Source organism: Streptopelia decaocto (genome assembly GCF_964273445.1).
Source record: "Streptopelia decaocto genome assembly, chromosome: 5".
NCBI classification, from domain to species: domain Eukaryota; kingdom Metazoa; phylum Chordata; class Aves; order Columbiformes; family Columbidae; genus Streptopelia; species Streptopelia decaocto.
This window is the reverse complement of record NC_138659.1, coordinates 23,985,060-24,273,417: the sequence shown is the minus strand read 5'-3', so window position 1 is coordinate 24,273,417 and position 288,358 is coordinate 23,985,060. Positions and strand designations below refer to the sequence as shown.

Genomic DNA, 288,358 nt, shown 5'->3' with positions numbered 1-288,358 from the left:
GACGTCGTGAACCTGCAGGGGGAAAACAGTAGTTCAGAAGGCAAAAACATGTACAATTCCTGATTTCTATCCCAGGGTTCATATCTTAACGCTTTTTCCTGAGGAAAATATTGTCAGATTATGTAAATTATTTGCTGACAAAAATGTACATGAAATTATGTTTTGAGGAAGGAGCTAGCCATCAAATTCCATTCACTTGATGATCCTCCCAAAATCACAGAGACACAGAACAGCTGCACTATAATATTATTCTGTGGTAATGCTGACAATAATTCCAATCCCTGCTGCATACATAGGCTATACTGTCAGAGCTGGATAGTCTCCATGGCTTGGAATAGGAGGTTTCTTTGTAACCTGATCTAGGCTGTTAAAACAGAAACTTCCAGCCACACCACCTAAAGATGAGTCATTTCTGAGAACGACAAGTTTGAGATGAAAGAAAAGCTTCCCAAAGTCAAGCCTGAACCTGCAATAAGGTATGGAAGGAATGAATTTCAGGGATGCTAATCTTTTTGCTAAACAGTAGATTATTTGAAGAGCTGTATAAACACATCCATATACTTCCGTGTATTTATGCCTCCTCCTATACTCATTGCATATGCAAACCTCTGCATCCAATAAACAACTGAACCCTGAATCAGCCATTCCCAATCTGCAATTTTCAGTGCATTTGCTGGGATCTACAGTGAAGTGGCCAGTTGCATCATGTGGACTTTACCACTTGTTTCCAGCTGACTCTCCATGCATGCAGACAACAAAATCTGCAATTCACAGCCTGTTGCCACTCATAAGCAATATGATACCAGAACCTATGGCAAAACACACAGCAGTACTCTTCACGTTAACTGTTATAGTACCAAAATAAAAGTTTTTGCAGCAGTGGACTGGAGTAGGATAATCAGCTCAATGACAGATGGACAGAAATTTGTCTTACAAACGTCTGTCCATCCCACTGTTACACACAGCCGCACGCCCCTTCTATCAAAATACAGTCCCACTATACTCACAAATACTTAATATTATCTTTGTCTTGAAAGGTCTTTCCACAATAGGCACTATAAATTTTAACGGCTACTGTATTCAAAATTACTAGCAGGCCTGGAAGTCAAACACAAGAATTTGTCCACATGGGAACAGATGAATCATTGCAAGATTCCTTATACATTGTGTTTCTTTGGAAACAATTGCTTAAACCTCTGAAGAATCTGAGAAAGAAAAAGCCATGTTCAACAACTGATCAAACACTAGTGTACCTTGTATCACTATAGGAAGGCAGTGGAACCAGACAGCAGAGAAAGTATTGAAAAGGAATGAAAACCAGAAGAGATGGGGGAGGACAAAGAGATTGAGTCAGAAGGACAGAACTGAATCCAAAAGCCATGGTAGTACTTCTGCTGATGAACACTACATCTGCATACCTTATCCTAAAAAAAAGCAGTTACCAGGATTTCCATGAAACACCACTTCTACTTAATAGACCTGTCAGAATCACATGAGTGAAACAAGTCGGTTCTTGTAAAGCAGAAGCGAGAAAACATAATGCTGTCAAAAAGGATATTCGTGCCAACTGTAGCTGTCATTTTTTCAGTGTGGAAACCTGCTGAGTTGTGTGCTAAAGGTACTCAACTAGCTGCCGCATTGTAAATAAAAAACCTGTTCCAGTGACTTAAAGAACAAGCAGTATGCTAACACAGCTTACACCGGCCACTAAATATAGCAGTGGATACAGTACTCAGAACTCTCAACAGTCTCCCTTTGGTCTGAAGCCTAACAGACCACCCGGGAACACACAGATTCTAAGTGTGAAACATTTAATTCCAAAACATACCTATTAGCAGATAGCTCTCTGATTGGTGAGCCTTTAGAGGGAATCTCTTCTCCAGAACATGGTCCAAACTAGCTGGCTGGCTACCACTTTTTTCTTTGTTTCTACAGGAAACAAAAGTGCAAACAAAACCATATCAATATATCCAACACTCTTAACATACATACCTAATTGCCAGAATATATCATAACCAGGACAGGGATTGTTAGCTTTCCACTTGGGCAGCTTATAAGAATAAAAGGTACTTCATGCTACTGGGGTAGCAATGAAATGGGTATTTGTGACCCTGCAGCACTTGTGAGGGTGTTTCTTTGAACACTGAGACTTTTTAATGAAATGTGATTTGGACACTGAAATTATGATCCATTATCCCCCACTTAGCATTTTTACTGCAGAAGTCAAATATGGAAAGAAAGACTTCTCTGAAGCAGTAGCAAGATTTTATTTTAATCCTTTATCTTATACTAGTCAATATTTGCCAAATGACTGAAGAAAAGCTGCACTTCTGTTTTGCTTCCAGAGTCTAGATTTGCTCTCCCTCTGTGGATTTCAAACAAATTATCCTTTCCCTCTCCCCAACATGCATCAGCTTGCAGATGGAGAACCAGAGCCAAAGCCATCATCATCGTTAGCAACTAATCCCTTTGGAACTGCAGATGCATATGTTGTTTTTCTAAAGATATTTTCAGAATGTGACTATTGCACTAATTTTTACCAGTCTGCTAGAATTACTTAATTTTGCTAGGCTAATCAAATGGCATTCAGGAAGCACGATTTTGCCACTATTGTAATGCAAATATCAGGGATAAGAGCCTCCCCATAAACCCCGGGGCATGCTCTGGGTGACATGATGAGTGAAGTCTGTGTGCAGCCTTGCCACTTGTATCATGGCTTCATCTATTTCCGCTTATTTTACCTCCTTAATGTAGCTTAAATTTTCTCAAGATCAAGCCCCGTAACCACAAAGTAGTTAGCATCTGCTTAACAACGTCAGGAAGCTTCAAAAATCCAGGCCTAAAAATCAGCAACCCTCACACTTAGTCTTCCATCTAAAATCAGAGTGAAAATTCACATCGCCTACAGCAGGAACTCATAGAGTTACCACATTCTCCTCCATAAGGACAGCAAAATTAAAGTACCTCAAAAGATTTCCTCTAGGTATGCTCTGCTCTGGGGATTGCATGCTGGATACACCAAGACTCAGTCTTTTTGCAGTTTCTGGTTTTTCTTCAGAGATACTGGGCTCTTTTTGTCGGACTGGAGTTACACCATACTTTTCTTCTAGACACCTGAGAGGCACAGTCCTGTTGATAGGCTGAAAAATAATTGCTCCGCTCTGCTTTGATACTGGTGTGCGATTCCCAACATAGTATCTAACTAAGCCGGGGATACTGTCGAAACTTTCCAGTTCAAGCTGGTACTGAACACGGCAGTAGGCTTCACTGAGTCTTAGAACTGTTCTGTTGATTTTAAAATGCTGAGAGGTGTTTTTCCACTGACAGGTAAGAACAAAGTTCCCAGGACTGGAGAGAGAATCCCTAATCAGAAAATCTCCATCTCTCTGAACTAGGTCTTCTGCCACCTGTGAGGAATAAAAATCATACCAAAAAATACTTTCAAAATCAGAAAACAAGTAGACAAACAACACATTGCAACAAAATATTCTTAAACATAGGACTTAATCTGGCTGCTCTGGGAGGACAGACAAAGCCAGAAATACAACGCAAAGCATGGCATGTGGTACAAGAATGACAACTCTAATTCTAAAATTAAGAGCTCATCCCACAGCAGAGATCTGGAGGGGCTTCTTGGAAAATGCCGAGCAGCCAGAAGCATGACCAACTTTTGCATATATATTTATTCTAGCTTGCTAGTAGAAAATAAAGCATGAAGGGAAATGAATGACTCAGGATTTTACAGTTTAAATCACCTGAATAGACAGTCACACTGAAGTTTAGAAGCCATTACTGCAGGACCCCAGAAATTGTTATCTCATTATTATCTAAGTGACAGAAGCTTTCATTTTCATTCTTTGTGAATAGTGCATAGTACAAGGAAGAGTCAGAGAAATCCTGTTTTTCTGTTTTGAGCTAGTCCGTTCACGTGCTGAACTCGGCACCGAGCAGTAACCTGAACTGCAGTGTGCGCGGCTGCTGCGCGGCCCGAGTGCTGCCCAGAGCTGCACGGGGTCCCGCAGGGGGAGCTCCCGGTGCTCCTGGAACCCAGGCTCCAGTCCAGCGGCAGTTTCAATGTATTTTTAAGTACGACTGTAAGGATCAAAATTAAGTTATTGCATAGATTTTGTAGTTTTTTGGGTTTGTTGTTCCCCCTGGGTTTGTCGTTCCCCCCACCCCCACCCCCCCAAACTCTAAATGCAAGGAAGAAAATAAACAAGAATGTTTTAACTTTGGCTAAGGATACCAAACCAAATTAATGTCAGTGTGTCTGAACAGCATGTGGAGATAGTATCCTCATATAAATCTTAAATTCAATTTCTGCCTTTGTTCAGTGTACACAAGTCCTGAAATATCTGTGTTTTCCATCGTCTGCCCTGAATCCTTCCTCCGGCTCATTTTATGCCAAGCTGTGATAAACACCATAGTTTTCACACAAATAAGCATTATGTTTCTACTAAATTAACAAGAGATGTGTATAGTACCTTAGTGCAATTATGCTTGTCTATAAACGCTCAAAGCACATTAGGCAATGCAAAGACCACGTACCTGCCGAGGAATACGTCCATGATACCAGGCATGGCTACGCAAGTCTTCGCTACTTAGCTGCAGTTCTTCCTCTAACTCCTTCTTCAGTTTTTCTGGGCTGTTGTCCATAACCTGCCTCTCCCTAGAAAACTGCAATAAAAGATTAAAAGCTTTAACTGTGCCAAGTTTAGTGATTAACATTTTACCTGGGTTATAACTTCCATCACATGATCTGCACTAGCCACTGGAATGCAGGTGCTGCTTTGAGCAGACTGGTTTGGCTTTGCTCTCTGGATTGTATTTGCAAAATCCAGCATTCGGTGAGATAACGTGATTGTTATACACTGCACAGAACAGAGCAAAGTGTTCTGTCTGTACACCAAGCTAATAACGACACACCTACAAAGTCACTTCTCTTACTTCCTCTTCCCAATAAGAATTCTAATTATAACCCCCAAAAATGGAGCTGAACCACTGGAGCTCTGCTCCAATATGCTTCCTCCTGTTTAAACTTCTATTTTAAATTCAGATTCTTACCCCCCCTACAACCCCTTTAAACCCATCCAATTAAGAATATTCCAGATGCATCAAGACAGGCTAATCTGCACATACACAGTTGTTCAATATTTGTTGCACTAAAAAAAAAGTTTGCCAAAGTACATTTTCAACCTTAAAAGCTTTACTTCTAATGGTCATCCAGTCTGCATGTCCAAAATATTCCATTCTTAAGGGAAAAAAAGCTCTTGTTGCCCCTTATCACAAAAAGCACGAGACCTGCTTTGACATATCTCCATCATGACTAAACAACTAGGATTTTCTGGAAAATTTCAGTCTTCATATCTTCCTGGAGTACAGGTTCCATCCTGGACCACTCTGGCTCCTTAGTCCTTGTAGATGCAGTGTTGCTAACAAACGTGCATCTTCTGTAGAGAGTTGTCATGTGCTCTTTCACAAGCACTTAGAGGGAAGTTCTTTGGACTTCTTTACATTGTCCAAAAGCTGAGGACTCCAGCCCATCTATATTGTTGCTGAAGAGTTTCAAAAGCCTAAGATTTCCAAGCAAACAGCTTCATTGCAGGGAATATGATCAAATAATCTGAGTAGTCCCTCTTAAAAGAACGTACATTTTAAAAAAGAGAGGGTGGGAGGGAGAGAGGGGGCCCTCCAGCTGCAGAGCAGACTAAAATGCAACACTTTTCCCAAGTGCATAATGGATTTTTTTCCTTAGCTCTGGATATGAGCCAAAGCTCACAGGCTCCCTTATACACTGATGTAAATATGCAACATATACATTATTTTTTTTAAAAACTGGGAATTTCTTTTTGTGAATACTGCTCTCTATAGCATTTTCTTCTTCATATGGGACACTCACAGCACCTAAGCACAGGAGCAGCTGGCATACATTTAGCACTTCTTTCAACAATCCTCCCTGCAATTTCAAACAGACTGAATTACAACAGGTTATTAGACAGCAGATTTTTGGTGGAACAATGCCAAAGAGGCATCCTGCTGCCGAGATTATTTAAACATGCTGGATAAATTCTCCACTTCTCTCTGCTTTTCTCAGATAAAACTAATGCTTCTGTTATACAAACACAAATGAGCATAATAGCTTATATAGGAAGGCAACACATAAAAACCAACCTGGTAAAGAATCACTTTTCACCTCAGTTTTGCTTCTGTGAACCATAAAAGGGTGGTATTTACCCATACAAGTGTGGTTCAAAATGGACAATCATTTTCAGCAAGGAATAAATCTTTGGTGCTTTTGTACAGTCAAGGTCTTTTACCTCCCAAACTTTATGAGACAAAAAGTCCGTGGAAGAACAAACCATGCCACAGAAAAAGACCCTCGCTGCAAGGCCTCTTTTATAAAACATGTACAACATGAAAAGACTAAGTTAATGGGTGTAGAGCCATAGAAGAGGCCTGGTGAGGGCTCAAGTCCCAAAGCATATAAAAGTATCAAAATGTAGTCAAGTAATGCCAAAACTATTCCCTCCACTCCAAACCTCTGTGACCTAGCAGACTAACATAGCGAATGGCACATGCCTGCTACCTTTACTTCCCAGCTCAAATGGCTGGTACCCATATAAAGCTGACTGGCATTGATTCCAGAATTAACAAACAATCATTTCACTACCACATCTTACTGAATGACAGTAAGTATTATAGCATTTATATTAGCTGAAGAACACACAAACTGACAGTAAACTTTAAGAGCACCTTTCCCCTTATGGCACAAGGAAGTGGCTGGAGAACTTTTAAAGAGCTCCCTCCAACCTAAACAACAGAATTTAGTTTTGATGGTATACAAATCTTGTACATTCACAGCTGTGTATTTTACTGATCTTCTGAACGGAGATACTACTTTTATGTGAACTGTATTTAAGTTTTTGAAAGATGCTTTTGACTGAACAGAGATCTTAAAAAACCCCAAACTACTGTACAAATTGTTACCTCATTCCAAAAGCATCTCACTGTACCTCAGTGGTAGGCAAATCTACTCTAAATGGAACAGACTATAGCATACAAATACAATAACTGAATTTGCTTAGGAGAGCTAACAAAAAGAGCTACAGGTCTTTGCATACAGACTAATTTCATCCATTGTATTGACACAACTTATCTTAGAAAAAACAGGCTGATCAAGCTACAGATACACATGAATTACAAACACAGCAGAGAAACCCAACTTCTGGTGGTGAAGTGGATTTTTCACTACTTGAATAACGTAACAAGACACATATTACACTTGAATTACATTTAGCAACACAACAAGAAAAACACCTAAGGAATCCAAAACAGCTAAATTGTTAACGTTCATTACTATTAGTTTGTTAAAATTCCTCTCCATCATGGTCTGCCACACTGAGCACACTCTGATTGCCAGAGGTCAGACATCTCCTGAGATGAAGCAAACATGCTTAAATAACCCCACACAACTCTGAACTTAGTGGAAGAACTCCTGTGGCAAGCACCAGTCTCAAAATACACAGGGAGGGAAACTGCCTAGGTAAGCAAGTTTAGTACTAGCACATCTTCCTGGACAGTTTTTTGTCAACTGAGACTGATTTCTTATACAACCTACATCCATTAAAGTAGAAGTGTGATTGATGAACTGTCTGTAATCATACCAGCATATGCCTTTCTCTTCTTAATGCTATACCCACGGCTTCTGGTCTTGCATGAATCTCTGCATACACTGAACTTCCCGTCATGCAAGTAAGGGCTCAAAAATCACTCCAGGCACAGCCTACACAAGCATGTTAGTCTGTAAATAAGGAAGAGTGTAAGCTTAGAACACAGCAATTAGCTATGTCAATGGACTTTCTCTTAAAAGAAAAGGTGACCTGTTCCACACAACGTGACACAGGTATTTCAGTCTCATTTCCCAATAGCACCCAAAAGGCAATGGACAGTAATGGTATGCTGTAGATTTGCACTAACTTTATAAAGACAAACCTTCATTTAGTATTATGTCCTCAGTTTATGCCTTAGCCTAAAACACTTTGTTGTCTCCTACCCAGTGACAGAAAGATACCTGAATTTACATTTACAGTTAGATAGTGAAGTGGATGGTAAAAAGAAATTAAAAAAAAAAAAATCTAGGACAAAAATTAAGTATATTCTACAACAAACCACACTGAAATGACACAGGGAAGCTTCAAGTTTAAATTCTTTAAGATTTCCAAATAGTAACAACCCTGTCAGAGATTCCTGGAATATAAAAGCAACTCAGCAGAACTCTATTCAAATACAGATGCTTTTTCTGACCTACAAAGAACTCACCCTAAGTATGTGCTTTCCAAAACTGTTTGTTCACCTTTTAGTCACATTGTTTCCAGTCCTGCTGCTATTTTAAGATATTCCTGCCATGCTGAGTTTTTGTGAACAGGTCTTTAAAAGAAAAATACAAAACTAGCTAGCAGTACAATATTATCAACCTCCAACAAAAGCCTTCAATCCTACTTACATACCAAATGGAAAACCTAGAGAGCTAAGAGTTTAGAATTGGGAAAAAAAAATCCCAGTCAGTACAGTTATCTTAGTGTTTTTAATAAATGCCATGCAAGTTTATTATATTTTACAAAGGATTTCTACTCCAGGGCCATTAAACTAAAAGCAGAATGTGCTTACAGCTATAATGAGCTACCCTTGATGTTACATATTATTTTACATTTTTTCAGGCAAATCTAGCGTACCAAAAACTGGAAAATATTAAAGTTAAAATACCAAAATATGATCTTATTAAGAGTAAATTCAAAGAGGACTTGAACTACCACAATATGCTGTACCTATGAAACTTAAGAACACATTTTGATGGGAATTTCTCACAATAATCTGTCATTTGTGCATTTAAGGGGTTACTTTTGAGTGTTTAGAACTCTCCAAAGAAAACTCACTACATATATCCAGCTCTTGTGTCAACCATCCTAGCTGAATTTGTCACATTAGATTAGAATAATTTTTAATTGTGCTGAATAATCTACTGTATGAGTCTGGTGGTAAACAAAATAAGAGTCCCACAGTTATTCCTGTTGTTTACTGGCAGTGGATTCTTTTTCCAGCTCACATCTGCAACAACTCCAGTGAAGTACATCTACTAGTGGAATATCAAAATAGCTAAGAGGAGAATTACACATATTTCTGTATGTAAACCCAAAGTTGTATCTCATGTGTTCCAGCTCTCATGGCTTACCTCAACTGTTATTAATTAATTTCTCTCTAAGGTGATCAAGTGGTTTTTGGTGGTGGTGTTTTGTTTGTTTGTTTGTTTGTGGGGTTTTTGTTTTGTTTTGGTTTTGTTTTATTTGTTTTAACAGCCTGACATATGAGGGAAAGACTTTTAGTTTTTAGACTTTTTAGTGGTTCAAAGTCTGTCATGCTAGATCATCTCCTCCAGTTCTGATAATGTAGAACTTCATATCACCTCTCTTTGTATCCTTCTGGTAAAGTACTATTTACTTAAAGCACAGCCAAGGACTGCTACAGGTACATGACTAAAAGTGGCCACATTTCCATCCAGTCCCAATTATTTCATGCTGCTTTGCACAGCTCGGCCAGTTGATACTTAAATTAGCCCAGGAGAGAGCCTTGGAACCACCCGATTTCCTGCTGCCTCAAAGGTTTCAAGAGAGGAAAAAGAAAAAATAAGAAAAAAAAAAAAGTATTGTATCTAAATCAAATCTATTATAGCTTGCTCCCAAATCCATCTTTTCTCCAAAACTGGAGATCTGCTATGTTTCCTTAAGTGCACCACCATGAACTCTGAACTACAACTTTCTGACCTTGTAAAATCACTAGGTCGTACAGAATCTCCAAATAAATAAGGAGAGATGGGAGATACTTTGTGATTCAGCAGAACCTTACATTTTCTGAGGTTTGCATAGGTTTTAGCTAAGTGGATAATTTAACAGAAAGACCAATCAACAGAAAACGTGGAGGCAATGCTGGGGCAGGGACAGAAAACACCAAGAGGGACAACAAAGATGAGAAAGGAGAAAGAAGGGAGGGGATACAGACACAGGACACTAAAAACATCTGGAAAAGTGAAAAATTAATGAAATTCTTTATTTCCAAACCACTAGAGAGCAATCAACTTGTTCATACAGAAAATGAACATTTTATTGTCAAAGCTCCAATTCTGAATTCAGATATACTTCACCAGCTGCAGAGATCCCTTAAGTCTCTAACTCTGTGCTCTTGTGACTCTGATCAGACTGCCTGTCTGGCATTATGAGTACAAGCAATTTAAAATATACAGTTTGTCAATTTATAATATGTCTTAATTTTATTTACAATGAGTACAATGTATGTCATTTCACTTATAACTCCAGTAATCAGCCACCAAACCCAACAGACTCGCACTAGGCATTTAAAAGACTACCCATGTGGAATCAGACACTCCATCTTTGTTTGAAAACATTCTTGTCAGCCCTCACTTTCTCCTGTACAAAAAAATAGTATCATTGCCCAAGAACTTGCAAAGTGACAAGAACGCACAGAGTTATTTCTGAAATAGTTATTTTGAGAATGAACTAATGGGAAAAAGGGAGTTTCTAAATTCAGGAAACCATTTTCTGATCAACTTGGACATTTTTAACTACAACTGTGGCAATGTTCTTCAGAGGAGCAGTCAGATCTTCCAGAGTGCACAAAGTTCACACAGAACTGTAACAAGTGCTACATTAAGTAACGGGAGGTACAAAATGGATGATGAAAGTCTCTTTACATTGATGACTGCCAAATTCTGCAGGATTTTACTTTTACTTTCTAGTGGCTTAATTGGTTGGTTGAGACATAGCAAAAATAAACCTTCTCCATGCACAAGATAAAGGAGAGAAATCTTGAACTAATCGGAGAGATGAATTAATACAGGAGAATGGCAATTTTGAAGCCACAAAATTTCTGGGTGCTTCTTTAGGTAACAGGTGACAATTTTTGAGGTTACTGATGAAAAGATAACAAATCACCATGAAAACTTCCATCATGACTGTGACAGATCTTTAAATTCAAATAAGCTCCATCATGTGCATGTTTTCAGTCTGTCACTATGAACAACATAATCTGCCTGACATTCACAGAAAAGCAGCTCTTTTTTATTAACTAATAAGGGAGACATCTGTTTGGGAGAAGGAAAATAAAACAGGTTTTTAGTACCAAGTTCAGTCTAACGTTACTGAAGGTAATGGAAATAATTAATTCTAGTGTACTCTGCATCCACCTTCCACTACAACACAACACTGATAACAATTCCTTAATTTTCTAGGTGACCACTTTCAGAACTAGGAGGACAGCCTCATTTCTCAAACATGGATTCTGAGAAATCCTAAATTTAGAGTTAGTCAAATCCTAATCTCCTCACACTCAATGACCCCAAAGTTTCTGACTACTAAATCAAAAGGATTTTAGAAGTTGGGTAGTTTTTTTTTTCCTTAATCTGAGAAATACCTAAATGAAAGGTATTACCAAGAAGTTAAATGCATAAATATCTACTGGAAAATGTTCTCACTTCCACTGAACAGAGCTCCAGTGGCCCCTCTGCTATCTATCTATATATATATATATGAGGGTATACTGCAGTGAAAATTTGATAAACTGTATAAAATTACCATAGGAAATTGAAAAAAGTTATATAGTATAAGACTCATCAAAACTCAAGCAAGACAACGGGGCATCACAATTCAAGGAGCTATACAAAATCTCACGCCATTTTGATAAGTCTTCTTTTCCCATCTGGCTGTCTGCAACAACAACAGATCTAACATCAAAAAGGCAGACCCATAATGCTGGGTGGTGATGGTTTGTAAACTCATGTTATCAAATCCAGCTGCCTCCATATACATGCTGAAACTGGATACATGAAGCTCCAGGACGCCAGTGAAACAGATTTAGACCATCACATACTGAAGAAATATTAATTAAGATCTACTATCTATAAAAAGTGCTTGCAATTCATCCAAGATAGGAGATGGCACTTGCAATGAGTAGTTGCCTATAAAACACTTCTTACGCATGCCACATTCATAGCATTAGTACACTACCCAGTAATGAGCTAGATCAACATGCTGGAAGTTTCAAAACTTGGCAGTCCTGATAATTTGAGTGGCTTTCCCTTCTTGTGCAGCTTCAGCTGAGGGTGAATCATAGTAGAGAATTAAGAATGAAAATACTTGAACTTCAAGGTCTTTCCCCCCCGATCATGACAACCATACCAGCTGGAACTAAAAATAAACCAACTGTCTTGTGGCAAAGATAACTTTATTAATTTAGGCCTCTTTCTAAAGTCACAATTTATCACTGATTAGTCTTAATTCTTAAGTTCTAAAAAATGCAAAAATTAAAGAACAATATTTTGCCTTGGAAGTGGTGTTAAGTCACAATTTAGAATTATCTCTGCTTTTTTTTTTTTAACCACAAACAGGAACCTCTTGCCTTGAAGTTTCCCTTTATTTTCCTCAAATATAGAAGCTGACCTTAACTGTAAACAGCTATTAAAACCAAATGGGATTGTAAAAAGTACTAACATATCATGACTGCAGAGTAAGTTGATCCAAGTTCAGACCTTCTGCACTGATAATTATATTTTTTATTAACCTATGGGAAAACAAATCAAACATCTGCTATTAAGATCCTAATTTCACATGCTAAAACTACATAAGGCAAAACTTGAGTGCTCAAATGCTATACTGTTTCCTGTGCTTTGATGGAACATAAGGAGGCATCTCTGAGCTCAGCCACATACTGTTTTCAATTATATCAGAAAACACAATTATAATAAATTTATATCGGTGCAGAAAAAACCCTGAATCTCTCAGAGATAGTTGTGGACTTCAACACGCTTATTTATGGATCAATTTGGTATTTCATTACAAGTATAATTACTGTTAAAGCTAAGAATTAATCTCATTTAATTACACAAACTGATTTTCCTTGAAGTGGTATGTTTCCATCAACTAAGAAAGAAGACAACTCAGGCTCAGTTGTTCACACCATCCCTAGGCACTTTGGCATTTCATGAAATGTAGCTAGTTTGGCCTCAAGGTGCAGGCCTTACTTGATTTGACCACCAGCTCTTTCTATACCTGCAGCCACTTTTCTCTTCAAACAACGCACTCCAGTTCCACTACCATCAGAACATCTTAAAATAGCGGTTCAGCAGATTTAACTAAAGCTAAATCTGCATGCTGGAACACATGCATTCAAGTCTATTTTAAATGCTGCAAATCTCTTCAAATAGAACCTTATTTTTGAAAAAGCCCAGCTGTAATTTGTTTCTACATAAAAGGATTTATTTTTTACCCTCCATACAGCAAACACTATTAATGTTTCAGTTTCTCTAGAGACTATATGGATTAGACCAAATGGAAAGTTGCCATGACAACATCACCGTTATTTTAAGTATTAGAAATTCATGCCAAGTTAAACAAAGGGCATGCATAGTCAAGAACAACAGTTTTATAACTGCTCTGACAGCAAACAATAAAACCCAATGTCATTTTAGAAGTTTTATAACAGAAAAGTTAAGTCTTATGCTTAAAATTTGAATGAAAACCAATTACAGTAACAGAAGAGCATCTTGGGCTCTCTATTCTGATGATAATTTCTGACATTTGTCCTAGTGAGATGGAGAAGAGTCTGAATCAGAGTCATTTTTTCAGTGTTCCCAAAAGACTGAGTCCCACACCCCACTTTCAGAAATGGACACTTAAAAGGCTACATCACTGGAGGGGAGAGAAGAGGGGCAGCTGTTCCCAACTTTCAAGTGCCTCCATCAAAGTTCAAAAGCTGACAGGTCAGAAAACAGCAACCTTCACAACCTTCTGCATTGCAAGTGCTCCAGAAAATCTATACACATTATAGAGGAACTTACAGAGCTGACACTTTTTTATTCAAAGAACAATTCAAGCATAAAACTTACACAAAAAGATGTAAAAGCTTAAGCGTAGCTCGCAGATCCTCAAAAGTAGTTAAATACCCCACCTGGTTACAATTCAATTCCCAAGTCACTTAGACACTTTCATAACTGTGGTTCTAAATGTTTATAAAGGCTTTTTTGCATAAAGTGAAAGATGCCCCTGCCCATGGCGGGGGGGGTTGGACTAGATGATCTTTAAAGGTTTCTTCCAGCCCAAACCATTCTATGAGTATATAATTGTGTGTGTTTTTGTAATTTTAAAAGTTCTAGCATATAAGGACAAGTTCAAAATTCTCTGAAGGATTTGAAAAACTGAGCTCCTGAGCACAATTGCATACGTCTTCAGCAAGTAGGTGAAAAAGTTAGGGAACCAAATGGTCTGATCAGTTAAATTCTGAAAGCTTGAAACTTTGCTGAAATTCTCTTCAGCAAGTCCCATACTGAGGCATTTTTAAGTTAGTGCCTAAAAATACAGACAGTCAGCTTCAGCCTCATAAAACTGCAAGTTGTTTAAGCTTCTCTCTGAGACAATGGTGAATGCTAAAGATGTTCTTTAGAACAGAAACACACTGTACCCAACTATTGTATAAAAACAAACACTTCTGAACAAAACCTAAAAGCATTACTGACTAGCACACTCTGTATTCACTGTTATTGAAAAAGGGCACCTACCTTGACTCTGATAATAGACTTACGATGATAAAAGCAGCAAAATGCTGCAATCAGCATTTGAAAAACATTATAATCCTTCGGCATTTTCAATTCTGCTGTTTGTGGTTCCTCAAAACTGAAGATAAACAGTCACTATTAGCAGTTTCCAGAGGTTTAGCAAGCTCCTTAGAATCACCACTGCTTGCCAGAGCTGCTACCCCCTCTACTTGTGTATCAGTTCAGGACACTGCACAGCTGAAGCTGATACTATCAATTCAGTGGCTGCTGGCACGCTTGCTTCCAGCGTGCCCTATAGAGAGTGCCAGAATGCCCATGTGAACTGCTTCACTCACCAGTGAAATCTTAGCTCCTCTATTTGGTATCCCCTGACTCAGAGACGCCTTTAAGCCACCAGCCCAAGCTTCTCCATGAGAAGCAATACCTGACTGTCGCCCTGTGCTGATAAAGGCTTAATCAGTTGCTCCAGCTCAGTCATGCAATGCTTCTACCTGCATAATCAATAATATGCACATAAAACACATAAAAGAAAAAAACAAAGAGGAAAAGCAGTTGATTACTGTTTGATGACTATTACTCTTCATACTCAAATAAGAATCACATCATTAAAGATTAGGTAACCAAGGAAAATGATAAATCTGTTTATTTTTAATTAGGAAGCCTCTGGCAAGCAGTCCTTGGAAAAAATAGCAAGAAACCAACACTGTCAGCATGGTCAATATTAGCGGCGCAACCAAGGTACCTTTAGTATTTAAAGCTATTAGTGGACAGCTTTAGCTTGGTGATAGTCCCGTGGGATTGTGCAAACTGCTAGAGAAATAAAGGACTGTATTAAAGAACACCTCTGATTTGGCAAAGCAAAAATAAACACTAAAGCAAAATAAAAAGCAGCAGTTTTATTTATACCTGTGATTCTGTTCTTTTAGACAGCACAGTCCATAGCTTACTGATTAGTAAACCACTCACCAGTAAAGAATCTGTCCTACATACCTCTAGACCATCTCAAAAACGAAGGCAAAAGAAGGCAAATAACTTGTTTAATTATAACAGCTCACCTCCAGACCTCCAAGACCTCACCTCCATAGCAGCCCAGTTAACAGAGTTGGTGAAACAAAACAAAATGCACTCAATTGAGCAGTATAAGAAAGCCTGTAACACTTAGAAAAAAAGAGAAGCTTTCAAGAGATCGGTCATTTATAACTTGGTTGGTACCAAAAACTCCAAAAGTCACAGGTATTTCAGACCTCAGATTAGGAAAAAGTCCCAAGGAGCGGTTAAAAGGAACAGTTACTTGTCTTTTGCTTCAGCAACAAATATATTCCATAATTAGCAGGACACATAAATTTAATGCTTATTGATGTCCTCAGGTATTACTTGCAAGGCAATACTTCTCACCTAATAATAGAGCACTTCCTTCCCACATTGACTGAACAATGGGAAGTGCCCTCAGTGCCTGCATCAAGTTGCAAATAATGACTTTGAAGATGCAGTCCTGCTGCAGCTGGGGAAAGGAAATGCCTTTCCAAGTACTTTACCACAAACTCAGACAATGAATGAGTAGATAAAATACTAAGGATGTGAAAGCATCCTCATTTTCCTCTACTCTATGCTGCAGCCTATTTTAATTTACTTTCTTTTTCCACTTTGAGGAAATCCATAGGATTGCTTTCACAGGTAGCCAGAGAAAAGACAAAACTACGCCCTGCAGAACTCCAAACACAAAAGTCTCAACTGTGACTTCTTGTCTGGATTTTTTTGGGACTGTGGGAGGACATCTCATCAAGAATTGTATTTCTGAAGAATTTTCATCACGAAGTTCTTACAATAACACCCTAATTTAACTTACAGAAGCTGGGGGGCTGGGGGGGATGACAAAAAGGGAAATTACATTCAAGGATGCATCAGTTGAGGCATTTCTGCTTTATAATAGTGACCAAAAAAAGTACTAGTATCACTGCACAATACACTAAAGTTTCATTTAGAATATCATGAACAGAAACTATCAAGACAAGTAACTCCAAATTACAGCAGGTGACAAGAAGGACAGTTAGGACAACTGATCCCTTTTGGCAGCAGAAACCAATGGGTTTAGCAGTGCAAAAATAAGGTGAGGTACTTTTGCTCTGAAAAGAATTAAAAGTAAGTTCCAGAAAGGATAGGAGTTCTTTATTGAGTAAAAGAAAAGGACAAGAAGTATTATCACCTAGCAATGAGTAAACCTACAACAGGATTTTAGACAAAGGTTCTCAGTCATCACCAAGAATAAAACTCCCCAGCTTTCAAAAAAAAAAATGAGGGTTGGAGCGGCAGTTCTAATAAAGTACAACATGAAGCACTTTAAAAAAAGAAAAAAAAAATTCCTGAGTCCCCATAGTAGTGTAATACAGTATTTGTGACAACAGAGAGGATGCAGTAGGCTTTATGTATTCATGTTTTCCTACTTTGTTAAACACTAGATTACAAATCCAACCGTTGCTGTGGTTCACTAGCCAAAACATGCACATTTCCCCCCGGGCCTTGATAATTTTATGCGTACATTCATGTCTTACAGAAAGACCCATTAGTTTTGCAACTCCTTGTATGGCTCATTTATCCAAGAATACTTAACTGCTACAGTACTATAGGCCTAGTTTGAATTACATAATTCTCAATATGGTTCCTTCCCCTGAAACAAGCAGTTAAGAGAGGCAAAGAACAAAGTTTTTGCACATGAATCATCTTCCCAAACCTTTTCAAGAGGACCTAGATTCCCCCTCCAGTCTTTTCCCTCCTGAGCCAAAGGGACAAAATGGGTATATCTTCAACAGTTTCCCTAGATTGTGGGCACAATCTTCCCTCTACAATGAGAACAGCACAGCTCAATCTGGAAAGTAAATTTGGCCTTGTACGCGTTCAATGGGGGCGTGCCTATTTTTCATTTGAAAGGTTTGTTACCAAGCAGCAGTGAAAAAAGCTTAAGTGTTACATCCACAGCTCAACATGAACAGCAGGGCGTAAATTACAAATGGTAATTGCCAGTTCCTTATTTCCTGTCTGTAGCAGAGTAAGTAAAGAATCAAAAATTATGCATGCTGTGAAAATGCCAGAAATAATGAACCTTAAAAAATAATATTGTACAGTAACATATAGCAGCTGCTGACACATTTTATCAACAGCATAACTGGCAGGGAAGAGGGTGGTTTATTTAGATAGTGAATCTGTTTCTTTAAAAAAACAACACAGATGGGATTTTTGTTTTTATTAAAGGTTAACATGACTTCTGCACATCTAGTTCAATGAATGAATGACATCATTCTTAAGAGCCAGAATCAGAACCTTTGCATGACATTGTGATGCACCAGTATGAAAATTAAGACTACTGGAAGTTTGGTATGATAGTCCCTGCACTGCTGGCTATCATGAGGCTGTTTCCAGCCCCCATGATCAAGAACAGCCTTCAGCCTGCTCCATATTACACTTCATAGGTTGAGAAGATTCACACTTGTAAATATTGACTTAGAGAAACAAAGGATGGTTTAGCCACATCTTCAATCTCTTGTCCTGTGACTTTTTGCTGGGCCTTTAACTCTGCACATGAGAAATAAATAATCTGTTTCTTGCATCTTAGAAACATCAAATATAATTTTTCTGCTAAGTCAATCTACTGATGCATCTCTAATGCTCTCCAGCAACAACAGATCAACCATCAGCTTCATTTCTTTGTTTTCAAAGATCCTTGTCAAGAATCTTAAAATATTTGATAATCCCTTCATCTGTTTGTAAGGATGGCTGACTAGTGTAGTTTTGATAACTAAGTTTATTAAGAAAGGATTTAAGTTTTCTGAGTTTAAGGATACTTTATCATATATTCTGTGTTGAGTTCCTAAGAGTCCATCAGGACCAGCAATTAAGGCGTTTTTGCTGAGCCCATCTGTGTTATTATAAGGCCTCTAGAGTTATTTAGGGTGTTTTCATGGTCTGGTTTAAATTAAACTTACCAAGCACTGCATATTGGGGCTGTTCCCTTGACACACCTAAACTGTGCCCAGTTCTACTCACAGCATATTGCACATGCAGGAGCTGGAAGTTTTCACACTGAATAGTCTAAACCTGCTCTGGGGGAATCCTTTTAGGTTGCTTTAATTGCACAGGTTAAACAAGATAGAATGCAGGGATAATTTCTCTATGGGGTTTGGTTTCTTTTTCTCCCATCACAAAAAAAAAAAAAAAAAAAAAAATCTTAAAAGCTACCGAATTCCTTATAAGTATAAACACATAAAAACTTACAAGCAGTCTGAAGTTATCAAAACATTCTGCAGATCTACAAGAAGCTATTTTGAACCAAATAGCACTCGTGTTCATGGAAGTGCTTATAATTCACACAATTATTATTTGTGATTTCATATTACACAAAATAACTTCAGACTAAAGTATATGAGGGAATTAGTGGCTTGCCTCTCAGTCCTACATCAACAAATCATTTAAACATTTAAATCGGTCTAACAAGATTCAGTGAAATACAGATAATGCTGTAGATTTCTCTCCACTAAATGAAAGTAAACAATCCAGGCAGAAAGCCAGCTGTAAGTGAAAGAAAGCATGGTGTACTGCACAAGGGTCAACAACATAAATCTGACTTGCTACAGCATGCAGCCAATCCCAAGCACGCTGCTCATTGTCGCTGCACTAATGATGCCATATGGAATACAGATATGTCCCAATTACACCATGCACATGCACAAACTATAGTTGTGAGCACCTGTGGCTATAAAAAGGCACCTGTGAGGTTGTAATAAAGTACAATATGAATAAAATTTGAAACTAAAAAAAAAGGAAAAAAATCAAAGCATTTAAATCTCCAGATTTAAATATTCTTCATTTAATACATAACACTCTTCTCTCAAAGTAGTTATTTGTTCTTTTTAATGTGAGAAAAAGTCAGGAAACAACTGATAAATAATTTGTCCATGCAAACAACATCTTCAGAATGCCCACTACCATTTAGTTTTAGTACTTAGGCCCTCAGACATGGCCCAGCATCTCTAAAGTTCTGTGGGGGATGTCTCCAAATACAGGCAGTGCCCAACTGTTCACAGCTGAACACTTTTTATGGTGTAGAATAAGTGGAAGAAAGCAGATGACAACACTGTCAGAAAGTGTTGCTTACTTTTATCTGTTCCTAACTCAGCTGCCTATGGGTGTATAAAGTCGCACAACCCAGATCATGCTTTCCATTCCTGTGTCAATTCCTAAAAGAACTGACTCTCATATCCTCTCCTATAACCCCACTTCCTGCTACCTGTTTTTTGTGCAGCTTCTGATCATAAATCAATAGATACAGCTGCAACTGTAGTTATACTTGTTTGCATTGCAGGGGTGTGGTATGAGGTAGATCAGCATAAATTCTTCCTCCTCTATTGCAGTTCCATAAGGCAAAGTCAGAAATGTGCTGCTGTTGTACAGGAATAGTGAGAAAACAGAATTTGCATCTGGTTAGTTTTCAATGCTGCCTGAATAAATATCTTTGAAAATCCAACTCATATAAAAAACCAAAAACAAACAAACAAACAGCAACAACAAAAACACAACAAAAAACACCCACATACACACAAAAAAAAAACCCCACAAAACCAAACCCAAACATATTAGCAGCTATAAGAAATAAGCGCAAAACCTGCTTACAAGTTTCCTACTAGGTCTTAATTTGCACTTTCAGACACCTGAATACGTTTGAAAAATTTGCTATTTTATAACTAAAACATACAAACTTTAAAGTCATCTGGCAATAGGCCTGGTTTTCTTACTACCCATCTTCCCATTAAGGAGCCACCAGGTTTCATTGATCCAACTAAAAACTACTATACATGTTCTTGAGCTCCATCTACTGTCTGCCATGAAGCAATTTTGTAATGTCTCACCCATCCTCAATTTATTCCTTGGGTTGGAAAAAAAAAAAAAAAGAGTAAGAAAATATGAAACAGTATTAATTTCCTTTTGTTCAGAATTAGTTCACAAATTGTGGCTCATGTTTTCTTCTCCTTCCTGTTGGTTGACCAACCCATCATGAGTCTAACTTCAGCTTTGCTGGACACAGTACAAGAGCTCCCTCACAATACAGAAAGAGGCCATTACCACAATCACTAACTTCAGATTTCTGGTTTTGAGAGTGACCCCAGTCCTGTCAACGTAAAGTGTTTGTTTGTCTGAGATTTACACTGACTCCAAATACAATTCAAATATATCAAAAAATCTGTTATTCATCAGAGTAACTGGAGGCATTTCAAAACAAGCTATTTATCTAAAACTCCTGAATACCCTAAAATACTTTCCTTTCATACTAAGAGAGATTTTGGATGTGTAGCACTTGAAAATAAAACTCACAAATCACTTGGGCTCTGTCAGAGCTTAGTTTTTCAAAAGTCTTTATCGGTACATAAAGGTTTGAAGAGGCCTGTCTCTCTCCCACATTTTCGCACAATACACTTTGATGAAGCAAAACCAGCAAGCTCACCACTGCTCATATACCTTCCTTTCAACCAAGTGCTTGGTTTCTAATAGTATCCAACATACAAAATCTCAGGCAACCTGCTCCTTCGACAGCACACATTAACAGATGGCATCCCAACCAAAATGTACTAATGCTCCTCCTGCTGCTCTTGCCACAGGCCAAACTGTATCTAAACAGTATGTCTCCAAAAAGTGGCAAAATGTACAATGTACCAGTCTTGCTCTAATTATTATCTATAAACACAGCCTAAGAGATCAGGAGCCTCCACAGGCTTTATCCGTAAAGTACCCAAAATGCTTACAAATAATTTGCGTTCTAAGCTACATACGCACTCCCCCTTGTGGTTCCAATACTTATATAGATTTAAAAATCTTTCTGGAAGGTGTTGCTGCAAAGAAGTTAAATATAAAAATTTTCAGGTCCCAGTCAACTTTTGCTTTTAGTCCATCTTCAAAATGATAAAAAGGACCCAACATCATCAGTAGCATCTTCAAGGCATAGTTCCGGCGGAACAACACTGAAAGCCCAAAATGAACAGAAAAATAAGTATTCCACACAGGAAACACAGCTCAGCAACAGTTAACACAAAGATGGTAGACTGTAGTCATATCTCTACTGTTATTAACAGTTCAAATATCTCACATGAAAAGGAGTAAAATTCTGTGTGGCACTCATACAACCAGACAATGTCTTAAAACACACCAATTTTTTTCCCCTTGCTTTGAAAAGTCCTTTCACTGACACCGTCGTTTTGACTTGGGGATATTATCAATAGCAACGTGTAACTGTCATCATTTGAGAGCCAGAGGCATTAATATTTTTGAGAGAAAGGGTGATTAATTTAAATCCAAGGTTCACAAGATTGCTAGAGACAAAATATGAATAATATTTCTTTGTACCCCAAAACTTCTGGTCTGTGTTTCAGATTCAGACCTGTCCAGCTTATGTTTCTCATCTGTGAATAGGGCTTGATAGTAGTTACCTATCATCTAATAAAGATATTGAAAAGATCAATTAAGTGGCTACTCCCAGTAGTATTACTACTGGTGCCAAGAAAATTAATATAAAGTAATTTTATAGGCAGTTTTCAAATCAAAGCTCAGCACAATCTCAGCACATGTAGTAGCTTTTGATGACTCCAGATCAGACATAATTTAAGAGTCAAGGAAAAATAATACAAGAAGTAGAATAGAGACAATAACAGGGTCAAATTCATTAGAGGGCAGATATAAGATTAACCCTTAGCATGCAAATAGAGAGAATGCACACTGCTCCAAGAATTATTAATATTTCAGATTTACCAACGCATACTCAGCATTACAAAAGATGCTCCATAAGCAAAAACCCCTCCATTTCAGCATCAGGAGAAGGGAATGCAAGAGCCAGTGCTACAAGACTTCACAATAAAGGCCAGAATAATTAGAAAGCCACTATCTACTTGACTGAATTCATATGAGGATTATCATTCACAAAGAAAAAAAAAACAAAAACACAAAAAAAACCCCACAAACAAACGGCCCACAAAATCCCCAGATCTTAGAGCTAATCAGGTCATTCAGGAATTGCAAGCTGGGAAAGAATAAAAACCCTCCAACAGTAACGGGCTATCTTGGGAATCTCTCTACTAGGAAAACGTGAACAGAGCTGTAGAACCCTACTTCTTGCATATTTACTGCAAAAAATAGTTTAGATTTATCACTTTGCACCCAAAAGATTACAGAATTGCTGACTCAACCATCTTTTCAGAGACTAGCCTAGTTGGTCAAACAAAATTCAACATGAGAAAATACTGAAACTTGGGTGTAAGATCATGGATAACTGCATTCTATTAAATATAAAAGTTTTCATTAACTCCAAATAAATAGGGTGAGATTTGCATAATGATTTTAGGGGAATTAACTACTTGAGAGCTGCTGATTTTCAACTACATATGTAGTGGAACCCAAAATCTTTTTTGAAATTTTCCTGGACTGCTGAAAACTTTTAGGAATAACTATGATACATACTTAAAGAAACAGTTGTCCCTTCTAAGTAGAGAAAGGTCACATGTCATAAGAACCAAGCCTCCTATAAGGCTGAAGAAAAAATTCTACTACCCAAAACTTCAGTACTACCAGAACAGGATTAAAAAGTACAAGACAAGATAGAATCATAGAATCATTTACTCTGGAAAAGACCTTTAAGATCATCACGCCCAGTCGTAAACCAAGTCCACCACCAAACCATGTCCTTAAGTGCCGTCATTTACACATCTTTTAAATACCTTCAGGGATGGTGACTCAGCCACTGTTCCAGAGCTTGATAACCCTCTCAGTGCAGAATTTTTTCCTAACATCCAATCTAAATCTCCCCTGGCACAACCTGAGGCCTTTTCCTCTCATCCTATTGCTTGTTACTTAGAAGAAGAGACCAGCGCCCACAGATGATTTGTCCAACTTATTGCAACAGCCAAAACTTATGCCACTAGAAAATTAAATCAAGGTAACAAAAAGGATAAAGACAGACAAAAAAAAAATCTGCATGTGCTAAAAAGATGATTTACACCACATTTTAGGAAAAACTCTCCCACAGTAACAATGAAAATACCTTTAGCCTAATCTAGTTTGGGAAGCAGAACAGATTATATTGGGAGGCTATGAAATCTCTTTTACGGGAGGCTTTGAACAAATCAGAAAATCTATTCTAACAATCTCAGTATTGCTCTGACAAAGAAAATTCTCAAGTTCCCTCTAGGACCTACTTCTACAATTTAATGACAGGGAGAGGGGAGAATCTTTCCCCCCCATTCTGTGCCCCTGGAGAAAAGAGCAACAAACTTCCAACAGTCCGGCTACATATTTTTATTACTATGAAAGTTACAATTAAATTATTATGAAAAACGTTATTTTAATAGCCATGACTTGATTTAAAAAATACATATATATGCTTAGAGTGTTTTTTTTTCTCCAGCAGAGAGCACTGTATAACCAGCAACCACTCCTCAAGCATCAAAACTGACATTTTCTTTGTGAGACAGATAATTAACATTAGATTGGTACTAACAGGATCTTGTTTTTCTGAATGATACAGTTTGTATACAAGAGGCAACTGCTACAGCGTGAAGCTTCAGTTTCTACTAAGCAGAGAAACATTGAAAAAAAGGTAAACATCTCTGACTGAAACATCATGAACACCAATAATGATCTTTGAGTTGGATGTCAAATCTGTAATGACAGAAAGAGATGTGTGAAGTCATAGTCACCTATGGGCATACTTCTTTTCTCCTCAACAAAAAACATTTCATCTGATAATTCCACTTCCTGTGATGCCGTTGCCCTTGCTGCAGTTGCAAAAAAGGGGGGGGTGGAAATAGAGCTACAGATGGAAAAAGAACTTCCTGATCATTTGGTGCCTCAGTGTTAGGCACTCCTCCAAACTCCAGTATCTAACGTGTAAAAGCCATCAGGCAATGCAGAAACCCAACAAACTTCCTGCTCACAAGTCACAACTCGCATCTCAACAGGCAAGTCTCCACAGGAGAGCGACTGCAGCAGCTCATGCACAGGCACACACTGTAGTTGGCAACTTTTCCAGTGTCTCTAACATGTTTCCATGTCTAAAAAAGGCTCCTTGCAATGAAATTACAATGTCACCAAGAAGAATCCTTTCCCAAATCATGACTACTCATCATGCTGACACAGATTTTCTTTATTTTTCTAAACTTTCCCAAACATATATAGAAACTTCGCTTTTGATAGTATTCTTACCATGTTATCTTCTTGGCACAGCTATTAGAACGATGAGACAAACAGCCACAAATAAATGTGACTAGCATCCGCAATATTATGAATTTGTGCAATCAACTGTAAAAACTGTGCATCAAAGTTCTGTAAAGTTGAATTAAACCCACAAAATACTATCTTGTAAAGCTACAGATAACAACCAACATGTCGGAATGTCAAAGTTTTATTTTCAGTTGCACTCAAAAAGCCACCATAAATGACAACTTCTATGACAGCTTGCTTTCTAACAAAATCAAGGAGGAGTAAAAACAGGGGTAAATGAACACTATGGGGCTGAGACAAACAAGAATCCTTCAGTAGAACTTCACAAGGGAATCATGTTTTTCTGCAGCTGTAACTTCCTTAGACCAGTGACAGTTTTTTCAAGTCTGAACCTAAATATAAACTTCCCTCATGACCATGCTGAGTAGACAATCAGTCATACATTTTGTAATTTTTCCACTAAGAGATTAAAATAAAACTCCAAACCTCAGGCCATAATAATATTCATCAAATCATCACTGATAAGTATTTCTGTAATTATTAGCACTATTTCCACAGGAAATGCTCAAAAGGTTTCCAGGAAAGGAGGAGAGAAATCTGTTGGGTTTTTGTGGTTTTTTGTTTTTTTTTTCTTTCTTTCTTTCATTCCACCCTGATACGGCCTTAACAATTACAGCACAGACTTCTACTAAAAGATCCTAAAGTATTTACAGTGAATAGGAATGGGACAGAAATGTTATAAATGAAGACGAGTTTTTGAGCTAATCAGTTAATTTTATTAAGCAAGCGAATTTAAAGCAAGCGGTAATTAGGCAAAACAGCGCTGGGTGACCGGGGGAACTCGGTTCCGCCAACGGCACACAAACTCAACTTTTCGTGTGTGCTTATATTTGTTATGCACTCATTCACGCACTGGGACACCCTGACGAATTAGTTCCTGGTTGGCTAGTCGACAATGTCCATGCGCTACCGGGCGCTTTGTTATCTGATGCACCATCTGGGGCTCTGTCATCCGGTGCACTATCCAGGTGCTCTCTGTTATCAGTTGCACTATCCGGGCGCTCTGTTATCCGGTTTCCTCCAGATGTTGGCTTAATTACTATTACAAAGTTCTACAAAACATAATCAATCTTGCACAAGCGTAGTTACTGCTTACAACAATATGCATAATATAACACAACATACATAACACAACTGAGTTCCACTTGATTTGATCAACAATAACAATTTTGATCATTTACTTATTACAATCCCCCCTTTCCTTTTTACTCATTTATTTGTTGATCAAATCGAGTTACCGCTTCTCGGGCTAGTAAGGTAATTTCAGCTTCTTTATCAGTACTATGTTTCTGTAGCAGCATAAGGTGTACCTGCTCTACATGGCTTTTAATTAGTCCAATAAGTCGATTTAGGATACATCACATCTTCTGGATGATATAATATCTTTGGAATAATGGTAACTGACATGCAATACTCTCGGGAACTGTTATACACCTTTGAAGACACACATGGAGTAAGTTCCGTCCTGGAACATATGCATTTTGTTCCATTCGGGGGAATAACATATCCTGTGGTTTCATTAAGGCTCGGTATGATATTCCCACAAAGTGACCTCTTGGAATTTGGTACTTTACCTATACAAGTCCCTATCCCAGTTACATGTTGCATAGTTATCCCTCTTTTCTGCTTTTCCCGAAGACACTGAATAGGTGCATACTCCTGCAGGTCCCCATCCGACCTTTAAAAACTTATCAGTATTTGCTGGAGGAATTGGCCAGTTTGAGGCAATTGTTTCACACCCCCAGTAAGCGCGGTAATAGTGTCCTGGGGTATTACAATATGAGGGCCCTGTGCTAGGGCACATATAAAACTCTATTTTGTTAAGGCATGGCTCAACTTGAACTAGTTGGCATAAGGTTGGAGTAAAAGAGGGTGACCCTGATGTGGTCTGTTGTTGTATTATCGTTTGGTCCTCCCATCGATAGAGGGTCCATTTAAAAGGTTGGTGGGAACTCTCTTGATTTATTGCTATTATTACCAGTAAGGTAAGGAGGATTAGGGAGAGCGACCCAGCCCCTGGCTGGCTGAAAATCAGCCAGTGGAGGTTCATTTTGTTGAGGGTTGTTTGCTTAATGGAGCTGCTTTATTTTAGAAGTTTTTGGAGGCACTTGCCAAACCCCACAAGGATACCCCTCTGCCTTACCCTGGGCCTATTCTGTTGCTTCAGAATAGCCGGGTAGGTTATCTTCTCGGCAGCAGTTGTAGTCTTCAGGGGACTGCCTCTTGAATTCTCTCCTTGTTCTGCCACAACCCACTTTCCAATACTCAACCCAATAGGGCTATTTTCGAATACAAGGTTTCGGCCACTATCCCGAATCCTCGCAGGTTTTGGAACACTTCCTGTATCTTTTCTTACCAACACGCTTCTTTACACTTCCTTTTGGTTATTTCCCAAATGTCTGGACTTACGGGTCATACAGAAAGTACTGAATATTTGTACTACACTCTATGTTCTTAACTATAAGTTCCTCTCTTAACTGTGCAACAGTTTTGTACCAATCTCTTCTATAATGTCCGTATCTAGGCCAATCCTCCCGTCTAGTAATTCTCAATATTTCCACAGTCCTTATGGTTTCTCCCAAACACTCATCACACCATCATTCAACCTGAGAAAAGCTTTTCCCACTGCTGTATCCCGCACCCTCTACACACACGACATACTCAAGGATCACATTGTTTGCATACAGGACACGCGATATGTGACTTCCGTAATTCCTTACAGTTGTCCATACAAAGCTTAGTGTCTATGGTTATACGTCACGTGTCTGTTTCCTCCTGAAGGTCAACTTTAACTCGTCCGGGTTCCCGGCGACTTCCCAGTCTGTATGCAGGATAGGACCTTTTACTCGGCTAGCATGTGTCCATCCTCTTTCCGCGGTGTGGACTGCGGTATCTGTGGTGAGTAAAACAAGGAAAGGTCCCTCCCAGCGAGGGGTTAACGATGATTCTTTCCAGGTTTTTTACGAGCACTTGATCTCCTGGTTTAATTCTATGTATTGCTATATCTAAAGGTGGTCTTTGAACCACCAGGCCTCGCTTTAACAGTTCTTGCCTCCTTTTCATGAGTTGTATAAGATATTCTTGTAACATCTTTTCTTCCACTTTAGGGTGTTCGATTGGTTTCTCCAAATCATAGGGCATTCCATATAACATTTCAAAGGAGGAAAGTCCTGTATCGGCCCTCGGTTGTGTCTTTATGTTCAAGAGGGCTAAAGGGAGGCACTTTACCCAGTTCATTTTGGTTTCTATCATTAATTTGGTCAGGTGCTTTTTAATTTCTCCGTTCATTCTTTCGACTTTTCTTGAACTCTGGGGGTGCCAAGGAGTGTGATACTCCCATCTGGTTCCCAGAGCTTCTAACGTTTCTCTAATTATTTTTGGAAGTAAAATGGGGCCCTCTGTCCGAATCGATAGCTAACATGATCCCATATCTAGGTATGATATGCTCTAATAATATTTTTACTACTGTCCTTGCAGTGGCCCGAGCTACCGGAAAGGCTTCAACAAAGTGAGTTAGGTGGTCTACCATAACTAGAAGGTATTTATATCTGCCTACCTTTGGTAGCTCCGTAAAGTCTACCTGAATCCTTTCGAATGGGTTTTTTTTTTTTTGTTTTTTTTTTTTTTTTTTTTTTTTTTTTTTTGTTTTTTTTTTGGCTATTTGCCTCCCCCCAGGGACTCTTTCTCTAAGACGCTGTTTATTTATTCTTTGACATGTTAAACTTTCTCCAACGATTCTTTTTGCTAAATCGTATACCCCCAGGGTCATGTATTTATTAGCGAATTGATCTACCAGAGCTTGTACTCCCCAATGGGTTTTCTTATGAAACTCTCTCAAAACTCGCCAAGCTACTCCTTTCGGGAGCATTTCCCTCTCATCAGGTAGCCACCACTTTCCTTCTTGTTCAACTACTCCCATTTGTTCCAATTTTCCTTTTTCCTGATTTGTAAATCTCATAGCATACTTAGTTTGTACAGGATCTTGTTCCACTGCTTTTATTACCAGTAACGCAGCTTTCTTAGCTTCCTCATCTGCTAAACTATTTCCTCTTATTTGCGTGGAGGTTGCCTTCCGATGGCCCTTTACATAAACTACCACGATTTGTTTGGGCCCTCTTAATGCCTCCAAAGTTTGCTTTATTAAGGTCTCATGTATTAATCCCTTACCTTGAGAATTCATTAGGCCCCTCTCTTCCCAAATTTTTCCGAACGTGTGAACTACCCCAAATGCATATTTAGAATCCGTAAATATTGTTCCTCTCTTATCTTTTAACAATTGTAATGCCCTCAATACTGCGAACAGCTCACAAGCCTGCGCCGACCATCCTGAGCTAAGGGAACGCGACTCCTTAGTTGTCCAGCTGTTTCCTTCTATTATGGCATATCCTGATTTCCTTTTTCCGTCCACTACCCGCGATGATCCATCTACAAACAGTTTTTCTCCACATAGCAACTCTTCTTCCTCTAAATCCTCCCTTATCTTGGTTTGATATTCTATTACCCTGATACAGTCATGGGAAAGGGGTTCGCTCGGTTCTCCATACAGAAATTGAGCTGGGTTCTGCAAATTAGTAGTTTCAAGCTCTAACTTGGGAGAGTGCAACAGGATTCCTTCATATTTCAGTCACTTAGCATCCGTAATCCATTTATCAGCTTTCTGCTGTAATACCTCGTATATTATGAGGGGTGTACACTTTTAACTCTCCTCCCATAGTTATTTTCCCAGCTTCTTCGACTAGGAGGGCAGTAGCAACTATAGCCTGTAAACAGGTAGGCCAACCGCAACTGACTGGATCTAATAACTTGGAATAATACCCCACGGGTTTCTTTTTTTCCTGCCCATTCTTGCATTAGGACCCCAAAGGCTGTTCCACCCTCCGTGTTAACAAATAGATAGAAAGGCCTCCGGGTATCCACCAGACTCAGTACTGGGGCATTTACTAAATCAGTTTTTAAGTTTTCTAATTGCTCGTCATCCTCTGTACTCCATTTCATCAGACCTTCCCCCACTAGCTTCTGATATAAGAACTTAATCTTGTTGCTATAATTTCCAATCCACTGTCTACAGTAGCCGAAAAGACCTAAAAGTTGTCGCACTTGCCTTTTATTCTTGGGAGGCTGGAGGGACAAAATAGTGTTTACTCGCTCTGGATCTAGTCTCTTTGTCCCTTTACTCAGCCAGTGCCCTAGATATTTTACTTCTTCCTCAGTAAATTGCAGTTTAGATTTTGATACCTTTAAACCCTTTAGGCTCAAGAAATTTAATAACTTAATGCTGGTGCTTCGCACACTATCTTGGCTTTTGCCAGATATTAATAGGTCATCTACATATTGTACCAAAACTACTCCAGGTTCCAGTTCAAAATCTTCCAGGACTTGTTCTAGGGCCTGCCCAAAGAGGTTTGGCGATTCAGTAAATCCCTGTGGAAGAACCGTCCATCTAAGTTGTTGCTTCCGATGGGTATCAGGGTTCTCTCACTTAAAGGCAAAATAGTCACGACATTCTTCTCTCAAAGGACAGGCCCAGAAGGCATCCTTTAGGTCTATTACACTATACCAGGTCAATTCTGGGGACACTTGGCTTAATAGGTTATAAGGGTTGGCCACTACCGGAAATCTAGTTACCGTTCTTTTATTTACTTCACGGAGGTCTTGTACTAGATGATAGGACCCATCTGATTTCTTTACGGGCAATATGGGGGTATTATGGGGCGACATGCATGGTTCTAGCAACCCCTGCTGTAATAGTCGATCAACTACCGGTTGCAGCCCGTGTCTCCCATCCTGTGATACAGGGTATTGTTTAACACGTATTGGTACTTCCGGATCCGTTATTGTCACTGTAATCAGTGGAATATCTAATTTTCCAACCGATTCGGGAGTGTACCATACTTCAGGATTGATCTTAGCTTCGTCTTCGGTTGTTAAAGCGTACAGTTTTACCTTCAATTCTTGATCTTTTACCTCTAAATTAATTCCCAATTCAACAATTAAATCCCTTCCTAATAGGTTATATTCGGCTTCAGGTACTAATAAAAAGGACCCTACCCCTGTCCGGGATGGGGATTCTATTTCTACTCCTCTCATTACGGGTACAAAAAAAGGTTCTCCTTTTGCCCCTATTACTTGTATTTTCTCCGAGGAGGGGGTGCATCCCCGGGGCACAATTTGGACAGTAGATCTTTCTGCCCCTGAATCCACCAGGAATTCTATTTCCTGACGCTGGGGACCTAACTTCAATTTTATCAAGGGCTCTGTTGTTTTAGAAGTCCCCAGCACATAGAGCCCCTGACACCTCTACTCCACATGATACATCTTTTCATCCTGTATACGTTTCCTACAATTCATACGCATATGTCCCTTCCTCTGGCAGTAAAAACATTCTATTTCTCTCAAATCCTTCGGTCCGACTTGGCTCCCCTGAGGCGGCCCGTTCCCACTTAGGCGTGGTGGCCCCCCCCTTCTGTGGAGCCGTCCTCTGTCCCTCTCGAACTGCCGCTACCAGAATTTTAGCTTGTCTCCTCTGCGTCTCTTCCTCCCTTCTCACATAAACCTTCTGCGCTTCCCTTAGCAACTCGTCCAACCCTTTCTCTTGCCAGTCTTCCAACTTCTCTAACTTCTTTCTAATATCCGGCCATGACTTCGCCACGAACTAAGTTTTTAGAAGAGCTTGCCCGACCGGTGTCGCAGGGTCTATCCCGGAGTAAAGCTGCAAGCTCTTTCTTAATCTTTCTAACCATTCTGTGGGAGTCTCATCTTTCTTTTGTTGTTCATTAAAAACTTTTATTTATGTTCTGCCCCCGAGGGACCGATTCTTTAATCCCTTGTACGATTATAGTGCGGAGATCTCCCATATGGCCCCTGTGTTCCGGGTTTTGATTGTCCCAATTAGGGCGCTGCTGGGGCCACTTAATGTCAGCACCCGTCCCTTGCTGGTGTTTCTGGTCCCAGACTCTCATTCCTGCCCTCCTGATCATTTCCCGCTCTTACTGGCGGGGGATCATAGGGAGGGGGAGGGGGTGGAGGTTCCTCAGGGACCCTCTTTTTGCGGCTAGATTTCTTTCCGCCTAAGGCGAAAATCCCAGCGCGAGTGGCAGAAGGTAGCCAACAGCGCGCATACTCGCTCTCTTCAGGATTAAAAGGCTCCTTATCATTTACATAAAGTTTTAGGGCCTGACAAATCTAATCTTCAAATGAACCAAAAATTGGCCAAAATAAATGATCTGGTCTAATCTGCTGGTTACCCCAGACATACATACAATAATATACCATTTTCTCTTTACTCTTATTTCTCGTGCAAGATGCACCTTCCCAATTTTTGAGCATAAAGCCCATTGGGGAATCCCGGGGAATATCTGGAAACCTCTCCTTGGGTCCCTTCCCCATGAGATCAGAGGGCTTGCTCTTCCTCTGTCCCATCTTCCGGAGTGCCTTCTTTCACACACACACACGCACCCCTCGTTCGTGGCTCACGCCCTCGCGGGCAATGAGAACCGCACTACTAGAAGGTCCCGCTCTGCCTTACGGCAGAGTCCACACTCGCTTCGCTTCCTCCCCACAAGGCGGGGGGGGCGTCTCGTTCAAGCACACTCCAGGAAACCCACCCCAACCGAACGGAATCACTTTCTATACTTACCCTCCCTCGGGTCTTCGTCCGGCTCTTTGTGCACAAAATTTACGGGGTTTTTATTCTTTTGCCTAATTACCTGAATTTAGGGTTCGGAGGTTAAGGTTTCAGGGCGAGCCTTCGTCCACTCCAGGGCCGTCTAAAAACGGGACGGGGCGCCTCCCCAAAGTTTAGAAGGCCCTCCTAGAAGTCCTTAATCCGAGTCACGGCACCAAAATTTGTTATAAATGAAGACGAGTTTTTGAGCTAATCAGTTAATTTTATTAAGCAAGCGAATTTAAAGCAAGCGGTAATTAGGCAAAACAGCGCTGGGTGACCGGGGGAACTCGGTTCCGCCAACGGCACACAAACTCAACTTTTCGTGTGTGCTTATATTTGTTATGCACTCATTCACGCACTGGGACACCCTGACGAATTAGTTCCTGGTTGGCTAGTCGACAATGTCCATGCGCTACCGGGCGCTTTGTTATCTGATGCACCATCTGGGGCTCTGTCATCCGGTGCACTATCCAGGTGCTCTCTGTTATCAGTTGCACTATCCGGGCGCTCTGTTATCCGGTTTCCTCCAGATGTTGGCTTAATTACTATTACAAAGTTCTACAAAACATAATCAATCTTGCACAAGCGTAGTTACTGCTTACAACAATATGCATAATATAACACAACATACATAACACAACTGAGTTCCACTTGATTTGATCAACAATAACAATTTTGATCATTTACTTATTACAGAAAGCTATCTTTAGTTCACACGAATTTGATAAAAACGACTCTGACCCACTCAAAGCTGCCAGCACTTGATCCTTTCTCCCCTGCAGGAGTCTGTTCTGTGGATGTGCAGACTCAGGGTGTGGGAAGAACCTGCTGAGACTACCAATGGATCTATTATTTGGCTCATAAAACTTGTAAAAATCTCACAGAAAGTACAACGTGCTATTGTGTCCATAAGTCTCTTTCATTACTTGGTTAGCAGCCTGACTCAAAGCAGTCTGGCCTGTTTTCTCTTCTACCATAAAAGGGTTTTTGAAAGAGCCATTTAACTGTGACCATGGTTTCAGAAACGCTGTGAAGACAAAGGAAGAGTTGAAGCCATAGGGACATTTCAGTATTCAGGCTCCAGCAAATCAGTACTTTTTTTTTCCTTAGAACTTGCTTTTGCATAATTAGCTCTCTTTATATACTGCATCAAATAATACATCAATATTCAAGATGCAGGAAACTGCCACTTGTGAGCTGTAATTTAGATTCAAGTATTAGAAACCATAGTGCATCCGTACAGAGCATTCTCTAAAAAAACATCTTCAGAGAATTAATTTTATAGTCAGTGCTTTCTGTCTTGTATATTGAAGAGAATAAAACAGGAGAAAAAAAAATCAGTTTGCCTTTCCGTTGTCCAAAGTATTTCTAAATACAAGAAATTATTTGTATTGCTTTTAGTCACCAGATTCTAGCATGGAAAAGGTTTGTATAAAAAGCAAATTGATACAGTCAACTTTTGAGTTTACCATCAGTCTCTCTGCACTATACAGCAATGCCTGCTTGTAATCACTATTGCCACAATAAGCACCATTATATTCTCCACAATATATGATTCGCACTGTGAAACAGAGCACACTCAATAAAAATAATTAATAACTGTGTTACTTTTCCTCATACCTGAATGAATTCTATGCATTCTGTTTACAATAGAGTCCAATTCTGAAGAGATGCAGAAGCAGATTCTGAACAAGTATTAATTATGTTTCTCATGCGACTCACAAGCATGTTTGCATCACTGCAGAAACAGTCCTAATGTGCAACTGTGAAGCTGCAGGATCAGCTCTGTGCCCAGCTTCTCTTTTAAAAATTACTTTTTAAATATAGCTAGTTTAACACTAGCTGCTTCTCTTGAAGTAGTCTAGGTAAGCCTGTGCAGCCTGGTAATGTGGATTAGTTATAAGCACTCCCAAGAGTGCTCCTGTTGGTTTCTTCCTATTCTCTTACTATCTCTTCTTCATTTAAATGTATTTTTTTCACCACTCAAGCAACATCTGTGAAAGCCTACCCAACTGGCACCAACCCTGCTTGCTCAAACTAAATATGCACACATTATATGTCAATAAACTTGTGCAAATGGCGATGTTGGTACAAGCATAGTGAGATGCTACAGAAATCTATTCTTGCAGCTTTGTAACTTGAGTAGGCTAGTGTTCTGCAGTCTACACCTGATTTAACACTGCCATCATAATTTCTTCAATGAGCTGGAAAATTTATAAACAAGTATGTAATAGTTACCTTACTTAAATATTAGAAGACAATGGATACATTGTGCTCAATCTTAAGCCAATAAAGTGGGTTCCAAGATCCTGTTGTTATGAATTCAGGTACATCTTCTACAGTCATAGTAAACTGATAGCAAATTCTTGATAAGGGTCCTCCTTTATTTGGCATTAATTATATTTTTTTTGTGGAAGAATACATTTCTGGAATCAGTTTTGTTACTAACCTGGACTTCTACAGTCAAAAAATGTGGTTTTGGGCTATACTTAATAGAAAGCAATTTCTGCATATTTTTCAAAGTTGTAGTTTAAGATGTCTAGAATTCCTGTTATAATACGATTTAACTGAAAACCAAATTTACAGTTCACTAAAGATAGGGATATAGAGAGGAAAATCTGAAAGAGGAAGGAGAAGGGGATTGTAATTCTTGTATCCTCCCTCATAAGTCTCTTTTCCTCAGGCTTTCCTCCCTAACATCAAAGTTTTAATAGCTAAACTTAGCACCACTGCTATTGACAAGAGTCCAAGACAAGCTTCTGCTAGAAAAGTTGAAAAGATCAGAAACCACATTTATAATATAGAACTTGCTGCAACAAGAAAAGGCACATATATTGATGAACTGGCACATGAAACCTCTGCCTTCTACATGTCCATATTATTAAAACTGTAACAACGTACTCTGTACAGCATAGTGCAAGACACACAGTAGATTAAATAGAGCAATTAACATGTCCACCACTTTGTTGCCTTTGGCATCCCCTCTTCTGCAGTATTCTTCAGAAAGCTCTTGGCTTTCTCTGTCTCAGCTACTTTACCACATCGCAGCTTTGGGCTGGCATTGAGGCCAGAGAGCTCGCAACACTGAGCTAACTGTTCAGAGCAGAATTCCAGCAGCAGTCCTCAGAGCCCCCTGGCAGCCCCTTTTTCCATGGACTTCTGTGTTCTGCTCTTCCCCTTCTCTTCTTCTAAACCCTAATTCCTACCTCCCCCAACCCTAAGCAGAAAGTCCAGCAGAGGAACCCTCCACACTTTGAGACAAATTAATTCGCTGGACTTTCCTTTGGCAGTCTCCTCTCAACACTGCATTACATTCTCCTAGCTTACTTCTTCAATCACCTTGAACCCTAATCTGGGCACCTTTCCATTTCCCTCAACTATGAACACCCACAGAGGGAATTCTAGCAGCAGAACCCAGCTGATCGGCTCTCCTCAGTCTCTTCCTTGCCGCAACTCTAAGCTGAAGCAGAAAGTCACGTCTCTGAGAAATTCAGGCTGTCCACAGGAATAGCTACAGAAATAACCTAATTTCAAGGATAACCTTTGTTTATCAGACACTTTTCAGAAGATTACAGTCTTTTAAAAGCGAGGGAACAAAGCCCAACAATTAAAGCAGCCTGCTGTTGAGAGACATGACATAGAAGCCAGATTCTTTCAAGGTTCTGAGAAATAATACTCACTTAAATGAAACATGTTGAAAGGTACTCATTCAGTGGAAATGACAGCCACTGCAAGAGACTCTCAGTACAGAACCTCAGCCCTAAGGATTCTTCCAAAATTTCTATGTTATAAATCCAAGACTGATTTTTGAATAAAATTCATTAATACTCCAGATTATTTTTTGTTTATTCTAACAAAATACTTATTTATATGTTTTTCAGCTGTCTGATCATGTACAAAAGGAAAACAGAACTTACAGTTTTGCCAGGATTCCAGTTACTTTTTGGACCAGAAGTGAATTTTTGACTGTAATGTTAGTAAGTACATAGCTAAAACCATGAACCTAAATCTGACATTTTTATGATCTTTTCAGATATATTCCTTTACTTCCTCAGAAATCCATGAGAAAGAAATATGGATTCTTTTAATCTGTTAACAAAGGCAAGATCATAGGTAGACACGATATAACTGAAAAGACACCCCAATATAAAAATGCAACGTACGCCCAAAACACAATGCCCACAAATACTTCACTGAAGCATGCAGAAAATAGTCTGACATATATAACTATTTTTTCTGCAGCAAAAGATAGACAGAAGTACTACTTGACTATAAATGGCTGGAAATGCTCTGGCAATGTTGCTTATATACAAAATACAATATTTTGAGGGTAAGAAAAGGTACCTTACCTTAACATATTCCAAAGTAGGATCCAGAATATTCTGATCTCTGTAAGAAAATGGGGTGAGGAGGGAGGAAGACATAAAAACAAAACAAATGGTGAGTCCAGATATAATGTCACATGGAAGAGACGCGTTCATATGAGCAATAGGCTACTAGGTCATGTTAAAATCCTTATTAAAAACTGTGTGTTATAGGTTTGGGAATGAAAGTTAATTATACAGTTTTAAGCAAAGCAAAAACAATTTTGAAATTTCAGCAGATGGCTGAAAATATTTGTATACTCCCTAAAACATCTGAACTAAATTTTAAAGAGAGCTCTCCTAATGGCCTCCAAATTTATTTCTTCGCTTGCATGTTTTCCCTTTTAAGCCACTGCTACTCATAGCATTAGGAGGGCATTGCTAACACAAGAAAATAAAAAGCAAGACATTCACTTTTTATATAACACAACAAAGAATTCCTAGATGTGCAACAGTAGGATGTTTTACATTTGGAAAAATAAATATGTTCTTGCACTCTTTTAAAAAGTTATCAAAATTATAACCATCTCAACATAATAATTATTTGAAAGTCAGATAATCAAGTCATTACCCTCTTTCGAAAATAAAAGATCTCTTTGCAGGTTTGCTATACGCACAGATAGCAAAGGGCACAGAAGCTTAAGTGAAGAGCCCTGTGATCAACTACAACTATTTCCATAAGATAAATAAAACCAAACATATATTTCCAATGTTTTTGTTTTCCAGTGTTTGAGAACTAGCAGGTTAACAGAGTTTGCAATACGTGATTGGATGCTTTATAAAGAACTGGGGGTGACATACATGGTGCTGCCTTAAAAACAAACATGTAACAGGCACAATGACAACCTTGCAAACTTACAGAGGGATCGGGAGCATGTTATAGCAATAAAGTTTGCCACACAGGCAACATATGCCCCATAAACTGAGAAAGAGAATCCCATTTGGTGGAAGTTATTATGATGATGTAACAATGGAAACCTAATAAGCAGCTTTGGATATGTAAAAATTGGGTTACAGTGGAATCAACGAACCCAGAATACAGTCTAAATTCCCTGTGTTGTTTTGAATGTAATTGTATATCACCTGAAACTAAGTTATTGTTTTATATTCAGTTTTTAGTCTGGTCCCCTAACAGTTTTTAGTCCAGAATACCTATCAGAGGAAAAACGGGGCCCTCTCTCTTCTTAGCCATGCCCATAAATGATGGTGCTCAGCTCTGCAGGCTGTATCATGGGTTACTGATTCACACACACAGTATCACAGTATGTTTGGGATTGGAAGGGACCTCAAAAGATCATCTAGTCCAATCCCCCTGCTGGAGCAGGAACACCTAGGTGAGGTCGCACAGGAACATGTCCAGGCTATCCCAATATTTATCAAGGTTCAAGTTCCATTCCCAGCTTAGTTTATTAAAAAAAAAAAAAAAAAAAGAATGCTGCCAAATTTAATGGAAATAGACTTTAGACCATTTGAAACTTTTTCCTAGCCAATATACAAAGAAGGGGCAGCTTGGTAACTGTATGCACATAAAATATGCAAAAGCATACCAAAGAAAACGGGGTAAAGCACAGAGGAAAAAGAAAAATGATGTTTCTAAACAGAAAACAGTTTTCTTTCTCCACACTTCAGCCTTGTAGGGACTCCACTGTTCCCACTGTCAGGTACAAGACAAAAGATATTTAGGACAGACCAAGCAAAAGCAAAATGAAAGCAGTAGAAAAGCTTTAAGAAAAAACAGTCTGTTTACTGCTATATAAAGCAGGAAAATCAGAAGAGGAGGGAAAAAAGTGACCGACATCATCCATATGACAGAAGTGCTTTGAAAATTTTGGCTTTAGGTGTAGCAAATCTCTTCACAAGTACCATGATATTTAACTGGTAAGCTGTCACACAACAAAATGTAGGAAACCCTGCAATTCACCACAAGTGCAGGTTATACATAAAGATGTTTGTGTTGTAGCCCTGGTCACCTCAGATACTTTCTTCTGCCAGACTGACCCCTCTCTCTCCCCACCTTCCCTTGTTGTCCAAGTCTTCACCTTTGTGCATGTTTTTTTGAACTTATTTTCAAGGAGTGGTAACTTTCATTGATGTGCATTAACTAACAGTAAAGATAAACAACTGCATTTTCCTGCCATTTGATTCCACCATAATACTGCCACATTATATGTAGAAAAAACGATTAAGCAGTTAGCCCAAATAACTAGGAACTAACCCAATAACTAGATCACAAAACTAACTCCTGAATCTCAGCCCTCTGTTTGCAATGATGATGTGCTCCTTTATGCCATATCCTCCCGGTCGAGAAAAATCTATAAAGTCAGGAACCTAAGAAAAATATAAAGAACTTATTTTCCTTTCCATTTTCCCTCTCAAGGAATTTTAATAAAAATAAACTCACAATCTCACTTCTTGTGTTAGAAGATCTGCAGGAGAAAAAAAATACTTTCAGATAACTACCAGAGCACATGAAAGGTACTTGCAGGCTCTGCCGTCTCTCAAATAAATTCAACTGAAAGTTTGTTTCAATAATACAAAGCACTTAATCTTTCATCAGATCTTATTACATTTCAAGCAATGCTAGTGTTTACAATAAGCTTGACTTTACAGCTGTATTCATTTGCATCTGTGTGCCTACAACATGTGTGTATTAGAGTTTGCACATAACCATTACTGTATAAACTGTGGGCTCACAAATTGGGTTTTATTACACATTTTGGCTTCCTAATAATCAGATAAGCCCTACTTCCATTCAGATAAAAAGCACATTTAATGCAGAAAGATGTCACCTGGAATGGAGAAGCTTTCGGAACACTGCAAGCTAAGGAACTGGGTAAGGACAGTAGGACACATCGTATCTATGCTCTTTTCATACTCATTCTGTCACGGAAAAGAATTTATGAAAGAGATACAAACACATTCCTGCATCCATTTCGGGTATTCACATTGCTGCCAGACTTAATGACTTAATTTCACGACAAACCAAAATCCCTTTCCAACATCTTTTGCTCATAGAAAAAGCGTGCCCAACTTGATACATGTAATTAAGACATTCTCCTGAGTAGTGTTAGCCCTCTGTTGAGCATCCTCCACATGCACAAGGTCTGTGTGGAAACTGTAGTAGCACAAACACTCTTCCAGTAATAATTCATCAATAAAAGGAAGCAGTCAGTTATCACAATCTTAACCATTCTGAGGCTGTCCTGGCCAGAAACACATTTTTCTAAAGCATCCCTGCTCACATCTGACACCACCTTCCTCTCTGCGGGCTGATCTTGCAGACGTATAACCTTTAATCTCTCCCTACTAGTCCTTAGAAATTATCCCAATCTCTATTCAGTCCAGCCAAAATATTCTTATTAGTATTATAGAGGGGTTTGCATGTATGGGTTTCTTACTGATACTGTCAAGAAAACACTCACAGCTTGAAAGTCTGTCAGGGAACTCCAGCAACCCTACAAAAAGATGAAGATGACAAGACAACAGAAAGTGTGGAGCTGCCTCTTTGCTTCCCCCAAAACAAAATTTGTTGCAACAATGAAGAACTTGATGTCATACTGGTTGGAAACTGACTGTCTGTGAGCAAGTACTGATAACTTTGAACACTGTAAGAACCAACAAAACGTCTTAGAAAACAGGGAACATCATTATATGTAGACTCCTTCAAGATACAGCTAAAGCTAACTGAGATGAGAAAAGGAAACCAAAGTCAGATCTTATTGGATGCTATTCTTCCACTTCCCAACATGTCTACATAACAGCCAAACGTATGGGAAGAATTTTTATAAATGCCTTTTGAAGTTGTCAACATCAGTAGTCATCAGCTAAAAAAAAAAAAAAAAAATCTATATAACCAACTTGAATCCTACTTCTGGTATGACAAACTAAATACTACCAACTTCAAATCCTGCATTGATTTTAAGACTGAGAACTAAACATGAAAATCCAATAAAGAAGACACCGAAGTCTGAGTAACTAGTCACTCTTCTAAAAACATTTTCTAAAATCATTTTGTACTTATAATCAATGCTACGACTGAAAAGCCGAATCCTGGAGTTCAACTCTAACACAAATTTTTTAGTTCAGTGTGTGCAGAATAGCCAGAATCTCAGTAACTCAGGAACAGTCCTTTTTTTTCCAGACTCTGAGGTTTGTCCAATAGGTCTCTATAGCACTGCTTCACTAATGAACATTTAAGCAGATATCCTGTAATCTTTAGCTGCTGATTCTATGAAAACCTCCATATTTCTACTAACAATTGTATGTCACCTCCTCTCATCATTGTTGCTGTAAAGAATCCTGAAACACACAGACCTTGACAGACTAAGCCATATTAAGCATCTGCTTTCTCCAAGCCTTCAGCATCCTCCCAGATACATCAGCCATAATTATAAATTAGTTGTAATAATTTTAACAAAAGTTAAGCATAGACACAACAGTATTATCAGAGATGCCCAAATCCTCACCATCATTCAACTATCATAGAGATAATTCTTACAAGTGATGGAAACAGCTGAATAGCCCCAAAGCAGCTTTGTGCTACTCCACACTTTTATAAATGTACTTGTGGGAAAAACATCAGGACACCTTGCCAGTACTTGATGTATGAAAGTATGCTTATTTATTTTAAAGTGACCTTTGTTGGGGACATTTTCAAAAGCATCTCCTTTCTACCACAATGAAAGAACGATCCCAAGAACAATCTTCTCAGTAGTGCCAATGTCAAATCAGAGCGAAGACAGTACAGGCTCAAAGGGAGCTTGAGAAACTGAAAGTGTGCCAAGCTGTGGCATGGCTGCTCACACAGATAGAACTTCTATAAAGAGATCAGGTGGGATCAAATGCCTTCTTCAATTTGTGTCTTTGAAATTTCTCCATCTATGTAGATTTAAGAAATACACTATTACTTAAATATGAAGGTGCAAGTTTGAGCACGCTAGACATACTGTGTTTAAGTACATATACTGCAGACTGATGTTATTTGTACTGTAAACTAGAGTAAAAGACCCAGTGATTTTATCCTCCAGCAGCTTCTGCTTAACACACACACACTCCTACTGCATTCCTAAGGCCATTCCACCCTTCTGTCTACAGCTGCACACCACCATGGACATGACTCATTCAAACACCAGTGGAAACACGTGCAAACTGCTATTACTAACTGTGTAACGACCTGCAGTTCACAGAAGAACAGTAGGGACTCTTCAGTAATTAACACACAAGAAAAGAGACAATGTAATTTTCTCTGAATTAAGTGAAATCTCCACTCATTCATATTTGTTCAGAATGTCCCTGCAGAAGTAATGTTACAGCCATTTACTTCTACCACTTTATTCTCTCACATCCCCCCACTCACTACATTTTACCTGTCACAGCAGAAAATCTACCCCATTTTTTCTACCTTTTCCATGTAAATTTCTACTTCTGTACCACATACAGCACCAGTCTCTAGAACATATTCAACAGCTCAGACTAGGCATCCCCCTTTTTTTTTTTTCCCCCTTAACATTTAGGAGTCCCAGAACCAAAACTGTTCTGCAAAGCCCTCCTTAAATCTTCTATTCCCAAGACTGTTAGAATGTTGTGAAAGTAGTGGTTGTTTATTCAAAATGGTCACTGTTTCTACAAACTTCTCTATACATGTGCGGTGATCTCTCAACTTATACCTTCATCTGGCAACTCTTTGCAGTCAGTGCTTTAGTTGCTGTAGTTATTCAGAATCAAGTTCTGCAAATTTTTAAGTGTTCAAAAATAATTTAACCTTGCAAAATGAATAGGCCTATTCCCAAAAGAATGACAAATGCTCAGCAGAATTACACACTTCATCAATTCATCCGAAATTCATGTAAATCTAGGTACAGTTTATTTATGAAGCATTGTTGTCACCTGACAGATATGTCTTTCAGGAATGCATATTTGGAACGAAGCATAGGAAAGCTGACACTTTGCTTTGGTACTGTGTAAGATGATGGTGGGAAGAACTGTCCTCTCTGTCTTTTCCCTTATCCCAATTTAAGGTCATTGCATCAAATGCCTCTCTGCATTGGATATTGGAAGTGAGCATTAGAAATATATCCCCCTATATGGCATTTAACTACATTGGGCGCATCCCACTCAATTTCACTGACGTCCTCCTAAATAACAGAAATTTATAATCGTGTATTACAGTTGATCACTCATCTGCCCTCACCACCTCCCATCATCAAAATAAATTGTATTTTGACAAGCTTGCACCAGTGAGTTGCAAACAGCTCAGCACACAACTCCAAGAGCATGCAACCTTAGCACATATACAGTTTCTTTACTGAGGCCAGTTAGCAAATGTTAGGGACACTTTATTTTAATTTCATGTGTCTCTATGTTTCTGTGCTAAGTGGTTTCTGCAGTAGTAGCTGAAATTCTTTAAATGCAGATGCATCAAATTATCTTATTACTAGAACAGACATTGAAAATCCACTGGCTCTACACTTTTTTCAGTCTTTTTTTTCCAGCAGAGGTCAGATTTGCAAGTGCATATGTGAACAGAACAGACCAAGAAAAAGAATGGGAAAAAAGCATGACAAAAAGCATGAAGCTTTGACAACACCTAAGGAGTCCTTCCTTTTGAAAAAAACATTTATGTGTGCATGGAAGAAGTCAATGAGATATTCAGCAGTCCTAAATTCACCAAATTTGTCTTACTCCTAGTAAAAAACACAACCACAAACTCACGGTCCAGTTCAGGTTTTGTGGAAAACAAAATTCATACTAAAAGGAAGTTTCAGGCCTTACACCAAAACCATAACCATTTTTACTTTAAAAATTCTGTGGTTTTATAAACATTTCCTTCCCACCTTACCCTAAAATTCAAAGGAAACCAAAGGTATTGATCTTCTTCCTATTAGTCTTGGAAATATTTTCATACCTGAAGAGCTACATTTTATTCTATAAACCCAAAGAGTATTATTTACTTTTTTGCCAGACAGAAAACATGTAAAATACTTACTTTACTTGACATATTCAAATCTTAACTTGATATATTTTTTTAAATTTTAAAAGTGCACCTAACCATATGCTTTAAATGCATGCACAGTGTTCATATAAAAGGTAACACATATTCAAACTAAAATTATCCAACAAATAACCATTTAAAAATAACTAGTTACAACAAAATAAATGCCGTCTAAATACCCGACCTGCCAAATTCTCATAAGCCAAACAAAATAAAATTTGCAGCATCTGGCAGAGCAAAATGGCCTGCAAATTCTTACAAGAAAGAATAAAATCCCTGAATGTACTGCCTTGCCAGCTCTTTTCCCTTATAAATTAACTGTCAGTTCAAGGACTTCAGCCTATCTCACCTATTGTGGTAACACCACTAAGAAGAAAGGAAAAGTTTCAGGAGCCCAGAATCCAGTCATTAATGGCTTTCTATGTCAAGAGTAACTCCTTGCTAACTTCCAAATGTACTGCCCTTCAAGGACAGGTCGTGGAGAGGGCGGTGAGCCTGTTTAACTTTATGCTAATGAAGTTACCCTATTGATGTCAGTAGTACTAGTCAAGTTTAAAATGGAACATATTTTTATTTCTTCCCCGGACAGTTGTGTAAGATGAGACAAGTACGCAAGTCTCAACCAGCTAAACATGCAGAGCCTTGAAGATCAGAAATGTTGAAGAGTACAGAACATCCTAAGTGACCACAAAAACTAATCTGCTCTAGAATAACACTCTGCTGCAGCAAAATAAAGTCAACGCTAGATGATAGCACTTTATCTGAAATAATGAGGAAAAAAACTCACATAGAAAAACAAGGGGAAGAAAAAAGTCTGCTGACCAGTACTCAAACTAAGAGTCTGAAGCCTAGCTAAATATACAGTTGGACATGCCTATCATACTTTCAGAACTACAGAAGTTAACTGTATTAGCATCTGTTTGTAGATACTTAGGGCTAATCTATAAACTACATATTTGTTTACAGGTCATTTGCCAGTTTCATCTTTTGCAACAGGGTTCAGTAAGCACTAGAAGATGTTGACCAGGAGTGTCAAAGTCATTTTCACCGGGGGCCACATCAGCCTCGTGGTTGCCTTCGAAGGGCTGAATGTAATTTTCGGACTGTATAAATAGTCCTAAAATCACATTTATACAGTCCTGTTTTAAAATATCTGTATAAACTAAATCAGATTTAAATCTTGCATTTTGAATGCTAGATTAGGGTTTAATTAACAAAAGCAAATATTTGTAATAATCTACTAAATATAAAACTGGTTTTGAGAGCTACAGGAAATTAAAAGGCTTTTAGAATAGAACCAGAAATGGTGTGTGGCTCCTTTGTGTTCTATGGCAACTCAATAGCACTAGTCTCACAAGTTCCAATAACACTAGTGGAAACTCAATAGTTTCCACTCAATAACTGCAATTACATATTTACTAAAAAGGGATAAAACATTCAGGTACTCTTATGCAACCTTGAGCTTTTTAGATACTTCTCTCCTCTCTGACCCTCCTCGTCCTCCAAACTGTTACACATGAACACATCTTCTAATCAGAAATACCACAGAAATTACAGCATACTACTCCTCCACACTTTGCTTGAGCAACTTGAAATATTCCTGTTAGCACAAGCAGAAGAGGGAAACACTGGCATCATGTAGTAATGTAATATACAGCTGGTAAAATTATAAATACCTCAGAGAAAAACAAACAGAATAAAGTTATTTTAAAAACTATGCTGTGCTCTGTTCTGCAAGGCCCATTTGTTCTGTGCACAGATAAATCCCAAAAGGTGTTTTCTCTAACCATAACTTTATTGCAATGGTAGTCCTGTAACGCAGGGCTGTTGAACTCATTCAAACGCCATTCTCCTGCTCCTGCAGTGCAACGCACATCACACACACTGCACGCATGGACCAGCGCACTGGCAGGAGCCTGGGGACAAGGAGCTTGGCACAGCTGCCGGGTGGAAACAAAGTGCCAGGCCACATAAAACAAGGAGGCATGCCAGATCCAGCCCGTGGGCCGGGTGTTTGACACCTGTGTATTAGAGCTACTGGTTTGCCCATTTCCTCAGTCAAAGAATCAAGCTAATAACAAACTGCCCCACCCACTTGATTAAACTTATCTTTTTTTCCTATTCTGCCTAAACCATGTTAAAAAAAATTGGATATGAACAGTTAATGTCTAAAAATTTGATAGAATAAAAAGAAGCTGTTATGCCTTACCCACCTACAAAATGGAATACTTTGTAGCCACATCAATAAAAAGAGAAGTAGTGTGGTAGCTACAATCGCCCGTCATCATAAGAAGGACACTGACGTGCTGGAGAGAGTGCAGAGGAGGCGACAAAGCTGGGGAGGGGTCTGGAGCACAAGTCTGATGAGGAGCGGCTGAGGGAACTGGGGTTGTTTAGCATGGAGAAAAGGAGGCTGAACGGAGACCTTATCACTGCCTACAACTACTTGAAAGGAGGTTGTAGCATGGAGGGTGTTGGTCTCTTCTCCCAAGTAACAAGTGATAGGATAAGAGGAAATGGCCTCAAGTTGCATCAAGGAAGGTTTAAATTGGATATTAGGAAAAAATTCTTCATGGAAAGTGTGGTGAACCAGCGGAACAGGCTGCCCAGGGAAGTGGTGGAGTCACCATCCCTGGGGGTGTTTAGAAGACCTGTAGATGAGGCCCTTAGGGACATGGTTTAGTGCTAGAGTTAGGTTATGGTTGGACTCAATGATCCTGAGGTCTCTTCCAACTGAAACGATTCTATGATTCTGTATCACAGAATCACAGAATCGACTGGGTTGGAAAAGACCTCAGAGATCATCGAGTCCAACCCTTGGTCCAACTCTAGTCCGTTTATTAGATCATGGCACTAAGTGCCATGTCCAATCTCAGTTTAAAAACCTCCAGGGACGGCGAGTCCACCACCTCCCTGGGCAGGCCATTCCAATGCCTGACCACTCTCTCTGTAAAGAATTTCTTTCTAATATCCAGCCTAAATTTCCCCTGGCAGAGTTTAAGCCCATGCCCCCTTGTCCTATTGCTAACTGCCTGGGAGAAGAGACCAATCCCCACCTGGCTATAACTTCCCTTCAGGTAGTTATAGAGAGTGATGAGGTCACCTCTAAGCCTCCTCTTCTCTAGACTAAACAACCCCAGCTCCCTCAGCCTCTCCCCATAGGTCTTATGCTCAAGTCCCTTCACCAGTCTTGTTGCTCTTCTCTGGACTCGCTCCAGCACTTCAATGTCTTTCCTGAACTGAGGGGCCCAGAACTGAACACAATACTCCAGGTGTGGCCTCACCAATGCAGAGTACAGGGGAAGGATCACTTCCCTTGTCCTGCTGACCACGCTATTTTTGATACAGGACAGGATACCATTGGCCTTCTTGGCCACCTGGGCACACTGATGGCTCATGTTGAGCTTCCTGTCAATTAGTACCCCCAGGTCCCTTTCTGTCTGACTGCTCTCCAGCCACTCTGCGCCCAGCCTGTAGCGCTGCAGGGGGTTGTTGTGACCAAAGTGCAGCACCCGGCACTTGGCCTTATTGAACTTCATCCCATTAGAATCAGCCCATTTTTCCAGTCTGTCCAGATCCCTCTGCAGAGCCCTCCTGCCTTCCAGCAGGTCGACACTCCCTCCCAACTTGGTGTCATCAGCAAATTTGCTGATGATGGTCTCAATCCCTTCATCTAAATCGTCAATAAAGATGTTAAATAGGACTGGACCCAACACCGAATTTTCACCGTATATTCACAAACATCCGTATATTCACAAACATCCCATATAACGGGAAACAACCCGTGCAAGTGAATGTCAGCTTTGTTTGAAGGCTTTAATTAGCACAAAAAATTAGAGTGATCATTTCTGGCAGATGGTGTACTTCAACACTTCCTAAGGGTAGGCTATGCAGAGGAAAGATAGTGATCTAATGCAAATGTGTGACCATACTGTTTCTTCTAAAATACCCAAAGCTCAACTCTTGAGAGTCCAATACAACACATACAGGGCAAGGACAAAATTAACTAATCTTTCTTTTCATCAAATGCTAAATTACTTATACACATACTTTTATCAGCCACATATCTTTACTAAAAAGTGTAAATTGGAAACACATGAAACACTAAGGCTTTAAACAGACATGTTATTCTACAAACACATAAAAATTAATAATCTTATCATAAGAAATTCTGTCCAGCTTTAATTTTACTACTGTGCTGGATTATCCATCCTGAAATTTGTATTAAATTCCTTCAAAGCACCATGAAACGAAAAAAAACCAAACCCACAACAACGCCAACTTGGTGCAAATATGGATCCTATTTCTGGCCTCTTGACAGTTAACAATCTCACCCCAGCAGTGTTATTAGACTGAGTTTCACTTAATTTTGTTGCAAAGCCTGTTTGTTTCAACAGGAATACAGGCTGTGGTTTTTGTTTTGTTTCTGTTACTTTGCAGACAATAGAGGAATTACAAGTATAGAGAAAGGAGCATCTTTTTCTTTCCTTCATCATGCTTTAAACTGATTGTGAAGATTGCATCTTTATTAGCCTGATTCTCTAAGAATACAATGTTGAAACTATCATACCACTTGCACTATTTCACTTCCCACAAAACAACACTGGTACTAATGACCTGTCTGACCATGGGGTGTCAAAAATATATTTCTCACAATTTCAAAAAATAAGAGGCTAGAAACAGCAGAGGGAATGACTTCCTCCATGACAGCTTGCTAAGAGGAACACGGTGGCACGAAGTTCAAAATTTATTAGTCAGAAAATCCACATAAGAAGAAACACAATGAACATCCTAACCACGGAAAAAAATCTTTGCTGAAGTTTGTTCTACACTAAGTACTGAAGAATGCATGCAGCAGCACCCATGACTATGGAATGGATTTTTGTGTGTCTTGTAAAAGCACCAGTTTCAACTCAAAACCCCAACTGGGAGAAAAATCTTCAGAATGTTTCTTATGCCCCTTTTTCTTCTTTCCCTGGTATGTGAATTGGCTTACCAATAATGGATAATACATACACAGCCCTATTGAAATTCAAACCAAACATTAGCCTTGTAAAAGAAACATATCTTTTGAAATCAGATTCTTTTAGTTTTTATGAAACTGTTTGTTACATTTTTAGTAGGAAGTTTAGAAACTCAGAATAGTATAGCTGTCAGATGCCAGACAACTCAAGAAGCTATTACTTGTTCTGCTATCTCTTACAATCACACTGCCTTATGAAACCAAGAGCACAGTATTAATACTGGAATCTGCTTTGGAATATTTGTAAAAAACTTTTCTCCATTCCATGCTCTTAACAACCGTCAGAAATTCTTTGCCTCTCTACAATAAGGAAACATTTAAGTATGTTCACATCAGAGCCAGTACCAGACCCACAGACACAACTACTAACTTAACCCAGGACTATATGAGTATTGTTGACATCCAACTAAAACAAGGCAGAATATCAAAACTGGTCTTTGACAGCTGCCTTCATCACTGCATTCAAACTTGCTGTGATAGTGCTAGTTTTGTACTGCTTTTAGGTCTTATTTATCTGAGGAATATCTGGCTGCATTAATAAAAAAGCATGAAAATGCCACAAGTGTGTTAAACTGGAATGCCAGTCAGGGAGAATCACTCAAATGTAGAGGTAGTTTCAAGTGATATCATTTCTTCCGTTAATCCAATGTAAGTTCAAGGCTATGAGACTATGACTCATCATCTCTCAGACCTTCACCCAAATGCAGGTACATGGCAAATCTTCCTAATAAGGACCGCAGACTTGTGATGTGTCTGGTCACAGAAATATCGAAGTGAGTTTAACATTTCCAATATTCACTTATTTGAAATTATATAGGCCTTGTAAGATCTAAAGAGTCTAAAATTATGCAAATAAACGAGCTAGCCTTGCCTGTGAAAACTAGGAAAGTATTTGAGGCAGGGGGAAGAACCACTTATCCTTCCCAAAACACTAGAATATAGAAACAAGAATTATTCCACTTCCCTGGAAGAGATACTAATCAAGATAGGTGCACAAGACCATGAGTATCAACATAGTGAAATTAAGCATTTGATATAGTGAAAGTGGCCAGTACTCTTTGCCTCTGATGCATAGATGCAAAAATCCTGACATAATATAATCCTACAAATAAATTAGTATACATACACTTCATCTTGGCTGCAGAATAATGCAATTAGGTAGCTGTAATATGAGACAGGAAAAAAGAGTTCCATTTGGGAATGACACAATTCGTTATCTTTTTCCTATTCTCCTCACTTTGGCTTATTTTTTGTCCCACAAAATTATGCATTGTGTATTTGTATGTTAAAGATTATATTACTTATTTTCAATTATTCAAAAATTTATCCTAGTTATGTTTTTTTTTTTAATTAGAATTAATCAAATCTAAACTATGAGATGCCCGAGTCACAGTTCAGTAAAACTGGATCTGTGTGCACATGAACACTGTAATCCTAATGACTATTAGTTCTGGCCTGCTGACATCAAATATAGCACTTGGGTTGAACAATGCATCATGAAACAGTTTGATTAAAACGCGTGTTCATGCTTTTAATTTTCGTAAACAGCATTATAGCAATGAAAAACTGGTTTACTCCTGAATATCTATGTAATGTTATGCTATATCACTAGTTTCTACACTGAAATAAAAATACTACAAGGCTTTGTGATAAAACTCTGATTAGGTAAAATGGACTTTCCTGTACTGTTAGTCCCAACTAATTTCAGTGTGAATGTAAGAATTAGAATATATACCTTAGCATATATGGATGAATGCTTACCACAGGAAAATCAGACTTACTCTCTCAATTTTTTTAGAAGTATACTAGTGAGGAGTCATCCCAAGAAGACTCAATAAGTGATATATTTGCTGACTGTCAAGTTGGTAGTGCATTTTGCTCTAATAAAACTGGGCCATCAAGTCATACAGCAGAACGTGTAAAGATCCATTGTAAAAATTAAAGAAAGCAAAAGTTAACAGTTGTTACCGTAGCATTCCGTGTGTGTTTTAGCAAAGCAATTGGAAGATCAAACACAGGAACAACACTTGCCATAACTCAAGAGATGCAAATTCTACTAACAGGCTGCTCTAACAACATCCTTTGAACTTCTTATTGCTTCAAAAGCATCATGTTTTAATTCTAAGCAGGCAGAACTTCTTAATATTTTCCTCTCAAGCATTCTGTTCTTACTCATTGCTTGTGCAAAAAGCATTCTTCACAGGACAGGGAAAGTTACCAGCTATAACTGTAAATATATTTAATATGGAGATTTTGGTCTCTCAAGAAAAGTAAACATCTCTTGCAAATCATGTTTAGTAACTGCTCTTGAGAAGGAAGACATAAGATAAAACTTCAGTGTATGCTACCATATGCTTTTTATGGCAGCAGCACTGGCTGCTTGTGTTCTCTAGAAGTATGCAAATTAAAGAAGTAAATTATGTTAAAAAGCCAGTTAATGTAAGCAGGTACATCCCAGAGATCAGTGACAGAGGAATACTAAACACACTGAGGCCCCTTCTTCTTTCAAAGTGAATGGGGTATAGAGAAGAAAGCCTTACTTTCAAGTGAGAAGAAAGCTTGATCCTGTATGCTGCAAGCAAAAAGCAGGCAAATGCCACTCCATACTCACAACCCCACCTAAACAGAACTGTCCTTCCCTCACAAGATTTGAGAACAAGAAATCTTACAGTGATGAACACAGCAAAATTATAAATCCTAATTCAGTAGTTGTCATTTGGTTATCTTTTCTCAATCTTTAACTCTGTCGCCCAAACAACCTAACACTCCCTTCATCTTTGTGCCTTTGACTGATCCACTGCATTACACTAAATTTTTCTCTTGTTAGCTGGAGAATTTTTTCCCATTTTAAAGACCTCAATATGAGAACAAAAAAAGACATTTACAAAATTAATTACTTTTTTTTGTAAGCAATGAAATATCAGTGATGAGAATAGATTCCCAAAAGAAATGCTAGCTATGAAAGTGTAATTCTTTCTGAAGAGTCATGGATATTATAACCAGGAAGTCAGGCAAGAATAATAAACAGCGATAATGTGACATTAGCTCAGTGTACACTGGGTTCCACTGAGTCTTCAAGAAAAACAGCTCACATGTAGCTCTAGGCTGGACGCCGCTCTAGCACCACTCTCCTTTTCCCCCCGCACTGCATCCATATAGGCATTAAATCCAAATCAAAACAGCTTTGAACAGTTGGACTTCCTGGTTAAAACTGCTCTAGTAGAACAATACAAAGGGTCATTTCAAAGCAATTCAGTGACTTTAAGAAGTTTCCTCCACAAACTGGAAGAATGCAATGTTATACCTTTTAAATATCCAGAGGCAAGATCTATTTTTAAAAACTACATAGATGTCAAAAGAAAGACTAAAAATCCAAATCGGTAGATCCCATAGAAAGAGTGATATAAAAGGACATTTTAAACAGGCATGAGTATTTAACAGCCCATATACTGACTGATCTTATTCCAACAGGAAGATTATTTTGAAGCCTGAGCTGTTCGGTAAGTCAAAAAAAAAAAAGAAATTCTCAGAATCCTGAAACCTATGCATCAGATTCACAACTCCCCCTCCCCATCCCACACATGTTTCACACTGTTTTTTGCTTGGCTTATTCCATCAAGACCTAAATTGAGTACTAGGAAGAAAAATCAACCTTTGTTAGAATACAGAACTATGATAAACAGTTGCACCTATAACAGGACATTTAGAAGTCTAGAAAAATACATAATCATTCGTATGCAACAAACATATGCAAATTAAGGTTTTACAAGGTACCTGGTATGGAGTTTGTTGCTCTTCCCATTTTGTGGAGGGTACTCTTCTATAACACCCTGTATAAAAGGTGGCTGCTGCCGGTATGTTCTGGTGTACGGCAATGTTCCCATGTGGCTAAACATATCACAAGACCTAATGGGAATTGTCCCCTTCTTCTTCCTGGGGAGAGTGCCATGGATAGAGATATCTTGAAAGGCGTCTGAGCGATGCTCAGTTGGTGAAGGTTTAGTGGTCAAAAGGTCCATGGAAGAAGCTAATGAGAACTGGTGGTTCACTGAGCCATTTCTGGGAAGACTTGAAAATTTTCCTGCAGCTATCATTTTAGGTTCTGGAAAACAAAACAAAACAAAACACAAAAACCACAAGAGTTATCGTACTGCATCAATCGTCATAGTGCATCAATCGTCAAAGCCCCCACTTTAATAGAAGTTAAATAGTATCACTAACAAAGGCATCTAGAACTGAACTTCTGCTTTGCTTTGAGGCAGTCAGACACCTCAAGATGTAGCCTGTATCATCATCCAGTCATGTTGCACCCAACTGCACATCAAGCATACATGTATATTAACTTTTATACACGTGAAAAGTCACAACAAAATCCAACCAATGTGGACACACACACAAGAGCAAGCCCTGAGCAACCCTACATTTCTATCCACGAAGTTCCTCTTTTTGGTCCTTTATGTCCTCTGAAGACTTAGACATCCACTTAGAATTGTTAACAAAAAGCAAAGTTTTAAGAACATTTTGACAATATATAAAGGACACTCTACAGCTTGGTTCGGAATAATGTTTATAAACCCAGTAGTTGGCATACTGTGAGGAAAATAAGAGACTTGCTCAAGTAATAAATCTAGCAGATAACTGGTCACATATTTCTAACAGGCTGTAAACTAAAGGGCTGTACCCAAGAGATAAGGGCAGAAGCAGATTACTGGAATTCTCTTCTTCAGCATGCACGGTCTGCTGGCTCAAAGCATTGTTGACTTTAGGGATTTGCATAGCTGTCAGTCTCTTGTACAATCAGTTATAGCCTGCTGTACAGTACAGGTTTTTCTGTTATCATGAGCAAAAAACTTTGTGAGACAAACACTTCAGGCACATTAACAGATTGCTGTTCTGTTCCTCAAAAAATGCTGCCTTGTGCTCACCTTACAGTGTTATATTACAGAAGACAGGCTCCCTTATCCTATCCAGTTACATTAGCTTGCAAAAGCCACTCTATGGAACATACACACAGACCTAAAGGTCAACCAGACCTACACTATTTAACCTAGGTGATAGTCAGCCAGGTGCCTCCCATAAAAACTGGAAAAGCCACCGGAGCAGCAGAGATTGATATGAAATCAGAAACCAGAAGAGCTTTTGGACATAACAGTTATAGACAGGGAGAATCTGTTCTGATCTTGGTCAAGTTTCATGCTGCAAAATAAGAGTAGCACCCTGAAGGCCCAGCAGCCTGGAAGTCAGCTGCTTACAGCTGCACAAGAATTCCTCTGGTTTTGGGGAATGCGCAGGTGTTGCAAAGAAAACAGAGCTGGCTCTATAGTCCTCCTGCTCTCTTCTCCAGGATCAGCATCACAGGTACTACCGAAGCATTGCTGCACTGAAGCTACTGTTACTTCTACTCAGAGATTATCATAACAGGCTTAGTTTTACAGTAACACTAAAGCTGATTTCAAATTTATGAAAGAATTTTGTTATTTCCTGTCAGCTGCATTGCAGGGATTCATAGGCTGGATAAGGCTTCCAGGCTTTGACAACAAATCCTTTCCCACTTTTCCCTTATTAAGTGTCCTACAACAAATACACATGAATTACAGGTGATAAATAATATTTAGATTTTTTTTTTTTAGATCTTCAATTTGCCAAGGCTTCGTCTGAGCACAGATACTATATACTACAGTAGAAAAGCCTCTCGAAATAGCATCCTTGCCCAGAGAGAATCCATTTTACTTTGGTCAGGTTTCTTGTCAAAAAGAGTAGAAAATAGTTGAGAAGTTAATAAGAATTGATATTTTTGGTTACACAGGTCCAAACAGAATTTGAAATCCTAGAGAAACCAAACCATACTCTCACAAAAAACCTCTTCCCTAAATTATTATATGGGCCCTTGATGTGAAACACTAAATCACCTCTCCATTTACCATGTGGTTTGAGGACACAGTTTAAGCTGGCTAGTATTAATAATATATAATTACTTTCAAAATATTTTTTAAGTGCTGTAAAGTCAGCATTGCATTACAATTGTTCTTTGCAAAATAACTGGTCAAGAGATACAAAGGTGTAAAATACTAATTCTTACCATAAAGCTATAACCTCCTACAGCTAAAGCAAACTGACGGAGCTTGGTCCAGTAAGTTCAGCTTTATAATTAGACAGGAATGATAAAAGTCATCTCAAACAATACGGAAAAAAAAAAAAAGCAGCTTCTTAGAATCCACACATTCATTTGAAAACTCGGGTTTGTTTACTGTAGTAAGGCAACAAATACAATTTATAAAGAGTCTGAAAAATTGGAGGCTAGCTTGCTCATATTGCACAAATATCTTGTTATTCTCCTTTTGGGGGCTGCTAAGATTCTGTACTTAATAGTCATACTTTCTTAATTGTTTATAAAAAACAACTCCAAATCTCTGTATTCTGACTATTTAAGTACAGGTTATCCACTCAGATAGTCTTTAGTTAGGCTTTCCTGCAAGATGCTACTATGCTGAAATGCAACACATGACATTTCATGCAAACGGGTATCAAAACCAAGCAAGTATAAGTATAACCAACAAAAGCTTCAGTTTAGTGGCTGATACGAGATGAGTCCACAATAGGCTTAACATGACAGTAAACTGTCAACCACTTCATGTTTGAGAATCCATAAAGAAAGCTGAAAACTCCCTCTCCTCACCAAATCACAGGATAATTATTACAGCAATCCAGTAGTTTTCAAGTCCAATAGTCTGAGGGATTTTAGAGCCTCTGAAGTATATAATTTTGCATGCAACCTTCCCTCCTAAGAAGCCCTTCTTAAGAAAGAAAACCAAACTCCCTCAGTTATGTTCTAATCATTGCACCTTTCAAGTCACTCTCAGTAACATCCCATGATTTACAAATTCAATACCCAATCCTCAAATTCATATCTGAGTTTGGTTTTGAGGAACTGAGTTCCAAAGTCAGTAAGAAATGCCTATGTTCAAGAACTTGCAAGACGGCCACAATTATGTGGGTACTGAAGCTTTGATAATAGAGTGTTTCAAAAAGATGGACCCAATTTGAAAATATACTGCTTTGAAATTGGTCCATGTTTTTGAAACACCCAGTATTTCAAGCAATCCTCCCTGCAAAACCCTTAAATAAACAAACAAAAAAACACAAACACCAAAAACCAAGTCTGCTAACTTCTACCCATAAATTCAACTGCTTGCCTATCTGTTACTGTACTGTGTATTCTTCATAAATTTAAACCAAGAAGTACAACAATTAGCTCAGCAGCAAAAGTCCTGCCAAACTATCCATACATTTTTCTTGTATTGAATATAAACACTGCAAGGAGGGAGTCTCTGTAGCTGAAGATTCTGGAATGTCTCAAATACTTGAATGTTTGACTCTACTACATATAGAAATTTTTACTCCCTAAGAGACAGTGTGCTTTGAACATCTGCCATCATGCAATCAACAATGGAAATGGTAGACATTATAGCAGAATGATAGCCCAAGAAGAACCAAAATTGAATTGTAAACATTCCCATTTGTTAAAATGCCGCATCTAACAAAACAGGGCACTTTGGAAGTCATACAAGTTTCCTCTAACTAGATGCAAACAACATTGACTCATGCCAATATAATGTTAAAAATGCTAGATGAATTTGTATTTATCTATAGACAGGCATTTCTTTAGTCTAATTTGGGAAAGTATATGCGAATAGAATTGGCAGGATTGTTAATTCAGAGAACTGGAGGGCATGAAAGTTTTCCAGGTAACTTCTGACATGTCGTGATTTTTTGTTATGAATGAGGGTAAGGAAATACAAATTAAGAGGCCTAAAATCAACATGGCATTTAGGAAACTGCATAAGATTGGGCATAGAATAAAATACATATCTGGTGGGCAAGACCAAACATGCATCAAGCTCTAGTTCAATGGGGTGTGCATCTCTTCACATCATTGCTCAAAACAAAAAAGAACCATATGAACAATTAAACAAATAACCTTCAGTCCCCAAAACAACATATAAAATAGCCTTCTACTCATGCCCTCTTGGCTTTGGGATGCAAACACAAACTTTCTGGCTCAGCTTATCTTCATGAAAGCTTTCTGATGTTCATGCAGTTTGAAGAAGATTTCTGGAGGTTCATTCAACCTGATACAAGTGGCCCTTTCATACCACAACATAACACAACTAGTGGCAATGGCTGCTACTTTGTTGTTTCAATACATTGGAGGAGGGAAATCTCCAGTTTGGCCTCGGAGATTCATGAACAGCATAACAGACAAGGCTGTATATGCTCATGCTAATAGAAACCTCATAAAAGGAAAGAGAAAAGCAATTTCAGAGTTCTGAATCAGACTCTCAAGCTATCTCAAATCTCTGAGTTATATCTAAACCAGTTTTGGACATCAAAAGATTCATATTTCTCTCAAAGCCTTATTGATCTGCAGTCTGGATGATTCTCCCTGTTAGATCAAACTCTCTAATGTCTATACCTGGTGTTATCATATCACCAATGCTACAATACTTACTATCTTACCATGTCTTTATCATTATATATGCTATGAAGCTAAGAGGGCTTGAACATAGTTCAGTACATCCAACTGAAGAACAATTGCCTTATGTTCTCAGGTTTTTACAACAGGGAGTCAACTTTTGTGAAAACTCTGCTCACTTTTGACACAGCAAGTCTCCTCACAGCCTCCTACCACCCACCTGCCCTCCCTTTCTCAAAATCAGTAACAATAAATTATGATGAGTGGGAAGCATATGACTGTTTTCTCCCTGCTAGGATAACTTGGCACATTTGCATGCACTATACAGATGCACACAGGAAATAATGAAAGTGATCAACCTTAATGGTGAAGAAAGTCAAGTTCAGGACAAAAACTAGATCAATTTCCTTGGATTTATTTTTTGTATAGTAAGAGAATAAGTTATGGAAACACAAAAAGCTGAAAAGCCACTGAAGTTAACATATCATAGGAAGAAATACAGTTAAAACTATAGCCACTATAAACTCAAGGCAAATTACATGTTAACCGCCTCCCTAGAAGCAACATAGTCTTCTTCATTAGTATGACAAAAAAAAAAGAGAGGATTCCTGCTCCCAAAATAGCTTAGAAGCAGATTTCTACAACCTCTGTTTTGTGCCTTTTTTAAAAACAAGATAAACTGATGCAGTAGCTGCTGTAGCAAACAGGTCACAGGACTTTGAGAAGAATATTAAGGTTCAGGAACCTACAGCCTATTATGATAAGGAGAAATAGATTGAGAAAGCATATGCAATAGTTCAAAGGCTTTAAACTATTATCAGAAAAAACCATGAGCCTGTCAAACATCAAAAACTCCCCACCGGATTACAGCCAGGTCAGTGCTTCCAAAGGGTCTTGAAGCGCTATCACAATGTTTGTGCTCTCTTTCTCTCTCCTTATATATGTCATACCATTTCCACCCCCCATAGCTCCTTGCACTCTAATCAGACAATCTATTTAAAACGTTATTTTTAGCTATTATTCTCAGGAAACAGAAAACACAGAGGCCAGGATAAGTTATCTTTGAAATTTCTGTTTAGAGGTGAGAGAAACAGATAAACCCCAAACTTTGCAAGTTTTCACACACAGAATGCCTTGATATCTATAAAAACTACCATGAAAAAATAATCATCAAAGAGGATTCAATCATAAGTAGAGACCTCCTCATTTGTCCTGTACTATGAAATTATCTGAGAAACTTAAGTGCCCAACCAGTTAGCTCAGTAATTCTAAATGGTATGAAGCCTTGACTTGAAATAAACATCCTCTCCCCATCTTGCTGGCAGAAGTGGAGGACTTCACCAAGGTTACAGCCAAATCTAAGCATTTTTCACCTAATGCTTCAAAATACAAGCTTTTGTTCCTCCTTTAGTATAGGAAGTCATTTATTATTTTGCCCACTCCTCTGTTCCCACAATGTTACTGGGAAGAAAAAAAAAAAAAAAAAATCACACACACACAAAATTACCCACTCTCACTGAAAATAAAGTATGTAAAAAAACCTTTTCAGCAGTAAGTACGCACTCATTTTAAACTAATAAATTTGAACAGAAATAAACGATCTTATATAAACACCTCTTTAACTGACATCCTCCACCCACCCCCCCAAAAAAAGGCCAAAAACTCCCACAAACAACAAAAAACCCCACACAGCATTTCCTTTCCCTCTACTGAGGGAAGGATCTTGGTATCTCAAGTACACCAGCATTTTACACTTACAAGAATATTTAAGAGATTGCCACAGGATCCCTTCCTGTAAAACCTAAGCATTGGATCAAACGACTCAGTAGTTACTGCCCCAGCTCTGGCATTTCCCGCACCCGCAAGCCCACCGCCGCCAGGGTCAGGGCTCGCCCTGCTCCTCCGCTTCCTGCCCGAGAGAGGTAGAGGGACAGAGGGACGCTCACACACACACACCCCCTCAGCTTTTCATTCTCAGCCCGAGAGAACAACGCTGTCCCACAGTTACCAGTCTGATCACTGCTGCTCCTTCCCAGGCTTTCTGGGGATCAGTTGGAGGTTCTGTCCCTGCCAAGCGACCTCCTGGCAGCGAGTCCCGTCCGGGTTCCCCTGGGGTTGTGGAGCCCTGCGGGCCGCGGAGCCGGCGGGAGCGGGCAGCAGGGCAGGAGAAAGGAGTGGCCGGAGGCCGGACCCGCAATGCCAGCGGTCCGGAGCGCTTCCAGTAAATAAACCGGGACGCTCTCGGGAGAGACCGAGGTATGGCCGTGCCGCAGTAGGTGCCGGCGCGTACACTTGCACCAGCCTGCCCTAAAGAAGAGCAGTTCGCGATAACTAAACTAAGGGTGACTCAACCGGAGCCTTCTAAGAGCGCCTTATCGCTCACTCGGCCCGGGCCACGAAAATACGGGCCTGGTTCCGTGACTATGCCGTTTCCAACCCAGCAAGCGATACCGACTCCCGGGCGCCACTCACCTGGTGGGCGCGGGCCAGCCCCCGCGGCCGTGCGGTGCGTGCGGCAGCTCAGGCAGCGCCGCGGCCGCAGGCGCTCTCAGCCGCCCCGCCAGCGCCGAGCCGTGATTTACGGCTCTCCAACCACACCCTCCGCAGGCTCTTCAGGCTGAGTCTCGCCGAACCCCCGGCACACAAGCCGTTTACATGCAGTGACCTCCCCTTGCCCTTTTCTGTGGATTTAAGAATTCGACTTCCATAATTTCGTCTCCCAAAGGAATACTACAGCAAAAACTAACAGTTTCCTAAATCCATGCTGTTCACGGACAATTCAGGGTCTATTACATACTTTACACACACTTTTTGCTTACATTAGTAGACTTTCCCCTCATCCCACCAAGTTACATGAAGTTATCTGTACAACAGGTTGGTGGTATAAAAGGCATTTTCTAAAACAAAGAGTCAAATAGCTGTAAAGGATCGACATCTATTGACAGAAGAGTTGGCTGGTTAACCTCCTTTTGTAAAGTATATAATTTAAAACAATCAGATAATTATAGATAGAACATTCATCTTTAACAAATTACCACTGACTCAGTCAAAGGGCTTTTGCTGAAATAGAAATCAAGGCACGCTCAGTTGATTTTTAAAGCACTGTTCAGATCAAATTTTTCTTCAGCGCTGTGTTTGCCTCTTTCCTGTTGGCTCACTCTTTCTGGCTGCCTGGCCAACATTTCTCTGGTTTTGCCGCAACTATTCCAGTACTCCAAAGCAACTTCGGTAACACTGTTCTTTCCCTCTTGTCAGAATTAGCTTTCCAGAGGCAAATATTTATCTACCTAACCAAACATTTAATTGATTTTGACATTAAATATTTGATCCCTACTAGTCGTATAGTTCTTCTGTTTTGGGAGATCCCCTTTGTGCACTATTTTCATTTCACTCTAACGTTCAATCCTTTCATTCTCTCAATTTTTACCAAGACTAGTTTTAATAAGCTTCTCCTGATGTATCTACTTCAGAACCTGACCATATGATGTAGCTAAAGTTGTGGTCCTAAACTATCTAAATGAGAAATGTCATTAAGGAGCAGATTATTCATCTTCCAGAATCTCTGTGTATTATCAAAACAATCATCAAAAATAAATGAAACTCTGGTATTCTCACTTCAAACCAGTTAAGTTACATCCAGTGACAACAGCAGGATTAAAATTCCTTATGGTGACTTACCACAGTGACATCTATGGGTATGGGGTAGAACTAGGACATCTACCTCTTTGTAGTTTGGGGTTTTATGCATTCTCCAGAGTACTGAATTTTACAATCTGAATTACCTAAAATATCTTACAGCAATTTTTTTTTTTTTTTTTAATGAAGCAATTCAAAACTGAAAGAGCACTAGACCTTCCTTTGAAGAGTAGCTAGAGCTTAAGAAACACGTAGCTCATCAAGAAAAGATTCTTTAACCATCACGTATGTTGCAGAAGTAAGAGAGAAATGTTATTGGAAAACTCTGTGAATTTTCATAGAAGTGAGTAGAATCTTTGCATAAGAAAGCTTAAATAAGATGAGGTTTAGTATAAAACAAGGGAGAAAAAAAAACTAAAGGCAGTACGGGAAGAAGAAGAAGAAGCGGACGATTAGAAAATTAAATTTACCTAATATACCAAGGTAAAGGAAGCTCACAGTAATATTTCTGACCAGTGCTCCCCTTCCCATAGCAACCTCACTTTGGTTCCTTAAGGCAGGCATGAGCAGGAGGAAAGCATTATCACTGCTTGTATTGCCACACACCTTTTACAATAACAACTTCCGAAACAGAAAAGTTGAGGTAAATGTGAAAAACAGTAGTTTCCCAAAGGATTCATTCACTGGTGCTAGGACTTAAGTCACCACTTGTGGCATATTGATGGTCACAGACTTCTACACTCACATAACTTTATCCCCTCAAGTTACAGAAAATTATAACATCATATTGACACTGAACAGCACCTTGAAGTTAACATCAAAATTCAAACCAGTTTCACCTAAACACACGACAAAAACTCACTCTAATCTGTTTTCAGTTAGGTTTTTTTCCCAAATGCAGTGACATTTGAGCTACCCGTGAACTAGGACAGCTAGCAAATCTTGAACAGCTGATGGCATTGTCTGCTTTTGTCATTGCCAGTTGTGCAAAACCAGGTAAGTACTGAAGACAGAGAGGTACCAGAAATGTTTCAGGTACAGTGACAGGTTCCAGAATTTCACTGCCACAAGTACCGATATATGGAGATTTTCCACAGTACATTTCGGGCACAATCTTTCTTCAAAATATATCTGGGGGAGGGAAGAGAAGAGCAGGGGGAGAAGAAAGGAGATGAAACCCAACAGACTGTCATCTTATCTTGGACACCAAAATACATCAGTAACATGTCTTGTACAAGAAAAATGGAATTATGGTGAGAATACTGAAAGTGGAGTTGAGATACCTGGATTACACTTTCAGTTTTAGTATTCTGACCCACTTCCTGTATGACCTATACTTACATTTTTGTAACATACAACAGAGTGGTAGATATTTTTCACAGGAAAGACTGCATAGTGCTTTATCAGCTTATCAAGTGGAAGATGCTACAGAAGTGCATACTATTATTTTCCTCATTGCATGAAGGAAAATGTCTTGCTTCTCTATCTGAATCCTATGTTCCAAAGTTCAGGTAAAAACCAACTAAAAGCATGGCAAAAACTCAGATTTGTTAGCACATAAGATGGTCTCTGTTGGCTGGTTCTAAAACCTTAGGAAATTTTCAGGCACTGTAATTACATAGGAAGCAATGTCATGCTTCATTGTCACATTTTATGAATAAGAACTAGAAAAGGAGAAGCAATCTCCTTAGTAACATGACTGAGCGCTAAGTTATGGGACTGGTAGCTCGGCAGCCCTGCATAAACTGTGATTACTCTTGCATGAGTCACTACATCTTTTTCTAACAGTTTTATTCTGTCTTCATATTAAAATGAAAATTGGTCTTTGTCTTCACATATGATAATTTACACAACCCATCCTTGTACATACTTGATGCAAAGCTGTTATGGAGAATTTGCTTGCAACCTGTAAGAATGAAGAATTCACAGGACTGCCTACACTACCTATATTAGTTCTGAGTTACTTTGAATTAAGCTAGATTAGATTCCTCGTTGCAAAATTTTTGTTGTTTTCATAATTTATACTTACTTTTGAAACGCGTTTATTGAAATGCGGGATGAAGTCTGGAAGCACCAACATCCTGAAACAAGCACAGCACCTCTGTCAACCCCCCCCCATCAGTATTCCATGTTGACCTGCTGTAGCCCTTACCCATCTGTTTATTTCTATGGCATCATGCTGTCTATCACCTTGCCACAGAAATTGTTAGGGGTGATGGAGGCTGAGAAACCAGCAGTGTGCTGGCTATCACTGGGCACACACCACACACTGATGTGGCTTTCTATAGTCACCCCGACTTCTGCTTTATGAAGGGAGTATGTACAGATGCATCCTCCAACCTCACACAAAGACACCTATACAAGCAGCTATCTGAACCAGATGAGTGAGGAGGAGCAATAAGTGGGGCACAAGTCCCAAGACCTGTGACCTTGTGGCTTGTGTACCTTAATCATGCGAAGAGTGGGGTACTTGTCAGTTCTTGAGAGACCATTTTCAAAGAAGAGATGATGGGACAAAACAAGAGGATTCATTTGGACTGTTTGGTTTGACCTTAAACAACAGAATTCCAGTCTTCCCAAAATAACTGGGAGAAAATTGATCTACTCTAAAAGCAGTGCTGTGCTGTTTCAATGACAAAATGCAGAAGTAACTACACAAGATGAGGACATGGTATGTACCGATTGCTCACACAGCAATTCTTGTAGATTTCCTGATAAACAAAAGTCAAAGCAAGTTTCTACTGTAGACTTGTCTTAGAAGAGAAAGGACTCAAACAAAATGCTACATTCCCTCAACTCCCACAGACGCCACATAGAAAAAACTAATGATCAGCATAACTATTGCTTAGGAAATCAAGTTTGTTTGCTGGTAATTTTCAAATTATTTGAAGACATATCTGCCCAAATTAGAATGACAATACAAGGTGAAAAATGCTCCAGTACTTGAAATGTGATAATATTTTGATTGAAAACTGTGAGCAACTGTGCTTTCTAAGGTCCCTCCTTGGCTGCCAACTCAAACAGACAAGCTTAGTTCAGCAGCTATCCAGACCTCCATAATAAAACTACCAATGGCCAGTCTTGCTATTTGGTCTGTCTTAGGTCTAGAGACATGAGGTCTTTCAGAAGTTCCCAAAGAGCTATATTTTATGAGTCAGAGTCAAGAAGCCTTGCAATACCTAGCCTTGGAAAAGTTTGCAAGCAGAAATGCCCCATAGCTGATGATCCTGGAAATAATGCTGTAGTAAAGGAGAGTTTGAGGAGTTATATAAACCTTAGCTCATGCAGTGACAAACTGGAACACGAACGTGCCCTGGCATGCTGGAGTTTCTGGCTACAGCACGTTTAATTTTTACAGACCTAGAAGAGTACAAACTGGGTACATGTAACACCAGATGTCTGATCTTCATTTACTACTGGCTAAAAACTTTAGTTCTGACAATTCAGTATTATACAATAGGCACTGGTTTACTTGTGAACTCCTCTAATTTGAAGATTACTATTGTAAATCTTAAGTCAGAAAGAAGCTGAAACTTTTGGAAGGATTTGGAAAAAAAAATTCACTGTAGCTATCGGAAGTTTTCAGAGCTGCAGAACTCCATGTGTTCTGAGTTGGCTAGTATCAACCACAGCTAGAATAAAAAAAACTAAGTGCGGTCCATGTCAGATATAATACAAGAAAACTGAGTATCATCTTTAACAAAAAACAATTAGTAATTTAAAAATAAGTAAAAATAAATTATTGCACATATTCTGTGACAATAATATGTTGTGTTCCTCCCCCTCCTTCAATTTGGTATTGAAAATCATATCAAACAGCTTGTGCTGGCACAGATTAGGCAGTTTTGGTAAATGGCAATACTAGAAAGAATCCGGACAAAGTTTTATGGGTTCCTTTTTACCAGGGGCTCTATTTTCCTCTCTTTGCTTCTAGCAGTGGAAGAACTCTATGGAGTTAAGATTTCCTTTTAAGCTCCATTTTCCCATGTTTCTGTAAAAAGTCTCAAATACAAGAGAATTAACAGTCTCTCTTTGCATATGACAGATGTTGGGGAGTTTTTCACTTAGAATATAAGTGACATAGAGAAAAGGATAAACAGAAGGCCAGAAAGGAGCCGTAAAGGAGTTTGGAACTTTCAACAGATGAAACAGTACTGTCAGAGGTGTATGTTTACAACTTTGTAAAAGCATCTACATTTCTGACCTCCTTAAACAGAAGTGGCAAAAACCTTGTATCTCTCAGTGAGAGTAAAATAGACCACACAGGTAGCAATACCACCTTTAACTATTACGCAGATGAAAGTGTGCAAGGAAGCCTCCTCTCCATCTATTGGCAAAACTACCAGAATACTTCAGCATTAGTCTGGAATCTCCCAGGTTGACACCACATACCACTGCTCCAAAGCACTCTGGTTGTGTTTGTAATGTTTCAAAGTGAAGCAAAAGAACCAGAATGAGTAAAAGGGCTTTATATGAGAGTGACAGAGGCAAATATTTGTGTTTGACAAGGCAAAAGCGGTTATGGCTTTACGCTAATTATTTTGGCCATCTAATAAAAACACACGAGGGAGTCCCTCAGTTATTTTATGCCTTCTCTCCTCTGAAAAATGGACTTGTCTGTATTTATATTGTCACAAGCAAGTATCTGTACTGCTTGCTCAACTTTCCTCTTACTAGCGCACGTCTTAGGTCTTCTATACAATAAATGACAAGGAGAAGATCCACATGGCATATTTAACTTTACACTACTGTAGCAGAGCAAGAAACACAACATATGCAGAAATAGCTATTTAAGAATTTAAATGCAAAAACTTTGTCCCACAAAAAGCAGGAAGTTATAGAATATTAGTAACATTTAATCTAATTCAGGTTTTGCATGTTATTTTATAGTCTCCCACAATAAATTATACTAATGCATATATTTTATCTAAACCCATGAAGGCTGGCCTTTGTATAACAAATGAAATCATAAAAGGCCTAAATATATATCCTATTAAAATTGCAATCTCTCTGTATAAGAAAACCTGTACAAGCCAAAAGGAAAGACTCTTTATACCTTTACCCTCCCAGAGGAAAACACTCTAAAATGTTATTGAAATCATATTAAGCCATAAAAATCCTATTAATCAGAATTCAGCTCAGTAAAAGATGATACTGGAAAAGCAAAGCTCTAGCTCTCAGAACACCTCAGAAAAATACTTCTTGTCACTTAGCTTTCTATATATCTTTCTACTCACAATTCAACCAATGATGTATAGAGAAGTACATAATGAATCTTTACAAATGGAGAGGGTCCAGAGGAGGGTCATAAAAGTGATCAAAGATGGAACACCTCTCCTGTAAGGACAAGCTGAGAGAGTTGGGGTGGTTAAGCCTGTAGAAAAGAAGGCTCCAGGAGACCTTATTGCAGGCTTTCAGTACTTAAAAGTGGCCTGTAAGAAAGATGGAGACAGACTTTTTAGCAGGGCCTGTTGCTATAAGACAAGGGGTGATTGTTTAAAAATAAAAGACGGGAGACTCAGGCTAGACATGAGGAATAAATTTTTTACAGTGAGGGTGGTGAAACACTGGCCCAGGTTGCCCAGAGAGGCCATAGATGCCCCATCCCTGGAGACATTCAAGGCCACACTGGACGGGGCTCTGAGCAACCTGACCTAGGTTGAAGATGTCTCTCATTGTTCATTGCAGGGGGGTTGGACCTGTGAAGGTCCCTTCCAGTCCAAAGTATTCAATGATTCTACGATACGTACACAAACATTTTAGTAGTAAAATGATACAGAGCTTTTCAAAATAATTCTGTATTTAAATTAATGGTTATAAAGGAACTAAGAAATAGCTTCCATGTCTGGCATTATCCAAGGTATGTTTTTATTATATCAAAATAGACATTTCCGTCTACATATTTACATTAGCCTCTCTAAGGGTAACGTTTCTACCACACTGAAGGAGCTAGTCACATAATGGTGGGATACCTCAACACATCTGTAACACGATTCTTTTATTATAGGTCATAAGACATAATAATAAACCCACACTCCTAAAAAGTGAAGCATCATATGGTAACATGCTTAAATATAACTCTGTCCCAGTCCCACAGAGCATCAAACCCTGCTTTAGTTGTATTAGAGGATACTTAGAAAACCATGGTCCCTTCCTGGAGCACTACTCTCTAAGTACTTGGCTATAGCTTTTAGGATGTCTCTCTTGAACTGCTGATTGTTAAAGGACAGAGTGCTATGCCTCATGCTCTGGGAAGGAAGTTCTTTTTGTGTAATACAGGAGTCAGATTACACCTAATTTGTCATCAGTTTCTCTCATACCAGAAGAAGCTACTTCTAGAAGAGGATATGTTATTTCCTGGCTTCTTCAGAATGCCAAACAAATATTTCCAAGACTACAAAATGGTGCTGGTTAGCCACTGATATTATTCCTACAAGCACAGATAGAAGCACAGTCCATATTTTGCTTTACTTGGGAGTGGTTTAGTACCCAAATTTTGAATGCATTTTGATTTCCTATTGGGACAAGTCCAGGCAAGCTGCAGGCCCCACCTCTGACTCTACAACTTCCCTGGAACAGAAAACAAAAGCTACATATCAAAGGAAGCACAGCATGCTGTGAATACATGAATGGATACTGGCCTAAATTGCACGACACCAAGATCCAGAATGTGCTGCAGTGCACATCAAAAGGTAAGATACAGGCAAAGGGATTATGGGAAGAGTATTTATGGCTCTTCATATTCATACCTATTTGAAACTTCATTCTTGTTAGATTAAATGCTTAGAGCAGGGGTGTCAAACTCATTTTCACCTGGGGCCACATCAGCATCGCGGTTGTCTTCAAAGAGCTGAATGTAATTTTAGGACTCTATAAATGTAACTACTCCTAGATGCTGGCTTAGAGGCTGAGAACATATTTGGGAAAACATCACTATGGGCTGGTGTGCTCTTTCATGTTTCATTTGACACCTACTTTGCCACTATCTGATACAAGATCCTGGCCTTGAGCACCTATCAGTTTGACTCAGTACACAGCCATGTGGTCTTCTGTTGGTGAAACACTGGTAGGAACTACCTTCAGAACTGGTAACAATTTTGCACTTAGGAATAACGTTTGCAGAGATCGGAAACATTTTTCCACTTGTGTACTTTGATTGGCAAGGAAATGAAATATAGTTGTAAGCCCTAAGCAAATATTTGAGATCATCGGGATTTGGATAAAAGGAAACAAATGCTTTCTTGAAATTTGGAAGGCTGCACTAAAAAGAAGAGATGAAATGTTCCAGGCCAACTGAAGATGTAGCTTTTAGGCATAAATTCATTCCACCAGCTGTCAGCACTTGCTGAGCAACCTGCCAGGAAGTCAGCCATCCTGGGATATCTCTGCAATCAACAAAAAAATATAGGCACCTACATACAGTAATACAAATTGAAAGTGGACTAAATAATCTGCTGAATTCATCTGTCTCTTTCTAATGCCTAGAGTGAGCACAGAATGACTCCACAACACCTTCAGCTGTGGTTTCCCTTCAGGCAGCGTGGCTGTTTCAGGCACCAGGGCTCAGCTCTGCTGTCTCTTCCTTGGCCATTCATACTTCTACATGTGTTGGTGCAACGGAACAGTGAAGTGGTACTTGTTCTGGATGAATTGGAGGGAAAAGAGTTGTTTTTCAGTCAGATACATTTCTCAATGGGGTCCCCATGCAGCTGCAGGATACTTTTACTGACAACAAAAGGAATGATGCAGAGACATGACAAAGCAGCTAAAGGAAAGCTGAAGAGGGCACAGACTGCTTAAGCTGGCATTTTGGAACCCCAGCTTCAATTAAGGTCAAGAGTCAGTGCCACAGCAGCCCGTCAGTTTTCTAATACAGATGAAAAATATCAGGGCTCCATTATTCAAAGCACCAATCCACTATAAAATTAATTCTGCTAGACTGAAGTGGTTTAACAATTTTGAATGGTTATTTTTCTACTGATTAGCTAATGCTACTCATGTCAAACGAGTTACTCTAATCACTTCCCTACCATTGGCTGGCATAAAGATAACATAGAAGCGTAAAGGCAGTGAACTTCGTATTGTGTACTCTGCCTAATTCAACAGATAGGTGATCATGTGCACACATTTAATCCAGGTCAAATGTGTTGCTGGTCATTATGTCAATGCATCTTGGTATTAACAACCGTGGAAACTCAGCCTAAACAGTTAGACAGGATGAATCCAAATCTTAGTGTAGTGAGACAAGTTCTGTTCAAAGTAGTTTCAGAACCAGTTATCATTTTAGAAAATAGAAAGCATTTTGACTATTTTTTCCCAAAACTTAGCTTCCCTGTACAAATAAATGTTTAGTCCTATAAAATTAACCTTGTGAAAATGCTTACATATTAAAGTGACTTATCACATCAAGCACTGTCTGCAAACCGTTGAACCAGCAACAAATAAAACACTGTTGTTTAACACTCAGAATAACAGCAAACAGAATAATATAGCCTTTGCTCTGTGCTAGTAAGTACACTGGTATTTATTTAACACTTTTTTTTAAATGTTTTTTCTAATGTCTGACTTCAGTACAGGTCAGTGCTGGAAAACAAGCATTTCAGTGTAACTGATTAGGCACTTTGCTCCTAGACACAGCACTCTGTCAAAGACAGACACAAAACAAAACCATGTCATAATAGGCTGGAGACTAGATAACAACCATTAGTCCCTACTGTGAAAACAAAACAGTCTGCACTCATGTATGACTGAATGAACCGATCTGTTTTGCAGCCTTCCCAGAATTCTTTAATACAATAGGTAAAGCTATCTAGGATGTAAATATCCTGGTGTAAACAGGACAACTCAGAAAGCAATTCAGCTCTTTTTTTTCCAAGCACATAATTCAACTATACATTTAATTGCTTTCATTAGCCAAAACCAGAGAATGAACAGAAACACTGCTCACCAAGATAAATGCCCATAGAAATATTAACCACCACTACTTTTACTTGAACTTAGCTTACAGAATTCTAGCACTTCACTGCCAAATAAAAATAAACAAATGGCATCATGCTGTCTCCTTGCAAGATAAATGTCCAGAGATCAACAAATATATACGCTCTACTTTGGAGAGAAAAAGTTTGAGTCAAATTCACTGAAATAATCAGCAGTACAGCAAGATCAGATTTAGCTTAACACATATGAAGCCAAATAATCTATAGTTGTTGAATCTGTATTAATAGTTGAATCTATATTAACAGAATTCAGAATATTCCATTGAGTTATTTGAAATGTTACATAACTATCTATAAATTAATTCACCATATGAATGACAGTTTGAACAGTCCTTTCCTCTCAAATAATGTTACATTAGGAACTGTAATATATTCCTCACTCCAGCACCTGGAAATTACAAAATGCATTTCCAAAACCACATGAATACAGACTCTGATTGAAATACATCTAGTTTCACACTGCAGTAATCAACATGAATAATTTCCTAATCTGTTCACAGTAGCAGTTACAAATACATCATATTTATATTCATATTTTAAGAAAGTTAAACCAAAGAACTGTAGAAGCTATGTAACTGTTAAACCAAATCTGAACTCCTCAGCAAGCATTGAGAAAATACACTGATCTACTTGTACACAACCAGTTCTAGTTTCTCCTGAAAAGTTAAAGTAACTAAACACAATTTATGCATATTCGATTTTTACCCATGCTCCAAAAGTCTTTTTATTTTAACCAAGACAGGGTAGAAACGAATGTTAGCCAAGTAAATCACTGCTTTCCATTAAATTTGTAAAAGCAGTGACCTTTAGAATTTTTTGGGCAGACTGCATAATATCCATATCCTGTTAACTGTTCTCAAAATACCCTGTACAATAAGTCATAGTTGAGTAATATCTCACTATATCCTTCCACTCAGAATGTCTTACAGGGCTTGTTCCAGTTCTCACGAACTTGAGTTGAATTTTGATACTGAATGGACAAAAGCATCACAAAAGCAACAAAAGATGTGATCAAGTCTGAATTCATAGCAAAGTCCGCAGTGGAAAATGAGGGTCGAAACTGTCTGCATAAGTACTCTTCCTCTCCTCTCACTAGAGATGAGGTGACATATACACAAACCACCTTGGTTTAGACCTTTTGATATGATCTTTCCAAGCAAGGAAGACATTAATGACACAATTCTTCCATCAGTTATGGTCTGCTAACATCACTGGAGCTTTTTAAGCTTAAGACTGTGAGAGCAATAGAAAGTGAAATAAAAGTGGAGCTTTTTCTGAATGACAACTTCTAAAAAAAGTACAGATTATACTATTATTGAAAACCCTGCCAAAACATTAATGTGACTGTCGATGTGAAGTGCCCTTGTGATCCGAATCCAGAGCAGTATCCTAGGCTGAATCGGCACATCAGTTTATAATCTCCTTGTGACAGGAAAGCTTGGGTTGCCTTAACTCATTCTCTTAGATGACAGGAGACAGCATGGAAATCTCACATCTCTATTTTTCTACCTCCTGAAGCAGCAGGATGCTGGAAATGATGTGTTTTCAGTGGACTTGATTTTCAATTCTCATTTTTCTAAGATCAACTTCTGCAGGATGGACTAGTCCAGCAGAATTCAAATTTATTTCAGATAGGTTTTCTGTTTCTGATACTGTAAGCTATGTAACAGCAAATATAAGCATATTCATGTGTTACATGAAGCCCCTTTGTTGTGATAAGCTATGTCACTGAAGGGATGAACAATTTTTCTTTTAAAATACCAACTCATCCTCTCTAATTTTTTTCTCAAAGCAAAATTGGTCAAGAGAACTATGACTACGTTGAACAACAAAAATCAAAAGAGCTAGTATGCCAATTGCAATTAAGCTAATGAAGGAAGATAAATCTCCGAGTGAAGTGAGGGACATCATAATATCGGAAAGTAAGGTTTTGGATATGCAAGAGGATATTCACTAATAGATAACATGGGCTGTGAGACTGTTTTGAAAAACATGAATTTCCAAATAGTGCATTTGGGTAATCAAACCTGAATTGTTCTCATTTATTCCCCTTTCTTGCCACAAAATCATTACTTTTTTATTTTCAAAATAAGCTGCTGAATAACTCAAGGCATTACTTGGAAGTCAGTACAAATGTTCAATTTGATGTTAATTTATATGTACATTTCATTTGATGATGATATGTTTTGGAGCAAAATCAAAACACATCCAAAGCAGAAAATTTATGGTGAAATTGATTTATTTTTACTGTTCTGTACAGGGTGTTTCAAAAAGATGGACCCAATTTGAAATCACTATATCTCTGCAATCACCAACCACCCATGAATGAAACTCTTACCACTTGAAAGGGCGGGGCATAGAGTTTCTCAGGATTACTGCTAGATATACATTTTTGTGTAACTGCCATCGTGAAACATACTGCTTTGAAACTGGGTCCATCTTTGTGAAATACCCTGTAAATCAGATAAACAGAAATCCATAGGATGTACCCAATTTTGTTGCTGGCAAGTCATATTACTAAAAGTGGCCTTTTCTGATGGGGATTTGACAGGTCAGGGCTAGGACCCTAAAATACTAAATCACATTGCTTCACTGCGTAAATAAGACAATGGACACAGAATTTCTGCTCTAAGTGATCCACTGATTTTGAAATCGTCATTTTAAAACCTTTCTTTCAAAGTAAAACCTTTGATTTAGTCTGAGTAGTCCTCTAGTTGCTGAAAACCTCAATTTTTTATGTCACTAGCTATAACAATTTCAAAATGTGTTAGAGAAATTTAGCTGTGCCTGAAAATATTATACTAAGTGTTTATCAAATGATACTTCATATGTACCTAATTACATGAAAGAAGAGTTCTGAATAATTACTCTTACTTTACCCCTTTCTAGGTTGACCCAAATGCAAAAATTGGTACTAATGATGAATTCGCTTTGCAGTAGAAAGGATTTTTCAGCTTTGGCAGCAGTGACAGAAGCTTCTACTTCTTCCCCTCAATCCCCAAGAACATCCTCCAAGAAAAAACACACAAAAAGAAGTGCAAATGCAATCCCTGCTCTTCAAGCTTTAGCAAAAAGCTTGTAAGAAGGAACACAAAATAGGTTGGTGTTAACTCCAGTGCTAAACAGTTTTTTATTTGTTTGTTGTTTTGTTTGTGTTTTGTGGTTTTTTTTTTTAGTAGCTTTAAAGAACTTGTTGAATTTTGCAGCAGACAACAGTAAAACGTGCAGATTTTATTTGTCAGGGAGAAGAGTCTCCTGCCTTGAAGGTTGCTTTCTTCATTCAAGATCTTAAGCACTTTCTACTCTGCCTTAAGAACTGGCTGGATCAGTTGACTGAAACCCAAGAACTCTGTCTTCTACTGCCATGAATTTATTACTTAACTAACAACAATTTAATTCAAGAATCTGTGCATCACTGTCCTCAGCAAAATGGATATAATCATACCTTCTACTGCAGAGATAAAAACTCCAGTGTAAATAGTTATTAGTAATTATTTTTAAAAGTAAAAGACATCAAAGGCAATTACTTAGACTTTCAGGAACTTAGAAGCTTGGTTCTACATGGTTCTTAAGTGTATGGCTAGTATTAAACAGGTTAGTAAGTATGCGAGGTTGGGGAAGCCAGGCATTTTCTCAAATTAAAATTTTGTTTCAGAAAAATATTCAGTTTGGTTGAGGACCTAAGAAATTATATAACACTTGTAATCTACAGATATTGCAGAACTGAAACTCTGACTCATGGCCTTGAACTTAAAAAAACGTTCATTTTATCCAGAATGATGCACTAAGCCTATTTTTAAGTTTTGCACTTCAGCAAAAACTTTTTACAGGCAAGTTCCAGGCTTGGTAAGCTGTAAACTGTCTTTGCTGCAGGTTTATTTTTTGTTTTCTGACTGTCCAAACAGCTTTCCCATGGTTCTGTATTACTGTCTTCTGTGTTATAATGGCAGTGTGAGTCATATAATAACGTTTTCCAGTGTGCTTCTAAGTCTTACTGACTGAGTTCATTTGGGAAAGTAGAAAATGCCTTCCTTTTCCCTCACCCTGTGAAAAACTCATATTTAAAAACCTCTTATTCTTATTTTGCTTGGATTGTGAGATTACTATGACACTCATGAAGAACTCCGGTATACAAGCAGCACAAATGTGACACAAAAGCCAGTTTTAAATAAACTTTACTGCCACTTCACAAAACTTTTATTAGTTACAAAAAGAAGAGGGGGGGGAATTGTTTAAAAGTGAATCCAATAATATTTTGAGTTGATGAGAATATTCAGTTATATTTTTTACATCTATTGTCTGAAATAGTTAGCAATACGATGAGACATAATTAAAGCATGTCAAAGCAGCATTTACCTGATTAAATATTACAGAAGCGTCAATAAATTTGTACATGGATTATAGGAACTGAAAACAACAAACTGACAATAAAAAAGAAATTTTGGTCAAGTAAGACCTGTGGGAAATAGGCTTCCTACAAATTTCTAAATAAATTTCTAGGGATATTCAAGATGACTGATATAAGGTTCTTCTGTAATGTAGTATTTGCTCAATAGAGAAGATTATTCTTAAGCCACATAGTATCCATTTACCTAGAAACAATTTCATATAACAATTGGCACATAAGTGTATATTTTATCTAGTTCTGAATTTTAAGAAAGAAACTTGTTAACTTTTGCAGAACAAAAGTCATCTGTGTATTCTTGCTCTGATGAACATGCCCATTTATTAAAATCTGAGACAGCCAAGACTAATATAGGACAAGCAGTGTTGGAAACAGTAAAATGTTCATTTTATCTAGATCGCCAGTGACTCTATTTCTCTATGAGTTTTAGTACACAGTTACAAAAGACATTTGTTTTATTTTTCCCCTTTCCTAAGACAAAAGCAAACTATCAGCCTTTGGATTTTTTGCTCTAACATCATATCATAGAACATTAATCACTTGCATTGTACCACCTTGCTTGATGTTTTCTCAAGAATTTAATTTAAAAAGCCAGTTCTTACCTCTGCACCATCATATTGTTCGAAGAGCAAGCAATATTCTGCAAGACCAAGTTGGGTCAGCCAGTTAGAAATGAATAGATCCCTCATTATCTAGCCCCTCATCTCACAGTGCCTTTGACTCTGAAAAACAAAACCAAAGCCCAATTACAAATACTATTGCTTAGGAATGTTAAATGACTGAACATCTCAGAAGGCACTTAATAGCATGGAAGTTCAACCATTATGGCCAAAGAGATTAATACTTTCTTGGCCGCTTGCCAGTAGGTAGTTAATGTGGTAGTTATCTATGCATTAAGATTATTACATTTATTTCATTGTTTCATTGCAATCCTCATATAAACAGGGAATGTTGAAGGCTGTATTTTGTTTAGCTCTCACAGCATCTTTTAGAAGATGAATCAGAGTCACTCAATACTGCACTATAAATTAAAAACACTCAGCCTTTTAATCAAAGAGAACATTCCTCAATATGTTTATTCAGTGATGATGACATTGTTCTCACACACGTAACACGTATGACTAAATGTACAAAAAGAAGAGGAACAGCAAAAAAAACAGTGTTATCTGTAGGCATATGAAGGAAGTGAATGAAACTGCATATTTTGGAATACAGTCAAAACAAAAAAGATTCTGTGGTGGGTGTTTGTCCAAGGTGCGAACAGAGCTAGAAGTCTACCAGTTATGGAGTGTATCTATGACAAAGGCAACTTAGAGATTTTTTACCATTTGATCCCTATCATGATGTCACCTGAATGTGAGGTATGTGTAAATAAAAATACTTTTTGTTACTTTTTTCCAGTGGCTAAAATGAAATAGGAGATAGACATTAAGATGGACACATGGTAGACACAGGGGAGTCAAAAGACAGACACATAAAATACTCTCCCAGCGTTACTGATCCATGTAAGCAGTTACATAAGATCCACATAAACAAAAACTTAAGCCTTCAAAGAATTGCTGAGTCTGTGAAGAGATTTCCATTTGCAAGTTTGAGCATATCCTAAGTAAATTCAAGGATGCCCAACTCTAAATCTGTAACTTGGGACCCGAACATTTCCCATCAGAGCACTGATGCCATAAGCAGGAAACTCTCATGTTAAGACACGTAGTGTCTTTAATAATGTATTTTTGATACTTTTTTTTTTTTTATTTGAAGATTTTCCTCACATCTATAATCCAGGCAAAGTACTTGCTCATTAGTTCTGTATCAACCAACTGGAATTATGACCTTCCAGCCACAAACCACTTGTTCCAGCACATCTGTCTACTCTAAACATGTGACAAGAAGCTGTCCAAAGGCTGACATGTTATGGTTACCAAAGAGCCATTGTTGCTTTCTATCAGATAGAGAAAGCTGTTTAGCATTTTTATAATTCTTGGAAAAGTAGAAAAGTCCTGAAGCTTTTTTTTTTTTTTAAATACAAATTGCAAAACCAAAAATACCGCCCTGCAGAAAGGCAGGCCACAGTAGCGGTATTACCTGTGTTAAAGTACAATACATTCCTAGAAATATTTTAAAGGTATTTAAATTAGAACAAGTACCATTAGTAAGACACACAATGTTTTGGACCAGACATTGTTTTGGAAGCCACTATTAATTTTGCCTCAGTGGTCAACCTTGGAAACAAGTCAACATAGTTACTTCAGATACACATACACCATTACATTGCAGAAGTTGTAATCCTGGATATATCACTTCATCATCTGTTAAAGAACAAACTCACTAATTTGCAAATCATGTTGTGAAATCCCTCTATCCTCCACTGGAATACTCTGCGTTATTGCAGGTTTTTCATTATTGTGAAAATATTGCAAGCTATTGATGACAGTATACAACTAAACAATGGTGGTATTGCAGTAATTAAGAGCACCTTGTGGAGTAACATCAATCAGAAAATCTCAACACTTAATGGACACACCACAAAAGAATTTATTTGAAGAATTTTAAAGCCACAGAGAACATTCTTGTGTGAGGCAAGGACAAGCTCAGCCACTGAAATCTTTCATTTACTGGTGTGGTTTAAACAGGTACTCTCAGATTGCCAGATGGTCAGCATGAAAGGCATATGATTTTCAGAGACATAAAAGGAAAACACAGTTGGCTAGGGCATAAGTAAAACTGTGGACTTCTCTGGTTCATACACTTCGCATTCTGTCAGACTTTAATTTTGTTGTCATAAAGGAACTTGTTTTCAAAACTGTTTAACAACGTTACTAGGATTATATTTTTAAGACTACAAATGTTATATTTAATTTTGAATATTTAGCTTTCATGCTAGTACATGACAATTAAAAAAATACCTCGAAGAATTGGTGGAACGTCACCACACTTAAGAGAAATTCTGCAATAAGCATGAAAGGAATCCCAGAATTTCCACAAAGCAACATTCTCTTTAAACAATATAGTGATAAACAGAGGCTATCTAATCTTACTTGGCCAGCTGAATTTGCTCTGTTATTAATTTATAGCAAATGAAAAAACCCAACCAACTAACAAAAAACAAACCAAAAAACCACTCTTAATCTCCCTGTCTCCAAACCCTCATACCAAAGGAAATTCAAGTGCAAGCAGAAAATGACATTAACCTTACATGAGAAGATACTTAGAGATACAAGATGCATTGTTTTCAAATATACTGCATTTATACCTCTGAACCTGGTTATTTTACGGCATGCTTTTATGTGCTATTAAGTCTTTGTTGACATCTGTGTATATTTTTCCCTACTTTTTTAATAAGAAAATTGTTTCTACAGCTGAAGGAAAAAAAAAAAAACCTCCTTTCTCCCACAAGATAACTAATTGCCTTTCTGATCCTTCTGCTAGCAGTAGTTTTGGTGAAGAAAGGTAACAGAAACATTAACTCAAACACCTCTTATTTAACCAATATTACACTTAATCGGATGCAGGGTACAACCTAGTGGTCAGAACACAAGATATATTCAGAGCCTGGTCAAGTTTAAGAGTAAAATGAAACTACAAAATAAAGTGTAAGACCCTAAATACATCATTATGAGAATTGGTTTTATGCAGAGGGAGTTTCTTATTATTCTTCTACTTTTACACTATTTTTTTCTGAGAATAGATTCAACTCTTGCTTAGGGCAGGCAATTCCAACATTTTTAACATCCAAAATATGATTATAAACACACCGGCAAGGTGTGTGGCAGATGTGAGCACATATATTTCTCCCATTGATAAATTAATATCCTTTTTTCCAGAGCAAGGAAGGAAACAAAACTATAAAATGACAGCATGTATTAGAGGGCAATAAAAGATCTATGTTTTATTAACCTGTTCCAAACACTGTCACTTCCTGTACATCTCAGGTTTCCTGCAATAAAGAGACCATCATAGGTTTAAGTCAGGTCACCAGATTTTTATGTGGTAAAACCATGGTTACTCCATGAGTTGCTCATATTTATTCAGTCAAACTTTTTCTTCCATTATTACTTGAAAAACTCAAGAGTGAAGTTATAGTATTTTGAAATCCTTATTTTGAAGGTCTTGCAGTACTACCCACATAATTTATACAAATTCAGTTTTTTGACATCAAATCCAGCTTAAGTTTGTACAGTTCTGTTTCTGTACACCAGCTGTTCAGAGGCTTTTATGAAATGAAGTTGCTGCCAAAAAGTTATCAAATGGTAATAATGGGAGGTTCCTAGGTTGCACTCTGATCTACTGAACTGAACTTAGCTTTTACTTTCAGAGTGTTTTTTATCTTAAGAACATGCTCACTTGCAGTCATATGTAATGGGACATATTTGAAGTAAAAAGCATAGTAAAAGCATAGAGATAGGTGGTTTATATGTAGCTTTTAAATCCAACTGTTCATAATGCAATGTTTTACTACACATGTAATTATTTTTTTCTATCCTCTATCACAATATCTCAGAATTATCAAAAGATGCTGCTGCTGTTGGCTTGATATACTCCATATACAAGGTAAGTGACATGTAAGACCAGATTCTTAATTCAGCTATGGTTTTGTCAAATTAGCTTCATTGTAATTTTTGAAAAGTGGGTATGTGCATATTTAACTTTTCTCCCTCTTGCCTCTTTCTTGGGCTTTCCAAACATCCTGACATTTCATTTTGAGCTTTTCCCTTAACTGTGACTATTAAAACATAATTTAACACTCTGAAATTCTCAAGTTTTCAAAACATTCTATGAAAAACAGGAAATTCAAAATAAATTGTAGTCTCTAGGAAATGTACTCAATTTTTGCCCTAAATGCAATTGACAAACATAAGTTTGCAGCTTTGTCAAACATAAGCTGCAAGCTTCTTTTTATATTGATACCAGTTTGCAGTATATACAACAAGCCAGTCAGATATAGGTGAACTTTGTAGATATTTCACATTGCAACTACAACTAATTGCATTTTCCATCAAATGAGTTAAATAATTAAAGCGCAAGTCTGATACTGTTACAGCATATGGTGACAACTCCTCCTAGTGGGAGCATGTCTGACACAGCAAAATTCAGAAAAATACAGATTTCCTAGGTATAATACCAGGCTTTTGCTGGTACTGGCTAGCTCTGCATTTTTCCTGCCCTCTTTACCGATTTAAACTATAAAAGACTGATTCAATTTTTCAGTACCATACAAAAACACCTATGAGCTTTTAAGGAAGATGAAAATCAGTTTAAAGTTTGCTGCTATAATGGCATAACATGGTTTATTTATACACCTACAAGAAAATGAGGTTTCAAATTAATCTTTTACGGTAGAACTATGTCTCACCACTACTTCTCAAAATTTTGGGTAAGACTGATGTGATGTAAAGTAACTTACATTTATTGTGAGCAATGAAACTCTGCTGATTCAGTGGTGCTGGCAGCTCAGCCCTCTGTGGCTCCTTTTTGTTTCCTCTTTCACTCATACCAACTCATATCCACTGTGCCAGGAATGATTTCCATGTGAATGAACCCCCTGCATTCATCTGAATAGACTACTCTGTTCAACCAATTCCATCTCCAAGGGCTCAAACTGTCACAGACATTACACATGCTGTTAAGCTTGAACCTAGAGGAGTGCTTTTTACAATAATAGCTCCTAGCAGACAGAGCTCGTAGGAATATGCAGTATCATGCAATGTACCAAGCAGACTATCAATACTCTAATTAATTTATTTTAATCCATGACTTTCTTCACGTTTCCTTGTTCAAATCATTCTTTAGCTATCACAATCAAAGGGTTGTTTTGTTGTTGGTTGTTGTTTTTGTGTGTGTTTTTTGTTTTGTTTTGTTAATTTTGTCAAACTGTTGTGAAGGACTTAAGGATACCAAATATGCTGAAAAGAAACCATCAGCATAAATACTGTTAGCAGGCTAGGCACTGAAGTGTCACTTCTAACCTGGATTTTTAGTTCAGTCCAACATTTAGCAAATCTATCACAGACTACAGAGAAACAAACACAGAAAATTACTTGACCTGTATATGCTGTTCTGGCCAATGTTTACATAAAGAGTCTACAAAATACCAATCAAGACTTAAATACATACTGACTTAGCAACTCAGCAACCACACTGCAGATTGCCATTCACAGCCAATTAAAGTGTGTGCCTTAATATCTACTCAGATTATTGTGTCAGAATAATTCAGTTATATGGAATATACTTATGTGTTTTTCTCCTTGTGATACAGTTCTGTTTTCCAGACATTTCACAAATAATACCACAAACACTGAGTTACTTTATTCTTCTGACAGACTTCAAACGAGGTATTTTCAGTTGGTAAGAAGCCAGTACCTATCACCAGTAGCTTAAAAGAAAAAACTAAGACAGTGGTTCATGATTCTTTATGTATTGCTTATGGAAGGCATAGACTAACCACCCTTCATTTACCTTCTTTATGTAGCAGCAGTGCAACTTTCTCCAATTCATAACATCAACATATTTTTAATTACTAAGCAGAAGCTCTAAAACAGAAGCAGCAGTCTTTCATACAATCTTATTCAATGGGGAACATGCTGTCACAGATATTTGGGTAGCAAAAGTATAAATAAGCTTAAAAGACAGTATGTGCAGAGAAAACTAAACAACAAAATCAAAAACTATTTAAAACAAAGACATAGAGACAAGCAAAATCCCTGAAAATCTTTACACAATGAACTACCAACAGCTGTGGTGATATCCTGGGGTAATAAGTATCCCTGTGTACTTACGTTCTTACGACACTTTTATAAGTGAGACTTACGAAGAGACTGATATACTCCTCGTCTGATTCCATGCAGATGTTGCATTTCATCTGGCACAAACCTGCTCCACTAGTGCAAATTAGTTCCAGGAATTCTGAAAGTGTCACTTTGCTCTTGCAGACTTCAACAATACTTGATCCAGCATATTGGCAATTCCCCAGCTCTATGCCCAGACTGGTTATTGTCCATCCTCCCGCTACTGGCCTAAAGTAAACATGAAGAGTGTACTGTGTATGCTTATTGATTGACAGAAATGGTAAATGTTCATGCTTGATGCATCTCAGATTTGCCCTGGCAGGTGATTTGACACCAATCAAATGATCAAGTATTAATGAACATAGCATTTCACCAGAAAAGACTAGTACAAATCTCCAAATTTAATCAGTACATGCAACTTAGCAGATATTTTGAAGACTAGGGCTAATTGTAACAGCATTTATGTGATGCAGACTCTAGTTTAATAAATAGATAGAACTAAGATCATCAAGCACTTCAACAGGAAGTGTTGGTCACTACAATCTAGCAAGTCTTTCCTCTTTCTGTATGTCTATGTGGCCTTTTGTAGCTAGGTGGGAATTCATTCTACCTAGACCTGAAGACAATCCAAACAGCTTAAGTGCCATGCTGAACTTGAGTAAGCATGCACTGTTAAAAAGGCTCCACAGCTGCTTCTCAGCTTGAACAACCAGGGCCTGTAATGCACCCAACAGTAACAGGCTGCAAATGCATATGCCATGTAATCAGAAATCCAGTTAAAGCTGGCATGCTAAGCTCTCTGGGGGCAGAGGGGATAAAGAGAAAATGAAATTACAGCTGTGATTCCAAGCTTAAATTTCACTTTAGACTAATCCAATTTAAAACATTCTAGTCCTGCCACTTTCAACTCCTCAACCACTTCATCCCAGAAGTAACTAACTTCCATTGCACCAAGTCTACTGTTTGCATGGTGAAATACTAAACAGGATATGTGAAATGGTCCTCTTTTACAAAGCAAAGCAAACAAAACAAAATAACTGTTCCCGTGCAGATTGTGCATTTTCTAAAAATGTGCAGATCCAGGACTATTCAAATAAAGAGCCTATCTCAAATTCTTTAACTACAAGTCACTACTGCAATAAGTTTCTTAAATGTTTTATCATAGAATAGACACATCTTCATCTCTTCTGTCTTTCAGAATGGGAAGGAAATAGTAGGAGTTTCTTATTTTTTAAATAAGGCTACTCATACACAATATTTGACTTTACACACACAGAACTCCTGAATCAGGCCCCACAGTTTTTTGTTTAAAAACAACATGCTTTTCATTTGCCTTCCAGTGCTTGAACTTTTATTTCTTTCAAGTTATTCTACAAATAATATAACTTTTTTAAAAGGCTGAAATATTCATACAACCATATAACTCTAGGAATTGAGTGCTACTTAACCTACCAAATGAGATGTGGTAAGAATCCAACTGGCAGAAGTAATAATAACAAAATAGAGCACAGGTGTGTGTTTGCTAAATTATAGCCAATGGACAAACACATGCTCTCTTTTCAAGTTGTGCTTCATTATGCCCCTATTTTGCAGTTTATTGCAGTGTAACAAAAGAAAGGACTGTGCTGGCACTCCTTACATACGCCAGTGCTAAATCAATCTTTTTAGTTTAAGACACTGACAAAGGTGCTTTGAGCAAACCTGGCTGATTTAGTGTTGACATGGATTAGTAGTCTCAATTCATTTGAGTTGGTTTCTTCTTTTCTGCAACAGCTTAGTAGCCTTGAGCCTTTCTACTTTGCAACCTGCCTTTGCTCTCATGTACACATATTCTTACTGCTTGGCTGCTCTGAATTTCTGAACTGTGTAGTTAACAACAAGAATAATCTCTTCCTTCCTTCTTTTTCTCTCCCTCCCACTCCTCCCCATTAGTCTGGTACCCCAGGCTGCAAGGCCATGCCTGGTATGTTTCCCTAGCCACCCATGCACTCATTTTTGTTGACTTTTATTTTACAATCTCAAGTGCAGCCCCTAATGTAAACTACTGCTATTTAATTAAATAATGGATTAAGAGGAAAAAACACTAGCCAAAACATTTAATGTTGATTACTTAGATTATAACTGTTCCAATTATGTACTGAATCTCGCAAACCCAACAAACAGAATCCTAGTGACAAAATATACCTAATGATAAGATCTAAGAGAACAGGAAAAACACATTCCTGCTAAGCCATGGCAATTCATGTAACATAAAAGGCTTATTTTGCAACTTTTTACAGTAAATGAAATTACTTTGAAATAAAAATATTTCTTATTTATAAAACATAGCAAACTATATCATAGCAAATTATATTTTGTTAAAAAATTGCTGGTATTATTTCCAAAGCAAGTGAATAGCAAAAACATCTGCTTATGATGTCTGGTTACATAGCAAAGATAATGAAGTGACAAGAACTGTTTAAGGATTTAGAGCAGAACATACTAGCTGCTACCTCCAGACACACTTAATAAAGCTACATAATATGCAATAACAGAAACAACCAACTTGTCTGAAATGAAAAATAATGTAGTTGTAAATTCCGCCCCCTCAGAAAGTAAAGTCACCCGCCGATTTGTGTATTTTTAATCAACTCATAATTACACAGGGAACTTTAAAAAAAAAAAAAAAAAGTGCATTTTCTGATGATGATCAATAATCAATCATAGAATCATTTAGCTTGGAAAATACCTTTAGGATCAAGTCCAAATAAGTAGGCTTATTAAAATAAACTATTGTATTAAATGAGAATGATCTGTAGAGCACTGGGCACAAAGCTGGAACAAATGTAGTTTTAACCTAAATTCTATTTTCATTTATAGATTGATGTGCTCTCCCTCTTCTAAACTTAATGCCCTTGCATATGCAACATTTAGGGCTATAACTCACAAGACCAGGTAACTTGCATTGAGACAACAAGTAATTAAAAAAATGTTGGAGTATCGTTAAAACTTGGGTGAAAAATTGCAACAGTTCAGAAGCTGCTTTATGGGGACCTCAGCCATAAAGAGCAGTATGAGTCATAATCTCATCAACCTTAGTAAGTCAGTCTGCCTGTAAGGGTCAGACAGAGAATCTACTTACTAAATTCTAGCATCTGAGCATATGTGCAAAAAGCAATAGCTTCTTTTTCTACTATACCTTTGAACACTAGCTGAAATGTTAAGAGACTTGGGTTCTAGTTGGAGAAAATATGGGTGGTGAGTCAGGAATGTCTTTGAATCAACTGAGTTTGCTTGAAAAAATGCTACCAGTCATATTTTTTATGAACACTTGGCAAGTCTGCTAAACAAAGAACTCTTTTTTTTCCCTTTGAAGACAGAGGCAGTGCCAGGATTCATAGAGCCAGATAAAAAACCCCACAGGTAGGTAACAAAACGCTGAGCCAGTCTAAACTTGCAATGCCAATTCAAATTTGTTCAAAGTATTTTTGATTGATTTTGTTGTAGAAAACCTCAAGCCTGTCTATACAACAGCTCTATTGGTCTTTCTGCAAATAGCCCAAAGGATTTCTTTCCAGTCCCTTCCTGTTGCCCTCCTACTCCTTGATGCAATGTTCCTGCATTCAAGCCACGAACCACCTTTAAATGGAGGTTTGAGATTGGATTCTATTCATTTCTTAGTCATCACCACTGAGCTTTCCTTACCTGCTGACTTCTGTACTGCAGTATTCCTCACGACAAGCTTCCATTGACACTGTGCTGTGCATTGAGCCTCTTCATCAGAAGGCTCTGCAGCCTTGCCCCACCATATTATGTAGCAATCTTCTGCAGTAACATAGCACCAATACAGAGACAGGATGATTCATGTTGCTGCAGTACATGCTTGATTCTCAAGCACAATTTAGAACTCAGCTGTGATTCAGAGCAACACTGATTGCTTCACCCAAGCCCTCAATCTGCACCAATAACTGAACACCTGTTCAGCAGCACAAGTGTATCTTAGACTGCGTTAATCCCAATGCATTACAGGTGAAACACTGGGCTTCCACCTGCAGTACTACTTTGCTTTTGACTGTGTTATGTCAGTAATCTTGCATTTACCAGATAAACTCCTCATCCCAAATTTTATGCTGAAAGGAGTGCTTCAGTGCTTGTAAGCACGTAAGTTTAACTCATTAAACCTTTGCTTTGGCATCCATCTGAAGCTTTACATATTCTCACTAGAAGAGCAAAAGAAGACAAACATCTCATGTACAACTCTGTGCAGTAGTAACAGCAATTCTCCTTTGATATATTTTCCGTCATTTATACTCCACCTATTTCAAAGACATTCTGTTTACATTACAATAGTAAATCTGCATGCAAAAGTAACACAGACTTGTACATCAGCAGCACTATTCCACGAAATAAAACTAAACCAGAACCTAGCTCATCTCCTGTCCCAGAGGGCTTGTTTAAATAGACAGGCTTTCAAAGTGAGCCTAGTTCGGGCTCACTGTGGGGGAGCGTCTGATCTCTGTTGGAACAAGGGGGTAAGCAAGTGTCAAGGCTGGCAGCATCGCCTTGTAAAACCTGAAGTTTATTAGCACAAGTATCTATATTAATCTTAAAAGTCATACTAACATTAACTGATACATTCAGAAATCTAATGAAAAAGGTACACCAGCCTGTAACATAATCGTCACGGTACTGTGTAGTTGTGAGAGGACTATATTCAGGTATCCCAAGTATGCTAAGCTGCAATACGAATATATATTTCCATTAGGTATTTAACATTATAAGGAAATTTTCTGCTTTCATTTCTAATGACATGGCTGGGCATGGATGTATAAACAGAGCTTATACTCAGAAAGACAGTGGAATACCAGTCAAGAATACTGCACTTGAGGACTTTTGCCTGGTACCTGTATGAAAAATCACTCTGAGAGCTCATCTTTCCTTCACTGACATGTTAGAGATTATTGATGGTTCCTAAACTTCATGGATGGAGTAACGTGAGAAGTTTCCTAAACTGTTTTTGATTAATTCTGATTTTTTTTTTTTCAGTTTTTCTGAAGTAGTTCTCCAGGTGTAATTAAGCAATGCTATTTTATCCCCCTCCTCAAACCATCTTGTCCTTTTACTTTTTACTTTCCCTCTTATGGGTTCATAGAATCCTCCACTTCTAGAGAAGTCTAAAAGTATTTTCAAAAACTCGGAAATAAACTCTTTGTTAATAAGAGAGGTTCAGGCAGAAAAATGTGAGATGCAGTAAAGAGGAATAAAAATAGATGCTAAAACTAGCCACATGAAAAGATATCAAGAAAATTTTAAGCTGAAGTTAGTAAAGAGAGTAAAGATAATAGAGAATAGGAATCTAGCACAGACCAAAACAAAGATCTAAAAGCCTGCAGTAAAGAATGATTAGAGAATAATCTGGCACACAAGAATGACCAGAGTTTTCCATGTGTACTTCCTCCCCCTGGCCCACTATGACATGAGCAATAGTGAAGTTTTACTAGTGGAAGAGTCTGTAAACATGTTAATTACACTGGAAGTAAATCAACCCTTGGCCAGATAAAAGGTTTCATTAAAAAATAAAAATAAAAATCTTAATAAACAATTTTCCTCCCCGTTGTTAAAAGAAAATCCCATACTTGAATTGTATCGGTTGGTATGCCATCTTTTGACTGAATCCCTGTTTGGGACAGGGACAAAACAAAAAGAGAACAACCAAACTGAAAAAAAGACAGAGAGTGTATGGAGAAAGTGAATTAAATTATTAGAAATATAGATTGTTTTTTTTCTCATTCTAAGATACAAAATATTTATGATGATAAAGAGCTTCAAAAGCACAACCATACAATATTCACTAAATGTTAGTTGTTTTTCAAAACCACTCCATTATTACTGTTTTTCCAAAACTACCACTAGGTTCTATAGTTGAAAAAATAATCATGCAACAGGGAGCTGCTATAGCAAGCCAAAGGATGAGGGGATTAGAATTGAAAGTGAGAGCATTGAACTTTCTTTTCTGGCAACATAGTTCAAATCCCAACTCAGAGTAGGATAAATGAACCAGAGGGCCCTCATTCATCCTCCAGCAACCACCACACCACAAAAGATCCATACATTATGCCAGTAAAATACTCAGCATGAATGAGAAGCCTTGGAAACAGAAATTCTTGACTCAGAGTCTGGTTGAAGGTCACTGCTCTAACTGCAAAGTTCACTTGATTTGCATTTGATATATTGATATGTAAAGAAATTTCTGAGTTGTTTGTGATCTTTTATTTCCTGCAAATGATCTAAAGATGGAGACAAATATAAATCTTTTTTATTTCATAGCTTGGTGGAAGGGGACTAAAAGAAACACTTCACATTATTGATGGAGCTACTGAAAATATATAGACACACTTTTTTTCTAATTTCTGTTAATTTAAAAAAGGTAGTGTCTCTATAAAGGAAAACAGAGTCGGATTTAAAGTTTCCACAACGGAATTTCCGCATAAATTAATACACCTATATCCAATTTGCTATTTCAGATCCTGCTTAATAGCTTCAGAAAATCCCTATTAGCTAATGAAACATGATGAACTGATGTTTACTGATGTGCTACTCCCCTCTTTATTTCAAAACAACCTAGGCTACATTGATTTTTTAAATTATTCTGTGATGCTTGAATTAAATTAGATTATACACACTTAAGAAAGCAGCACTAATCTGATGACACTACTCCAACAAATAAAATGAGAGGCCTTTCATTAAAGATATACAGAAAAGATTTCAACAGTGACTAGATTATTTTCTTTTTTTTTTTCTTTTTCAGAAAGCCTTTTATATGACAAAAAGTGTTCTTAGCCTGGAATCTAATTATAACTCCAATCATATAATCCAGTGCAAAGGATGATGCAATCCTTGCACAATTTGGAGGTGTAATTTACCGCAGGAACCAATAATGCACTTAGATACATATTTTTAATGCAACAAATCATGTAGATAATTTTTTAAACATTTGCACTGGTGATTGCAACCAGCTGCTAGGGCAGAAATAAACCCTATAGGTATTAAAGTAATGGTTGTTTTCAAGAATTTTAGACTTAGCAGTTTATTATTTGAATTTAGTTTATTGCTGAGTGTGACCAAAGAGGAAGACACAAAGCATCATTTGCTTCTTTACAAGCACTTGATCAAATGCACATGCACACAGAGGATATTCACCAACCCGCTCCACCATCATAATGATTGTAAACTGCTGAACAATTTTCCTTGACTCAAGTCTGACAAATACTGTCTGAGAATATTCTTTAGCCAGAGACATGTATCTTCCCTTAACTGGTTCATGAACTAAAAACAACTTTAGAAATACACTGCGGTTCTTCAGTAGTAGGGACTATAAGGTATAGTATTCTTTATCTTTTCAAAATAAAAATATATATGTCATTCAGTCAGAGTATCTTACATTTTTTCCCATCCAAGGAACAAAGGCACAACATCTAATTTCTTGAAGTCAAATTTCTAGGCTCATAAAATGCAAGTGCCTCTAAGAATAATACTTGCATTTTGGTTGTCCTTGTGTTGAAGTATGCTAAGCTGCCAAGAGTTGGAGGAAATTAGGTTGAAGAGAGGAACACGTGTAGATCCTAAACACTTCAGCCCTGAAAAAAACATCACATAAATAAGGGAACTGTAAAATTAATTGCACCAAGAGGTTTTGCCTAAGAATGATTAATGCATTTCAAAGTTCTTAGTAACTTCTTCCTTTGCTGACAGCATGGCATACAGCTACAAAAACCACAGTCTGACCCCTGCACACAGAAGTAAAGCCAGGACAAGCAAGACAAGGACATGACATGAGTTGCTGTTGTAGATAAGTTTATCTGCATACTTGAAAATCTTTCTTTGACGGTGCCAGCCGCTGGTGAGAAGAATGTGTTGCTGTCATTATAAGGAAACCTAGAACGAGGGGCATTCTGGTATTACAGTATCATGGTGGTGAACATGCAAACAAGGAAAGGCTGAGAGAGATCAAAACAGCAATATTTAGAAAAGGCGTATTATGTATATACCACTATTTTACTAGGAATTTGTGAATACTGTGTCGCATTTCAGCACCCTCTGGTGTTGACTGGTGCTGAGAGTTAAAATTATGAGAAAAAAAATCCACTCTGTAACGTTACTAACTGTGGAGACAGTCCTGATGTATGTAAAGAACACGACTTTACTATTCTAAAGCACAAAATTGATGCTCCAAAAATGAGAAATATGCAGAAGAACTAGAACCAAATCCATGTAACTTAATAGGAAGAACCTTTGCCTGAAATTCCTTGTATTTTTGACACAGTTGGATGAAAGAGTTACTTCTTAAAAAACTATTTGCTTAAAATAAGTTATTTATCATTAAAAGGTTCTTTGTTTTCAGTTATATATTTGCTAAAAATAAATTATTACTGCAACATTACAGTGAAAACCTCTTTTTAGTATGGCTCACTGTATCATCCCCCACAAAGAAGCTGATGCTTGTGTCATGACTGCAACATTTTTCCAAGAGCAAAAGCAAGTACAGTCATGGGAAATGAGCTCTAAGCACTACTGCTGTAAAAGTGGGAAAACAGATGTTACACCGACTGGGTATTACAGCTGCTGTTTTTATTAGCCGTTTCTACTCCAACAGTATTAGATCACAGACATTTACATGCAAACTTGTCTATGTAGTATGTTTCTATTATTTTCAATCCCTCTGTGTCCTCTCAAAGCAATCATTGCATCTTTTTGTTTGATAGTAAAATTGACATAAAATTATAAGTACAAAACAAAAATGTATCCAGCATATTCCTGTATTTTTCCTCAAGATTCTCCCTGATTTTTTTAAAGGCACCTGGAAAGATGTGTTAAAATGAGACTGATTTTTTTTTTCCAAATAATTCGAGAAATTGACCAAAAAACCCACAATGCACATGTCTGAGAAAAATAAAATTGCCCTGAACATTACACAACCTGAGAAGAAAGATTTCATGTATTATTTAACTAAAAACTAATTAACCATACAATTTTTATGAAAAAGGCAGACCATGTGAAATCTTATTATAAGCATTTCTCTCTCAAAATATTACAAAGCGCATTTTAATCTTATTCTCTGTGGATTTGAGAACACCCCTTACTAGTATATAATCATATTTCTTTTAATTCCAAATTTTAAAAAATAGCACTAGCATACTGAGGAACAACTGCCACAATTAAAATCCAAGATTAAGATCTCTCCAAATTTTAAACCCATAAAAGGCTGGTTTGGAAACATCTGCTAGCACACCTGATTATTTGTTGCTAACCAGTGAGCACTGCTCATAACAATAAGACAGTACCGATTAATAAATATACATACAACAGTTCTTACCACAGAAGAAGGTTATTATGGTCTGTTACGTACTCTTAAAATGCAAAAGCTTCTAGGCAAGAGACACACCTAGAAACATCCTATGTCCAATCAAGCAGTGGAACCTGCCTAGGAGACAGGAGCTGATGAATATCACAGTGCCAACAACTGGGCAGTGAGGTTTTTTTATTTTGTGTTTCGGTGTGTTTTTTTTGTTTGTTTGGTAGTTTTTGTTTTGGTTTGTTTGTTTGTTTTTTGGCTGGTTTGTGGTTTGTTTTTTTCTTTTTTCTGTGTGGGTTTGTTTTTGTGGGGTTTTTTTGAAGCTGTATACTGTGTTGAACGAACTTTTTCACACCTTATTTTTAATTATTGTTATTACTTTTCTTTGTGAAAAATGTGCCAACTCTTTGCCAATGACCCATTATGAAATACAGAAGTACCTCCTTTCAGCTGAGAGTTTTGCTGGCTATTTCTTACAAAATACTTCTTATGAAAAATTTATTCCAAAAAAGTTTACTTATAAACTGGGAAAAAAAACCCAAAAAACAAAGAAACAAACAACAACAAAAATACCTGACATGTTTACATCAGTGTGAAACTATGCACAAACTCAAAATAACCCCCATCAGTCCAGAGCTCAAGAGATTAACAGGGAGAGGTAAACTTATCTACTCCAGGTATCACATGATTTATTACTATTATTATTACGGAAGCCACTCAGGAGTTTCAGTTAGGATCACTCCCCACTCACCTAGGTTATATACCTGCCCTGAAAACATTTATGCCCTCAAAACCTAGATGTATCTTTGCATCAATTTGCAAATATTTATCCAAGTGATTTTTTCTTCAGTTACAGTGTATTGATCCTAACCAGAAGATCACCGTATTGAGGAGTGTTGCATGTACAGCTTGGCTGTCAGACCTGTGCTGTGCAGCACATGTCCCTTGGCTGCAGGATAAACTTGGCCAGCAAGCTGGCTGCAACAGAGGAGCCCAGAGGCAGCTCCCACTCTGCACTGGTGATTACATCTGTGTGTCCCTGTCTTTATCTAAAAGTGCAGCAAACAGTTCTCAAGTGAACCAGCTTTCTGTTTGCCAGTAGAAATGAGAACTAGAGTTGTTTTAAGAAAATCTTGTAAGAGCTCAACAGACAAAACCATCAGATGACCTTTCCATGGACAGGATCTGCCTGGCTTTGATTTGAGACCTTTTTGATAACACACAACTCAGCACCTAGAAGGACACAAAATTATCTACACTATACTTTTTATTCAGTGTTAGCTCAAATAAATGGTATTTTAAGCAATACTTCACAGTCTGAGTGTCTTCCTTACTGGGGCTATATCGAACCAGTATCTCCTGGCGCAAAACTACAGGTCACTAGATTGCTTCTAGATATAACCCGAAGGAAGAGAGGTATGATGTCAGGCATGTTAAAATCCATTAGTTGAAAACTAGTAAGTTTATAATTTATGTAAGTATATTAAAGTTGAGCTACATATGGCTTGCAGGTGTAAACTCCCATGCTACATACACATCACACAAGCTCTACCAGCACAGAGGTTGCAAAACAATCTAAATTTCTGATTTTACAAAGAAGCAAAGTAGTACAGGCTGTTGGGGACTGAATTCCTCAAGTTCTAATTGGGATTAGCTCCACACTCACTCTAACCCCATTCTGCACTGCAGGAGTGAGGACCCTGAAAGAACAATCTCAAGTCAAATCCAACACCCTACCAAAGTTTTATTAGCACTGTCAACATTACTCTTTGTTCTCCATAGCCCAGGTCTTTATGTTTCTCCTCTGCCCCTTCTTTTGTTCACCTCACCCTTCTGCTGTACTCACACATCTTCCAGGGATTCCAAAATAACTCCTCTACCAGGTTCTGCTATTCCATTGTAACTCAGTGTGAATGTTACTTGTCCAATCAGCTTGGAGATACCATTTCTCACACTTTCACCAAATGCTGTTTCACTCTTTTCGCATTCTGATTAGTAACATGAAACATACAACTGTCTCTAGTAAATAACTGTATTGCTGAAAAACAAGATGTAAAACTGTCAGTCAAAAACCATAAGGCTTCTATGTAACTAATATTAATTACACCGCAGTTAATACCAAATACAAAAAGTACCCATTTCCCTTCCAAATGACCCTTGAATAGGATTAGTGCTTGAAGGTAAATTAAGAAGCCATATTCCCACTTACGCATACAATAGAATATCTTGTCATCACAACACTAACAAAAGCAAGTGATAATTTTGTAGCAAGCTCATTGAATAAAGGCCACTTGCATCAAAATCTGATTGAAATGTCCATGAGCCTCTATCTGAGTGTGAATGTCTACTCAAATCCCTCTGAAATTTTGGATAGGGGCTGTGATGGTATTTCTTTCAGCTTTTTCAGACTATTTTTCTGGATTCCACACCCTAGTGGTTGCAATCTTGAATATTTACAAATTTAACTAGAGTCACACATTGCAAAACCAATAATATTTACATTATTTTCATGGAGGGTGATGGCAAAAAAATAAGACATCTTGCTATTAGTGACTCCCATGATTTCCAGATATCAGGGACTCTGGAAGTTGCTTGTTTCATTTTGCTCCAGAAATGACTGGTACCTATTTCTAATTTGAACAAACCAAGATAAACTTATATAAATGTATATCACAATTCTGAACACAGGAAAATAATTTTTGGCTTGCCAAGTCAATGCTTACTGCCCACCAGCATTTTGGAAATAAAAGTAAAGCCCCCTAAAAGAAAAAAAGGACATTATTTCACTTCAGTGCTAGAACTGAAGAAAACTAACTGCTGATTTAGAGTGGCAGAGCTAACTGCACATAAATCACAAGGAAGCTTTTCTGTCCGCACAGAAGAGCCTTTGATGTGCAGGGTTTTTTTTCTTCATACTGTAACTTCTGCAGGGTGATAAGTTGCATTAACTTCAATGACTGCTTTTATGAGACAAAAACTGGAAGGAAGAATATGGAACAATTATTAAGCAAGGATTAGGTGTAAAATCACTTGCTAGTTCCATGTTCTTCCACTATGTTAAAACAGAGAAAAAAGTTTTACTGATAGATTACAGAAGTGCAGAATCTCAGTTCAAGGGTTCTGCTTTTAAGCTGACCCCAAAATTGCAACATGGCATTCACTTATAATACAATATCTAAATGCCTTCCAAAATAAATTTGCTGTTTACAAAGCATATTTTTTTACATCTGTCGGTCTTGAAGCACTGATCAAACTGTAATATACTATAATATACCAGTATGCAATGCAGCTGACTATTTACGTAGTCATTCCAACAAAGACTCTTGAGTAAACTGTAATTTAATTGGTGTATGGGGAACTTTACTGTTTTCATGTTCCTCAGATACATCTGTTTTCTTCGACATATGGTAAGTCTCGCAACTGTAATACAAATGAGCCCGATTTTAAGTTGGCCACTACAAGACAGTAAATCTGCCTCAAATAATGAGCATAATCTATTATAACCAGCAATAAATTTGGCAGATATACAGTTTTGAAAATATTAGACAAGCTACATCATATAATCACCTTCATTACACTATTTTCTGGATGGAAAATAAAAAGGATAGAGTAGAACTCTGGACAGGTAACTGGGAGCTGACCTCGCTCTGCCAGTGACTGGCAGCTGCATTTGACCAAGTCACTTAACCATGAGTCAGTCTACCTACAACTGGATTCTGCGATCTATCTTGTTTTACGAAACCATTTGATATCATTAAGTTGAATTTCTAAAGTGTAAAAATAACACAGAAAGTCACAATTAAAGTATACATTCCAGGTAACTGCTATGCTACTTCTAATGTTCACAATCCAAACGACATCTTAGTTCTCCAACAGTGCACAAACTGCCAATTTCTTCTGTTTGCTTCCCACACTGCAAGCATTTACATATGGGCACTTAAGACAGGCCCCCCACTGTGCTGCTTTCACAGAGGAAGTGATCTTCCCTCATCACAAGGACACCTCTTCACTGATCCCATCTCATCGCTTCCCTTCAGATTATGATAACCCTTCCTCAGGATGTACTAACTCCCATCCAAACCTCTTCTGCTCACTAAAATGACTGAACAGACACCTGGGCCCCTGTAACCTTCACCCTCAGCCCCAGAGCTTCACAGACCCTCCTGATACGTCCTTGGTTCTCATCAGACACACAGCAAGGGGCAAAAGTCTGAGGACTAGACATGCCTTGACAGTCTCTCTGCAGTATCCTGGATGCAAGCTCCAGTACTCAGCAAACATCCCAAAACATCACATCAGGGCAGCAGATGGGTGCTTCCATTCCCTACAGATGGGAATCACCAATACCAATCAGCTGTCTTTTACACTTCTTCTTGATCAGGCTCAGCTGGCTCTGATGCCTCCCTGATCCTCCCTGGTCCTTGTTCACCCCCACCTCTTCGCAGGGCACCACACTTGTTCTGCAATTGCACCTCTGCAGGGAGAGGAGACTTATTTTGTCAGAAATAAAATGGCTCCAGACCTCTCCATCTTGGCATTGATTTCTCGTTGATCTCTTATTTCTTCCCTGATGGAACTGAGTCTGCTCACCTCCTCTCACAGCTCCTTTTCCTCAGTCAGCTCCTTAGCCAGAGTCTACCTCCCACAAGGTGTCCACCTCACCTCCATGCCCAGGGAGACGCACGAGATACCTAGACACTCCCTGAATGGTCCCTCTGAGTAACACTGTCTATTTTGATATGGCTCTTAGCAGGAATTATTCTATGTGAGAAAATTAATTCCTGCCATATGGACACTCAATGTCATATTTGTTTATGCTAGACCTCAAAAGGCTGATGGCCTGAATTTTGTGTTATGGATGGGTCAAGGTACCAGGTAAAATAATCTGTGAATCTTCCAAATAACAGTGAGCACAACTACTTTGTTTATAATAACATCATTGGAGGGATACAGAAGTTTCCAATTTCCCCAGCAAAACAAGATCCATTGTATCAGTATTCACTACCATGCAACAACCTTTTTTTTTTTTTTTTTTAATACTTCCCACATAGACCTAAAGAAGATCGCTGAAGGGTTTGGGGCAGAAATCTGTTTGGATTTCAGTCTTCTTTTGGAATTTTTACATTTAATATATGCACTCTTCAGTATGATAAAAGTTGTTGTTAAAGAGTGTTTGATCATTGCATATCTCTTGGATCTACAAGCTGGAGATGTGACAAAATTGACAAGATAAGTTATTTACTCATAAAAATATATATTGACATAACAAGATTTCAGAATAAATTCCTCTGGAAGTAAAGAGAAAAGAAAGACATGCCCTTTTCACATTAAGAGCTGCTTGTGCTCTTTATATTCAGGTCATGGCAGCAACTAGATCTAAGCATTTGGCTGGCAGCCTTTAATTTAATTCTGTTAAAGTAAATTTCCTCACATTTCCATCAGAGAAGAATTTACAGCAGACTCCCACTCAAACAGAATCAAAATCACAGCTTTCCCGTCTGCCTATCACTATCAATAACCCATATAGCAAATAATGCCCAGTTATTGTTAAAAAAAAAAATACATTGAAAATGTTGTTTTTGAAAAATGCATATAATATAGTGAACACGTTTCACCCAATATGTGAAAACTTTTCCTAATCCATGGATAAAATAGCTACCTGCAATACAATGGTAAATTTTAAACAAGAATTTTTGACAGTGTTATAGGTAACCATTTATAAAATTTGAAAACTGTGTTTCAGAGTTAACCCATATGGTACACATCACCCACTTGGGAATATGAAACTCTCTTGTTCCCATTTACTCTACTTCCAAAGTATCAAAAAAGTGTACCATTCCTTTTCACTGAAGTATCACCCCCATCATTCCAGTGACCACAGATTCACTTCTGCTTCATACCATTCATCATCTCCAAATTGACAGCCCATGCATAAACTCCAGGGTCTCTGGCTGCCCCTGTGCACCTCTGATCTACACTCTAGTATAAATTATATAAGGAAAAAAAAAAAACTGAAGTATTCTCTGACTGCTTACTATAAAAATAATTTCAGATTTCTACCTACGTAAAAGAGAATCCTCATTTTCACAAGAAGCAAATCTGAAGTTTCTATAACTCCTGTAAAATGGAACAAGCTGTTTCCCTTTTGGCAGATAGCATGCGGGGATGCAAGAGGCTTAAGACAGTAGTGATGTCCCATTAGCCACATCTTTTGGTTTAAAGGAGCTGGAGTATGCACAAGCACTTTGCCATCTTCCCTGTCCCCTGTGTGCAAACCATGAGCTGCTGAGCATCTCTGCACAATCGTGCCTGTGCAGGTTCAGATGCCCAGTCACACTCCCTTCACACTTGTCATGTGTGAGTCAAAGATGAGAAAGAAGAAGTGTAAGAAGAATGTCAGCATAGAGTTAGAAGGCTACAGGTCCTGACTGAAGAGTTAGTCAATTCCACAGAAATAGTATGGAGCTAAAATTCTACAGAACACCAAGTTGGATATCCCTCCCACTTTACCTACAAGAAAATGTGAATGGCTTGCCAAGCCATGCTGCAAGGCCAAGACAAACACAGGGTTGGAATTTGAGAATTCCTGGCACCCAGTCCCTTACCTCATATTGCACGCTGACTTTAGCTACAAAAATCAAATTAATAAATTGTGATACAGTTCCACTAAGTGAATATTCAAGTAGTTAAAGCAAATTTACAAATAAACCTTTAAAATACAATCCACATTTGCTGGTTCTAAAAATCCACAGAGGGATAATTTTGTTGAAAATTTCCGGTACAGTAAAATCCACATATATTTGAAACAGATCTAGTAAAAACTTGTTGGGGAGGGAAGAGAAGTGCTTCTATATAATTCTGGCCTAGAGTCCCATCCCGTTTAACACTGGTAATGAAAAGACTGACAAAAGAACACAATTTAAAAATACTATTGTTTCTGCAATTAGATCAGAGTCAGTATTCACAAGTTATGCTGAGTCAGTCAATTATATTCATAACTGAGTGAAAAGCAAAATTCAATAAAGAATAAAAGCTTTTCATCCTTTTAGAACATGCTTGGCAAGCTCTTTCCAGAAATGGCACTGACTACATACAACCAACCTTACAGACACTATCACTGCCCAGTGATGATCCAAACAGTTGATAGGACAGCCTGACCCCACAGTAACTTTAAGCTGTCAAGAAAAGTAGTCTATACAGTACTAGTGCCACACTATGGGAAATCTAAAAAGAGCAATAAATCCCATAGTATTAAAGTATCTGTCATCAAAAAGACAAGAATCTGCAGTCATTTATCTTCCTATCCCTATTCAGAGGAGGTCCAAATCAATGCAGATTAAAAGCACTTCTCCCCCGAAAGAAAGGTAAAGACAACACTTAAAGCCTGGATTTATTAACCAGGGACATTTCCAAAGGAAAGGCTGGAAAAAGTCACCTACATTTTCTCTGTTAAACTGAGGATCATGCCAACTCTGTCCACTCCCAAAATCAAGACACTCCAGGCCAAGTTATACTCTTACTGGCATTGATATAGCCTTGAAATAACTCCACATTCTTGATTTTGCTAGTTCAGATTAAAATTGTTTCAAATGACAGCAGAAGTTAACCCAGTGTTTTTACTTACAAAGCATTCCTGTTATCTGCACTGAACCAGGTGACTGCACTGCACCACTGCTTAAACACTGCACTCATTTAATAAGTGCACATCATTCTCAGAGCACATAGCTGAGAAAGCAAATACTTCATTTAAACACTGCAGGAGAAGGTAAGGATTTTTTCAGATTGTTTCAGATTCATTATCTTTTAATTGTATATTAAAATTCTTGCTTTTAATCTGCATACTTGATGATGAGTAAAATTTAAACATTAATTAGCTGGAAGCACTATAATGCAGCACGTATGCCAGAGAAACATGTCCCATTCCTCTTGATGATTTTGGAAGTCTTCGGACCAAATCTGTATCCTTGCTGTTTGTTTTCTCCTATTTGTTTTCTAAGTAAACTCTGGCAGAGGCAGCATAATCTTTATCATTGTCTCAAGTTTATCTAGACAATATAACTTCTAATCATTCTTACAACATGAAGAACCAAGTAACTGAGCTGAGGAAGCAAGTGAATAAACAGGCAACAGGAGAACTCTGTCATCCAATAGCATTTAGTGAACCTGTAAAAAGGAGAAGGGAAACTTGTGGAAAAGCAGCTAAGCTATCTGGGTAGATTCTCTTAGAGATCTTTTGCCATTCAGGTTTGATATATGGAAAGTGACAAACAAAATAAGGTACATAATTATAATGCATTTCCAGCGGAAGTTTCATCTCAAAATTTTGAAGTTACCTTGCATATAACTAACTTGCACTACAGCACGTGGACTAAGAAATTATCTACTCTCTATACTTCACAGAAAAGAAAATGGAGCAGGCTGCCTACAGTCACACGGCATGGTAGTTGCGTGGCTGGAGTAGGAATCCAGAAGTTCAGGACTAAATCACTAGACCTCAGTTACATACTTCTTCTTCTGAACTGCATAGGAGGGACTGAGCTATAGTGTCCTCTGAAAAGCTTTAAAGAAACAGCTCGACTGAGTAAATATTTGTTGGCTTGATATTAATTAAAAACTAGCCCAGATGGTTACACCGAGATTTAAAAATGTAGCCAAGAACAAAACTTTGCACCATCAACTCTGTCTTTGATAATTATTAACTTAAGGATGGAGTCTTTAAGACTGCTTTGGCACTTAAGATAAACTGAGTTGTATTGCCCATAAATTTGAGGATTGACTTGAGACAAAAATAGGTGTTGCTTATCACTTTATTTGCTTCCAAAAATACAAATAACACTAAAAGAGACTAGATGAAGTGTCATAATACCAAAGAGACAACTTTAGGATGAAGAAGAACAAATACAGAAAAATAAGGTGAACGAAATAATGTGTCTAGGATTTCACACACAAAAACCCAAAACACTCAACAACAACAACAAAGTAAGCAAAACTGAAATGGAGAGCTGCACCACAAACAGAAATCCCAACATGGGGAGGCCAAAGATCAAGGGTAGTTGTAGTTAAGAAAACTGCATTACAAGTTGCATCACAACTTCAGAAAAGTACACAAAAGTACACTGAAAAAACCTGCACAAGAAACAGTCTGAGAAATGAGAAACTTGGGCTTATTACCAAACGTGAAATGTTACTAAAAAGCAAAAGAACACTGTCTTTTCAGAATAACACAGACAGGTTGCCCTTCGGCAACAGAAATGCACAAAATTATACTTCTGAAACGCAGTGGAATACAAGATGAGTGAAATGCAGAACAATATAGCACCCCTGAAAAGATGCTAGTAGCTAATTCTCACTGTGTTAAGATACAGAATATGGACAGAAAATTTCAAAGTAGGACAGACTGATCAACTAAACAAGAAATAATTCTCCAGAGCAAATTCCCACTGGGAAGGAAGCATAAAATTATGAAACATACTCACAAAATGTGTTTTTAAGAATGACAAAAAATAAAAGCTTTATACAGTGAAAGGAAGGCATCATTTTGGATATTTTGAAATATGTTTGTCACAAATCTTATGCATTTCTGAAACAAAATTTGATACACTCTGATGAAAAAAACAGATCCTATTAACAACAGAAAATGTTGAAATTGTCTTGAAACAGACTTCCATCTCTCTGGTAGACACCTGGTTTTATGCAGTTTGCTTTCTGAAGAAAATACAACAATAATTATGGACATAAACTAACGATAACAGAGAAATAAAGAATAAATTAATAACAACCATTGTGTGGTACATAATTACATTACATAAAACTGTAAATATGAATGATGAAAGTATAAATATAATTTTGCATTTATTCTAAAAGAAGATATTAGAAGGAATTTGAGCAAATAAAATTGAACTGCAAGTGATACCATTCTAGCCAGTTCCTTCACTCACCACCAATCGCATCATCACAGAAAACAATGACTAAGATACATGGACTGTACACCAGGTATTTAAAAATTGCTAATGAAAAATTATTTATGCAACATGAGGAACAGGGTTCAAACTTTTCCACCAAAAGACTGTATTCATCTAAGAGCTAGCTCTGCAGCAGCTGATCTGTTAACAGAGCTACACAGAATTAGCATTGCCTGCAGAATTAACACTGTACTTCCTTGTAGGAGTGATTTAGCGTGATTGCTCATGTTCCCCCAACTCCTCAAGACACTGCCCTTGGGAATTACTCCTACCTGCCCAAATATGCTTGAGAGGACAGAACATGTATCAGTCCAACAACAGCCATAAAGAAGATACTTGGAAGAGGTTCTCAACAGCAGTCTTCCTGCTGGCAACCTGACAAAGAGGGGTAATTTTCCAATGCCCTCATAGTCACGTGGAGATTACAGCCCCCACTGAGGAAAAGGCAAAGATGCAGAAGCACCTACAACATGAAACATATATCGTCATCCTAAATAAATAAATAAATAAATAGAAAGTGTAAGTTACTCAAAGAAACCATCCCTAAAAGAGTTCTCTTCAGTATCTTCAGGCCCTTTGTATCCTTTGCATCCCTTTCTCTCAAGGGAGAGAAAGAAAAGAACCCAAAATGTGCAGATTGTGTAAGGGTCCCATTTAGGTAATCTATACATGACAACCTCTTCTTCTCTGTAGCCTTCTATGACCTCTTGCTCTCAGCAAGTATATTTACCATAAAGGCTCTTGGATAAAGGTGATGGTACTCCCAAAAAACATCTGTGGAAGTGCTGTAAATTTGGAAACTAACTTTCTAATGAATCCACTGAAGCTCAAACCTTACTGAAATTAATTGGACATAGCATAATTAATTTCTAGATTTTTATTTTAATCAATGGAAGAATCCCATACGATGGTGCTATTTTTGGCCTGTCATTGATGCACTTGATATCTTGTGTTGAGGTATTCCTACCTCAGATTTCCACATATTTAAAATTAGCCAAATGGCACCTAGCTGAGTTTAGCAAAAATTTTCTAAGTGCCAGTAACCAAAACGAGCACAACTGTACTCCAGGAAATTCTACTCCTTGAAATAGAGCACAAAGTTGAGGAGGAGCTAAGATGAAAGCCAGCTTGCAACAAAAATGGACTTCAGCCACCCCAGAAGAGGCAAAGTCCAAACGACCGATCTAGGTCCTGCTGCCAATAAAGGTTAACCTGATCTGCTGTTTTTGCCTAACATGCCACATGTCCTTAGCCAGAAACTGAGAGTCGTCCTGTTTCTCACGCAGCAGCTCCATCTGCTGTCCAGAAGGACGTAGTCCTGACTTTGTGTCACGACTACATCTACAGAATAAAAAAGGAAACTGATGGGAATAATTTGAAATATCTCTGGAAAATTCCTCAATGCTTCCCCAGTCAGACCTCCTATATAAATGAGGCCAACAGCCAGCCTTTACCTACCAGTGTAAACCAACTAACCAAAAGGAAAATATGAGAGGAAATAACAAACATGAGTGTCAGTATTCTTCACTCGTACACCTTCAGAGCTAGTCTTCTCACAGCAAACTCTGATTCTTCACTATCTGTAGTCATTTAGTGCTGTGCTGTCCAAAGGTGCCATGTCACCAAATCACATTGGTGAGGTACTGACACTCACTTCACCCCACAACAAATGTGCCCAGGTACCCAACAAACTACAAGATGCTTATGGTGATTTTTAGTTACTTACAAGTGGTTTATTCTAGTTGCACAAACATAAATTTAGGCTTATTATTCTGAGGATTAACTAAATTCTTAAAAGCAAAGTTCTGTTTCTTTTATGCAGCACAGGGCTTGTAAATTCAATCAGGCCTATTCTGAATCTCATACAACTTAGTGATTCTTGGTCTGTGTTTACAACTGCTCTGGCTCTGCAAGTGTTTTTAGCTTGGGGGATTTACCTCCAATATGGTACCTACTGTAACTACTGAACCATTCCACTAATCCCCCAGTTTCTGGGCAGCGTTGCAGGAGCTATTTAATAATCAGCCAGCTCATTAGCTTTGGCTCTCTGCTGGCCACAGGCACACTAGCTGACTTCATGGGAATCACAGGGTGTGCTACCAGTGTGCCTTCATCACCTGAGCCACCTTGGTTGTTCATTACACTATCTCGGCCCTTGATGTAATGGTTGTGTATCCTAATTGGCTTATTTTACCTCGATTTGATTAGTTTTCTGGCTCCTTATGGTACACCTATTTTTGTGTTTTTCTCCACTCTTACGATACAGATGCATTTAAATCATTATGAAGTGAAACACAAGATACTCACAAAACTCTTTCACTGTGTAGCCTGTGTAACCTGTGTAACCTACTAGAGAGCAGATCTTCCAGCCCTTAGGGACATGGTTTAGTGGTAGACTAGGCAGTGCTAGGTTAATGGTTGGACTCGATCTTAAAGGTCTTTCCCAACCTAAATGATTCTGCCTGTTCTGGCCCCAGCTCTGTCTCCTGAGCCCTCCACTGCAAGCAGGTGCCTTGCAGCCCCATGCCCCCTGTCCACACGCAGCAGGGGCAGCCACAGGAGAGCTGAGCCAGGGGGTCACCCCAGCAGCAGAAAGCCACAGACTTTGGTTGGGTTGAGTTAAAGAAAGAATAACCTTATACTCTTGTCTTTTGGCGTTTCTAATATGCCTACTTTTGATTTAAAAAAATAGCATCAAAGGCTTGTTTCAGACCATAATTACAGCTTTTAAGGGAAAATCTTGTTTTACTAAATCCACTGGGGTTTTACTGTGATTTTAGAACAGATACAGTTCTCCCTTTACTGGATTAAGTTGTAGGCATTCACATTATTTGGAACAATGATCCAAGTATACTGTAATGTTTTCACCCACACTGAAAATGCTGTCACATAATAGAATTTTATTTCCCTAATTTATTTTCTTTTTTGTTCTTTCAATTTACAAGGGTTTTTTTTTAAGCTCTCCAAAATATTCTCAGTCACTTGTTTCCAAGTGTGACTCCCATATCCTATTTCTCTACCCGTCAACTCACAGTAAGCTGCTGTAGTGTCTAGCAGAGATTGCATGGATATCTTTTTACTTGTCACCTATGTCGTGTCTTTCAAATACCCGCAGAGTATTTTTTTGTGTCTCACATGACACAGGAAAGCCAGTAAAATGCTGCAGTGCATAGGATGCTCAGTAAACATAACCACTGTTTTCTAAGTTCCTTTAATACAGATGCTATTGTTTAAAACAAAACAAAAATCCCCATGTTTAGACTGTCCCTAAGAACTTACAATGCTGGAAATCACCAATGTTAAAATAACTTGTTTCCCAAGAACTTTGGAACTGACCCAGTGTAGTTTCCATATCCCTGATGCTAGGACCGAAAGCTTTTGTTTGTTTTAATGTTCACATTTACTCCAGAAATGGAGTGCTGATAAAAGCATATTATAAATAACTGCAATATGAGAAACGTTCATATTTGTTAAAGTGAAATAATTTTATCTAATTCATCAATGTATCACCATCTGTGCAAAAAGATCCGATGCTATAAAGACTTCCTTATAAAGGAAGTCTTTATATTTTTCCTTTAAATATAAAAACCAAAAAGCTCTAACTGATCACCTGAATCGACCTGTGATAAACTCTAAAGAGAGGAAGAGCCGGTCTCTGGCCAGTATAAGACAATTGTGGAATATAATTATATTCCTCCAAACATAAGGATGAATACTGACAGCAGCCAAGTGGGATGACTACAAATACTATATATTGCTTACTGATGAACTCGGAAAGTCAGTCTCTCACAGGAAATAACGACGTAGCCCTATGGCGAGCTCTGGACCCCACCCAGGAGCCGACCGTGGGCAGCGCTCAAGCGGCACGTACAGGCTGCCTCGAGACTCGTTTATACAGCGGCTTGTAAGACTCGGCCTGTTCGTACGGAAGGAAAAAAAGAAAAAAGCAGAAGAAAAGGAGCCGCTGTCTGTCGCACACACTGAGCGCACCCGCGCGCCCACCGCACGGGCCGGGGAGCGTCGCGCGCAGACTCTATAGGCGGTGTGCAAAAAAATCCAACAGGTGGCTCCGTGGCGCAATGGATAGCGCATTGGACTTCTAGAGGGTTGAAGGGATTCAAAGGTTCCGGGTTCGAGTCCCGGCGGAGTCGCATATTCTCTTTTATAACAGCGTTTTCGTTTTTTCCTCCCTTTTTGGGTGAAGTAGCTTTACCCCGCTCTCCCGCCCCTTACCTCTCCGCCGGAGCAATGGGGTACATGGACCTGGCGCTTCCCGGCGACGGGCTCTCGTCAGCGAGGCTCTCCGGGCCCGCCTCCTGCGTGCCTGACGGAGAATGGCGGAGGCCGGGAACAGGCGGAGACAACGGGACGAGCCTCGACCGAGCATGGCAGCAAAAGCGGCCGCCTCTGCTCGAACAGCCTCTGGTTCCCAGCGCCATTAAGGGCCGAGGGTGGACACCGCGGCGACGGGCCGTTTGGCTCCAAGCCCGAGGGAGGCAGGCTCTGCCCCTCCTCCTCCTCCCTGTCCCGCCGTCCGCCCTGAGGCAGCAACCGCCGTCCGCGAGGGGGCGCTGCACGTGCCGGGGGCACGCGGCGCACAGCTCGCGCTGCTGCGCGGACACGGCAGAGCCGCCGGGCAAACAGCGACAGCTCTGGCACTTGTCAGTAACTACAGAGCAGCCAGCTCATGCTGGGGGGCTTCTACGACAGTCTTCAGAAAGTAATTTCACTTCAAAATAAGACTGTTTGTCCTGGGGGCACTGCAGGGACGGTCCACGGTACATTTCTCGTTATTGTCAAGCACCAAAACAAGTCCACAAAACGCAGCATTTAACACTTAACACCATCTTTTCTCCCTAACTTACACATACCTACAGATAGAAGCTGAAAGGCCATTTTAATAACAGCAATCAAATAAAAATTAAAAATGGGTGGTAAACCACAAAACAGTAGCAGCACTGAACAAACCTCCTTGATTTTGGTCAGGATTTAATAAATTATAAATTAATCTGATTCACTACTTTAACACATTTGTGGCGTTTTTTGCTAAATTCTTTTTAATCCTGCATGTGTGACTACAGCCTCTTTATAAAACTGTAATAACATTTATTTAAAAGCAACAAAGGAAAAATCCACATAACTGATATCCTACACACCATCAGGAACATGAACTACCACTGTTCCACAGCACAGTAACCCACTCATGAATGCCATCTAGATATAAAATATATGTAACCCTTTACAGAAACATCAAACTCTCATATTTTGGAAACAGCTAACCAGAACCTCTCTACATTAACCCATAAAAAGACACTAAATCAAATGACAGAAGACAAAATGTTCCTCCGTGTTCAGTCACTTCTAGCAATCCATTTCAGTCTAAATCCTAATTCCCTTTCAACTTTTTGTATTTAAGTAACCCTTCAAAAAATTTGCTTAAAGTGAAAAGAAAAAAAAAAAAGAGGCTTGTATATATACATGTTTGTGTGTTGTAAGCAATATTTACATAATCAGTACTCTAAAAATGCAGAAGTTAACTAAGGGCCCCAGGCTAAAAGAGGTAATGTCAGGTTCAAGGAGCAGGGCACTGCCCAGGGGCACAGGGCCAGCTCTCCTGCAACACGGGCTGTGGAACAAGAACCCCAGTGGAAAAGTATAGGAGCACAATTCCACAACATACTTGTACAAAGTGGGTTTTGAGGAAGATGCTGCAAAGAAAACATAGTATTTCAGAATGCATCAGGAGAATCAGGAGAAAAAAATTCAAGAACTATAGCAAGCAATATAAATTGGACAAATGCTGCTTGTTATAAATTTATGGAGTAATTAAAAAAGAAGGCAACGTTAAGGCAAAGAGGTAGACAAATAATCAGTAATAATCCTTATATCTGACTGGATATGAAGAACTTTTTTTTCCTGTGAGGAGAGTCAAGCAATGGAGTTCTGGGAACTGTGCAGTCTCCAACCTTGTAGGTTTTCGAGACCTGATTGTATAAAGCCCCGCAGAACCTGGTCTAACCCTGTGTTTGGCAGGAGGATGGGCAGGACAAGCTCCTATGGTCACAGCATCATAGAATTGTTTTGGTTCGAAAAGATCGTTAAGATGACTGAGTTCAACTGTTAATCTCGCACTGCCAAGTCCACCATGTTATGGCAGGATTCCAAGTCTCAGCAAGACTTACCTAGGTAGGCTTCTGCAATACAGACAGAACTTTCTAAAAATTAAGAGATCAAAAATAGTTATATCACATGGACAACAGCAATGATAAGAAGACACCTTCAGTTTTAAGAAGACTAAGTTGATTGCAGAGATATTAAAGACCCCCAAAGAAGGAAAAAGGAAGAAGTGGGAACAATAAGAGCATGACAGAGAAAGTGAGAAGTACTGCTCTTCCTGTGCTAACCATGCCTGTGGGTGGCACCACAGCCACTGTTAACCTAATCCTTTATCAACAGTGTTTTGATTGGGACACCTAAGAGATGGACTGTGAACTTACTGGGCTGTATGACCATTGCGTAGTCTCTGCCCTAAGGGCAAGAAAAAAAGGAATACTCGCAAAACCAAGGTAAGCATCAAGAAACAGGAGCATAAAGAAATGTCCACCCAAAACAGCTACACCGTGCACACATAAAAAGCACCAACATGGTACGTACCGACCTTTAACCTTGGGAAAATTTGTTAATAATGTTTTATGTCAATAAAGAGAGAATTACAAATTAACAAATATTTCTGACAGCCATTAAAAGTATTACTTGCAATTTATAGGCAAAGTTTCTCAAATGATGCTGGTATTTTGCAGAGAGTTCTTCTATGTTTTTGAGTATTTTCAGAGAAATCTGATACTCTGATAAGCTTATGCAACCACATGGTGCATTTTGGTTTTACTCTCTCCCCAGCAACTTTAACCTTACGCCACTTTCAATCAAATTTAATTGAGAAGGAGAGTCCAAAACACAATGTGTGTATGCATTTGTGAAAACTGGTGGTTAAGAAAGGTACACTGACTAGTGGGCTGAAGCACAAGCTCAGGCAAGAGCTGCCTGGCAAGCTGGCAAACACAACCCCCGAGTACCACCCTGCAGCCCAGGGAACATGGCCAGTGCATCACCTCACCCCTCTTGTTCAGAGAACGTCATGGGCACTGTGTGTGGCAAAACAGAAGACATTTGATAATCAAAGGAAGGGAAAGGATATAGAACATAAACCAAATTCCTCACTAGGTATGTTGTACACAAAGTAACTTGTGCAACTAGCTATTGAGCAAACTGAGCAACATACAGTGTTGTTCCTTGCTGTGTGGCACCAAAGCTTGTATTTCTCTTTCAAGGTCTGTCAAGAGTTGCACGTTGCTTTTCCAAAGTTGCACCTTAATGTCTTAGGATGCAACAGAATGACAGCTACTGTGGTGCCTTGTTTTCTTCCCTCAGTGTTCAGGTGGGGTTTTTTTGTGCCTCCATGTCTCATCCAGAGAACCAGACACCACAGTGTTTTTTTGTTGCGTTTCTTGGTAGCATTTACAGATAATCAAGATATTAGCATACCTATAAGTGTATTAGAATAGCATCTGCAAGTTAGCTGAAACTTGCAGACAGGTTGTTCTACTTGTTTGTGTTTGATACTTCCCAATGAATTCACTTTACTTCGCACACCACTCACTTCTAAGTAGTCAAGACTTTTTAAGGAATCTATAATAGATTCCCGTCCGTGTCTGGTAGCAAAACATTAGGCTCAACTTCAGAAGAATATATAAAAACAACAAACGATCAGGGGAGCGTTTCTTTCAAACTTTGGTTGGTGAGCAATATATACCATGATGCTCATTTCATTTTAGCTATTTCCAGAACAAATAGCTAATCCTTAAAAAAACAACTACTTCTCATTCTCAGTAGTAGAAAATGTCATGGTTAAACATTGGTCACGGGCATAGCACGTGTTCAAAATCTGCAACCTTTAAAATTCAGTGTTCTTAGGATAAGCAAGCAACACCACTGGTTCTCTGATAATCACTTCTAAATCTTTGTAACCCAATCTATCTAAGAGAATGTAGTGAGTTTTATTTCTTCTATTATCTGTTTTTTTCTGCTACTTAATGGCAGTAACTGAGTTACACTACCTGTAACAGCAATATACTAACCAGGTCACTAAAAACCAAACAAACACCACAAAAGTTCTCACGATCACAAAAGCTTATGAACCGCGACCGAAGGAGAACTGAACTGACGCCACCCCTGGTTCTGTAACGGTGGCAGAGGCCCTTCCAAACTCATGCTGTTCATTTACCTGAAGAACTATTCCAGATCAGCTGCCACACCACCATCTGCACTCTGCACCCTAGACAATGGACCCCACTGTCAAATTATCTTCAAAAATATCATTAGACAATTATCAAATGGTAAAAATTAATCAAACCAACATATGGCTGAATGTCAAATTTTATACATAATACATATTTACATTATTTTATTCACTAAGCAATATGTAATTTATAACGTCATTGCTTTTTTATATTTATCTAGACATTATATATTATTTTTTAAAATATTTAAATATATATATGTGTATATGCTGAATTCCATGACATTCTCAATCCTATTATAGTCTGTGCTGAAATAAACCCTTCACGACCCAACTATTTCTCAATACCTTATATCACAGAATTGGCCAGCAGCACCTCTTGACAGGACATGGAAAAATTTGTTCTGGCATATAAAGAGTGCCAAGGTGATTTAGACACATAACTTTAAACTGAATTCACTAATTCACTAAAGACTGAGGCCTGAAAAGACCACAATCCATGAAGCTGTAATTTCATGCTCACACTTAACAATTATGCTTTTATATAATTATCTTTTAAACACTACTTGAAACAAAAATTATTTTAAAAATTGAAATTATTTTAAATTTAGATATCTGATCATTTGATAAAGCTCCCTACTGAATTCTCACTGCAAGAAATTCCCTAAACCTCAATTTGCACATGGGCTGCAATCTTAAAAAAGAAAAAAACACCACAACCAAAGCATTCTGTAAAACGTTTTATAACAAACAAGTTGTTCCAGCTTGTTATTTTTCTTCCAAGTCTTAATTGCGAAATTTCTTCTTCTTCCGATTCCTCTTCCCTGCTGCAAAAGCTGCTTTTTCACTCATGATCTCCTGATACTTCTTTTTATTATATCTGAACAAAATAGATAATTTACTTTTAAGCATGGTAAACCAAAGTTCACGAAAAGATAACATGGAAAGTAGTCTACATATATAATTTGCCAAATGGAGTCTTCTCATATTTTCTGAGTCGGATTTGTTTAATTTTGTACAATTATAACTAGGTAAAGGGAAATCAACACTTAGATTAATGATAAATGCAGGTAAATTTGGTTTGGAAGGAAATTTGATTGAAGAATCATTAATTTTGACATAACTGGGGGTTCTTTACTGCAGATGCAATCACATCGTGGACAGTTTTCTAAAGCACTGCTACTGCTCATGGTGGGCAGACTCAGCCATTTCGACAATACCATGAACAAACTGTTTACCACCTTCTCAGCAAACTCTAGATAATCACCCTTACTCTCCTCAAGACTGAAAACTAAGATGAGAGTAGCACTAAAAAACGAACAGGATATACTTACTGAAGATGAGTTGCTAGCTCCTCAGGTACCTACACCAATTAGCACAGTGGATCATTGCACACTGAGCAGTAGTGAGGCTTTTAATTCCAAGACTGAAACCTGACATATCTGCACTGATGCTGAAGTATCTTTTTAAAGCCCTTAATTAGCCACAAAATAAATTAACTGATGAAATTTCAGAGATGTTAGTTGTTAAAATTTGCTTCTAAAAACATCTTATAAATCAGGTCAAGCCAGAAAACTAGTTAAGAAATAACTATACAAACTTGCATTCCCAACATAAATATTTAACTTACAAGCCTGACATGAATATTTTAATTCCAAATTATGTACTACTTCCAAAAAACCATGTCATTATGTGACAAAAAGAAGTGCAGATTAACATAATGTAATAACCAATATCAAAATGGGTCAACTAAGGGATCTAACTCCAGAAATTGTAGGTTAAGCAAACATTAATTAATCCAACCTTATTCTTCAAGTAAGACTTCTGGCACAATTTTGATTCCTATGACAGGTGGCAGACTGACATGCTTATAAAATGAAATCACATCAAATTTCAGAGAATTAGTCAGTACTTTTCTATCTATTATGCCAATAAAAATAGATCAGCCTTTAAACAACAAAAAGTGGAGGCATAAATCACTCATTCAGAGCCCTTGGTTTTTGGTGTAAGCCTATGCAGACACTTATTTTAGAAGCAAACCAGAGTAGGGCTGACTGTTCTCTCTTCAACACTGACATTATTCTAAGAGTGACCGCCAACAGCAATGACCTGAGTTGGATAAAACCCACTTATGAAGATAAAAAATATGCTGTCAGAGTCTAATCATCCCATCCCTTAGATCTTCTCAATGCTGCTGAAATGCTAAAACAGACTAAGTTTTCTTTGAAGTATTAAAAAACCCCACATAAGCTGAGTAAAACCAACAAAAATGGTATTATATACAGTTAAAAATACTCCTCTCTTACATAGGATATTAAAAATACAAAACTGTTTTAAAATACCTTCTAAACTCAGAATCCGCAAGCAGCTCTTCTACAATTGTCCTCTTTCTTTGTTTCTTAGGTATTCGACTATGGTAAAAGTCTATGGGAGAATCAACCACAGTTCCAACCTAGAAAGCAGAAATGAAAACATTTTTACTCTACAGTAAGATGTTCCTTATTTTGCCTTTTTTTTTTTTTAATCCTCAGTGGCAAGTGTAAAGACACCTACAGAGTAACTCAGAATGGTATCTTAAGAGAGTGTAAAATATCAAAAGAATATCAAAAGACTCTGTATGCAGAGTCACTTTTTGTCTCGTTGTTTAGTGCAGAGAGGAGAGCCTGAGCTTTAAGACTGTACAGTTGTCAACACTGGACTGCTGTATCAATGCTTGTATTCATAAAAGAAATCCAGTTCTTAACTTCCAAACATTCTCCCAAGGAGGGAAAGGAAGCCCTTATGACCATCTTAACTGCAACCTCTCTATCATGCGGTGGTTTTGCTAGATGGTTACACAGCAGTTAATCCAGCTCTAATACAAGGGCTTCATCCTGGAATGCATCACATTTTTTCCATCTGGCCTGTCAGGCAGTTCTGATGACTCAGGTTAGCAGTACAGATACATGAACTACATGTTCCATGTGGTGAGAAGAGACCCGTACACATCTCATTATGTGGAACACTTCTGTCTCAATTTTTTTCTATGCCCAGAAAGTTCAAAACATAGAGTAATATTTTGAGAAATTAAAACAATTTCCTCAAGCATGCTAACTATTCAAAAGGGCACAAGCAGATGGAAGCTTATTTCTACAGTTTCTGTAGTAATTATTTTCTTTATGTAAACCACTTCAGAGCTGAGAGCTACAGCAGCAGAAAATCTGACTGATCACAAAGCTAGCTGCCTCCCTTCAAACTGTATTAGCTACTACGAAAATAAATGTTAATTATTTTCTACATGCTTGTTAAAAAAGGCCCATACTTAAAAAAAGCAGTGAAAATCTAGTCCACTGAGGGTTCCGGAAAAGGATTAAGTCAGATGTATGTTCAGTTCTATGAGATCAGCTGAAATTTTAAAAAAGCAGCATCTATGCATACGTAATAGAGAGTTAAGCAGTTGTAAACCGCAGCCAAGTGATCAAAATACTTTAATAATTAAGCTATGAAAGTAAATCAACAGAGAGGCTACCTACAAAATAGGCAGGGAACGAGAACAGTTCAAAACTTCAGCAGTACAATGCCACCCGCTGCTGCTTCCTTACCTGGAAGTACTTGGGTAGACCATCTCTATCATTTTTCTTATAAAAATGCTTAGGGTCCAACGAAGCTCTCATCTTCAAAACTTTAAGATCATTCTTCAATTCATTGGTGATTTCTGGGGCTTTCATACCAAACCAACCGTCACCTGTTGTTTTTTCTCTCTCTGCCTAGGATGCAATACCAAGAACAATAAATCTGCATTCAGCAAGTAGGACAGGATAGAGCAGGGAAGTCTCTACTCCAAAAGACGGAGACAGCTTTTAGAACACAACTCTGTACCTTAAAAAAGTGTATTTTATGACCCTGATAATAAAGAGGTCATCAACGCTGTATTAACAACAGATTTGTAGCATCTGAGCACAGTACCTTTCACTTCACTGTGCTGGTGACTAAAGACTGAAAGGATGGCTTTTCACAGGAGGGCTCACGGAGGACACAAAATTGCAGTTCATCACACCACTTCCAGTGGGCCTGTACATGCACACGGCCTCAGCAAGGGGCTTTCTACCACAGATTGTTTCGTCATTTGAGGCATTATCAGCTCTTCACTTACCCTGCGCTGTTTCTTGAGCTGGTGAAGCGATTCCCTGAAGGGTGGAACACATTCTTTTTTTTCAAAATCTGGAGTTATTATACTCTTCTGCAAGAGCTGTAAGATTTGTTTTTGATGTTAGACAGTCACCTCACTGATACAATTTTTACTGCTTTATCCTATTCAGAGAACCTACCAAAAGAATCATGCAGAATCTAAAAGGAGGCATTATAATACAATACTTATTTGATCCACAACAAAAGTAGTAGGGATCTTCAAAAGATAACCCTGGCCAACAACAGAAAGCAGCTGACAAGCTCTGAAAGCAGTGAGATAGCAAATGCGCCTGAATAAAGGTGGCTTTCAAGGATGAACCTAACAGTCTCAACAAAAATGACACATTCCTTTTATCTCAAGGGGTGCTTTTGAAATAAAATTCCGTATTAGGGATAGCATAGACACATATTTACTGAAATTCAGTCTTGCTATGGTCTACAGATCTTGTTAGCAGACCTTCATGTACCATCAGGCAAAACTGCAGACATAATCAGCTTCATTTCATCTTACAGGACAGTGCTGCTACTTGCACTGCTTTTCAGTTTCTGAAGCGTCACATACATTTACATTCTCATCATTAAAACCAAATGTAAATACGCAATTTGGCCAAAAAGAAGTTCTCAGCAAACCACAGAGCAAGATACTTCTCTAAAAACAAGTAAACCCACCTTATTAAATGAATATTTTTTGTGTTACTGTAGCAACAGGTAACTGCACGACTTTGAACACATTACCTGGTCCTTCTTCTTCTCCTTCAATTGTTCAATTACACTTGATCTGGGCTTCTGCTTTTTTCCATCAAAACTAACATATAAACCTCCAAGCTTCTTGATATTCAAACCAGGGTCTATGCTGCTGGAAAGCTGTAAACTAAAAGGGAAATAGTTAATGATGAGAATATTTTAACAAGTATGCAGCTCAATCTTATGCTGTCCTCTGAGAAAGACAGTCAGAAAAAACATTTTTCTCATCCTTGCAACTTAGGTTCGGTTCTGCAATGATTTTAAGTCTCAGTATCTAGAGGAAATATGTCATTTAGAGGTGACAGAAGACGACATGGAAAAAAATCATGCTATTATGTGAAGTAAGATTTTAATAAAGAACAATACCCAGGAAATCACTTCCACAAATCTTTCATATTAATTCTAATGCTGTATTCTTATCTTAGATATTACTCTCTTCTATAAAATTGACAGCTATTAAGTATTATGGAGAAATATGGTAATATCTAAAGAGGTACAACAGGTATTTATTGTAGTTTGAATGCTTGTTAATGCAAGCTCTTTATAACTTTCTGTCAAACTATGACTAATCGTTTATAATGTCTTTACATAGAATGCTTGGCAAAGTTTTTGTAGAACTTCTGGCCTGCCTGAAGGTTTTTATGAGATGAAGACTTATTTATTCAACTTAAACAGAGTATTACGCTTGAAACATGAAGCATATAAAGGGATTTTAGCAGGAGCTGGACCACAAGAGCTCAAGAGGTCCCATCCAACCTAAATTATTCTCTGATTCAGTGCTGGGCTGATTTCACGTGTAGTTTATCACCATCCCACAGAACAGCAAGAACTGAAAACATAAAAGTACATGTGACTTTAGGATTAAAAAGCATGATCTAATTAAGCAACGTATAAGGAATATACTGGACTTTTTGTTATTTATATCCAAACTAAAAAATAAAATGAAATCGACAATTAAGAAAACAGGGACTTCAATAAGCAATTAAGTCAGCCTGACCAGTTTAGCCCAGTTTCACATTTTGTTTTTCAAGCTGAACATATACAAGGCATCCAGATACCTAAATATTTCAGAGTTCTGTTCTGCTATATACAAAAAATCCCTAAACCCTGAATTTATGGACTATATTTCTATTTTCTAATCCGTGTGACCCCACTTAGCACATCAATATGACTTATGTGATGAGCCTACTCTTTTGTTTCACATCATTTAACAAGTAATGCACATATCCTATGCATATGCTTGAATGAAATGCAGATTCTTTAGTTATTCCCGGAAAGATACTTACACATCACTCTTATTTTTCAACAAATCATCATCTTCATCCTTCTCATCTTCATCTATCAATTCCTCTTCAGTCTCTTCCAGATCTGAGGCTTCTTCAGCTTCTTCAACTTCTTCCTTTCCTTCATGCTTATTTTCAGCATCAATATCTTGCTCTACATGATCTAAGTAATACTTTTGGCTGGAACTCATGCCAGGCTTAGTATCGATTACAAAAAGCCCTTCAGCATGCAGTGAACTGTTTTTTAAAGATTTGTTAAGGGACGGAGTCCTCTCATCTGCCTCTTTATAACACAGATTCTCTTCAAGTGTATCTGAGTCTGCCACATCACTGTTTTCAGATTCATCACTTTCATCTTTGCTCAGAAACAATGCAAAAGAATCATTTCCACTGCTCAATCTTCCCCTTCTGTGTGATACAGATTCAGCATATTCTCCTGTTCTGTCTTGATCCTTGTCTCCATTGATTTCAAGCATCCTGCGTCTACCAACACTATCAGTTCTTTGGGCAACAGCTACATCCCTTAGTGGGCTGCTCACTGCACTAGATGGCTCACCCTTTTTTAATTTATCAGCATGGGTGAAAGGTTGTTGTGCATCTGCCTCAGCATCTGCTCTTTTGCACTCTGGAATTTTTTTACTTTCATTTGCTGTTTCTTGCACTTGGGAGTCTAAAAATTGTTTGGGACTCATGCAATCAGTCAAAGAAAGATCCATATGCTCTGATTTCCCCTTCACCACAAGTATTTTACAGTGTTGTTCTTGTATTTGACCACATGTTTCCTCTGAATAATCTACCCCAACAGTCTGTGGATTTTTCGTGGCTTTTTTCCTAGGCGATTCGGTGTCACTTCGTTTCATTTTTGTAAGACTGCTGGGTGTCACACCATTCAAATCCTCTTTACTCTGGGTTGTATTGGCAGACTTGGAAGAACATTTGCTTTTAGGTGAACTGAGTTCTTTCTTATCCTCAATTACAGAAGAAGCATCTTCTGTGTCAGAGACAAGCTCTGCAGCAGGTCTAGAATCAGAAATTATTACTGGCTCAGATCTAACTGTGTCCTCAATTAAATTCTCATCTTCTGAAACAATTATGTTTCCTTTCTCAGTCTGCTTAGTATTTTCCGCTTGTGATTTCATTTGCATGCTCCTAGTAATTCGTTTGGTAGTGACTGACAGTTCCTTCTGAGAACTTAAGCAGCATGACTCTGCATCAGAAATATCTTCACTACGGGATTCACCAACTGTATCCGGCTGTAATTTCTTTTTGCTTTGCCGCCTTCTTGCAGTCCTGGTAACATTAGGCATCTGGACACCAGAAACAGCAGAGGAACAAGACTCAGCTTCAGAGATATCATCTTCATCCAGAATCTTGCTTAACTTATTTAGAGAAGTTGTCTTGTCATGTCTTTTTCTGTCAGGAGAATCTGGCTGACAAGGAACTAAAATTTGTCGTCTTCTTGTTACTCTTACAAACAAAGGTGTCTGAAGACCAGACACATCAGAGCAGTTTGACTCTGCTTCTGACACATGCCCATCAGCTTCTGGTTCAGCAACTGATTGTGCTGAATGAATAGCTGCGTTCTCTTTTGCAGTAATTTGCACCTCTAAGCTATCACTGACATCTAACTTTGTTTCTGCATGTTCCACTTCTTCGAACTGAGATTCCTGAATTACCTCTGGCTTACAAACTGACTTAGTTCTTCTTCTAGTCATCCTCGTAGGCACAGGAGTACTAACTTCAGCAGATGCCATCTAGAAAAGGAGTGAAAAAAGTGTGCTATTGACAGGTGAAACCAACCCATAAAAAGGATGCTATACAAATCACTAACAGTCCTTTTTAAACAATTCTACTCAAGCTGACAACAGTACATACCTCTGAATAACCCTACATGGAAGAAGTGTTAATAAATCACCAATTGCTTATCTGCTGTCTACTGTCTTTTGGTCAAACATACACATCTATTAAAAACATTAAACAAACACATTAAGAAATATAAACAAGTATCTTCTAATTCTAAAACGTTCTGGCAAGCTGTCATGGGAAGCAAATCCAGAAGGGATGTTCAGAAACAACTGAAAATTTGCTCAGCTATAAAACACAGAAGACTTGGAACTGGCAGAACATGCCCCAAAATGGCTTCCATAGCCAAGTGTAGCAGCTCTAGGAGCAGACTGGCCTCTCAGCAACGCCAGCAATAATCTGCTTCTTCAACCGTGCTTGTACGTTACCTGGAAGACAATTCAGAACTTTGGAAAGAAATAACACTCAGCCAGAGCAGGATCTTCCCAAAACCAGAACGATGTTGGATCAACACAAACCTAAACGATCAGTACTTATGCGACAGTGTTTGCACGCCTAGAGCAAACACCACAAAAAATGCTAAAATAATTGCAGTGCAAAAAAAAGAAAAAAAAAAAAAACAACGGTAAAGCACCCCCACACCTGCCCTGACCTTTAACTTGCGCCGTTAAACGGCTGAACGACCTGCACCGGCTGCGAGCCCCGGCAGGGCCCAGCGGGGCCGGCCGGGCAGCGGCACTGCTGCCCCGCTACCCCCGCCGCCCGCCCGCGCAGCGCAGCCGCGGGCACGCACCGCACCGCCCGCTGCGGACAGCGGGGCCCCGCGGCCCGGCCGCGTGCGCGCAGGAACACGGCCGCCGCGCCGCCCCGCACGGCGGGCGCTGCCCGGCTGCCCGCGCCGCCGCCTCTGCTCACCTCCTCCGTGGCGGGCGCGGAGGGGCTGGGGCTGCCGCCGCCTCCCGCAGCCCGCGGCCGCTGCCACCTCCCCCGCGCCGCCGCCCGCCTGGTGACCACCATCTTGTCAGCCGCGCTGTGCCTGCCCCTTCCGGCCGCTCTTCCGGCCGCGGCACCCGGGGCGGAGCGGCGGCTGCGCTGCGGCCCGGAAGCGGCTGCACCCGCGCGCCGGCCCGTCCGTGCTGCCGAGGGGCTGCAGGTGCCCGCAGATGCTGCGGCCCCAGCGCGGGGGACACTGCGGAGCGTTTTATGACCCCGTGTAAAACACTGTTACTGAGGTGGCGACAATTCAGACAAAGCACAGACTGAACGCCTACAAGAATGTCAAATTTTAATTCAAAATTTCAAGTTCCTCATGGAAGGAAATCACATCTCTCCATGTTTGATGCAAAACAAATTAATAAGATAATCTGATAAAACGTTATTATACACTGAAACTCTAGAAAAATAAGATCATAAAGGGTACTTTTCTACAGCAAGCAAACTGTTAACAGTTTACAGAAAGGAAATAAATAATTATCCTACTAGAGCAGCCAGTACAATGTTTTAACACAACTCTTGTAGCATTTCAATTTATAAAACTGAGCCCACATATGAATAATACAACACAGAATGTCAAGAGCCAAACACAGAGACAGAATTTACAGACATCAGTTAATCAGCAGCGGCATACAACTCAAAGCTGGTAGGGAAGTTTGAAATGAAACTCATGTCATTATTTAACTCTGATACACAATGACCCAACATAAAAAAAGCCCTACATTTTCATTAAAAAAAACCCCACTTTTATTGATGCATTACTAGTTTTAGTACCTCTCTCTCTCTTTTATCAAAAGAACTGAAGAAGTATTTGCCACCTAGAGATATTCGAGGGCTCTGAAGGTATTTTGGAAAATATTAATCTTTTACCATAGTGGAACAGAGTACAGGAATGACACTCCGGACACCACCTACGAGCATTCAGCTTCCACTAACTACATGACAGAATTTGGAAGATGTTGGTGGAAATTCATTCCCTTACAGTCCCAAATCTCAGAATACATACAGCTACATTAATGAGTACTACTACTACCCCACTCCTGTCTGAAATCAAAAGGAAAATAAGTATTTTAGACACTAAGTATCGAGCTCCTGCTGAACTACAAGTTGAGCTTTTGCTAGTTATTCTGATTTAAAGGCCAAGGAAATGAAAAGGCCTTTTTGACAGAAAGACTACATTAAACCAGAAGCCTTACCTTAGCTGCCGCAGCCTCTCCAAGATTCAAAAGCCAGTGCATTAAGCTGCTGCCAACAGAAATACACCTAATGTCAAGCTAACCCTTGCTTGCATCATTTCTGAATGGCACTCAAGCAATGAAGTTTCCCAGATAACCCCAAAACAAGACATCCATTTCACACAATCCTACAGCGAACAACTTCGGTATTTACTGTTATGACTTGGCTGATTCTGAGTGCGTAGTTAGTTCACGAGTATCAAAAAAAACAAGCCACAGTTGAGAAGAAGACAGGCACAATTCAACTTTTGATAGGCAGATTTTTCATCACTTGTTTTCAATTCTTATTTTAAACAGTCACACAATAATGCATTTTCTATTTCCAACGGTAAAGATGCTATCGCACTTGTGCAAACACTAAACAAAGCATATTAAGGCACAAAGAAGCCAGAAGGAATTCAAGTTAACAATCAGAAAGTAATTCTGAAGATGCATTTTTTTCTAAATCATAGAGGTCTTTTACACTATATTAAAAAGAAAGCAATGTTCCCATCCACACAAATGAAACAGCTGAGTTGCCTATATATACATACCAAGTAATGAGATACTAGTTTAATTTTTTGGGATAATTTTTCAGAAAAGATGACTATTTCCTATAAAAACTAGTCCTTGAATGCTTGAAATCTATGTACCTGTTAGATAAGTAACTTTTAAGAGAAATTAATTTTAAATAAAAATATAAGTTTCTCTATTTTACCTAAATGGCAGCTAAAATATAATGATAATTTTACAGTGAACTGGTCATACAAAAAATATTTTAAACTGTTTATAGATAATTTCAATTAAAAACAAACCCCAAACATTTCGTATTTTAAATTAAGTGGTCAATAGGTTAAGAAAGAAAAAGTATCAGAACACTGCAGACACTCCTGCTGACAACACACTGAATAATTACAACTTTTGGTCTTTGTTACAAATGCTGTAAATGTGTTTTATGAAAAAAGCAATATCCTCCCCATCCCCAAGAAACTGAAACAGTAAGCCACTAAAAAAAGAAGAAAAAAAAATAAAAAGGAAGTGCTTTAAGAGGCATTTCTTTTAGCTTGCACAATATAGCCTTTGGACTTGATAATTCCTCTGCTTTTAACAATGACTGAATACCGTAGAAGCCATAAAGGAATCCACTCATGTGCTTTCATGTTCTGGATGGTTTCCCGAAGAACTTCTTGGAAACTTGCTTCACCAAGTAATTCTGAAGTTAAAAATGGATATTGATGCTTTAAATAATGTCATGTACACAGCTACAAAAAGCAACACTTAGTAAGAGAAACCTTTTTCTACAGTCAAAAATCTTAAGCAGTGCCAGACACTCCACAGATCCAGTCTTCCAGAATGCATGTAGGGCAAAAGCAGCTGAATATTACAGAAGAAGCCTTCAGGACACTTTTTTTGCAACATTGAGCATTTCTCACCAAACTAATTAACTGAGACTTCTACAGTATGAAATAGAGTTGATCAGCAGAGCCATTAGCAGGAAGAAAATGAAAACTAAATTTGAGAAGCTAGCTAGGCAAACCAGAGGTGAGTAAAGCACAAAGCTGACATCAGCAAAGTATAGAGTATTCTCAGTTACCTCTGCAGTCACTGGAAGCTCAACATTTATAGCATCTCCCATAACTGGGCTCCTAATAACCACAAGCCCAGAAAGCACTAACAAAAATGGGCTTAAATGCCACGAAGCGGAAGGTGGCAGCAAATACAAAAACCTCATTGTTTCCTCTGCAGTGTCAGTGAAGGGAACAATCTCTTTGATGAGGAATGTTCCCAAAAGATGCTCTCAACACTTCTCAGCTGACCTTAATAGACAAGTTAAGCTTAGCAAATGATGCATACGGGAATCACTCCTTGCTTTGTTTCCTATACAAATCCTCTTCTTCATTTCATGACTCTCAATAGAGAGTATCTGCTAAACTGCAGATTGCACTTTGGACTTCACAGGACGCAAAAACTGTCACATTGAATGGGAATTCAACCTGTGTGCTGCCAGAGCAGTGCTGATACATGCTCAAGCACTGATGAAATTCATTAGTTCTAACAGTGGTACTATAGAACATGTACTTCATAAATACTGTTTTCCTTTGGGGGGAATGGGAAGAAAGGAGAAGGAAAAGTATGATCATCATAAATAGTTGGTCATAAGGAAGAATGTAGGGAAGGAATGAGCTAAATATTGATTAAGACTTCTTGCTCACGATTCCTGCAATATGTTTAAGGCATCACTATAGTGAATAAGATTAGATGATGTTTGAGAGGACTAATATAATATCCCAGAATATTCTAGGGTGCTGGTAACTCAGAATTCTAGAGTCTAAAGGAAAGCTTCCAAGTCCTTCAATCTTTTAATTGAATCTCGGCACAAAACAAATAAAACATGCATGCCAACTCTTTGTAATGTTATTTTAAGAAGTCACTACTTTGAAAGAATCCTGCATAACATTAAAGCATAACTTTTCTTTATGCTAACATTCCCAAATTACTCAAAAAAAAAAAAAATCAACTGACCTTCAACATTTCTATGCAAGGTATTTCACAGACAAGTTCTGTGCAAGTAGACTTGCATTTGTCATTTACTGGCCTTGAGCAATATAACTGTCATTTCATTTTATGTTTTGTGGAAATATGCTATTTTTTGAACATATGTAGTACAAATTTCTCAGTAGTTTGTTCTTCTATTTATTTTATTCTCTGATTGAAATGATTTCAATAAACTATCCAAGGCTGGAAAAGATCACCTTTCCTCCCCTTTTTGAGGCAAAAGCAAGAAGTTAGTAGAAAAATTTTATAGAGATGAAGCTTCCAGAATCCTTTGTTCAGGATTCAAATGTAACAAAGTTTGAAGTTCAGAGAAAGATTATTCCTGATTTTGTACTGGATAAATGCATTTAGAAGCCTTCTGTTATCTGACAAAGCCTTACCTTTTGGGTCATTGTGAGTTAACAGCTGTATGTCAAACTGTTTTGCAAATGCTGTGAGATCAGGTGGCATCACACAACAGGAAGCTAGGTTCACCTGATTACTACTTGGCTTCACCTGAAAGTAACAGAATACTTTTATAAGAAGAAAAAATTAATGTACTTTAGTTGTTTCCCCATGCCCTCTATTACAACAGAAATTTTGCTTTGAACAATTTGCCTTTGACTATTATTTTAAGGTCTGAGGGATGTCAATTAATTCTGTATGATGCTGAACAGGCAACTCCTACATGTGCAGTTTCCTGCAGCACAGAGCCCAAAACAAGAACAGCATCTAACCTCAGATGCTGCCACACACTGTACTAACGCATTTTGGCTTCCTGTCTGCTGTGTTCCCTAAACAGCAGCAGGTTGTAGTAAAAACATTATAGGGATGTGTGTTTGAAATAAAATAAAATCTTTTAAAAATCCAGATAATTTTTGTTAAGGATATATAATTTGCAGTCTTCCATGCCTTTAGGTAAGTGCCTAGATCAGATTAAGATAAATGGGACACTCTGACTCTGCTCATCACAAACTGCATCCATGGTCACCATGCAGGTGGTCATTAATCCCCTCAGTTCTCTCAATATACACAAACAGCAAAGAGCACAGATCAGAACTCTCAGTAGGACCTCTTATGAAAATACAATATGTTCACATACCACAAAAAAATGTCACAAGAGGAATATTCAAGGAAATAATAAGAAAATGGTAAATCCACAAGCCTACATGAGCAGGGGCACAAACTAGTATAGACCTCCATCACTTAAGTGTTACAAGAGGCAATTAGTCACATTGGACAGAAAAATATTGTGCCACTTGATTCCTAGCCTGTCTTCCCCTTTACATTTAAGCTTAAGACACAAACAGTATCTTTTTAAGGGGAAATCCCTCCATTAATAACACAGCTTAAACAGCTATGTTTTCAGAGTCACTGGAATAAATCCAAAGGTTTAAGAGTACTGTTTGTACTCCTTACTAAATATAAGAGCATTCAAAACTTAAACCTTAACTACTACAAAGAACCTGCTACTGAACGGATGCATGGTTTCCAGCCTTTGCTGAACAAGTACTGAACCAGGGACAAACACACTTTGAGCCTCCCCCACCCTAAACTACACTGGGACCTTCCATAAGGTGGTGAAAATAACAGGGCTAATTAATATTTTGTATATAAACCCATTGATAACAGAAGATCATAACAATGTGGCAGCCAACAAAACAGTTACTCTGCCCTAGAAATGCTACACGTAGGAAGTTCGTTCTCACCTGTGCCCATAGGTACAGCTGCTCTAACAGTGTTTTATCTAGGTCAGAAGTACCTATAGCAACAATCTTTTTGTTTTGAACTAGATTTTCAAGTTCTTGCCAATAAGGCTGCAGATACTCCAACGACAGGCTATTTCCATCTTCAACAGGAGGTGGGGCAATAATGACCGAGTCTAACTGAGCAACTCCAAGGGCAGAACATGCTGAGGAAAAAGAACAGAGACTGCAAAATCTTGTGAGGTACAAACATAAGCAGCATGAATTTTCAAACTCAGCAAAAGACACACCTCCTGTTTCACTCTGCCAGCTCCCCATTCACCACCTGAACCTCTGAGTGTATCAGAAGCCAAGGATAGCAACAGTGTTTTTAGCAAATAATCAAACATACAGCTGAAGGTCAAGTTTCAACTGTAGGTCTTGGGGAGTTTTGGAGGAAGGCAGAGAGGAACTACACAAAACAAAATATGAAGCTTTTTCCTTTTTAATGTTAAAGTTATATTTTCCATGAAGCCAGTGGTAAGGTACAATTCTGGATTCCTTCACTCTCAATTTTTTCTAGAACTCCTAACTTTCACCCCAAACTATAACTGAAGTACAAGGCACAGACGAGGGGAACTATTTGATATATATTATGAGTTGCATGAAAAGCAATAGAGAGATAAATTGCCAGAGAGAAGTGGTAAGTCTTAGAGTATCACTGAACTTTAGGGAAGATGCCAACCACGAGGCCTCTTCTACATAGCAAAAAGAATAAAACTTAGTCACTAAAATTGTTTTCTTCTGTAGAGGGATTCTATGAATGCATTTTTAACAAATGGTACTACAACTTAAATAGGCTGTTAACTGAGGTATCAATAGAAAAGAAAGATATCCAACCCCTTGTTCTTTGGACCTTATGCCCAACTGTTATTCCAAAGTGGTGAATTGTAGTGCTGCTGCTCACAATTACTACTGTCTTAGGCTAACAACACTTTAGGTATCAGTGTAGCCATTGTATTCTATCTTCAATAAAACTCAGCTATTTCATCGACTGCTTTCAGTATTGTTTTAGTTCCTAAATAATCTCTGAGATACTACACAGTTAGTACTGAGGTTTATCGCTGTTACTAAACCACCACATATTAACTGTTTAACAAGTTCTGGATGGAAAAATAAAAACATGCTCCTGCTGGAAGCAAGGAACTAGATTTGAGTTTGTTGTCCCAAGGTTACAGCAATCCCCATTTAAGAAGTTTGCTGACTGAACTAACATGTAAACAGACTTGATTACTTAAGTCCCTCTTCAGAGAAAAACAAGAGATACTTGTGACAGTCACTAAATACTTGGATGGAAAAGGTTCTAAATTTATTTCTAAATTCTAAAGTAAATAAGAAACCCTACCAGAAGTTTGAGTTCCACACTTACCCAAGTCAACTGCATCTCTGATTGATGAAGAGTTTGATCCAATGATGAAAAGTTTTGCTATTTTCAAAGAAACTGCAATCAATATCTAAACAAGCCATCTATTATTAAATATATAGCTATACACACTACTTATGAGTTCTTGGGTAACTGGCTCTTAGAATATACATCAATTACTTAAAAAACTGGAAAAAAACAAACACTTCTGAAAGGTGACTGCCCAATAAAGACACATCTTAAATTTCAAAGTTGTGGTGCAGTCTCAGAAAAAGATATCATCCAGTTAGATGATCTAATAAGCTCTAAAGCTAGGGTTTAAGCATCAAGACACTAAGCAGTTACCATAACAACCTGTATGAAAACCCCAAACATAATAGTATAAACAGACCTCTTCACAACTTACTGAGACTCAAAATGTACTACTGTTAGTTTGGATTGCCTCCTTCAAGTTCACCATATGCAACCTGGAAAAGTTATGCAAATAAATGTGCTTCCAATGCTATTCCTTAACTGCAATATTATTTGTAATATTTTGCTTCAGAAGAGTCAAAGATTCACAAAATACATTTAAATTGACTTCAGGGGATGTAAGTTTAACTAGAAGAATACCGAGCTGCTTTAAAACCTGAAGTATGAATTCAAGTCTTTCTCAGCCAACTTCTAGACTACCCAAAGTATGACAGTGTGCACTGATGTCATTTGACTTTGCAATTACAAAACACGGTGAAAAAACTATACATATGTGAACATCTTCTAACTGCATGTGAAACCTTTTTATGCCAAGGGATTTTTTACTATGTTCTTACCTGTTACTTTCAACTCATCCCTTTCTTCAGGATTTATTTTTTCTATAGCTGAGTCTACTTTACATTCCAGAATCTCCAGTATTTCCTGCAGTAAGTACATGAGACTTAGGAACAACTTGTCAAGAGGAGACAGGAAGTTTCTAAAGAATGTTTAAAAAAAAGAAAAAGCCTTGTAGAGTTACAAACAAAAAGTATAAATATGCAATGGCAGAAAATGTAAGCCAATGCTTATGATCTCTGAATGGAAGACAGGAAAACAAAGCTATATGAAATGCTCCATATGCCCTTAATACAAAAAATATTAATTATTGCTAAGAATTAATGGAATAAGATTCAGTAGTGTTGTGACTTTCTGATGTGAACAGATTGCTGTGCCAATTCAAGCTGCCTTGCTTTATTAAAAAACCCTCATGACTAGCTGAAAAAAAACACATTGTCAATTACAGGAACATCTTTGCATAGAAGTATTTTGTAATTTCAGAGAAGCCTAACACAAAAATTCTGTAAAACACAGATTTAAAACTGAAAATTAGGAAAGTTTCGGAGATTTTCCCCTCTATTTTCATTTAAGACTAGGCTGACATGTTACATCAGCTTGTACAAGATGACTTTAAGGCTTTATCTACATGAGATTTTGTGTTATACAGAGATATATACCACACGACCCAAAACCAAGAACTCTCTGGTAATTTTTGCTTCCCTACAAAAAAAATCTGCAAGCGAGACTCTGAATTATTCCATACAGTCAATATTTTAAACAAAAGTTTGTGTTTGTTCTGTATGTCTTTATGTATTTATTTTAAAAAAATTACTGGAAACCTATTAATTCATAAAATAATTTGGAATCATGCAGTTGATGTGTTTTGACAGTAAAATCTAGCTTACACTAATTGAATCGCTACATCTTACGGAGACAAATGTCTATTTTTATTCTCCTCTTCAGCAATCATTAGACCTTCCTCAAATCATTCAGCAATAACTGCCTCACCGCACTGCAGTGTGGAACACAGCAACGTGCAGTTGATGTCAAACTGGTCACAAAACCCAAAGAAACTGCCAGGAAAATGCCAATATTTCAGAGAGCAAATTTATTAAATGGGAACCTATTACTGCTTCACTGAACTTCAGAAGCAATGGTGAAAGGGAAGCAGCCAAATACATGAAGATAATGATGTCAGATGCCCATGACTATGGTTTTAAGAAATCTGTGGAAGACTTTAGTTCTTAAGGGAAAAAAAACGCCACTTTACCATCTTCAAAAATATTTGAGTCAACCAAGGCTGTGCTTCAGAGTTCCCCTTCAAATGGGAATATCTTATGCTATCCAGTTTATCATCTCTGTAGTTTAGGTAATTCTCCATTGAGTTTCTACAAGCATGACAGCAAACTTCTGAGGTATACAGATTTTTTTTTTTTTTTGGTCATTGCCCCAACAACTAACTTGAAATCTTGCAAACAAGGACTTACTTTGCTAAGAATTGTCTTTACTTTGGTATTTTTTTCTTAACCTCTCCAAGTTTACTAGATATTAAAAAAAAAATCCAGAGGGGTTGAGAAATACTCTTTTAAGATATCTGGAGCTGCAGATACTTTTACAGAAATTTAAGATTGATTTATATTTTAAAAGGTGTAACTATCTACATATTTCTCTGTTTTCACGTGTAACATGGATAACATGCATAACATCTCTTACCTGATTCAGATCTTGCCCAATCTTTGAGCTCCATTTAGTCAGTGTTCTCTGAATGCAGTCCCGTACCTACAAAATATTATTTCATATTGAAGTGTAGGTATGTTATAGTTGCGCTGAACAGGATTAATAGACACATAAGACAGACAAGGCAGGTGAAGTAAGGACACCATTCCTTTAACCACAGAAGATTCTTCCTTCATAGCTTCCATCCAAAACTTGTTCAAACTAGTTTACTTTTACTGGCATATTTTCCTCTCCTCTTTCACAAAGAGTTTTTGCCGTAAAACAAGTACTGTAGTTGAACTAGCATATGGAGTGGTTTGGGTGTTGTGTTTAGTTTTTTTTTGGAGGGAGGGTGTGTGGTTTTGTTTGTTTTGGTTATTTTGTAGAGATTCTTGAGCTATAGCATAGTCAGATAATATCATACATGTTGCAACATTACTAGAAATTTCAGAAGTTTTACAATCAATCACTAAATACTCACTGTATTAATTACTTCTCTTTCCAAGATGCATCTGATCCTTTTCATTTACTGCCTACCTATTCCACTGTGCCAAACCACTTAATGCTTTTAAGTCCTTCATTACTGAAGGGGGAACCTTCAGATCCTTCCCCACACCTGCCTTCTTGCTGCATCCACAGATGCAAAATAAACTTCAGTAGGGTTCTGATAATGGATTTTCTTGAACATAGTAAAGAAATAACTATTAAGTCTAAATCAGCTAATTAACTGCATATTGTACCAGTGCTTCCACTGTCCCAATGCTGTAGCTTCCCTCTGACACATCTCCGGAGTTGTTACCCTCCAGGCTAAGTAGTAAATGTACTGTCAAAACTGGTATCTGCCGCAGGGAGGAGCACATTCATTAAGAGCTGCTTTACTTCACTTCTAGCAATATATTTTATACCTACATGAATACAAACACTTTGTACCATTAAATAGCAATTTCCTGTGACACCTAACAATGACTCACAGCACCCATAACACCATGCATAAACTAGAAGCCACCCCCATCATAAAACTGAATATCACAAAGTTTAAGACATAATCCAGTAATAATACTTTGTGAACACAATTCCTACACATTCTTCCCCAATCATTTAAAATGGCTTGAAAAAATAACTTAGTCAAAAGGCAAGAACTGGCTTCCCCCCACTAAATAGCTATCCACAATGCTGGAACTCTTCAGTCTGTTTTGATGTAACTTTAAATGTTATCTTTCCCTTTCTGGAGGAAAGTGAGACAGTACTTAATATGTATATTCTATATACTGCTACTTTGCAACTCTCACACTTCACACTTCCACTGCAGTTAGGACGCCCAAGCCTGCGTCTCCCAAGCACACCGCTCCCCTGCCCTCAACACATGTGAAAAGTACAGCGTATTCAGCTGCTTTGACCAGCTTTCACAAATACAGTCACATCCTCAAATTCCTAACATTAGGGTTTATAGTTTGCAAACTTTTAGCTTACATCCTGCCACTGAGAGCTATACACACACTAACTACACCAAAAGAAGAGATAAGCACCAATTTATCTCTCATAATTAAAGTCAATAATTTGCTTTTGGAATTCCAGCCTCTGGAAAGCAGGCAGCCTTGTGTTTAAATGCATATTTCCCTGTAAACAGATGAATTTAAATACCTTAACTGATTAGTTATGCACACTGGCCACTCTTTATTTAACAACCCTCTGGAAACTACTCACAAAAGGGTGCCCATTATGATACAGCTGCCTCTTTGATACAGAATCTATCCCTATTTCACACAAATAACAGAACGTTGTAATAAGCAACCAGGCCAAATAAAAGAGTTATCACCACATGACAAGTAAATAAAAGTATGATGAATTCGTCCTTTTTATTACATCATCTTCCCAGTCACCTTTCTCACCATTTGTGCATGACTAACATGCAATCAACCAACTTCTAGAGTAGCAACAGTGCCACTACATAGCAATAACCAGCCAGTACAACAGTAATTCCGATTACTAAATGACCATTTTCAAATCACTGTGTCATGACAAGACAGCAAATACAGTGGTTTTTGAAGTTCATGCCCACAGGACCTCCATCCATTTTATCAGGATTACTTCAAGTGCTGGCACATACAGCTAGAGGTAATAGTTTTAAAGTAGTTCTTAAAAAGTTCTTTCAATATTTAACAAAGAATGCCAGCTGAGACCTGTTACGAGTAAGAAACTACTAAAATTATTTTCAGGTTAAAAAAAGATTTTTCATTATTTGCAATGCAACCTTCTATCTATTCCAGTCTTTCTCTTGCTAAAGAATTATCAAGAACCTCATCTGCCATCACAGGCAGTACCTAAACTATTAAGTGTTTTGACCCGTGGTTCCCGGGAGCAGAGACACGCTCTGGTTTCCTGGCAGACCCGAAGCCAGCGAAGCGTGGCACGGGGGACACCCCAGCGGCTGCCGCCTGCGCCCCTCACCGACAGCTGCCTTTGCGGAGCGCCACGCCGCTGTGCGCCGGCACGGAACGCCGCAAAAAACAGACATAAAGAACAGCAAAAAAAGCGCCTTTTTGCGTTTCGCAGCTGACGGCTCGAGCGCGCACACGCCGGTGCGGCCGCGGGCACACGCCACACGCGCGGCGGGCGGGCACGCGGCGGGCGGGCACGCGGCGGCGGTTGGGCGAGGATGCCCGTCTGCGGCCGCTGAGGGCACCGAGCCGCGCCGCGCCACAAACACAACGCTGCACCGGACAGTGCCCTGATCGCCCGGGCGGCCCCGCACCCGCCGGGACCAACAACGGGAGCTCCCCCGGCCGCTGGGCTGCCGCACGGCCCACCCCGGCACCTCGCCGCGCAGGCGCCCCCCGCAGCCCGCCCCGAGGGGAAGACCCGGGCCCGCCTCGCTCACCTCCTCGGCGGGGGTGGACGGGCACTTCTTACGCGGGCAGCCCCAGTTGAGGAGGTTGCCGGTCTGCAGGATGAGGGTGCCTGCCTGCTCCAGCAGAGCGCGGACGCCGTCCGTCCCCATGGAGAAGCCTGGCGCTGCGACAACCACCGAGCTCCCTGCGGCCCCAGGCAGCCCCGCGCCGTGACTCAGCACTAATAACGGTGCGGGGGGAGGACGCGCTTTCCAACCGCCCCGGTCACATGGCGCGAGGACAATGGGCGGGGGGGGGCGGGCCCAGCGCGGGACGGAGGGCGCCCGCCGGCCTGCGCGTGCCCCGCCAGCACCGCCCCGAGATCCCGCCACGCGCCTGCGCACTGCCTCTCACGAGGCCGCTGGCCTCACGGAGCAGCGCCCCCTAGGGGCCGGCTCCGGGCGGGGCGGGGCCGGGCGGGGCGGGGCCGGGCGGGGCGGGGCCTGCGGAGGCCGCGGGCTCGGGCGGTGCTGCCGCGCTCCGCGGACTTTGGCGGGTGCCGAGCGGCGGCGGCCGGTGTCACCATCCTGCAAACATCGCTGTTTTGGCTGCTCTGCAGGCCTAGTAAAATTAATGAAACCATCTGAATTTTAGTCATGACGCTTTTAAGTAACAAATAATGGTCGATAACACATGGAGATAAAAGGCCCCATAAAGCAAACCAAACGCTTGTTTGCTTTGGTTGTGCTTGGGTTTCGATGGAACTTAAAACTTAATGTCAGGGTATAACTCCGGTTTTATACCAGCTGATTTCAGTGAGGACGCACTGGATGAAACCTGGAGGATTATGCTTGGGGGATTTTTTTTAAGACCACGTGGCTTTGGGGAAGCTACACCCTGAACTTTAAAGTCCCTCTGTATTGGAGATTCCCCTTCTCCCCCTCCAACTAAAGTGAACGGTGCACCACAAATTGTGATTTTGCTGTCAGAGCAGGAATTGGAGTTGTGTTTCTATCAGATTTTCCTTCCCCAGGCTGCACGTTGAGCTAATAGAATCAATTTGCATAACTTCTGTCAGTCTGCAGCACTGCCTCAACGCTCTTTTGCACAGAAGGTTATTTTAAATGTTCTTCATATTTGCATTCTGATTACTTTTCCGTATTGGATTACTTTCATGCATTTGAAACATTTTCCTCATTGTATGAATACAGAGCATCTGGAAGTGAAATATACTGAAATGTCAGCTTATTTGGAAAACCAGTAATTTTGTTTTCTTTTTAACATGAAAATCAAGAGAGTCTAACCCAGCCCAAAGGTTCACCATCCAGACTAGTAATCAGCTGGAGAAGGAGTGTACACCTCCACGTACCCTCACAGGTTTGCCCATATTTACACTGGTCATGAATTCTGTCCTGCTGGGTCTTTCCGATGAGCCTTCTGGTTTTCCAGTACAGGCTGTTTTTGTGTGTGTGTGTGAAATTTATTTTTTGATATGTCATGTAGATAGCTTTGATGGTTATAATTCTATGGAATTGTGTTAAATTGGGCGATTGCAGAGGGTTTTCAAACAGCACATAGCATAATTCTTTCTGTCTAGTGGAAATCTATGGCACTGCAAAAACATTGTTCCTTTAAAGCACTGTAGAATTTGCGAATATTGAATTACCTTAGCTCTAGAAAAAGGATATCACGTCAAGAAGACTGGTTGGAGGAAAAGGACTGTCAGCTTCTGTACTGCTTTGTGCCGTGCATTTAATTCTCAGCGGCAGCAAGAACACAACACAGAAGAAGTGATCTCAGCAGAGTTCTGTCGTCAGTCAAATCGCCCCTGAAAGGTAAACTGCCAGAGAAAGAAAAGACGCTTTCTACCTCATGATCAGTTGTATTCTTGCAGGTTAACACTTCAGGTCTGCAAAAGGTCTGAAAAGCGATTGATATCCTGCAGTAATTCTGTAACGTTAAAAGAAAAATAAATTACCCTTTCGAATGAAATGCCACTGAATCGTCACTCCAGGCGATCGGTGGATATTACTCTTCTCTCCCAGTTCCGTGAACACCGGGACGTGCAGAACCTGGCTTGCGGAGGTTCCGGCGGCCCCCGCAGTGCTGCAGCCTGCCCGGGTACCACTGCGGGCAGCACATGGAACGGTTTCAGCAGCCGGGCAGCGGCCCGGGGCAGGGCGGGGGGCCGGGTACCGCCTCTTCGGGCCCGGCGCTGCCGCCGGGAGCCCCCCCGCGGGGGCCGAGCGCCGCCTGATTGGCCGCAGCGCGGGGACCCGGGGAAGGAGCCGCGGCGGCGGGAGGCGGCGGGAGGCGGTGGCAGCCCGCAGGATGGGCGGCAGAGCCGGCTTCTTCGAGGTGGGTGCGAGCGGCATCGGGGGGTGGACGGGGCCAACAAGGGCCGGGCCCCGCAGCATCCTGCCGCCAGCGGACGGGGCTGCCCGGGATCCCGGCGGACTCCTCTCTCTTCTCCCTCCATCTGCATTGAAGCACCGGGGAGCCGGAGCCATTCGCTCCCGGGGCTGCCACGGCAAGTGACCGCCGCTGAGCCGGGCGGAGGGAGGCTGAGGGACACGCCGCTCAACGGGGTTTCCTCGGAGCGAGGAGGCAGAAGCGGCCCCCGCCCGCCCCGTCCTTCCCTTCCCCGAGCACGTTTCCCTCGCCGCTCCTCTTTTCCGCGGCGCCGGTGCTGCCCGGGCTTGGCCCCGGAGAGAGGGGCGTTCCCGGGCTCCAGGCGGGCTCTCGGCCGTCCGCGAAGCCGCCGGATCAATGGCTCTGGACTCCCGCGGATCCTCCCGAGGGCAGTGCCGTGGTCAGCCTGCGGGCTGGGTCTGGCGGCGCATCCCAGCCGCAAGGGAAGACCGGGAGCGGGGAACGTCTCGGCACCTTCTGTCCCCAACTTCTTGGAAGACCCTGTCGCCCGCCGCTGTGCGCCCCGCCGAGAGCCGGCCCGGCCCAGTATAAGCGCGCCTCGGGCTGCAGCGTCCCGGAGCGGCGCAGCTCGGCTCGGCGGCTCCGGGCCGCCGTGGGAGTTGGTGCCTTGGCCGAGCGGCCGGCTCCCGGCCCGGCCCCCAGCCCCGCTCCCGGCCCGGCTGCCCTCGGCGGCGCAGCGCGCACCGTCCGGTGGGGAGGAGCGAGAGCGAGCGGTGCCTCTGCCAACACCTGGAGTTCGAGTCTTGCGTGGGAAATCAGAAATAGCCGGACAGAGTTTAGTACAGTCAGCTCCTTGTGTGTACAGAAAGTGCAGAGTCACATGCACCTGGGGGGTGTGAAGGGAAATAGATCTTATCAACTTACATGAACAGCCACACTGACTCTTTGCTAGAATTTGTTAGATAGGCTAATACAAAAATTCTTGAGAGTGGCTTGTATTACAAGGCTAGGACCAGGTTGGTACTAGCTAAATCGCAGCACTTCTGACTGCGTTTCTCTAGGATTGCACTTCAGTTTCCCCAGCACAAGACTCACCTAAAAATGAATGCAATCCCCTTCCCATGCAAAATACAAAACATTTTTTGTTATAACATTGACAGAATCTAAAACAATCTGAAAAGCAGCTGTTCCTCTAGTTACTTACCATGACCTGAAAGCTCAGATTTTGCTTTTCAAAGCTATAAAAGTGTTTTGGATATCACTAACAATTTAGCAAAATAAGCTGTCTCTGGCTACAGTGGGCATGAGGTAGGGACCCGTACCAGCCCTTGTCTTCTGCAGTGTTGACTTCCCTGCATTTTTTTTTAGGGAAAACAACCAAGCTTTTCACTGCCTCCTGCTTTTCTACCTGTTTCCCAAACTCTTGTGAGATCCCAGTGCAGGAGTAGACAGGTGTATTACCCTCCTGAATGTCTTCAGTCCTTGCCTTGTCTGCAGGTTTGTTCTTCTGCCTTAGCTGTACTGAACATCTGAATGGCACTTGTTACTAGAAGACCTCAAAAGCAGAGACATCATTATCTGATTTTGCAGACAAACACAAGAAAGTGGAATGACCTGGTCAATCTTGCTAGACAGAACAATAGCAGCAGATACAGGTCTTTGAGTCCTAAATCAAGATCCTGTGTCTAAGCAACACTGATCCAAACTCAGAATGCCTTGTGAATTTACATGTCAGCCTTGTATGTCTTAGTTCTTTTCTATGTACAGCAGATAACGTGTGGAAACAGATTTACCTTGATCACCCAGTGTGTGTCCGAGTTGACTGAGGCAGTAGGATGTGGACAAAGACAGCCTAGGTAATACAGAACAGTGCTGTTGCATATCGCTTTCTGCACTGTTCTCCCCACTGATTTGCTTTCTGTTATAAATTCAATTAATTTGAATTATGAATTCCATTTCCCCATCCTGCATCCAAAACTGAGCTATCAAAAGAAAGAAGGTAAATGTACCACCTCTCTCAGTGCTTCCAGGGGCAGGGGTGGCCAGGAATGCCTATTGGTGTTATAGACATTGACATTCCCTGTTTGAGGTACTGTACAGTTCTGTACTTTTACCTATACATTTCTCAGCCATTTACCTTTTATTGCTCTTCTGTGGTGCTTCTTTATAAGAGTCACGAAGCACTTTACAATCAACAAACTGTAGCTGTCTGAATTTTTTAGAATATGACTGTTTCAAATTTAGCAGAGGTTTATTGGTGGAATATTTCCTCCTGTTTTGTTGAGTTTGCGCATTTGATCATGCTTAGTACACAATCAGTTTCATAGGTTCCTGACTATGTAGGAAGGTCCTCCCCCTTCCCCATGAATGAAATTACGTTTTGGTGAACAGACCTACAAAAAGAGGGGCAAGAACATCAGAATGACTGAAAGGGTTGTTGAGCATTGGAACAGGCTGCCCAGGGAAGTGGTTGAGTCACCATCCCTGAAGGTGTTTAAAAGATGTGTAGATGCTTACGGACATGGTTTAGTGGTGGACTTGGCAGGACTAGGTTAACAGTCGGACTCTATGATCTGAAAGGTCTTTTCCAACATAAATGATTCCACGATTCTATGACCATGAGTGCTAAGACACTGGCTGTTATTTCCCTTCCTTTTCTTTAGGAGAGTCTTTCTTAGCACAGCTAGAGACAGAAACACTTAAAAAATCGTCAATATGGTATTTAAGTGACTATTAAGCCAGTGAAAAGCAGGTTCAGCTTTGGAAGTATCTTTAACTCCCTTTTTGAATTGGCTATATTCAAACTTAGTAGCAGGAATTATGAGCAACTACCTAATTAAGCCAAAGTGTGCTGGACCTAGTGGATGGATAGCAAAAAACCACAGAGCGGACGAGTGATTTCCTTCTACTTATGTCTGTATCAGAACTGATCGGCAAAGTCAGGTTGCTGTACTCCTAGACATGTGTCTTGACGACTGCTTCTACATTTCTTATTCTGTGATAATGCTAGTTTAGGTCTTGTTTACCTCAGGTATCAGTATGTTTCTAATTTCACTTCAGGGTTTTGTTTGTATGTTTTTGTTTTGTTTTGAGTTGCTAGTAGTTTGGAAGCTTAGCAAGAAAATACTACCATTTAAAGAAATATGTGCATACCCAAAAGTACTATACCTGATAATTTGAGGAGATTCACCTCTGAAAGTTGAGAGACTTGTATCTGTATCTATCTGTATCTATATAATTAATATTCTCTAGGAGTGCTTCATTTTCCAAATTGATTAGAGAACAACTCTTCTGACCTACTTTAGATGTGTTTCAGAACTTATGATACACTGTATCCTAAAAGTGTCTGCTTTTCTCCTTTCCCTACAAAGAATGTCTAGGTGACATGCTCAGCTGTAGACGACTGCTGTAGAGAGCTCTGAAGTCAGGCCAATCAATTCTACCCTTTCTACTTGACAGGTTTAGGTCTTCAAAAGGATTTCATATAAAGAAACTAGTATGACTCTCTGACTTCCTAGAGGAAAGATACTTGAACAAATACACTGTAGAAAATTAGTGTCATAATAGCCACAGTTGTACTTTTGCTTCCTTAACTGGTTTGGATGTGAAGTGCCTTTTGTGAGCAGAGATAAGCAAAAAATGTTTTGGAGTCTTCACTCCCTGAAGACAGATTGAACTGACATATGCAGTACAGTCTAAAAGCAATAATGTACTGCCCTCCCTTGCTGGCATTTCAAATTTCTCCCCCTTCTGACTGTGATGAAAACCCTCTGAATGCAAGGGGGGGGTGACTGCTGCCTAGATGGCATTGCTGGGATGTCACAGCTCCTGTTACAAAGGTTTCTCCCACTCAGAGCTATGCTGTCTAAAGCCTCATCAAGTAAAGAGCAGTGAGAGCAAGTGCCAAAAGCAGAACTGCAGAGGATTTTAAGATTCTGTATCCTGCAAGTGTTGCCTGAATAAGACAAGGCCACATATAAAGTACTTGAATAGTCATTCAAAGGGACACTACTGAAAACTGCCCTGCTATTTGAAGATATCCACTCTGTTTTCATAAGTAACACGTAAGATTATTATCACAGAAAGAGATAAGATGTCAGGGAAAAACATTCTCCCTTTCTCTTCCCTCACCACTTCTCCACACACCAACACTTTCTACACTCAGTTGTGCTGCTTCACTTAAAAGACACAAATTTGGCCTTTTTCTCTATGAATCTTGAGAGAGAAACTTGTAATTTTGCATAGGAAAATATGATAGTAAAACATTACTTGGCAGGAAGTACTTGGAGCTACTCAGAATCTGAAGGCTACGTTTGAAATCAAAAGTCTTATTTTAGAAAAAATAATGGACTTTGAAGTATATAATAACAAATTAATACAAATCTAGTGAGTTCACTTGTATAAGGGTATAAGGGCTCCAAACTTCCCAGGGCTTCCAGTCTTTCTGCCTGGTTAAAAGACAGCAGACCCATCCTTGATACATCTAGGTTAAAAAAGAAAGAAGAAAACAAAAATCTCTTTCTCTTGTGTCCCTTCAATTCTATGTCAAAAGCATACACTGGATGTACATTTTGACATGCATACACCAAATAATCCATGACGAGTAGTAGCAGAACTACAGATACTGAAGTTCAACATTGCTGATGCAAAGAAATGATTGTGATTTCACAAAGAATTTGTGAACTTCTTCTACCTGATTACTGTCATTGTAGAAAATAATCACCATGAACTGAAGGCTTGAGGCAATGAATATTCTCTTGCACACTGAAAAGGCTACACAGTGGTGTTGAAAAACCTGGATGTCTGCTTAGTGTTGAGTCAAAGCTGGCTTAGGTTCTCTCATGGAGGCACTCCAGTCTGCTTCATAGTGACAGTGATACTCAGTGAATGATGTGACTGACTCTTCAGCACTCTTGGGAAATTGGCAATGAGCAGCTCTGTGTTAGCCAGTGTAAGCAAATACTCACCGAGTCAGTATTAAATGGTGCAGGTTCCTTTCCCATCTTGTGTATCCTCCTGGATGATGTCATGCTAGTAAAAACTGGAAAGCTTTCATAGGCTTTCAAGAGCCAGAATTCACGGTGAAAGCACAGATCTCTGACAGACGATCAATTTCGTGAAAAATAAACCAGCATCCCCCTCCAAGGCAATACACCTTCCTTTTCATTCCTGATCATTCTTACACAGTCTCATCCCCTGCCAATTATATAAATGTATTTGTCTTTCTGAAGGATGACTATTTGTAGCTCTACACCTGTTACCATCCCACCATTCTCAGGTCCAGGTCCACAAAGCCACTTGTGCTTTGCCCTGCCTTCAGGTTAGGCACCCAGCTCCAAGAGTGGATATAACAATTTGGTTAAGGTATCTAAGTTTACTTCACTGTGTGCTACCCCAAAAGGCAGCCACTGTAGGGAAATGCTGAACAGAATGACAGTGGGAGGGAGTAGTGCTTGAAGCAACCCAGTGAGACATGAATTTAGTACTCTTCTTTGGTAGGAGACTGTCCTTTTCACTGGAATACACTCCTGTCCTCCCCTGCCTGTACTTTTTGGACTCTCCTGAATCCTTTATTCCTTGCTTGGTGGCCCAAGCCACCCAAGCCGCCTATGGTGGGCAATGACAGAAGACAGTCTAAAGTAATTTTCCCACTTCTGGCAGTGTGTCTAACCATTACATAGAAAGCATGAAGAACTAGATCATATCCTTTGCTGACAGCTTAGTTTCATTCAGAAATAATCTAAACACCGTGCACTGTGCTGACTTTGGGCTAAAGATGCTTACTGGATCAAGGTCCTCAAGGATTTAGTTGCAAGCATGACTGACCAACAAATCTGAAACAGGTGGAAGAAACAGAAATGTACTGAGTTTCATCACAGTTCAGACATTGGTTCTCATTGGCTTGCATAGCAGCAGAACTTAGGAAGCCGAGGAGTAAGTACCTAGTGTGTCTTGTGAATCTTTTAGTGTTAGACATACAGATTCTACAATAGTGACATTTAATTGTATAAAACCTTTTGAGTACGGGTGTCACCAAATGTCCTCTCCTTATACACAGTGAAATAATGTAATAAAATTCTAGTCTCATGAAATATGAGCCAATTGCTTCAGAGAGGTGAGGCTTTACTTAGTTGGACTACTTACAGGATAAGGTACAACACTCCACAGGTAAGAGGATAAAATTTCACTTTGTGATTAAACATTTGCCTTATTTCTGCTTTGGGAATTCTTCATGCAGCCTGTGGCTAAGCAATGAACTCCCGGCTTCAGGACACTGTGCATGCAAAAAGCTTACACAGGTTTAAATGGCAAGTGGATAAACTAATCGAGGAAAAATCTGGGAAAAGCTATTAAATACAAAGGCAGCACTTATGGTGCAGGAAAATCACAGTCTCTGTGTCTGTCTTCTCCCTTTCCCCCATTACTACATTCTTGCCCTGGTTTATTACTTTTTCTGAGGCATCTCCTGTTGCCTGTATCAGAAAGGTACCATTCCTGTTCTAGACGGATCCTTAGTCTCATCATCTGCAACAGCTTATACCTTCCTATGCAAGGGAATTTCAGACTGAAAGCCATTTGTAGCAGCAGCAGCACAAACATAGTTTTCAGTGTAAGTACACTTACAGCAATTCCCCTTTGGCTTAACTCGATTGATTTCAGGGAAGTTATGGTATGAGATCACGCTGAGGCATGCTTCCTTCAGGAGCCACACAGTATACCAGAAAAGTCTAGGGAGACAGAGAAAATCACTAATCCCATAGGAAAAATAAAATGTTTAGGAAGATTTCATTAGGACTGTGGTAATCACTGAAATTTTTTTAGTGTTAAATTCAAGGAACCTGACTTATGTTAGCACTCTGATAATTCAGGGAGAATTAATCCATTCTGCATTAGTCTTTTTTGGGCTGGCTGTTTCCTAGGCTGTGAAATAAGCAATTTTTTATTTTTTTTTTTACTAATTCCTAAAGAAATCAATAAATACATGCTGATGTCACTACTCATGAAATCTCACTCAGCTACACTTTACTGAATCTGCTGAGTACAAATGGCTGCAATTAAAACTTCCAAGATGCACAGACATGGTGTGTCAGCATTTCCGTAATAGTTATCCCACAATTTTTGAAGATCTGTTGATTCTTAAGCATTTGATATAGCTTTAAACTGCGGGAATCAGGTCTACTATATTTTTGTAATCTGTTGAAGGGACACTGCATAGTTTGTTAAACACTATTTGATAAACTGTTCTTTCCCTATCTATAAAATTTTCTGCCTTTTATTTTCTGAATACAAGTTTAAGAGTTGAATGTACTTTTTTTCTGCTTAAATTGTATCTTGCTTATTCTTTGCCTCGACATGTTCTAAACAATAAGAATCAAGAAATTTTCTGTTTCTAGAGACACTGTCAATCTTTAATCCTTATGCACTAGAGCAAATTTATCTTGAAGTTATATATTTGTAGTCACTTATAAAAGAGTTTTAACATAGCTATCTTGCACAAATCTGCCTTTTGATGAAGTTATACTCAAAATAGTTTTAGAGAAGCTGCAACTTAAAATGCCTTTAAAAATTCCTCAAATAAGTGGATTGTAAGTCATACTGCACTAGTGCAGGCCAACTGCCAGTGTTCTGTTGTGCTAAATACTTTGAAAACGCAGAGAAATGGAAGTTCTCTGCACCAAACAATTTATGTTTGAAAGGGATGATATGCATCAGTAAGTGTTCCAAGAACAGATTGCTGGGTATCTAAAAACTGCTGCCAACCAATATATTAACTGACTTGGTGCTGCGCCTGAAGACTGGAAACACTGTGTTCAGCCTGACGTGGGTTTGTGTGATTGGCCATTATGTTCAGGAAAGATAACATTTCTTGCCTTGGATCAGGCTTCTCTGTCCCTTTTGCAGGGAACATGTAAACACTGGGGGATGTTCTGATGGAGCTAAGAGGTGTGATAATTAGAGGAAACAGGCACCTTTTTTCAATAGGTCGTTGCACAACTTTCTATGGGCTGGAGTGGAATCTAAGGCCGTGTTTCTATATCCATGTTTCTGAAAAGGGAAAGAATGATATTTTCTTACATCTTGAAAGTAAGTGGAAGTAAGTGCAATATTTGAAGTTCAGGTGTCCAAAAAATTGGATGGAGATGTCCCACAAACTGAGACATTAAAACTTGAAATTCGTGTTATTTCAAATATAAAAAATGAAGGTAAAACCACAGTATCCCCATAACATATCACACATTTGTTATGTATCACAAAGGAGGAAAAGTGCTGACCTGCCTTGATGTCCCACTTAGAGCTTACAATGCACAAGTAGAAAATATCACTGCACTAATATTCCTTATGGAGATTAGGTTGGACACTTCTGGAGGAGCTGAAGTGCTCCATTGCTCCACCAATAGAGAAAGAACAATTTGGGACAAGTAAAAGAAGGAAATAAGATACTTTAACCAAGTGATCTCTTCAAAGCAACCCTATTAGAAAGAGACTGGACTATGACCTCTATTTTTAGTAAGGAATCATATTTAAAGTCTAATGTTAATCTATCCTCTTGGCCAGTTAATGCCAAACATAATGCTAGTTGTTTATTAAAATAAACAACAAAAAAAAAACAAACAAGAAAAAAACGCAACAAATTGTTTTGATACTAAGTAATAATAGTCCCAGTCATTTAGTGTGACACATAAGCTTTGAATTTCACGCTCAGCTATACAACAAAGTTCCAATACAAAGTGGTTGTTGAGAACAAACGAAATTAAACCACATCACTGTATTTTAGGTTTTGCTAGCCCGCTGCAACCAGGCTTTGAAATGTCTGGGGACCTTTCTGCTTGGCTGTTGATTAAAATAATAACCTTTTGCCAAAGTGCCATTTGATCATGGAAATAAACTGCTCTTTCCTTTTCAGAGCTGTAGTTAAACTACTGCCTGGAATATAAAAATACTAATATGCAGTTACTAATAAAGGTGATCTGAGAGGCAAGAGTGACACTGAATATTCCTATAACAACCTCTTAAGGATTTGTGAAGTCCAGATCTTTAGCTGCATTTTTTCATTATGTCTGCTAACATTTTCCACTCTCTTTACAATTGAAATATTCTGAAAAAAATGCACATTAATCTTCAAACTGTATGAACTTGGAATATTTGCTTACATGCATATATATGCATGTATTTTCTTTCCCCTCAGACTGTCTTTCTTGTTTTACAAATCAAAACATTGTCTTACTTAGTAATTCCTGTGAAACTTCTCTATCCCTGGTTTCTTCTGCTCTAGCATAAGAAAATACCCCAGATCAATGTGTTTGATCAATAAGTTAGTTAGTTCTCCTCCCGAATCTATTCAGGAAGCCATTTTATTTGGCAATAATGTTATTTTTATGCAAGTTAAGTGCTTTGAGAACCTGGCTATGATAGAAGTTGTCTCTTGAGGGCATCAGAAGTGGTGTTAACATAGACCACAGATCAGAGAAAAATGGTGTCTCACTCTGAACAATGATTGCGAATTTGGGAATCAACTAAGAGCTTAGAGATTATTTAGCCAAAAATTAGTAATTATCATTTTGTGTCCTATCAGGTGGAAATCCTTGATTGGAAGACAAAGAAACCGCTATGCTTCCTAGATAAGGTAAAACAAAAATCTGTTAAAAATGCAAGGTGACTATTTAAAAATTACTAACTTTCCTTAAGTAAGCTTAGTGTTTATGGAGGGTATTTCGTCTCCTGATAGCCTTCCTTTGGCCACTGAAGAGGCAACAATTACGCTCACTCTCTACTGACTACAAAGTACTTCAATCCTTTTCCAGAAGGAGTTTTTAGGCAAAGCACAGCTTCAGCTGCTTCACTAAGATGTCACCAGTCGTGAGTTATTCACCCATAAGCCATCAAATTGTCACTGCTGCTGACGTAACTCTTGATCACTGCTGCAGAAGCTGCCTCTGAAACAGATGCCACAAATTGTCCTGCCTTTTTCCTGTAAGAAATACTTTGAATTATCCATACCAATCCTAGCCATTTATAAGAAAGTTATACTGTTACACTGTTTGAGTCACATTTCTACTTGAATAGTCTTACGCCTAGTAGTTGTCTTTCAAAATATGCATCTTACATATACAATATTTTTTGTTGCCTAGGTGGAACCAAATGCTACAATTAGGGAGATCAGATTGATGTTCCATAAATCATGTGAGTATAACTTCTGTAGCAGTTCATATCACATCAGAATATCCAGTATATAAAAAGGAGAAAATTACATAATTTGAAGCATGTGCCATATATACACATACTGCTAAGTAACCTGCGCATGAATGTGATCACAGTGAGATTTCAGTATTTTTTTATACTATCCTGATACAACTTTGTATTTTTTCTGCTGCATAATATCTCACAGATATTAACGTTGAATAAATATTCCTAAAAATCTTTAACTAAATCTTACCTCGTTGTGTTGCATTCATTATAGTAGTAGATGATCTGAAACAAACATTGTCTATCACTCAATTCTGTATGGTCTTACAGATCCTCGTTGGTATCCAGCAAGACAGGCGATAAAACTTGATCCAAGTAAGTGCTTGTGAGGACTAGAGTTACAAAGCTCTCAGCAGAGGCCTTGCATAAAATGTGTACTTTGCATGGACATTAGCTCTCAAGAATGAGTTTCCAGCTATGTTAATGTGCTAGTTTGACTATGAAGGCTGAAGAGAATCCAGAACAAAAGTAATTATTTGAAAGCAGAACAGAGTTCCATCCATGTGCCTAGTGCTTGGTAATTAACTCAGGGGTCTACACATTGTTCCAATGCACTTTCTAAGTGCTGAGCACTTTTGCTTTGAAGACAGGCAGCACAGAATCTAATACTAATTTTCCTCAGCTGCAGTGAAATGATCTCCACAGTGGTGCTCAGCTAGGAGTACTGAAAAGGGCTGAGAGTTAGAACTATCAATTCATGTAATCCCCTGCTCTCAGGCAGGAATTACAGTTCTTTTTAGTAAGCTAAGGCAAAACACATTGCAGTGGATGTAGGATTTGCTGACAAAGCTGATGCCAGCTGGCTGACTTCATTAATGCAGTTGTAGGTATTGCTACTAGAAACCTCTTAGTACATGGCCTGGGTGCATAAAAGAAAGTCTAATTGTCAAACTGTGTTAATTCATCTTAGCATTCAGTATAAAATGTAGCACATTCTTCTTTTGCTTCCATTAAGCATGATTTTATTTAAACAGTCCCTTAAAAGTGTGCTGGTGAAAAGTAGTTCACTCTGTAGAATCTGTCCATGGAAAACAGGCGTCTTAGTATCTTATTTCCTTCACCAAAGATCTACCTTCTCAGATTCCTCCTTGGACTTATGTTGTGAGACTTGCTGTGAGAAAATGCTGGCCTTCTGGAGATTTCCCCCAGTCTAGGCATTGGAAATTTGAGTACTAGCTCAAGTCCTATGGAATCACCTCCTAGCTGGTGGGTTGGGAAAAAAAGGAGGCAATGAAAAGCTCTGCAGGAGACTGTTCCAATCTCAGCTTATCCTGGCTTCTGTTTGTCTGATGATGACCAATAGGAAGAGGGGAAGATAGAGGAGAGAAATGGAGGTGCAGCAGACTAGGAGGTCAGTGAACTCTGTTAAATGGCAGTGACCCACCAGCAAATTCTACTGTCACAGTGAGGAAGTAAGTCTACTAGACTAGGCAGGCACATAGGATTGAGAATTCTCTTAACTGTCTTGATGTGCATAAAGGATCTAGGCTTATATGTGGTTACAGGTATAAATCAGAATTAGGTATTAAACATTCTTAGTTTGTTTATTGAGATTCCAATAAACCCATGTCATGTCAAAGAATCTCACAAATTGGTTAAAGCACAATATGAAGCTAGTATGCAACCAAAGTTGACTTGAATTTCACTGAGATGTAATTACTTCTTTCCTTCTCAGAAGGAAAGTCCCTGAGGGATGAGGAAATCCTGCAGCACCTCCCTGTTGGCACAACTGCTACCTTATACTTTAAAGATTTAGGGCCACAGATAGGATGGACTACGGTGAGCTATGCTTAAAGGCTGAGCCATTTTAATGGCTATTGTACATAATTAATCCTTACATCATTTCTTGTTTCTCTCAAATATTTCTGCATGATGCCTGCTCTGATAGTGGATGCAGGCAATGAATCCTCATTGCTTCAGTTCATTTAATCAGGGAAAGCAGTAACAGAATATTTTGGGTGCCTAGTTCTCTGGGCAGTGGAAAACTTGCTGCAGGTTAGGTTGGCTCTACTGAACTAAGGTGCACGTTCTCAAATGGATTTAGATGTCTACTGTCATTAGGAGCCAGGTGTCTAGATGCCTTTGAGGATCTTGTTCGCAGGGCCTATGTAACTCTCCTGACAAAGATCAGGGTTATACTGCAGTTTGTCCTGCAAAGAGGCACGCGAGCAACTTCACATGTCAGTAACTGAAGTGGCTTCAGCAGGAAAATGCATGAAAGATCAGTTATCTGCCTGCATGTGCCTGTGCCCCAGGATGCTAGTGGCAGGCTAATGACAGCTGACAATTTCTGCAGTGCTAGGATCCATCCACAAAGACCTCACTTATTTACTGTCTTAGCTCAAACACAAATTCTGTTGCAACTGACTTGGCTGGCAACACAGCACTGCTGTTTATGCAGTGAGGTGACCAATGACCCTTTCAGTTTGTCAGAAGATCCACGATACACATATTACACTAGTTCTAATGAAACAGCACAGCATAAAGGGAAAAGTACCCCATAATTTAAAGGCACATTTACCCTTTCTTAGCTACGAGACTAATAAAATCTTGTGTTAATGACAAAGAGCAAAGACAACATTCACAGGAAGTAAAATAAAAATGCCAAATGTTCTGCTGACTGAATTTTCACATCATTACATTGGGTGCAATGCTGATAAATCAGGCAGCTATTACACAATCCAAAAACCAGTAACACAGGCAAAAGCTTCTAATGGCAATGTAGACTCCAAGACACACATGCATCAATATATATGGAAACATCACATTGCAGAGTAACGCCAGCCTTCTGTCATTCCATAATCTTTCCTTTACATTCTGCTCTCCATGCCCTTCAAGCTACTTCGTTCAAATCCAAGCCAAGAAATACTTCAGTTTTATAGTCTGATCTTCACCAGAAAAAATACTGATTGTTACAAAAGTTGATAACTTTTCTGAGCGTCAAAATAATGGTAAACACACTAGAAAACAGTGGCTGGTTTTTCTTTTTATCTTCTTTTTTTTTTTTTAATTATTATTATTTTTTATAGAAGTACAATCAATTTCCCTTCTTTCTCTATAAATGAGGTATGGGCCTACCTTCCTCTCTTAAAGATGTGTGGAAAACTCTACTTTTAACGTTTGGTCCAATGTTAATTTCTATTTAAAGCCATATTCCTAAGAAATGCACACCTATCTGAAATGAAATCAAGTTAAATAATAGGGCTTTTAGTACTACCCCTTTCCCTCCCCCTTTGTGTTCAAAGTAAAGCTTATTTGAACATAGAATGAATTTATTGTTTCCCAGGACATCTACTGTGCTAACTGTTCATACATGTGGGGTTACCTGTGAACACTTACAAGCTGTGTTTCCAATTAAAAATAATTCATTTATTAGAAACAAAGCTCATTTTTTTCAAGGTAGAATCTTGACCAAATTTCATTTTAACCCAAAATAAAGCAACAGATTTTTTAGGGCAAGAGAAGGGTGAGAGCTGCATAAATGTAACATGCATGCGTATTTAACATGATCTCTGGGTGGTCATTATTATCTTTTCATACCCATACTCTGTCAGTTGCACTGGCAATGGCTGTTTGTATGCAACTGAGGCAAATGCATTGCAAAACATTTCTGTGCATGTCTACCACTTTCATAGCCCAAGCCCAAACCTGTAATACCCTCCCTGCCTCTCTAAATGCCATTCTGGGTCAGTGGAGGTGTTTATCGCACTGCATTAGTTATCACAAAGAAACCAAAGCAAAACCATCATCTAATTCAGCTGTCTAATTATTTTCTCTCTTTTTGCAGGTATTTTTGATAGAATATACAGGTCCATTGTTCATCTATTTTCTGTTTTATTTCCGCATGCCTTTTGTCTATGGACTGGATGAGAGGTTTACATCAAGCCCGCATCCAGTAGTTAAGTAAGTCTGTTTGCAGGCTTGAGCAGTATTTCTTGTTAGCATTGTAGTCTTATTCCAAATGTCTTGCCACATCTGTTTTTTTAAGCACTCTTAAATGCTTTTGTCTTGCTGTTTCTAGCTTGGCATGTATCTGCCATTCTTTCCACTACATCAAAAGGTTGATTGAAACAGTATTTGTTCATCGGTTCTCCCATGGGACTATGCCACTGAGGAATATTGTGAAGGTAAATTGTGTCAGAATCTATCCATAGACTCTCTCACAAATCCAAATCAGCCACCTATACTCTGCCTCTGCAGCACAGATTTTTTTGGTGTGGCTTTTGTAGTGATGCACAGCAAATCTCACCCATAAAGCTGTAGCTCTTCCCAAAGCTTTATTAATGCTGCTATTTTATAACCCACGTGTTGCCATACTGTTATTCATGTTATAATAGTCTCATTGCTCTTTTAGAATTTTAAACCTTCAGCACACCCTTTTCACTCAGCTAGCTCCTTGGGTGTGAAGGTTTTACTAACAATGTTCAATTTTAAGATAGCACAAGCAGGCACAATGTTGGGAGGGTTGCTTTTTAAAAAATAAATTCTACTTTTTGTAACAGTCATTTTACATCTTCTTTGCCCCTAACACACTCTTTGCTGTTAAGCAACTGTTAATTTACCTTTGACCCAGAGCAAAGCAGCTTGGTTGTTCTGCATCCTCCTCCGCAGGAGCACTCCCGCATGCGAGCAGTGCCACTGTGCGCAGTGCAGCTGCTGAGATGCAACCCCGTTTCCTACAAAACTGTGAAGTAGTACAGTGGACTGTATAGTTATGTGTGGGCTCTAGTTATCATACAAATGTTTGCAACAGAGTACACACTGGTATACAAAAATACGCTTTATACTCAGGAAGACAGGAGATTATAAGCTACAACTGGGAAAGCCTAGAGGATAGTATAGTATACTATCTGCATTTGGGTATTTGCATTATGGCATTGACACTCCCAGCAGCTGAAGCTCTATCTTGTGGCCCACTCCTTGCAGCTATGCAGTGGCTCTGGTAGTCCTGGCGATAGCTTCATGCTTTCAAAATGGAAGGAGGGTCTGTAGTTGAGCAGTGGCCCTGAGGAAGAATCCTCCCTAGCAATTTAATGTGCTTTCTGCAGCGGAACAGTGCAGGCTTGTTTAAAGGCTAGCGTATCTCTTAAAGACTTGTTCTTGACAAAATAGTATCTAGTGCATGCTAAACAGCAGATAAATGAGCAACTTTACCTTGAAAAAGAATCTGTACAGTGTGAGAAACCTTCATTTTCTCACCGCCATCTCTGACAACTACTCATTCCTTTCAGACCATACAAAGTGTTGTTGCTAAAATTGACATTTGTACCAGTCAATTGGATCACTTCTACTTTCCATCTTCTCAGTTTGGTGGTACTTGCTTTCATCTGTAAAGTTGCTCACAGTTGTTCTTCTATCTGCTTAGCAGTGCTTGGGTTTGATTTTCCTTTTATAAATTTATTGACTTTGGTGGTGTTACTCCAAAATTGTGCCAGTGGGAAAAATATCACATCCTCTTCCCTTTCTTTCTCTCACATACAGATGGTAGACAAAGCTTCTTACTTCAAGTGTTTGATCCCATACAAAGCAGATATAGATACCTTATTTCCCAAGTGCAACGGAAAGCTATCTTTGATAAAAGGCGCTTCAGTTTCAATAAGCAGAGATCTGAGACAGGAATTGATGAGAGTAGTGATTTTCATCCTTCATTTACCAAACGGAAATAGGATTAAACGATGCTGTAACATGCAGTGGAGGTTGACCAAAAGCAGTTCATGTTATATACTATTAATAACATACTATAATTCTTTCTAAGATACGTCATTTTTCTAGGCAATGGAAAGGTAGAATACCTGATTTATGTGCACTTAGGATAGGGATTAATACAAAAATTGTGTAGTAATAGAGGAACTAACTAAAGGAAAGACAATAGTGGTTGTGCCAGCAAAGAATCTGTCAGACCTTTAATAACAGGGAGGCACCAGTGGAATTCCTCAAATATTAGTCTTATGACTAGTCTTACTGAACAGTTTCATGGGTAAAAAGAGGGGATATTGTTGCTTTCTATTAAAACATCTGGAGGAAAGAAAACACTAGACCTAAAGAAATACCATTTAAATTGGAAGACAACATAAAAGGACAAACAGAAGGGTACATGCTGGTCAGGAATAAACATAGGCAGGGCATTAAGAAACAGTTTTGATCATCATGGGGATCATCAGTTGGAGTAGTGAAGCCAAAACTCCTAACCACAACTTTGTAAACTTAGGAACAATTTGTTTATGGGATCCCTGCAATGTCTGAACTTGATCCACAAAATCTTTTTATAAGAGATTGTTGTAAAGCTTAGTTATTCACCTGGAATATGAAAGATTTACAGAAACAATTTATTTCAAATGAGTTTATGAAGTCTGCAGGTACTCTGCTGTTCCTATCTGAATCTCAGTGGAGGCTTTTACATGAGCAATAAGGCTTCTAGTGGCAGCTGAACACTTACAATGTTACTGCTAAGGACCTTAGCAGTCGCAGAATATGCTCATCTTAAAGATTCTTATAACCGAGAAATACTCTTGCAGTAAATAATGGTTTTTGGATGAATAATACTTGTTCAGTTTAATTACAGCATGTATTTTCGGGAGCTGAGCCACAATAATTTATTTATTTAGTTTTACTTTACTGAAATCCACTGTCATATGATTCATCCTGTGCCAAGACCCGAAATTAGGGAAAGGTTTTTCATAAGATAGCATTCCAAGATTACAACAAGCTGTTTCCACCTAAGTTTGTACAGCAGTTAATAAATTGTAGATGATGGTGTGGGAAGCTAGTGTTAGGGAGGAAGCAGTAGTTTGTGGATAGGACACTAACTAGATTGTTCTTCACTGGAGCAATTTTTCTGGCTCTGCTGCCTTTCCTGGGGAAAAGGGAAGGTGTCACTTTATCACCCTGCTCTTTAGTTCCACCTGAATTGTAATTATTTGTTATTAACTTGCTCTTTCTTATCAGTTATCTATTAATATATAATCTCAGAGCAATCATACTATGTCCATGTATTACAACATACCTAAAAGGGTGTCCACTTTCTCTGAGGTCTCTGGGCGTTTCTGTGGCTCAGTTAACTCTGAAAAGAAAGTGGAAATGCAACAGAATGTTTGATACAAGTGTTTGCAGCAGATGTGGGGGGCCTACCCCTCACCAGCATTTCCAGAAAAACGCACTGTCAGACACTGCAGTCAGCTAGTGTGGGTTGCAGATGCTGAGGCAATCACTTTTTGGAGTATTATTGCTAGAAATGCAGTTCTGGTACATATAGGGGAAAAGACTGCAAAATTCAAAGCAAAAAAAGAAAAAAAGTTAAACCAGTTAGGACAGAAAGAATTCAGCCTTGAATAAGAATTTTGGCTGTGTGAGCAGCAAAGGAAAGCTGTGAAGGAGAAAGCAGAAAGACCTATAAATGTCTGAGGTACATGAACCTGTTAGAAGGACAATAAAAAAGCATCACAAGAAAGAGTAAGAGGATCAGTGTTTTAATTGAGGGTGAAAATAGAAGTGAAAGAAAGATAAAGGAAAGGAAAAGAACAGAAGAAGTGGTGAAAGGAAGATAAAGAGCTCAGTTTTGGTCTTGCTGAAGTCCAGGTGATAAAAAAACATGTCCTAAAACATTAAAAACTGAGGCACAGATTTGATAAAGAAATCTCAACTGATGAGAGGCTAATTTATGAGTTGTCAACAAGGGTTAGAGTTTGTATGCAAGAGTACAGAACCGAGACATGACAGCATCGAGGAAGAAGAGGAATGGACCAAGAAAGGGCCTCTCTCCTACCTATAGACAGATAAGGAGGGAGAAGATATCCTGTTACCAAGATACTGAAGCAGCAATGAGAGTCAGAAAAAAAACCCCAAGAGTCAGGGACAAGAAACCCAAACAAGAGGTAGAGATTGTCATTGTAAGTAGTTTTTTTCACGGATGAAGCCTGTGAACAAGCTTTGAGATTGGTCAGGAACGAGTCAGTACAGCCATTAGTGACAGCTGTGTTACCAGAGTTCAGAGAATGGAAGCTGGATCACAGAAAGCCAAGGACAGCAGCAGAAGGGTAAACCTAAAGATACCACAGTGAAAGGGCAGAGGAAAGCATCGGGCATGATGACTCTAGGTAGGAGAAGTTAAAGCATAGGAAAGAAATAAAACTGATGGGCTGAAGTAGAAGAGGAAAAGCAAGAAATTGGGCAATAAAAAATAATAAGCAGGGAAAAGAGCACAGTGCTTAAATCTGGTTTTACAAAGCATCAGGGGTTAGCAAAACAGGTCTCTCTTTAACATACAGTTTGTATGCCACTTCAGCTTTGGCCAAATAGCTTGCCAGACGAGATATCTTTATTTTCAATAGTATGATCCTACTTTCTAGAACTGTTTATAAACTTCACAGCTCCAAGATATTTGAAAGGAAATCTTACTCTATGAACACTCGTTCCTTCCTGTTATTTCCTGTTCCCTGCTCCCACCTTACCACATGCAGTACTGTCATTTTTTGTTCTGTTATCAGCAACTTGAAGGATCAGCCCAATTGATTGTTATCAGCAGTCCTTGCAGGGAATACTAGCCTAGCAGATTGTACTAAATCAAAGAAAAATTCCTTGTTTTTCAGAACTGCTTGTATTACTGGGGATTTGCAGCTTGGCTTGCTTATTACATCAATCATCCTCTTTACACTCCTCCTTGTAAGTAGCGAAAAAACAACCCTCAATATGATTTAAGTACTTATGTGTTTGTATAGTAGTACTAATCACATATAATTTTTTTTATAGCTTATGGGAAAAAACAGATAAATTTTGCTGTCGTCATGTTTCTGGTAGGTTTGTTGCTCTTTTTATAAACCACTAAAACATATTGCTTTATTTCTTGTGTTGTGTAAGTGGAGGATTGAGTAGGGTAAGCAGACACCTAGAAGCTGAACCCTTGGAACATACTACTAAAGCCTACCACTTGCATTCAGAACAGATAAATCTGTTGTTTGCTGATGTGATCTTGTACACAATGGGAGATTTTGATTTAGTATCTATTCCAAGACTGGGATATTTTTCTGCTAGGATGATCTATTATAACCTTTTAAAGAACTCTGTTGTTGTGACACTGTGTTTAAAAGTCAGTGAGTTTGTTTAGTGAACTGGTTATTGAGTGTGAAGAATTACAACAGATCATAAAACTCTGAGAACTGGCCAAGTAAGAAAGTGCATTGCTGATAATTTCCAGGGATAGAGGTTCATTTTGCTGGGCTTCAGAAATTTTTGACAGCTTTCCTTAAGAAGCAAAATTCTTTAGTCACTGTCTGTTCATTCTCACAGTTCCTATGATCATTTCATATACGCAGAAGCAACATTAAAATAGCCAACAAAAACGTACCCATTTTACCTATGTATGCATAACTTGTTTAGAACAGCTGTTCACTTGCTTTGATAAACTAGTTGTCAGTAACTACACAATCCCAAAGCAGCTTCCCAGTATCAAAATTTTGATCTATTCTCATTTTATAGAGAGACTACGTAACCAAAAGCACAGATCTGGGAGTAAAACTCAGGAGCTCTGAGCACCAGTCATTTGCTTTAATATTTACACTTTGCAGACACTGGAGACTGTCCATAATCATATAAATGGGTCATTTCAATACATTTTCTGTGTGATTGATTTGGGAAGCATTATATAAAACCAGTGGAGGAAGCTGGGTCAATCATATTTCATTATTCAAATCAATTATACTCTAGAGAAAAAAAAAACACAAACTTGCTTAGAGTCCAAGCCATACCTCCCTGAGGATTTTAATAACTTTGGAAAAAACAAAACTATCTGAATCTTTTTTTTTAAAGTTTTTATAGACACAAGAACAACCAAAAGATAAAGCAAGTATCTCCTGGGTTTACTTTTATCCCCTTTGGCTTATTGCCTTTGAATCTCATGGGGATTATATAAGTAGTTAATCTTTTGGACACTGAGTCCACATTTACTGGCAAATATAAATATATGACAGAGTATAATACAGATTCATGTTTGAACAAAGATATTCCATCCTCCTGTCATAGAGCAATCTTGGGTAAGGATATTTACTATGTTTATAATAGATTATTTTTTTAAGTACCCCAGGAAATAATAAAAGAAAGAGGAGTAAATTGAAGAGAAGCACATTTTTAACTGTGATGATTTTTCTTGCAGCTGTGTGAAGCTGGAAATTTTTCCATTCATGTTGCACTCAGTGACCTCCGCAGAAATGGTAAAAATTGCATTATCATTTTTCACTTTCGCACAGCTATTCAGTACTTCCACAGTTACTCTGCCTCATGAAAGACATGATCCTGGAGGGCGTTGATACCTGCCAGCTGACTGCTGTGGGCACACAGGTCGCTCAGCAATGTGAAGATTTTATTCTAGGAGAGATCAGATCAGACAGCGCGAGGAACTCAGTACCAGACTGTTAAACAGCACTTCTTATCTTACTGTAATTTTTATTGGTTAGGGCCAGATTGTGTTGTGGAGAAGAGTTATATTAGTTACACAGGTAGTGCAAAAGGAGACAGTGCTACTACCAGTCATGCTTTGGTGAGCAAGGGAAAGTTGTTTCACTGGCTTCTACAGGGGGCACAAGATCTCTCTGCAGACCAGGGTTCCTTGGGCACGAGCCAAACATCCTACAGCTGTAAACTCCAACTGCTAAAATCCCATGCTGTGACAATCTGAGAAACCCTTTAACTTCTAAATCTAAAACTTGAGGTACCTCTTACAGGAGTGACTGTAATCAAATGCATACGTAGCTGACTTTCTAATGCCCAGAACATTTCCTCACAGTTGTCCTATTCCTTCTTTGTGGGTCCACAGGACATCCTGTTTTCCCACATCCTGCTTGTCCCCCTGACAGTGATGAGACACAGGAGTAGGCAGAGCTGGGTTGTCTTTACAGGAAGCAATATATTTAGGAGTGTGAATGTTTTGTGATTTGTTTTCTAATCTATAGGATCCAAAACCCGTAAGATCCCATATCCAACAAAGAATCCTTTCACATGGCTGTTTTTCTTTGTATCTTGCCCTAACTATACATATGAGGTATGTATTTTCAAACACAATGTTCAGATTTTAGTTTTGCTGAATATATTCTTATTTCTTTTGGCATGTTAAGCATGGAAGAAACCTCTGAAACAGTTCAGCTCAATATATTTCCCCTCCTCCCCTAAACCTCATGACAGGAACTTGTCTGTTCTTCATGTCCTCCCTTGAGGCAGGACTTACAGGGCTAACCTCAACCAGACAGCCCAGATCCTGGGCCTGTGCTTCAGGGTGGCTGCTGGACAAGACAGATACACTTCAAGCAGTGCAAATTTTGCAGACAGGAACAGGGAGATTGCTACTAAATATGTGTTGCAATGAGTGGTTGGGGGCATATAAGAGAGCCCAGGAATATCACAGTATGCAGGAGGACAGTGGGCAGCCAAACAGAAGACATTGTGGTAGAGAAAATGGGGAAATAGACCCAGGTCATCCTCTCCATTTTCTTAAGTTATACAGTTGCTTGTGGTGACTGCTTTAGAAGCCTGAATCAGTTTATCTCTTTGTATTTCTTAATCAGGAGCCAAACTCCTGACTCAGTTCAAAAGCAGTTTAAAACAGTGCAACTCGTTTAAAATTCACTCTTGCACAGAACAACTGCATCAGTCTTTAACTTCAATGGAGATTAGCAGATGTTGATGAGAACAGAATTTGGCCTCAGATTATAGAAAGTTACCTTTCCTAGCACTGATGCAGGTGTGACAAATGCAAATTAGGCAAAGAAACTGACAGGACACTACATTGTAATGCTTAAAATTTTGTCATTATTATAGCTATGGAAGCAAACATGATGGTTTTGTTTGTGATAATAAGGCAATTTTTGGCTAAAAGTTGTTAACACTAGAAATTGATCTGGCTGACCTTGGCTTTTTTATTTACCTATATTAGGATAAGGTTGGTTTTGATCAATAGAAACATATATGCAAATGCTGCCACCAGAAATATTTTAAATTTCCTTGACTAAAACAGGTGGGGACCTGGATCAGTTTCACTATCATGACTCAGTGTGTTCCAGGTGAGTAATGTTTTGCTACTTCACCCTGAAGTGATGTCAGCAACAAGAGTGTGTTTTAATCTGATAATGAAACATATCTTTTTCTCCCTTCCAGTGGGGCTGTTCACCTTGCTTTGCTTCATTCAGATGACAATCTGGGCAAAGGATAAACACTGCACCTACCTACGAGAATTCAAGGATTATCCAAGTCTTCGAATGCCAATTATTCCCTTTTTGTTATAATAAAAACGGTTTAATTTCAATATTGCAAAGAACTTCAAGAAGAAAAAGCTCATAAACCTCCTGTCAAATAAGTGAAATAATTTAAGGGATTTTGGTGCATGTTGAATCTCCACTGGTGAGGGAAATTGTATGCACTTGAAAGCTACACTTCCTTACATTCAAGAATTCTCGACTCAGAAGCACATTCAAAAAATAAGGCTTCATTGCATAGCTGGTAGTCAAAAGCCCCTACAGTTCACTGTAACCTGACTGACTTAGATTTTCCTGTACTAGTCTGTTTAGATTGATGGATCACAGATACTGAGAAGTCTGTGCTGAAAAGCAGCTCCAAATTTAGTGGTGGCATTCTGCAAGACATAAGTACATTGGAACGAGGACATACCAGCTAACTACTAGAGAGCTCAGCTCAGCCAGCACGGCCAGCTGGCCTGAAGACAGTTCCATGATCTGCCTCCCTTGACTTGAAGCAGAGAGTGCGCTGCCTGGAGGGAGGTGCTTTGTAACTAATAACATTACCAAAGAATATGAATGGTTCCTGGAATAAAGAAATAGGCAATATCTCAAATACCTGATTTGGGTCTATACCCTAATTTGCCAGAAGAATCTGGAGTAAGAAGTATTTGTAGTGTTTATGGACATGTTGGGATTTTTTGTTTGTTTTAGTTGTCTTCATTAGTAAATTGCACACTAGCAAATAAGGGTCAGAAGATCTGATCTATGCTCTATCTGTGATATTTGGCTTGTTTTCATAGAACAAGTCCTTATGATACTAAAAGACCTTTTTACCTAGCATTTTCTGTGAGCATTCTCTGAATATTTTTTAATACATTTTGTAAAATACATGAAGTGACTGCTAGTCCTCAGAATGCCAGTTCCCTTCCTATTTTCAGAGCCAGGGAGAAAAATCAGCTACACTTTGGACTTCCTGTGTTTTCTTTTTCACAAGATGTTCAAGTGGGACTTAGTTGGGTTTTCTGGAAATCGAGTAAAAAAAGACTATTGCAATCTAAATGACATTTTAAATAAGCTATTTTAGAATATGAAGAGAATGCGTAGATACTGTTTTGTTTCATGATTAATTTATTTTCTATAATGAATGTATAGAAAGATTTTTGCAACTATTTGTAAGGGTGAAATATGCAATAAATACTAGACTATATATTGAAATCAGTTGACATAATTATGGCAAAAGAAGAAGACTACAGCTGGTTGCTGAAGTTTCATAATATTTTGTACAGTAAAAAGAATGAATATCCTTATATAAAAAAATTCTACATCAATTGAAGAAAAAACAAAGCAAAAATACATGACCCAGATTTTATTTCTGTATAATATATCTTAGAGAAGATCTCTTAGAAATGGTTAGGTCTTGTAGATACCTGAAGAAATACATCTTTATAAGTTTGTTTTCAGTATTGTTATTTTCCACTCGTTTAACTGTGAACCAGAGAAAAGAGCTAAATGTCAAATGATTTCCCACTGAGTGCAGTGTGGAATACAAGCAGGTTGAAATTTTCCTTCTAAGCACAGAGAGAGCACATACCCTTTCCACCCACTAAAGGTGGAGTCACAGGAAAGAGGAAAAATTTGATCCTGTTTAGTAACAAAGATGGCTTTCCAGGCCTCCACGAGGAAACAAAACTCTCGGACAGACTCTCCTTTTAATCTCCATTTTGACATTCTGTTCTGCTTCTGTTTGAGAAACTCAAAGATGAGTATGAGATAATTTTCATTAAGATTTTTTTTTTTTTTTTTAATAGGAAATTTCTTGCCTGGGTCTGAGATCTGAATTAATTCATCCCATGCTTGCTGAGACAAGCGTCTGTTTTCACTGGCAGCCTGGTGAGACAGGGAAGTAGGCTCCCAGCACTGCCCCCATCAGCCAGCGCTGATATTCTGACCTTGGTAGTCCTGTGCACTGGGGACAGCAGGAATCCACTTCTCAGCTGGGCGATGCTTCCTGCCTTGGGACCTGTTTGCTGACTGGTAGCAGCTGACTAAAGAGTTGAACAAGAAAAATCAGCCAGCCTGAAAGGGCCAGACAGAGAAAATGTCTTTAATGCTCTTTACATGTCAACAAGGTGGAATAAGAATTTTCAACTTGTATCTTCTAATGAACTTTATATTAGAGGAAGATTTTGTTCCATAGCAAGGACCTGCCCATCCTTTGACACTTGCAGCATGTAGTGTTTCTGGTAGAGCAGCAGAAGTTGTCTGTTGCTAGGGCTGTTGCTGTCATGAGCACAGTGCTCAGAAAGACCCAAAAAAGCCAGCATAATACTGAGCATGGGAAACTTTGTTTTACCCTTGTACTGCTCTGATATGGCACATCTTTGCATTGTGCACAGTCTAAGCGCTGGTGACTGTAGGAACAGCCTACGCAACTGCCTGCTGTTGCAAAGCAGGGGACACCTTTCCTTCTCGGCTGGCGCCAGCTGCACGGGGATGCAAAGGAATTTCCTCATCCTCCATCTGCTGTTTAGCAAAATTCACAAAAACCTGTGTGAGGAAAGCAGAAAATGTCACCATCCCATCAACTGAGATGAGTTAGCGGAATGTCTCTGTAAATTCACATAGTCTTGTTCTCTTTGCAGGGAAGAGGTAGAAAGGGGAATCCATAGACATGAACTGAACTAAGACACTGTGTATCAGCAGAGGTCATTAATCACTTCTTTATTTTGATAAAATTCCTTGCAACTTCCTTCTTTTGGATGCACTTGCAACTAAAATTATATTTTTTCTTAGGCAAGATGGGTTCACCAAGGTTTGCATGGCTTGCACAACGTAAGTTGAATTTGTTTGTGATGGGAAAGAGGAGACCAAATACTTTAGTAAGAAGCAGTATGGCAGACAGGAGTGTCTCTCCAGCATCCCCATCAAAGACAGCTTTGCTACTTCGGAAAGCAGGCAGATGGGGCTAATACCTTCTAGCAAGTAGGTGTTGCCAAGAGCCCCAGTGGACTTTCCAGGTTTTGTGTGTCTAGTTGCTCTTTGATGAGGGGTCTGGGAATATTGTCTGAGAAAGAGGTGCAAGATAATTCTCTACGCTGAACATTTTGATTCTTCGGTAGTTTGGATACATCCCCATTGCATTGCCTAATTCTCATCAGACAGTCTCTCTCATGGATGCTTTATCTTTTACTCACCTGATCTAAAGTTGTTTGAGACACAGAATATTCTTCAATATGCAAGTTTTCCTTATTGGAGATTATTAACCGAAAAATCTTAGCCAGAGAGGAGGCGCAAATCTGATACTGCAGCATGTTGTAGTGTTTTTCTCTCTGTAAACTCCCTGGGAAGTTCATGCGTATGAACTGCTCAGCAGGAGTAGGATCTGGAGGCATTCCAGGCTTCGGAGCTTTGATTTTCAGGGTGACAATGTAGCCATCTCCGAACCTGGGAAGCACATGTAGATTTGGGAATTGGATGAAGAGATGGTTTTATTATTTGGGAAGAAGACTGATTTTCAGCAGCTATGAAAACATTAACCATATCTGAAAGATAATGCATAAGATCTAGCTATGTAGGAAGCCCTGTGTTTGCCCTGCAGAAGTGGCATGTAGCATAACGATGTTGAAATGAGATCTGCTCAAATTGTCTAGGATACCACAGAGTTGCACACAGAAAGGGGTCTGTTTAAAAAACAGCTCTTCAGATTGGATTGCTGCATTAAGAACGGTACATGCCACACACACTACGTTTTCCCATTAAAAACACCATAAAAGTATTCTACTTACTTGTATTTTAGCTGCTGAATTGTGCCCAGGCATTTGAAGGTACCTTTTACCATGATGGCTAAACGGGTACAAAGGGCTTCACATTCTTCCATACTTTCAAAACACAGAACAAATATTTGAGATAAAAGCCAGCGGATGGACTCCAGCCTCTCTGGGATTCTGAATTCTAACTCTTTTTACCTGTGTGAGGTTAGAATCACAGCTCGCCCATCTCTGAGCACACTGACAATACAGTCCCACAGGAGGCGCCGGGACTGAGGGTCCATTCCAGTAGTCGGTTCATCCTGTAAGGGAACCGTTAAAACAATTAGAGCCAGAGAAGCAGATAAGAAAGATAAAATCTATTTAGAATCAAGTCATTGTGTGTTTGGGCCTGAGCATATAGGTGCTTCCCTACTGAAATCTGTGCCTTGAGCAAGCACATGCACTTTAAGAATTATATGAGAAAACAGGAAAGAATGTCCTTCTTGGCACAAAGCACTGAGGAAACAAGAAATTGCAGGTGAGAATATAATGCTACAGGGAAGCTACAGGGAAGGGAATGCAGTGACCATTATGACCAAGGCAGTACCCAGTCTAGGGTCTTAAATATCAAAAATGCAAGGAGTAGTGATACCTTGTTGCAAAAACATTTAGGACCCAAAATAGTAATAAATGGAAAGAGGCTCACGCATCAGCAGCTACATCAAATTGTGTCAAGTTTGGCTCCCATGCTTTGATGGATATTTGAGACATAGACCAATATGCAGGCGAAAAAAGAAAATAATCTTATACCTATAATACTAGTTTTAAGACAGAGATGGACATTTCAAATAAAATCTTCCTTTTCTGGGTCAACAACTCTTGTTGAGGCGAGTGAGTTCTCCTCAGGTAACCTTCTTATAATACATAAACACACAGAACACATTTTTCAACCCAAGCAGCTAGTGAAGTCACCCTGATTTACACCAACTAAGGATGTGGTCCTGCATAAATCAGTTAACTGAGTTAGTAACAAACAATTTTTTAAAATCTTGGCGAAAAAAAAAAAAATTCTTCAACATTTTGTCTGAAGAAATTATGAGAAAACATTTCATCTGGCTGTTTATTACATAGAGGAAGAATACATGCAAAGGCATATTAAATGGCATAAGGAGCCATGCTATTAAAATCTTTCTTTTTAGCCCAAAAATATTAGAGTGGTACAGTATAATCTAAACAAAGAATGTAGTAATTGCATTTAGAATTTCCTTTGAGCTATGTAATTATCTGATAACTTATGTTATTTGATGAGAACTACATTTCAGCATTTGTATACTTTAGTCTAAATTTATATAATTTATTCCAAAGATATTAGAGGCTGCAAAAGGGTAGCTACCTTCTTCTGTTCTGCTGAGTAAAGCAACAAGGTGTATGTCAGAAGATCATATTTTACATGAGTGGTTATAATCTGACAAGAAAAGGCAGATTGAAACCAAACATGGATTTAAATTCAGATGCCTGGATTATAGATTTTATCTCAAACCATTCTTCGTTGAAGACATTTCTTTCATAATTGCTTGGGATCCACTGAAAAATAATTATGCATCCCTGTCTATACCTGAAATTAAAGAACTCAAAATTACATTGATGTAAGTTGAGGGTAGAAAGGAGCTTGCAAGGACTGTCATAAACATCCTGGTACCTCTTTAGCATGTAGTTTTATGAGATGCTCTACTGAACTATCACAGAGCTGCGTTACCATGACACTTACTAGCAAGACAAGTGGTGGGCAGCCTATCAGTGCAATGGCAGTGGAGAGCTTGCGCTTGTTGCCACCACTGTAGGTACCAGCCAGGTGGTCTGCATACATAGGAAGTCCCAGCTTCTGGATGCCCCATTCAGCAACCTATGAGAAAGACCTTATTTTTCATACAGCAGCTAATGCATAACAGACAGGACTGCTGATACATCCCTCTTCTGGCAGAGGCACAGCAATCCCCTGGGTTTTAAGCACATTCATTTTAGAAATGGAACAGGGGAGTCAGAAATATTTATGATGATGAGAGGAATTATAACCACTTGAGGGAAAGCCACAAACCAGTGTCAACTGTAGACTTCCTATCTGTGCAATAATTTAAATTATTTTCTTCTGGAATCTTCATGTTTTCTTTCTTATACATAAACAGCTTTAAAGACAAGAACAAAACAGCAGCCAGTGCAGTTCTGAGTTACAGCAATTGCATCTTTAGTCTTCCACAGTTGGCATCACAGTTTTGCGAGTACTATTAATGCGATTTGATAGTGCAGTCTTGTACTTAATGGTTTGAATGACAGGAACCACTCCCAGGACTTCAACACACAGAATGGCAAACCCACTTTGGAAATTCTGGCCCTTGGCTTGTTATGAACCCGGTTAATCATCACAAATATTCACTTTAACTAGGTATAAGCCAAAACCAGGAATGCTTTACCCTCTTGATCTCCTCTGCTGGAATCCCCCGCAGGCGTGCATATAAGTGGAGGTGTTCTCGTCCTGTGAGCAGGTCATCAATGGCGTCAAACTGAGGGCAGTATCCCATGTTTTGATGTACATTAGAAATGTGGGTCAATATACTGGAGAAACAAATAAAAGAATCTTAGATATACAACACTAACCTTAAGGGAGGTAGAGACAATTTGAATAAAGTATTTATCTTTTGGGGCAACAGCTCTCGTAAGAGGTGAATGACTTCTTGACAGAAAATCTTACTAAAATAGCTGTCTGTACAGAATAGCGAGGAATATACTATCTTCTAAGTCAGCTCAGTCCTGGTTAAGAGTGTAAGCCCATTACCTCTCACCCATTTTCCTGTTTAAGTACAGGCTAGCTTAACAAGAAGTTCTTTGAACAGCCACTCAGATAGTATTTTTTACAAATGTCTACTTCTAGGAGAAAAAAATCCAGTTCATTTCCTCTCAAGAGTGTGGTCACTGGGAGCAGATAGGTAAGACACAAGGCTAACAGTTTGTTGGTGGTAATAGCAGAAGTACAGAATCACAGAATAGTTGAGGTTAGAAGGGGCTTCTGGAGATCATCAACCCTGCTTGAGCAGGGTCACCTCAAGCAGGTTGCCCAGGACTATGCCTGGCAACAAAATAGCTATTGTTCAAGTCACATCAATGGACAAAGAATCAAATTCCAACTACACCTAACACACAATAACATGCCACCTGGAACTAAGCTAAGTGAATACCAGAATCGTGCTGTATTAACTTCTGACATTATACCATCTCTGTGTAAACAAAGATGCTAGAAACAACCATAGAAAAGTCCCAAAGCTCAAAGTACCCTGTTTGCCTGGTTATCTTATGTTTGCAAGCTCTTGCCATGAGATCCAATTGCCTTGTCCCACTATTAGCATTACTGTAACTCACCCACAGATTTTACAACAGAGTGTTAAAAGTATAAAGCGTCAGTGTGTGTTAGCTGTGGTCTCAGTGCCATAAAACTGTAGAAGAGCTGCTGGGTCATTTAGACTATGATCTGGGCAGTTCTACCCCAGTAAATTGACTGTGACAAGCTTCTTTTAAGATACTTACCTACTACCAGCCACTACAGCATCTCCAGATGTCACATCAGTATCTCCAGTCAGCATTTTGAATGTTGTTGTTTTGCCAGCACCATTCACTCCCAAAAGACCAAAGCACTAAATTACAAAATGTATCACATTCTTTAGTATTTCCAACTTGCAAATCAGCAGGGGCATGAAATCTGAACAAATCCATGGAATGTAATCTAGTCTTACTGAACAACCTACCTCTCCGGGACGGATGCCAACACAGAGTCTGTCCACTGCAGGCTTGTGCCTACCTGCATAAATCTAAATTGACAGAAAAAAAAAAAATCCTATTTCAGGACATCTACAGCAAAGAAAGTCTTCTGATTTTTTTAATTTAATGCTGTTGGAATGAGGCAAATTTAGAACAAAGACAGGAGTAAATAAGTTAAAAAGAAAGAGTAAATACTCCATGAAGTCACACATTTAGTTACATTAAATAAATTTGTAATGACCCCTAAAAATGCCATTTTTTCTGCATGCAGCCTTTTACTTCATATCTTTAGCACCAAGGGACAGACCTGATGCTTTGCTGGGGCAAAGTATCTTTGACATATTAGAACAAAGTAGAACAATACAGCAACATAGTCTGAAGAATGATACTCCAAGTTCCCTATTCATGAGATCCCAGCAATATGTGTAGTCTTTGTACGTTCTGATAGCATAGCTCAGATGTCTTCAATGTCTGGAAAGAAGATAAATTAGCTATAACTACAGCCCTCGATGTGAAAGCAACAAAACGGTTAACTTGAGATTGAAACTCACCTATGGAAAAAAACAACATTGTAGAAGAAAAACTAGTAGTAGAAATGGACACTCAATAGATGACAGTCATGTCAGATCATGTGAGGTAAAAGAAAAACCTTAAGTAGGGAGGATTACACTGTCCTTGTGGGACTTTTCTGTGGTTTGACTTCTAATCAAAGGAAATAAGCCAAATAATATGTCAAGCCTTGACTTCCAAAATGTTTGTTTCCTTCTGAGGCACAAAGTTGATTTTGAAAGCACCACCATCTGAATCCACAGCTGAAATGCATTCTGAAATAATACATTTACACTACACTAATTTTTTTAATTCTTCTCAAAATATTACCTTGGTCAGTTCTTGTATTTCTAAGATATTTGTTTTGTTCCCTCCACTAATAATCCTTTTTCTTTCTTCTGCAACATCCTCGTCTTCATCCATAATAGGTGACATGGCAGTCTCAGCAAACCTGGAAAAATCCAAGACACTGATTGTAGAAACAAAGAGTTGCACTGGGTGCTGTTAGAATATCAGTGTGAAAGAATGGCTAATCAATTGCCAAAAATGTGACTGTTGGAAGCAGTGGGATTGAAACTTCACAATGTCACATTGGCCGGAGCATTCCTGCTGTTAGAAGAATCCCTGATCTCTGAAAGTTAATCTCTAAATACTAAAACCAGTGGAAATGGCTTGCTCAAAAGAGCATGCCTTGCTAGTCACTGATATAACATAATCTTCCCTCAGCAACAGCTTTCACTATTTGGCTGCTCTTCAGTAGCTAATTACAGTTCTTCTCCAGATTTTTTTGAGTAGACCTCCCTGTAAAACAATATTTTTATAAATATAACAATTAGTACTCTCATTGGCAATCTCAAACCCACTCACACCTGGAAGACAGCTGCTTTCATTGAGACAGAGGCACATTTGTGAAGCAGAGAGGGGAAGCTTGCACAGTGTCAAGGCTGCCACTGTCCTCTGCAATGGACTAGAATTCCTGTCTTGGAATGTCAGTCCAGTATCTCATGCCACTACACACTTTCCAAGTCATTTTATAATCTCACTATTACAGTGTCTTAATCTAAAAAAAAAATAGTCTTAATTCAAGAAAATTAATGTATTTAATAATACATTCTTAAATCCTGTTAAGATAATGCTTTATTGAAACAGGATATCAACAAATTAAGATGAAATCAGGTAAGTAAATGAAAAAAAGGCTGAAAAATTCAGAGAAAAAGAAAAAAGAAGGACATAGAGAATAACAAAGACACTCACCCTGTTGAAAAAGGAACATTAATAAAAGCTTTCAGACGTACCACCTTGTGGAGAACAAACGGTGCTGCATAAGGAGATTCAGAATGAAGAATGCAACCCCTTGAACAGCCATGGCAACCAGGTTCTTTCCAACAAAGTCCCACTGAAAAGGATTGGAAACATGTTCCTCACCTTTGGAGAAAGAACACCAGAAAGCAAGGTGAAACACTGCTGAAACAAAGCACTGCTCACCAGAACAGAAGGCATAATCATAATGGTTTAGGACAAAAATCTGTACTTTATTTGATTATGACCAGGCAATGTCTCAATTTGATAGTGTCTTATAAAGATTCCTAAGAAAATACACTCCATTCTCAGCTGCTGCATGAGAACAGCTCTCTGAATATGCACTTATTTGAACACCATAACATGAAATTTGCATGGATTATGAGGAAGACAAATTTTCTGAATAAAAACAGATGAGTTCTGCTACATTACTAGTCTTTTAATAAGAAGTTGTCTGATATTAAAGATAAACATATCCCAAGAAGATACACTTGAATAACAGCAGCCACTTGAAGCATTAACACGAGGCCTGCTGAAGTATTTGAATGAAATGAAATAATATATCCTCCTGTGATGATCTAAGGACTTCAGAACAAATCATAAAAAGACATCAGAGTCTGGCACTGAACAAATGGGTTCATTTCCAATACAGATTACTGGTTGGGCTGTACAGTTCTGGCAGCTGTATCAGTAGCTGCAATTCCTTCTGAGAGGTTGAACTTTCATACTCCTTATCCATCTGAAGATGTAAAAGGGTAGAAGTTCAGAAACAGCCATTTATTTTCCAAGAGAACACCTCCGACCATCTCATCCACGGTCAGGACATGTGATGCTGATATAACTTGTTGCTTATTGCCTCTTACTTACCAAACCTGGCAAATACTTCAGTGACAGCTTGGTTCATGGCCAAGTCAATTAGTCCACGGCCCAGGCAAAAATGTGGGAAGACAATCAACACATTTTTCAATGTTTTATTAAACTTCAGCAAAGACTATAAGAAACAGAAACAACATAATAAGCAGTTGAAACCAGACTTCTTTAAGAAAACACAGCAACATGAGTGAAAATTTCTTTGTCATGTCAGAGAAACTGGATGTTCTGTGTTCTTACAACAGAGGAAACAGAGTATTTATCAAGTTACACTCAGAGCATCTGCAACCTACGACACAGCACAGCCAAATGCTGGCATATATTGCACCAGATAAGGTGCTTGTGAAAAACTGTCAATGTGGAGAAAAATTAATCTTTGTAACGAAGTATTTCTCTATGTAGCAGAGGTAATATGCAATTCTGGTGTCAGCTATTATAAACAGTAACTGTGAGCAACAAGAAAGTGTTATTTTTCTGTCATAACATCTTTATTTATAGCTGAAATATTTCCATAATCAGGACTGCCACAATATTGAAAAGTACCAGCATCTGGGCACAACTACACAGTAGACTCTGGTGCAATGTGGAGATACCCAGAACAGTGTAAGTGCCAGCAGCAGCCCAGTTGCACCGACACTGAACCCAGAGAAGGGTAATTTTCCCTTGAATACACAGTGTCTACGACAGAGGCATATTCTCACAGAAAACAATACTGGCCTGCTGTTCCACAGACTGAACAGAGCTAGACTGAACCCTGTGCTATCAATAAGCTTGGCTGAGAATGCAGGAACACCAAAAAATGAAAAGTGTTGTAAAACTGGCCCTTGAAACCATGAAGTAAACCAAGATCTGTTTCTCCTCCCCAGCAAACAACAATGCTTGATCAGCACATAGTGTTTGAAAATGCACTATCTGTAATGATAGTTAATTGGATTGCTGTCAGCTGTAGAAAGGGTGTTAATCTCAGTGGTCAGAGTTTCAACAACTGTAGAGGTGGTAGTAGTAGTGCATACAAGCCAACAGGGTTTTATAAACTGATCTCTTAGCCTTTCTAAGAACTAATTTCAGCACTCGCTGTATTCTGTCTGTTCTTGCCCTTTTTATCACCTTCTTGGAGGTTTTAAACCATTTTTGGGAAATTCTCAAATTCTACTATGAGCAGAACATCTTCTCTAATGCAATGACTAACAGGAATGTCTTTCCTTACTTAGCGGTGACTCTGATTTTCTACCATCTACCTCTTCCTGTACAATACAAGCTGCAGAAGCAAGCACAAAGTGCCATGTTCCCTCCTCCCCAACTGTGAAAGTGTACAGAAGCTTGCTTATAGGGATGAAGAACACTCAATGTCATTCCTTGTGTGTGTAGCCCAAGATATCAATTGCCCTGAGTCACTTCTCTGGGTTATTCTGCTCACCTGTCCCTGCGGTTACCCACTAAGTTCCCCACTCATTTACTGCCATGGAAAATGGCAAGGTAGAGAAAGACAGATACTGTTAGAGATGGTTATGTTTGGACACCTTTTGCACAGCTCTTCAAAACCATGTGTCAACAAAAATGTTACTTACCGGGTTATTTTCAAATAACTCTAGGATGAAAGTAATGGCGCTGCTGTTGATCCCCACAAAGAGATTAATACAAGATAATGCAACATAAGCAGTACTAGGAACATTGAAGAAAGAGGCAGCAGGGTACATCATGGGAATTACTGCCCATCTGCACGCAAAAGAGAAAAAAACTATGATGACAGCTTCTCAGTATTCTCATGTCAGTTGACCTAACGAAAACACAAAGTTGAGCCTTCTTTTCCTCCCAAGTGTAATGAAATGGTGTAACCAACCAGAGATACCACTGCAATATTCTTTTCCTGGTTACCAGCTAAAAAGCTTTTTTACTTAGACTTTTTTGCCATTAAAATGCAGGACAATAGAAACAGCTAAACTGAGAAAACTTAATGCTAGCAAGGTTATTATCACCCAAGGTATCCTTGCACATCTCACTGGATTTTACACCAGGAGGGAGGAACAAGATAAAGCAAACATGATATACTACTTTGCTAGATACTCCTCAGCCTTTGGAACTGTCCAAAGAAATCAGAAACTATAAATTTTGATATTATTTTCCAGCTCCTCTACCATTGTGTATTTTACTCCTGATTTGGAGCTTCCTCTGCTATTGCTTTTTCTGGGACACAGCAAAAGCACATTCAGCAGCACAAGAGGATTATTCCTCTGGAATAAACTTACAATGCTTAGCAACTGTCAGTCCGACTAGGAAGAATTTAGTAATGACAACTTGAATTGCTTAACAGGACAATACACCTGAGGTCAGAAAGAATCATCCTGAGTTTCCCATTGTAACTGCAGCTGGGCACAAGGGCTAAATAGATGGTTCTATGATTTTACCTTTCTTTCTGTTTTTTATTTTAAATAGCAAATTATGAAATTTATATTGAAGTGACTGCCATGTGATTGTATTTTTTCTGAAAATTTCATCTTGGTAGATGCTTTGAAATATGCAAAGACATTTTAAATGTCCATCCACACAGACATGAATTAGTGTATTTTTTTAAAAAAACAAACCCTCCACAGAGCCATGTAAAACTCATTAAAGATACCACTATTGCACTTTAAAAAGATAATAATGAAAAATTAAACAAATAAACATTCTGATCACATTTTTAACATCGGGTATTTTACAGAGATTAAATGATGATAATGCTTTGCATTTTCTCAGGATTTTCATTCAAAGAACATGAAGACTTCAGAAAATTAAAGGTAGTCTGCCGAGACAAGAATTGTTCCTTCTTAGGCTTAATTTGTGATATACATAGGAGGATGTGAAAAGCTTAATTTCTTTTTTTTAACTCTAGAAATAGAACTGGTGAACCATTTTGCATAGACTACATCAGTTGAAGGGCTATCAGGAATATGATTTTATAGGTAAAAATGTATGATCACTAATTAAATGTAAGAAAGAGAATTTCAATCAGCCCTGTAAAATGCTATTTTGCCAACACAAATGCTCATTTGAAGTCAAAAAAGCATTGAAGATCAGTACTTTCTGCTCTTGGGTTAAATGATGATATTTTAGTATTGGTTATTAACAAGGTGAATGAACAACCACTAAAACCCTACACAATGTACCTATCAGAAAGCAGCAAACCAAACAAATATATTTTCCTCTAAGGATCACATATAACACTTCAAAATGCAAGTCAGTGACAAAAAAGTCTCCTTTACAGCATGTGACCAGAGAGTGTAAATATCCTGGAGCAGGGACAGAATCCAGTTCTACCCTGTATTGTACCCACTCAGTTCTATTCTTTAAAGCTGGATTTCACTAAGCACTGAGCTCAATAACATTAAATAATTCCCATGTGAAATACAGGGCCCCACATGCAGGAACAACCTTGAATACTTACCCATACAGAAGTAGCAAGGCAACAAGCACAGGGAGATTAGTCGGAGAAGTGTAGGCTTTCTTGTTGAATCCAGCGAATATAACCACAACCATTCCAGCACTCAGTGTATAATTCACCTGCCACATCACAGGGTGAAGATGAGTGTGTGAGACCTGAGAAGGTCTGCAAACATAACCAGATCCTACACATTATTCCAAATGATTTTGTATTGAGGAACCCTGGAACTTATGAGCTAGATTAGTCACGCTCAAGCTTTTGGATCAATGGGTCCTTGCAGCATGTGACATTTTTCTGAGACATCTTTTATAAGATTGTTCATCAGAAATACAAGATATATTGTTTCTTTGATTATGGTTTGGGAGGCAATTACTTCATGGTCCTGCTGGCAGGCTTCCCACAGAAAGAGGCCATGGGCAGGCAAGGGAGGTGCAGTTTCTGGTGATGCAAAGGCTGTGTGGGAAGGAAAAAGCTAGTTACTTGAGCCACATTCCTGGGAGAAGGCTAAGGTGAGTATGCTTGACCACCACTTTTCTTAATTTCTCTGTTGAGTATTAGTAGACCTAGTCTACTGCAATGTGCGGAGCTCCCCATGCGGAATGGAAGGTGTAGTTTCACAGAACTGCTAACATTAACTACCACCTTTGCATCACGCTGTCAAGGGCCATGGTCAAGCAGAATTCCTGTCACGGTAGCTGCTGGGAGGCTGCTGTAACAAGCAGGGGACAGGAATTAAGAGACCTGATTCTTTTCCCTCATTTGGTAAATTAATGTTTTGTTTTACCTTCACCTGAAAGAGCCTTCATCTTTACCTTCACCATCTGAAGCCCAAAGAGTTTTGGTCTTTTTTTTTTTTCCAGTTCCATGTTCATGCTTTTCTTATTGCACAAGCCCTTGGCCACTCTCTTTGTTGGGAAGGCATGGCTTGAAAACAAGCCCCTTGCTGTGCCTCAACCACGCAAAAAATTTGCTCCTTTGTGACAACGTGGCCTGAGGAGTAGCTGAGACCTGCCTAAGCAAGCCTGGGCCTGTGGTCTAAATCCTATTGAAATAACACAGTGAACATGATTCAGTGACCTAAACAAATACATCTATGTTATTTTAGACATCCTAGAATATTTCATCTGGCCTCCAGCTATGGTTCCAGCAGCCTGTGAATCTCCCATTTACATTTCTTGAAAATCTCAAAACATGTTATCACTCTTCTAGAGAGCCAGAGTGACTAGCATCAGGCAACTGGGCTTTTCCCTGCTATAGTAAGTTTTACTTTATTATACATAGAGTTGTAAGTACTGGAAACCCTAAGATTGTAACAATTTCAGCTTCATTAGTTGAATAATGAGCTGTGCACCTGACTTGATTTCTACATCTCTAACTAGTTAGGAGGTCAGATCCTTAGCATGCTCTGTGAGAAACTCTTAAAGAAACTAATGCTTTGCAATGCTCAGAAACACCATCGTTCAATGCACAGGTTAGTCCCCAGTTCATGCAAACCCAGGAATAATTTCAGGCTCTCAAATCAGGTCAGCAGTTACTCACTATGTCCCACATGAAGTTAGTTAGCCAGTAGATCGCAGGGCTCACACCACTGACAAACTGTAGATGCTTGGCTTTTGTTACACGTTCTTGAATCAGGTATAAAACAAAACTAGCCGGTATAAAGGACATGGCAAAAATCACACAGATGGCAACAACTGCATCCACGGAAGTGGTAAGCCTGAAAGAGAGCACAAGAAGGGACTGTGAGCAAAGGAATGGATGCAACATAACGCTATATTAGCATTTGGGGAATCTGCAGGGAATATTAATATCTAGAAGTAGCAAGGTTATTTTGAAAATAGAAGACTTCCAATTTCAAAATGTGCTAGTGTATTTTCCCAAGTTGTGTTTGGGACTGTAGCTAATAAATATGGATGTTGGTGACGCTATTCCCTGATTTCTACTTGCCTTCATTCTCTGGAACAGTTCAACTCCTTTATATATCTCAGTCTGACAGCCTTTCCTGTAAGGTGTGTCTCAAACTGGACATTAAGGCAGAACAGTCAAAGTGCTCTTGGAGCTGGGAAAAGAGGGACTCAAAGAGGCAAGTTGCAGACAGTGAGATGAGGCACAGATCTTGCCTCTGTGCTAAGGCCGAAGTTTCCAGTGCCACTGAATTCTGAACTTAATGAAGAGATGAGTGGGAATTAATGTCTTCTTAGGTGTGTCTTTTCCAATAAATTATGGCTTTTAGATTCTGGAATACACAAAGCCTACTACATGCCATTGAAAAAAAATCTACCTGCGTGCTATCCTTGGCACCTAGATGGAGGCTGTTGACTACTGCCTGCCTGCAGTCAATTAAGGACAATTTCTGATTCCTTTTTTGATTATTATCTCTGCTATTTCATAATCAGATCTATTGGCTTTGGAGCATGAACAAAGTCTTCAGAATCTTTATGCTTGGGAATCAACAGAAACATGTAATCATGTATTACCAATGGTCATAGCTCCTACATGGGATGGGAATGAACTCCTACAGGAATATAATGAGACAGAAAATAATACATTGTATATCTAATTCTTGACTAGAACACAACTTTGGGGAAAGGCCTCCAAGTTTTGTCAATTGAACAATTTCTCTTCAGCGTGTGAGTACACCAGAGGTGGTAAGCTGCCAGGAGAGGAAGGTGTAAGAGCCAGCAGGAGAGCACAGGCAGACTTACACAGTGACTTCAGAGAGTTGCTCCTTGGTGAGGTTCAGAGGATGGTTGATAGCAGTGATCCCATATTCCTCAGGGGCTTGGCCAGTCCGCAGGTTAGCTCTAAGGATTGCAGTATTTGCTACATTAAGGAAACTAACCATAGCATGCCAGCCTTTATTGTTAAACCACACCTAAAAGAGTCAGAAAGCACAGATTCGTTTAAAAAGCCTTCACTAATAACCCTGAGCTGCAGGAGAAAATTTGGCTGCCTTTTATCTACTTTGGTGGGCATCGTCAGCAGGGAAGAATCCAGCACCAGGAATTCATAGCTCCTAGCCACAGTCCAGCAGGAGGAGCTCACATACTGTGCTTTTAAAAGGGTTGGACAACCACAGCCAAGGGATTTTATAGAAGCACATTTTAAAATTTAGCAGAATGTGTCCTACTTGAAAGTATTTAGGACAGCATGAAGTACTAAAGAACATGGTTAAAAAAAAAATCTCACATTAGAAATAATTTTGCATTAATGCTGTATCCCATATTACTAGTAATAAGTAGAGTATTTCAGCTCTTCTTGCATCTGAGATTGCCACTAGCAATATTCTCACAATTTGAAGTCTATGTCAAGGAAAACAGAGAGTTAGGAGACTACTTTCAGCAAATACCTTAATATTATCTTCAGTTTCCATGTATTTGAGGAAATTAGACATTTCTTTAGCAGCAGCCAGTGAACTTTGCCCCTAAAAGAAAAAGGCTAAAGGTCAGCTGTCTCTGTGAAATACAGTGCTGCAGGTTTTCAGCTTTGTAACAATTCTTTAGTAAAGAGACAAAAAAAACCCATAAAATTCTTGCTTACTCCTGTCACATTCATCATTCGGCCAAGATCACTTAAAAAATTGACAACTTGATCTCCAGAAACATGAAGGACCGGGAGCCTTCCTCCTATAGAAATGCCTCCGTATCTAACAAAGAGAACAATATCATCAGTCACTTGTACCACAGACCCCAAACTCTGTACATTGATGGAAGTACTAAAAATACACTTAATGTGTAGGTTTTACTTCTATACATCATACAATTAATGTATAACAAAGTCCACACTTTTTCTAACATGTTGTATTAGGTCTTCATAGGCCTTACAAGTAATAGAAGTTCTATCAGTTTCTGAGAGGTTCGTGCCAGGATCCTGAGAAAATGACCACTTAGATGCAAGATTTGGAGAAGACAGTTATTTCTACAGTGCAAAATCTTTGAATCAAGCTAATTGACGTATAACTGTTTGAGCAGCATGAAGGACTGAGGACAGCATGGACTTCATCAAAATTTCAGTTGCCCTTGGAGAAACAGGTTATTCACCAATGCTGGTGCCAGTCAATACTCCATAATGATAAATACTAACATATGAGATGAACTGAAGTTTAATCCCACAGAAAGTAATGTTTGCACATGAACAAGCAGATATTCCGTGAAGGAAGCCAGTCATCCAGCTGCTACTTTTGAAGTGAATTCCTACTGCTGATGAAGAACTGAATAAGTTCTTCAGGCTAACCAGTCATCTTTCTAAGCTTCGTATCTGCAGTGTAGACATCACACTGTGGTTAGCTGATGCCTCTACATAAGCATGGAGCATTAGTGGAATCTGTTTTATAACCACTGCATGCGTTCAGAGCACAGATGGGGAGTTGTGGTTGTTACTTCTGTATTGGATTGGCTGGTGTCTGGGTTTCATCTTACCCAGGTCCTTTTTTTTTTTTTTTTTTTTTTTTTGGAAAGTTTGTATTTTTCTCCTGCACTTTAAAAGACCTGTGTCGGAGCACTATTCCAATGTAGTGCAATTTTGTATTGTAACTTTCCATCACTCAGATCCCATTAGTCTGGCTCTTGTAGATAATAAAACTGTAAAGAGTTCCATTGTGTGCCTCTGGCCCCCATCTTTGTGGGGGTAGTCCAAACAAATATAACCCCTTGTCTTTATAAAACCCTTGCTGACCCCCAGCCTATTTCCTACTGAAGCCATCTCTTTGTTCTATACTATCTATACTGTTCCCCTTGTCCATTCAGAGAAACATTGTGATGTTCCATGGTTAAACAGAAATTCATTGTTCTTGTATTTACCAGCATAATCTGTGAATTGGTTTCTTACCTTTGCTCATTGACCCAATATTTGCTCTTCAAGCTGAAACAGACAAAAAGAAACCTGTCTCTTAATGTGCTGAACCAATGTCAATGGTACTGTCAGGCTTAGATGGAAACTAAATGAGAATTCCTATGCTTTGCAGACCTCCAGTTTCCTCTAGACAGCTTTTGTTTTGTTTTGTTTTGTTTGCTCTTTTTTTTAATTGTTGTTTACTTTGAGTTGTGGGGTTATCAAGAGTTTTCATATTCCCTGCAGTTTCGTTTGTTTGTTTGATTGTTGTTGTTTTTTGCTTTGTTTTCTAACATGATTCATACCCAGCTCCTATAGAGATAAGCAAGATTTCTAAAGTGACACATACTGGCTCTATCCTAAATCCATAATGAACTGATTTTAAAAGATGCATCTAAAGCAATATGACATGCCGAGAGGAATCAGTCAAAGGCAGCCAATGCATAGCTAATATAATGGGAATTTCAAGAATTCTGGTGGGAATTGAAAAGGTACGAAGGCCTGAATCAGAAATAATAGACCATGGACACAGCACAGCTAATTACCATGCACAACACTCATGCAAGCTGAGGAGCTATCAGTAGGACAGATATATCTATGTAACATTGTCCTTTGGCTCTTTAGCACTTCTGGGAAGCAAATGATAATTAACTCGGGCAGATAGTCATGCTGGTGTGACTACAGTTCTTCAGGGACACCAAGTAGTATCTCTGCAAGGCAGTTCACTGTGCTGTGCTGGGGCATTAGTTTTCTCACCACTGACACAGTTACCATCAAGATGGCATTCCATCAACATTGAAAGTTAGCTCTGCCTGTAAAGAAGTACCCGATTATACAAATAGGTATAATTAAAACAATTTAACTGCCCTAAAATCAGCATCTCCTATTCTTGCATCAGGAATATGGACATGATGTTCAAGTCTACATCAGATGCTATGTTGTTATTAAACAAGAATATCATAGCCAGATGCAAAAATACCACATGTGAAAAACAAAGATTCATGCCTACCTCCCTTTTATCAAAGTGGGATATGTTTTCACCAGAAAATCTGAAATATTTCTGTGGGTCAGATCTTGAAGAATTTCTGTGCTGTGCTGCACTCTCTGGAAAGAAAACCAAATCAATCACAGTAAAATTCAGAGTCTCTAAAGCTATTAAGTGTTGTCAGGAAAACAGCAAAAGTAGCTTTGGTTCAGAGGAATTGCTCAGGTTCATAGTATCACAGCAATGAGAGTGGGTCATTCACTTTCTACTTGGATTTGAAGTTTTAGACTAAATTTCCTTCTCAAATACACTAGCATGGAATTAGCAAAGTTCAACTTTGGCTGCTTATTGCACAGGGATTACTTGGAAATTAGAAATAACTTCGGATGCCATGAATAAGGTCAGAATATAATGTGTGTGTTTGTTGTTTTTTATTTTATTCATAGACAGGAATTTTACAGATATTTAAAACAACTTTGCTTTGTTATTTTGTGAACAGCAACAGGGAAACCAAAGCAAGCTGAATCAGTATTTTTAACAGATCGTGTCATGGATTAGGATTCAGAAATTGGTTACGCTTGTGACATTAGTATCAAAACTAGAATCATTTTAGTAATTTGGATAATGTGTGCAGCCTGGCAAACAGGAATACTGAAGTTGAATGGCATGCATGGTGAGACAAAGTAGTGAGCTATTACTCTAAAAGTGGCTGCAGTTCAGTTTTCTTTAGTTTGTTAGAAAAAGATTTAGAAAATGTGAACACTAACAGGTGATAATTTTCCTTTGCTCTTCAAAAGACCAAACATATTTTATAAAGGGCACTACTAAGATTATTCACTGATAGGAACAGGTGGGAATGTTGCTCTCATCTCTTCTCCATACAGCATCAGTGGTTATTAAATTACTCATCTTCATGCACATGCCTACAAACATTGGCTTTGCTAGCTTAGAACTTACTTTCTGGAAATGGAACCAAAAGACATGTAAAAAAATTATTATTTGGGGTTGACTTAATATTAATTTTTCTATATTAAATGAAATTACTCCAGTCCATGATTTTCAAAATAATGACATCTTTTTCTTGCTTTGCTTTCTTCTCTCTCCTTCCCCTCCTTTCTTTAAAGAAAGACAATATTCTAAATAGAATTGCTATTTGAGGCAAAAAGTGGGTTTGTTTGTTTTGTTTTGTTATTTTTATTTTCTTCTATATGAAAAGTTTGTCATTTGGATGAAAACAGTAATCAAATTTAATCTAAAGCTTTTCCAATACCTCTGAAACTGAATTCCAAATTCCAGCAATTCTTGCTCCCATAAGAAAATGTACTCAATTCCTTCCATGTATATTGGCACATACTAATCCCTTTTCCAGCACTTGTCACATAAATTGACAAAGATTTATGGCACAGGGACACTACCTGTGGTGGTGGGAGGCCTCCCGCGCCTGCAGGGCATTCTGGCAGCATAGTGAGTTTCTTGTGAGTACTGCACTTGCAGGAAGGTGAAGGATTCTCAGGGCTCCACTTTTGGCTCAGCAGGAGGCTGCTTAGGTTAGGCTGAACAGCAGGGGTGTTCCAGGCAGTTGGCATATTATTGCATGGGTAGTTCCTGTGTGGGGAACAGACTCTTTAAGCTGTGCAGAGATACAGTTCATGAGAGCTCATGAATCACAATCCACTCAGCAGACATTCTCCTCTCAGCCCTTATCCTGTGAATTATGAATACTAAGAACATTTTAAAGTACTTGGTAAACGTGAATAAATAGAATCTTCTGCCTCATCTCTGCCAAGTTCATTGTCTTCAGCTTGCAGATAAGACACTGAAGGAACAAGGTGACTGTGTTTGACCCATTAGTACATACAAAATCTCGCAAAGAAACGATCTTTTTCCTTCTCGAGCAGCATCTTTTCTTTATTTTTTTAAAGTTTCCTCTTTGTTCCTGCTGTACCAGGCAGAGGAGGAGAAGGGAGAGAGTTGCTGAATTTCACAACTAGGAAGGAGTCAGGAGAAAAGGAACAAATGGCAAAGCATAGCATGCAAGTAAGAAACGCTTTGAAAGCAAGGCTCACAGGCAGGGTAAGTGGGTAGGACAACAAATGTTAAAGTAAGAGCTCTAGTAATATTGTCCTACAGAGTGAGAATAGCTTCAAATCACAGAGACTGTCCTACTGCTACTTCACAATCTGAGCAATTGCTGAAGCTATTGCTTCTAAACACATCAGCAGGAACAGGAGGAATCTGAGGGGATTCACATGTAGAAAGTACCTAGGAAGCTGTGATGATTTGGGTCTGAGCCCACTGGCCTACTGACATACATTTCAAGGTTCCTTAATTCTCAACACAAGGCTGCATGAGATGGCTTCCAGCTAGTCACATTGGGCACTGTGAATCGTGCTTAATCCAGTGCCATTGTTGTCTTGCTGCTTGTTACTTTTGATCCAATATTAGATATTATTGCCAACAATATATCTGAAGCATTTGCTCTAGTGAGAAGTCAAGCCAATTCATTCTTGCTTCACTACTGAAGTTCCATTAGTAACATCCTGCAAGAATCTTGTTCAAGAGAGATTAGTCAGCAACTTACGGAAGAGGCTGATTCTTCATGCAGCGATTTCCAAATCCTGGTTTATTCAAGAAAGCATCAGTGATGGAGGCCATCTGCTCACTGCCGGGACGCTCATTGCTAATGAAATAAGATAGAACTTCATCTATAAAAATTTTTATCAAACTATTGTACTGCAATACACATAGCAATTGGTGAAGGACAGTCATATGCCAGAACCAACTGCCCTTCTCCAAATGCTGATAATTCAGTTATTTTATTTGTTTATGCAAAATCCCCAGAACCTTTCAAGGTGGTTAACAGGTTAAGCAACGATCCTTTTCTCCTAATAGTAAAGCATGACTTCTGACGCAGGCCTATAGAAATACAGGGTGTTTCAAAAAGATGAACCGAATTTCGAATCACTATACTTTGAAATTGGGTCCATCTTTCTGAAACACCCTGTACTCTCCAAAAAGGCTTGAATCTACATTTCTACCCACTCAGCCCTGTCACACTCAGAAGATGAAGATCAGAAATGAAAAACATATTCTTCATTTTAATTTGCTGAGGCCAAAGAGACAATGCTGCTAACTGTGAAGTGTCTGCAACAACCTAGCAACATTAGACTACAGAATATTGCTAGTGCCAAGTGTTATACAAGTATGAATACCAAACTCTGCTCCATACACTGTTAGGTGTAAATTAAATTAAAGTTTCATGTGAATTTTCAGTACGAACTCAAGGAAAATATTTCAAAATTATTGTCTTCTGTTTTGCTGCTCTCTGCTATTTGAGATCTGCATTGCACATCTTTTGACTTGGTGCAACTTCAGTTATGGAATATGTGGAAGTGAAGGTGAAGCACAGAGGAATTGTACAGTGACCTGGAGAGAACAGAACTGAAGCTTCTATGAAGAAAGAAAGGAAGTAAAGTGCTAGTAGGCAAAAAAAAACAAAACAAACCACAAACAAAAAACCTGCCCTGTTAGGCAGGATACGTAACTTTTTAAGTGTTGAGGTCATAAACTCAGGTAGGAAGAAGACAGTATCAAAGACAGCAAGATATTTGAAGGACTATTGGTTATACATACAAGCAGCTGTATCCTCCACTAGCACCACTTTCCCTTTGTTTTAATTATGCTGATTCAAGTGAAGTTAGTCCTTTTTTACACCACATACAGTGAGAAAAGCCCAGAAAGAAAGGGCCCCATGATCCCAAACACTAGGGAGAAAAGGGTGTATATATGACAGATGTGTTTTACTCAGTGATTCCTCTTACCTGAAGAAAGTAAACTGTTGTCCATAGATCCAAGGGTGTAAGGTTAAGGCAGGATATTGTCCAAATGGAGGAATAATGACTGTAAGTATTAAAGATAGCAACACAAAACTAGCAGGGAGAACAATCTGCAGGGAACATAAAACCATGACAATATATTATTAGATATACGTTGTAGAGCAACACTGTACACACCTCATAATATATATAAACAAAGGAGGGACGGCAGAGGCACACAGATCATATCTGGTTTAGCTCCTGAACACCAACGATTTGATTTCCAGTGCTTTCAGTTAAGATTCTGATTGTCGCAAAACTGTATTATGTTAAAAATAAAATGCTGAGCTAGTAGTGTTTGAATCATGAACTTGGTGTAGGTGATAGACTCTAGGCAGGCAGGCAGGCAGGCAGGCAGGCAGGCAGGCAGGCAGGCAGGCAGAAAGAAAGAAAGAAGGAAAGAAGGAAAGAAGGAAAGAAGGAAAGAAGGAAAGAAGGAAAGAAGGAAAGAAGGAAGGAAGGAAGGAAGGAAGGAAGGAAGGAAGGAAGGAAAGAAAGAAAGAAAGAAAGAAAGAAAGAAAGAAAGAAAGAAAGAAAGAAAGAAAGAAAGAAAGACAGACAGACAGAAGAGTTGGAATCATAACTAGAAGAGTTAGGGACACTGTTACCTATTTGCAGCACCTCTGTTGCTTTGCATAGAGACATTGCTGGGAAAAACATCGTTGACAATGTTGTGGGAAAGAGTCAAGAACAGCAAAACCAAGTCTGTACCTGGGCTAGGAAGTCCTTGTGGCTGCGGGAGGCATGGTGGAACCGTTTGATGAGCAGTGCTTTGATCTGCTGATGTACAAGCTGAAAACCTTTATACTGTCGGGACCCTTTGCCTTCATTTTGATCTCCTGCTATGCCTACTGGCATTCGAGAAGTGTCATTAGTTTCCAGTGGGGTTTGTTCAGATGGTTTGTTCTCAGTAGAAATTTTGCCAAGAGTAGAGCCATTTTCTTGTGTGTCTCCTAGGTTGAGATGAAAAGGAACAGAGAAGACACTTTGTCCTCCATACATGAAGCTAGCACAAACATTTTAATGATCTCCAGATTTTTCCAGCTCTATGTATCACATCACCAGATTGCTTTAGTTTCAACTGTTGCACTGTGACTGTATGTAGTGGTATCATATAGGTTAACACTCCTTTTATCAGGATGAACAAGTTAATCATGTATGTAGTTTATGGACTAATGGTCAGCAAAGTACTTTTTATAAAACTACTAAAACCATTGACATCTGCGGGTTTGACACTTCACTTTTATTTACATAGTTAAGAATCTCATCCAATGTAAATAAAAGTTTTTCTGCTGACTTCATCTTGTTTCCCAGATATCATGTCAGGCCCTAGAAACAGATATTTACTGACCAAATTTATTTTGGCAAGAACACCATACAAAGACTGAAAGTTCTGAGGCTCTTCTTTACTTGGTGTTCAGAACACAGAATAGTCCCAAGAAAAGTTTATCAGATACTGACTCATGGATCTATACCTGCTCTTTGCATTCCAGGGTCAGCTTCTGCTGTGACCTTTAGGAAAACCTGCCAGAGACAAATACATCTCCTGGTTAGGAGCAGAACAGATACAATAACTTGACCTCTGGAACACTAGGCATCATCCTTTAATGTAAGAGAAAAACATTCAGATACCTTTTCAGTACTCCTGCTTATTGCACAGAGGTCTCTTATGAAATATCTCAGAAAATAAATAAAGGAACAAACTAAGATACAAAGACAGATTTCAGGCTAATGAGTCATGCTCCACAAGGCTGACTTGAAGTGAGGTTTGGATCCTTTCTCTGTGCCCATCCCAAAGACTTCCTGTGTGTGCTGCAGCATATGTGACTAGGTTTTGAAGGGAATATTAGGAATTAGTAAAATGGCATATTTAAGAGCAGGAACTGTCTCAGAAAATATCTGGGAACTGATGGTAATACCAACAGATATTTTAATCTGTCTGTTACCTCTTCAAGCGGTGTGTCTGAAACTCCAAAACTGCTGAGTCCAAGGTCATCCAATGTTTCCTCCAGTTCTCTGAAGAGACTGGCATAAGATCGCTGTTTAAAATGTTTATTGGGCAAAAGGTAAATGAGTTCCTGACCAATGCTTTCAATTAATTTTGCTTCTGGGATATGATGATGAATTACTTCTGCTAGCTCATTCAGATCTCCTGTGAAAAGTCCAGTGTTCAAAGAATGAATATTTAACCATGCAAAGCATGATTTCAAAAGCTGTTGTTTGCATTTTACAAAAGGGGACTGCTCTATTACACAACTCACAGATATCTCAGTTAATTCTGTATTAGACTGGGTTACGTTGCTAGTTATGCTCTGGAACTATGCAGCAGGAAACTATTTAAGGTCTGTTAATAAAGCACAACAAAATCTACAAGAATATCTACTTAATTTCTTCTCTTATGCAGAAAAGCCAAAATGACACTTTTTTCTGAGAAGGCCAGTTTCCTTTGCTTTAGAAATGTTTCAGTTTTCATTAACAACTTACATATTTTGGTGCAGAGTAGTTCAAAACTCAGTCCATGCTGTCTATACAGTTTATCTATATCTGAGACCACATATACATCAAAAAGGGCAATGTTAAGCAAAACCATGAAGAAACCTTATCAAATTCATGTTACAATACAATACTGATGTTAGACACAAGAAGTGAAAAAGTGAGCCTCAGCAGCACTGATCACTGAGAGGAGATTGCAGCAGAACAGGAGACATAGCTATGTGCTGGAATGTTGAACCTTCACACTTCTTACCATCCAGTTCCTGCTCTGGAGCTCCTTCTTTGGTCCTGCGTGTACAGCTGGAGCAGGAGCAGGAGCACTGAGATCCACAGCTACAAAGTGACTACCATGGACATGCAACAGATACAAAGATGAAAATGCTTCAGATACATGCAAAATAGGATGTAAGGTTTGTCAGCCTTTGAATGGCTTGAGACAGTGAAACATATGTAATATCTGGGATTTCTTGAGCATACTATATGGAAAGTTGTCTGAGGACTGGATTAAGTAATGCAGAAAACAAATCGACCTGCACAATGCATATTTGTAAGTTCTAAATTGCATGCAAAATATCTGGGGAAATGTGATCAGCAGTGGCCATGAGTATACAGATCATGATGTTCCTAAGACTGGCAGCACTAGTAACAGCAGAAAGAATCCAGATCCCTGCTTCTCAAGTTGTGAGGCTGGTTTAGTTACGGATAAATGTAAACTCTTCCAGTGCCTGAGTTAGTTACTAGAATGCACCACATTTACTACCACTGTACTGCAAAAGCAAGAATCAGAAAGACCTGTATATGAACAAAGGTGACTTGATTGGTAAAAGTTTAGACATCCTCAACTGACAAGAGTGAACTATATATACCACTGAGGGCTTCATATCCACCTATTATTTTCAGCTGTCTGGCTGAATACATATTTATGAAACCAGAGAAGATTTTTATAGAGAGACTCACGTATCCATATAATTTCATGAGGTGTCATCAAATAAGCCAGTTTTGTACACAGCCTCAAGCAGCACTTAACTGCTTTCTACCCTGGTGCAGTGCATGAATACATGTATTTTTAGATTACTTGTGCAGGGAGGGAGATACATACTTACTGTAGTCCTTCCAGTTCTGGTGTTTTTCATTTTGCGAACAAGAGTGAGATAGAAGCCAGACCCAAAGCAGTTCTTCAGGAATACAGGAGAGCCTGAGCAGAAGAGTTTCCCTTGGGATATGATGGCTACTCTGTCTCCAAGGATGTCTGCCTCATCCATGTGATGTGTGGAGAGGATGATGGTTCTGCCTAAAAGGATCAAGGAGAAATGTTCAAGGTATGGACTCTCTCTGGAACTGAAAACTGTGCTTAGTTTTTTGGCAATAAATGCAGGATTTTCTCTGCATCAGAGCCAGGTCCCAGGTTTGCCACGTCTATAGGTATCCATTCAAAGAATCTTGTTTGCTTGTATTCAGATTCTACTACTCATAACAGTTAACACAGCAGGCACATCCTGCATTTATGACAGGTTTTGTGTGTGCATGTGTGTGTGTGTGATTTCCACTCTCAAACCTGTTACCTGAGCGATACTTCAGCAGAAGATCCCAGATAGATCGCCTGGAATATGGATCAACTCCAGAAGTGGGCTCATCCAAGACTACCACTTTTGCTTCACCCACAAAAGCAATGGCAACAGACAGTTTCCTTTGCATTCCACCTGCCAGAGGACAGACACACGCAGGAGATGAGTTACAAAAGTGGCAGGGATGTAATTAACACTGCTTTTCAGTGTGGAGATAAACTGATACAAGTAAAACAAAACCCATTCTCAGACAAATATTTCTGCAAAGTTAAATCAATATTTACATTTTTCTTCTGAAGTTCAGAAAAGGCAAAAGCAGGAAGATATGAGGTTTTCATGTTCTCATGTGAAACCAGCCAACTTTTATAGTTGAAATCAGGCCAAGGTAGTATAAGAACACGTGGCTGTTTATTCGAATCAGCTTTTGAATCTGAAAGTGAAATGTATCCAAATACACTATGTGCATTTGTTCCTTTGGAATGAAAAAAATTACTCCTACCAAATAATACAATAGTAGAGAGTACTGACCCAAACAGTGGAGTGGCATGATAGTATAATATTTCATTTGCCATGAAATACTAGAATATTGTATTTTGTTTTGTTCTTACCTTGACAGATTTTGCATATATATATATATATATATATATACACACACTAATTTAAAAATAACAGCTTCAAGTATATTCTAATTTGTTGCATATTTGTAAGAAACAGAAGCTTCAGGGACAGGGTGCACCAGCTTTACTATTTGTACAGTCCTATTTACTCTTTGATAGTAAAGACCTCTGCAGTACAGTGATGTGTCAGAATATGACCTCAAACATGTAATTCAAACAACCACTTCCCAAAGGCAAAGAAAAGGTGGCAGAAAAAACATCTTAGAACAATCCTGTAGGCACCTGACAAATTCTGAGCCTCTTCATTCCTTTTATGGGTGAGGCCCATGTCTTCTAGCATTTTTTCCAACTCTTGCTCAGCTTCATCCCTGGATCTCCCTTTCAGTTGAGAATAAAATAAGATGTGCTCTGCTACAGTAAGGCTGTGAAATCAGACAGAAAAGCATCAAGACAATTTAAATGAATAAGCAGATTTTTCCCAAGCAGCAATAAATTCAATCTAGCTGTACCTTGGTAACGGAAGAGGAGCTGCTTTGCCCTCTATCTAGATCACAGATCATCTTTGGGTGAAGTGTCTCTGAGATAGACTTACTACCAGCATAGCAAAAGAAAAAACACAGGATTTGGGGATGTGCCAAGCATGCAGACTGGGACCCTTATTCTTAAAGCCAGTTTGGAATGACACTTACTGGTTGAATAAGATGTTGTACTGAGGGCACATGCCTATTCTGTGCCGAATGGAGTCCATCTGAGTCTGAATATCCAGGCCACCAATCAGCACAGTTCCAGAGGTGGGTGGGAAGAGGCCTGTCAGTATGGACCTGGGAAAAGAAAATTAGGAAGTTTCCATCCTCCCATCTTCCTGTGCCCGATTAGGAAGATGCATTGCATGGTTCCACTAGATGGAGCATGATGACTTCTTACTATGGGTCTAGGAAACAACTCCAGTAAAAAACATGCACATACTCTTGCTCTGCTACAGTGAGAATCTTGTGGATCTGCTAATGTAGTTGTTGACACACCTGTCTGTATGGTCCAGGCCTGCATTAAAAAACTGTTTTAGTCAGCTACTCTATTTCAGAGTAGTGTGTTCAGCATGGTACATCACTCCTATGTACAAATGGGTCTAAAATGAAGCTCATTAGGACCAAGATAGTGAATGATGGTTTGAGGTCTCCAGCCATGCTGACTCATGTCCTACATCTTTATTTTCTGTAACATGGAAAGGAGCCAAATGTTATGTTGCAAATGGGTGGAACCTGGATTGGATGAATAATGGATTTTTCAGTTCTGAAAATCTCAAAGCAATAGAAATTTTTTGTTTTATCAGGAGAATAGAAAAACAAATATACAAAACATTTCAGCAGATTAGAATGCTTTTATTTTGGGTCAAACATATTTTGCTCTTATTTTGGGTCAAATAAAAGGCAATTTAAAGTGCCTTTGAAAGAAAAGTCTTTTTTAATTAAAAAAAACCCTGAAGTGTTCTGCTGGGAAACATCATAATGAAACACTTCAGTTCTTTCAGTATTTGGTGAACTTGCTACAGACTGATTAAATGTTTTCTTCACTAATTAATCCTATTTTGCCAAATAAAGTTATGTATAAAGACCATGAAACACTCCTGAAGTCTAGCTTCCTGAGACACCAAGGTTCTAGGACTAGAGGAACATTTTACTCTGGACATGGATCCTGCAGATATGCAACCATTTTGCCTAAAGAGGGCCTATATCTTATATTGCTTTGCACACAGACCAAAAAAAGTGACTGACTTAAAGCCAGCTAGATAGAGAAACCAAGAACACAAGGAGGGTGGTTACTTTCAGATCTTCAACTCTTTCAGCCGGAAGATCCTTCTCCCTCTTCATCTATCAGCACTCTGTCCATGGGAAATTATTTCTAGAGGAGAGAATTGCTTCCTTCTCTCTAGAGTTCCTCTCGTTTGTGTCATGCATTGCCTCCCTCCCAGAGTTTAGCTAATCCAGAATATTTTCTCTTTGCCTAGGGGCAGCGTTTTTCTGTCTGGAAAAAGCTTGATGTTGTGCATCAAGCTAGCTGCAGGGGTGGTAGAGAGACAAGGGAAGAGTTAAAAGAGAAGACTGCTCCTCAGGACAGAGCAACAGAGCATTGCCCTGGATTTGCTGCTTCTAAACTACATACTTACATGGTGGTTGTCTTTCCTGCTCCATTGTGACCAAGAAAGGCCGTGATCTGGCCCTCATAAAAAGTAATATTCATCCCATCTACTGCTGGCTTGGGCCTGTTGGCAAAAATCTTCACCAGGTTCTGAATGCATACTCCTGGAATCAATCCTGTTGGCTCAGGCTCAAAGAAGGTATTTACTTGAACGGCAAGAAATCAAGAATGAAAAAAAAAAAAAAAAGAATAAAAGCACATGTTTTATTCCCAGTTCTGATGACGACACATCAATAAGTGCAATAAGAGCACATACCCAGTAAAATACATCATCATGTGCCAGGGCCAGATTCTCCAGTCACACCAGTACCAAACTGAGGCAAGATCTCTAACTGCAATGCAATTTATTTAGATTCACCCAGGTATCAATGACAGGAGAAGCAGAACCCAGACTGTAATGGTTTGTGGAGAGGTAACTCATTGGATCAGGTGAGGCAGAACGTGCTTTCTGTTTTCACTGTGTAGCAGGAAGGTCATTTGGAATTGTTTGTAGATACTTAGATAGGCTTAGAGATTACATTAAACAAGCAGCGGGTTGCCTTTCTAGCCAGGCTGAAATCTGCCATTGAAATCATCTGCCCAGCTGTGCATTCTTTTAACATGATGCATTAAAACAAAACAACACACACACAAAAACAAACCAAACAAAAAACATTTGCCTTTAATCCTGGTAGGTGCAATTTACCCCCTTGCTGAGGCCAGCTAAAGATTTAGGCAGTACCTAGCATGAGCACTACATAGGATGGCTTTCTCTCAGAATTAAAAATGCATAATTGTAAATAGCACCATCAGGATCTTTTATTGCATCAGTTTCTAGACAAAACAAACTTCCTTTGAAGTAAATTAAGCCCTTGGGCAATGTGAATTATGAGAGTTGAGAAATTTAAACTAAAGACCCTGTCCACTTTTGTTTACACAGAATGCTGAAGGCTTTGTATGAAGGCTTGTTTTGCAATTGCAGTTTACCTAAATTGTTTAGTACCCAGCAGGCCTATGTGGAGAGCAGCCAATGCCATCTGGGTGAAACCAGCCCCACCTCCATCAGTGGCTTGTGTGACTGTCATTATAAACAATACTCAGGAAAAAGTCCTGAATATGTTGCACATGAGTGAGCTGTGTATACTACAGTGCAGCTGAAATAATTCATCTGGAATGGGTAGCTTTATTTTAAATAAAATTATGTTTATGACAAACTTTTCTTTTGCTTTGTGAAGGAGTTTTGGTTTCCTTTTACCTCACTGGGCCAAACACTAATATCCCTGTATTTACAAAAGTTGACATAGAGTCTGTCTAGAGAGTTATGCATATATTGGCAATTTAGGTACCATTCTTGGTTTCATATGTCTCACAATCTTCATTCATATTCCTCCAGGCCTCACTAACAAGTTCTGTGCCAAATTCTCTGACCACCTTCCCCCGTATGTGCTTTGTATCACCTGAAGGACACTGGTGGAGGGCCAAGCTCCTGTTTTTTTGTGATTCATATTTTTCCATTCTGATTCTATTCCCTCAGTGCAATTTTGGGCCATTTAGGCTTCTCTTCAGAGGTGTCAGCATTTGTTGGGGATGTGAACGGGTCTTTGGTGAAATTCGTGCTTAAAATATAACAAGCAATTAGGGCAGGTTTATGGTGTCTGCCCTGCTCTGCTAACCCATGCTAGTACTGGACTGCAGTAGGGTTAAGCCATTAAAACTACTCTCCGTTTCCCATCTCATTGCTCTTACATGAAGCGCTAAGTCTTACATGATGCCATTTTGGAAACTGTGTCCATGAATCATACCAGGTTTGCTCCTGGCTTCTCCACGTCTCCCAGCTCCTGTGTGTCTGGCTGAAAGGGAAGGCAGAATTTTTGTGCAGTGACATGCAAAACCCTTTCTCTGTGGCCATGGAGCAGCTGGAACCTGGGAGCTGACACATATAGCACCACAAAGATAAGGCAGTACTAGGAGAAGATTGGCTGAAATAACCTTTGCCCTCTGCCTGTCTTTTTTTTCTTTTGAAGTCCTGTTCTGTTTCCATTCACCCTGAATGCATGTTTTCAGTGCCTACGTGAGGAGCGCTGATGACCCCACTTTTATCTCTAGCTTTTCAAGAGAGTCAGAGTGGGCTCAGAGCTGTCTGTAGCAGTTACTTTTGCTACAGAAACCACATGCATTCCTCTGAGCATCACATACAGAAAACTCCTCTGGCTCCCCACAAAAGAAGACACTGGGACTTGAAAACAAGGCAGGTCATTCAGGAACGCTTAGGTGGTGGCTAATGTCAGCATCAGAAAAGGCTGCAGACAGACACACAGAGCACTTTAGATAAATCCCTTTGAAACTAGGCTTTCCCTACAGATGCAAGACACGCTAAAGATGGAGGGAAGAAAAATGGGGACGGCTTAGGAGAGAAGAACGCTCCTCTCAGCATAAGTATTTTTATTGAGGTCACAGCTCTGCTTAATTCTAAGAAGTCAATGTTTGTGTCTCTGAGGCTTCCCTCAGCATGAACACTAGCTTGCTATAGAAACAGCCTCCATTTGCACAATAAAAAACAAGTTACAGAGCTCTGCTGGAAGGCAGCTCTCATGTGTGGTGACTAAGATATGCTAAGGGATTGTGAATTTAGAGGAATATGTAAGGGGTAACTGGGAGAGTCAGTGTCTCCCCTGAGCTTAGCTCTGGCAGTTGCACGCTATCCTCTGTAGCCTACTGGGCTCTTGTAGTTTGACTCCAATAATTCCTATGTCTAGTTTGTTAGGAAGCGCAATAAGTACCGCATCTCACAATTACTAAGTTGCTCTCTCTCCTTACTATTAATTTCATCTTTGTCCTGGACATCTGTCTGAGGTTTCCCCTGCTTGCCGTGTTCTTTTTCTCGTTTGTGTTTACATTGTTTGTTTTTACCATCCTTCTCCCTCTGGTTGTCAGTCTTTTCTTCTGGCTTTTCAGGTTCTTCAGATTTCTTTGTTCTGCTTTCATTTTTTTCTTCTTCCAGGGCCTTCTGATCCACACAGCCTTCTGACTCTGGACTTTTTTCTATATAAACCAAAAGTAACAAACATTTAATTAACCAAAATTTAGTTTCTTCTTATCTCTAGAGGTGATTTGAGGAAAAGGAGGTGCTACTAAGCCTTGAGCTCTCCAAGAGTGTTAATCATCAGTGCTTTACTCAGGTTAGGAACACAGCACTCAAAGCCATCTAGCTTACAATCTGCGGCACAGTGTCAGAAACAGATACTTAAGGAAGACGACTGACAGTTTTGCAATTATAGACCCAGAGAAGATCCTGACTAATATTAGATACATGCTTTAGATTCTGTCCACGCAGCTCTAGACCAAATTCTTCACCACATGAAGAGAAAGGCCATACAAACATTTCCCAGACTTACAGGGAGTGAAAGCAAGAAAAAAATGAAAAGGTTAAACAAAAATAAAACCACTAAACTGCTACTTAGGTTAAGAGACTGGCTCCAGGCCAGAGTGAATGAGTTGGAGTTAACTTTCATACAAGAATTTCTGGCTTTTCAGTTTGGTGTCAGACCTTGTTGCTAAGGAAACCAGTCACATAAAATCATTAATGGGGCCAGGCTTGAAGCAGGAAGAACAGTGGTGTCAGAAGAGGGAGCCCCTGAAGGAACCGTTTACAAAACACAAATTCAAGCTGGCAGCCTAGAGTGCAACTAGCACAAATGTAATTATCAGTTGGCCCGGGACTTAATTTTGTTGTGAAATTTCACCATAACTTTCTGCTAGAAGAAACGTTAGCCATAAAACTATATAAAATTACCTGGTGCACAAATACCAACATGAACAAGTTCACTGTGTCACCTAAAACAGCAAAGTGGGGGATATAAAACTGGACTGATAGAAGCAAATTTTAAAAGTACCAAGAAATTTTAAAAGTACCAAGTACTAGTTTAGCTTCATTTGCAGCTGTGCATTTACATTATCTGACATTTTCTTATCCAGATTTCTTCCCAACACATTAACTACTTAAGATAAATTGAGAAAACACTCGAAGCAAAGATCTGAGTTGAGAAAAGTTCTACAGTTGTTCATGTTCATTTTGATCTTGCTTACAAATCCAAAGTAAACAGAATCAAATTGGTGTCAAACTAGATAGAAAAGAATCAGCTTTAGAAAGATAAGGGAGCTTCAGTGTAAATAAGATCAACATTGCATTTGGTTTTGACTCATTTCACAAATGCTCTTTTGGGCAAGATGAACTCCTCGAATGTCTCAAAAGGTGTGGGTTAGGGAGTAGGGGTTTGATGTTGCTTGTAAACCTACACTTTAAAAGCTCTCAGACAGAACAGTGACTCACCTCTAATAACTCTAATAATAGCAGGCCACTCCAAGTTCAAAGGCACCTGCTGAGATTCCCAGTATATGGCTGTGTCTAATCTTTGCAGCAGCTCAGGTAATGGAAATGTTATGCAGTCAACTCTAAACGGATCAGTGGTTTTGAAGTTATTTCTAAACACCAAAGTTTTAGAACTCACCATCAGCACTTGCTGTTTTCTCAGCTTTTGGGTTTCTAGAGCCAAGCCAGTAAGATTCCTGCACAGGGAAATACCAAGGCTGTGGTAGACCATAGTCCCCTAAAGCAAAAATAAATAGGTAAAGTGCACTTCACAAACACATTCCTCAGTGGGCACAAATTCATCTAGGCAAAGTCTGAGCTATAATTATAAACACTTGCAGTCCTAGTGTTGCGTATCAGAAGGTCAAACCATCTACCAAGTACCTGAGAGAACAGATTCTGTTTGCATATATATTTTTTTTCTTTTGGACAGGAGTAAAATATTCAGAAAATATGTGACCCCATTTGCCTTACCCTTTTTTAAGTAGAACGTGGTTTAGAATGAAGTTACTCCCTACACGGGGACAATCTGAATCCTCACCAACCAGGCAGCAGCTGCCAAGGAACATCCTGATTGCTTGAGATGGGATCCCAGTCTTACTCAAGGATTCTCTTTTAAGGCTCACTTAACACTTGAGGGTTTACATGAGTGAAAAGACCATTATATTTACACTGGGCCTGAATTCACAACTGGCAATGAGAAAAGAGACTCTGGCTGTTATTTCAGCTCACAGTCTTGCAGGAAAAATGACAACAGAGTAATCTTTTCTTAAGCAAAAAAGGGCTTTTTTGGTCACAGGTGATTCTGTTTTGAAAAGAGAAAGTACAATAACCTTATCAGTTCTTGTCAGGCCAGATCAGTGTCACTGCAAGACAACACCATTTTCCTGGATCATATGGATTTAGAGAACGCAGCGATTTGAGCTGCTATGTTTAAAACTGGCATCCTTATGAACTCAGATGTTATTGGCCTTGTGCTACTTATTCAAAATAAGCAACGGGAATTTGTGATGCTCACTGAAAGATGGTCAGTTTTTCTATACAAAACCCATTGTTCATGAAAGCATCTGCTTATTTTTGACTTACCAAAAATATCTTGTATGTCAGGCAACCACTTGTACTCCCATTAATGCACACAACTGCTTGTCTGCATCCAGAAGCAGCTTGCCTTGTGCTTGCTATAGACTGGATTATACTCCTTTGAAGCTGATGGCTCAGACAACTGCTTCGCATTCAGGACAAATGCAAACCCCAAGTGAACTCCATTATGGAGCAGAATGCTCAAATAGCTGAAGGACCACTGTACCAATGGGTGGCTGGCTGCAGAGAGAACTTGAGTAGGAGCTGGACCATATGGTTCAAAGGATTATCCAGGGAACTCGTATAGTAATCTAAAAGACTACAGAGTTGATTTGGTAGGTCTGCATGTGTGTGACAGTGAAATGCTATAAGAAATTCCACAGAAACAGAGGAGCAGAAAGCTGAAGAGACACTCAGAGCAAATATTGGGAGGAACTGAAGCTAATGAATAGAAGCCCTAATAGGCATTACTTTTGTGTAAAGTGCTGGCTGAAAAAAAATGACTTGGATCTATGAGCAAAGAAACTCTTGTCATTTAATTCCTGCTGAGCTCATGGAAATAGTACATTGTCCATTCTTTTTTAAATAAACAAAGTAGCAAAATGTGCTTCTCCAAAGAGGAACTTTTAGGAAAGTTACTGCAGATCAGCTTTGAAAATAAGTATGTTAAAATTGCATTAAACTTCTTTGTGAGGGCATATTTCTTAAAAACTGAAAAGGCATAAATTTGGTGTAGCATTGCTCACTTTGGTAGGGACATGAAGAAAGTAGACTTAAGGTCATATTCTGATTTTGAAGCAAAATATCCTCAGATACATCTAATGCCATTTAACAAATCTTTTCTCAATTTGGATTAACTATCATAAGTGATGTGTGCAGACAAGCACCATCTTACCTTATCCGTCATTAATTTTTTTCATAGTCAAAATCTGCAAGACTTCAAATTCTGAGTAACCACTCAAGCCAAAAAAAAAGGAAGAAAAAGATAGCCATCTGCCAAGAAACACATTCTGGAATTGCAGTTCACATGTGGGAGTAATAAATTAATGAAAAGAAATCTCACTTGCTTGTACAGCAGGAGAGTTTGCATTATTATATTGTAACAATATTCAATAAGAAGCAAGATAACCATTTCAGCTACAAGAACAAACCATTTTCTCACAAAGATAGTTCCCCAGCTTTTTAATTGATAACAGAGAAAATCCTTTTGTGAACTTGCACTAGAACCAGGATTCCCATTTCGAAATAAATCCACACAGGAACTTTCACAGCTGCCTAGGATACAGTATATGTCTCAGGAAATAGTACCATCCTTTTAGAAACAGTTGGCCTAATGTGGTCATAGTATATATGTGAACTAGAACTGTTATTTCTATATTTTCAAAAATATAAAAAATTCTCACTATAAATGATTGAATCTTCTCAAAAGAAAAATAAGTACACAAATTGGCTTTTAACAGATTGTATTTTTGTCAATTTATTTTCTATCTAAATTTGAAAACAGGACCAGAAATTGCATCCTCCTTCTTATTTTTTCCTCCTTTTCCATTCTCTTCAGGACTGAAATAGGAAAAAGGAAAGAGAGAAAAGCAGAAGTCCTTAATAAACTGTTGGTGCTATACCGGATAAGACTCATGGTCTACAATGTCAAATACCCTTTTTGTGACAGAGAAATAATTAGAGGCTGATTAAGCTAACACAGTTTACAACTACCACTACTTTGCATGAATAAGAAATTGACCTACCTGGAAAAACATTATCAAGATACCAAGAAAGTATTCCATAGAGAAAAGCATCAAAAAGCATCATTCTAATGGAAAAAAGAAAACTATATTCATCTCCTTCCAAGGGACTGGTTCTGACGTTACCCCACTGTAGGCCAAGACCTTGTTCTTCATACCGTGACAAGTATTCTGTGCCGAAGCCAAAAGCTACTTGAGAAAGCAAACTCTGGAATAAAGGAAAAATGACATTCGACTCAGACAGGGGGACATTTTGTAAAGCAGCACAAAAAATATGACCTTTAGAGACTCACCTTTGAAACCTGATAATACCTAACAAATTACCAAGGAAAAGTGGTTTCGTTTTTATATTGGACTGGGATGTTTAATCCTCTGAATGGTGGCAATTCTAAGCAGTATTTAGCCATAACAGACAGAATTAAACCTTGACTGTAGTTTATTCAGCTACTAGACAACCTTCACAGCTTGTTCTTTTTCAGAATTCTGTTCAGAAAATACTACAGATGCATCTAGAAGTTTGCAGTGTACACCTTTGCCTATATTGGAGAAACAAAACATTTTGCGAGTGTATGGGGCAGGGCCACCATGAGTAACAAGACAAAGTACACCAGATGCTCAGGATAAAGAAAACCACAATTCCCTCCTCTGGTGTGTCTGCTGCCTGGTTCTCACACAACCAACTACTAAACCAGTACAGTATCCAAACATCCTCTTCAATGTCACATGGCAAAAACAGAGCAAGAAGTGATACAGTGCTGTTTCATGGGGTATGTAGTTCAGCCAGGAATGCCAGACCTTCAGAAAATGAGGAGACAAAGGGGATCTAAACAGCAACTCTCAGTGAGGCATTGTAATAGTGTGCTAAGTAAAAAATGTTCGGTTTTCAGCAATGCAATCATTGTTCAATTACTTTACTTGTCCTTAAATTTTATTTTTTCTTCAGGTGCCCTACGCCTGCATACCCTGCCCCTTATCATTCCTTGTAATTAGCTCTTCAGAGACTAACCTTTGAACAACAAATATAAGACCAAATGTATCAGGAAAGAAAAATATTCATGGCTTCTGGTCAGCAAATATCCTTTCTTACATGAATGCCTCCTCCTTCCCTTCAGGGTTAGAAGATAATTGTCTTTATACTTAGACTGTGTGCTAGTCTCAAGATTTCTTCCCAAATCAGAATCTGTCAGAGGCCAACCCTACTCATTTCCTGACATAATGACAGGATAAAAGCTTTGTACTTTGTTGCCTTAACTGGTAGAACTAAAAATGGTACAAACAATATCTGTATAGCCCATCAGTTACAAAAGCTAATTCATTGCCATATTTACACTTAGCTATAGTTTTTGTAGTGTTTTGTTTTATTTTTCCTTTTCCATTAGATTTTCTAGTGCAAGAGAAGATAGTACTTCTCTTTTACCCAAGTTGTCAGAAGGTTCAACAAAGATGGGGAGACTGGATTCAAACACCTGCTCCCCTTCCTGATTCACTGGGCAACAGAAAATCAGTATGAAAAATTTAGTAAGTTCACAGTTCCATTTCCAGCAAGAAATTTCCACCTCCACTGAATTGTTAAGGATCTTACCTATAATGGAAGAGAACTAACAAGGAAGCTTTGCATAGAGAGTGTCTACAACTCTGTAGATGGAAGATATTTCTTAGAGCTTTGGCACCTGGGTTCAAATCCTAGCTCTATGTTCAGATAAGAAAGGAATGTTAATCTGAGATCCTCTCATACTTAGATATCACCCTGTTATCTAGGTTATAGCACATGAAAAAGATAAGTGTCCCCATTTAGTTAATTGCCTTTATTAAACAAACCAGAAGTTAAATTTGCTTTGACTTATTAGAAAGTGTTCAAACCTTTTTGAACATTATGCTGATTTCCTAGTATTCAGAAAGTAAAATAAATTTTATTGAATTTTCTAAAAGCCATGAAAATATCGCTTGGTCATTAGCCCTGCTAAAGGCTTATTCATTGTAATCCCTAATAATTTGAGAGAGATTCAGAATTGTCCCACTCTGAAACAAACAAAGCAGAGAGGAAGGGGTGTGGAATGCTTTGCTACTCACATATGCACAGTGAGAAGGGCAGCTAAAATTTGAACCCAAAGATACCATATAATCAGTGAAAGGCTTACTGCTAGGATCTTCAGATTAATAGTCATGCGGTCTTGCCAGGCAAAGCAGACAATGTGAGGGAGGTACAAGGTGAAATAGATGACTCCACTGCAGGCAGCTGCCAGATTTGCTTTGGAGAAAAAGGTGCTGAACAAGAAACACTGCATTATGGTGGCTGTCGTGAACGTCAGGAGGAACAGAAAGAAGAGAAGTGGATTGCTATAATGTAGTACTTGTCCACACTGTAAGCAAAAAAAAACCAGAAACATTTAGAAGTATTGCCATTTTCTAAACTAGCAGAAAATATCAGAATTGCCACTGACATGTGACCTGTAATGAGTAACAAGACAGTCTATCTTAGCTAATATGACTTATAATTCTCCCAGACAGTAATGTTTCAACACCTGAGGTCATTACAATAACAAATCCTTCATTTAACTTTATCCCTGCACCTGGATTGTGACTTCAGGTTAGTACAATTGGCTGTGGAGTTCATATTCATATTTGATGACTGAATTAAGATCATAACTGACTGAAAATGGACATTTTGCCCCATTTTAATTAGTAAATGATTCTAAGCAAGATGTGTCTGCTAAGAAATTCGTACATTCTAAATAAAACTATTTGAACTATCATAATACATTTTCATTGATCTCATCTTATCTTCAGGCCGCTTGCTTGATGTGCAAGACAGACAACGTAAGGAAGCCTGAACAAAATGCATCTTAAAAAAATATAATAATAGGAAAATTATAAAGCTTCTGCACCAAAATGATATTAAAACTCCAGAAGCGTATCACAGCTGAGGAATCCAAGTGCAGTTTCTCAGAGAAGCTTGTGTAATAACTAAACCACTTGGTGAACTTTATTGACCTTCCTTAGAGATTTTGTAGATTAAATGCTCTCCCTCAAGAAGGGCATAGACTGCTATTGAGTATCTATTTACTCCTAAGAAACAATGTTGAGACCTATTTATAAGGCTCAACTTTGTTTTGAGACTTATATAAGGCTCAAAACAGTCTATAAAGCTATAAATAGGTCTCAACATTGTTGGAACATCCTACTGGGCCTCTGAGACCGACTTCTTTATTGGCAGTGATACAATCTCTCATAAGAATGTATTTACAAAGGTGCTTCACACAGGCATAGTGAAGTCCAGAAAAGGAAGTGAATTACAGGTATAAGTACATTCCTCTCTGGTATTGACTATGTCCTGATTTTTAATTAAAGCAGTGCAGCAAATGAAGTAAGCTCTCTCTACCCACCCAAGCTGTAATGGAACTGCAAGGACCTAGAACAACTCATCAGGCCAGGCTGATAATATAGAACAGATTTAACCCTAATTATGCATTTATACCAATAGCTGTTCCCCACATCAGAAAAGATGCAGAAGCATTTTTTCTTATCAAAATGCTACAGATTTTTATGATTAAATATAGCAGCTAGGAGGAGCTTGGTTCTCAGGTAACAGAGATAAGAGGGACCAAAAGGTTTGTGATTTTAGTGTTGTTGGTGTTTTTGTGTGTGTGTGTGTGTATTTTTGTTGCTTGTTTTGTTTTTTTCAGGCTGTCCTGAAAGTTCTGTCCTTGCAGTCTCTTTTTTCATTGACATAGTGGCATAATTTCTAAGCAGGCAAATACTGAATATTATAAATTAATCACATATGGTGAATTACAGGATTAAAATTATTCATATTATGATCCCTTCTATTTAAAGTAAAAATTATTATTTATTGCGAGATCTGCTTCTGACTACAAGACATATAACATACAGAGTTATCAGCTTGATGCATTCTTTTGTAGATCTCACAAGTGAATTTATCTTTCTGTCTCTGCCAAGGGCTGATGCTCTCATGAGGTCTGCTTAGAAGAACGTGCCTGCTATGGCTGCAATCAGAGCAGGCCACCAGTTATTGACATCTCCCTATGAAGAGCTACTGGTCTTTCTCAACAGCAAACTGGTATCAGCAGTGCACACACAACAAGTCTGAGAGTGGCAATCCTTACCATAATCAGCACTGTGAGGAGGAATGTGCTCACAGCCATCATGCTGAAGCTGTCTAGGAACCAAGTGCACCAAATCACCCCATTAGTTACACCCCTGTTCTTCATAGCCTCTTTCAGGCGCATTTCCTTCTCCAGCACTATACTCTTCACAGTCATGGAAACTGAATATATCCAAGCTAGCACCATGAAGATGGGAAAGGCGCGGTTTAAGGTGATCATGAAACTGCCAAAGGAAGAAGGGAGAAAATAATTACATTTAGGTAAAGCAGAGAAATATTGAGATGAAAAGCAAGAATAAAAAGGAGAAGGGGTAGTGAAGAACGTATTTATTAAACATGGGAGTGGAAATTCTCAATCTAAACATCAATAACACATTGCCATTGAACTTCACAAGCAACCTAAATATTAATGAACTAATGGTTGCTGCACTTCCATGAGACAGATGTTATTTCTATTTTACAGAGAGGTTCTAAGGGTTACTGAAAGCTAGAAAACATGCAGTGACTCATGAAAATGCATCTTTCAGTGAACTCCAATAGTCCTTTTAATGTGATAGGGATCAGAGCACCCACAGTCCCTCTGCCTCCATGTAGCCATGAAATCCCCATGCACCCAGGAGCACAGTCTCTTTCTTTTTTTATTACAGAGCAACAAACCACCTCTTTCTCATTTAGCTTCTTTATCCTGCTCTTCACCAGGGAAAGAAACTCCTGGTGCCTGAGATAACGAACTGCAGCCACAGCCCTGGAATACTTTGCTAGATTCAAAAGAAATTTAAGACAAACAAACCTGTCAATCTGCATAAAAACCATGGGCAGGAATTAGGCAGAAGAAGGTCAGAGAACACCAGATTATTGCTGAAAACTGTAGCATCCACAAGGGAAGAAAAAAGGGCTGATGATAACAGAAACCAATGCCATATATCCAGTTTGATTGCAAATACTAGTCATGGAATCCTGTTTAGGGATGTGGTTAGGATTATGGAAAGAAAGAGTTTCAAGACCCTAAAGTGTCTGGGAAGCCTGCAAGGCCTGTAGATATCTTCAGGGACCAAAACCTACACCTTTGGTTATTGGTATATCCAGATATGATTAAGCCTAGGGTTAGGGTTTGGTAATACACTTGAAGAGACTGGGTTGTTTGATTCTTCAAGGCTTAACAAAGATAGCAAGAGAGGTACCAATTCCATTGTGACAAGCATTTCCTGTTCGATTTTTCTTTAGGAAATCATCTTCTGGATTTAAAGAAATCTGGGGTTTAGACATGTAATTAGGGAAGACAGGCTTACTACCTTCAATGGATTCTGCACAGTCAACTGAAGGATGCAGTGTTTGTTCTAACATGGGTCATTGCTTTGTGTTTTGCTACAGGCACCGGCCATATACTATAGCATGAGGCTTAGTTTTAGTTAGAAAAAAACTTTTTAAAAGATCACATTTTTGCTGGGTCCTGTGTAATCACAGGGGTCATTCCAGGGCTGACATTGTAGGGAGCAAAGCATTATAGTTGGTGTGCCCTGTTCACAACAGATTCTCGGCTGTAATTGGTGTGAAGGTTCAGGTTAGGTTATTATTATTGCCTGGAAAAGTAACACAAAAAAAAAACCAGTTTTTTTTTTATTATTATTATTTTGTGTGACATGCAAAATTGGAAGAAAACTGCTGGTTTTAAGGGGTCAGTGTTCTTTGTTCATTTTAGGTCTGGACACTTGTTACCTGGATGCAACAAAACCCAGGATTGGGATTAGGGGTAGAATCTTAGCAGAGGTGGTTTCTGGAGTCTGGGTTATGGCAGGATAAGGAAAAGAACAAATTCATTCAGTTATGTCTCAGTTATTGCTCTTGCATGTATACCTTAAGAGTAGGGTTAAAACTGGTGTTTGACAGTCTTAAGGCACCCAGCAAACCAAGTATTCATCAGAACTAAGACAAACTGCTTTTACTCACACGTCATCCACAAAACATGGGTATGGCATTTGCTGCAGATAAATTCCTAATGGCACTTCAGTGTTGGTCTGGGTCTTTATAATCCCATGCTCAATCATGTCTTGGAGATATGCAAAGCCTCCCCAGATATAACGTAAGTCATCCACAGGATCAGCTCTTGGACCGGGATCCCAATACCTCAAAAGAAAATTCACACGGAAATCATTGAGGCAAACAGTAGCTTTAGGAAGCAGGGGGTGGGATGAGGGTGGAAATAAACAAACAAATAAATAAATAAATCTTAGCTGCCAAAATTGTAGAGGCACTGCTTGGAGTTGTCTTTTCCAGATTTCTGTTGTCAGGCCATATTGCTTGAGAAAGTATGACCTGGAAGATTCTTTCATTTCCTTTAATTTTCTCTACACTGACACAAACCAGTAGATTTGGCCAAAATCTACATAAACTGATCACGTAGCAGATTAACTGGTCTAGAATATAAATAGCTGTATTTGGAATACAGTATCCTTGGAGAGGAAACTGGAACAGCGATTCCAACTACCAGACACCATTATATTCCTCTGTGTAGACAATCCTAAGAAATTATTTCTGCTATCCCTTTAAGTAAGTCCATTTGAGGGGGACCTTAAGAGGAACAGCAGAAGTTCTGCTGTCTAAGTGGAGGAGAGCTGGGTCACAATCCACATAGGACTTCCTTGTCTTCAGTGATGGAGCCAACTAAAAACATCAGCAGGATACTGAAGAGGTTTTGAGCAGTCTCATTCCACTTGCCATGTATCCATACCCATACAACTGGCTGCTCCATGGCCTGTCACAAGAGTGACACCACTTCTGTCAATATCGGGTAACTGGAGATGGATTCTGCACTGCATTACATATTAACTGTTGGTGAATACAGTTGGACTTCATGCATGTATCCAATGTCCTCATGTCTCTCATACTCATGTTATGGCATGCAAGAACTGAGAAGGAACCATCACTTACCTGTCTTTGATTTTGTTTGTTTTCTCCACTGCATCTATGTCCATCCGGATCTTGTATTTCACATGTGGTGGAAGACTGCTTGTTGTAGGCTCAATGTCTGGAAAAACTACACCTGCCCAGAATTTGTTTTCCTCCAGCAGATGAAGGGCTCGATGAGTGAGTTGACTTTCATTAATATAACCTTCAAATTTATCCAGGGTCACGCACTACAGATAATCACAATGAGAAAAATCACAGGGGAATAAACCAGTGAGATGTATACATTAAAGCAAACATTAGTGGTTGCAAACAAAATAGGAAAGTAGATTCATCTGAAGTAGTTGCTGAAACTATTAAAAGTTGACTCTCTTCCTCCTTCCTGAAATATTCCCCATTCTTAGTCTAATTCTTATAACAAATTCAAGACACATGGCATTATTAATACATGCTCAGAAACATCACTCTCCCTAAAAAGAACTGTAAACCTCAGATTTAGCATTGCTGTGGTCAATGTGAGTGGATGGAATAATTTTGAAGGCAGCTTATTCCCAGTTTTTAAGGATTGCCTTCTCCAAGCTCAAGAAATGTCCATCCTGACCAGTAAGAAATCAAGCAAATTTAGATGTACCTGTACAAAACATATGTATTTAGATGTACCTATACAAAGCCTATGATGCCACATTTACTACTTAGATAGAATGAAATTATTTTTAAAAATATATTGAAGCTTGTGTAATCATCCAGCCATGGAAAAGTGAACTCTGCCATCTGGACTATACTTAGAAGATTCCCTTAAAAAGGCAAATATCTGAATTGGAAGGGTAAAAGCTGCAGCTCAGGTGAGGTCCCAGTATCAGGAACTTTCTCCACAGCTGGCATACAGAAGACAAAATTAATTCAGCTATAAAATAAATCTGGTCAAAAGACCTTTTTAGCAGTCCAGCTGAATCAAAACACTATCCTTTCTCAACTTTTGGAACATTTTTTTCAGCTTAGGAAGTGCCTGAGTGAACACCAGGGAGCTAAAGGATGACTGATCCATAAGAAAAGCACATTAGCCATGGACTTCAACTGAAAAGCACTTTGTCAAATGAAGCACTGGTAAAGTCAGAGCATAAATTTGAATCTTAAAGTCTCTTAGGTATTTAGGCATTTATTCCTATTTAATGCCAGTCAACTAGTCAATTGATCTTCCTGATAATACTGTGTCCCTACTGGATTCTGACATGATTAACCTGCTGCCTTAAATTAACATGCTTTGACTATCTTGATAATAAAACATAGTTTACTCTTCACAGCAAATTGTCTTCTTTCTTAGTCTCTGTCATTATTATGAAATGTATTATTATCACATATATACAGAACACACCAAGTCCTAAAAATCTAAGCCCTTTATATTATCCCATTTAACCCCTACTTAACAAGCATTGTAAGACAACAAGACTGTGAACACTATAAACTCTATCATTAGTTATCTCTAAAATTACAGACTTGTGCTTGTATACTTAGCTTCCACCCTTCAGAACTGGCAAGATATAACTAGAAAATAAAAGGATTAAAGCTCTTGGTGAACTGGGAAGATACTTATTGACTTGCCCTGCTTCATAAAATTCCAGGAGGCTAACTTGTTTGATCTTATCTTCTTGATCATTTCTTGCAGGTCAGTAACCAAAAATTACTCCACATCAAAGTGCTCATACAGACGACTTGCTATTTAATGGACAGACATCTTAAAGCCTCCTTTATTCAACCTTTCCCTGTGATATACCATGCTCTGCTTCCTTTAAAACTTGATGTGTCATAGTTTAATGTGATCTATATGAAAACATATTTTTAACTGGCAGCAAAACAAAACAGTGCTTAAATTGATAAGTTCATTATTTTGTAGCTTTACTCTTCCCGGTGTTTTGCAAATGTTCAGTCTCCTAGTTTGGTTTACAAAATTAAACTACACACAATTTTGTATCAGAAAACAAAACAAAGTAGAAAGTCTTTCTGTTTTGTATGCCAGAAGAGGAATCAAATGTCACTGATGGCTCAGGTTGTACTAATTTCTTGGGGATATGCTTATCCCACATAGTTAACTGAGTTCTGGAACTCAGTTTAGCTCTTGCCAAAGTGTCAGTGTTTCCACAGCAAAGTCCTGCTGTGGAACTGTGTCTTTGCAGTGTCTGGAGGACTACTTGCTGTTTCTTTGTGATGAGAAATTATTTTCAAGGCACCTGTTGCAGCTGCAGAACTTACGTAGTTCTCCAGGGAAATCTGTGGGAACGGCACTGGCAAAGTACTGACAGGCAACTGAGTTTGTCTAGATTTTCACTGCAGAATAGGCTGACTGGACCACGCTGAGGAGCAGTATGGGCTCTTATCCAGGGGTCCAGTCAAGGAAGCAGCATTTGAAACAGAAAACACAAATGCTTATATCTTCTGCGTTAGAATGAAACCAGAGCTTGTATAAGAACATAGGCTAAGACACCAGTCTTGCAATAATTCACACAATTTGAAAGTGAAAAGAGATTTTTATATTGTAACCTACTACCCAAAACCTAGAATTTATTTCTCTTGACATTAATTGCCTTCAAAACCAAGGCTGAATGCTCTACCTAGGTTTCTTTTCAGTGAATTGAAACACAGCTTGTGCCTTCATAAACCTCACTGTATCAAAATTCATTCATCAGCCGCTTGAGAAAATTTATTTCAGATCTTCTCCCAATAATTATTTAACAGTTTTAAATGATCCAATGAATATGAGAAAACTAAAACTACAATACTGAGAACAGGTTTCCAAGATAAAACCAGAACATAATAATCATAAAGAGGTGACTAGGTAACTCTCACAGCTTAGTTGTTCTGCAGTCTCAGGTAATCAAAGGGAAGAACAGGAAATTCTTGAGGTGGTGAGGATGAGCAGTCAGTGCATAATTTGTGAGATTCTCTGCTGCACCACAGCTTGCAGCAGAGATCTGGAGTCTCCAAAGACAGTTGCTGGCAGCACACCTCTCATTGCATACTGTGGAAAGGAGTAGGGTGTCCCTGAAAGGGAGCTATTTGTTCCCATTGTGCTTGGCACAGTGTGAAAACATTCTCAAATGCTAATAACTCAGTGCAAACAGCAGACTTAAAATAATAAGCTCATTACAAAGAACTCTGGGACACAAAGATCCATTTACCAGGTACAGTAGCTGCCCTGATATTGTGTATGTTCCAGCACTGACCTGCTGCAAGCAATATATTTCACTCAGCTTGAGTAAGAAATAATTCTGTTAACATGATGAGAAAAGATCATCCTGACCATCAGAGTTTTGTGCAAAAGCTTTACTGTTCCCTCTTGTAATAGCTAGAGGGAGGCAGACAAACTCTCAGTTCTTGCCTTCTTGTAGGGGGTGAATGATTTTTTAGACTGAACTGGATGGGGATTAGGAGAGCTAGGCTTGGTCCTGTTGATTACAACTAGTATGAATTTTCTCTGTGAGTTTGGGGCTCAGCTTATTTAACCATTAAAAATAACTAAATATTTACTTTTCTTTCAGAGGTGTTTGTATGATTTAATTCATCTCTGTAAAGACCCTCATATGGCAGATGCTAGGTACTGAGTTCCCAAGTATTAATATTACTGCCAACAGCAACAGTTTCTTAAACTCTCAGACTTCATCTGAAACATTGCAGAGTCCACTAGTTTTGTCTGGGCTCATAAATTTACAAAGAATAGTTGGCATGTCATTTGTCTAACTCAGCAGGAATCCACCCCATCTCTGGTCCAGTTGTAAACACATCTTTACTTGCAGTCAGAAATATACCGGATAAAAAACAAACCAACCAACCTCCTGGTGTCACCTGGCTCTGGGAAGGAATGGACACAGCAGTCTGCCCAGCCTTCTAAAAAAATAGAACTTTTTTTGCACTAGGCTTAGTCTGAGTCTGATGAACTCATCAGTAAGACTGCCCCTACCAGAGTAACCTTTTAGTAAAAGCATCTTGCAAAGTATTTTTACAATGGATTGATATTTTAATCAAAATTTTTAGCATTTTTCACTTCCGTAATGAAACTTCACCTCACTTTCTGCACTGTGGTTCTCAAAAAGCCTATGAAAGCCCAGCTAAAATCATGGCAGCTTAAAGAAGGGTGTTACAAATTCCAGGAAAGAGACCCAGAGATCTTGTCAGAAGTGGCTACAGAACTAGTAGAAACTCCCTCATTGGTTTCAGGAGAATTTTTTATCGAGTGCTTAAAAACCTGAAGAGGCACCTATCAAAGAACTATTAACTTCTCTGATCCTGGTCTTGCTGAAATTAGTGGCTTGTCAGTTGTAAGTATTACCAAAAAATGTTTCCTTGAGGTTTTATATTCGCTTTCTACCTCTCAGCAGTTTGTTCAGACATCTGCATTCATGTTCTTGTACTGCTGTATTATTTTTAACACATGCTTTTAATATTGAGATTAAATCTGAAACAAATGAAGATGTCTTATGATTTTAGCCTTCCTGCATGTTGCCACAGGCCCCAGGTACTGCCTACCCTGCTTTAAGATATTCTCTACATGTGCTCCCAGCAGTGGGAGGGCTGACCTTACCTCCAGATACTGGCCGAGCAAACGCAGAGCTTGATCTGCAGTACGGAAGATGTTCCGCCAGTCAAAGTCTGCCATTCCCTTCTCCCGGCTCCCTGGCGACCCATTGTGGAGAAAGTTGATTATATGTTCAGCAGTTAGGCCTTCAGCACCCAGGTGGGCATTCAAGAAGTTCCTCACTGTAGGGTGCTTCAGAGAGTCCTAAGGAAACACATCAGGACACCTTCACTACAATGATCCTCTTCACACGCTCTGTTTAGCTAGAAAGGTTTCCATTTCCATAGCTCTTGCTGAGCTATGAAGTAGTACAAAAGGGTACGCTAAGGAATTAATTTTATAAATGGGCAATTGCATAGATAAACTGGAGGTGAGACTTGAAAAATGGGTGAAAATAAATTTATCCTTGACAATTTATTGCATTATTTCCTTATAAGCAAGGGGATAAATGTAATAAATATCTAATCTAATATAGAAGAGTGTGGACAAAACAATTGTTTTCTCTAGTATGAACTGCTTTATAAATTTTAACTACAGATATTACATGCAGCTGATCAATTCAGATCTAAGGGATGGGGAAATAAGCAACTTCCTAAGGTACTAAATTGTTGGGCCCAGCAAAAACATAGTCCTTCTTTGCCTATGCAGAACCCAAGGAAATGAAGTAGTCTGTTCTTTAAGGACATTTTGGAAAAGACAGGGAAGCAGCAACTGCTGCATTTATTAAGAAGTCATTAGCCAGATTCTAGAGAGCATATAGTTCCGAAGTTTTGTCATGGAGACACTGTAATGCACCCAAGCTTAGGAACCAGTCCAACAGCCTTAAAGGCCAGAGATTCTTTGCTGCAAAGGCTGTGCTTCCAGCTGAACCTTCCGAATTAATTCTATTTTCCGTTAGTAAAAATGAAAGATGGTGAAGGGCTGCTCTTACTGAGGATCCCTGCTAAGTTATAACATACACGGATCATATTCATTTGCAGGCTGTTTTGAAAGAAGTACCACAGCTGAGGTGCTATTTCTTCCCAAGATTTTGTCAATAGTCTGAGGCGTTCAAGTTCCTCAAAAGTAGAGTTTGCCTGAGGAATAAAACAGCAGAAAAGAATGGTAGAAAGCTAAGGAGATAAACAGAATTTATGATCCAACCATTCAGTGACAGTGAAACCTGTAACTTACATATGTTGTAGTTTTTACCTTCAATACTTAATAAACTTGTTAAAATAGCAGAAATGTTAATAATCCTCAGAAAAAAGAATCTGTAAAATCCAACTGGAATCAAAGTAACTTAGGATAAATCTATGTTGTATATGTAACAGAAAAAGAAGTGCACATTAACCCAAATTAACTTCAATTCCTTTAAATACTCAGGTTTTAGGCAGGAGGATTTCTTATTTTTCCCCTTGACTATTTCCCTCCATTAAGTACTACAAAGAGAGATGGTGATGTAGGCAGATGAATAAATAGGAGACAGTTGGAGAAGACAGATACTCTCATAGTTAAGATATTAATTAAGATTTGAAATGTTGGGCTGCTGTAAATCCAGTGTTTTCCTGTATAAACTATGAGCAGCAGTTCTTCTGTGCCTTACATGGACATTGAGAGTAAAGTGAATTACTGGTTGTGAGGTGGCCAAAACCAGGGTTATATGTGACCTTGATTTAACTGCTCAGATTCACCCAACTTCAGGCACTTAGCTGAAGAGTCTAGGCTCCACCCTATTTTCATGAAGGGAAAATTATTTCTCATTTCAACATATATAATACTAAACCATGATGCTGCTATTGGTTTATCATCTTTCAGTGTTAGGTCTCAATGACTCTATCCAAGCCTCACAGCTGCCCCATTTAAAGTTACTGGCACAGAGCTGCTGATGTTCCTATTTCTGTAAAATATATATAAATATTACTATTGTTAGTACTGTAAATGTGGAATCATGCCAAGAAAAGGCTACTTGAGCTGGAAAAAGCACATAGTGTGGACCAAGATGGGATGAATCAGTGAAGATGTCTCCTGTTTTTTTTTTAAATAAAGAGTAACTGTCCCTCCTCTGATGGCCATCAGAAAAATAGAGTTCTGAGAATAAAACCTGATTAGGTTGAGGTAGCTGGGTGACTTCTTTTCAAAAGATGTTTCCTAGGATGCATTTTTTTAGAAATATACATTTGTGTATTTCAAAACTTACATTTTTAAGTATTTGCCGTACAGAAGGTGAATCAGGAGCAAAGAGAATTTTTCCCATCAGCAGGGGCTTCACAGCACTCCAGGCTATTTTGGTTAAAGGGTTTGATTCCAAGTTCTGGATCAATGCATTACAAAAGGGTGCTAAAGACAGAAAGACAGTCCTTATGTAACCCTACTCAAATCCTATAATACATAATGTCCTGCAGGGCTTTTTACTGGCAATATGGACAGTTTAAAGCATTTTGAATCTGAATGGGTGAAGTACATTCTGCAATGTAGAAATACGACGTCTTAATAGATGGAAAAGACTACTAAGTAGATATTAGAGTTGTAAAGTAGACACCATGGAAATTGCAAGAGCAAACACAAACTCAAACAGTTGAAAGTTGTCGTTATTTATAAGGTATTTCAAATGGAAAGAAACTAGATAGGTCAGATCTTATTGAACAATTTTGAACTCTAAGTGCTTTTCTCCTTTGTATTGTAATGGATACTGATAAAAAGCTGAGGTTTTTTCTCCTCTTAGAGGTTAATTCTTACACAATATAAACTATTGGAGTGGAGATCCAGCAGTCTTGGATGTTGAACTCTGGAACAGTTCAGAATCGGATCCTACAATAATTCAGAATTAAACATTTTAATGTAAACATTTCTATCTTTCTTCTACACTATGAAGTAATTAGCTTACTTGGATAGCCTTCAACTATTTTGTTTCCTGGCTGAAGAAATGGGAGTACTAGGCCTTTTACAGGTCTTTTGAAGGTTCAGAGATAAGTAGAACCAACAGTGAAAGGTAGCAGTCTCTCTACAGGCAAAATGCTCACCTGTACTTCGTAAACCACGCAACCATGTTTATCATAGCAGAAGTGACACAGAAATCTGCTACCAGCTATAATACAGCTGTTAGTACAGAAAAAAATGCTGGTGGTCTCAATGTAGAGAAAAGTTAAATAGGCAAACAGGAGACACAATAAAAACATAAAATAACAAATAGCAGAAGAGATAAAATTGGCTCCTCTTTGTATTCTTTCGTATTACAATAGCAAGAAGATAGGTGAGGAAATCAAAGCAAAAAAAAAAATGCTAAACTGAAATATTTTCTATGTAAGATTCAGCTATGCTGCATATATATATATATATATGCTATAATTGAATATATGTACTTGTGTGCAGGAAGAAAACAGCTGCCATATATCAAACTAATTATTTCAAAGAAGAGGTTCTAAAATTCCTGTGCTCCAGGCCATCAATCAAGTTGAGAGACTTTGAAAAAAATAATCTTGGAGAAAAGTAATTCCAGAATGCAGTACTGTACTTTCCTGACCTTCTTCAGTAGCATCTAGTTCTTCCTGATATCAGTAGCACATATTAGAAGATAAGAGAGAGGGACTGTCTTAATTATGATTATGACAATGTTTATGCCCTCATATTGAAAGGAAATCTGTATTTCTATCAGTTCTAATTCTTGGGCTTCTCTGCTTCCACTCATGAAGTATGAAGTAAAACCATTTCACCTGTCTCTAATTTCCTAAATCAACTGCTTAAAACGTTATTTTATAAAAGCAACAGTGGTATTCTAACATAAGGTGCATCTGTCTACAGTCTCTGTAATGGTTTGGTGGAAAAACTTACTGGTTGTATTATCATAAATATAACTCGATTTCTTCCTTGTTGAGTCAATCCCCAGGAAAGCTTTGTAGTTATTATCTTCATACCAGTTGAAGGAAAGTACTCTGGATCCACCTCCTTCTGGGTAGCCACACAAAAGCTCAGATAGCGAGTTCACCAAGTGGCCTAAGGATTCTGGCCTTCCGTGTTGTACAAACGGTTGCAGCACCACCAAAAGGTTCTGAACACTCGGCCTCCTGGCTAGCTGCAGCAAGACAAGACTTTGTTAAGAGCAACCCTCAAAACAGGTAAGTATTTCCTAAGGTCTCAGTTGTGTCCAGACTGGTAAATCATGGTTGCAGTCAGAACCTCATCCATTTATCACCTCTGCCCTGGCCACAGGCACCATTTGCAGTTTTGTTCTCTCATGCCTTTTCTGAAGAAAAGAATATGCTTCATATAATAATTGCCAATGCTTATGTCTACATTTATTTTGTAATGAGAGAAAAATTAATTTCTAAGGTATCAACTCTTCCCAAAAAAGTTTATTTTCTTCCTGATAAAGCAGATAACTGGAATATAAAAAGAACAAAGGAAAAGGAGGGCTATGCACTACCCAGAAAAGTGATATCATCTACATATTATTAGACCACTTACCTTTTGCATCACTTGAGAGACATTAGACAGCACCCTCCCCCAGGTCTTTAGGTCAACGCCTGGTGAGTTTCTGTCCAACACAGTGGGAAGCTGTGAATAAATGAGAAATACAGATGAATTTTGTACATGACAACAGTTATTACAGTGAGAGAAAAAAAATCCAAATGTCACATATCCAGTACCATGTGCAGACTCACACAGCAGCCTGCAGAAGTGTTCTTACTAATATGAGGCTGGAGCAGTCACAGGCCACTGAAAATATAGTTTGGGATCTGTTCTGCTTACCTAAGCCCACCATGCGAAAAGGTGTAAAAACGGAGGATGAATGCAGGAATTGCAATTTCTGAGAATCTGCTTCTCACTAAGGCTATTCTTCCAGTAAGATATATAAACTATTGGTAACTTCTGAATTTAGCAAAGGTTGTGATATAGATGCCCCCATTGGCCATGAAGGTAAATAACTGGTAGTATTTTACATTAGAGAGATTTCCTGATATTGGAGGCAGTCTGGTCCTCACTGTCAAGTCGGACAGAAACCATTACTCCTGGCTCCTGCACACTGGTCGAATGACATTTCCAACAGACTTTAATGCTTTCATTATGACTGGATTCTTAAGAAACAGGTGACACCATGTGTGCTGTCACATACCATTTTGCTTGGATCACTGCATCCTTCTTTGTCAGCTGTCTAAAGAATCACATATGCGCTTGGAGTTAGCACTCTTGAGGCTTTCTTGGGCATCTATTTCTTCTAGTATTACAATAAAAGATAAAGCTGGAATTTCATATAGCTAGACTGTACTATTTAACAGATAAGCCCCTAAAAAGACTTCCCCAAAACTGTGTAGCTAAACACCCTGCTGATGCCCTGCCGCTCCTTTCAGTCAGTAGGTGGTTAAGAAAGCAGAAGACAGCTGTACCGTGTAGGTATCTGGCAGGGAATCACAAAGCCAAGAGTTTTTATGGAAAGCTTACATTAGCATGTTCTGATCTGTCACTTGTGGTTCAGGCAGGAAGCATACACACAAAATACTTCAAAATACACTTTTCTTTTGTCCCCTAAGGGGAACCAGTCTCTGCTAAGATTATACAGGATTCTTGGGGCACTTGCCTTAACTTGGCCTTTTTGAAACTGTGAGCAACAGGTATTTGAAACAACCTGAAGCAAACCAAAGAAAAGTCTGGGATAATGAATAGCTTTATTCTTTCAGCTAGAGAAAAATAAAAGAGAAATAGGGGCAAAAATGACACCTTGGCTCCTAAGTATTATTCCTTGCAGGAGGCATTCAGTATTAATCAGGTCTTAATAGAAATGTCCTAAAATGACTGAATTTGTACTAAGCTAGTTCATGTTCTCTAGAAGCACACATAAGACAGGAACAGCAGGCATTATATACAAAATATACTCTCATCTGACCAGCGTAGCACAGTATACAATTCGGAATGTTTATTGACCCTGGGCAAAGAGCAGGATGAAAGCTTTCCCCCAAATATTTATCCAACTATTTTCATATTCATTGGACATAAATACAGTGTCATGAAAAAAAAGGAAGAGCAGAAACAATGAAGAGTTTCTTTCCAACAATAGAAGGCCCAGTTCTGGAATCCACAATCAGCTGCCCATCCTACAATAAGCCCTACTCTGCAAAAACAAATTCTGGTGTGTGATTGCTTACAATATACAATTGTAAGAGTGCAGAAAATAGCCTGGGTCTTGATTACACAGGTATTTCTAATGTAGAAGTTTTAAAACTATTATAGAATTTTAAAAAGCCCAACAAATGTTCATTCTGCATGTGTCACTGAGTGTAGATGTAAACTCAGTTTGATTACATATCAAGCGTATGTGGTGATACTCATCAAAGCAGCTGTTTCAGCAACATATGTCTATGCTTAGTGAAGAACTGCTTATCTCCACCCAAAATTGCAATGAAGTATTAAAGAATTGTATTTTTATTTATTTATAAGGTTTGAATACCTTCTAACGAAGCATAAACAGGCAGGTTCAAGCACAGCAGTGCTCCAGAAGAAGGCTCATTTTCCTTGCTGTGGCTAAGCCAGCCAGACAGCAAAGGAAGGGTCTTATTTTTTTGTTTCGACTTTGCTGTCAAAAATGTGAGTTGCTTTAATTCTATCAAAAAACCCTTAGAGGGTATACACGACCACACGAAGAATTGGAGAGTATGTTTAGGCACATACATACCTGAATATGTTGATCAAATTCAACAAGAAAAAATAATTTTAAAGTGGAGGAGAAGCACATTGTAAAAATAGCTGTATCAAAGACTGTGTATGCACAGTCCACCTTTTAGTTTAACAGGAGTAACTGAGATGGATTTTGATTTAAAAGGGATACTTCTGCCTTGGAAAAAAATAGAAATATATTAAAATTATTATTTAACAACTATAATGACTGGAGTGTGGGAAAGCTTCTACCAACTTGAGGTCTCATTGTGTTAGGCATCATGAAAAGATACTCTCACTTCTCTGCAGCTGGTTGCAGCTGGAATCAGGCTGTGGATACCCCTTCCAGCACACAAACTTCCAATACTTAGGGGAAGTCCTGGCACACAGATATTGCGGTAATAGATCAGACTGTAAGCCTGCATCTGAACGCTCAGTCTTTCACAACTCCAGATTTTGGGTTCAGGTTTATGTTTCTGTTTCCCATGTAAGTCTATTTTTGTTTGAACACAGACAACTGCTTCATCAAATCACATCTTTCCATTTTATTTGATAAGGCAGCAAAGTCATGTTAGCGGCTTAATTTTAAAGCTGGACATATTCACATGAAGTCCTTAAATGCTGAAAACCTCTCTTAGAAGTACTGTAGTGTTCTCTGCTACTTCCAGCTAGCATCTGATATACAAAAATAGCTGAGTATATTTTTAGAAATGGAAAATAACAGCTTTCAAAAGCTGACCACAGATTCTTATCAGGATTGGCAAACTCACATGGGCACAATGAATGACTGTCAATACTACAATAATCAAACAGTAATTTGACTGGTGTGTCAATTAAAGCTTCTGGCATCCTCTGTTCCCAGTTATGAGCCACTCAAAGCTGAATAAAATCCATGTTAAACTACTCATGGTGTTACACTTCTATGGCAGAAAAGTCCAATCAATACTTTCTGTTGAACTTTAGCAGCTGCTCGTATATCCTGCCTGCTGTATACAGCAAACTGCCAACGTGGTTGTCTCATGACATTAAGTTACAAGGTTAAAACCAGCAAATTAAATTTGTTGTCAAAGAAATGCAAAGTCATCATCACGGGGAAAACAAAACCAAAATATGTATACGCAGTGATGAGCTGTAAGTTTGCTACCATGAGGGAAGACACCTTGGAGTCTTTACAAATAGTTCTCTGAAAGCACCATCTTAGTGTGTGGAATACAAATGGAGTACTAGAAAAATATTAGAAGAGAGAGTAAAAGCAACAAAAACCCCCTAGCATGCCATTTTATATATAAAAATACAAAATATTCATATTATTAATTTTCAATCTATAATAAAACATAAATAATAACAAATAAATATAAAAATGGCATTATATCCCCATATTGAACCAAGGTTGCAGTTGTGGTTAATTTAGAGGAAGAAGGTGACAATAAAAACAGGAAGAGCACAAATAAGAGCAATGAAAATAAACAGAGGTAAGGAAAATATTTCAGAGAAGGAGAGATGAGAGCCAGTACTACTTCCTGGGGTTTTGTTTGTTTGTTTGTTTGTTTTTAAAAAAGGCTCATATGGCTACCCCAACTCAAGCTGCATCATGGCTTTGACTTCAGTGTAAAATTCTGTCGTGCTGGATGGAGCAAAGACAAGACAGGTTATATGGGGTATTTTCAGAATCCTCAGCAAGATCCCTGTAGGTCTTGCCAAGCACTGTTTTGCTACACAGACTGGAATGACCAGATAACAGTTCCACACCCACTCTGATTTTAAAATTCTATTTGAATCTTTTAGTTCTGTTGCACTGTGAATTTTATCTGTTTCAACCCAAAGCATACTCAGAGCTGTCTAGTGTCCTGCTGATGGTAGGTTAATGATCACACATCCATAACCTTGCATTTGCAGGGGTAAATAAACATGGAACACTGGTGATGTATTACAAAGACAATTATTGAAGGGCAATGAAATATCAGCCAAAAGAATGACAGCATAAGGAAGGATGATTGTGTTAATACTTACCAGATGAAATAGCTTAAAAAAATCAACATTTGCATACAAGGCATCTTCTACTCTCTGCAGGCTTTCCTGGGACAAGGCACACATGGCCTTGTGCACAGAAGGGAGACCTCTTCGGCTGCTGAAGATAATAAAGCGGTCCAGGAGCATCTGACTGCAAGCGATGTCCTTCAGAGTCAAGCTAGGGACACCGTAGGCAAACTGCAACCAAAACCAATGTTTTGTTTACCATTATGGAACCTTTGTACTGCTCAGGAACAATTAAAGATTTATCAAGAAATGAACATCTTGGTATCAGCTCCTGCTAATATTTTCCTGAATGGCTGTGGCCAGCTGAAGCATCAACTCTTGAACCACCTTCCCTTCATGTTATGCTAGATCACCTTGCCTTCTGTCATGTTTTCCCTCCTCTCATTAGTAATTCTTCCTTTCATTTAAAAACTTCTTGAGAGTTCTTTCATCTAAACACTCCTGGTGCCAAGCCACTCATCCTTGCTGCTAAGGAGGGATAGCTACGGTTTGCTTGAAAGTAGTTCCCCAGGACCAACTGACTGGGCCACATCACTCTACCTTTCATGTTTAGGCTAGTTATATCTTTACTGTCAGTTGCTCGGAGAGAAAAAGGCCAGTTCCACTGATTCTCAAGCTTGATTTCCCTCAGTATTTTATTTTAGTTGTGACTATTCCACCCCAATGCTTCCCCACAGCCATTATTCATTGTCAGTGTGCACAGGCATACAGCCAGGCTTTACAAAGCCATTTTACATTCAGCCACACCCATCTACTGATTACCACTTCTAATATAAACACGGAACAGAAAAAAAAAACACAGTTATCTTTAGTGTTCAACCACTGGGAACAGATTAGTTTATAGTTAAACCAATGTAATGCAGAACAACTCCACAGAAATCAGTAGATTTACCTGGGATTTACATTGTTGTAATGGAATGTTCTTGGTAGTCTATTATTCCATTCCACTAGCACTATAATTAACAGAATACATGGCAATATAATAAAAAGTAGCACTGGAAATTGCTCATCCTCTGTCCATCTCCTTTCACAGTACAAATTGTAAGGAAAAAAAAACTCACAACGCTGTGATGACTCTAAATGTCTACTGTGTTTGAGATGAACACAGACTTTCAGACAAACAAGAACTATGCACTGACACAATATCATTAGGCTAAATAAACTTAATAAGCTGCATAGAAAAAGAATGGACAAAATCTGCACAAAACTTCACTTTCTTTACAAAAAAAATCTGCTGAGCTTTAAGACATTTGGATCAAAACAAACAAACCAGATCTATACCACATCAGACACAGGTGCACGTTTAGTTCCTATCTAAGCAAATAACGGGGCCATCTAAGACACTCAGAACGTTATCAAAATTTTATATCTGCACACCTCCTATGGTTAGCAGCTGAGACATGTTTGGTGATACCTGTAAAGAAAAATATTCAAACCCTCAGAGGAATGAGAAAAAACTTAATTCAGTTCCTTTGGAGAGTGGATTCAAGCTTGAGGAGATGTTCATTAAGTGCTTCAGATGTCAGAAGCTACCAACAAAACTGCAAGTGTGGGGGAAAAAGCACCTGTATAATGCAGATTGTGTATTGAAATGATGATGCAAAAAAGGGATGTGAATTTCTAGTAAAAGTATCTGAGTAGTACTGTCCCTATCATCACTACAGATGTACCCATATAAAGGTGTCATTAACACAAGTTGGACAGTGCGGAGAGAGACAGAATTCAGAAGAGGAAATTACACTGACAGATACAGTCTGGCTTGTAAAAATCCTCCAAAACCAAACACCGCTGCCCTCCCTCAAACTGGAACATTTGAATTGGATTTAACTGACTTTATGTCAGTAAAAGAATTTGCTTATTTGCTCAGTCACTTATATCCTGGGGACTGTGTGAAAAGAACAGCATTTTTTGACCACAAATGCCTGATCTAACATGGTTCTTATTATCCAGTGTGAACTGCAATGAAACTCAGCTGCACAGGGAGGCAGCCTGGGAACTTTGTTTTGACTTGTGAAAGGAGGAAACCGTGACATTAACATCACTGAGAAGGATTAAACACAGAAGGGGGAAAAAAAAGTTATTTACAAACCGTAAGTGCGTTTCAAGAATGTTCATGAACAGATGGGATTAGGAAAACATCAAACCTCCGCCCTTCCAATTTTTCCGGTAGGGTGGGCTGTTGCCAATCTTTCCTGAACTTCTTATTGTGTTTTAACATCGGCCCCTTATCCTTATCTTAGGATGACTCAAAAAAGCAGGCCCTCAGAGGGAAACTTCAATACCTTTTTTTTTTTTTTTTTTTTAAAATCAATGTGTCACTGTTTGGCCAAAGATGGCAAGTTGAAGTCCAAATTATTTTTTCAGCCAGTTGGCTGTTTGATCAAGTTTAGCTTTCAGCTCTGTGTGTCATTTCCTGCACTCCCAGGCAGCCCAGACCTAGATCTGCTGCCAGCTGTTGGCAACAGTCACGTTCCTATTTACAAGTTGCTTTTGGGCTGATCAGCTCTGTGCCATCACAGTCAGGGGGAGAGGGTGAACAGCAATACACAAACAAATAGAAGGCAGAGAAGCATGAAGAACTAGAGATGAACTATCATGGTTGAGGCTTAAGATGACCACATATCTAGATTCTAATCATAGGTCTGCAACTTCTACCTCAATCAATCATAAGTCCAGCCCAAGTAATTTGCTTATCAAGAAGGTCTATAAGAATTAGGTGATTTATCACCCATAGGACATCAAGTGTTCAGTTCCTATTGAAAATAATTCTCTTGTGGTCTTTTGAAAATGAGGTTAGTTTTTCTGCATCAGTTGCTCTTGGAGCCAGTATTCACAGCACTTTCTTTCCTTGTAGCTGTGAATCAGCTCTCCTGAGATGATTTTTTATCCTTCTGATGGCTGCTACCAAGAAAATTTTCTGGAGAACAGCAAAAGTAGTATTTATAACACCAGGTCTCCTCCAGCATGAAGAAAACTACATCAGCACAGAAAATACAGCAGGCTTCAATCATACTTTTGGTGATGGTGTAGAAAACTTCGGTCCTGCATACACTGGCAGGAAGAGTTGTTAACAGTAGATGAATGAAAGCCACTGGGGAGCTAAGAGAGACTAATGCTGCAGCACACAGTTCTCCTGGCACAGCAGATCTCTGACAAAGAAGTAGTTAGGGCTGAAAAGGAAAAGAGAAGCCCAGCAAGATATCTGCATACATCATTCTTGTCATGAGCAGCAAGGAAGCAAATTTTCACCATCTCAGCTGACAGACAGGTGTGAAAACAAGTAGGATGTATCAAGTGACACTGGCTTTGGTATGGTCTGGTGGTATTGCTTCATGACAAAGTGAGGAGAGGAGAGGGCTTCCCCTCTTACTAATCAAGAACACAGCAGATATGTAATCTGGCTACTAGTCACACCAGCTGGAAGAACCTGTGGTGCACAAAAGGAACTGCATGCAAGTCCATTAATGCCCTCCCTCTTTCTGGCCACACACAGTTCCAGCATTTGTGTTTTATGTGGCACTGAAAAAGAGAAATTGTGTTTTTCAGCCTCAATTATTCACTTGCTTCCACCCACACACTAATGCAGTGTAGAAATTGTTCCAGAGTTCTGATTCAGCAGCATTCATTCACTAACACAGCATTCCTCACAGAGCTCCCAGCCCCCGGCACATGGAGAGACAGCCTGCACTTGGTCAGACACAGTCACCTGCCTAGCTGCTTCAGGAGGGATTTGACCTGCAGTTTTCATTCTATATTTTCTGAGCAGATCTATTATTCAATCAGAATCTAAGAAAGTGGGTCTGCTTCTCTGCTCCTACTTATTCACGTGAGACAATGCCATAAAGGCACCAAATTACTCTGCTGAGATTGGGGCAGAGAACTTAAATTTTATATTAAGAACCTCAAGTAGTTTTCTGCCTCTATTCCTCAGGACTGCTGTCTCAAAAGGATGCACTACTGCCTTATGCTTTTGAGCCAAGTCTTTAATCATGGGGACAGATAAATTGCTTGGCAGTATTGTTTCTTGAGGCTCTTTATTTGGGAGCAACAACAGCATTGAACCAAATATCCATATTTAATGCACATTCAAAATGTTTTTTTAAAAACAAACCGAAGATCTCTTCCTCTAGATTCACAAAAAACAAAGGGTGAAGTTGTACAAACAACCTACAAGTCAGCAGGTATTCTGGGCACAGGTCCCTCAGTGAGGCTACTTTGCAGATGTAACTCCAGAGGTTGCACTCCACACAGGTAACAGCTTGATAGCTGTTACACTCTACCCACCTGTTCAGGGCGCACTTGAGCATTGATAAGCTGGAAAACAACAGTATCTGGGAGGCCAGCATCTTCCAGCAAGAAGGAAGTGAGGGTCTCCCCATCTTTCAGAATGTCTAGAATTCGTATTCCTCTTCCTGGATGAAGAAAGGAGTGCAGAGATCAGTGAGATAGCAAAGAAAGGAAGGTCAAGAACAATTCATATCTTGGCTTGAACCTGCAAAAGAGTATGTCCTTTGGCTCATATTTAGTAGTGACTGATGGCGTCCAAAACTATTTTTAAAATTCAGAATCATTTCAATCCTTTGTTGAGGAATGATCCTCAGAAAATGCTGAGTGTTCTGACTCAGCATATCTGATCTCTCAAAGATGCTTCAGACTAGGACTTCAGCAACTGAAGTATTGAAAGTATCCCTGACTGCATTTGAAACTTTCTGCCTTTTTTTTTTTTTTTTCCTGAGGTTATGCTTTATTTTAAATGTTCAGATTCAAATGTGCTGCTGTTGTTAGTGCCCTTTCTTCTAGGCCTTGTGTAAATAACTTTAGCCAACTTTCTATATTTACACTAATTTATCACTTTCTGTTGATTAATCTTAGCTAGTTAATCTTATGGTATAATATTGCAAAAATGGCCCCTTGAAAATCTTTCACAAAAAACCCCTAATTTTCCTTGGAAAAGCATAAATTGTTTATAATTTAATAGTCATATTAAACTAGATTTCCAACTATCAAACTAAAAACTGGCAAATCTTCAGACTATTCACTGTTAAACACATGTGAGAGGCCACCAAACTTCCCTAGTTCCATCTATAACAATACTCAAAGTACTCCTGCTCTTAAACAGTGCAATATTTTTAGCTTGTCTCTGTTACAAATCAGAATCAGTAGGAATTCTGTCTCAGTATGGTCCAAGTGAAAGCTTGGAAAGGGAAGGTTGCTCATGTCCACTGAACACTACAGCCTTCATTAAAGGTAGTTCACACAGCACGAACAGACCGCGGCAAGGAATGCTTGAAAAGCACTAGTTCTTCCAGTCTCTGTAACAGACAACTGACACTGATAGGAGCACCATGTATCATATGGACATGGGGAATGTAGCTTTAGACATTTCCACATAAACATGCACAGATTTGCAGCTATCTCCACTCTGTGAGTTAAGTAGGGTCTTACCAGAGTTTGATGACCAACTTCCACAATACCATCTGCAATAAGCATATTCTGCCCTAGGGCTGCAGAGGCTGAGCAGAAATTCTTCCATTGCCCCTCCATGTATTTATTCAAGCAGTAAACACTGAAAACAATAGTAGAATGTCCCTCATTCTCACTGGGGCCCTTCCTGGCACCCAGCATTGTGGAGGAAAAGGAACACTACAGGAACACATCTGTAAATATGTCAGTGCAAGGGGGAAATGGGACAAAGGAGGACTCAAGAGGTAGACCTGGTTTAATGAACCAGGAGAAGGAACAATCTCAATTCTGATGTTTATTAATTTTTCATTGCTCAGCTTTGCAGCTATAACAATATTCTGTTAAGACTGTTACTTAAAGCCAATAGTAAATAAGATAGCTACACACAGAGAGAATTTAAATAGTTAATTCTGCAGTACCTTTTTCTGGATGAAAAAAAAAGTGGTAAACCACATTTTATTATTTTAGCTCCAGAACCAACTTAATTACATTATTTTATAAAACAGAAGATTCCAAACTTTTTTTTTTTTTTTTTTTAATTTAAGTAAAACACAAAATCCCCACAGATTCTGAAAGAGAATCAACATTACATTTCACAGGAGTGGGGAGGAATGTGCTTTACTTCCCAGCTGCTGAGTGAAGTTGAGACAAGATGCAAAGGCAACTTCCCAAACCATGGTGTGTGGTCCCCTAGCAATATATTGCAAACGTGTCATGCTTTTCCTCACCTCCAAACAGGCAGGTTTGGTTTCTATAGCTGTGTACAAACCACAGCTCAGGTTATACTCAAGCTCTTGTTGCTCACATTTGGGGGCATTTTAATTGTCTCACTGTTGTTTACACTGCGATAGTCCCTTTTTTACTTCTAGTTAGAAACCTCTGATGAGGTAGGGGACCATGCGTATCAAATTGGTTTATACATATCTTATAAACATATAGGGAGACTGACTATTTGATTTTAATAATAATATTATTCCTGCAGCAAAGAACTTGGCAACAAGATAGATCAATTCTCAAAGCCAGTCCATTTTTCTGCCTTTATTTTTAGGAGTATCTTTTCAAATTCTGTACTTAATGCCCAAATATTAAACTAAAAATTTATTTTTATTCTATTTTTTCCCCAGGATTGTGTTTTGAGTTTGGCAGGTTGCTTTGAGTAAAAATTAATGGAGTCATATAATTTGCAAACCTGTTTATAAGAAATGTGCAATGCCCTCTCTCTTTAAGCACATCATCAAAACAAGAATAAAGTGTTTCCTTCTTCAGTCTTCCAAACCTACTTCAGCTAACACTTGAAGCAAAGTATGTCTAAGCTCTTTTCTGGGTTATGCTCCTAGTATATATTCAGACATACTCCTAGCTTTCCATTCCTCTGCATCTTCCAATGTCACCTTCTTACTGCTTCAGCCTCTACTGTAATAATTAATGAAGTCTCTTCACCCATGTGTTTTACTTTGGGTGGTGAGATAATCATGTTTGTGTTTTAAGTTTTGTCTACTGTCATTTAAGGAAGATAGTTGTAGAATGAAGCTGATTGCCTTTCTCCTCTGTCTCAAATAAAAGGTGTTTGTTACAACACTGCATGAGCTTTAACCTACCCTCTCTAACCATAAGGAGATTAACAGCCACATGTGAAATACATTTTAATGTTATCAGTCTGCAGAGCAGCTACTAGTGAGCTCTAAGAATGAAAAATTCAATAGTTTAAAGGATACAGACAAAACAATTACCTGCAATTCTTTCAGGATTAGTTCTCATTGTTTCCATAAACTGAGTCATAATGATCAGTTCTTCCCAGATTCTGCCAAGGTCTTGGATTTCAGGAGCTGCCAGTAAGAGCTCCTGAGCATCTTTATATACCCTTGCAAGGCTGAAAGAAGAAATAGCGAACCAACAATAATTTAAGCCTGATGACTCTCAAGATCTTTTCACATTAAAAAAAAAAAAAAAAAAGAAAAAAGCAAAATTGACTTTGTCTGTGTTAAGGCTGAATAAAAACAAATTACTTTGTCCTCAGTCTTGAATCTCAAAGCTCAGTTTTGTGGTGTCAACAGTGTAGTTTCAGGTCGTGTGGGATTCAGATTTGGAAGTGCATGGAAGGTTTAAGACGGCCACTGGTGTTGCAGAAGGTTGGCCCCTCATACACTTTCTTCATTAGCCATGCTGATCTTGCTGGTGAGACAGAGCCTTCCTGAGACACCATTCACCTCACAGCTACGGTGCCAACCTGCTCTGGTTCTGGCCCAGTCTCAAGTCCAGCGGTTGGATGGGGCACTCTGGGCACGTACAGCCCTGCTCAGCCAGGTAAGTGACATGGAATCACACAGGCACAGAATCCTCCTCCCTCTCCCTGCTCAGTCCCCTCCAATGTAAGGGTGGCATTTAGGTCCCTTCAAAACATTTCTTCTACAAGAGGCAGGAAAGCAGGAGTGGCAAACTGTCACAGGCAGCTGTTCACCTACCGCCTCTGGGTTAGAACATGCAGTTCAAGCAAGGATGCAATCAGGTGCTGTGTTTATAAACAAGTATGAAAGAATTCTTATTAACACCAGAGGAGATAATTACATTTCTTCAAAAGTATTATATTTTTCCATACATGGAAAGGTATATCTCAGTCCTCTTGACTTATTTTAGATTACAGGAAACAGCAAACAGGAAGGACTAAATTCCTTCAGAAAACACAATGTATTTGCTTCCTCTGTAACACACTGAATTTACTCTGACTCACACAGGGATAGTTTGCTCTGTAATAAGCAACCTAGAAAAGGCAGAATGTATAGAAAACTGAATCCTCTAGCTTCACTGTGTGATTGACTGTGCCCCACAAAAAAAGTCCAGCTGACTATTTTAAATCCCCTTCACTAGGAACAAAAGGTCAAATGCTAAATTACCTCCAAGCTACAGACTTTCACATGACTAGAGCTTTAACGGCCTTGACATCGTTAGCTCATGAATTTTAATCATTGGATTCTCCAAAGTGGACTATTTGCAAAGGAAGATTTGGAGCACATTTTACAGCTATTCTAACAGGTTTTTACTCTAATGGTCTTTGTCCATCATGCTGTCATTGATGACTCAGCTGTAAGAAAGAATGCAATGAAGTGCTCCCACGGCTCTTTTTCACTAACAGTCTGGAGATCTCCCATGCTCCTATTTTGTTAATTAGCTTAGTATCTGAAGGTTACTATGCTGATTAAAGTCTCACAAGTATATAGCCAAAACAGGTGCTACAGAAAAAGTGGCAACGCAGATTTCCCTTTGCTGCTACTTCATCGGAGCTCTCATCCAGAGGGGACAACTCAAGTGATAAGAAAGCCTGAGGTTTCACACTCCTATATCAAAAAGATTTGTCCTGAGACATTCACTAAGCAGCAGGCAATAGAAAGTATGGGTTTTGTTAAGTGAACGCGTTTTCTCTAGAGCTGAACACTTTTGAGAAAGGCCCAAACTTACCATCACAAGCACTGTTTCACCTTTGCTGACCACTGTTGGAATGAAACTGTTGTGCTAGAACTGAAATTTTTGTCTTCCAGTATTTGCACCCCAGTATCTTCTTAAATGCTCACCTTTCCCTTTTCATTCACATCACAAAACAATGATTTAAAATACCCCTCAGTGCACTGAGGGACCTTTCCATACAGGCTGAGGATACTCCATCCTTTCTCCCTGCATCATTCATGCCAATGAAAGCTCCACAAGTGCCAAGAGCAGGCTACCAGCAGTTGTCCAGCAGGCCTGTATTACTGCAGCCCAGTCTCACATATATAGCTCTGCTTACATTGAATTGTTGTAGTTGGACACAACACCTGGACCCTCTCCAGGGGTTGGGCTGTGGAAACATGGGTTGTTCATGTTACAGAAGATGCCATGTAACCATGGCAGTGTTCCTGCAGATGGCATTGCCTTGTTTGGGAAGTGACCTAGAATATGGAAACACAAAATATAAATGATCATGGGTCTAATGCAACCTGTGTGAATCTAAATAGCATGATGGGTTGCCTCACTACAAAAAGACCACAATGGAAATCATACAGGTTTTTTTCTTACTAAGCAAAACAAGTCATTGATATAAGCAATATGGCTATTTCAAACTGAAATAAATTCTGAGCTAACCTTTTTTTTAAAATAAGTAGTGAGGCAGTACTTTCTCAGTAACAGAATTACAGAAATCTACAACTTGACAGAATCTTGAGACCTCATGTAAGTCTGAAGACAAAGCATCTCATGAGAAAACAAGAGCTTTATTTTTTTTTTCTCCTCATTGGTAATTCTTACAATATATGGCTATAACTAACTACTTGAAGCAAAGTCTGTTCTTTTGTCATTGGAGTATAATACTTGGCAAACAGGTCCTAGTATCTCTGAGAATTTCTAGCCATTATTTAGCACAAGTCAGAGCACTAAAACATCTTAAATGTTCTTACATTCATGTTGGCGATACAATGGATTAGCTTTCCTCAGCCAGACAAGGGCAAGAAATAATGTCAGAGGCCATACAAGCTCCACAAGAAAACGAAGCTGGAAAGAAAAAAAAAAAATAATCAAATTACTAGAGAGCTGAAGCCCCTTCTCACTGCAGTAATGCCCAGTACAGCATGTGCCCATGGTTATCCTTCAGCTGTTTCATCATTTGGAAAGGACACCCAGAAACAGCAAGAATTTAATCACAGTCCCATGAAGCATCACAATTAACTCAGTGGCTTCTCCACCTCTTCTAAATAAACATTTATGCATCCTGACTGTGGTAAAAAGAGACAGCAGGTGGTAGTAAACTGCCATACAGAGCAGATAGAAGTCTAAATAGTTTTTATACAAAGTGGATCATTCTATAACAATACAGGAAAAAAAAAATTAGATGGCAGAAAAAAACTGTGGTGTTTTTTTTAACCCACACTTTCGTAGGCTGTCAGTGCACTGTGCTTACGCAAACGTAAAAGATTTTAGCATAAGCTTACATTCTTTGATCTTTACCTTTGCTTCTTTTTGTCATAATTCATTTCAACCTAATTAATTTTCTAATAAAGGCAGAAATGTATACATTAAGATCAAACACCTCATTCAGTAACATAGAAAACACCATCAAAGGCCACTTTATTGCCCAGATCTTTCAATACACGTAGAACAGTCAGCAGTTTCCAGCCATGACAGAAAAATTAAGGGCACTGCTTTACCACAGAGCAACATCCTGCCTGGTTTGCAGTCTGTTTCCTCCTCTCTCTGCTTCAGTTTAGTTTTGCTGCCTCTGTGTGTTTTGGCACAGGTTTGAAATGGCAACCCTTTGATCCTGTGACACAGGCTTTGGGCTCTGAGGACCAGCTACGGGATTTTTGTGCCCAGCCACGTGGCACCTTTTTTCTCCTCCCTACAAGAGCCAGGACAAACTCTCTCCAGCACAGGGCTCAAAGCACATGCACAGGAAAGCCCTCCCTGCCTTCTTTCCTTTGCTCCCGCCTCCACGACCAGGCACCAAATATGTAACAATAATGCCTACAGCAGCAGAGCCAGAGACAAGATGGGTCACATGTGAATGTTTTGTTTTGTTTTTTTTCAAACTGAGCCAAGCAGGGCAAAAGATACTCTACAGCCTAATTAAAACCAGGTTTTTGGATCTGCCCTTTTTTTTTTTTCCCACTATAACTTTGCCTAATAGCTTTAGTTAAGCATAGCTTATGCTTACAGCAAAAGGGTAAAAGATTTTTCACCAGGCAACCATTTCCTATTTCACATTTTTTCTCTTAAGGCTCTATTTTTTAAAACAGAACAACAACACCCCCCCCCCCCCCCCCCCCACCTAGGAAGTTATGCATGCCTGATATTTTTAAAGCCAGACAAAATATTGCCAGCAGCAAAGGGCAGACAACACAATTATTAGAAAATGAAACCTGCCATTTTACAGCTCTTCTTGATGGCTGTTGTGCACAGCACAGAATACAGTGTTATAGACCCTCCCCAGAATGGGTCCACAAGGTCTGATTAGCACTCATTGCCCTCCATTTGATAAGATGCTTGGGACAAGCACTAGACACCCATAGACTTGGAGGGGTAAGAACCAGGGAGACTCCTTGGTTGTCATCTTTGCTGCAGAGTTAATCTGAGTTATTGCTCAGATCTCGATTCTTACTTCATTCCCAGGGTATACAAAATACTCAGAGTTGAATTCAGTAATTCCTTTCTGTCTAGAGCTTACTAGTTTAGAAGGAACTGAAGGTTAAAGCACAAGGGAAGCTTTCTTTCAAGCTGGTACACAATGAGTCGTGAGATGAGCACGGAGCAAGTGCTGCTACCCCTCTGATTCTTTCCCGTGATCCTTCTCCTGAAGACACAAAGGTGTCTCAGAACTCACTAGAAGGATCAGAGAGCAGCCCATGAGCCTGCAGAGCCACAAGATAAACAGCCAGAAATCCCAACAACATGCTCAGAAAAAAATGTAATATCCAGCTGTAATGGAGCAAGCACAGTGATACAACCATATAAATCTGACAAGCTTAAACTGGCCAGGGATCAACAGTTAACTCCACAGTGAAGTCCTTCTTATGAATTAGATAAGACTAAGTGATGAACTTGAGTAGAAGATTGGATATGCCTCCTTTTATGGTACTTGATGATGGATAACAAAACCCAGGCTGATTTTCCCAAAACAGATTTTATCACTACTTTTGACATTACAGATTTTTGTTTTGGCTACCTTGTTTCTCTGTGTGGACAAATAAATAGGCAGGTTTATATACTTAGAAAAGGCAATTATTTTTACTGAGTGTTGTAAAATGTTTTACTCTTCAGAGTGAAGAAAATATTTCTTTGTTGTGGATGACATCACTGTGCTTACAAGCTAGGAATGATCATCACAGAAGGGGATGTCTGGCAACACCAGAAAACATCAGGTTGGCATTTTTGAAAATTCTACAGAAAAAATAAGCAAGAAAAAATAGAATTCCTGAAACACAAGCAGGCACTTTGGGTCACATACCTGAGCAGATTTGTCCAAATAAAACAGTATTTCATACTCTGAAACTACTGAAGAATTACAGAAAGATCCATTTGCTAAAAAGCAGTGGCTTCCGATTAACTTAGTACACACATTTGAAGATCAGAAAGATGTGGATTTTCTTTTTTTGTTGTTTGTTTTCTCCGAACTTGAGAACACATCTACCATAACTCCTCAACAATCAGTAAATAAAGTCCAGTTTCAGAAAGGTGTCCTTATATTTGGTGTAATCTAGCTTAAGGATGGATTGGTGAATTTCAGACTGTATTAAATCACGAGCTGGCAATGTTACATGCAACAGCTCTTGGTAGCAGTGTAGACTGTAGGAGAAATCTGCTGGGAAGCTATGGACGAACAGACATTCAATTTATCTATGAAGATAATCCTTTGAACCTGGAAATGTCAACACGTGAGTCATTCCTAAAGACTGAAATGAGGTCAGCAGAGGTAAGCATTGCAACTCATCCCATGATTTGTTTTGACCATATGGATATCTGTTATTAAGGCAAAATGGTTTACATGACTGTTACAGCCTTTCAGATGCCCCAATGTATTTAAAATTATTTTTAATTTGAAACAGGTAGTGTATCTCTATAACACCCCAATGGGAACTCCAGACAAAGTGATATCCTTTGCTGGACAGAAGTCATTGCAGTACATCAGATGACCAAGACCCTAGTTAGAGGATTGTTTTACTCTAAGAAAATTTGCCTTTAAAAAAAAGAAAAAGCAAGAATGATGAAAGAAGGTAGGAGGGTAGGAAGGTAGGAGGGTACGAAGAATTACATTTGCTATAAGCCAAAGTATCATAACATCTAAGAGAATCTGAAAGGATTTAAAGTATTTATCTAATTTTCACTTATGTCATTCAGCTATATTACAAAAAGATAAAATCTGTGTGAACTTTAAGCCCTAAGTGGATTCACTTCTAAGAGCAGCTGGGTGTGAGGAGCAAATCTAAAATTAGAAATTAAACCTCCTTGAGCGTAATGGTGCCCACAATGTTTTCTAAGAGCAGATCTTTTTATATGAAAATACAAAAATATTACTACCCACAATTCCTCTCCTGGTAGACAATACTATTTGTCAAAGAAAACCCCAGTACAAGTATTCTATGTTTAGTCTGCAAAGAGCAGCTTTGCAAACTGCATCAGACAAGATCCCAGACAGCAGGCCCATACAAAGATCACACTTGATTCTTTGAGGAATTCATGATTTTACATGTTGATAAATATACCAGTCACTTCATGCAGTGGAGTGCATGGTCCAAAGCTGAAATCCAAAGACTTTACCTTTTGTCTTTTCCGGAGGATCCAGTTCTTCCAGAGTAGAAGTCTGACTTGCCTAAAGAAGCTCATTCTTCCGCCTCAACACTTTTGGTTAACCTGTGGCAAAAGACGCATTGCCATGTCTCAGCTGACAGCTGAAACAGAGCTCAGAGCAAAATAACAACTTTCTGTTCTTATTTTAAGATTATGTAATCATAGATATCAGTTCCTTTCATTGTCTGGACCATTTAATTTGATACACTATCATACATGAAAAATTGTAGTTTTCCTTTGTTTGGAGGCTGTTTCCTGTGACACATTTATCGGCGCCAAAAAGCTATAGAGGGGGAAAAGCAACTCTTCTGAATGAAAAAAAAGTCATTAACATTGAATCCAGCCATTAACTTAGACTTGTGAGTAATGAAAGCAGTTAACTGTTGCATCATTTATCAAATTAAATCTGTGCTTTCAAACTATTTTTTCCAAGAAAAGTTGACTATAACTGCTAGAAAAGGATCCTGAAGAACGTGCAGATCTCTTCTGACATACTGAGCACGGAAGAGATTGGAGTAAGATATTTAAGGCCAAACTTAGTTAAAAGTGGCTGTTCTGGTAGAGATCAAATAACAAAACAACAATTCTGCAGAAAAATATCCATGTAAAACCAGTGGTCCCCAAATCTGTAGCATTTTCCATATTTTGCAGGTCACCAGTTTCATGCCATTTTCAACTCCGCTTAAGTTACAGAGCACCACAAGAAGCGAGACTAGCTATAAAAAAAGCTAGTGTTGTTGTAAAGAATAAATGAGTTAATGCTTTATGATTTGAAGAGGATACACTTCTGGGATGTGATGGCTTCCCACTTTGAGTAGATAAAAGCTGAAGAGAACTAAGTTAACCCACAGGTCGGTGACTTTGCCCAACACCATAAGTTGAAAAAATGGTCTTGATAGTGTAGATAATATTGGGATCCTAAACACACATCATGACATGCAGAAGAGGACCAGTTTTGTTTGTGGAGATCTAGTCCTTCCGGAGTTCACCACACTGCCTTTGTACAAAAAGGCAGTTGCCCATGTAGTAACAGAGGCCAATTTTGCAAGCTTAAGTGTCAGAACACAGACATTTCTTTTTCACAGAGCTGACACTAGGAAACCAATCTAGGTTGATTACTTGATTGCTGAGTGTACTCAGGAGACTGAAAAGGCCAAATTCAGACACTAATACACAAAATTTTTTCTTCTTCACTAAGTAATTGAAAAGAAGCACATCTACTTTGTATTCAGACATTTAGCCAATCTAGGGTACTTCTGAGCAATTAGATGTTGGAGGGGTTTAGAACCCAGGAATAAAATTGACTGAGTATCATCAAGAGATAATACTTTGGCCATTTCACTAGTGGTATCAGGTTCTGCATGTAAACAGGCTGATGGCTCATAGGAACATTCTCACATGGAAAGCTGTCCTGTATTTTTTGCAGGCAGCTCCCAGCAGTCACCAGCTTGCAGCTGCCAGTAGTGTAGCACGCCTGCTGCTCCTCAGGAGCTTCCAGCAATGTTCTCTTCACAGAGTCACCAACTATGGACAGTCAGATGGCTTTCTGACACTCTTACACAACCCAGGGCTCTCCAGTCTGAAAAATGAATCCTGCAGCTGAATAAATGAGGAAGAGCCAGTATTGCTCCAGCTCCTTTTGCCATCGTCTAAACTCCAGATGGACACTGCAATCTTTCTGCAACAGCTGTAAAAGGAAATTCAAGCCTTCATGTCAAGGCCATAAAATCTGTAGTCAGCCAATAGCCTGGCCTCTCCTCTTCCTCCTGTCTCTTTACTGAGCCACCAAAAGTTTCTCTCTTCATTCCCTAGTAGTACACAGAGTCGCAGCTCATGCTCCTGAATCTCTCACTATGTATGACATACCTACACCACCTAGTTAGAAAGAGTAACTTTCACTACTTTCAGTGAGAAAATTCGTAGTGCAAGGCAATAAATGGGATTAGGATTGCCAAATAAAATGGCTGTTAGCATTTGCTCTGGAAAATCTAGCTATTTTTCTGAGACTAAAAATATAAATAGTAAAGAAACCAGCACCAATAACCTTGGGGGAAAAAAGGGCAGTAAGTAAGGTTATCCAGATTGTGCTTGCTATTTAACTTTTCATTTTTTTTTTTTTTTACATTAAACCTTGCTAGTTACATGTATTGATAGAGACGGGGAGAGATATTCCTTATAAGAGGAGTAACTCAATGACAGACAACCCAATTAATATGCACAAAGTGCCAAAGGGATTGCTCTTTTAGAAGATGACTGACTAGATTGATTACCAAGGGTAAGATTCTGCTAAATGAGTCAGAATTTAAAAGTACTTTTCCTTTTGGCCTAAGCCAAACTATTTACAGCATTAATACGCAAAGAGTATCTATAAAACATATAAAACTTAAAGAAACATTCAATTTTGCTCATCAGACCACTTTAGAATCACCTCTAACTTTAGGATGAACAGGAAGACATTTGTATTTCCCCAGACTGCTTTGTTTATAAAACATTCTCTAACAGCTAAAAGGAAAGAACTTTGCTTTCCTAAATGGAACAGCTTCATAGATGTGAGTGTTAAAATGTATTAACCTTATACTGCTTAGAAATTGGAATTAGACAGGTGAACATGAGACAAAAGTTTAGGAGAAAAAGAACTTAAATAATACAATAAAAACACACTGGACAGATAAGCCTCTGATTCTGTAGCAGCAGAGAATAAACAAAGAATAATTAATTTTCAATTCTGAAATATCCTGTCTTATCTGGGCATTACTCAGACAGACTAACATAGCATTCTGTGGTTAAGATTCAAGCTCTACTAATTAAAGCTGAGCAAAACACTATAATAAAGCAATGAAGTAGGACCATGATAAAAATAGTACCTAGCAATATTGTGCTGAGAACTCCACTTGGGCTCAGGAGGTACATGAACTTCTTGAATGATTAGTCATGGTAGAGATTTATCTTCATTATTCTTTAGAGGCAGCACCCTGCTCATAAAACCAGTGGTGGCTTCAGACAGCTGAAATCAGGAACAGCACAAGCACTAGAAGAAATTCAGTTTCCAAAAAAAGCAAGTTTATTAACATATTTATTAACTCCCTCCTAAAATCAGAAAAAGCCCCACACACTTATGAACTGTTCTTTAAGTTTTTCATAATGAGCCAATGCAAATTATGACTGCTACTAATTCGAGCGGCATGTGCTTGTTGCCTGAAGACAACATGCTCAAGGGATGTGACTTATATCCATGGCATATGAAAAAATGTGTTTTGTTAATTTTCCTTTCGCAGGAACTGATTTCCTTTCCAGGGGGCTGATTTTAAAGGCCAACAAAAATAACTTGGTTATATCACCAACATACTATTTAAGTGTGGAAAGACTCTTACAAAGCCTCAACACAGGAAAATAAAAATAGCGCTTAGTTTTTACTTTTTCTTTTTTCTCTCTTTTTTCTTCCTCTAGCGGTTCATACTATAACACAGAAAACGATTTGCTGCATACACTGAGAAAGAAAACTCATATATATTGTTGACAGAAGACAAGAAAGTGAAATAAGTAATTGGTTACATCAGCCTCCAACGAAACTTCATTTCACTGAATTTAACAATTGACAGGCTGACACCAGACCGCACTGCAGCTCCAACAGCAGAGCGGTGCAGTGGCACACTGCTGCCTTCCCAGCGCCAGCTCAGCACCTTCACGCCTCTGCACCTAAACCACTGACTCTAACCCAGCTTCCTTCATAAAGGATTACATGGCAACCTCCTCTTTTACAAGTGGCTTTGATCTAACTTCTGTTGGATATACATTCACATCACAGCTGAGACTCCCCTTGCTGCAATCTTGACCGAGAAACAAAGGGTTTTATAAAGCTGCAGAGGGAAGTCCACTCTCATTAATGGCAGCGCAAAGCAGAAAAGCTTGTGTGGCTGCTGCTGCTCAGCTGTGGATTGTGTTTAAGCACTACAAATATGTCCAAGGCAATCAGATAATTTAATACAGCGAACATTTTAACCATGAAATTCTAAGTCAAGTTATTTTAAGAAAATGGATCCTTTTTTTGCTGCCTGTATGTACACAGAGACAGCTCTAACAGATTAAACTAATCTCTCCTAATTAGATTTCTACATGACAATTGGATGATGGTAGGCTGTATTTGTTTTCTATGTTCAACTACATCAGCTGTGCCTGTAACCCATTTTTGCTTTGTAAAGAGTGGGATCTTTGAAAGTAAACACAGAAAGCTTATGTGGGGCCTATCAGTTCACACAGGAGGAGAAAATACAGTTCAGCTTATGGAGCGCACTGCACAACTTCTCTGGTAGCTCTACCCGCAGTTGTCACTTTCAGTTAGGGATTTCCTAATCATCTGTAGTTAATTGCCAGCAGCAGCAAAAAATGAGGCATTCCATTTATGTATCAAAACATAATGAAAGCAGGGAGTGGAAACAGATTTGGTGACAGTTCTTTCATTATGCCTATAAAAGATACCTGATAACACAAAAGTTCCCTGTGATGTATTCATGAACACCTACGTGCAATGCATATGGTTATATGGTGTGCTGTTATCCCCTCACCTACAGATGCCATAGTTTAACTGGTATTTTAAATACCAGCGTTTTGTTAGTTTTCTTATTCCCAGGCTTATTGTCTACAAAGTCAAATCTGGTTAAATGCTGTTTGTGCAGCAAATTATATAAAAAAATACAACTTATCTTGCAAAGAACAATCTGCAAAGAAATGAGTGCACAGAAACTGGTGGAAGCTGTATTATTCACGAGGTTGCTCATTTAATGATTCATAGGAAGTGCTGACAAGAAATGAGAGGGAATAAGAAAAGGCCCAGTGAAACTTCCATCTGAAAGGTGAATTTCTAAGAATCTAAGACAATCAGACTCCTCCACATGCCAAATGCAGGAAAATGTGGCATCACAAACAGATCCTGTCCATGTGCAAACACAGCAGTGGGCTAATCACCCCCATCTGTGGTTAAACAAGCACAAAGCACACCAAGCACAAACTCAGAAGGCATGTTTTCTTCTTACATAATCCAGTTTACTTCACGTAGACACTCTTCTATCATCCAGCAACATAAGGGCTGAGGAGTGAGGATTTTCCTAGCATGCACTTTCATCACACATTTTACATTTTGGAAGATTTTGGATGGCTTTTTCTTCTACCTGTGAGTGAACACACATCTCAAGGATCCCACACATCTCTGAAATAGAAACAGAATGCCCCTCTCTCTACAAAGATAAATAGGCATGCAGACAGAACAGTTCATTCAGAAAGGTTTGTCTCCAAACCATACCCCTGTGAAACTTACTTCCATGATGACATGTTTATATAAAATAGCATTGTTTGTAAACATGAGACATCCCCTGCCCCCAAACTTTGTTAGCAGAAAATTGAAATGGTTGGTCCCGTTCCCCCAACATATTAAGTATATGTGTACATTGCCAAGTGGGACAGCTCAGTAAGAGCAGGTTTGTAGTGTGAAACAGTGAGTGCTGGGGAGCCAGCACCCACACGCCATGCGGCTGGGGGTTACACTTCAGATGAGCTCCAGTCGTTCACATGCGCTGAACGTGCATTAGCAGTCGCAGCACATTGGGTACGCTGCTGAAGCATACGTTCCAGTTTAGTCTCATCCAAAAAATACTCAGGTTTGTGTGTTCTGAGACCACTCTGTACTGTGAACCACAGGGGTATGTAGAGAAGTCACTTAGAAAGAACAAATTTGTTCTGAATTAAGTTACCAATGGTAGCATATGCTCACTACCTGCCTTCACAGAGCATTTCTTGTCAGCTTTCAGATGAACTCAGGCCTCTGCTACACTACAGAAAGTAAAGAATTAACAGGTTTGCAAGCAAAACGAGTTCTTCAACAGAAGCAATAAAAACCTGGAAAACTTACCACAATAGCTTACCTTACTTGTGAGCACTGCTGTGTTATGGGAAAGATTTCTGAAGGAATGTTCAGCTTGGCTGCAAAGAAACTCAGATCTTAGGTGCAGTTTGTGCTTGCAGAACACCACTACTCAGTTGTAAGGAGATTGTTTTAATCCCCTGCTTGATACAGAACAGCTCAATCTGCTGGTTTAAGGACTTCTGAATAAAAATCCTCCCAAATATCCAGTATGACCAGCATAAGCACAGTAAAGTCTCTCCTGGGAGGCTGATATTTTGGAAGGTATTTCTTCAGATCTGAACGAACCCTGTATTTGAAAAGATGGCCTCAGAAGGGTACTTCTGATAGCATTACAGGGCCTGCTAAACAAACAGCTGTCATGACTAATTAGGTCAGGGATTTGTGGAAGTCTCAACTCTGCCAAAGCTTTAAGCAGGATGAGGCAGTGCACTATGACTCCAGAAAACACAATTACCAAGCAAATCTGTCACAGAAAGGTTTCCTCCTCAGAGGGCAGGCCGCAGGGTGCTGGCGCTCTGCACACGCTGGGGGAGGCGGGTGGGATGGCTGCCACTCTGGGGGAAAAGCCATTTCAAATGCATGACCTCGGGAAATCTGCATCAGAACCGAAAAACAATAGAGACCATTAGTAACGTTTCCAGTCGAAAAGAAAACCTAAATCTTTTCCAACAGGCTGAAGGCCCTGCTGTGGCGGCCAGTCACGTCCTGCCAGCTCCTCAGGTTCCGATCTGTGCTGGCTGGAGGCAGCTGCGGCCGGGGGGGCTGCTGAGGGGCTTCCTCACAGGGCGGGAAAACCTCAGTGCACCAGCCCCAACAAACACAGCCTTGACTTCAAAGTGCAAAAACTTACAAAAATTTACAAATTAAAAAGTCACACACACTGGCCCTTAAGGCCTGCCGCCCAATTTTGTCCCTCGCAGGCTGCCGTGTCCCCGACTCAGGCAGGAAGGTTCTGGAAGCCCCTCCTGTGGTGTCCTCACCGGTGGCAGCGGGGTCACAACTCTTACATAAGCTTCAAAGGTTTTAATTTCAAGAGAAGTGCACTCGCTCCTTTCACTTGCATAAAAAGAGTCAAAGACATTATCAAACAGGGACACACACAAACTTTTGGAAGTGATGATTTTTTTCATAAAATACTGTAGTTTTGTAAGACACTTACTCATCCACAGACACACAGAGGGCCCGGTGTGCTCCCACTCCCAGCTCAGCTATGGGAAACACCAAAGACCTGAAGCACATTTAAAATGGCAGAAACCTTTCACACTAGCAAAACGTGGAAGCAGATGATACATAAAAAGCAATATGGTAACAGGCAGTAGAAACCAGTATTATGACTTGGTTAAGAAATGTTCCTCTGTTTTCACAGATCACACTATCATAATTCTCCATCTCAGCAGCCTGCCCTGGTGAATACTGGAAACCCTCCATCCAACTATATAAATAGTTTTTATTACAAATTCTTAAGTCATTAGCATATTCAATGCTAGACATATGCTAAAACACTTAAAAATGTAGTTAGACAATAGATTTAATGGTAGTTCACAAATTTATTTGCTGTTTTGTAGCCCTAACATATACTGATCAGCATCATCTTTTCACAGCTCTGCCATGATGTTCTGCTACAATGCCTGTAAATGTTTGACACCATTTCCGCTCATTAACCAGTTGTGTGGGGTTCCCCTCCCATTCTCCAAGGGGAAGAACAAATTCCTATCTAAGTCAAGAAGCCTTTATCCCTCCTCTTATTATGCCACTCACAAAATCCATCTTGGCAGACAGCAGTATCTGGTATTTTCATCTTTTCTGTACTATGAGGCAGCTCCCCAAAGAAATGGCTTCAAGCATGGCCAGAACCATCCAGGGTAGCACGGCCTTCTCCAAGCACGCAAACCATGCTTCCTTGGAAACGTGACAGGGAATCAGAAATTCAGTGTTGCAAGTTTAATACTTTTTGGTCTGGAAATTAAAATTGGATTATATCCACTGAATGTAATGTGGCATTTTGGGAAGAAGGGCAAAGGAAATGGAGTAGTCCATTATGTTTTGTGTTGCAAAACCAGAAAAGTGATTCTTTGCTTTTCCTGTCCTGAGAGTCCTCTTGGTTCTTCTATCAGTAGAAAGTACCATGCTAAAATAACTGTAATCTATAGTATGTGAGAAAGGGTCAAGCTAATCGTAATCTCGTTAAGAAAAGTGTGTCACGCCCCATACGCAGAATACAGACGCAGCAGAGTACTGAACTATTGCAGAGGCCAAATGTCTGTATTTTAATAAGTTAGAAGAAATCCAAATATAGAAACCATAGAGTCACTGAAATGTTAACAAGTTAATATATTTTAAAGCAAATACAACAGTGTACACATAAAAACCATTTAATACAAAGTGAAAACCATTAGATGCACCTACTAATGCAGATTTTTTGGTTATTTTCAGCTCTTTTACTGAAACTTAGAAACTATGCTCTTCATTTCAGTTACACCAAGTCAAGTGGTGAAACTGATCTATAGCAAGCAAATCAGTGCCTCTTCATTCAACTGGGAAAGACAGCACCACTGCAACTGGCAGTCTTTCCAGAAGGGCATCCAAACAAAATAGGCTGTGCATATTTGCCCCACTCGCTAATCCATACAAGAAACCACATGTGGATGATTGCCGCTTTGAAACAGTAAAGCTCAGTAAGTGCATCCTTGCTGTATAAAAAAAAAAAATAATTAAAGTGACAACATAGAAAACTTGCAACATGTAACCATGTCTGCCTAAAATATACACATATGATACATAATTATGGGCCATGCTGGCCAGTACATAAGTCTGTTCAGGAGCAAAGCTTTAATTGCACTGATTAGAAAACTGAACAAATGCTTTTACAGAGCAAAGCACAAGCTTTGGTTTATGCTTAGACAGTGAACATTAAACTTCCAATTTTTATTACAACATCTACTATGAAAAATGGCTCCTTTTGCTGCTACATGCAAGAGTTGTTTCTCTATGAATAACCACTCCATTCCACACAATGTAATGAAGCTCAGTGTCTTATTCAGTGAACCCATTAGCTGTATCTAGACTGGGAATGCATTAAATCTTTATGAAAAGCTACTGAATTACAAAAAGTTTGACTTATTTCCTTCACAATTCCCCAGCCCTCCCCCCATTTTTAAAATGCTGCATTTATAAAAATAACTCCAATATGGCACAAAAGTGGGATTCTCAAGGGAAGGCAAAGGGTAAAGGGGCAGAGAGAAACCTCCACTGGCAACATCAACAAATTGCCTACAGTCCAAGAGGAATTTGCACCCTATACAAAATGAGCTTCCCTGTGTTCCAGTTCCTGTATCCTTTTTGGTCTCAGTCTCTGGTAAGTAGGCTTCAGATCTGTGGGGTGAATATCCTCTGAGCTAGTTTTTTGTTCATTTGTATTTTGTTCAGGATCACCTGACGGAAGTGCGGAGCTCCTAGCCAGTTTCACAGTATCATCCTGGTGAAGCACAGAGCTAGCACTGGTTGGTGCACAAACTTTAGGAGAACCCTCTCCATTTTGTTTTGATTTGTTAGAGGGCGGTTTATAAAATGTCCCTGGGGGTGGTTGCAATGTTCTTGGTGCCCGGAAGACAGCAAGAGGATTGGCATCAGGACCGTTCCCTTCTGTTGCTGACCTGACAGAAACAGAATATGGCTTACTAGGAAAAATGGCATTAGCTGAATCGTTAGCGATGCTGCCTGATGAAGGTAAGGCACCTGCAGTTCCACTCTCAAGTGCTCGGTTCTCCTGCGGCACATTAGTCATGATCATGGCTGTCCTTGCTGTGATATCATACTGCTTATATTGCTTGTCCCAAGTTTTTCGCAGCATCTGGGTGTCGTAACAAGGAAGTTTGCAGCAGGTATTAACAGCAGGCAGTGCCTTTACCTCTGACACTTCTTCAATAGTAGGGCTTCTGCCAAGCTTCTCTGGACTTACTCCTCCCGCATTTCGCGAATTTCTTTCATTCAAAACACATGGAGGAAGTATTCGGTCTACAGGTAGGCTCACAGGGCGGGTAGCTGGTTTTGTCCTTGGAACCCGCAATGGAACTTTGGTAATCTGACGGTTAGGTTTTGCAGGCAATAGGTTAGTTTTATGGCTGTCTTCACCTAGAGAAATAAATGAGTCATTGTCTCTCTCTGAAGTTGGACTTGCAGCATCACCTAAAAACACACAAATAGAAATGAGTGGATCTTTCTACCAAATATAAAGAGAAATCAGCAAGACTTTTGCCAACAGAATATGGGCTTTATTAATGAACCCTTAACAGACGGTATTTTAACGAGATAATAGTTTTAAGTATACCTTGCATACATACTAGGAGTATCCTACTCTAACCAAATGCTAGCATTTCAAGAGCAGTAAAACGCATACTGTACAGATGTAACCAAGGAAGACATTAAGAAGAAAACATGCAAATGACCCTGCAGGTTTTTTTTGGTTGTGTTGGGTTTTTTTGTTGGCTAGTGCTTTCCCTTCCTTTAATATTTTCAGTTTTAGTATGTTTCATAAGGTTACTCTGTTATTGTACAGGACATGACTGAACTGGTAACACCAGCTGAAAAATCAATATAATTAAAAGGGATCATGTATAGTTACTACTAACTAAAGAAGATGAAATCATACCTGCATTAAAATAAACCACTGTAGTAACACAGGCAGACAAACAGAAAAGAAGTTTACAGAAGATTTATAGTTAGGTTAGCAAACCTGTCTCTTTTGGAGCAGAGGTATTAATATCCAAAGTGTTGGTAGCCGATGATTCTGTCAGAGAATTACTCTTTCCAGAGCCTTCTGGTTTAGTTCCAGTGAGTGGCAATGATACACATTCTGGCAGAAAACAATGGTCAAAACATGTTAATTGCTGAATATTGGTTTGCAGCATCATAGTGGATTTCAGAAATCCAGTCAGACCATAATTGTATCTTTTTTTTTTTTTTAAAGGGAGAAACACTGTTGTATACTCTTACCAAATACTTTAAGCTCTAATTCCATCAACACAGGTTTCTTGAAAGCCTTTAGAAATACTGAATTCTCTGTTCGTGTTATAAACAATGTATCAAGCAGTGATAAGCAGGTTTTATCACTTGCTTCTGTCTAAATTGAAGAGCTGCATGCACCATATCTTATAATATACCTAATTCTACATTTATACAGTCCTAAAATTACGTGAGGCTGACATGCCCACTCGTGAAAGAGTTTGATACCCCTGATACAATGCATCCATGACTGCTTATTCACCCACCCCAAGACTTCATAAATATGGACTAACCAGTTACAGATGTCTCTACTTGTTCTTTTGTATTCTTGCTGTTGTTGGATTCCAAAAACAATGCAGCTCCATCTGCAGCTCTGCTTTCACTTGCAGCTATCAGAATACCCTGTTAACAGAAGTCAGAGCAAAAGTAAATGAGAACTCAAGGAGAAAGGCACTCCTTAACAAAAAACTCACAGAGATTTAACAGAAACATGCTCTGGAACACGGCAGCATTTGACACAGATGGCAGCCCAGGGAACGCTGCAGCAGCACAAGAAAAGTCACTCACCTCCTTTACAGCAAATGACTTCCTTGGCTGCTGTGACTCCCTCTCTTCTGCTGATAAAGCAACTCTGACTGTAAAGACAGTTTCTTCAGACTGAGATGTGTTCAGAAGTGGTTTCAATGACACATCAAATATCTTTTCATAAAACGTTATGAGCAGCTCCACTACCCGGGCCTGATAAGGGTAATCCACAAGTGACGACAAAGACACTGTAGCATCTGTTTGACGTGGCCTGATCAGAGTTGGGCCAAATATTATGCCAAGGTTGCTGGCTGACATTTTGTTTTCATTAGACTGTTCTGTAACCCTGTATAAATACAAATCAAAACCAAAAACAAACCAAGCCCCAAAGTTAGAGAGTTTTAGCACTTAAGATTTTTAATATCTAAAATATTTCTGATCTTCTATCTAAAGAGGCTAAATGACAAAAAAAAATGAAGGTGGGTTTGGTAGGCAGGCACAATCTTCAGTGCACACTGCATTGAAGAGCAGCTTAGACCTAGCCCTTTCCACACAGGCTGTTTTAATATCCTATTTGGTTAATGTAATTTGTGGCTATTTGCAATTTCTGGGATTGGAAAAAAGACCATCTCTCTCATTCTAAGTGGCCCAATATTACTCATTTTTAGTGGTATTCATCAGCTTGGTACATCCCCGTCACACATCATCATACAATCCAGCACTTGGAGAACAAGGAAGTAAAATATAACTGGAGAATGGTTGTTAACAAACATGATACAAGTTTCAATTTTCTGTTTATAGCCACCAAATCACTACTCTGTCTGGGTCATATCCTGATTTAAATCACACATAGGTCTCTGCAGCTGCCACTAATTACTACTTGCTGACCCCAATGCTAGCAGAGGATCAAGAATAATGGAGCTCAGCTCTTTCCCTCCTTTCTTTCAATTTCCTATTCTTCTCTCACCTAAGAATTCATTACACATTGAAAAGAAACGGCAACAGAACAATGTCTTCTAAGGTGTAAGTGACTTCCTCCTCTACAGTCATCAAAAGGGTACAAGAGTTTCCTAGTACGCAGCAACGTATCCGTTTATTTTTCAAGATGAGTTTGCGTTTAAAAATCTTTTCTCACCTGTGAAGGTGTCCAATAAGGTACTGAAGGGTGTTATAGTTTGGTACAGGGAGCTGTTTCAGAAGATCTTTAATTTTAATGATGATTCTATTCAGTTCAATACAGATTGACTGTCTTTTCTTTGATTTTGGACTAGCTTGTTTAGCATCCAACTCCTCATTAACATTCTGGCTTTCTTTTGCAAGTCCAATGAACTCATTGTAAAGCCGAAACAAAATCAAGGGCTCTGGAAGCTGAAGAAATAAGAATGTTTCAGAAATACAATCAAGCCTGAATTTTAACTTGTTTCCTTCCTGTTTTTCTTTAACTTCATCTGGTCTAGCATATTTTCTTAGGTGATGACATTATCTAATCCTTTTTCATTAACTCAAACCAAAGTTTGTCAAATCCAAATCGCAGGTAACAAAACCACTCCCCTCCTATGCCTTTCTCTAGAAACCTCTTGCCAGCCCTTTCCTGCAACAGCTTCAAGACCAAGCATTTAGCAACACAGGTACAGATTTCAAGAAAGCAGTTGCTATGAGGGTGTTATACTGCATATGCATAAATAACATGATAATAGAGCAGCTATTTATTTTTTCCAGACTTTGATAGTATATTACATATTGTATCAAGTTTGGTCCATAGTTCATTTTTTTTTAAAATTGGATTTTAGGCCACATAACATTAATTTGTAATTGTAATTCTCTCAGCATGAGAGAAGTATTCTCTCAACATGAAAATTAATGTTAATAATAAAAAAAACCCTTTAAAAAAAAAAAAAGAAAGAAAAAACCCCCCAAACTTGTCAAACCTGACTTGGCTGTTTTCATTGCCCCAGCTTAGACAGAAGCAAAAAGTAGGAAGACTAGATAAAACGCAGCATAATTACTTTCAATAATTAGTCTCAAATATTATTTAACTCAATATTCTGTCTAAAACTGCCTTAACTGCGTATTTCTAGCACCATTCCTGCATTTAAAATGAGGTTTACCTAAAAACCACACAAACAGCTACGAAGGAAGCAACAAGACCAGAAAGAGACATGGTATTTGATTTTTTTAATTATGAGCCCTATTCAAAATACAGCACATTGCCTCAAACTGGTACCCCAGTATGATGTATATAATATGCTTTTTAGTTGAATAAGTTGTCAAAGTACATCTTTGTAATTTTTTCAAAAGCATTTAAAGGTGATGATCAGGGGATCAGAACACCTGTCTCTGACAGCCAGTGTGAGGCAGAACACAGGACCGTACAGCTAAGGATTGTTCCTTTCAGGGGTAACAAGTGCTCTGACTCAGTGATTTCATTGGGCAACATATCGGCCTCACTTTTTTCAGATACATACTGAAACCTTTTTGGAAAACTCAATCATGAAGCCTTAAAGCTCCATTTTGAAACCAAAAGATGGATAATATCTCCATAATGAACATATCGTGACCGTTATGAGTGTTTAATGAAATTTTTGCTAGTGTGTATTTACAGCAACATATTAGAATCTGTCTGCTTGCTGAGTCAAGAATATGAGAACGTTTTAAACTTCATATAAGCCAGGCAAATTCAGTAACCGGAAAGGTTTTAGAAATTAAGCATCGCAAGTGGATAAAAAAAGCTTGTTCTGTGTATGGTACTAATATTTAAAGAGACATTATACCCACATGGAATACAGATTGTAATAACAGCAGTCAGTAAGCTAATGCTTTCCCTGCCCTGTCACAAGCTCCACGTGAAAATAAAGAAGCCTACTGCAAATATACAAGGCAGCAATTTAATCTTCAGCTGCAGGACTGCTGAAAGGATCTTTTTTCCTATTGTATTGAAGAAATATACCACACTACCCTGGGTTTCCATGTGACCACTCAAGTACATACCTGGCGGAGATACAACTTGAGAACATTGCTGATATCATGAGCATAGAGTTCTGAAAGCTCGACCAAATCCTTTCCATTTTCAAAAGCTTGACAAAGCTTTTCAACTCTTGATTTGGCTCCATTCACACGATAGATGCCCTGAAATTAAAAGACCAGCATAACACTATTTTAATTTGAAAGGCAAGTGTAAAACACAGATGGTATCAACAGTACAGCATTAACATCTTAAAAAGGCTTATTTTAAATATATTTTTTAAAGACTGTTGATACTTAAATTTTATAACAAACTTGAGCATACCTTGACATTCAGTGCTCTGCTTTCAATTTCTGATGTACACTTTTTGATGATGAAAGGAATGCCATCGGGAACATTTTTAGCAGCTTGGGCAAATTCCACCCCAAACAAGTGAAGCCTTCCATGAAGTTTTTTGTGCCCACATTGAATAGCCAAAGTCTCTAAACATTTTTTATGGCACGCAAGTGAGCACTACAGGGGAGGGAAAAAAGTACATGGTTTGATACAATCTGACACCATAAAAAATCTCTGCTGTTTGTCACCCGATATGTGAGGAAAATGAAAGATTTATTAGTCTGTTGTGCTTTTGCTTTGAGTTCATGATGATTTTATGAGCCACAAAGTCTGTACTATTTATACCAAAAAACAGCGCAAGTTTCCAAAACTCTAGATTTACCTAAATCCCAAGCAGCAATTTAAACTACTTTTCAACTTACCTCCTCACATTCAGCTCCCTGAAACACCACTAAGCTGTCACATTCTCGGCATTTAGATAGAGCTCTCAGCTTCCGCAGTTTGTGTGTTTGTGCTGCTTTGGACATATTAGCATCTCTGAAAGGTCCTGGAGAATTTGCAGTTTCAGATGTCAGATCATTTAAACCTGGAGAAAATTTCTCTGTTAGAGTCATTCCAATATGTACTATTGGGATAGGGTATGTATTCTGTTTTTCTAGCACTGTGCTGCACAACACAGAATTCTGTAAGTAAATTGCATCTATCAAAGTAATCAAAAACATTTAGTCTAAAGGAAGTAATATGGTGTTACAGCTTACATAAACAGGGACATTAACTATCAAATAATCTTAAAGTGGAATCAAACAATCCGTTTTGCATTTTTAAGTATTTCAGTTTTCTCCTGTATTACTGGCATGTGAAAATATTAGGACATTTAATTCCAAATGCCCTGCATTTAAGGCAACTGTTCATGAAAGTTTCACTCCATGTATTTAAAAAAATCCCGTCCTAGAGGATGAAAGATGACATTATGGTTTGGCCTGTAGTGTTTCTGAAATACTTCAAGCAGCATACTTTGCAGCGGGGCAGAATTCACATCCACAAACAGCAGAACCCATATAAAATAGAAAAGAATCACCAATTCTTAGTCTCCTGTGATAACGCCAGAATATTTTCTAGAGGATTCTAAAACAGAATAGCAACTGTTGCTTTTTGTGACCAATTGTTTTTTTCAAGCAATTTACCTACAATGCTATCAACAACTCCGTGAACCAAAATCCTTTCTTGTACAGAAAAAAAACACTTTAAAATTAAAGCACACAGTTAATTGCCCAGCAGCTTCTTAAAAACTCAAGTATTGATTAAACAATAGCACTCCAAGTGAAAGTTCACATTAACAGGTTGCCATGATTTAAATCTGGATGTTAGTTTTGTTAACCACAGGCTCATTCCTAGAAGGCAAAGTATATATTTAAGAAATAAGGACTAACTGAAGAATTTCCTGAAGGCTTTACTCAGCAAGTGCCACAAGTATTTCAGAACTAGTTTGTAAGTACCGCAGACATCCCATAGAACTACTTCTGATAATCCAGTTATTCAGGTTTCAGTATGTGTGGCAATATTGTCCTTATACAATCAAAATTCATTTCAAAATTAGACATGATCTGGTCAAATCTGGCACAGACTTTACCAAACTTGCTTAGCTAAGTTGAAAAGGGTAAAATCTCAATTACATTTGGATTCACCTTTTCCCAATTTGCCAGTTACCAGCTCTCCATATCTCTGCATTTAACTTCAAAGTTTAGAAGTAATCTTAAATCCCTCAGTGCTATGCATCTAATTTTAATTGCAAATGTATGGAGGGAATGGTTAGTGGATCATTTATGTTTACCTCAGGAGGGTGAAGACACTAGACATGTTCAAAGGCTGCCCATATAGTTAATCTAAAAGTATGAAGACAATTCTGCATCACTTCACTAAAATGACCTGAACATTATTCTTCAGCTGTCAACCTCAAGCAGATACAGAGTGTATTGAAAAACAACGCTGTTGGTAACCACAGCCTTGTTAATGTATTTTTCTTAAGCACGTAAAAAAGAAAAGCCACACTCTACAACAAAAGGCATATTTCTGAGGACTTCAGGTATGGAAACAACATTACCACAGTCTGAAGGAGATGGTGGCTCTCTTTCATCAAGATCATCTGCAGATGACATAGTACCGGTGGAAGGTGTTCGGGGAAGTCTTCTTTTAAAATCTCCTAGAGGATGAAAAAAGTTCTCAGGAAGCTGTTTCAGTTCCACCCAACAGCTCTTTCTTATTATAGGCTCTGTCCAACACTTGCTAAACTAATAACAACGTTTTCATTAATGTAAAACAGTCCAAAGAAAAAACATCAAGTTACAGGGTGTTTCAAAAAGATGGACCCAATTTCAAAGATACAGTGATTTCAAATTGGATCCACCTTTTTGAGACTCCCTGTAGTGCAGCGGGGAGCAGAGCTGTACCTGGGCTAGCAGATGGAGAATCCATGGATCGTGACTCGCTGCTTCCCCCCGCACTTTCAGAATCACTGCACATTCCTCCACTCTGGTTGCCAACTGACCATGACCTGAATGGTGGTGGCCCTCGCATTGCTTTTGAAAAGAAAATCCGAAATTCCAAATGTCAAGGACAGCATCACATTATTTTCTTTTTATTTAAAGACTAACTATGCTTATATTCAAGATAGGAAACTATTGGAAAAGTTACGTGAACATGCAATACAGTGAAAAAACCCTACAGAATATGTTCCTGTAAAAGCTTTAGGATGTAAGAAAATGAATTTCAGAAACTGGACATTCATGCTTTTGCAAAAGACCTGTAATCAATGTATTTAGCAATTTAAAATCCACTGGTTTTGTAAAGTTAATTGAAATAGTTGAGTACACTGAGCTTGACAGTAATTGCTGTTTGAATTATATCTCATGTTTCTTGTCCAAGAATCTAGATATACATACAGGCAGTATTCCATTTGTCCATATGCTCAAGTACGTAACTGTTTTTATAGGCTTTGAACTTAAAAATAATTTTTTTTAACCCCTTCAGTGCTACATTTCTGAGAGTGAGACATCAAGCACCTGTTTTTTTCTGGTATTTTTGTTCAAAGGCAACTTTAGATGAAGTACAGAAGAACTACCTTGGATATCTGTGCTGCTGGAAGATCTCTTCTCTCCAATCTTTTGCGAACGATGGTAAATCGGGCTTCCCACATCATCTAATGTCTGAGCAAGAAAATCTCCTGAACACTGAGATAAGTTACCATGTGACGTATGGACACTGTCGGTCGATTGCTTATTAAAAACCCTTCAGAAAGAAGAAAGTAATTTGAAGAGTGAATAAGATAGAATTAAATGAAAAGCAATATACTTTAATTCCTGGGCACTAAAAATGCTTCATTTAATTGCTGTTCGTGCATGACAAGGTGAAGGACACACGTATTTGACCTGTAATTATGAAAGCTCAAATGAAAAAAGAAAAAAAGGGTGGCAATTTATTTTAAATTAAATATGTGCCATTTTCCAATGTTCTCCCCATGTACAACATCTTTTCCACATCTCTGCAAGGTATTGACTGTTAGTTTGCAGACTTTGAAAAAAACAGTAAATCTGTTAATCTGAAGACCAGAATAATTCAGAGGCTATTGCATCCTACTTCTGTGTTTGCCTCCAAAAGATTCTCCGCCCAGACATCAGGACCATTCATCTATAAACATAAAGATTTTAAAACGCTGTGCTTTTTTAAAAGCACAGAAAATATGTTGAAGCTGCCAAAGAGCTTATAGTCAGTCTATTATGAAAAGCTGCTCTCCAGATAAGGCCAGAAAAGAGCTAACAGTAATTAATGTAAAATGCTGCAGCAGCCTGTTGACAAAATGGCTTGCTGGCCAAGTGAGCAGTCAGGAAGTTGTTCCTTAATCAGTTCTACCCTATCCAGCTGAAGGAAATAAAGACTTAAAACATTAAAATTTGCATTTGTGCAACCCACTGTCCCTTAAACAAATGCAGATCTAAACTATAAAAACAATCGTTCTAAGTTAGTGAAGAATCACAAGGCCATGTCAAATGAAAAAAAAAAAAAGGTGGGGAGAAGCGATGAGAAAAAACACACTCCTATAAATCTTAAGTAGTAAATAGCTGGGAGAGCACACAAAGAGCTTGAAATTTCATGCTCATCAGTTTCTTGGGGATCTGCATAGTTAAATCCCCCTAAGTCAAAGTTTATGAGTGTAGCCTAAATCAGTCTTAAAAGGCAGGAAATTTACAGACAAGAACTAAGAATCTCAGCTTTAACTTTGAATTTCCTGGCTTTTGTTGGTAGAAGTCTGACTCAAGAGTTAGGCTTTTTGTATTTAGTTTCCTTTTGAAAGACGATGACGACACTTTCCTGTAGAGCTGTGAAACACGCAGATTGGAATGGATATTCTGGTGCCTTAGTGCCAAGATGGCTATTTTACAACAAGTTAAAGGTGGAAAAGCATTTGGCATACTGACACAAGGAGTTGTCTTTTTCTCTTGTAGTCCTTCCACATTAGCTGTATATTTAATAGATTAACAGTAAAAACTACCATGTCACGCAGGTAGGAAAAAAAATAATTGAGTTATAACTTAGAGACATGTGGACTCTAAACTTTTATTTAGTCACATAGCATAAGACTGAAATTGAGCAACATTTCCCATCAAAAAAGTTGCCCAATGTAAACAAAATGGAAGAAGGTATCGTAGCAACAAGGCCTGCAGAAGATGAAAAGTACCTCCTCAGACTTCCTAAACTGGTTATCGAATACTACTGCCACCCACACTAGGGAGGTCAAAATTTACATTTTTTACATTTACCAGTATCTACATTAAAACAGTAACAAGTCAATTCTTGCACACCACTTGTCAATGTTTTAGCATGCCTTACTACACCAAACTACATTCTGCTTCAGAATTTAAAGTCAGGTTTTAAAGTCAACATTATGTATTTTCTACCACAAGAGGAGTCAAAGACATAAAGAATGGTACAGCATGGTAAGACACCAGGATTCTTTTTATTCCTCTAAAAATGTTGGTCTACTGTTAAACATGTGCCTAGCATTTAATTCTAAACCAAGCAAATGCCACCTGTAGTTCGGGACTTACCCATCAACCTGGGAATTCTGGGTTTCAAAAGAACCTGATTCAATAGTAACACCTTCCTTTGGCAAACTTCTCACAAACTCTGAATACTGCTGACCAGGGTCATAGAGTTTGGCACTCTCACAGAGGGACTGGCAATTCACGGGGAGAGATACAACCTGAGCGTGCTGCAGCTGGAACAGGTTAACTGTTGCCTGTTGGAGAATAAAAAAAAAATAAATCAGTATTCGTAGGTCATTTACTAGATATTTCACTTGTATTTTGCTCAAACCAAATTAATATCCCAACAGAAAATTATTTAAGAAATAAGACTAGAAAAATTCTAGAAAATAGTAACATTTGGAGGGATGGACTTTCTGCACGATTCCTTCAAGTCTACTGCAAAAATTAATCTGTTATATGGACACTAGTATTCCTCTTCTCCCTGGGTTATTAAATCCTCCAGTGTGCAAAGGCAATTCCAATGGCTTCCCACTCTGGGTTGATCAAAATAAACAGCAAGGTTTGTTGCTATCAAAAAAGCAGTTTTCATGCTCTCAAGGGAATGTTAGTCACCACTAGAACAATGAAGTAGTTGGAGTTCCAAACCCTGATGAGGTCCGTATCACCTTGAGACAAGAAACAGACAAAACTCCTTGCTCCAACAGAACAGATTAACTGAACACTTTACTTGTTAAATTACATAAAACTTCTAAAATATTTTATCATAAGGCAGAGACCAGGGAAGGGGACACTGCATGGCTGTTTCTTTGGCTTTGGGCTTGCAAAGTAGTTTGCAATTTAGATAAACTTGAACTGACAAGTTTGTTTCAAGTTTATACTAGTCTTACAGGTTGTTTTTTGGGTTGCCTGGGAAGGGGTGCGTGTCGGTTTTGTTGTTGTTTTGGGGTTTTTTTGTTTAACTTTCCCTTCCTGCCCCAGCATTAATTGCCTCTGTCTCATCTGAAAGAGGTACACACCTATAGACATAATGCACTCTTAAAACGTTTAAAAAATCTGTATATGTAGACATACTGTTTTGACAACCCTTTGCTTATTTCCATGTATTAAATTAACAGTCTCCATGCTGCAGAGTGTTAATGTCCATTCTCCACTTGATCCAAACATCTTTGCTAATGCACTAATGATAAGAATAATGGGAATGGGAGCTGTACTCTTAAGCACCAGAGTAACACTACTGCCATCAATATTCTTAGAGAGATTTTACAAGAATTCTGTAGTCAGGGCTCTTGCAAGGCAACAGCTCATAAAAAAAACCCCAAATGATTCAAGACATGTATAAGACCCTCCTTTATTTTTAAACTCCTACCAGGAAGATAACACCACAAACATATTAAAAGTTTTCCTTCTTTTTCTATTGGCTCGACCTCTGTCCTTTGAAAATTTTCTGGTTTAAGGAGTTAACACTATAGATGGGGCTCTCTCTTAGTCCTAGCAACATTTATATCTCTCTGCCAAATCTATTTTAAAAAGCATACTTACAGCTTTAAGAGTGAGATCACACTGGTGAATAAGCTCCCGAAGCTGTGTTAACACATCACTTTTAAAGCTTTCCAAATAATTTCTTTTTTCTTCGACCTCTGCCATACTTGCTTTATAGTGTTCATTGGCCTCTTCAGCCTGGAGAAAACACAAGTATAAAGGGTTGATGGACTACAGGCCTCGATACCAGAAGCAAGGAAAAACAAAATAAAAATCAGACAACACATGTAATTGGAAATTCCCATTTAGGATTTTTATCCAAAAGACCGTAGCATGATTAAAATTAAGAACTACAAACAGAATACTTGCTCCCATTGGGAAAACATGAGTAAAACAAGTGTAGGCTTAACTTTAAAAGCAAGGAACAAAACCTCTTACTTTTTGTAGGGCTTCCTCTTCTAGTCTCCGTTTTTTTTCCAGTTGCTTGCTGAAATCTTTCACGAAGCTTCCACTTGAGCTAAGATGTTCCTCCTCAGCACGAGCAGTGCAGGATTTTGCCTTTTCATACTCATCCTGACGCTGTGTATATAGCAACTTCGCTTTTCTTAGAGCAGCTTCCAGCTCTTGCTGCAGAATGCAACAAAAGAAAAAAGCAAAAGAATCATTTAAGTTTCCAGTTATTTCTGATGTTTAAAGAGAACTGTTATGCATAGGTGTGTATGCTGCAGTTCAAAGCACATAGTCATCGAAGAATAACCTCTTACAAACATGTCATGCAATTGGCAGCTACATACTACATAAAAGCCTAGTTTTAAAGTTTTGTCCTTTTGAAGAATTTTAGACTGAACACTGTTAGATATGAAAGAAATACCAACCATTTTTTTCTGTTCTCGCTGCCAAAGCTCCTTGATATCTTTCCTTTGTCTATCCAACTCATTTTTCCTTCCAAGAAGAGGCTAGATAGGAGACATTAATAGAGTACATTACAGGTTTATAGGCTGCGAGTTCGTTCTTTTGAATAACCTGTGCAGTTACAAAACTTTTTAAAAGCCTAAAGAATATCTTGGTCTTTTTCTTTAAGCTTACCTGCACAAATTTGTTAGACAGGAGAGCAGCAGCTGTTTGTTGCCAAAGTTGATTGTTCTCAATATCATTTTGGAAAGCATTAATGAATATTGACTGGAATGGCATATAATCCTAAAATTACACACAAGAAAACATTAATGTTCTATGTAAGCTAAATGCCTGTATAATTGAACTAGATTGTCAATTAAATTTAGTAAGGTATTTACATGTGTGTGAAAGTCAGAGTTTGGTATGAATGCAGAAAATGACTGATTTCTCAGCTATGTTTCTTTTTACTAGGAAAACACTCTAAAAGACAAGTCTACAAGTCCAAATCAGAAAATGTGCAAGATGAGACAGAAAAAAGCGTATTTTGAGAACTATAAGGCTATTCTGCATTTTCAACAAAAATAAATGTATATATCCAAATTTACATATGAGATGGGAAGACACATAATACAACAAACCTTTTAACTAGAGATTAACAGTATGAACCAATTCTGTAACAACTTAAAAATGCATTTCTCTACATTCCCAAAGTTTCACTTTTGGACAAGGCATCCAATACATATTTAAGACTTTAAAAACCACCCTTAAGATGTACTCACCTGGTGTCCAACAACACTTTTAGCAGTTTCAGCCATTTTTGCTAAGTTTTTAGCACACTCCACTTCTGTTAAAAACAAACAAACCAACCAGTTACTCTTTACACTAATAACTGCATCACATGCTAAATGCTTTTTACATTCTTCCTCTAACAGATATGCTACAGAGCGGACCACCTTCACTTTGTTACAGGCCTCTAATTACAGGAAATGCGTGATAGTTTTGTTCACTTCAGTGGAACAGCTACTAATTTAAACATCACGTTATTGACAGTCTGCAGCACAGAGGCCTGCCAACAGATTTTATTTCATCATGACAAAGCTGATTAAATGCCAGAAAGAGCCACTCACCCAAGCTAAGCTTTTTTTCTACCCATGCGACTACATCCTTGGTATATTTTGACCATGCTTTGGCATAGGACAGAGCCGATTCAATTCCGTTGTCGTTTCTTAGGAGCATGTTATCAACCTCCTCTGCTCGAAGATGTCCTGAAAATAAAGCATCAGGCACAAAGAAGTGAATTTTAGACATGACCACACACTGAGAGCAAAGCCAGCATTAGCCAACTGTGAATGCTTAAGCAGCTCTGATCTTGAGTTGGTCTTTAATACTAGTTGACTCTAAACGGGACTGACAGAGGTTTTAGAACAAATTAAAGGATCATAGTATTTATTCTATCTGCAGTAGTCATATGGTCAGCATAACTTTCTTAAAAAAAGTCACCCAACAAAACACCAATCATATGATGACATACAGAAGTGCTTCAGGCCTTGGTTCTTTTCTCCCCTGAAAAGTAGCCCAGGTTGGTTATTCACAAAAGCATAAAATCTCTGCAATGGCATATTTTTTTTAAAGTGAAGCTTTAATGGCAGCACAGGTGTAAAAAAGTGACCAAGCAAATATTTATAACATTTTACAAGATGAAAACATAGATACAGAAAAGTGTTTATTAATACTAAATGAATGACCTACCTTGAATATCATCCCTTTCGTGCCGTGAACCCCCAGACTCCACAGAAAGATTCTCAAAAGACTGGTTGGTGTACAAGAAATAAAATATGAAGTTAGAGAAGAAAAGCTCTTACTAGGACTGACAGGCTAACTAAATAAATGGCACCATCTGCCCCTTTTTTTTTTTGGCAGATAAAGCAACAAACTGTGCTGTACCTCCCTCTCATCGAAGGCACGATACCTTCTAAGCTCCCATAGCTGTGAACTGAGACATACTAAATAGCAAAGAATTATTAGATACCTTTAAACCAACAATCTTGAAAGGCTGTGGTGAAAGAGTTAATTGTTCAACAAATTGGGTTGATATTTAAGTGATCTCCAGTTTTTATTAGAACCCTACCTATCTTTTTAAAAGCTTTTCATACAGACCTGATGTCATATACATCACAGACACCATTCTACAAGCCATCAGAATCCTGTGTTTCTTCCTCAAGGGAATAAAGTTATGATTTCTCCTAAATTACTTGCAGGTGTGCACTGTAGGCACAACAGCTGACTAGTAACACATGCTAATGAAGCCTTGATGATCAGTACAATCTGACAGAATGTAATCCAATAATAAAAGGAATTTAGCACAAGATTTCATCCCTACCTTTGTCCTCCTGTTGCATTTTTCTACCCCTTTAATTGTACAAGTTGAACTATTTGTAGGACTGTGCTGTAAGTCAGGCCCCTGAACAAATTTAAGTGAATAAAAAGACTACCTAGTAATCACCCCCCATTTTAAAAAACAAATAAAGCCCCACACAGCCCTGCATAATTTTAAAGGAATAAACTATTCTTGAAAACAGAAGCAGAGGGCAGGCAGAGGACAAAGGCCAAGAAATATCTGCAAAGTGGCCTTAAGCTTTACAAGAACAGTTTCTTTTCATTTTAGATTTTGATGCTGTTTTATTTTCAGACTTTAAAATAGAGCATAGTAATGATGTCAGTAGATTGATTGATTGGTTTTTTAAATACAAATAAAAACTGATCATAAATCACACAAAAATCCCTCAACAATCATTGTTTACAGTAAAAACAGCTTTTCCACATAGCAGAACATGCAAGGTATTAATCAGCAGTTACACTGAACAAAATCAATCTACAGTTTAAAGAAGAGCCCCATTCCAAAAAAAGTGGAAGACTACTATAATTGCTGTACAATACAAGAGAGTTTCAGGAAAATGGAAGGGCTTTCCAGAACAGGTGGGAAATCCAGCCAAAGTTGTCCACCAAACAGAAAAAAACCACCAAAAAAACCCAAACCCAAACCACCAACAACGAAACCCACAATACAAAATGAAAACCAAGCCAACAACCAAAACTAAAACCCACCCACCACCTGAATTTAGAGCTGCATCAATATTTGGTTGCACAGAAAGTCTGAGCATTCCTAGATTTACTCCTGATTTGGGTGTAAAGTATTACTGTCTTCAAGTAGATTTTCAAGTGTTAGATTTTAAAGTGTTACCAAAGCATGTCATTGTTAGGGAGGAACAAATAAGAAGAGGAAAAAAACCCCATGCTTTATATTAGTTCAGGAGGCACTTACAAATTTCTGTCCTAAAAATTGTTTCCCATTCTGGAAGACCTAAATCATCTCACTCCTGAGAACCGTTCACTCTTTTCCAGTAATTCAGCCACACAATCTAGTTAGGGCAGCTAATCAATGCTCATTCATCCATCCACATTCACCCCACTGCAAATATGTAATATCATGTTTTAAAAGACAATTACTTTATGTCCTACAACTTATTATCAGAACTTGACCCATACAGCTTGCCCTCTCAAGTCTCCAATGATCCAGCCCAGTGCACTTAGCAAAGAACCCAAACCATACAAAACCTGACTTACAGACAGATTTCACTTCTCAACTTGAACCAGTCTCTTCTGCATTTTTCCCCGTTACCCAGGAACTCTCACCCTGACAGATGCCAATTTCTGCACACATTTTGAAAATGTCATCCTTCTCCTTTATTCTGCTCTCAGATCTACATAGCATCTAATAGCATTCAAGTAGCTTGTTGAGCAATGAAAGGTCAGACATGCCAGCCTCAGTTCTTCCAATGTATTCTAAAGCTCTTCTGCTTTTAATTAAGAAATATCTTTGCTTCCACCTTGAACTTCTGGTTGTACTACATGGGCTCAAATAAGAACAATTACATTTGCTAAAAGGGGGTATAAACATTATTTAACTTAAGCTTCCAAGTGGAATGCCTGAACTGAGGAATGTAGACTCCCCTGCAGTTAAGAGAAGCAAGATCAGCCCACCCATCCTCCCACTGCAGAGCAATGCTCAACTGCTTAGTTAGGGAAGTCCCTAACTTAACAGGCAAGTAAAATCTCTCTCCTTAATTAACCCTCGAAGTGCTTACATGTTAAATTCTACCAAAATGTTACGCTCTAATATTTTTAAGGTAAAGCTAACAGCTATGTTCAACCACTGAATGTATGCATCTACAGGAATGAAAAGTTAATACAGCTAGTTAGGTATTTGGCACTTAATTCCTAGTTGGCCTCCAAATTAGTCTCTGAATTGCAAATCAAAGTGAAATGCTTTATCTGTTAAATGTGAATTTATTTACCTGAATGAAAATGCACTTAAATTTGAGACAGATTTTCAATAAATTGAACCATATTATTCTACCTGGTCCAAAAGTTATAATTGTTCCCTTCTACATTATGAAAAGCAAAAGCAAATGACACTATAAAAAAGGGCTTTTAAATATAAGCTAGTGACATCTGGAACAAAATTCCTTCTTCATTTCACTACATTGTAATTTCCCTCAGTCTTCCACTACCCTCATGTTCAGAAGAGTAAAGTTTTAGCCAAGCGTTCACTTCCCAATACAATATATAGGACCATCCTGTTCCGCAGGAACACATTTTCGAATTGCAAAACCATTACAAGATTAAAATGTTGCCAAATTCAGCACCTTCCTTCTGCTGGTGAACCAATTAGCTGCAATAATACTTGTTCAAATAATCTCATTTAAGTTAACTGAGATGCTGCCTTCTATGCTGTTTTATTTCATACTTTCTATCAGCAACCTAATCCTCTGATTCTAAGTCTGCTGGAACCTGTTTTCCAAGTAACCACCTTCCCGTCCATGTTGTTCACAAATACGAGTTTTGTAGCAGCTACAGAAGCAGAACTTCTGTGACCGTAAGTCTTTCTCAGATAGATGCGTTTTATCAAACACAGTGACAATTCAAAAAGACGACTTCTCAGCTGTAGCTGCACAGCATTGCTATGACCAAGCCTGTATGAAGGAATGCTAAGCCTTAAGTAGTTTCAATAAAGCCTTTAAAAAACCACCACAATCTAAAATTCAACCTTGCTATGACTTAGCTTGTCATACACACTAATTATCAACTGTATTTTCCATACATGTAACTTTTAATTTGACTCGATTTACTTGAAAGTCTGCTTCTAGATATACGAAAATTCAGAACAGTATTTGACACTGAGCATTTTTTACCTCACTTGCAAAGTGTTAAAAGTGGAGTTTAAAATGCTACAGTTTTTGTTTGACAACCTATACTTTGACAGTGCTAGTTCAGTTCTCTTAGTGAATTGTCGTTGAAACAGCTACAGCACAAACTGAGCTCTGGAAGAAGAAAAGGTTATTTTGTAATTAATATTACTCTTTAAAAACCAAAAAGAGGTCATGAAGATTTAAGCTTTTAGGCCTAATAGGTCTATTCTAACTACTCCAGCATGCAAATCTTACTTTTAAGTATTTTCACTTAACCAATTTAAAAACCTCAAATACAATTACAGCAGGTTATTATTCACATATTTGAGTACTAGTCCCATTGAGTCATCACTGGCATTTGGAACAGCAAATACATTCCAGTATCTGAAACCTTAGAATGCATTTTTTTCATGGGTTTAACCTCATTTTAACACTCAGAAGACTCTGAGTGTCCCAGCCCCATGATGCACAGAGTTTCAGTGGAAATGAAAATGTCCTTTACAGGATACAATTCCACACTTCAACAGAACGTGTTTAGCCTACCCGACTTCTCCGAGATACAGGAAGTCCCAACGACGAGCCATTGTCTACATCTCCCATAAGGAAGTCTGAAACACTGCCAGAAAAACAAAGAATAGTGTTACTTCATTACTGTACCCCACCAAGCAATTTCAGATCACTGAGAACAAAAATTCAGATAGTGTTTCTAATATCCTTTAACAGTCCTGCAAAACAATTTTTAGAAGTAGTCTTACATTCCCTGCAATTCCTCTACCATCAGCAGTTTCCTTGTTGGAAAAAAAAAGGCAGCAAGCCATCACCACCAAACAGCCAACCGAGAAAAAACCCACAAAAACCCAAACAAGCAAAACCCGCAATACTCAAACAAAGCAGTAAAACTGTTCTGGACGTGGTTAATTTAAATTAGTTTATCAGCTAATATTTGTCCAAAAGAAAATGGAAGTTTTTGTTGCTGATATTTAGTCTTACTATGATATGTCTGATATGTCTTACTATGAGTTAGCTCCACTGAGCTCTTCAAAAACTCCTTCAGGCTTCCAACTTACCTGTTTCCAAAGGTGAATGCCAATGTTTCAATGGAAGAAAATATTTCACTGAAGAGTTCTCTCTTGTTTTCTTCATTAACTTCTTTGAAGTTCACCGCTTCAGAAAAAAATGAAAACCAAATGGTGAGAGGTGGGGTCAATCAAGCAAAATTTTATATACAAATCAAGAGAAATTTTATATACAAAGTCTCTTAGAGAACATGCATATTATTCTGAACAACTCAAATAACACAGTTTTAAAAAATATTAGTGAGAAAGTAAATGCTAAAGGAAAGAAATTAACGCAATCTAGAAGCTTCCTTCAGTGAAATCAGATTACTGTTTCATTTCCTATATATCTTCCCACTTAAGAAGCAGCTTTGTGTGGGAACATGATGGCAACGTGAGGGGAAGAGAGAAAAGTAATTTACCAGAAAGAGTCAAATCACACAGCAGCAGTAACACTACAAAGCACCTCACAAACATAGCCGAATATTTCCAAAACTGTATATTTTCTGGGCAGAAATTTCAGAATTCAGAACAGGAGAAGTAGTTTATGGGGGTGCTTCTGTGTATGTATCCAGAACAAAGGATTTCTGGCCTGCATACAAACAGAAACCTATCAAAAAGTGCTGTCTGTTGCAAAACTCTTTAATTATTAGCCCCATCATCTGGCAAAAGCTCCTCAGTTTCACTTGTTAAAAGTGGGGAAGAAATTCAGCAGAACTATCATTGTTCCAAAAAAGGAAAGGGAGCATTCCCGGACAAACTAGATGGTTTAAACTGGTGGTCAAGACCAGTATTTAGGCACTCAATGTGGAGCCTTTAACATGCTGCCATGACAAACAGGAATCGTGAGACAAAAGCAATGATTCACCCAGAGTTTCTATTAACAACTACTGGACAAGGGGAAAGGGGGAAAAGAGAGAAGACAAAAAGCACAACCATTTCTGGCTGTTTCCAGCTTAACTCCATTATCACTGGAGACTGTGAAATTTTTTGTAGAGAAGTCAAGTACACTCCTGTGAGCCCTCTGGGGAGAGGTTTTCAGAGTTTTACACTGGGAGAAGTGACCATTTCACATTAGTATTCATTTTTTTTTAAAGCTTACTTTTTTTTAAAGCAATGTAATATTCTTAATTATCTAGATGCCTAATTTATATTTATGATAATCTATTTCAGAGATACTGCAATGAGGCAGCTATTCCTCACTTTTTGCAAGACATCCAACAATGTTAATTTATGCATCCTTCTCACATTTCAACCACAAGTATGGAAATAATGAATCGCAATGACTTCTAGAAGTAGCAAAAATTAAATCACATTAAAACGTTGTCCATTCTATACACATCTTCTTAGTAAATTAAAGTAACAGACTTCAATCGCCAAAAGTATTCAAACTTCCTGCCAGGTGCCTAAACACTAATGGGTAACAAACAAAGAAAGTACAGTAATCTGCTCCCCCATTAGACTTCCTTTGTGAAAGGAAAAGTTTTTAACCAGTAAATTAACACAGCTGAATCCATTCCTTTTTACATGGCATGCCAACAGCCCCAATCAACATTTTTATAACAACTATTTTATACAAGGCTATTACAGAAAAATACCTATTCATCTCATTGTTTTTTTCACAATTACTAGCATATATCGAAGAATGTGTTGTAATAACCCTGCAGCAATAACAAAAACAAATCACCACATATTACAAAAATATTAACAGTCTCTGTTGCCACAGTTTGCTGCTACATTAAGGCTTCTCGTACCTCGTCATTCTTCTATACCTCATAATTATGTAAAAAATGCCTCTGGCACATTTGTTTGAAATGAGACTCAATAAAGCTCCACAGATGATAATTTTTAACCACTTTGTAAATAGCACTGGGTTTTTAAAAACAATTCAGATTAGTTGAAGAACTCAGCTTTCCAGAGATAATGCTGCTCATAAATCTAAAAGTTGCATTCCAAATCATTAAGCAACAACAGTTATTACAAGATCTATTGATTGCCAGCCACTAATAACTGGAAAAATCATTCCAATGCCAGTATGAAATGAAAACAAAACACCAGCACCTAAAAGGAACCAACAAAAACTGTCTATACATTCAAAGCACTTACCACTGAAACTTTAGTATATCCATTAGCTGCATTTTCTTCAGAGAAAGAGCACTTCTTTCACTTGGCTAATGAGACATCACCAGAGAGAGCCTCTCCCTAAAGAAATACCGTCTGGTTCCCCCTGCCTTCCTGTCCCAGGAAGAGTTTTGTTAAGCTGTACACGTTATACACCAGGGAAATCTGTTCTTTTCAGAATCCATCCTAAATGGAATAGCCAATCTCAAATTTTTCAGAATTACCACTTCTCCCAAAAAAGGTTAGTCCGAGCTCTCAGCAATTCAGTGAAACACACTGCGCTTTCTTCTAGCTTACTACCACTGGAATGCTGATGCACTTAACATCAACTTTAAACCACGCACGCTCTTTCCCCAGGACATCCTGACTGCACACAATAGCTACTGACAACAATGAACTATAGTGATCTTTCCATGTCTGGAAATGACAGCTAGCTATCTATAGTTCTACAGATTTCAAAGCAAGTATACAACTTAACAACACTTTTAAGTAAGACTTCAGACGTCGCATAATGAACTTTAAAACACCATGGTAGAAATACATTAAAATCTGGAATCCAGTACCTGAAATGCAAGCCTAGCTTGCATTAAATTGGATCTCTATTTCCAAAACTAGGAAATCTGCCTTCAAACTAGAGGTGGGTTTGGTAACCTCATCAAAATGCAGCAAAGTTTCAACCCTTGGTTCATGCCCTTAAAAGCATTCTGAATCAAGCACAGAACAGGTTGGGGAACCAGCAACAGCCACAGGAAGTTCTGGAAGCCAGAATCCCAGATGCTGAAGTAGCACCTGAGGACATTTGAGCAAAGCTTCCCAAAGTATGAAGAAGAGGCTGTCAGCTGTCAAGACCCAAATGCAACCAGGGCCTTTAAACAAAGATGCTTAGCTCACAGTGAGCACAGAACTTCACACGCACTTCTGTGATGCTACCCTGTCCCCTTCTGGGAGGACAAAAAACACTCCCTCCCCCAAACAGACTTGAAATACTTATTGTTATTACCTCTCATCTTTAAAAACGTGTAACAAAAAAAAAAATATGGGGGAAGGAACCCAAGTAAAGAGCAGCAGTATATAGACTACAAAGAGGCAGAAGAGTACTCACAGTATCTCACAGCTAGAGAGGACCAGCAGGCTGTCCTGGCCCCACCGTTCTACTTTTAGCTCTCTGTGCCATATAATTTCACCAACCGGTACTTACTACGAAGTCTGGCAGCCTCCCCAGCTCTAACTGGATGTCAACAAGACAAGTTTGAGGAGCTGCTTCCGACTGTCTCCATAACTTTTACTCTGAATTTGCATCACAGATCGAACAAGAAAGTCAAAACCACTTCACCTTGCTAGAGGTATTTAACTTTGATGCAGAGCTATCAGAAAAAAAACATACCTAAAAAGGGAATTTCTAGAAGACAAGGGCAATTTGCAGCTTTACCAGGAATCTGTGTCCATTCTAGTGATCCAGTCAAATCAAAAGGTGCAATTCAGAGCAAAAGAACAGTACAAACTTGAATTCAACATGGGATTAGGAGAAGCACATACTCTGTGGCCATCAACTATTTAAAGATACTGAGTGGGAAAATAACAAGTATGAGTGTGACAGTGTACCAGACTGGGAAGTGACTTCCAGAAATAGGAATATAAACAGATTCCAGGCAAGATGCTTCTGTAAGTCTCAATTCTTCCAAATCAAGGAGGCGTCTCAAGTTAGCATGGATGGGTAGTAGAGTCCAAGCAATTAGGCCCAGTGAACCATGTCATCGCCAAGATATAACCAGAGAAATCAAGTGTGTTGGGTTTCTTTAATTATTTATTTTTGTCGTCCCCCCTGCCTTCCTGCAACCTCAGTCTAAAATGGTGAAAGCCTGACATCATCTGTTCTGCCAAAAAAATTCTCAGTAGCAAGATTAAGATAAGATGCTATAGCTAGTTTTTCCTTCAACCTGTTCAAAAGCAAAAGCATTAGACATCCAAAGCAGAACTACCGGCATGTTCATATCATTCCCACTGAAGGACCCGAGAAATGACTGAGAGGCTTGAAGGAAGGGCACAAGCACTCTAGTTTTTGGTAGCATTCGAAGCATTCCCATTTGCAGTAACTTAAAGGGGGTGGTCTGTCTGGACTGGACATTACATGTAAGTCTCAGTGCAACTTGTCATACTTATGAAAATACTTTGCAAGCTGGAGTCACTGACAGTCACTGGTTCCAAAGCTATTTTAATGAATTTCTTAATGAAATTGGTCAAGAAAACAGTCATTTGTTAAAATAACCCTTCGTCCCTATGTGAAGTTCCAGCTACTAACTAGATTTGAAACCCTCGCATTATGCAGATTCAAAAATGTCTTTCTAGAGCCTAATCCAGTTATGCTTTTATTTCTGAAGGGAGGAAGTAAAAAATTACGTGTAAATCCCAGCTTGTTTCTATTTCATCCTCTCCTAAATAAACATCAGAAATTTTCCATGCCAGGGTAATCTTCTTCCTAGTCATAAATCTGACTACAGATACAGGGCGCTTCCACATCTTTTTATAGTTCTGTCCTCCAGTGACAAGAAACAGATGAATCAGATGAACTTCTTCCATAGTGTCGCATTAATGCAGCCGAAGACAACAGAGGAAAAAGGATACTGGTTTTGTCCTACCAGCTCCTCACATTCTTGTAGCTTCCTGTTTATTCAAAAGTTACATTGCTCCTGGTGAAATAACCACAGCTGAAAACCTGTGAACGCATGTGTTACTGACAGGCAAAACCTGAGGTCTCATAGTCTTACAATTTACCACAACATCATGTATTTTTACTTCAGTTCCCTCAGTTCCAGCAGTCGTACACTTCAGTGTGAATACAAACACCGAGCGGGATGATCCTCACACAAAAACCAGCTGTAAAAACCAAACTACAGAGAGAGACAAACTGCCTTCACGTTTCCCACAGGTGATCCTGGGGGAGGTAGGCCATTTTCATGCAGAAAAGGTTCTGCTGTTCTCAGAGAATTAGCACTGAAGCACCAGTCTGAAAGAACAGACACCCTGTAACTCCCTGTTTCCATCTCCAGACACATGAGGAATACAATACATGGTGGAGCAAACAGCAAGAGGTGTTACTGAAGTCTTCCTATGAAAGTACATTCTTAGAACAATAAACAGTGGAGTTAATTTCAAAATTCTGTAATCCCACAATATGCACAGTGCTTTTCTAACAGTAGTCTGTCTTTCCATACATACAATAATGCAATCCCACCATGACTGTAGCTACTCAAACTCAATATATTAACAGCAAGTGAATGCTACATCACAATCAAAATTAGTTAGTTTATTTCAAGTTTAAATAATTATATGAACTAAAATCTGTTTGCAGGGGGGAAAGCTAAAAAGTATTTGTGAATATCTGTATTGCCAAAGAAAGGCTTAGTACTAAAGTTACTTCCCCTTCTCACTACCAAGAGAAATGAACGAATCCTAAAATAACTGTTCAAAGAACAGATACTCAAACCGTGCAGAAACAGATACATACAAGAGAATGCATTAAACACCATTACATCTGCCCAGGGTTCAGTGCTACTGAAACTATATGATGGAACAGTGTGAAAAGAAAAAAATACATAGGGCATCACATTTGAAGGCTGCAAATACTGTGGAGGAATGAATTATGCAATTCGAAGTGCTTAATTTTTACTTCAGAAATGGGTGGAAATCTAGATCTGGACAACTACTTCAGCACTAGAACTACAGAAAGTGACCCTGGACTTATCAAGGACTTTAAAACTGAATACAAAAATTATCAAACAGGACAACATAATTATGGAATCAATCAGCAATGTTACCACATGAGACAAGGAAAATAATTCTGATGTTTTATTCTGCAATGGTAAACTTGGCCAGTATAGACAGTGATCAATTTGAAGCACTACATATCAACAACCTTGATCAACTATATAGTCCAGAGAGGATAAATATTATTGCAATAGTTTTTAGAAACATGATTTAGCAAAGGTTGATGTAATTTGACTTACTTGCATACCTTAAGTCATGTCTCCTCAACTTTTCTTAAAGAAAGAGCAGCTGAATGTTGTCCCGTGTCAACTGAAATTAGGGGGCAGTGGAAGAGACACAGTAATCCCACCATAGCATGGGAACAGCTTGTCTAAGGTGGATGCAGAATTATGTTCACTAAACATTTAACCTATTCTCATGGATAAACATCTGATTACCATTGTACACATGTACTTAACTCTTCCCAAGATCAACAAGATAACCAGTAACTTCTCAGGAATACACTCTGCATTTCTACTGCTAGGTACAATTCCCTAAAGTGAGTTCAGAAGTTAGAGTTATAATCCTGTCATCATTTCAAATACCAGGGACAAACCTACAGGAAACTACATGTAGCAGGAAGAAAATGCAAAGTGGGCTGTTAGTACCTGCCAAGATCAAACTGGCAAAAATATATATCAACAGGAAGGATCCCTAAGAAGCTTGGAAGAATCCACACCAGGAATCAGGCAGCTAAACACATTAGTATTTTAACTGATATTCCTGAGTCAGCAGTGTATGTTCAGACATACTAAGATAATCAGGAAACAAGGGGAAAAACCCTAGAACAAGGAGAAATGCTAAATTACGCATCTCTGAAGGAGGAGATTCAGCCCTACTCAAAGTGGTCTCCATGCCTCATGGAAGAAACTGTACTGGTTCCACAGTAATATACTGGACTTACTCCATAGCATGGACAGGAGCAGTCAAAGGCTACACAGAAAAGAAACAGCTACGGTTCATGGGGCTGGAGCAATCCTGTGCTTCACCATCTGCATTCATCTGATACGCTGAGGAGAGCAGCAGCAGCAAGGCCAGCAATAGAAAGTATTAATGTATATGTCTGCAAGGCTTTTTTGTTGCTGTTGACACCTTTACCACCCCTATGGTCGGTTTGTGGAATTTGTAAGTGTTAGGCCATTCAGATTTGGATTGCTCATTTAGATACTTCTTCACTTAATATAAACACAGCACCTTCCCTACAAATTCACAGAACTAAGCAAAGATTTTTGCACATCTCTAAATGGAAAAAATGAGGCGTTTATCATTCTGCGATATTATTCTGCAAAACAAAGGTGAAGAAAAGCTCAAGAACAAAGGTTGGGGCTTTTGGAATTCAGTGTGGGTTTGCTGCTAGCTTCCAATAAGCAGAATTATATTACATCAACAGGAGAACAAGCTATTTAATATTACTTTTCACTTAGAGAAGGTATTTTTAAACAAGTGTCAAGGTATTACTATTCAAATCCCTGTTTCTTCTGTATACATAGAATCCGTAACTCCAAGTCAGAGTCAATCATGTCACTAATTACAATTTTCCAAGAACATGAAAGATAGTAAATTCCTTACCTTTCACTTTTGCAATAACTGTTCCTGCGGCACTAAGAATATCAACTGAGTTTAGAGCCTGATGTTTATTTATCACTGCTTTCAAAACACGCAGCAACTCCCCCAGGCGTTCGTGCACTACCTGATGCAGGCCATCTTGATTTTCTGAAAAAAGTAAAGGAGAAACTACATTAAAACAGTGATTTAACTCCTAATCACATTACAAAACACTTTGATGGTGTTCAGCTGCATTGAATTTCAGGCCATATGGAAGCTGAGCCTACTCAGAACAAAGAAGTTGCTAAAAAAAGTTATACTAGCATTTGCCAACAGTTTACTTGCAATGTTGTATGCCATTTACATATAAGTTCACTTCTCCCAAAAAGTCAAGCAAGTATACTTAAAAAAGGGGGGGACTCTACACTAATACCCTAAGGTTTCTGAATTAATTCAACTTTTCTTCTCATGTCATTTCACCAATCACCCTTTTGATAATTGCATATAAATCAAAAAGAGTATCAACATAACAAGATTCAGATTGCTCATTGGGTATTTCTACACCTGATACAAATTCAACACCACTTCTTTATATCTGAAGAATTAAACCAAGATTTTTGGCAAATACTGGCTAGGTTTCAACTCAAGTGTCGGTCAAATCTTAAGTATCTTTAGTATATAAGCCTAGATCTACAAAGGTCTGTCTTGAAGCATGTCAGTCCTCATAAAGAAGTTAAACAGCTAAATTATGTTGTGAAGTTAGGCCTAATCTAGAAAAGTTTTCAAACAAGCACACATACTGGACAAAGGTTTTTACAGCACAGGCCTATTGCTATGCGCCCCTTCATTTCACTCCCACACCTTATTTAAAAAAAAAAAAAAGAAAAAAAAAGAAAAAAAGAAGAATCCTTGTTGCATACATGGCAGAAGTTAAACCACAAGCTCTTCCGTTCTGTTACAGAAGAGGTGCTGGTGCACTGAATTAAAGTTTCACATGCGCTAGAGTGCTGCGTTGCAAGTTGTGGTAAAAAGCTTTCAAATTCAGGAAAGTCTAGCTTATGAAAAAGAAAAAGAGGATCTAATACAAGCTGACTCACTTCCCCACTGAGCAAAGAGGAATGGCAATTCTGTGTTGTGTGTGGCCATAACAAACAGGTCAATACAGACAATTACAGTACAGTGCAAATTGATCCAGTGTTACTCAGAGAACAGTTTCAAATCTGAGCCATTTTGTTCTGGCTACAACACATGACATACAGGCTAGAGGGATCTAGCCTACATTCTAATTTTTCTGAGGAATGAACAAAGTACACCTTGACCCATGAGCACAGTGTATCACTACTGACAGGCAGGTAGATGAGGGGACTGCACACAAATTACAAGTCTTCTAGGGACCACTGTGCTTCAAGCTTTATCTCCCTGCACGTCAAATATCAGGAGATTTTTTTTTTACTCCGACTGGCTTATACATGGTCAAAGGAAAAGCCTTGACTCAGGAAGCAGACTAAGGCAAAAACTTTATCTATCATTCACTGGCACTTTGCATGTTTTTTCCTGCTGGAGGGGAGTAGGAAGTTCTGTATCCTTAACAGGACACACAGAAGTCTAGGAAAACCCATCTTATACAGCAGTAAACTGAGAAAGCTCTACGTAATTTATTAAAGAAACATAGTTGCGGCTTTATCTTCATTTACATGTATACAAGTTTTTGAACTGGGGACTCAAATACAACAAAGGCAAAAAAAATGTGAAGAGCCTGACTAAACGTGGCTGTGATTGAGGACACACACATCAGTAGCAGAGGTAGTTTACAAAAAACACAGGTTGATCTAAAGGCATACTACAGCTCTGAGGTTGGCATTGAACGAGGAAAGCAAGCCAGGCTTGAAGCAGTTTCCATGCACGCAACAGTAGCAGAAGCTGGGACCCTGGATAAGAGATGATATTAAAGAATTGTACAAAAATCACAAAAGGCATGGAAACAGCAGGTAGAATCAATTGTTTAACGATGTCTTTCAGCTAAATATAACACACCTCAGATGATTAAACAGAGCAAGCAAGAGCCAGATTCAAAATAGAAAAGGGTGATTTTTCATGTAAGACACGTAGAATTTCTTGCCAAAGCACAGCATTGACAGAAGTTTACATGGAAACAAGGAGAGACTGGAAAAGTTCTTCTGTGCTTCCCTGTGGATTACCAATGAGACAATAAAAGCCTTCCCAGGCCAGGCCATGGGTCCAGCTCGCCTGTGCCTTACACGGCAGTGGGTGATGCTGCTTAGGAGACAAGACTGGCCACTTTCTGCAGCCCAGTCCCCAGCACCCATGGCTGCGGCACCAGTTGTTCTGTGCACTTCAGTAACTGCTAACAAACCTGCTCTCTTCAAATTTGTTGAATTTGTTTTTAACCTGCCTCCACAACTTCTTTCCACTCAGATATTCCACTCTTTAGTCTACTGAACTACTAAGCATTGTACTAAATCAAACAATGTAACCTGCAACAGCCCAAGAATTCCCCTAAGCAGAAAGAGTTCAGAAGATGGGAGAAGTATCATACATGCCCGACTAATAGTTTTTACTTTTCTCTAGTTACTCACTTTTGACACTCATTGGAGCCCAGACACTGAGTCAGACACAGACTTAGTCTGAGCCAGCATAGCCATTGCCACCCTCTAACACCTGGAGAAATTCTATAGCTGTCAACATGAAATCAGGTAATATTAATGGTACCTTCAGGCTTTAATCCATCAAAACCTCAACTGTAGTCCATCAATGCAAGAATAAATGCTGTGGGAGTACCAGGCAGCTGCAGGCAAAGGGGAAAAGGAAGGACAGCAGAGCTGTATTGATGCCCACACACTCAAAGTGGAACAGACAACATAGAAAATATAGCTGAAAATTACAGTAACACGTTATTTTCAGGAAATAGGTTATTAAGTAAAGGTAATTCCAGTTAGTTCCTTAAGAAACACGCCTGGTGTACAGACTTAATTTCTGAAACACCGAAGGAGGTAGTCTATGGAGACAGTGTCTCTTCTCACTATACAGCTTTCTTGTAGGTGCCCTCTAGGCAATGGAAGGCTGCTATAATTCATTGGGACTAATGACTTATATTGGTTGGACTGAGGCAGACAGGTTTTTATGGAGGCATTTGAAGGTCATATACCACAAACCTTCCCCATCAGCTATCTCTGTCTACCCAGAATATATGCAATCCTCACATGAAGGGCATGAATAGGACTAAAGATAATCTGCATAAATGCACCATTTGGCCAGAACTACATCTCTTGCCGAGACAAGACGAAGGTGTCACTCACTGCCTTCTGATGCACAGACATCCACTTGTGGGTGGAGAAAAAAAGAATTCCTAATCATGTGGTCAGGAATACCCATGAACATATCCCACAACCAGGTCCTTCTGGTGACATGGTGAGTAGACTTTTAGACCCCTAACAAGCTGGTGAGGGAAACAAGGCAGGAAAGCAGCGAAACAAATCTACAGATGACTGCCAGCATGAGAGTCCTCAGGAAGGAGTGTGTCACAGGCGTATGACAAACTGCATGAATTATTCTGGGGAGCTCAGGGTGACCCACAATTACAGGCTTGTAATTAGAGGATAAAACAGACTCTTGAGGCTCCTTACAGGTTAGGTCAAGGCAAAAAAAACCAAAAACAAACAAAAAACAAACACAAAAAAACAACCCACCAACATACAGAGGACTAATTAAAGCATATCTGGTCCCAAAATGCAGTTTCTTAGTATTAAGATTTGATATTTTACCAGATTAACAGAGCCAGGGAAAACGAACACAGTAAATGGGAGAAGATGACAGAAAAAAACTGCAGGGACACAAGCCTCTTTAAGTCTCAAACAGAAGCACTAAGCTTCAAAGGGAAATGCAAGTTAAAAACAACTGCTATGAGATGTTTATCATACCATCCAGAAGAACACTATCACTAAAATAATGCATTCAAGCATGAGATTAGTTATTTGTACTCTCAAAAGCAAAGGTCTGGCTACACCCAGCTGAGATGCCTTTGTATTCCATCACTGTATTATTTGTTTACAAAGTATCTGAAACATTGTTTCTTTGCCTCCATAAGACAAAAGGTCTGTGACACAAGTGGTTCATGGGGAGGGTGGGGGCAGAAACCATCAGGAACCACAACTACACGGCATTCAGTAACTGACACCCGCCAAACAGACACTAAACCAGAGATTTCCTGTTAAGGACAGATTTATAAACCTCAGGTAGTAACATAATCCAAATATGCCACATTAATAGAAACACAGTTTTAATACTAAGGAGTCCAAAAATGGCTAAGACACCAACAGTAAAGCAAATACTGTTTATTGTGAAAAGAATGCACAAGGAAACATGTCTCCAAGTTCCTGCAGCGTTCCATCTGACTTAAGCAGTCATAAAAATTAATATTTACTTTCAGTTTTTCTTCTGTTCCTTTTCTCACTGTACACATTCATTTATCTATGTGAAGTCAAGCAGGAAATTCCTCCACCAGTGGATGCTATATCAGGTTTTAAATCTTTCCCAAGCTTAATTACCCAAATTGCAGTACCATCGAAGACTACTTAGTACTCGGGTCCAGAGGACTGCAACTGCCAGTGATCCTGCAGCACAGAGGACCAACCTGGGCATGTGAGTCCAGCTGTTTGTGACTACAGCCTCCTGGAATCAGTGAGTCCCCACCCCTCAAAAGATAAAAGAAAAGAGCTCCTAAACTCCTTTTACTCCTAAATGCTAAGGCAACCACATGAAAGGACACTCTAGAACTGGAGAAAGAATTGGGTAAAAGAGGCTGTAGCCAAAGCTGACAAATCTAATGCACAACGATACAACAAAGCAGCTGGGAAGCCTGGCAGTGTCAGCCAAGCCATCTTAGTAGCACACTGTTGTCATCGGCATCCCACTTCTTGATGGTTTCAGTCACCACATTTTACAACCCCTCATCTATCTTTAATGTAAAAACAACATAAGATACCTATTTTCTAATTTTAGCTATTTCTCAACAGGAAGCCTTTGTTTAGTAAACATTAGCAAGCAATAATGCCTTACAGCTATGGATTCTGTTCATGCAAAACAAAATGTGCTCATCAAGCTCGTCAGTGCCAGTCACTGTCCCTGCCAAGTCAGGGCTGGTCACAATACACGCAGCCGGGAAACACACTGCTGTGTCAGTCGGCTGCTATTCTTCTGTCTGACCTGATTTACTGTTGGCCCAAACATTTCTGAAGCTGTTTGTTTCAACAAATGTTTGTCAGGACAAATTTAAATGCAGTCTAACCTACAGCTTTCCCTCCCCATGGCTATTGCATATTCTACGCTGCTGTTCAGACCCATACAGAAGATGCATTTACCATTCTGCTTACTGCTTCTCCACACAGAACATTAACACTTTCTAGCAGCAGCAAACTCTCCTTCTGCTGTTTCCACCAGTCGTCAGAGAAGGGGAACCACTAATACAACTATTGTATTGCTATGGCTAAAAGTTTGTTTAGAAGTGAAGCCGGTCACACTGGCGACGAGGGAAGACAGGGTATCCATCCAGATAAACCAACCGAAAAGTAAAACATCAATGAAAAATTCTTGAATTCAGATTACATACGAGAATTTCAAAGCCAATATTGTAGTTCACACTGTCTAATAAGGTCCTGCTTTCCATAAGAGCCTTCTTACAAGTAGAAAGATGTGATTATTTACTTCATGCATTCAGTAGCTTTCGAGACTGTTACACAAAGTCAAAGATACTACCAGTATGGAAGGACCTGCCATGCATACTCTCTACAGCCACAAGTTTATATACATAGACCAGTGTTTTGACCATGGGAGAGAATATATATAAACTCATATCAATTTTTGTGAAAATTTTGCTATAAACAAGGTAACTTGCGTTTTTGCACAAATACTTCCTCTTCCTGCCTTTATGAGGATGATTAAATACCTTGTCTTTCATAAGTATCTCCCATGAACTCACTCACTGTGTGGATGTTATTGGTAGTTTAAGAAGATTAATAAATGTGAGTGGATGAGAACACTTAAATGCCAGTTGTGTTCAAAGCCACTGCCCCATAGCCAGAGGCAGAAACCAGCCACCACCCTCAGGAGGTCTAGTCCTGGTTTTGAGAACTGCCTTTGTAAATTGCTGCTTTCCTGGGGCTAGCTGAGGAGTGTTACTTCAGCTCATTTTCTACTTCCACTGAAACAGAGCAGCCTCAATTCTGGTTTTAAGTACCACTACAGATGAAAGGGAGAAGCCAGACAGTCTTGTAGAGTGGTCACAAGAACAAGCACACAAACTGGGAAGCCATTTCTCCAAAATCTCAATATGTGGATCCAGAACTTTTTACTAAAGTTTTGCCTTATGGAAGGCAAACAGTCAGCTCCTCACCGCTTTTGATCTTTGAAGGATTCAGAGGAAATAAATCTGACTAATCAACATTTCAATCTGGAAGACCAACATCTTGGCTGAAAGACTGTCAACTCTTATTTACTAATAACCTCATTTTTGGCATTAAGGTAAATTACATCCTGTTTCCATTACATTACACAAAAGTATTACATGGTATCAATAACACCACCTAGGTCAGTGGGGAGAAAAAAAAAAGTCGGCACTGAAATGAAGCTAAGCCAATGTAAAGCAACTTTAAACTAAAATCATATTACTATCATCTGCATCAATGTCTGCGTTGTGTACTAGGAAACTGTCAGCACTCAGTTCAGAACTTGATCCAGAATATGAGAGTCCCCAGTGAGCAACAGAGAGTAGGCAAAACAATGAACTGTGTGGAAATCACCTAGTTCTTACATCTACAGTTTGGGAAACGCTCCCAGATTAACCCATCATTTTATTTTTGCCGTCCTCCCCTATCAGCCTCACTCTCCCATGATTAACAGCCTGCTGTGTTTGTCTGATTTGACAGAGGTCACCATCACACCCAAACCACAACAAGAACTAATCACACACCCAGTGAAAGCATGTTATACACTTTGGTTTGACTACACGTAAAGCTGACCTATGTCACTGCTGTCTAGTCTCAAGGAAGCTTTTGGAAGGCAATAAACATATGGGCTAGATGTGATTTTCATTGATTGTAGAGGTATAAAACAAACAAAACATTTTTCCTTTAATGGTGCTGTAGATTTTTTATTTGTTGGTGGCCATAGTTCAGGAGTGATAAGAAAACAGCAGTCTTAGTTATCATATTTCTTCCTTTATTTGGCTGTATGAACATGCTGCTGATGTAAGGAATGAAACATTTTAACTAACTGAAGAACAAAAACTCAAAGATGTTCTGGAGTAATTTTTCCTTGTAAAATCTCTAACAGGGCTGGAAGCTGCCAAAGGCACCAGTGGAGTCACCACATTTCAACCCTGTGTTATGATGCAGAATTAGAAGTTACCTACCCATCCCTACGGCAAGAAAAATCGTACTTGAAGCTTTCAACATAGCAAGCTGGCCTGCCCAAGCTATTTCATTAATCAGTATCATGGCAACCCTGGTTGTCATGGCATCATTAAAGGACACTACACCAAATTCATACAGTCTTTGGCAACACGTGCTCCAGAATCCATTGCAACCAATGTTACAATGATGTTATATTGCAGAAAAAGTGACAATTTATGGAAAATAAACAGTTAAGCAATCATTTCAATGAAGAAAATCTAAGGAACTTGGGAGGTTTGATTAGGAATGAGGAAAAGAAAGGCATGAAAGTAGTAACCCAAGCCCTTACATTTGACATAAAAGCATTAAGGCTTGGGAGGGTTTTTTTGAGAAGAATAATATACAGATCAAATTTAGTAGAATGCATGGAAGTTCTCTGCAAAAGGCTTATTGAACACAGTATATTGAAAGTATCCATGTTTGATTTATTATATGCAAATAATGTTTTTATAATACGGGAAAGGATTCAGCATTTGGCAAGCTACTTGTCTATTTCCACTAAGCTACTAAATTTGAACTTAAAATTAGCTTGTACAAACTTAGGTCACAATTAAAAAGCACCTGCCATTTACATTTTTTTGTATTTTACAGGTGGAAGTTCTGTCCTGACTTTCTGAAATAAACAGGGTGAAAGTGCAGCCTTCCAATTTTTGCACAAAAATTGCTCTTGCATAAAACACAAAACTTCCCCCATTTAGTCCAGCCTTCCAGGTAAGGCTTCTAGCATTATGAGCTTTTGTTGTGTACTGGAAATACACAACCAGCTCTTTTTAGATTTGTTATTTGCTATCAGGGATTGACCAAAATATTAATACATCAGTCTGTCCATATATATTTGACCATTAACCATGCTGACTAGCCCCTGTGATGTGACCTTAAGCTATGGTGGCTTTTGTTTGGTTTTAAACTGGGCTAACATTCCTACTCCATTTTAATTATGGACTGATTCTGTACTACTGAAAAGTCAAAGGTTTTGTAAGAAGTCCTTGTCTATGTAAACAGGGAAAAACCAAGATTAGATTCATTTTCAGAAATTAAAGTTGTAAAAAAAAAAATTAAAGATGTCTTAAAAAAATCTTTTCAAAAAGTCAAGAAAATAGATGGTGTACATGCAAAATATACAGGATAATAAAAATCTTATAATTCTGCCTACATTGAAAGCAGTTAAATATTTTCATTATGTTGGTTTACCAACTGACATCAGCAAAACAGTTGTTACTTCACATTCATTTCACATTTAAATTCATAGATGAACTCCCCACTTGTGTATGTGGGGAAGCCTTTTGGAAAAAGCCTACCACAAAGCAGCTTTTCATTAATCTATTTCACTATGCTGTATGCAACATTCCTTCAACTTTTGTATTCTACTATGCCTTGAGATTCCAGTCAACTAACCTAGATGTGTTCAGCCATGCAGTTTAATCTTTAGAATACATTAATCTTTTATTAACACAAAATTTAAAGACATTAAACCAGTAATGAAAACTGCTGGAGTTTCCTTATTTACCTATATCTGACAAATGTGGCTGAACACACCAAATGGCCATTTTAACCCCTGTTCATTTCATTTCCCTGAGGCTTCCAGAAGTTTAATAATGAAAGTAGCTGAGGATAATGCTTCAAGCACTTTCAGAACACAGTTTAAGTTAGAACTGTAAATTGTCAAGTGGATGTAAGACTACATTCTTTATGATGAATACATTTGCAATAAGCTTCATCGGTCACATTTCACCACCAAGTCACATCTAGGAGGATTTGCAACTATACTTTCAGTAGTACGCATACACTACTTATTTCTTATTCAAAGGCATTTCACTAAAACTTAGCAGCCCCAGGACTGAATAGTTGCCAATCTAAGACATTGTTAAATAAAATGATAAAATTTTTATTCTTTAAGCAACTATTTTCCTTGGATATTGGTTCAAGTTCTGAAAACATATGAAGCAATGCTCATTCAACTTCCACAGCACAAATTTCTGAAAAAAAAAAAAAAAAACAAAAAAACAAAAAACCAAAAAAAACAAGTCGAAAAAGGAAAGATCATCCTCAGAAAGTTGACCTTACCCTACCAAACTGGCACACAGAAGGGATAGTATGAAAGTTTTGTTTTATTCATTCAAAAGAAAATAAATTTAACCTTTGCTAACCCACATCACGAGATTCTAAAAAAAATACTTAACCTTTAACTCATTTTACTTTTAGTCTAAAAACACTATTTGTTCTACATGGCTGCTCCTTGTACTTTTAGCCTAAGTCACTGAGTGAAGAAGCTATTTTATTGCTGCCAGCCCACCTAGTTTTCAAAAGACCACACAAAACCAGGATTATGAGATTATATGGTGTTAAACAAGAGGGGCATTACTTTGTGCATCTCTTTTAGAGGACCTTTAAAAACACAATTACAGACTGCTATAGGATGTGATAGTATTCCATTTCTGGTTTGTTGATTAAAAGAGCAAATGTACACAAAATCAACTTAGATTAAGTGATATTCAAATCACTACAGTAGCAGATGATGCATTAGTTGTCTAGAAAACAGATGAACATAAAGGATTAATTATTTGAAGTTCCAGCATTGAAGTCCTGCTGAAACAACCACTCAAGAGAGTAAGGCCTGACTACATACCTTGCCCAGGTGACACAGTGATGAGCCATTTGAATGCTCAAAAAGAAATACTTTCAAAATCTTCCCACTTCCTAGATTCAGAAACAGTCAATCCCTTCTTCTATAGAATATTTTGGTATCAGATATTTCACACCAAAACAGCTTTTAGAATTTCATCTGAAAACACTACAACACTGTCATTATAGCAGTAACTGATGTCACACCGGCACTTTCATGCCCCAGAAGACAACAGTAACCCACAGCACAGCTCACTACGCATTCTAATTGAGCACTATTTCTTCACAAACCTTGCAATAGAAAGGTGACAGACCACAGAATCTGTTTCCATGATGGTTCTGGATTTACACAGCTGTTTCCATCTTGTACCACTGAAGTTGCCATTCCAGCTAGTCAATGCTGAATTAAAACAAACAAACAAACAAAAACCAACACACCACAACCAAAGCAAAGGATGTGCAGGTCTGTAAAACCTACAGAATGTGAAAATTATAATGGAAACAAGCAGAACTTGGTCAACTACATATTTGAATAGTAGCCCCAAGCATTTAAATTTTCATCCACTGGCATGCAGCATCTGATGCACAACCAGCTTCCCTCGTTATTAAGAATCCGATTTATTTATATGCTCCAGACCTACTACTTTCTTTCCAAATTAAGTTCTTAGCTACCTTCTCTAAAATCTTACGTCCAGTCATCAGCCAAAGCCAGCTACATCTAGAAAAACTTCTCCATTCCTTGCTCTTAAGACAAGGGCTAAACATGAATACCAGAGAGCTTTTAATTTGGCCACTCTGCAATCGTAATTCAGCTGTTAGTTTCCTCTTCTTCACGACCAGCATAAGCTATTTGTCATGGTCACTTTCTCAAGGCTCTTAGTTAACTGTGTTCACTCAACTCTCGCAAGTCACAATTCACATATGCTACTACACTTTCAGATAAACAATTTGCACCTTAGCAAATGAAGCACTGTCCCTCCAGAAAGCTGCTGCCTCCTTCAAGTGCCCTTCTGCTGGCAGTGATTAACCTACTTGTGTGCTGAGACCACAGCCCATTGACCACTACTGTTCTGTTTGTCCGCATCTCCACTTTAGTGATTCCAGTAAACATTTTTTCCCCATTGTTGTCAGCATTGAAGAACTTCTGGACAGACTTTTTAGTTCAATAGTCATAGCAACATCTGGAACAAAGTACCCTATATACAATCTATGAAACAAACAAACAAACCCTCACATACCACACATCCCTATAAAACCAACCAACTACAAAATAACTTAGGCATCCTAAATAAAGAACCAATCAGACCAATATCTAACGCTAATGCTTCAGGAACTCCCTGTGCATAACTATTGCAGCAACATCTGATCTTAGAAATAGAGTAAGAATATGCTGTAGTCCAAAAGTAGAACATCAGCTGAGATGCTAGATTTGTTCACAACAGAGAGCCCTAAACCAATCACATCTGCACGAACTGGAAAAAATTCAATACTGTGCTCAGAGTAGAGCACCCTTGGGAAACCCTGTGCTACAAAACTGAAATTTGGCCCCAAATCCTAAAGATGTCAAAATCTCTTGCTGAAAAGGCATGGGGTGAGAGAGAGGACACACTTGTGCTTTAACACACAAACATAATTCCTGCAAATGACTGACCTACAATCCTGTGATTCATTTTAATCAAAGACAACATTATTTTCAAGGCATCTTAGCTAAAACTTTCTCAACAGGTCTGCCACATCTTGCAGATTCCTGAAACTAGAAAGGGATCAAGATAGTACGAGAGTTAGAAGAAACACTTCATTTTTTCCAGAATAAAAGCCTGTCTTTCCATTTAGCAGTCACAGTATACATATCAACATTCATAATATCACGGTTGTTTTGGCTCATAGATAAGTAGTACTAACAGAACTTTTAAAAGTGTAATGAACTGCCACAACACCCACCTGTGGGCCCTGAATCAAGTTAAACACAGCACAGAGAATCAACACATTTGAAAAAGGGATCACACTATACTATTAGAATAGCTCTTTGGAGCTACTGAAGTCATCAGAATTTGAACCTTAAGCTTCCTTATTTCTCCCATATATTCTCCAACACCCATTTACAGTAAAAAATAAAGAAGTCTGTATGCTATTTCACATACAGACATGTAAGAAGATGAGAGACCAAAGTCCCAGCACTAATTCTCTGATCATCATTCTAGACCAAAGCAACTGGAGCCATTTAAAATGCTGTTTCACAAGCAAAAGGACCGTGTAACTGAGTGCCCAGCCCCAGATAAGAGTCTTGTAAGGTCCTTTGGAAGCTTTTCACTGCTCCTTGCATTAGGTGTATTTTCATTGCCATTTGAAAATTAATAATGGAGCTTTCATTGCCACTTCTGATTTAAGCAATAACTGGAGCAGTTTAGTCATGACACAGAACACAACTCTGAAGAGTTAAGTTTGATAAACCAACCTTCATCTGAAGTTGACAGAGTCTCCAAATTACAGATAAACAAAACTGGCAAATAAGAATTCCTACATATTTTTAAAATTGGCCCAAGGAAACACCTTCAAACAGAAAGCAAGGAAAAAAGGTAAAAAGGAAAAAAAATCCTTTGACAGCTAAGTCACAGCCTCTACAAAAAATATTCCTCAAGTCCTGTGTTTTTCAGTTACACTGTTCTGTAATGAATGTAATTAATGAAAGTTTAACCCAAACACAGCAATCTTCTATAAAAAAGGGCATTTTAGGGATACAAAGGAGAGAGACCCCATAAAATCCCTACTTGCCTTAAAAAAGGCAAATAGCTACCTACAAAGATCACGGTCCAAATTTCCTTCCCTGCCATGCAGTTCTAACTCCCATCCATTAATGAGACATTAGATCCAATGTAACCAAATTACAGAAACTGCCAGACTAGATTGCTTGGAATTAAGAAACAAGTCAGCTTCAGTTCTGTGACCAAGCTGCATAAATAGGAAGAAAAAACAGTCACAATGAGACCGGTTGAAAAGGAATGATTTAGTCTATTAAATCCTCATTAAGTAAAGATCATTAAAATGACAGTCACAACTTAGACAAAGGCAAACAAAAAAGTCACTTGTATTTACGTTCCTGTTTTATGCTGCAACTTTCATACATAAATGCACCAGAGAAAATGCAACATTTTTGAGGATACACTAGAATACATTTTGCCAAGAGATCTTGTTTTGTTTTTAAACAAAAAAGCTCCTACATGTACGCAGGAATTGCTGTTAAGAACAGAAGACTTCACACTACATATGAATCAGATCACATCTTTCTGGCGTTGGGGCAGATTCTTTGGGACACAAGTTTTTGTGTCCAAGTGTTCCTCTGTTTCTTAGGTAAGCTGCAAACTACATTAGAAGAATTTTTCCTGTTGGAAGGCCTAACTTTACCTCTCCATTAAAAAAAAATAAATCTGACTATATTAATTTTCTTCCTCACTATTCAGCTTTCACCTTGCTAATCTTGTAATATCGGTTTCATTAGTCTAGTTGCTGTGACAGAAAGGGAAGGTAATTCTAATTAACAAAATGGTTAAAGCTCTTTAAGTGTTTCAAGATTCTTTTTACAACAGAAATGCAAAAAGGAGGAAGAATAGAGTTTTACTCGTATTTCATTTTTTGCACCTCAACAGCAATGTAAAAATGGAAAATGCCTATGCCCTTTCACAAATAGTTCAGAGTTTTCCTAAAGGCAGATATGCTAATTAAGTCAACAAAAATATCCAAACCGCACATAAAGGTTGACTTTCCATTTTCCACTCACAGGCCTTCAAGACACACACACCCCTCCTGATTGCTGATCTTAGACACTATAGCAACAAGTGAACATTTGTTCTGAAGGAATGCGGAGTATGCAACTGGGGGAGGGGTAGTCCTATCAGCCACAAACTTATCTGCTGGTCCACTAAGTTATTATTTAACTTTCATCTTCCCTGAAACTGAAGAAACAGCATTTACTACCCAGTGTTAGCAACCTGCATTTAACAGGCAGCTTACACTTTGATTATGAAGAACAGAGCTTTGCTTGAACTGAACTTCAAGGAGGTTGTTTTTTTTTTCCCTCGCCTTGTTCAGACTACTGGAAACAGAACTGTTCATGACTGCAGTGCTCTTATATCACAAACCCACAAAGCAAAAGAAAATGCCTGGCTCTGGCTCCAGTGTCTTTAAGTCCAAGACTCCCTAAACAAAACCCTGCAAGAGGACAGACTCCTAGAAAACAAAAAGCTTGGACAGAAAAGGTGGTAGAATGATCTGGAGTGAAATGACAAGAAAGGTGAAAAGGTCTCTCCGGGCTGAAGCGTAATATTCCAGGGGGAAGCATGGTCCATAGCTATGGGTGTCTCCCATAAACTTGGACTGTAAACTACTTTTTGTAGGCTTGTCTTCAGGTTTCACTAGTTCTTTCAAGAACAGAGTCCTCTGGAGTATGTTGAACTCCTGCTTTTTTTTCAGAACTTCTCAGTTTGAGGAATCTAGCACTGGACAGGAACAGGACTCACAGCCAGGGATCTCAGTGCGTCCTGGTTATGGGAGAGACCAGGATGAAAGGACAGTGTGGAAGGAGGGGAAGCATGGGGAAATGAGTACGTTGCCTCTGGTTTGCTCTGGTCCTAGAGCTCTACTAAGAGAAGCAGTTTACAGGCCTGTCTTTTTTATTTTCTTCTGAGTTTTGCCATGAAAAACATCAGAAACTGTTAGAAAACCCAGACGAACACAGAACAATCACTACTATTGGATTTAGATTCTTAGCAATAATTTCACTTGTTAAAAAAATTAAGAAAGTATTTACTTTGTTCTTATCCTTGTTTACATCTTTTAGATCTCTTAGCTTGAAAGACAATTTCACATTTGCCAAAGAACAGTTTCAGATTGACAGAACTAATACTTAACACTGACTACTACTTGGAGATATGTGAAAGGGTGTACTATGGAATTTCCAGGTCAGAAAGACAGGAAGCACATATATCTTTGCATATAAGCAGCAGGTTTTAGGAAAGCAACTTTAAAAGATGACTGTGAAATTCAAATATGTCAAAAACTCAGAGCTAAGAAGGCTGATTAATTTGCCATCTACAAAGGGCATTTTCTGCTTGCTGTTCTCCCTCTCACCCGCACCTTTCATACACCCCTGTCAAACTTAGCATTCAATAGAGGAGATGGCAGAGCTGGTACAGGGTTCAGCTGTAATGCCCGGGCAGAGCACCACACCAACTCCACCTCATCTCTCACAGTCTTGGTCCACTTTAACCTCTGGCCACTCATTCCTTTGCCAGTCACCTTCTCCCTCTTTTGCTGGTACCCACGACAGCCTAACAGCCAGCCCGTTCACAAAACTGATGTGGCTGAAAACAAATTGTTCTTCCTAGGACTGGTTTTCAGGCAGATCTGCCCCCAGACCTTGCTTGCTCTGCAGTCACCAGAGAACTGCTGCCAGTGCCAGGAGGAAGCAGCGAGATCACAGCAGCTCACACTTCAGTTTCTTCTCCAACTGCTGTGAAAACACACTATTAGCATGGTTTAAAACAGAGCCCTAACAGAACAAGCTCTATAATAAGAAAACAACAATTTTAGGCACATCTTGTAGATTTTCAATAGTTACAGAACTGTACCATTGATTCAGCTGTTAGTGGGAAAGAAAAACCTGTAATTTCTGCAGGAGCACCTTCAGAAGCGACTCTTCCCAGCTGCCTCACACCTGCCCCAGTCTGGTTCAGTCCCAGCTTCCCTGCGACTGCGTCTCACAAGGTCACTTCTGCCAACTCTGCTACGGGAACAATAACATCCAAAGCAGCAAATACAAATTGTCAGAATTCGCCTCTCAACACCTTATTTGCTTCAGCAAGATGATGAACGATGTTATTACAGGCTAACACATTTAACACATGCAGTTAGTTCCTTGTGGACCAAGTCTGAATAGAGCTACAAAGTACAAAGAAGGTCATATTTTAATAATAAGTTACAGAATCATTCTTCAGGTATTACAACGTATAACACTTCAGTAGATCCTGGAAGTGATTAACATTAAAATTCCACTTCAGACTTTTTATGAACATCCTCAAATGTTGTGATTTCTGTAACAGGATTTATTATCTACTAGGTGCTTTGATTTCCCATTTTTTTTTTGTGCTACGTGGAATAAGGGAAACGATGTGCTATGCTTTACATGAATTCCTCTGCCTTTTTCCGAGGATTCTTGAAGGTCATTTAATCAACTCACAAGCAGATTGTTTATGCATTTAATAATGACTGTGGTCTCACAGTTCCCACAAGCTGCCCTGACTGCATTTTACTTTCCCTTCTCCAATGAAGGTTTTTAATCTAGGACACAAAATACTATCAAACAGAAAACCAGCACATTCTTTCACAAAAACTTCTAAAGAGATCAGTCCAACTTCCTAAAAAAACGCCACAAAAACAAAATACACCAAAACAAACAAACAAAAAAACCACCCCAACCAACACCCACAACCACCAGACATTCCTTCCAGAGACTGTTGCAAAGGAAGATAAACACTTTATCATATCCTTGTTTAGAGCAGTTTGCCCACCTACCAACTATTCATACTATGAGGTATCGTTAGACAGGTAAATACATCCAGTTTAAGGTGTATCAAAGACAGCACGTATCATTGAGAAGCATCAAAACTGGAATAAAGATCCAACAGCAAAGTTACACCTAGTATTTTGTTATCATAATTTCAATCTGTAATCTTCACCGCAATAGCTAATGAACTTCAGATTTCCCTAGCAAAAACAGGACAAACTTTCAAAAACATTGCCTCAGAAAAACAACACTAACATTTTATACTTTCAGAAAACAGAGAAATAAAAATCAAATGCTAAAAATACTAAAGTGCCTTCATCATACGGACAGTACTGAAAAAGGACACATTTATCCAGCCTGGAAGGGCTGAAGAGGAATCATTCATCTTTGACCCTCAAGCACTATATTCAGCAGACATCTTCTGGCATGTGATTAATACCAATCTGCACGATGCTAAAACAATGTTTTGAAGTCACTAGAGATTACAGGTTCCTTATTTTGAGCAAACTACTTACCTTGACACACCTTTAAAATTGTCCCACTGGGCTGAATATCTTATCCTTCAAAAATAAGGACCTGATACATTTCAAGTTAGGTAGCATTCTTGATCCTTTTGAAAATATTGGTGCTACTATAAAGGTGAGGCAGACATTCCTGACCCGGCCATCCAGCTTCACCAGTATTTTTACCTCTGCTTCAGTTTAATAAACAAATAAATGAATTTTTTAAAATCTTAACAAAGCCTAAGAAACCAGACAGCAAAATCTGATCCTCAAAGAGAAAACTGTGATGAAAGGCAGAAGTTTTATCTTGCTATTCTGTTTTCTAAGGTATCTGGGGGTGTGGTGGGGGAAAGCGTACATTAACATTTTGGAATAAGCTCCAATTTACATTAGTTGAAAGCAGGATGAACTTGAGGAAATGAGCTTTTGCTCATGAAGAGGACCTAGAATTACCTACATGAAGCACATAATATCACACTTTGAAGATTACTTCAAAGTTGGTGATAAAGCAAGCAATAATTCCTAAGTATATTCTGAAGTACAGCTCAAGATTATATATTAAAGTATAAAGTATAATTACTCCCGCACTTTTAAACCACATGCAAATTTTACCCTAACAGCTATTCACAATGAAACAGTATTTCCCACAGTCCCGAAGACAGACCTTACAGTATGAAATATACATTACATTCCTTAAAAAAAAAAAAGCAGATGTCACAAAACTAGTAGCTAACTATCTTCAGACTAGGGAAACAGGAACGTTTCCCCCCTCTGATGTGATAAAAGCTACTATTTACTCTTTAAAGTGAAACACTTAGTAAAATATCGTCTAATGAGGAACTCAGACTGTGTCCCAAATATTTTGTGTGGTCCTTTTAAACCTGAGTAAATTAATCTCATTTGAGCAAAGGCCACGTAGTGGCATCATTTGCTTAAAGCAATAGTAGAATGTATTATGGACAGTAACAGCACAGACTGTAGCATCACCAGTCTCATAGATACATGCCTACCCTTAAACAGGTAAAAAAAAAAAAAAAAACTAAAACCCTCAACTCAGCATATCCATGCAATAAGCAATACTATTTTTAAACTGATAAATCGTTTATTAGAAGTTTGTAAGAGGTAGGTCCTGCACATTTTGTCCCAAGAAGTGGCTTGCATGCTTTCTAAACAACTTCTATGAGGTATAGGCATCCTTGTATTTTAAAAAGATTGGACAGTGTATAGCAGATACCCCATAACTCCTCTTGTCCAAAAGAACATACTACACATGTCGAAGTCAGCCTCAAAATTCAACAGTGCTTACTTGCATTCAACCCACGCTTTGGGACAAGAATTAACCCTCTTCAAGTTATAGGATTTGACTTAAATATACCTCATGCACTTCAAAGTCTGATGTATTTTCAATACTTTGGTCAGGTTAAGCCCCAAGCAGGTCTCCAGCAGAGGCAAAGAACTTCTCATTTACTAAAACACACTCTACACCATGGAAAGTTATTTCTCTTCTTGAATGCCACTACCTGTGAAGATCGCAGATAGCTCCAGCTTTTAGATTGTACTTCACTGCACGTCCTGCCTTTTCAAAGAGGAGTGCAAGCTGCAGGCAATAATTAGGTTCTCACACTCTCACCCATTAGCTGGAAAGTTACTATTGAAACTCAAAACACCAAGAGAAAACTCACCAGCTTTCAAGCCATGGTATCTTCATAGTTTGTACTTTGGATGTACATTAAAACTGAAACAAGAACTAAACCTGGGGTACATCAAGAATACAGAAACCCATCAATAAAACTGAAAACTCAACCAGTCTTAAGAGTAGCACAGATTGCAGGTAATGATCTGAGACTTCTAGGTATTAGTTCTAGATAGTTCTCAAGTTTAGCCTTCCAAGGAACTGTTTTCATTTTCTTCTTATCAGAAAGGAATGTAAATGGACTTATTTTGAATCTCCTCAATATATTTCAATTATCTCTGACCTTATAAAGTTCTAATGCTACAAACAAATACAACCTTTCAGGTCATACACAAAGACATGATGACAATATAACTAACCAAACTAATATCAGTCATATGGCACAATCTCGCTCATCTGCAAATTTAACTGAAGACCAGACCAAGAGACTGATGCACTAACTGTTCAACTACTGCAGGTTCAGCCTGTCATCAAGTTGAATTAAATTAAAAAATCTCTCGTGAATCAGCACTGGATTCATTGACCTGAGTTCAAAGAATTCCCAGACCTCTTATTTAATGAAGACATTGGTAAAGTGTCTCGATCCTGTGCCTCAAGTTGGATTGCTAGTAACAGATCATTACATCCCACGAGTACAACGCCTAGATTCAAAAGGAAATTCTTAAAAAGACAGGAAGAACTGAAATGCACGGAACACATGGCATTTCACTCAACACAAGAGGCAACTGCAAGCTCCCTCATGATCTAACAGCTGGCAAACTTTTCAACTCTATAGTTATATTCAGAGGGTTTTTTGTTTGCGAGTTTTGCAGGGGGGAATGGGAGAGAAGATATTTTGGGTTTTTATGTGAAATATCGTTAAGAAATAAGTTCCAAGTTTTTTTAGATTTCAGTTTACACAACAAACATTGCTGAGTGAGATTCTGAAAATAATCAAAGCAAGTTACAATGCCAGGTTTACCTTTGTTGACAAGTAATAGCCAAAATTTATTCAACATTATGACAATGGGACTACTTTCAGAAATTGAATTGTATTAGCATAAGTAATGCAAATAGAAATAGCCTTGAAATCTATAGAAAGTTTCAGTTATATAACACTCGTCCCTTCGAAGAGATCTCAACTTGTTCTTTATGTTACGTATCACTTGCATTTGTACCACACAAAACACAGGACAAGTCTATAATCCAAGGGCACTTATGATCTAGTTCAGACACGAATATGTTACAACCCAAAATAGCTCAGATTTTTCACCCAAGATGGTATCACCACATCAGGAGACTGCTAGGTGAACCAGGGGTGAATAACTGCTAGGATCTCCCAAGGCAGCTCAGATAGCGCAAGCAGGGAATACAACCATCAGTTGGTACAAAAGTCAAGGCACATACCCCTGGAGCCAGCCCCCCTACTGATGCAGACAGACTCCAGCAGCTGAACAGCCCTGGCAAACAGGGAGCCATGAGGTCAAGAGTGAAGTTACAGTGCATGAGAAAGGTGTTTTTACACAAATCTGCCAAACTGGCAATACTATGACCTATGGTAGAAGCTGAGGAAACACTAGTTGGAAGTCAAAAGACCTACAGCAGACTCTGGGAACACTTGCCAGGCAAATACAAGAGTTCACTGATGCAACCCTGTTGCTCCACCTACATTTGCCTCTTCTGAACTGCCTGAAGATGCATGCAGCATATACACATCCAAATAATGTTTTTTTCTGTAGCTAGTAGCAGAATCTATTTTTAGTTCTTATTTCATGAACTTCAAAGCAAAGTTTTACTTTTCAATAAAACCTACATCAAGTCAATAAATTAATGCTGTCCAAAAAGGAAGAAATTAATTTCCTATCCCTGAAATTGATTCCAACTTGGAGTAATTAATCTAACTAACTTCAGGGTTGTGGTAAACTGCAAGCGTTAGGAGCCAGAATTTTATGTGTAAGAAGTCTGTCCAATCACCTTAGTAAGTTTTTGTCAATCTTTGGACAGACAACTGTAGACATTTCCAAAGCTAAATACGACAGAGAAATGCAATCCAAACTATGCACCTTCCAGGACATTGTCTCCAGCCAGCAGTAAGCAAGCCCAACATTACAGAACTCACTATATTATGAGATTTTAGGGACAGAGGTCAAAAAGAACACCCCTAAGTGTGGAAACGAAACATCTCCCCTTTATAAATTAACAATCCTTTAAATGGACAATATTTGTTTAACGAATTAATTCCACAATGTAGTGTAAAACAAGACAACTTCCTTGTTAGTTTTTTTGATCTTCCAAGTTCAAAACTTAAATTGAACATTAATTAACAACTGCTGCGTGGCAACTGGAACACTTCAGTATTTCAACAGCCCTTTCCTACAGGATTTCCATTTCAGTATTGGTAAGCACCAGACACCCCATTTCACAAAAAACTCCGCTCATCCTGCATGCTCAGCAAAAGCACTGCTGACGTGAGGTGTCAAACTATTGCTTTGTTAAGATTTGTTCACACCTTTTGGCAAAGCTATTTCAGTGGTGTGCAGACTCACTTGAGACACAGCGGTGACTGCAAATGCTCAGCACTCAGGACATCCCATATAAAACTGTTCTGGATGTTATTTTAGCTGTTAACATGGTAATATTTCTGCAGAAGTTAGATAAAAGCTTTCCTGCTGATGACCAAAAATGGACTAATACCAGGAATGGGAACACACAACAATGCACACTCCTCATATGCGAGAAAATTTGCAGTTTCCACCTGCTGGCAGAAAATGGTAAATACTTATCTTGCAGAGGAAGAAACTTCAGAGTTACATTGTACCTTACAACTCAAACTACTAGCACACAGGACTTTCAAAAACCAAACCAAAACAGCCTAGAAAACTGAGGCATCACCAAAATATTAACAGAATTCTTTGGAATTACAAAAAACATTCAGGCAATTAAAAACTCATAAGCTGATGGTCTCGTTAACTTTTAGCATCAGCCTAGATAGCCTGCTAAAAGCCTTTCTTCCCTTGTTATGATTATGAAACATATTGCACAGTGTTTTGATGAGGAAATACAGAACCCAAACTAACAACCATCATTTCCCGTAATCACCATGCTGGGGGAGGGGGGAGGAAGGGAGGATAAGGGGCGAAGCTAAAGGGCAAGGGGAAGTAACCACAGTAAAGACTAGTAAAAAACACATGAATAGAGTTGTAAGAGTTTCAGAAAATCCAAGAATTAAGAACAACTGACATACCTTCTGAAAGAATAGCTTCCTTCAAATAGAGTAGCACATCTGCAAATTTTCTGACATCATTCACCAGTTGCATGATATATTCTGGGTCCACAACAGGATTATCATAGCAGTCAGAGTTGGAGCTAATGCTGCTCAGAGAGCTGCTCTTGGTGCTGCGCCCCATTCCCCAATTTCCTGAATTAGAGATGGTGAAGAAGTTGGAGGTAGACAGTCGGGCTAATCCCAAACCACGCTTGTTACTTCCACCGTTCTGTCGCAACATCCCAGCAGCCGCTGTGCTTATAGAGCTCTCGCAGTTAACACTCAGTGTTGCTTATTGTCCATTTGACAAGCCAAAGATGAAACCCTAAAAAATTGGGGGGGAAAGAAGGTGGAGAAAGAAAAATGCTGCTTAGTATAGGAATATATGTGAAGTAATATTTTTTCTACTAACAAGTTCCAAAATTTCTTTCAAGATCATACTGGTGTGCATTACAGTGCTGAACTGAAGTATTAGAAAAGTTTTTGGCTGTTTGAAGTTATTTTAATTTGTACAGTAGACACACAGTGTTGTATAAAAAGCAGTGGTATGCAGAAACTATTTCAAAAGCTAATTATGATGCATGCTTACTTCGTGAGAAAAGTTTCTTGCCTGAATATTCTGGAAACCTTAAGAATTAAGTTCTTTGCATCTACCCTGAGACCTATTCTTTACCATGAACTGTTACTACAGCTGAATACAATTGCAAAAGCACTTGATGCTTGCATCAACCACCAGGATGTATTCAGCATCCTGTCTCTTAAGATGACAGCCTTGATCTGACATGATGAATTTTCTTCATGTAGAATGTGCCAAGCGAGAAATCGTGGCCCATCACAGTTCGTCTCAGAAAGAAAAACATCCGGAAAGAAGTTACGTGGGCTTTTCAGCATGTTATCTCTTAATATGAAAGGACACATAAAAGGGAAAAGATTTAAAAATATTTTAATATCAATGTTTATCTGCAAATCTCAGTGCAGTTATCTTGAAGGGCATTCCTCTGCTTCAGTACACCTTTAAAGTTCCACCGTGAAAACGCACAAATTTAGGAGAGATTACATCGGTATAACTAAACGACTACCTGCATTCTTTTTGTTCAGGAAAAACAGAATGCTACTGCAATTTTCCCAATGTCAGGTTAAGCAATTCATTTCAAAGCAGCAGACTCCAGGTGGCAGAGTCAGGTATGGTTCCAGCAGCTCGCACAATGCCTGCTATTATTCTCTCAACACCAGGAGTTCTCAATGTTTATACTATATGGCAAACACTACAGGGGAAGAAGAAAAAAAAAAAATCTGGAACATGACAGCTAAAATGTTAAAGTGGCTTGCAGATACATCTGCAGAAAAATCTTAAATTTGACTATTTTTATCTTAAAAAACGTTATTATGATCTAGATTGCAGGTTGAAATGAGTTAACCTACAGATGTTTGTATTTGGTTAGCCCAACTGAAGAGGTAGCACCTTCAACACTTTGAACACTTCCACTACCTATATCAACAGGTGTTATTCTAATGCACTTCCATGATTTTTGCATTATTTCTGCCTTATTTCTCTTCACAATTTAAACACATCAGAGGAAACGTGGTCAAAGCAGTTGTTTTTGTAACTAATCTGCAGGCCTTCCAGGGAGTGTGCGCTGGGGGGAGGGGCAAAAAAACTTCAGAATTTAACACAAATTAACTGCTCTAATTTCTGTTTACTGTTTAAAGCCAGTACCTACGACAGTACACATGAGACTACACAAATAATGCTGATAATTAAGCAATTCCAAACACCTCAAACAGACTGAAGTATGGTTTACAATAAACATGAAGCACAATGTTTAAGCAAGTTTCTTCTGTTCCCACATGTAATTCTCATGGCTACAAAGCTACTTTGCAAATCCACCTCGCACTTACAGCAAAAAAGCCACACAACCTTCTCTCATTTAAACAAGTGTGATATCTATTTATATCAAGACAGAGATTTTCATATTATTTAAAGGACATGCCTCTTTTAAGTCTGGCCAGCTTGAGAGTCAACTTTAAGTAGCATGATGTGTTAGACCTGTTCCTGCAGCAAGTCCATACTTTTAAATCTGGGTTATTGTATAGATATGTACCATCTTTTTTAAATTCAGATGAGCAACAAGTAGTACAATAATGCCACCACTTTGGAAATTATAAAAGTGATGACAAAGTGTTTCTGGATGGGAAAATCTTGAGAGAAACTTTTGCTGTGAAGTAGAAGCTGAACCAGAAGTGAACAGTTTAGTACAACAGTCCCCTTTTCCTCATAAATAGGAGCCCTTACGTCCGCTCCTCCCGCATTACAAGGCAGATGGGGGAGAGATTCCCTCACAGAACACATGCCTTTCATTATTCAGAAGTGTTTCATATTTCTTCAGGAGACTCTGGCTTCTAAAACGAAAAGCGTCCACCAGCTTTTCTATAAACGCCTCCAGACTCTCCTGGTTAAGAGCGAGCCACTGCCAGTCCCGACGGAAAAAAAAAAAAAAAGAAGGAAAAAAAAAGCGCCAGATATTTCAGAAATTTGCTCTCCCAGCACAATTTCTCCGGTAGGAGGGGTAAAAAAAAAAAAAGGCGCTCTCAAAGGGGCCACGTCTCCCGGGCGCTGGCAGCCCCGGCCGAGGGCAGGGCCGCTGCCCGAGCCCCGGGCGGGGGTCGCCGCTCCGCCCTGCCCCCGCCGCGCATTCCTGCGGCCCGCCCCGCCGCACCGCGCGTCCTCCGCGGCCACGGACCCCTCGCAGCCGCCCGGCCGCGGGGCAGCGCAGGTAGCGGGAGAGCCCGCGGGGCGCCGCCGGGAGACCGCGGGAGGTGCGGGACAGGGCGGGGGTCGGCCCTCCGCCCCCGCCCGGCGGTTCCCGGAGCGGTGCCGGGCGGGGAGGTGGGTCGGAGGGGCGACACCCGCACCGGGGACATGCCCTGACCAAGGGTAAGAGGAGCGCCGGGCCCCTCCATTCTCCCCCGTTCCCGTTCCCCCGGAGACTCGCCGCCGCCCTGTCCCGCGCTCACCCGCGGCTCCTCCCGGCGGCGACAAGCGACACCCCCCACCCTCCAGCCACGTTGGGTCCCACGTCCCCCGGCAGGAGCCCTTACCGGAGAGTGGCGGCCGAGCGCAGGCGGCAGCCGGGCGGCCGCGGGCCCTGCGCACTCCCGCCCCGCTGCCCATGGAGCGCGCTCCCCGCCGCGCGGCCCGCGACACCGCCCCCGGCGCCGCCGCCGCTCCCGGCACCGCCCCCGCCCGCCGTTGGCCGGCCTCGCGCCGCGGGGCGGGGCTCTGCAGGGGCGGGGCTCGGGGGGCGGCCGGAGCGCGTGCAGCGGAGAGGCGGGGTCGGTCCGGTGCGGAGAACAATGGCCGGGGGGACAGGGGCCGGGAGTACCTGCCCCTGAGAGGAGCCGAGAGCTGCGAGCAGCTGGCGTGTGTGCGTGCGGCAGCGCTCGGGGACAGCGAGAGGACATGCCGCGCAGAAACAGCCGCTGCACGCAAACCAGGCTGCAGGAGTCGGCAACAGTCCCGATTCAGACCGCGTGGTGTTTAGCAAACAGGATTTGCTTTGAAGCGATTTGCCCAACAAGAAACAAACACGCCGTGGCAAAGGGGAGAATGTGTTTCTCGTACCAAACCTCCCACGCTTTTTACTCGTGCATCTAGTACGTCATTCATTGTACAGCTTCCAGTATTGTTACGAGTCAGTAAGACGTGTGCAAGCACATACACTGTATACTATACTGAGCTTGCTTTTATTTCTGGATGAGCTCTGTTGGCTACTTACGGAAAATAAAAGCAGCAACAAAATAAAAATGTAATAACATAAGACTATGCCCCCAGGATGGAAGTGGATTCATCTACCCAGAAAGCACAAATTTTGTCATAGTTTAGCTGCATGTGCACATATATGCACATTCTTATTATTAAGAAGAAAAATAAGTTGGAAAAACAAATTTGCAACATCATAGAGAAACTCAAATAGTTCCCAGCAGCATCATCACCTCTAGACCTCTGTACTGACTTCTG

General features: G+C 38.9%; 6 protein-coding genes and 1 long non-coding RNA gene across 12 annotated transcripts in view; 2 read left to right on the top strand and 5 right to left on the bottom strand.

Annotated features, from left to right (window-relative positions):
• LOC309440409 overlaps positions 1-73,152 on the top strand; it is a 79,406-nt gene extending 6,254 nt beyond the window's left edge. The window contains exons 2-4 of the long non-coding RNA XR_014184194.1: positions 36,476-36,571; positions 67,610-67,773; positions 72,967-73,152. This is a non-coding gene — a long non-coding RNA (uncharacterized lncRNA). The remainder of the gene's footprint in view (positions 1-36,475; positions 36,572-67,609; positions 67,774-72,966) is intronic.
• The window catches only part of BCAR3 (BCAR3 adaptor protein, NSP family member), an 82,645-nt gene extending 7,467 nt beyond the window's left edge, over positions 1-75,178 (bottom strand). The window contains exons 1-7 of one of the 3 annotated variants that reach the window (XM_082054008.1): positions 75,085-75,178; positions 52,747-53,074; positions 36,944-36,983; positions 4,549-4,677; positions 2,965-3,407; positions 1,829-1,929; positions 1-12 (exon numbers count right to left, since the gene is read on the bottom strand). The exon at positions 1-12 is cut by the window's left edge and continues 629 nt beyond it. In XM_082054008.1, coding sequence (XP_081910134.1) covers positions 1-12; positions 1,829-1,929; positions 2,965-3,407; positions 4,549-4,677; positions 36,944-36,983; positions 52,747-53,066 — 1,045 coding nt within the window. In that variant the 5' untranslated portion in view covers positions 53,067-53,074; positions 75,085-75,178. Of the gene's footprint in view, positions 13-1,828; positions 1,930-2,964; positions 3,408-4,548; positions 4,678-36,943; positions 36,984-52,746; positions 53,075-59,453; positions 59,533-59,917; positions 59,928-75,084 lie in introns of those variants that run through there. The other 2 variants (XM_082054009.1, XM_082054010.1) reach the window with 2 other exon arrangements.
• Positions 75,179-109,574: 34,396 nt separating this feature from the next.
• Positions 109,575-117,918, bottom strand: DNTTIP2 (deoxynucleotidyltransferase terminal interacting protein 2). Its single transcript, XM_082054012.1, has 7 exons — positions 117,766-117,918; positions 115,051-116,801; positions 113,756-113,891; positions 112,986-113,081; positions 112,435-112,599; positions 111,196-111,305; positions 109,575-109,733 (listed from the first exon to the last, which is right to left on the bottom strand). The coding sequence occupies exons 1-7, from the start codon at positions 117,865-117,867 to the stop codon at positions 109,640-109,642; spliced, it is 2,454 nt and encodes an 817-aa protein (XP_081910138.1). The 5' UTR covers positions 117,868-117,918; the 3' UTR covers positions 109,575-109,639.
• A 200-nt stretch (positions 117,919-118,118) lies between these two features.
• GCLM (glutamate-cysteine ligase modifier subunit) lies at positions 118,119-130,420 on the bottom strand. Its single transcript, XM_082054019.1, has 7 exons — positions 130,084-130,420; positions 127,203-127,268; positions 125,510-125,594; positions 124,707-124,763; positions 123,302-123,504; positions 121,994-122,108; positions 118,119-120,270 (listed from the first exon to the last, which is right to left on the bottom strand). Exons 1-7 carry the CDS (start codon positions 130,201-130,203, stop codon positions 120,101-120,103), a joined length of 816 nt encoding a protein of 271 aa, XP_081910145.1. The 5' UTR covers positions 130,204-130,420; the 3' UTR covers positions 118,119-120,100.
• A 1,944-nt stretch (positions 130,421-132,364) lies between these two features.
• LOC309440033 (very-long-chain enoyl-CoA reductase-like) lies at positions 132,365-156,226 on the top strand (the record flags this gene model as incomplete). The annotated part of the gene is made up of 13 exons (XM_082053330.1): positions 132,365-132,391; positions 141,981-142,031; positions 142,537-142,588; positions 142,922-142,966; positions 144,327-144,430; positions 146,439-146,554; positions 146,673-146,778; positions 151,237-151,309; positions 151,397-151,440; positions 152,796-152,853; positions 153,592-153,680; positions 154,650-154,695; positions 154,790-156,226. 13 exons carry the CDS (start codon positions 132,365-132,367, stop codon positions 154,915-154,917), a joined length of 939 nt encoding a protein of 312 aa, XP_081909456.1. The 3' UTR covers positions 154,918-156,226.
• Positions 156,227-157,227: 1,001 nt separating this feature from the next.
• On the bottom strand, positions 157,228-226,359 carry ABCA4 (ATP binding cassette subfamily A member 4; the record flags this gene model as incomplete). Its single annotated transcript, XM_082053325.1, has 49 exons — positions 157,228-157,416; positions 158,064-158,313; positions 158,655-158,747; positions 158,835-158,938; positions 160,387-160,521; positions 161,087-161,228; positions 162,195-162,301; positions 162,413-162,475; positions 163,305-163,425; positions 164,270-164,399; positions 165,141-165,264; positions 166,712-166,859; positions 168,568-168,683; positions 170,104-170,281; positions 171,270-171,439; positions 171,914-171,988; positions 172,105-172,210; positions 173,392-173,424; positions 174,404-174,498; positions 175,795-175,984; positions 176,961-177,059; positions 178,201-178,325; positions 178,966-179,207; positions 179,730-179,778; positions 180,201-180,406; positions 181,001-181,091; positions 181,851-182,038; positions 182,310-182,447; positions 183,212-183,351; positions 183,619-183,750; positions 185,094-185,271; positions 187,922-188,146; positions 189,613-189,711; positions 192,299-192,503; positions 194,434-194,655; positions 196,420-196,642; positions 198,366-198,542; positions 199,347-199,552; positions 203,896-204,093; positions 204,849-204,965; positions 206,069-206,208; positions 207,700-207,940; positions 208,333-208,422; positions 212,527-212,724; positions 216,838-216,965; positions 219,747-219,886; positions 221,795-221,936; positions 222,441-222,534; positions 226,294-226,359. 49 exons carry the CDS (start codon positions 226,357-226,359, stop codon positions 157,294-157,296), a joined length of 7,002 nt encoding a protein of 2,333 aa, XP_081909451.1. The 3' UTR covers positions 157,228-157,293.
• An 8,188-nt stretch (positions 226,360-234,547) lies between these two features.
• Positions 234,548-287,577, bottom strand: ARHGAP29 (Rho GTPase activating protein 29). 4 transcript variants are annotated; one of them, XM_082052406.1, is made up of 24 exons: positions 287,440-287,577; positions 284,320-284,665; positions 262,278-262,421; positions 254,796-254,892; positions 254,272-254,344; positions 250,229-250,289; positions 249,607-249,744; positions 249,259-249,323; positions 248,672-248,782; positions 248,461-248,541; positions 248,024-248,212; positions 247,646-247,783; positions 246,167-246,357; positions 244,183-244,349; positions 243,512-243,640; positions 243,166-243,264; positions 241,487-241,650; positions 241,053-241,241; positions 240,755-240,892; positions 238,902-239,134; positions 237,809-238,112; positions 237,535-237,643; positions 236,973-237,092; positions 234,548-236,425 (listed from the first exon to the last, which is right to left on the bottom strand). In XM_082052406.1, the coding sequence occupies exons 2-24, from the start codon at positions 284,579-284,581 to the stop codon at positions 235,536-235,538; spliced, it is 4,092 nt and encodes a 1,363-aa protein (XP_081908532.1). In that variant the 5' UTR covers positions 284,582-284,665; positions 287,440-287,577; the 3' UTR covers positions 234,548-235,535. The 4 variants fall into 4 exon arrangements, with proteins under 4 accessions (XP_081908532.1, XP_081908534.1, XP_081908533.1 ...); XM_082052408.1 differs by having other exon boundaries at positions 234,548-236,371; XM_082052407.1 differs by having other exon boundaries at positions 243,169-243,264.
• Positions 287,578-288,358: the final 781 nt, after the last annotated feature.

What these genes read in the sequence shown, in the direction of transcription:
- DNTTIP2 (XM_082054012.1), bottom strand. Translation starts at nt 117,867, where the DNA reads ATGGTGGTCACCAGGCGGGCGGCGGCGCGGGGGAGGTGGCAGCGGCCG. An exon ending in CCGCGCCCGCCACGGAGGAG is followed by an intron (nt 116,802 to 117,765) that starts GTGAGCAGAGGC and finishes CTCCTTTTCTAG; the next exon opens with ATGGCATCTGCTGAAGTTAG. An exon ending in AGGAGAAGAAGAAGGACCAG is followed by an intron (nt 113,082 to 113,755) that starts GTAATGTGTTCA and finishes CAAATCTTACAG; the next exon opens with CTCTTGCAGAAGAGTATAAT.
- GCLM (XM_082054019.1), bottom strand. Translation starts at nt 130,203, where the DNA reads ATGGGGACGGACGGCGTCCGCGCTCTGCTGGAGCAGGCAGGCACCCTC. An exon ending in GGATGAGTTGAAAGTAACAG is followed by an intron (nt 124,764 to 125,509) that starts GTAAGAACATAG and finishes CTTTGAAAATAG; the next exon opens with CAAAACTTTTCATCATTGGA. An exon ending in CAGAGATGCAGTTGACTTGG is followed by an intron (nt 123,505 to 124,706) that starts GTAAGTGTGGAA and finishes CTTTTTCCTCAG; the next exon opens with CATGTTCTGCCCTTGGAGTT.
- ARHGAP29 (XM_082052406.1), bottom strand. Translation starts at nt 284,581, where the DNA reads ATGTTGCGACAGAACGGTGGAAGTAACAAGCGTGGTTTGGGATTAGCC. An exon ending in GCATTCACCTTTGGAAACAG is followed by an intron (nt 254,345 to 254,795) that starts GTAAGTTGGAAG and finishes TTTTTCTGGCAG; the next exon opens with TGTTTCAGACTTCCTTATGG. An exon ending in AGAAAAAAAGCTTAGCTTGG is followed by an intron (nt 249,324 to 249,606) that starts GTGAGTGGCTCT and finishes TGTTTTTAACAG; the next exon opens with AAGTGGAGTGTGCTAAAAAC.